Here is a 288,358-nt window from a genome sequence, read left to right as displayed (position 1 = left end):
TCTATCAAGAAGAATAACTTGCATGTGATTGGAGTTCCAGAAGAGGGAGGGATAACAGAAAATACAGAGAGAATCGTTGAAGATCTGTTGGCAGAAAACTTCCCAGACGTCATGAAAGATGAAAGTATATCTATCCAAGATGCTCATCGAACCCCATATAAGATTGATCCAAAAAGAAAATCACCAAGACATATTCTCATCAAACTTGCCAAAACCAAAGATAAAGAGAAAATTTTAAAAGCAGCCAGGGATAAAAGAAAGCTCTCCTACAAAGGAGAATCAATAAGTTCAGACTACTCAGCAGAAACCATGCAGTCAAGAAGGCAATGGGATGACATATATAGAGCACTGAAGGAGAAAAACTGCCAGCCAAGGATCATATATCCAGCAAAACTCTCTCTCAAATATGAAGGCGAAATTAAAACATTTACAGAGAAACACAAGCTTAGAGAATTTGCAAAAACCAAACCAAAGCTACAGGAAATACTAAAGGAAATAGTTTGGTCAGAAAATCAATAATATCAGATAAGAACACAACACAAGGTCACAGAACAGAACATCCTGATATCAACTCAAATAGGGAAATCACAAAAACAAATTAAGATTAATTTTAAAAAGAAAAAAATGCTCAGAACAGGGAATCATTGAAGTCAATATGTGAAAGATCACAATAATCAGAAAGAGGGACTAAATACAGGGGGTATAAAACTGCCATATGGAGAGGAAAACAAGGTGATATACGACAATACAAGTTAGGTTTTTACTTAGAAAAATAGGGGTAAATATTAAGGTAACCACAAAGAGGTATAACAATTCCATAACTCAAAATAAAAACCCAGAAAAACATAACGACTCAGCAAACATAAATTCAACTAGTATGAAAATGAGGAACACACAATTTACAAAGAAAAATGTCTCAGCACAAAAAGTAAGTGGAAAAATGAAGTTGTCAACAATACACACAAAAAGTCATCAAAATGACAGCGCTAAACACATACTTATCTATAATTACGCTGAATGTAAATGGACTAAATGCACCAATAAAGAGACAGAGAATCTCAGACTGGATAAAGAGACATGATCTGTCTATATGCTGCCTACAAGAGACACACCTCAGACTTAGAGACACAAACAAACTAAAACTCAAAGGATGGAAAAAAATATATCAAGCAAAAAAGAGCAGGAGTAGCAATATTAATTTCTGACAAAATAGACTTTAAAGTTAAATCCACCACAAAGAATAAAGAAGGACACTACATAATGATTAAAAGGACAATTGACCAGGAAGATATAACCATATTAAATATATATGCACCCAATGGCAGGGCTGCAAGATACATAAAACAAACTTTAACAGAACTGAAAAGTGAGATAGACACCTCCACAATTATAGTAGGAGACTTCAACACACCATTTTCAGAGAAGGACAGGACTTCCAATAAGAAGCTCAATAGAGACACAGAAAACCTAATGGCTACAATCAACCAACTTGACCTCATTGACTTATACAGAACACTCCACCCAACTGCTGCAAAGTATACTTTTTTTTCTAGCGCACATGGAACATTCTCTAGAAGAGACCACATATTAGGTCATAAAACAAAACTTTGCAGAATCCACAACATCAAAATATTACAAAGCATCTTCTCAGACCACAAGGCCATAAAAGTGGAAATCAATAAAAGAAAAATCAGGGAGAAGAAATCAAACACTTGGAAAGTGAACAATACCCTGCTCAAAAAAGACTGGGTTATAGAAGACATTAAGGAGGGAATAAAGAAATTCATAGAATGCAACGAGAATGAAAATACTTCCTATCAAAACCTCTGGGACACAGCAAAAGCAGTGCTCACAGGTCAATTTATATCATTAAATGCACACATACATAAGGAAGACAGAGCCAAAATCAGAGAACTGTCCCTTCAACTTGAACAAATAGAAAGTGAGCAACAAAAGAATCCATAAGGCAACAGAAGAAAACAAATAATAAAAATTAGAGCTGAACTAAATGAATTACAGAACAGAAAAACAATTGAAAAAATTAACAAAGCCAAAAGCTGGTTCTTTGAAAAAAATAACAAAATTGATAAACCATTGGCCAGACTGACTAAAGAAATACAGGAAAGGAAACAAATAACCCATATAAGAAATGAGATGGGTCATATCACAACAGACCCAACTGAGATTAAAAGAATCATATCAGATTATTATGAAAAATTGTACTCTAACAAATTTGCAAACCTAGAAGAAATGGGTGAATTCCTAGAAAAACATTACCTACCTAAACTAATGCAATTAGAAGTAGAAGGACTAAATAGACCCATAACAAAAAAAGAGATTGAAAAGGTAATCAAAAAACTCCCAACAAAAAAAGACCTGGCCTGGACGGCTTTACTGCAGAGTTCTACCAAACTTTCAGAAAGGAGTTAACACCACTACTACTAAAGGTATTTCAAAGCATGGAAAATGATGGAATACTACATAACTCATTCTATGAAGCCACCATATCCCTGATACCAAAACCAGGTAAAGACATCACAAAAAAAGAAAATTACAGACCTATACCCCTCATGAACATAGATGCAAAAATCCTCAACAAAATTCTAGCCAATAGAATTCAACAATATATCAAAAAAATAATCCACCACGACCAAGTGGGATTTATACCAGGTATGCAAGGCTGGTTTAATACTAGAAAAACCATTAATGTAATCCACCATATAAATAAAACAAAAGACAAAAACCACATGATCTTATCAATCGAGCAGAAAAGGCATTTGACAAAATCCAACATGCATTCATGATAAAAACTCTCAGCAAAATAGGAACTGAAGGAAAATTCCTCAACATAACAAAGGGCATTTTTATACAAAGCCAACAGCCAACATCATCCTAAATGGAGAGAGCCTGAAAGCATTTCCCTTGAGAACCGGAAGCAGACAAGGATGCCCTTTATCACCGCTCTTATTCAACATTGTGCTAGAGGTCCTAGCCAGAGCAATTAGGCTAGACAAAGAAATAAAGGGCATCCGGATTGGCAAGGATGAAGTAAAATTATCTCTATTTGCAGATGACATGATCTTATACACAGATAACCCTAAGAAATCCCCCAGAAAACTACTGAAACTAATAGAAGAGTTTGGCAGAGTCTCAGGTTACAAGATAAACATACAAAAATCACTTGGATTCCTCTACATCAACAAAAAGAACATTGAAGAGGAAATCACCAAATCAGTACCATTCACAGTAGCCCCCAAGAAGGTAAAATACTTAGGAATAAATCTTACAAAGATGTAAAACACCTCTACAAAGAAAACTACAAAGTACTAGTGCAAGAAACTAAAAAGGACCTACATAAGTGGAAAAACATACCTGAAGACTTAACATAGTAAAAATGTCTATTCTACCAAAAGCCATCTATACATACAATAGACTTCCGATCCAAATTCCAATGACATTTTTTAATGTGATGGAGAAAAAAATCACCAACTTCATATGGAAGGGAAAGAAGCCCCGGATAAGTAAAGCATTACTGAAAAAGAAGAAGAAAGTGGGAGGCCTTACTCTACCTGATTTTAGAACATATTATACAGCCACCGTAGTCAAAACAGCCTGGTACTGGTACAACAACAGACACATAGACTAACAGAACAGAATTGAGAACGCAGACATAAATCCATCCACATATGAGCAGCTGATATTTGACAAATGCCCAGTGTCACTTAATTGGGGAAAAGATAGTCTTTTTAACAAATGGTGCTGGCATAACTGGATATCCATCTGCAAAAAAATGAAACAGGACCCATACCTCACACCAGGCACAAAAACTAACTCCAAGTGGATCAAAGACCTAAACATAAAGACTAAAACGATAGAAATCATGGAAGAAAAAATAGGGGCAACGTTAGGAGCCCTAATACAAGGCATAAACAGAACACAAAACATTACCAAAAATGACGAAGAGAAACCAGATAACTGGGAGCTCCTAAAAATCAAACACCTATGCTCATCTAAAGACTTCGCCAAAAGAGTAAAAAGACCACCTACAGACTGGGAAAAAATTTTCAACTATGACATCTCTGACCAGTGCCTGATCTCTAAAATCTATATGATTTTGTTAAAACTCAACCACAAAAAGACAAACAACCCAATCAAATAGTGGGCAAAGGATATGAATACACACTTCACTAAAGAAGATATTCAGGAAGCTAACAGATATATGAGAAAATGCTCTCGATCATTAGCCATTAGAGTAATGCAAATTAAAACTACGATGAGATTCCATCTCATTCCAAAAAGGCTGGCATTAACCCAAAAAACACAAAATAATAAATGTTGGAGAGGCTGCGGAGAGATTGGAACTCTTATACACTGCTGGTGGGAATGTCAAATGGTACAACCACTTTGGAAATCCATCTGGCGTTTTCTTTAAAAGTTAGGAATAGAACTACCATACAACCCAGAAATCCCGATCCTCGGAATATACCCTAGAGAAATAAGAGCCTTTACACGAACAGATATATGCACACCCATGTTTATCGCAGCACTGTTTACAATAGCAAAAAGCTGGAAGCAGCCAAGGTGTCCATCAACAGATGAATGGTTAAATAAATTGTGGTATATTCACACAATGGAATACTACGCATCGATAAAGAACAGTAACGAATCTGTGGAACATTTCATAACATGGAGGAACCTGGAAGGCATTATGCTGAGTGTATTTAGTCAGATGCAAAAGGACAAATATTGTATAAGACCACTATTATAAGATCTTGAGAAATAGTATAAACTGAGAAGAACACATTCTTTTGTGGTTACGAGGTGGGGAGGGAGGGAGGGTGGGAGAGGGTTATTTACCGATTAGTTAGTAGATAAGAACTACTTTAGGTGAAGGGAAGGACAATACTCAATACACTGAAGGTCAGCTCAACTGGACTGGACCAAAAGCAAAGAAGTTTCCGGGATAAACTGAATGCTTCGAAGGTCAGCTGAGGAAGGGTGGGGGTTTGGGGACTATGGCTTAAGGGGACTTCTAAGTCAATTGGCAAAATAATTCTATTATGAAAACATTCTGCATCCCACTTTGAAGTGTGGAGTCTGGGGTCTTAAATGCTAACAAGCGGCCATCTAAGATGCATCAATTGGTCTCAACCCACCTGGAGCAAAGGAGAATGAAGAACACCAAGGTCACAAGATAACTACGAACCCAAGGGACAGAAAGGGCCACATGAACCAGAGACTTACATCATCCTGAGACCAGAAGAACTAGATGGTGCCCGGCCACAATCGATGACTGCCCTGACAGGGAGCACAACAGAAAACCCCTGAAAGAGCAGGAGATCAGTGGGATGCAGACCCCAAATTCTCATAAAAAGACCAGACTTAATGGTCTTACTGAGACTAGAAGAATCCCGGCATTCATGGTCCCCAAACCTTCTGTTGGCCCAGAACAGGAACCATTCCCAAAGACAACTCATCAGACAAGGAAGGGACTGGACAACGGGTTGGAAAGAGACGGTGATGAAGAGTGAGCTACTTGTATCAGGGGGACACTTGAGACTGTGTTGGCGTCTCCTGTCTGTAGGCGAGATGGGAGGGTAGAGAGGGTTAGAAACTGGCAAAACAGTCACGAAAGGAGAGACTGGAAGAAGTGAGCAGGCTGATTCATTAGGGGGAGAGTAAGTGGGAGTATGAAGTAGGTGTATGTAAGCTTATATGTGACAGACTGACTTGACTTGTAAACTTTCACTTAAAGCACAACAAAAATTATTTAAAAAACAAAAAAAATATTCAGTTTACAGAGAAAAACAATGTACTGATAGAAAATACAACAGTTATAATTGAGGCTAATGTACTTTCTGAGAAACACAGATTATTTGCAGTGATCTTTCTTGGTGGCACTGCTGATGGGACCCAAGGCTCTTATTTGGGTATATATGTGTGTGGTTTTATGTGAATGTATATGTGGTATGAGCGTGTATGTGTTTTGTGTGTAAAGATAATGCATTTTCATCACTTACGGAACTCAGATTACAATTAGAATAAGTGCAGTTGAATATCATCTAATGAGAATTACATTAGATTTTATTATGTGCTTATTCTATTTACCGCAATCAGTAAATAATCTGGGAATTAAAATTTAAATGTATGAATGCTAAAAGTTTCAATTAAAACTAAATAGTTAGCACAGGCATTTAACACTTTAAAGTAGCGCTATTTGGCCAGTGACAATCTTAGAAATTGTGTCCTTTTCCGGTCTTATCGCTTATTACATAGGGTCCAGAGCAGAGGCTTTCCCACATTGCGAGTCATCAGGTACATGGTCTCAGTCTCTTCCCTCCCATCTGTGTCTCAAACCAGCCAATTCTTGTCTGAGCACATTTCTTTCTTCTAATACTTTGCTAAATGTAGTTGATAAAACTAACTCCCACTCCTTATGTTCTGTTTTCCAAATTTCTGCCTTAGAAGTCGAGTCTCAATAGGCACTTGGTCTGCTTTCCAGCTGTTGCAGGTGACTATTTTGTTAAATGTTTGATTTTTACGTAACAAGCTTTTCCAGCCTTCTAGCCTACTGTATCTTCTTTGGGTGGCCTTGAAGTAATCAACAATAATAGGCAAGGAAGGATGCAAAAAAATTAATCAGTCTTGATGATTTTATCTAGGGAAGAACTTGAATTTGGTTACTAGCTTAATGAACAGACTGGAAGCAATACATCACAGGCTTAAGTTTTTTGAGGAATCACCTCACCAGAGAAATCATAAACTCCAACTTAAAAAAAGTCTTTGTTCACTCCTTAAAACAATCCCAAGTCTCCCAAATTTACACAAGTAGGAAGTAGATGATAAAAGCTATACATGTACCAAACCAAAACCCAAACCCACTGCCTTTGAGTTGATTCTGACACATAATGACCCCATAGGGTTTCCAAGACTAAAAATCTCTATGGAAGTAGACTGCAATGTCTTTCTCCTGGGAGTTGCTGGTGGTTTCAAACTTCTGACCTCTCAGTTAGTAGTCGATCACTTTAACCACCGTGCCACTAGGGATCCTTATACATATACCAAAGACGGCCTATTCCTCAACACCCACTTTATATATATTACTGTGGAAGGAAATTAGACAAGGAAAAACCTCCCAGAAGGCTGAGATAGGAGTCATGGAGAATAATGAACAAGGGAATTCTCCAACACGGAGCATCTAGGACTAACAGAACTCCATGCCTTGTTAGGAAGAGCAACCCACTCTGCCAGACCACAGGATTTCACCAATGCTTTCAACACTGACTACTCTGCATCTATCATTGTTTCCTTTTTCATATGGAAGATTTTATTATATTTCTCCTGTCCTGGAGTGGAAGGGAGTTGGTGGTACAAATAACTCACACTTTAATTCATAAATACCAAAATGACAAGGAGCCACATCTGGACCTATTGGAAGAGATTGTTCATTACCCAAAGACTCTGGCCTTTAAGTTATATTTAGCAGTTGGATGAGATTTTGGGTTGTCTCCTTTCCAGGGAAGGAGCCCTGGTGGCACAGTGGTTAAGTGCTTGGCTGCTACTTGAAATGTAGGGAGTTCAAACTCTCCAGCTGCTCCGTGGGGGAAAGATGTGGCAGTCTGTGAGAAAGATGTGGCAGTCTGCTCCTGGAAAGATTGTTGTTGTTGTTGCCGCTGAGTCGATTCTAGCTCATAGGGACTATACAGGACAAGTAGAACGGCCCCGTATGGTTTCCAAGGCTGTAACGCTTGCTGAAAGTGATGAGAACTTTAAGCACTTACTGATGAAGATCAAAGACCACAGCCTTCAGGATGGATAACATAAAGAAAACAAAAATCCTCACAACTGGACCAATAAGCAACACCATGATAAATGGAGAAAAGATTGAAGTTGTCAAGGGTTTCATTTTACTTGGATCCACAATCAACACTCATGGAAGCAGCAGTCAAAATATCAAACAACGCATTGCGTTGGGCAGATCTGCTGCAAAAGATCTCTTTAAAATGTTGAAAAACAAAGCTATCACTTTGAGGACTAAGGTGCACCTGACCCAAGCCATGATATATTCAATTGCCCCATATGCATGTGAAAACTGGACAATGAATACAGAAAATCAAAGAAGAATTGACACCTTTGAATCATGCTGTTGGTGAAGAATATTGAATATACCATGGACTGCCAGAAGAATGAACAAATCCATCTTGGAAGAAGTACAGCGAGAATGCTCCTTGGAAGTGAGAATGGTGAGACTTGGTCTCACCAACTATGGACAGGTTATTAGGAGGAACTGGTCCCTGGAGAAGGACATCATGCTTGGTAAAGTAGAGGGTCAGTGAAAGAGAGGGAGACAATCAATGAAATGAATTTGACACAGTGGTTGCAAGCATAACAATGATTGTGAGGATGGTGTAGGAGTGGGCAGTATCTTGTTGTGCTGTACATAGGGTCACTGTGAGTTGGAACCAGCTTGACAGCACCTAACAACAACAACAACAATAATCTTTATGGAAGCAGACTGCCACATCTTTCTTGCAAGGAGCAGCTGGTGGTTTCCACTTGTTGATCTTTCAGTTAGCAGCTGAACACTTAACCACTGTGCCACCAGGATTCCCCTATAAAGAATACAGCCTTGGAAACCCTATGGGGCTGTTCTACTCTGTTCTATAGGATCACTATGAGCCACACATGTTTTTGTGTTTTGTGAGTTCTCAACATTGACGCCGTTGCAAGGCAAGATACAAAAACAAGCAAATCTCCACATTATTCCATTACAACTGACAAGTTTGACTTTTAACTCAATTCCTCAGTAGACATAGAGTAAAAGTGCATGCTAATATCAGGCACTTCAAGGTATGACCTGTCAATCTCTAAGATGTAGGGGACCACAAAGCACCTTTGCTTAATAATGAACAGTATGAAATGGCACTTCTGATACTACACAAAACATCTGTCTTTCCTCAGAAACTTCACATATGGCAGATTCCTGAGGAGACAATACTCTGATTCTAATTTTATTTTTCACATATCTACAGTCTCAAAGCTTAAAGCTGCCATATTCTGTAAGTTTCCAATGTCCCAACTATGTATCAGATCCACTGAATTTATGAGCGTGACGGCCTCTTCCTATTGGCAACTCTGCCTGCTTAGTAACCGTCTGGGTTTCCGCAGAGGTCTCAGGGGCACGGACTCTTACAGGTCTGCTGTCACGTCTGTAAAGAAGTTGTTCACTTTATTCCAAAATAATCAACAAACCGGTGGAGAGCATTTTATCTTTCGGTTAGTAGCTGAACGCTTAACCGTTGCATCACCAGGGTGCAATGAAATCGACTTGACAGCAACTAAGAACAAATTGTAAATAATATTCTTTTCTTCAACATTAAATATGCTAACTTATTTTCAAGCCTGAGGAAATGAACAATAGAAACACAATCAAAGAACAAATTGTTTTTTACTGCTAAATTTGACTCAATATGACTTATGTGATAGTGTTTTTTTTTTTTTTTTTTTTTTTTTACCAAATAATCTTACATAGTTCAACTCCTGGGGTTTCATGATAAGGAAATTATTTTTAGAAAACTGCCTTTGTCTGTCAACTAACAGTTTATTTCATTTCTTTTCAACTTGACTTCTAACTAAACGATGGAGAAAACACCTGGCTATCTGCTCCCATAAAGATTGCAGCCCAGAAAACCCTACGGAGCAATTCAACTCTGTCTTATTGGGTAGCCATGATTTACAATTTAGAGCTGCCTATTTCCAAAATTTTTAAGGTAACTTGAAGAAATAAGTAGTTGTATCTACATTATTCCAAGTGCTACCCTACTTATAAAATGTCTTCTTTGGTTTCTTGGGGTTTTTTTGATCTTGGACAAAATGCTCTCCACCGGTTTGTTGATTATTTTGGAATAAAGTCAACAACTTCTTTACAGACGTGACAGCAGACCTGTAAGAGTCCGTGCCCCTGAGACTTCTGCGGAAACCCAGAAGGTTACTAAGCAGGCAGAGTTGCCAATAGGAAGAGGCCGTCACGCTCATAAATTCAGTGGACATTGGAAACTTACAGAATATGGCAGCTTTAAGCTTTGAGACTGTAGATATGTGAAAAATAAAATTAGAATCAGAGTATTGTCTCCTCAGGAATCTGCCATATGTGAAGTTTCTGAGGAAAGACAGATGTTTTGTGTAGTATCAGAAGTGCCATTTCATACTGTTCATTATTAAGCAAAGGTGCTTTGTGGTCCCCTACATCTTAGAGATTGACAGGTCATACCTTGAAGTGCCTGATATTAACATGCACTTTTACTCTATGTCTACTGAGGAATTGAGTTAAAAGTCAAACTTGTCAGTTGTAATGGAATAATGTGGAGATTTGCTTGTTTTTGTATCTTGCCTTGCAACGGCGTCAATGTTGAGAACTCACGAAACACAAAAACATGTATGGTCAACCCAGGAAGTTTTATGAAGTCATAAACGTCAGGATTCTTTGGTTCCAACATGGGTTATACAGAAGGAAGGAAAACACCTTTAGAACACATGCCTAAGGGAGGTTGTTCAAGGAAGTGTTTAAAGCAGGATTCACCAGCTGCCAGAAGGAGAGTGAAAATGGGGGAGCCACAAAAATGTCCAGTCTTCAGTAATAACCTTCAGGAAGGCTGGGACAAAAATCATCTACCTTCCTGTTTTCGCAAGGCTTACAGAAGAAGTCAGAGCCTTCTGAAGACCCAAGGGTTCTGTTTTCTTTGATTCACTGCAATAAATTTCCTGAATGATACTGTGGCAGAGGAAATCTGATGACTCTCATGTCTTACTCAACTTGCTAATTTGCATCCAGAGGCCATATAGGCTGTAAGAAAACTGGCTCAAAATGAGTTACAATAATGAAAATTTTGTGAACTGTTTTCAGGCTGCATTTACTGTCAACTCAAAATAGCACTTGCTGGTTGACTACATATATGCCAAAATACAGCAAAAAACACTAGAGAAATTATTCTCAGGAAAAACAAATGCCCTGACTCAATGGTTATATAGTTAATAATGCTCTTGTTCTTCATCTAAACTGGGGAGACCATCTAGCATATTGATTAAGAGGCAAGTTTGCTTCCTGAACTTCATTATCAATTGTGTTGTGGTTACGTAAGAGAATGACCTTGTTCTTACGAAGTGCATGTTGATTTAGGGTAAAGGATCACTATGTCTGTAATTTATCCTCAGGTGATTCACTTTCCCCCCAAATATGTAGATATGCACACGAAGGAGAGAGAGAAATAGAGCAAACGTGGCCAAGTTAACAACTGGTGATTCCAATGAAGGGGTATATAGGCTTTTTTATTATACTAGTCTTTCAAATTTTCTATAAGTTTGAAATAAAAAGTTAAAAAAAAAATCCACTTTCTCCAGTCTTCCACTTATCAACTGTGTAATTTAGTTCAAGTTACCATTTTTAAACTTCAGTTTTGTCATCTGTAATATGAGATTAACACTGGTGACAACCTCAAAGCTTGGAATGAAATAATCAATAACTCAATAAACATTAGTAATAGTTTAGTACATATCTTTTTTTTTCTCTTTTTTAATGTATTTTAGATGAAGGTTTACAGAGCAAATTAGTTTCTCATTAAACAATTAGTACATATATTATTTTGTGCCATTGGTTGCCAACCACATGACATGTCAATATTCTCCCATTATAGACCTTGGGTTCCCCCTTACCAGCTTTCCTATCCCTTTCTGCATTCTCATTCTTGCCCCTGGAATGCTGTACTCATTTAGTCTCATTTTGTTTTATGGGCCTGTCTAATCTTTGGCTGAAGTGTGAACCTCAGGTGTGATTTCAGTACTGAGTTAAAAAGGAGTCAGGGGGCCATACTCTTAGGGTTTCTCCAGTCCCTGTCAGACCAGTAAGCCTGATCTTTCTTTTTCTTTGTGAGTTAGAATTTTATTCTACATTTTTCTCCAGCTCTGTCCAGGACCCTGTATTGTGATCCCTGTCAGAGCAATGGATGGTGGTAGCCGGGCACCGTCTAATTGTGCTGAACTCAGTCTGGTGGAGGCTGTGGTAGTTGTGGTCCACTAGTCCTTTGGACTAGTCTTTTCCTTGTGTCTTTGGTTTTCTTTATTTTCTCTTGCTCCAGATGGGGTGAGACCAGTGGAGTGTCTCAGATGGCCACATGCAAACTTTTAAGAGCCCAGGTGCTACTCACCAAATTTGTTACAAATCTTAAAATAGTTATTTTCAACTAACTTGTTTATGCATTTTGGTTTTCATCAACTACTAGTAGCTGCGTCCTTACACAACACCTACTCAGATAATAAAATATGCTATCTTTATTAAGTGGTCACCTTGCTCACTGATATTCAATTTTTATAAATGCAAACAGTATAAGGCAGACTATTGTTGATCTGTTTAATCATAAAACAACTATACATATCTAAAGATAATTATTAAGTGAAACTGAATGGTTGGGAAACTTATCAGTCATTAAAGTTTATTTAAAAACTGGAAATTTTAGCAGTTTCTCAAAATCAGAGAAGAAAAAAGAAACAAGAAGCAAAGAACATATTTCCTTAAGTTCTCCTAGATGCAATCAAAATGTTAATAATTGGTTTTGACATTTATAGACAATGAAGCCATTTACTGTTATCACTGTGTCATGGTCGTAGGAGAAATATTTTATCAACAAAGCAAACAAGCATCAACACTTCCTTGATCAGGCTGATACCAGTTTTATAATTAAGACCAGTGCTATTTTCACACAGTGGATTATTTCTTGATCCTCATGAGAGCTATAATTACTCTAGCAACTTCAATATTCACCTTTAATCCTACCTAGAAATATTTTGACAAGCTGAAAATAGTTAAAAGGATAGATTGCTTCTGCCTTTAAGACACTGAAATATTCATCTAAGAAGATATTCCTTGGGGCAGGCACCACTATCCACATTTCTTAGCCTATATAATCAGAGGAAGGAGATTATATTCCCAGCTCCAAAAGGAAGTTGGTGTTGGAATGGACCTGGGGAGTACTGACACTGACCCTTCTGATTATCTTCCTTTTCTAGGGAACTGCACATTCAGAAATCAAAATCCATTCACTGTGGATACAAAAAACATTCAAAATCCAGGCAATTCTTCTGAATTTTATACTCCAGTGCAACCAGGTACCATTTCTCTCTTGAATCCGAGAGTGGTGGGAATAATATATTTCTGATTGAGAATTTTAAAACCTTAAACTTTTGACTAAGTCATAGGGTACAGTCCCACTGCAACCTGTTCAAGAAATTTCAATTTCAAAGCATATGGGTGTCCACATACATTATCATTCAAACTGGACAATTCTGAGAATTGAAGGAAGTAAATTATGATGGTTCAGGCAAACCAGGAAATATGATTACTCTGTTAAGAATAAGTTTTCAATAAGCAATTGCCTTCGTCATGCAAAATGGTGGAAGGGTTCTGTTCAGAGAAGTTTATTACTAGGAGACCAACATTTCCCCTGAAATTAGAACTTCTATTTATGGTGTTGCTAATATATAGGGGATTGTATGATCCTTAGAACAGCATATTGGCTAGAGATACCAAATGACAGAGTTACCACTTAGGGAACCATCAGTATTAGGTTCTTTAGATGACCTTGTTAAAACATCACTATGTTTACCCAAGACCAGTAGGTTCAGAAAGTGTACTGTAAGGTAAAAAGCCTTAGTAGCTATTTCTGAGACTTTACACAAGAGCAAATATTTCATTTCACGTATTTGTTGAAAATTAATCAATGCATTGTCTTATAAGAAAAGCAAATAAAAGTACAGAATTCTGCATACTACATTTTGATTTAATATAGAGGAATGATGATTCCCCAAAAGAAAAATTTAAAAGGTATCTTTCATATGAAAATTGCTTCTGGAGTGAATGCATTTAATGTCTAGTAACTAATCTTATGGAAAAAAATTTAAATGTCACTTATAGCATATCTTCTCAGTGATCATCACGGTGGTATACTAAGAAGCTTCAGGGCTTGAGGAAAACACCATGGAATTTGGAGGCAGAAATTTTGGGCTCAAGCTTTAGTTCAATCACTTAGTAGCTGAGTTACACAGAGAAAATTATTTGTAGCAAATACGGTTAAGTGTCCACTCCACATTTATTCCTTCCTCCGTCCTCCCCAACAGAACCATGAATTTGTTCAGGTACATACTTGTCCTCCTTAAAGCCCAAATATCCCAGGGATATGACTGATTGTAAAAGTTAACTTCATATTCCCTTTGCTAATGATTGCTTCAGGAATGGGCTTGTGACCGATTATACCCATGAAAATCAAGAAAAGGTTTAAGGGGACTTTGGGGAAAATTTTTCTTCCTTCTTTGGGACAGTATCCAAAAGTCACCCTCTTTTTCTCTCTGGGTATGGGCAGGTATTTGTTCAGCAGTCCATTTTAGGATGAAGTCAACACATAGAAGAAAGCCAGGCTAAGACAGAAAAATGAAGCCAGGACTAAAGGACTAAAGCAGCCCTGTCTAAGGACTTTTACATCTGTGGGCCAAGAATTCCAAATAGTGTAAGCCAGTTTGGTGGGGATTTTTTATATTTACAGCTAAAGACAATCTAATCTTCTAGAGTCTGTTTTAATCTGCAAAAATCAGATTGATAGGTACATTGCAATCTTTAAAGAATTCATGATCATATATGCAAGTGTTTAATAAATGATACTAGACTTGGGGTGTTGGTTGTCTGGCACACTGGTGTCTGTTAGCTTTGCTAACAGTTAACTCTGGCAAATCTTTAACAGTCTTGATTTTTGATCAGCTGCATTTTCATATCAGATGAAACTGTTGGTATTAGCATCCAAAAAACACATTGTAATAGCTCAGGTAAGAATTTTAAATCTCTTCAAGGTCCTCAAAAGACAAAGAATAAAATAATAATATGTTGTTATTGTGCACCATTGAGTCAATTCCAACTCATAGTGGCCCTATAGGATGGACTAGAACTGCCCATAGGGTTCCCTAGCCTGTAGTCTTAATAATAGCAGATCACCAGTTCTTTTCTCCTGATCAGTGGCTGATGGGTTCAAACCATCAACCTTTTGGTTAACAATTGAGCACTTAACCATCGCACCACCAGGGCTCCTTGAATAATAACATGGTGGTATTTTATTGGATGGCACAGTAAAACCTTAAAGCAAATAAAATAGAACAAGGCCCAGAAAAAAAAAATATTTTCTACATTAAACATTCACTTTTAAAAGAATTCAGGAGAGGACTTCTAGCCAACGTGGCACGATAGACAGAAACACCACACCCTCCCTCCACAGCAAAAACCCAAAAAGCTAAGGGAAACAGAGACAAATGTCATTCTTGGAACCTGAATTGTCAAACAAAGAGATAAAGAACTTGGCCAAACAAGAAACTGACAGAGGGCTGAGAGCAAAGAGAGATACTTGCCAAGGTTCCTTATCAGTAACGCAGCACAGATTTGCCATCTTGGACTCCTGTCAGAGATTGGCTGACAGGGAGCATGGGAAAGCAGCTTCATGGAGCTCCCAACAGGAAACAGAGCACCTGGTAAACAGTGATACGCACTTTCCCACCCCCCCATCCTCATCCTGCTGCTCTATCTCTGAGCTTCCTAGTTGGCTGTGGCGGCCCAGTTGGGAAGTTCAGCATCCATGCAGCTTGGATTTGCCCCACTCACATAGCTGATGGGCAGACAGGGAGTACAGCAAAGCAGTTTCACAAAGTTCCCAGCAGGAGACAGAGCACCCAGTAACTCCCACCCTTTTCCCCTCCCCCTTTGGCCTCCTCTGCTTCCCGCCAGCCACAATCTCTTGGCCAGGAGGCATCTGCTTCCACCCCGGGCCTCTTGGATTCACCCCGTCCCCACTGGCCGGATCCCTGAGCTGGTGTAACTTCTTTCCATCTCTTTTGGTTTCTTCCATGCCTCCCACCACCTCCCCCTCCCTTCTCTTGAACACCTGGTTCCACATGCCATCTTTGCTTCTTGATAGGCTGTGAAGCCCCGCTTGAGAGGGGGTCCACTCCCCTGGCCCCCAACACCACACCGCTGGGATCCCTGGGGCTTTTTTGTTTGTTTGTTTTGTTTTGTTCTGTTTGTTTTCTTTCTCTTTTTGCAATTGATGGCCTCTTCTAGCTTGGCTACACTGCACAGCCTAAGAACCACTCCCCAAATCTGTGCAGCCATGTAGGTGGATCCCTGGGGGCATTTCTTTCTTTCTTTCTTTCTTTTTCTTTTTTCCTTCTCTCTTTTTCCTTTTCTGTCTTTCTTCACTTCTCAGTTCTTATCTGTCTGTACTTACCTTCTTTTCCAGTCTTTGGAATACCTGGTGCTGTGTGACATTTATGCTCCCTCTAGCCAGGCTATACAGCACGACCTGGAGACTTCTTCAGTCTTCGTGGTCCCACTGGTGGGACCCCTGGGGGCTTTTCTTTTTTTACCTTTTCCAAGCTTTTATCTAGTCTTTTTTTTTTTTTCTTTTTTCCCTTTTCTTTTTTTCCCCCCTTTTTCCTTCTCTCCATTTCTCGGGTTCTCATCTCTCCACTCCAATGGCAAGCTCCCTTTGCACTCTTTCTTTTGGTGTGTGTGTGTGTGTGTTTTCCTTTGTTTGTTCTTGGCTCCTGTTTCTCTCTCCTCTTTCTAGCTCCATACATCACAAACTCCCCCCTCTTTCCTGCCTACCTGCACTATGCACTGAACATCACACCTCCAAGAAGCACAGGCACAGCCTACCCGAATCTGCCAAGCACTGATTCCTGGTCCACCCTGTCGGCCCTAGTACATGCAACAAACAACCCAACCCAGCCCCTCCCCTTCAGTTGGACCTACCCTGCTGCACCAAAGCTAAGTGTCTGGTCCCACCCATTAGCCAAGGAGGTGAAAGTATTGCAACTACAGATGAACAAACAACAAAGAAGCCACAGCCCGCCTGCTCAGGCATAACCAAAAAAAAAAAAAAAAAAAGAAGAAGAAGAAGAAGAAAACAAACAAATCTATAATCAGGGAATGAAGAATATAACAACTGAATGTCCCAAAGACAGCAGGCAATATCAAAACATATTTAAAAAAAAAAAAAAAAAAAAACAGGAGAGGATGGTTCCAGTAGGCATCCAAAATAAAACACCAGATGACTTTGCAGTAGAAGAAAAGGCGCTAGAACTATTTGACAAGGAGTTCAAACCTCTAATATTCAGAGCTACCCAAGAGTTGAAGCAAAAGATGGACGAAAATCGGGGAAAAAAGATGAATTTATGGAAAAGGCAGACAAATTCATGGAAAATACAGACCAAAAAAATGGAAGAATTCAGGAAAATAATACAGAAACAAAATGCCAAAATAAATCCACAACTAAAAGAATTCAGGAGAATACAACATTTTGGATATTGCCAAAGGTTAATTAAACTTTAAAATGAATATAGTAGGATATATAAAAATCTATTTATATCTCTAAGTTTGAGTGATAATTCCTTAATTTAGAAAAGTTAAAATTTGGAACTTATCAAGAAGGATAAAGCAATTTAAAAATTAAAAACCAAATATAATGAAGGTAAAATATGTCCTCTAGAATTTTGGATCATGTTATTTTTCAAAACAAAACAACATCAGCAACAATCTCTTTAAATAGAGAATAAAATAGTAATTTGTGAGGAATAAAACATGAATTTGAAACTTGGGTCTGACACTGAAAGGTTTATTAGCCTCTCTTAGCTTCAGTATTCTCATATGTAAAATAGAGATAATAAAAGCTAGCTTATAGACTTAGGTTTAAATAAGATCAGATAATGTATGCCAAGTGCTTGCATAGTGCCAGGTTTGTAGTGAGCACTTCATAAAATTTTTAAGTTGTATTTTTATAAAATTAGCCTCATATGTTCCACTGACTTCTGGTGGCCTAAAGTAAAAGTAAGACTCAAAAATACAGGCTTAATTTTCAGATGGGTAAAGTTAAATCCTAGAAGATTTTTTCAACAACCTTGAGAAAAAATGGATGGCAAATGCTATAAATCTAAAATCATATGGGTATTTTTGCTTCTTATGAGACAGACTAATAGGGGTTGGATTTAATATCCTTCCTAAAACAACTAAAAAACCCAGGCAAAATATGTGAAATGATGATTTTCAGACATTGGGCAGTTCAGGGCAATAATTTCCAAGAAAGGGGAAATAAATGTGGAAAGCTTTACAATTGCCCCAGTTTACTACCTTGAGAGGTGTCACATCCTTGTCAGGGAGGCAAAACCAGGCATACCCCAGTAGTGTCCCTGAATAGAGGTGACAGAGCCAGCAGCCTGGGGAAACCAAGGTAGATGCAGAGTGAAGAGAGTGTCACAGAGAAAAATCTCTGCAGAAGATGTCCTTCTAGTCTTCAGCTGAATACTGATCAGCAAGTATGTGTGAGAAAACTAACTGAATCTGGGGGAAGAATTGCCCAAGAGAAGCAGAAAAAAAAAAATTCCCAAAAAGATCAGGAATAATTCATGTTCCCATTAGCCAGAAAGAAAAACCTTGTAATTCATGGGACATTAAGTATTAAGAGTATTGCCTCAGAAGTAAGAAAAAAACTATCTCTAGACTAAATTCTTCTGGTTCCATCTAACAAAGATTAAAAACATGCCTCAGAATGATCACTCTATTTACAAGCAACTTAATTGCTCCTCAGAAAGAAGTTCAATGTATTTATTGGAATGCCAAAATATCCAGCACCAAACAGTATGAAATTCATGATGTTTAGCATCTAATAAAAACTTTCCAGACATGAAAACAAGCAGAAAAATATGACTTCTAGTGAAGAGAAAAAAAAAACAATCGGTAGAAACAAATACTAGAATTAGTAGGAAGGACATTAAAGGAGTTATAACTATATTCCATATGTTCAAGAAAGAAGAGAAACAATGAACATGTTAAAAAGAGACACGGAACATATAAAAATACACAAATAAAACCTAAAATGTTTTAGATGAAAAACATACTGGAAGGAATTAACAGCAAATTAGACATTGCAGAAGAAAATATTAGCTATATTAAAGACATAGCAATAGAAACAATCCAAGTGAAACACACACACACAAAAAAATAGACCAAAAAATGAGCAAAGAATGAATGAGCTGTGGAAAAAATGCAAGGGGCTTAATATATGTGTAATTAGAGTCCCTGGAAAGGAGGTGGAACAGAAAAAACAATTTAAAAGTAACTGTCAAAATTTGATGAAAGCTATAAGCCCACAGCCTCAAGAAACTCAAAGAACTTCCACTAAGAGAAATATGAAGAAATTACAGCAAAATACATAAAAATAAAAATACTTAAAACCTGAGCTAAAGAGAAAAATCTTAAACCAGGGGAAAAAAGATACAATGTATAGAGAGGAACAAAGATAAGAGTAACAGCAAACTTTGCACTAGAAACAATACAAGCAAGAAGACAATGGAACAACATTTTTCAAAGGGCTGAAAGAAAACAGTGTCAAACTAGAATTTCATACCCAGGAAAAATATCAAAGGGTGAACTAAACACTTATAAACATACAAAAGCTTAAAAAATATATCATTAGAGGCGGGGCCAAGATTGTTGACTAGGGAGAAAAAAAAAGGTAGGAGCTACCGCATATCCCTCTTGCAACAAAGATTCCGAAGAACAAGTGAATCGATCACATAATGACAATCTACAAACCCTGACCATCAAACACAGAACTAAAGAGTTGACCTGAATGACAGGGGAGTGAAAAGCCGAGCCCTGAAGCAGTGATCGCTCTTGAACTGGTATCCCGTGCCACAGCCTTGAGCCCTCGTGATTCCCTGGTGCCAGAGTGGTGGGGCTGATTGCGGCTTACTGAGATGGGGCAAGCATGGGACACAGCCCTAACCCCTAACCCCCTGGAGTAACCTCAGTAGAGACTCAGCCAGCACAAGCAGGCTGCACACTGACGCAGCTGACAAGAGAATGAGCAACCATGGGGAAGCAGCAACTGTTTTCGCAGCCCGGAGCCAGCGTCCCCATCAGAAAACCTTGGTGCTGGGCTTTGGACTATGTGCAGAGGAACTGAGCATGGCTTCCTGAGATGACACAAGCACGGGACGCAGCCCTAGCCCCCTGAAGTAGCCTCGGGGGAAACCCAGCCAGGGCATGCAGGCTGCACAATGATGTGGCTGACAGGAGGAGAAATCAGCAGGAAGCAGCGACTGGTTTTGGAGCCTGGAGTGCAGCACCCCAGCCAGAAAACCTTGGTGCTGGGCTTTGGACTAGGAGTGGAGGAGCTGATCACGGGTTCCTGAGACAGCACAAGCACGGGACTCAGGCCTGACCCTCGGGGGCAGTCTCTACCCAGTCAGCGCACACAGGCTACACACCCCTCTGGAATCTCAAATAAAACAGTTATCACTAAGCAAGATAAGTAACTTTGACTGTATTGCCGAGTTACTCTCTCCTAGCTATCTGATCTTTTTTTTTTTTTTTTTTTAGCTATCTGATCCCTCCCCTCCCTGCCCCAGGTGGCTTCATTAACATTGGAATTTCCTGGGCCAGGGAGTGAAGTGCTCTGCAGTTTTTTTTTTTTTCCTAACCAGTTCTCCTGGCCTGAGAGAAGCAGCAATTAACAATCCAGGGCGGAAAATCCTTCCCTGACTTCCCTAAACTGGAATAAAAATACAGAACCAGATCCAGCCAAGCATACGAGATCCACAGTCTTTGGCTTTCATCCCTACAGGGAACAAGGTGGCTATTATAATGCAAAGGCAATTCTGATAGAGATCTGACTGTAATTGTTTTAGCGGAGCAGTGGAGAGACGAGTTTTTGAGATCTGATACATCTCTACCTATTAAACAGAGGCCTTACTGATCCACAGGGGGAAATGAGGGCTGAAGCTCCACCCAAACCTAGCCACCTGCTAAAGGGTTCTGAGGATAGTGATGCCTACAAATCTTTAGAGGTACAAGCATTGGATGCCTAAGGTAGAGCTGCAAAGCCCATCCACCAAAGTGCTCTAGGAATGGAGACACACCTACCTCACTGCCACGTGGGGGAAGGCTGTCAGCATCCTGCCCTCCTTGGAGTGTGACCCCCTGCCACTACTAGAATCTGGTGCACACAACTATCACCACTACTCCTCTAAGTTAATAGGTGACAGTCTACACTTGGTGACCCAAAATCAGAACACTAAGCTGATTCTATTCAAGAATAGTGAATGGACTCTTAGGCTTATATATCTGGTAACAGCTCAAACCAGATGGTAATAGGACATAAGTGATTCAAAGGCTACAACAATCAAGACAGCGCAATCTAGTAGCCCAACTGGGTATATTGAAACAAACAAAATGGGAAGATAAGACTCAGTGAGCAAATATAAAATAAATCACTACAATATTTTATAGATGGCTTGGAGACAGCAGTCAATATCGAATCACATAAAGAAGCAGACCATGATTGCTTCTACAAATCCCCAAATTAAAGAATCAAAATCTTTCCCAAATGAAGAAACAACCCTGGAATTGCCAGATGCAGAATATAAAAAAACTAATATGCAGAATGCTTCAAGACATCAAGGATGACCTCAGGAATGAAATAAGGCAATCTACAGAAAAAGCCAAGGAACACACTGATAAAGCAGTTGAAGAAATCAAAAAGATTATTCAAGAACATAGTGGAAAATTAATAAGCTGCAAGAATACATAAAGAGACAGCAATCAGAAATCCAAAAGATTAACAGTAAAATTACAGCATCAGACAACTCACTAGGAAGTCAGAGGAGCAGAATGGAGGAATTGGAATACAGAGTTGGGGAGGTGGAGGATAAGGCAACTGACACCAATATAGTTGGAGAAAAATCAGATAAAAGAATTAAAAAAAATGAAGAAACCCTAAAAATCATGTGGGACTCTATCAAGAAGAATAACTTGTGTGTGACTGGAGTTCCAGAACAAGGAGGGATAACAGAAAATACAGACAGAATAGTTGAAGATCTGTTGGCAGAAAACTTCTCTGGCATTGTGAAAGGCGAAAGGATATCTATCCAAGATGCTCATCGAATCCCATACAAGATTGATCCAAAAAGAAAATCACCAAGGCATATTATCATCAAACTTGCCAAAACTGAAGATAAAGAGAAAATTTTAAAAGCAGCCAGGGATAAACAAAAAGCCACCTACAAAGGAGAATCAATAAGAATAAGTTCAGGAGGCAGAGACAAGAAGGCAGAATAGACAGATGCTTCCGTTGAGCCCTCTTTACAACAAAGACCCAAAAAAACAAATGAAACGAGTATATCTGTGACAAGCTGGGAGCCCTGAGGATTAAAGGCAAGCTTAGACAACGAACTGAGGGGCAGGGGAAGAAAGAGACCATTCAGAAGCGGAGAGGAGTTACCAGACCTGAATAGTGGGGAGCCCTCAGGCACCATTCCCAGAGCGGCGGCAGTGGAGGACTGGTACTAGCGTTTGGCCGCAGTTTCCTCAGGGAGAAGCAGCCAGCCACACAGCCCACTCACACCTCCGGTACCTGAGGAGAAGGGCACTCTCGGCAAAAGCTAAGTACATGAGTATATTTTACCGTGCCTCCCCCACCCCCAACCCAGCTTCAGCGGCTGAATCCCTGGGCCTGAGATAGACCCTGGTGAGCACCTGGAGCCATTCTCCCGGCCTTGGGGAAGGAAAAAATCGCAACTGGGGGGAAAAGATAATTTGCTAGTTCCATTAACTGGGGGAGCTCAGGACAGAAGTGGCTCCTGTCCAGGCATAAACCGTCCATGGACCTTGAGCACCTTTCCCTTCTGCATGTACCTGTGTGGGCCTATTTTGGGAGAATAGGCCCTTGCTGGGAAACTCCACCCATTTCAGCGCTGCGGTGGAGAGGTGGGTGTTTGATATTTGACATTGCTTTGCCTATTAAACAAGGTCCTCACCTACCCAGGATAGGGACCTAAGGACTGGTGGCTCCACTTGGGTCACCCAGCCACCTGTGACAGGGGCCCAGGGATAACTGATACCTTCCAGTCCTTACAACAAAAACTTTGGGTGCCCATGGTGCCTCTGCAGAGCCCACCCAGCAGCATGCTCTAGGGAACAGAGACACGATTTCCTCAGAGACACTTGGGGGTCAGTTCTCAGCCCCCTGCCTTGCTCAGAGCGTGACCCCCTGCTGCAATCAGATACGGGTATATACGCCAATCACCCCTGCCCCTCTAAGACTGTAGGACTGAGCCTGTACCACACACTTGATATCAACTATCTGGAAACCTGAGCTGAACTCATACGAGAAAACTGAATGGACTCCTAGACTGATATACCTGATAACAGCTCTAGCCAGCTGGGGACAGGACACCAGAGCTCCAAAGGTGAAAATAAACAAGCTAGCTCACTCAAGCAACACATAGGGGTATACCAAAACAAAACAAAGCAAGGAACTATGACACAGTAAGCAAGCATAAACTAGTACAATAACATAGATGGCTCGGAGACAACAGTCAATACCAAGTCACATAAAGAAACAGGCCATAATCACCTCAACAGGCTCTCAAAACAAAGACTCCAGGGATCTTTTAGATGAAAGTGCATTCCTGGAATTACCAGATGCAGAATACAAAAGTTTAATATACAGAACCCTTCAAGACATCAAGAAGGAAATGAGACAATACGCAGAACAAGCCAAGGAACACACAGGTAAAGCAATTGAAGAAATCAGAAAGATTATTCGGGAACATAATGAAAAGCTCAATAAGCTGGAAAAATCCATACACAGAAATTCAGAAGATTAACAAAAAAATTACAAAATTAGGTAACTCAATAGAAAGTCAGAGAAGCAGAATTGAGCAAGTAGAAGCTAGAATTTCTGAACTTGAAGATAAATCACTTGGCACTAATATATTTGAAAAAAAAATCAGATAAAAGAATTAAAAACATGAAGAAACCTTAAGAATTATGTAGGATTCTATCAAGAGAAATAACCTACGAGTGATTGGAGTACCAGAACAGGGAGAGATAACAGAAAATACAGAGAAAATTGTTGAGGATTTGTTAGCAGAAAACTTCCCTGATATTGTGAAAGTTGAGAAGATATCTATCCAAGATGCTCATCGATCTCCACATAAGGTAGATCTTAAAAGAAAGTCGCCAAGACATATTATAATCAAGCTTGCCAAAACCAAAGATAAAGAGACAATTATAAGAGCAGTGAGGGATAAAAGAAAAGTCACCTACAAGGGAGAGCCAATAAGAATAAGCTCGGACTACTCGGCAGAAACCATGGAGGCAAGAAGGCAATGGGATGACATATTTTAAAAATTGAAGGAAAAAAATTGCCTGCCGAGAATCATATAGCCATCAAAACTGTCTCTTAAATACGCAGGTGAAATTAAGACATTTCCAGATAAACACAAGTTGAGAGAATTCGTAAAAACCAAACCAAAACTACAGGAAATACTAAAGGGAGTTCTTTGGTTAGAAAATCAATAATATCAGGTATCGACCCAAGACTAGAACACTGGGCAGAGCAACCAGAAGTCAACCCAGACAGGGAAATAAAAAAAAAACAAAGCAAGATTAAAAAAAAAAAAAAGCCCAACACAGGGTAACGGCGATGTTATTATATAAAAGAAGACAACATTAAAATAATAAAGATGGACTAAGAAATATAATCATATACCTTCCATATGGAAAGGAAGATACAGCAATACAAAGAAATAAAAGTTATAAATTTAGAAAAATAGGGGTAAATAATAAGGTAACCACAAAGGAGACAAACTATTCTACTCATCAAATTAAAATACAAGGGAAAAATACAGACACAGCAGAAACACAAGCAACAACGACAAATATGAAGAAAGGACAATATATAAAGAAAAAATCTACTCAGCACATAAAATCAAGTGGGAAAAAGAAGCTGTCAACACATAAAAAAAGACATCAAAATGATAGCACTAAATTCATACCTATCCATAATTACCCCAAATGTAAACAGACTAAATGCACCAATAAAGAGACAGAGAGTGGCAGAATGGATTAAAAAACAAGATCCGTCTATATGCTGCTCACAAGAGACACACTTTAGACTTAGAGACACAAACAAACTAAAACTCAAAGGATGGAAAAAAATATATCAAGCTAACAACAATCAAAAAAGAGCAGGAGTGGCAATATTAATTTCTGACAAAATAGACTTTAAAGTTAAATCCATCAGAAAGGATAAGGAAGGACACTATATAATGAGTAAAGAGACAATACACCAAGAAGATATAACCATATTAAATATTTACACACCCAATGACAGGGCTGCAAGATACATAAAACAAACTCTATCAGCATTGAAAAGTGAGATAGACAGATCCACAAAAATAGTAGGAGACTTCAACACACTACTTTCGGTGAAGGACAGTATGTCCAGAAAGAAGATCAATAAAGACACGGAAGATCTAAATGCCACAATCAACCAACTCGACCTCGTAGACATATACAAAACACTCCACCCAACAGCAACCAACTATACCTTCTTTTCTAGTGCACATGGAACATTCTCTAGAATAGATCACATATTAGGCCATAAAGCAAGGCTTAGCAGAATCCAAAACATCGAAATATTACAAAGCATCTTCTCTGACCATAAGTCCATAACAGCAGAAATCAATAACAGGAAAAACAGGGAAAAGAAATCATACACTTGGAAACTGAACAATACCCTGCTCAAAAAAGACTGGATTATAGAAGACATTAAGGATAGAATAAAGAAATTCATAGAATCCAATGAGAATGAAAACACTTCCTATCAGAACCTTTGGGACACAGCAAAAGCGGTGCTCAGAGGCCAGTTTATATTAATAAATGCACACATCCAAAAAGAATAAAGGGCCAAAATCAAAGAACTATCCCTACAACTTGAAGAAATAGAGAGCAACAAAAGAAACCCACAGGCACCAGAAGAATAAGTTCAGACTATTCAGCAGAAACCATGCAGGCAAGAAGGCAATGGGATGACGTATATAGAGCACTGAAGGAGAAAAACTGCCAGCCAAGGATCATATATCCAGCAAAACTCTCTCTCAAATATGAAGGTGAAATTAAAACATTTACAGAGAAACACAAGCTTAGAGAATTTGCAAAAGCCAAACCAAAGCTGGAAGAATTACTAAAGGAAATTCTTTGGTCAGAAAATTAATAATATCAGATACCAACACAACACAAGGTCACAGAACAGAACATCCTGATATCAACTCAAATAGGGAAATCACAAAAACAAAATAAGATTAATCTAAAAAAGAAAAAAATGCTCAAAACAGGGAATAATTGAAGTCATTATGTAAAAGATTACAATGATCAAAAAAGAGGGACTAAATACAGGAGGCATAGATCTTCCATATGGAGAGGAAAACAAGGTGATATAGGACAATACAAGTTAGGTTTTTAAGGTAATCACAAAGAGGTATAACAATTCCATACTTCAAAATAAATACCAAGAAAAACATAATGACTTGGCAAAAATAAATTTAACTGCTATGAAAATGAGGAACACACAATTTATAAAGAAAAATGTCTCAGCACAAAAAAGTAAGTGGAAAAGTGAAATTGTCAAGAACACACACAAAAAGGCATCAAAATGACAGCACTAAACTCATACTTATCTATAATTACGCTGAATGTAAATGGACTAAATGCACCAATAAAGAGACAGAGAGTCTCAGACTGGATAAAGAAACACAATCCGTCTATATGCTGCCTACAAGAGACACACCTCAGACTTAGAGGCACAAACAAACTAAAACTCAAAGGATGGAAAAAAATATATCAAGCAAACAACAATCAAAAAAGAGCAGGAGTGGCAATATTAATTTCTGACAAAATAGACTTTAAAGTTAAATCCACCACAAAGGATAAACGACACTACATAAAGATTAAAGGGACAATTGATCAGGAAGATATAATCATATTAAATATTTATTCACACAATGACAGGGCTGCAAGATACATAAAACAAACTTAAACAGAATTAAAAAGTGAGATAGAAACCTCCACAATTATAGTAGGAGATTTCAACACACCACTTTCGGAGAAGGATAGGACTTCCATTAAGGAGCTCAATAGAGACATGGAAGACCTAATTGCTACAATCAATGAACTTAACCTCATAGACTTATACAGAACACTCCATCCAACACCTGCAAAGTATACTTTTTTTTCTAGTGCACATGGAACATTCTCTAGAATAGATCACATATTAGGTCATAAAACAAACCTTTGCAGAATCCAAAACATTGAGATATTACAAAACATCTTCTCAGACCATAAGGCCATAAAAGTAGAAATCAATAACAGAAAAATCAGGGAAAAGAAATCGAATACTTGGAAACTGAACAATACCCTCCTGAAAAAAGACTGGGTTATAGAAGACATTAAGGAGGGAATAAAGAAATTCATAGAATGCAACAAGAATGAAAACACTTCCTATCAAAACCTCTGGGACACAGCAAAAGCAGTGCTCTGAGGTCAATTTATATCGATAAATGCACACATACAAAAAGAAGAAAGAGCCAAAATCAGAGAACTGTCCCTACAACTTAAACAAATAGAAAGTGAGCAACAAAAGAATCCGTCAGGCACCAGAAGAAAACGAATAATAAAAATTAGAGCAGAATTAAATGAATTAGAGAAGAGAAAAACAATTGAGAGAATTAACAAAGCCAAATGCTGGTTCTTTGAAAAAAATAACAAAATTGATAAACCATTGGCCAGACTGACTAAAGAAATACAGGAAAGGAAACAAATAATCCAAATAAGAAACTAGATGGGCCATATCACAACAGACCCAACTGAAATTAAAAGAATCATATCAGATTACTACAAAAAATTGTACTCTAACAAATTTGCAAACCTAGAAGAAATGGATGGATTCCTAGAAAAACACTACCTACCTAAACTAACATAATCAGAAGTAGAACAACTAAACAGACCCATAACAAAAAAAGAGATTGAAAAGGTAATCAAAAAACTCCCAACAAAAAAAAGCCTTGGCCCTGACAGCTTCTCTGAAGAGTCCTACCAAAATTTCAGAGAGGAGTTAACACCACTACTACTAAAGGTATTTCAAAGCATAGAAAAGGATGGAATACCACCTAACTCATTCTATGAAGCCACCATATCCCTGATACCAAAACCAGGTAAAGACACCACAAAAAAAGAAAATTACAGACCTATATCCCTCATGAACATGGATGCAAAAATCCTCAACAAAATTCTAGCCAATAGAATTCAACAACATATCAAAAATTAATCTACCATGACCAAGCGGAGTTTATACCACATATGCAAGGTTCGTTCAATATTAGAAAAACCATTAATGTAATCCACCATATGAATAAAACAAAAGACAAAAGCCAGATGATCTTATCAATTTATGCAGAAAAGGTATTTGACATAGTCCAACACCCATTCATGATAAAAACTCTCAGCAAAATAGGAATTGAAGGAAAATTCCTCAACAAAATAAAAGGCATTTATACAAAGCCAACAGCCAACATCATCTTAAATGGAGAGAGTCTGAAAGCATTTCCCTTGAGAACGGGAACCAGACAAGGATGCCTTTTATCACCTCTCTTATTCAACATTGTGCTAGAGGTCCTAGCCAGAAAATTAGGCTAGACAAACAAATAAAGGGCATACGGATTGGCAAGGATGAAGTAAAATTATCTCTATTTGCAGATGACATGATCTTATACACAGATAATCCTAAGGTATCCTCAAGAAAACTACTGAAACTAATAGGAGAGTTCGGAAGAGTTTCAGGTTACAAGATTAACATACAAAAATCACTTGGATTCCTCTACATCAACAAAAAGAACATTGAAGAGGAAATCACCAAATCAATACCATTCACAGTAGCCCCCAAGAGGATAAAATACTTAGGAATAAATCTTACCAAAGATGTAAAAGACCTATACAAAGAAAACTACAAAGTACTACTGCAAGAAACTAAAAGGGACCTACATAAGTGGAAAAACATACCTTGCTCATGGATAGGAAGACTTAACATAGTAAAAATGTCTGTTCTAGCAAAAGCCATCTATATACAATACACTTCTCATCCAAATTCCAATGACATTTTTTAATGTGATGGAGAAACAAATCACCAACTTCACATGGAAGGGAAAGAAGCCCTGGATAAGTAAAGCATTACTGAAAAAGAAGAAGAAAGTGGGAGGCCTCACTCTACCTGATTTTAGAACATATTTTACAGCCACCGTAGTCAAAACACCCTGATACTGGTACAACAACAGGCACATAGACCAATGGAACAGAATTGAGAACCCAGATATAAATCCATCCACATAGGAGCAGCTGATATTTGACAAAGGCCCAGTGTCAGTTAATTGGGGGAAAAGATAGTCTTTTTAACAAATGGTGCTGGCATAACTGGATATCCATCTGCAAAAAAATGAAACAGGACACATACCTCACACCATGCACAAAAACTAACTTCAAATGGATCAAGGACCTAAACATAAAGACTAAAACGATAAAGATCATGGAAGAAAAAATTGGGACAACCCTAGGAGCCCTAATACAAGGCATAAACAGAATACAAAACATTACCAAAAATGACGAAGAGAATACAGATAACTGGGAGCTCCTAAAAATCAAACGCCTATGCTCATCTAAAGACTTCACCAAAAGAGTAAAAAGACCACCTACAGACTGGGAAAAAATTTTCTGCTATGACATCTCCGACCAGCACCTAATCTCCAAAATCTATATAATTTTGTTAAAAGTCAACCAGAAAAAGACAAACAACCCAATTAAAAATTGGGCAAAGGATATGAACATGCACTTCACTAAAGAAGATATTCAGGCAGCTAACAGATACATGAGGAAATGCTCTCGATCATTAGCCATTAGAGAAATGCAAATTAAAACTACGATGAGATTCCATCTCACTCCAAGAAGGCTGCCATTTATCCAAAAAACACAAAATAATAAATGTTGGAGAGGCTATGGAGAGATTGGAACTCTTATACACTGCTGGTGGGAATGTGAAATGGTACAACCACTTTGGAAATTGATTTGGTGTTTCCTTAAAAAGCTAGAAATAGAAGTACCATACGACCCAGAAATCCCACTCCTCAGAATATACCCTAGAGAAATAAGAGCCTTTACATGAACAGATATATGCATACCTATGCTTATTGCAGTACTGTTTACAATAGCAAAAAGCTGGAAGCAACCAAGGTGTCCATCAACAGATGAATTTTAAATAAATTATGGTATATTCACACAATGGAATACTATGCATCGATAAAGAACAATGATGAATCTGTGAAACATTTCATAACATGGAGGAACCTGGAAGGCGTTATGCTGAGTGAAATTAGTCAGATTCAAAAGGACAAATATTGTATAAGACCACTAGTATAAGACCTTGAGAAATAGTTTAAACTGAAAAGAACACATTCTTTTGTGGTTACTAGAGGGGGGAGGGAGGGAGGTTGAGAAAGGGTTATTTACTGATTAGATAGTAGATAAGAACTGCTTTAGGTGAAGGGAAGGACAATACTCAATACAGGAGAGGTCAGCACAACTGGACTGGACCAAAAGCAAAGAAGTTTCCTGAATAAACTGAATGCTTCGAAGGTCAGCGGAGCAAGGGTGGGGGTTTGGGGACTATGGCTTCAGGGGACATCTAAGTCCATCGGCAAAATAAATTCTATTAAGAAAACATTCTGCATCCCACTTTGAAGTGTGGCGTCTGGGGTCTTAAACACTAACAAGTTGCCATCTAAGATTCATCAATTGGTCTTAACCCACCTGGATCAAAGGAAAATGAAGAGAACACAAAGTTCACAAGATAATTATGAGCCCAAGAATCAGAAGGGGCCACATGAACTAGAGACTACATCATCCTGAAACCAGAAGAACTGAATGGTGCCTGGCCACAACCAATGACTGCCCTGACAGGGAGCACAACAAAGAACCCCTGAGGGAGCAGGAGAACAATGGGCTGCAGACCCCAAATTCTCATAAAAAGACCAGACTTAATGGTCTAAGACTAGAAGAGTCCCGCCGGTCATGGTCCCCAAACCTTCTGTTGGCCCAGGACAGGAACCATTCCTGAAGCCAACTCTTCAGACATGGATTGGACTGGACAATGGGTTGGAGAGAGTTGCTGATGAGGAGTGAGCTACTTACATCAGGGGGACAGTTGAGACCATGTTGGCATCTCTTGTCTGGAGGGGAGAAGGTAAGGTAGAGGGGGTTAGAAATTGGCAAAAAGGTCATGAAAGGAGAGACTGGAAGGAGGGAGTGGGCTGACTCATTAGGGGGAGAGTAAGTGGGCGTATGTAGTAAGGTGTATCTAAGTTTATATGTGAGAGACTAACTGATTTGTAAACTTTCACTTAAAGCACAGTAAAAATTATTTAAATTAAAAAAATATCATTAGCAGACCTGCACTACAAGAAATGTTGAAGTCCTTCAGACATATCAAAAATAATACCCAATGGAAATCTAGATCTACACAAAAAATGAATAGCACTGGAAATTATAAGTATGTGGGTAAACAAAAAGGATTTTCTAATTTAAAGCTTTTTTAAAAATTCACTGTTTAAAGAAAAAATAATTGCAATGTATTGTGAAATTTATAATATATGTAGAAGTAAAACATATGACATTAAATGTAAATGATCTAAACATCCAAGTAAAAGGCAGAGATTGTCATATTGGACAAATAGGGAAGACCTAGGTATGTGCCGCCTATAAGAAAACCACTTTAAATATAAAGAAACAAATAAGTTAAAGATGAAAGAATGGAAAAGGTGTTCCATGCTAACACTAATTAAAAAATAGAGTGCATATAAATCAGACAGAGTAATTTCCAAAGAAAAGAACGTTACTAGAGCTAAAGAGTACCATTTCATAATAAGAAATGGGGTCATTTATCAAGAGGAGGTAATAATCCTAAAAATTCATGCACTTTATGAAAGAGTTTTAAAATCCATGAAGTAAAAACTGATAGAATTGCAAGAATAATAGAAAAATCCACAGTTATGATCAAAGATTTTACACATTTGTCTCAGTAACTGATAGAACTGCACATGAAATGAGGAAAGACACAGAAGATTTGAACAACAATATCAACTAACCTCATGCAAACAAAACAAAACAAAACCCCTTGCTGATGAGTAGATTTTAACTCATATAGACCCTAAAGGACAGAAGAGAATTGCCCCATAGAGTTTCCAAGGAGTGCCTGATGGGTTTGAACTGCTGACCTTTTGGTTAGCAGCTGTGGTAGTTAAGATTGTGTGTCAACTTGGCTGGGCCATGATTCTCAGTGTTTTGGCAGTTGTATAATATTGTAATTTCTTCCCTGTTGAGATCTGATATGTGATCACTTCCATGATGGGATCTGCTGTGAATAGCCAATCAGCTGAAAGGGAGATTCCTTGGGTGTGTAGCCTGTGTCTGAACATAAGCAGATGTTCTAGCAAGGATCGGGGGATTTTTGCTTGTGCTGGATCCTGCAGCTGGCTCATGTTCATCTGAACTCCAGTTCTTGGGACTTGAGCTAGCAGTTTACCTGCAGTCATGCCTGCTGATCTTGAAATTCATTGACCTTTGCAGCCTGGGTGCAAGAACACTGCTCTCTGACCTGCCGATCTTGGGTTCACCAGCCCCTGCGGCTAGGTGGATCAGGAGAAGCTTTATCCTGATCCATGGGCTTGGGATGTTCCAGCCTCTACAACCACATGGGCCATTTTCTTGATTAAAAATATATGTATGTATATATACATATACAATTTTTTTATACACATACACATACATATACATATACATATACACACACACTACTGGTTTTGCTTCTCTAGAGAACCCAGCCTATGACATTTAGTACTGAGAGTGGTTCTAGATTTAAAATAATTGTAGGGATAAGTTTTCTAAATTGGTTCTCAAATCTGGTTAGACTCACAGTTGTTGTTGACTCTGCTTCCAGTAGTAAAGAGGGCACTGCTAATCCATGATATGAGGGGGCAATACAAATATGCAAAATGTCATAACTAACAGATCAGGTATTGGTGAAAGGTGAGGCTCTGGATGATTACATGTGTGATACCTTTCTACAATTTTGTCATAATGAGAAGTAAAAGCAAGCTGGTTGGTTGGTCGGACTTTCACTAGACAAACTGATGAACCAAACAGATGTACTCAGGGCTTCGGAGTCAAAGCTCGAATGTCACATAAACAACCTCAAAGCTTCTACCTGTGCCTTGAAAGAAAGCCTTATTTCTTTTAGTAACAAAGTTGATATTGCCAAAAACCAAACCCAAAGTCTTATTGTAAGAGTAGTTGAATTATAATGCCAATTCAACTGCCAACTGCAAGAGATGTCTGAAGTTAAATGAGGGCATTGATTGGGAAGAAATGGGATCCTGAAACTAGGGATGGGGACATATGGGCAGTTAATCAGTAAGTTGGAGACACTGAGCCCCTAAATTCAGTTGAATCACTCCTGCCGACAGAACCAGCTCTCTCACTCCCATCTGAAGAAGCTACTCCATGTTTCTCTACTAAACCACCCTGCCGGGTAAAACCATGAGCCCCTCCACTCCCATCTAATGAGATTAAACCAGCTGCATCTTAAGTGCCTTTATCTGAGTCATTGCCTGGGGGCTTGCCAGAGGCAGATGCTTTACAAGACAATGCTGAATATTCTCAAAACATTCCCCCACTGATTTTGGCTTCTAGACCTATAACTAGACTTAAGCCTCAGTGAGTCTCAAAAGGTGAAGTACAAAGCGTGACCCAGGAGGAGGTACACTACAATCCATAAGAACTGCTTGGCTTTTCTAATATGTACAAACAGAAACCTAGGGAATATTTGTGGCAGTGGCTATTAAGGGGGTGTAATAATGGTGCAAGGAACATAAAGGTGGATCAGTCTGAATTGATTGATATGGGTCCACTAAGCACAGATTCTTCATTCAATGTTTCAGCTCGAGAAGTTAGGAGAGGATCTAATAGTTTATTTGTTTGGGTTGCTGAAGCATGGATTATAAGCAGCGTCCTACACTAACCAAATCAAGTTGAAGTACCAGACCTGCCTTGGAAGAAGGTATCCAAAGGCTTAGGGAAATTGGCATGCTAGAGTGGATTTATCAGGTTAGACCCACAGGCCCACACTTGAAGTGGCCAGAGGACACACCTTTTACCACAACGGTGAGGAATAAATTTGTGAAAGGAGCCCCAGCATCCTTGAAGACTGCTGTGATAACTATTTTATGTAAGTTGGATTTGACAGTGGGAACTGCCCTAAGTGAGTTAAGATATCTAACTACTATGTGGCTGATTGGACCCTGTGGTGGTAGGGGCCAAGTGGTTGCACTCAGTCAGTAAAGACAAGGGGTGATTGTGGTTACCGTAATGGACAGCAGAGTCAGAGCTGTAATCAGAATAGTCTGACATGCATAGACTTACGGCATTGACTACTTCTTCGAGGTGTCTTAGGAGTGAAATAGATAAGAAATCTACTAAAAAATATTTACTAAAACTGTACAAACTGAAGAATTCTAGGTCAAGTGAACAGTAGTCTAACTCAAATTGCCAAAATAGAGAGTCACAGCCCATCAATTGATTCTCGACTTGAGCAAGTTTAAGACCCAGAACCCCTTGATTGAAGGGGAGGCCAGGTCCCTTTGAGGAAGGGCTCCAATACACTGTCAAAAACTAATGTTTTTAACATTCCTCCCAGCCCTCCCCAAAGGGATCTATGGACTTTCATGAGAGTGACTGTTCATTGACGAAAAGGAAATAATCAGCCTTTTTGGGAATTGCTGGATACTGGCTCTGAACTGACATTAATTCCAGAAGACCCAAATTATCACTGTGCCCACCAGTCAGAATGGGGGCATATGGAGGTCAGGTTATTAATTGAGTCTTAATTCATGTCCGTCTCCCAGTAGGTCCAGTGGGTCCCTGAACCCACCCCGTAGTGATTTCCCCAGATCCAGAATGCATAATTGCAATAGATATACTCAGCAACTGGCAGAACCCCCACATTGGATCCCTGGCAAATGGAGTAATGGCTATTATGGTAGGAAAAGCCAAATGGAAGCCACTAGAACTGCCCCTACCTAGAAAAATAGTAAACCAAAGGCAATATTGCATTCCTGAAGGGATCGCAGAGATTACTGCTATCATCAAGGACTTGAAGGATGCAGGGGTGGTGATTCCCACCACATCCGCATTCAATTTATCTATCTGGCCTGTGCAAAAAACAAATGGATCTTGGAGAATGACAATGGAATATCGAAAACTTAACCAGGTAATGACTCCAATTGCAGCTGCTGTTCCAGATGTAATTTCATTGCTTGAGGAAATTAATACATCTCCTGGTACCTGTTATGCAGCTATTGATCTGGCTAATGCCTTTACTTCATACCTGTTTCAAAGGACCATCACAAGCAGTTTGTCTCTAGCTGGCAAGGCCAGCAATACACCTTGTTTCCTACATGACGGCTACATCAACTCTTCAGCCCTGTGTCATAATTTAGTCTAGAAGGATCTTGATCACCTTTCCTTTCCACAAGACGTCACGCTGCTCCATTACATTGACGACATTATGCTGATTGGACCTAGTAAGGAAGAAGTATCAATGACTCTGGCCTTCTTGGTAAAACATTTGGGTGCTAGAGGGTGGGAAATTAATCTCACAAAAATTCAGGGACCTTCCACCTCAGTGAAATTTTTAGGGGTCCAGTGGTATGGTATGGGGCATGTTGAGATATTCCTTCTAAAGTGAAGGATAAGTTATTGCATCTGGCTCCTCCCACAACTAAAAAGGAGGCGTGGTGGGCCTCTTTTGATTTTGGAGGCAATATATGTCTCATTTGGGCATGCTACTCCGGTCTATTTATCAAATGACTGAAAAAGCTGCTAGTTTCAAGTGAGGCCCAGAACAAGAGAAGGCTCTGCACTAGGTTTATGCTGCCATGCAAGCTGCTCTGCCACTTGGGCTATATGATCTGGCTGATCCAATGGTACTTGTAGTTTCCGTTGCAGATACAGATGCTGTTTGGAGTCTTTGACAGGCCCCTATTGGTGAATCACAGTGCAGATCCTTAGGATTTTGGAGCAAAGCCCTGTCATCCTTTGCAGATAACTATCTTCCTTTTTTTTTTTTTTAATAACTTTTGTTAAGCTTCAAGTGAACGTTTACAAATCCAATCAGTCTGTCACATATAAGTTTACATACATCTCACTCCCTACTCCCACTTGCTCTCCCCCTCTTGAGTCAGCCCTTTCAGTCTCTCCTTTCTTGACAATTTTGCCTGCTTCCCTCTCTCTCTATCCTCCCATCCCCCCTCCAGACAAGAGTTGCCAACACAATCTCAAGTGTCCACCTGATATAATTAGCTCACTCTTCATCAGCGTCTCTCTCCCACCCGCTGACCAGTCCCTTTCATTTCTGATGAGTTGTCTTCGGGGACGGTTCCTGTCCTGTGCCAACAGAAGGTCTGGGGACCATGGCTGCCGGGATTCCTCTAGTCTCAGTCAGACCATTAAGTTTGGTCTTTTTATGAGAATTTGGGGTCTGTATCCCACTGATCTCCTGCTCCCTCAGGGGTCCTCTGCTGTGCTCCCTGTCAGGGCAGTCATCGATTGTGGCTGGGCACCAACTAGTTCTTCTGATCTCAGGATGATGTAGGTCTCTGGTTCATGTGGCCCTTTCTGTCTCTTGGGCTCTTAGTTGTCGCGTGGCCTTGGTGTTCTTCATTTTCCTTTGCTCCAGGTGGGTTGAGACCAATTGACGCATCTTAGATGGCCGCTTGTTAGCATTTAAGACCCCAGACGCCACATTTCAAAGTGGGACGCAGAATGATTTCATAATAGAATTATTTTGCCAATTGACTTAGAAGTCCCCGCAAACCATGTTCCCCAGACCCCCGCCCTTGCTCCGCTGACCTTTGAAGCATTCATTTTATCCCGGAAACTTCTTTGCTTTTGGTCCAGTCCAATTGAGCTGACCTTCCATGTATTGAGTGTTGTCTTTCCCTTCACCTAAAGCAGTTCTTATCTACTGATTAATCAATAAAAAACCCTCTCCCACCCTCCCTCCCTCCCCCCCTCGTAACCACAAAAGTATGTGTTCTTCTCAGGTTTACTATTTCTCAAGATCTTATAATAGTGGTCTTATACAATATTTGTCCTTTTGCCTCTGACTCATTTCGCTCAGCATAATGCCTTCCAGGTTCCTCCATGTTATGAGATGTTTCACAGATTCGTCACGGTTCTTTATCGATGCGTAGTATTCCATTGTGTGAATATACCACAATTTATTTACCCATTCATCCGTTGATGGACACCTTGGTTGCTTCCAACTTTTTGCTATTGTAAACAGAGGTGTAATAAACATGGGTGTGCAGATATCTGTTTGTGTGAAGGCTCTTATATCTCTAGGGTATACTCCCAGGAGTGGGATTTCTGGGTTGTATGGTAGTTCTATTTCTAACTGTTTAAGATAACGCCAGATAGATTTCCAAAGTGGTTGTAACATTTGACATTCCCACCAGCAGTGTATGAGAGTTCCAATCTCTCCGCAGCCTCTCCAACATTTATTATTTTGTGTTTTTTGGATTAATGCCAGTCTTGCTGGTGTGAGATGGAATCTCATCGTAGTTTTAATTTGCATTTCTCTAATGGCTAATGATCGAGAGCATTTTCTCATGTATCTGTTGGCTGCCTGAATATCTTCATTAGTGAAATGTGTGTTCCTATCCTTTGCCCACTTCTTGATTGGGTTGTTTGTCTTTTTGTGGTTGAGTTTTGACAGAATCATGTAGATTTTAGAGATCAGGCGCTGGTCGGAGATGTCATAGCTGAAAATTCTTTCCCAATCTGTAGGTGGTCTTTTTACTCTTTTGGAGAAGTCTTTAGATGAGCATAGGTGTTTGATTTTTAGGAGCTCCCAGTTATCGGGTTTCTCTTCATCATTTTTGGTAATGTTTTGTATTCTGTTTATGCCTTGTATTAGGGCTCCTAGGGTTGTCCCAATTTTTTCTTCCACGATCTTTATCGTTTTAGTCTTTATGTTTAGGTCTTTGATCCACTTGGAGTTAGTTTTTGTGCATGGTGTGAGGTATGGGTCTTGTTTCATTTTTTTGCAAATGGATATCCAGTTATGCCAGCACCATTTGTTAAAAAGGCTATCTTTTCCCCAATTAATTGACACTGGTCCTTTGTCAAATATCAGCTGCTCATACGTGGATGGATCTATGTCTGGGTTCTCAATTCTGTTCCATTGGTCTATGTGCCTGTTGTTGTACCAGTACCAGGCTGTTTTGACTACTGTGGCTGTATAATAGGTTCTGAAATCAGGTAGAGTGAGGCCTCCCACTTTCTTCTTCTTTTTCAGTAGTGCTTTGCTTATCCAGGGTTTCTTTCCCTTCCATATGAAATTGGTGATTTGTTTCTCTATCCCCTTAAAATATGACATTGGAATTTGGATCGGAAGTGCGTTAAATGTATAGATGGCTTTTGGTAGAATAGACATTTTTACTATGTTAAGTCTTCCTATCCATGAGCAGGGTATGTTTTTCCACTTAAGTATGTCCTTTTGAATTTCTTGTAGTAGAGCTTTGTAGTTTTCTTTGTACACGTCTTTTACATCCTTGGTAAGATTTATTCCTAAGTATCTTATCTTCTTGGGGGCTACTGTGAATGGTATTGATTTGGTTATTTCCTCTTCGGTGTTCTTTTTGTTGATGTAGAGGAATCCAAGTGATTTTTGTATGTTTATTTTATAACCTGAGACTCTGCCAAACTCTTCTATTAGTTTCAGTAGTTTTCTGCAGGATTCCTTAGGGTTTTCTGTGTATATAATCATGTCATCTGCAAATAGTGATAACTTTACTTCTTCCTTGCCAATCCGGATACCTTTTATTTCTTTGTCTAGCCTAATTGCCCTGGCTAGGACTTCCAGCACGATGTTGAATAAGAGTGGTGATAAAGGGCATCCTTGTCTGGTTCCCGTTCTCAAGGGAAATGTTTTCAGGTTCTCTCCATTTAGAGTGATATTGGCTGTTGGCTTTGCATAGATGCCCTTTATTATGTTGAGGAATTTTCCTTCAATTCCTATTTTGGTAAGAGTTTTTATCATAAATGGGTGTTGGACTTTGTCAAATGCCTTTTCTGCATCAATTGATAAGATCATGTGGTTTTTGTCTTTTGTTTTATTTATGTGATGGATTACATTAATGGTTTTTCTGATATTAAACCAGCCTTGCATACCTGGTATAAATCCCACTTGATCAGGGTGAATTATTTTTTTGATGTGTTGTTGGATTCTATTGGCTAGAATTTTGTTGAGGATTTTTGCATCAATGTTCATGAGGGATATAGGTCTATAATTTTCTTTTTTTGTAATGTTTTTACCTGGTTTTGGTATCAGGGAGATGGTGGCTTCATAGAATGAGTTGGGTAGTATTCCGTCATTTTCTATGCTTTGGAATACCTTCAGAAGTAGTGGTGTTAACTCTTCTCTGAAAGTTTGGTAGAACTCTGCAGTGAAGCCGTCCGGGCCAGGGCTTTTTTTTGTTGGGAGTTTTTTGATTACTGTTTCAATCTCTTTTTTTGTTATGGGTCTATTTAGTTGTTCTACTTCTGAATGTGTTAGTTTAGGTAGGTAGTGTTTTTCCAGGAATTCATCCATTTCTTCTAGGTTTTCAAATTTGTTAGAGTACAATTTTTCATAATAATCTGAAATGATTCTTTTAATTTCATTTGGTTCTGTTGTGATGTGGTCCTTCTCGTTTCTTATTTGGGTTATTTGTTTCCTTTCCTGTATTTCCTTAGTCAGTCTAGCCAATGGTGTATCAATTTTGTTAATTTTTTCAAAGAACCAGCTTTTGGCTTTGTTAATTCTTTCGATTGTTTTTCTGTTCTCTAATTCATTTAGTTCAGCTCTAATTTTTATTATTTGTTTTCTTCTGGTGCCTGATGGATTCTTTTGTTGCTCAGTTTCTATTTGTTCAAGTTGTAGGGACAGTTCTCTGATTTTGGCTCTTTCTTCTTTTTGTATGTGTGCATTTATTGATATAAATTGGCCTCTGAGCACTGCTTTTGCTGTGTCCCAGAGGTTTTGATAGGAAGTATTTTCATTCTCGTTGCTTTCTATGAATTTCCTTATTCCCTCCTTGATGTCTTCTATAACCCAGTCTTTTTTCAGGAGGGTATTGTTCATTTTCCAAGTATTTGATTTCTTTTCCCTAGTTTTTCTGTTATTGATCTCTAGTTTTATTGCCTTGTGGTCTGAGAAGATGCTTTGTAATAGTTCGATGTTTTGGACTCTGCAAAGGTTTGTTTTATGACCTAATATGTGGTCTATTCTAGAGAATGTTCCATGTGCGCTAGAAAAAAAAGTATATTTTGCAGCAGTTGGGTGAAGAGTTCTGTATAAGTCAATGAGGTCAAGTTGGTTGATTGTTGTAATTAGATCTTCCGTGTCTCTATTGAGCTTCTTACTGCATGTCCTGTCCTTCTCCGAAAGTGGTGTGTTGAAGTCTCCTACTATAATTGTGGAGGAATCTATCTCACTTTTCAATTCTGTTAAAATTTGATTTATGTATCTTGCAGCCCTGTCATTGGGTGCATAAATATTTAATATGGTTATGTCTTCCTGATCAATTGTCCCTTTTATCATTATATAGTGTCCTTCTTTATCCTTTGTGGTGGATTTAAGTCTAAAGTCTATTTTGTCAGAAATTAATATTGCTACTCCTCTTCTTTTTTGCTTATTGTTTGCTTGATATATTTTTTTCCATCCTTTGAGTTTTAGTTTGTTTGTGTCTCTAAGTCTAAGGTGTGTCTCTTGTAGGCAGCATATAGATGGATCGTGTTTCTTTATCCAGTCTGTGACTCTCTGTCTCTTTATTGGTGCATTTAGTCCATTTACATTCAGGGTAATTATAGATAAATAAGTTTTTAGTGCTGTCATTTTGATGCCTTTTTATGTGTGTTGTTGACAATTTCATTTTTCCACATACTTTTTTGTGCTGAGGCATTTTTCTTAGTAAATTGTGAGATCCTCATTTTCATAGTGTTTGACTTTATGTTAGTTGAGTCGTTACGTTTTTCTTGGCTTTTATCTTGAGTTATAGAGTTTTTATACCTTTTTGTGGTTACCTTATTATTTACCCCTATTTTTCTAAGTAAAAACCTAACTTGTATTGTTCTTTATCGCCTTGTATCACTCTCCATATGGCAGTTCAATGCCTCCTGTATTTAGTCCCTCTTTTTGATTATTGTGATCTTTTACCTATTGACTTCCATGATTCCCTGTTATGTGTATTTTTTTTTTAATTAATCTTAATTTGTTTGTTTTTGTGATTTCCCTATTTGAGTTGATATCAGGACATTCTGTTTTGTGACCTTGTGTTGTGCTAATATCTGATATTATTGGTTCTCTGACCACACAATATCCTTTAGTATTTCTTGTAGCTTTGGTTTGGTTTTTGCAAATTCTCTAAACTTGTGTTTGTCTGTAAATATCTTAATTTCGCCTTCATATTTCAGAGAGAGTTTTGCTGGATATATGATCCTTGGCTGGCAGTTTTTCTCCTTCAGTGTTCTGTATATGTCGTCCCATTCCCTTCTTGCCTGCATGGTTTCTGCTGAGTAGTCTGAACTTATTCTTATTGATTCTCCCTTGAAGGAAACCTTTCTTTTCTCCCTGGCTGCTTTTAAAATTTTCTGTTTATCTTTGGTTTTGGTGAGTTTGATGATAATATGTCTTGGTGTTTTTCTTTTTGGATCAATCTTAAATGGGGTTCGATGAGCATCTTGGATAGATATCCTTTCATCTTTCATGATGTCAGGGAAGTTTTCTGTCAGGAGTTCTTCAACTATTTTCTCTGTGTTTTCTGTCCCCCCTCCCTGTTCTGGGACTCCAATCACCCGCAGGTTATCCTTCTTGATAGAGTCCCACATAATTCTTAGGGTTTCTTCATTTTTTTTAATTCTTTTATCTGATTTTTTTTCAGCTATGTTGGTGTTGATTCCCTGGTCCTCCAGATGTCCCAGTCTGCATTCTAATTGCTTGAGTCTGCTCCTCTGACTTCCTATTGCGTTGTCTAATTCTGTAATTTTGTTGTTAATCTTTTGGATTTCTACATGTTGTCTCTCTATGGATTCTTGCAACTTATTAATTTTTCCACTATGTTCTTGAATAATCTTTTTGAGTTCTTCAACTGTTTTATCAGTGTGTTCCTTGGCTTTTTCTGCAGTTATCCTAATTTCATTTGTGATATCTTTAAGCATTCTGTAAATTAGTTTTTTATATTCTGTATCTGATAATTCCAGGATTGTATCTTCATTTGGGAAAGATTTTGATTCTTTTGTTTGGGGGGTTGGAGAAGCTGTCATGGTCTGCTTCTTTAAGTGGTTTGATATGGATTGTTGTCTCCGAGCCATCACTGGGAAACTAGTTTTTCCAGAAAATCTGCTAAAAAAAAATGCAGTCAGATCCCTATCAGAGTTCTCCCTCTGGCTCAGGCTATTCGGATGTTAATGAAGCCTCCTGGGGAGGGTGGGGAAGGGAACAGAGAGATAGGAGAGTAGCACCTCAGAATATAGCCAGAGTTGCTTGTCTTGCTTGGAATGACTATTATATCTGAGATCCCCGCGGGGCGCGTCGCCTATGTGTGCTGGCTGTTGGAGGTTGCCCCCAGGGGGTCTGGCCCGCTGGAGTCACTGTCAGATCCTCTGCTTCCAGCCCCACGCCCAGTGTCAAGGCTCCCCTACCGGGGCGGTGCACTCTCGACTCCAAAATCAGTCGCTGCCTACCGGGGACTTCTCGTCCCTCCAGCCGCGTGGCCATGCCGCCCCACGAACCAGTTGGGCCTCCTCCCGGGGTTAGTTCAGATGGGTGGAGCAGCTCCCCGTGCTTGTGCCGTGACCGAGTGTCCCGGCTGGGATGCTGTTCTCCCCGCTCCAATACCAGTCGCTGCCTCCCGGGGACTTCTCCTATCGGCTGCGTCCCACGCCGCCCGCGTGACCCGGCTGGGCCCCTTCCCGGGGTTAGTTCAGGGGGGTGGAGCAGCTCTCCGTGTTTATGCCGTACCTGCATTCAGTCCAAATCCCGGCGGGATGGTTCCCTGGCTGGGACGCTGCTCTTCCTGCTCCAAGACCAGTCACTGCCTCCCGGGGACTTCTCCTACCGGTTGCGTCCCACGCCGCCCACGGAACCGGCTGGTTCCCCTCCCGGGGTTAGTTCAGGGGGGTGGAGCAGCTCTCTGTGCTTGTGCCGTACCTGACTGGTACGCTGGCTCCAGGCTCTGGAAACAATCGCTGCTTCCCCGTATTAGTTCGTTCTCCGTCTCTAAATCTGTGTTTGTTGTTCAGGGTTCGTAGATTGTTATGTATGTGATCGATTCACTTGTTTTTCCGTGTCTTTGTTGTAAGAGGGATCCGAGGTAGCGTCTGCCTAGTCCGCCACCTTGGCTCCCTCAGTATCTTCCTTTTGAGAAACAGCTTTTGGTTTGTTACTAGACCTTAGTAGAAACTGAACACTTAACCATGGGCCACCAATTCACCATGCAGCCTGAGCTGCCCATCATGAACTGGGTGTTGTCTGACTCCTAGAGTAATAAAGCTGGATGTGCATGGCAGTACTCCATCATTCAGTGGAAGTGACATATATAAGATTAGGCCCAAGCAGGACCTGAAGGCACAAGTTGCCCAAATACCCATGCTTTTCAGTCCTGTCACATTACATTCCATCTCCCAGTCTGCACTTAAGGTCTTATGGGGAGTTCCTTATGATCAGTTGACTGAAGAAGAGAAAACTCATGCCTGGTTTACAGATGGTTCTGCACAATATGTATGCAACACTCAAAAGTGGACACAGCAGTGCTGCAGCCCCTTTCTGGGACCTCCTGAAGGACAGTGTAAAGGGGAATCCTCCCAACAGGCAAAACTTCGAGCAGTGTACCTGGTTGCTCACTTTGCTTAGAAGAGGAAATGACCAGATGTGTGATTATATACTGATTCATGGGCTGTGGTCAATGATTTGGCTAGATGGTCAGGGACTTGAAAGGAACATGATTGGAAAATTGGAGACAAGGATTTATGGGGAAAAGGTATGTGGATAGACCTTTCTGAGTGGGCCAAAGAAGTGAAGATATTTGTGTCCCATGTGAATGCTCACCAAATGGTGACCTGAGCAGAGGAGAATTTTAACAACCAAGTGGATAGGATAACTCATTCTGTGGAAATCAGTCATCCTTTTTCCCCAGCTACTCCCATCATTGCTCAATGGGCTCATGAATGAAGTGGCCATGGCGGCAGAGATAGAGGTTGTGCATGGGATCAGCAACATGCACTTCCACTCACCAAGGCTGGCTTGGCTACAGTCACTGTTGAGTGCCCAATCTGCCAGCAATCCCAGATATGGCTCCATTCCTTGAGGTGATCAGCCAGCAAGCTGGTGGCATGTTGATTACATTGGACCACTTCCATCACGGAAAGGGCAGAGTTTTGTTCTTACTGGAGTAGACACACTGGATATGGATTTGCCTTCCCTGTACACAATGCTGCTACAAAAACTATCATCCTTGGACTTATAGAATGCCCTATCCACCATCACAGTATCCCACACAGCATCACCTGGATCAAAGGATTCACTTCATAGCAAATGAAGTGTAGCAATGGGCCAATGATCACAGAATTCACGGGTCTTTCCATGTTCCCCATCATCCCGAAGCAGCTGGCTTGATATAATGGTGGAATGGCCTTCTGAAGACACAATTATGGTGCCAGCTATGTGGCAATACCTTTGAGGGCTGGGGAAGTGTTCTTCAGGAGGCTGAATATGCTCTAAAGCAGCAAACAATACATGGTGCTGTTTCTTCCACAGCCAGGATTCATGGGTCCAGGAATCAAGGTGTAGAAATGGGAGTGGCACCACTCAGTATTACCCGTAGTGACCTACTTGCAAGATTTTTGCTTCCTATTCCCATGACCTTATGTTCTGCAGATCTAGAAGTCTTAATTCCAAAAGGGAGATATACTCTCATCTGGAGGCACATCACTGATTCCATTGAACTGGATGCTAAGAATGTTACCTGGCCACTTTGGGCTTCTTTATCCTCTAGGTCAACAGGCAAAGAAGGGAGTTACCATACTGGCTGGTATGATTAATCCTGATTACCAAGAGGAAATGGGATTGATATTACGTAATGGAGGCAAAGACGAGTATGTCTGGAATGCAGGAGAACCCTTAGGGCATCTTTTAGTACCACAATGCCCTGTGATTAAAGTCAATGGAAAACTATGGCAACCCAATTCCGACATGACTACTAATGGCTCAGACCCTTCAGGAATGAAGGTTTGGGTCACCCCACCAGACAAAGATCCACGACCAGCTGAGGTGCTTGCTGAGGGTAAAGGGAATACAGAATGGGTGGTGGAAGAAGGTAGTTCTATACACCGGTTACATCCACTTGATCAGTTGCAGAAGCAGGATTGTAATTGTTATGATTATTTTTGCTTTGTATGTGTGTATCATATATTTTTGTTTTCCTCACTTATAAAATACAATATGTAAATAGGGCTAGTGCATTCGGTTGTATGTGTGTTTGCTGTATCATGTTAGGTACAACTATGACTTTATAATTGTCTTTATTCAGAGAATATGTATGGTTTAGGGAGATGTGTATAGGTACCAAGTTGACAAGGGGTGGACTGTGATGGTTAAGATTGTGTGTCAGCTTGGCTGGGCCATGATACTCAGTGCTTTGGCAGTCGTATAATGTTGTGATCCCTCCCCTTTTGATATTTGATATGTGATCACCCCCATGATGGGATCTGCTCTGAGTAGCCAATCAGTGAATTTCCTTGGGCATGTGGCCTGCATCTGAATATAAGCGGATGTTCTGGCAAGGCTCAGGGGATTTTTGCTCGAGCTGGATCCTGTAGCTGGCTTCTGTTGGTCTGACCTCCTATTCTTGGGACTTGAGCTAGTAGCTTACCTGCGGTCTTGCCTGCCAATATTGTGGTTCATCAATCTTCACAGCCTGTGAGCAAGAACACTGCTCTCTGACCTGTCAATCTTGAGTTCTCCAGCCCCTGTGGCAATATGAATCTCTCTTGACCCATGGTCTTGGGCCATTCCAGCCTCTACAATTGCATGAGCCATTTCCTTGTTTTAAATATCTCTCTCTCTATATATATTTATATGCTTTCCTGGTTTTGCTTCTGTATAAAACCCAGCCTAAGTCAGCAGCCAAGATCTTTAACCACTGCACCATCAGGGCTCAATTGACATTAATAGAACATTCCACTCAACAACAGCCAAATATATATTCTTTGCAAATGCACTTCAAATATTTACAGAGAAAGATCATATTCTGACCATAAAACATCTCAATAAAGTTTAAAGGAATTCAGGCCATGCAAAACATGTTCTCTGCCACACTGAAATAAATTTAAAATAAACTACAATAAGATACCTGAAAAAAATTCAGAAACTAAATAACAGACTTCTAAATAACTCATGACCCGAGGAAGAAATTAAAAGGCAATTAGAAAGTATTCTTAACTGAATATAAATAAAAATATTACATATTAAAATTTGTGGAAAGTTTTTAGACAAAAAAATTTAGCACTAAGTTCCCAGGTTAAAAACAAAGAGGCTTCAAATCAATGACCTTAATCAACTAAAAAAAGAAGAGGAGATGAAACCCAAAGAAGGGAGGAGAAAGGAAATAATAAAGACCAGGGCAGAATCGAAGAGACCTAAAGCTGTTTCTTTGAGAAAATCAATAAAATTGATAAATCTCTAGCCAGAGAGAGGAGGAAAAAAAGAGAGGACACAAATTACCAGTATGAGAAATGAGAGTAGGGACATCATTACAGATTCTACAGATATTGAAAGGATAAGGAAATATCATGAACAACTTTACGTCACTAAATTGAACAGCTTAGATGAAATGGACAAATTCTTTGAAAGACACAAATTACCAAATATCACTCAAAAAGAAATAATTTGAGTGGCCCCATATCTGTTAAATAAATTGATTTTATTAGAAGTCTTCACTCAAAGAAAACTCTTAAGCCTAGATGCTTTTAATGGTGAATGTTACCAAATGTATAAGGAAGAAATAATACCAATTTTACACACACTCTTCCTGAATAGCCAAAAAAAAAAAAAGGAACTTTGAAAAAAGAATAAAATTAGAGCACTCACGCTACCTTATTTCAAGACTTATTATAAAGCCACAGTAACTGACATGGTATGGTATTGGCATACAAAAAGATAAATAAATCAATGGAATAGAATAGTTCACAAATAAACTCAAATCTATATAGTCAATTGATTTTCAGTATAGGTGTCTTAGTCATCTAGTGCTGCTGTAACAGAAATACCACAAGTGCATAGCTTTAACAAAGAGAAATTTATTTTCTCACAGTAAGTAGGCTAAAAGTCCAAATGCAGGGTGTCAGCCCCAGGGGAAAAGTTTCTCTCTCTGTTGACTCTGGAGGAAGGTCCTTGTCCTCAAACTTTCCCCGGTCAAGGAGCTTCTCAAATGCAGGGACCCCAGGTCCAAAGGAAGCGCTCTGCTTCCAGCACTGCTTTCTCGGTGTTATGAGGTCCCCCTGTCTCTCTGTTCCCTGCCTTCTTTTATATCTCAAGAGATTGCCTCAAAACACAATCCAATCTATAGCTTGACTCCTGCCTCACTAACACAACTGCCACTCATCCTCCCTCATTAACATCATAGAGGTAGGATTTACAACATATAGGAAAATCACACAATACAGTGAATCAAATTGATACATTTTCGGGGGGACATAATTCAATCCATGATATTCCACTCTTTGGCCCCCAAAAAATCACATCCTTGCAACATGCAAAACATATTCACCCCATCATATCATAGCAAAAGTTTTAACTCCAAGCTCAAAATGCAAAAATTCCTCTTCATTTGTGAAATCTAGAATACAAGTTATTGCTTCCAAAGGTAAAATGGCAGAACAGGCACAAACTAGACATTTCCATTACAAATGGGAGAAACCAGAGGAAAAGAAGGGATAACAGGCACCAAGTAATTCAGCAGAACACATTACATTAGCCTTCAAACTTTGAAAATAATCCTCTGTTCTCTGAGACAATTTACACAATGGCCTTGCCCTCCAGACTCTAGGTATTGGTCACGCTCTCTGGATTCTGAGTAGAGGCCCCTCAGCCCTGGCCTTCAGCTCCACCTTCCAGGTCCACTGGGATGGCAACTCTGCTCCCTTGGCTTTAGGTGCACCATTCTTCTAGTCCATCTGAGTGGCAACTCCGCCCTTAGAAACACCAGAGGCTATAGGTCCACCCTTTGAAACACCTGAGGTCATGGCCATACCTTTTTGAGACCGAGGCATCTCAGCTTCTTGTATTCCTTGTCTCTTCAGTTTGTGCTTCCTGGTTTCTTGGCCTCTTGGTTTCTTGGGCCTTGTACCCCCATCTGCCCTGCTGGGGCAAGTGTTCCAAAGCTCTGTAGCTCCATGCATAAGTGCCTGGAGGCACCGCACTCTGCCAGGCAGCCTCCTGTGCACAGGCACTCAGCTCTCTCGCTCCTTGGTTTGGCTTCAGCACTGTCTGGCCCTGTTCCTCTGGTTCTGCTGCTGCCCATTCTCTGCTGCTGTGGTTTCTCTGCCGCTGCAGGTTCTGTGCTGCTGCCGCTTCTCTGCAGTTGCCTCTCCTCTATCCATTCACAGTTTCAAAACTGCTTCCACATTCAATCTGTTAGAGCACCACCCCACTCTTGGTACCAAATGTCTCAGGCTGGATTTTCTAGAGAAGCAAAACCAGTAAAGCACATAAATACATACAGAGAGAGATTTATATCAAGGAAAGACCTCACCTGATTGTAGAGGTTGGAACATCCCAAGTCCTTGGATCAGGATAGAGGCCTTTCCCAAACCATGGAGCTACAGAAGCTAGTGAAGCCAAGATCAGCAGGTCAGAGAGCAGGGCTCCAGCTCACAGGCTGTGAAGGTTGAGGAATCCCCAAGGTCGGCAGGTAAGACCACAAGGTTTCTTCCGATTCACCTGGCTGCAGGGGCTGGCGAACCCTAGTCAGTAGGTCGGGGAGCAGAACTCTTGCTCGCAGGCTGTGAAGATCAGCGAATCCCAAGATGGATGGGTAAGCTGCTAGCTCAAGTCCCAAGAACCGGAGGTCAGACAAGGGACAGCTGCTTGATTCAGAACAAGCCAACAACCTTGGCAAGGCGAGCAGGAAGGAAGTAGGTGGCAGAAGGTGGAGAGATGAAGGCTGAGGGGGTGGTGAGCCACCACATGCCCCACCCCTGCCAGTACTACTCAGCAGATTCCATCTTGGGGGTGATCACAAATCAAATTTCAACAGGAAAATGATCACAACATTATACCACTGCCGAAACACTGAATCATGGCCCAGCCAAGTAGACACACAATCTTAACCATCACAATAGGTGCCTGAGCAATTCAATGGGGGAAATATTTTCAATAAATGGTACCAGAACAATTAGATCGATGCATGCAAAATATAAACTTTGACTCTTATCTCACACCATAAACAACAACAAAAAAATTAACTCAAATGGCTCATAGGCGCAAATATAAGAGCCAAACTCAACTTTTTAAAACAGGAAAAAAATCTTAGTAACCTTTGGTTTGGCAAAGGTTTCTTAAAGGTGACATAAAAAGCACAAATTAACAAAATTTTTTAAAAATTAATAAATTAGACTTTAATAAAATTTAAAGCTTGCTGCTCAAAAAACTGTGTTAAGAAAATGTAAAGGCTAAGTACAGACTGAGAGAAAATAGTTGCAAAGCACATATCCAACAAAAGACTTGTATCTAGGACATATTAAGATTTCTTATAACTCAATAATCAATAATAATAAGACAAATAACCCAACTAAAAATGGGCAAAATATTTCAACAGATACTTCACGAAGGATGAAAAATGAATGGCAAATTAAACACTTAAAAAGATAATTAGGGAAACACAAATTAAAATCACAACAAGATACAATTACAAGCCTGAAAGAATGTCTAAAATGAAAAAGACTGGCCACACCAAAGAACAAGAACAAGGCCACTGCAACTGGCATACACTCCTGATAGGAACAGGAAATGTTACAACCACTTTGGAAAACAGTATGGCATTTAAAAAATTAGACATGTACCTATTATATGGAAACCCTGGTAGCGTAGTGGTTAAGTGCTACGGCTGCTAACCAAAGGGTTGGCAGTTCGAATTCGCCAGGTGCTCCTTGGGAACTCTATGGGGCAGTTCTACTCTGTCCGATAGGGTCACTATGAGTTGGAATCGACTCGCTGGCACTGGTCTGGGGTTTTACCTATTATATGACCCTGCCTTTCTAATCCTAGATACCTACCCAAAGAAATAAAATTCGTATCCACACAAAGACTTGTACACAAATATTCATGATAGCTTTATTTGTAATAGCCAAAAACCAAAAACAACTAAAATTTCTATCAATAGGTAAACGGAGTAACAAGTTGTAGTACATCCATATAATAGAATTCTGCTCAACAAATAAAGTAATGAATTATTAATACATAAGAGTTAATCTTAACATTATTATGTTGAGTGAAAGAAGACAAAAAGAATATATACAGTATTATTCCATTAATCTAAAATTCTTGGAAAATGCAAACTAGTCTGTAGTGACAGGAAGGTAGTAGATCAGTGACTGGCTGGAACCAGGGTTGGATAGGGAGGGAGGAGCAGGAGGGAGGAATTCAAAAGGAGCACATTTTGGAGTAATGGATATGCATATTATCTTGATTATGGTGATAGTTTCATGGGTACACACATGCCAATACTTTTCAAATTGTACACTTTAAATACATTAATTTTACTGTATGTCAATTCTATCTGATATTGATTTTTCTTTTTTACTTTATAATTATATAATGAAAATAATATTGGTTTTAAAGTCAAACAGATGTGAATTAGAATCCTAGTTCTGCTCTTACAGCATAACCTTACACAAGTTACTTACCTATTTAAGTCCCTCTTTCTATATTTATTTGTTATGTGGTAGTATGAATATTTTATGCAGTGATGTCTTAGTCATCTAGTCCTGCTGTAACGGAAATACCACAAGTGGATGGCTTTAACAACGAAAAGTTTATTCTTTCACAGTCCAATAAGCTGGAAGTCTGATTTCAGGGCGCAAGCTACAGGGGAAGGCTTTCTCTCTCTGTCAGCTCTGGAGGAAGGTCCTTGTCATCAATCTTCCCTTCCAGGGCAGGAAACTCCGGTCCAAAGGATGCACTCTGCTCCCGGCACTGCTTTCTTGGTGGTACAAGTTCCCCATGTCTCTCTGCTCACTTCTCTCTTTTATATTTCATAAGAGACTGGCTTAGGACACCATCTAATCTTGTAGACTCATGGATATGAATGCCACGAATCCATCTTATTACATCGTAGTGATAGAATTGACAGAGGGAAATCACATCAGAAGATAGAATGGTAGACAATTGTATAATCGCACAAGGGAATCATGACCTAGCCAAGTTGACAGATATTTTGGGGATGTAATTCAATCCCTGACAGATGATAAAAATATTTGTGTTAAAGGCTTGTTGTTTTAAATGTGATAACATATATAAAGTATATAGCATAGTACCTGACAGAGTAAAAACGCTCATTTCTACTCGTATGTTTTCTTCTCCTACATATTTGTACTCTGTCTCCCCCCTGCTGTAAAACATGCCCCCTTAGAAGTACATTTTTTTTTTTAGCATGACTATTTTTCTATCAAAAGATGTCTTTCTTTTTCCTCTTGGGAAAAAAACCCCCAGAAAATCCGTCTTGATGTAATTTTAGAACTTTTATCCTTTTCAGACTAACACATTGGTGAGTCCTTTTGTCATTACTATATTTTTTTGTTTCAGATTGTTAATAAGGCTCTTAGTTCAAGGCATAGTCATGCTGTCTCTGCAGGGTCCCTTTCTTGTATTATTTATTCGTTTTTCTCCTTTATCCCATTACCCTTATCTCCATGGACACCCGTTTCTATGATGGATATTCTTGAGTATGCAAATATATGTATATCTTTTAATGTAAATAAATGGCATTGTGCTATAGTTCTCATTTTATTCCCTTTATATTCTATTTTGTAAGGTACCCTAGTGGTGCAACGGTTAAGTGCTCAGCTGATAACCAACTGAAAGTTCAGCAGTTTTAACAGCCCCACTGGCTCTGCGGGGAAAAAAGATCTCACGATCTGTTTCCATAAAGATTACAGCCTAGAAAACCCTATGGGGCAGTTCTACTCTGTCATATAGGGTCAAAGGGCTGGATTACCTAATAAGCAAGGTATGCACAGGCCTCATCATGCCTTCCCACCAATCTGCAGTTACAATTTCATCTATCCCCCACTATGTCAAACATGTGGTGAAACCCATGTGAAATTGCTCACCACTGATTAGCAAGTAAATTCAATTAAGCCCGAGCATACCTTGCTTAGTACAAGCCAGTGCATCCATCCTGTGTTTACTCTTTAATCCGCCCCTGTAGTGTTGCTACAAGTCGGAATGGCTGATGGCACACAACAACAAATGTTCTATTTTAAGGCTTTCTATAAAAAAAAAAAAAAATTTTTTTTTCTTTTTTGTTTATACCTCTAGCGGAGCCTGGTGGTGGTGATACGGTTAAACAGCTTGGCTGCTAACCAAAAGATCATCAGTTTGAATCCAACAGCCAATCCTTGGAAGCCCTATGGGGCAGTTTACTCTGTCCTAGATGGTTACTATGAGTCAGAATTAACTGGACGTCACAGATTTGGGTCTGTTTTTTTTCTTTTTGGTTATACATCTAGAGGAGCCCTGGTGGCAGTGGTTAAGACCTTAGGCTGCAAACCGAGAGGTCCGCAGTTTAAATCCACCAGCCTCTCCTTGGAAACCCTATGAGGCAGTTTGACTGGACAGCAAGGTTTTTTTTTTTTTTTTTTTTTAAACATCTTTTTTTAGTATACCTGGGTGGTGCAAACAGCATGCTCAGCTGATAACTGAGAGTTTGGAGGTTCAAGTCCACCCAAAGCCACCTCTGATGAAAGGCCTGGCAATCGGTTGCCAAAAAATCAGCCATTAAAACTCTGGATCGCAGTTCTACTCTGACACACATGGGGTCATCATGAGTCCCAGCTGACAATACAGTATTCGATTTTTTTTTTTAAGACATCTAGTAAGTTGTCTCTAACTGCTGTATTGTGTTCCATACTATGTATCCAAAACAGTTAACTTATCAACTCTCTTTGAGATGGAAGCCTGTGTATCTAACATCCTGCTACCACAAACAATAACATGCTGATGGACTTGGGGAAGAAGTTCTCTGGAACATAGATCCAAAAGTAGGATTGCTGGGCCATAGAGCAGACGGTGAATCAATTTCACTAAATAAGCACCTCTAGATTGCTTTCCAAAGTGGCTGAATCAGTTACAATACCCCCCACATTGGATGACGATTCTCCCATCCTTAACACTTGGAATTAATCTAATTTTTGCCAGTATGATGGATCTTGTTTTAATTTGCATTTCCCCAATTACTGGAACATTTGAGCACCACTCCTCTATTTTTACTAACCACACATTTCCCATGTATATGTTATTCTTATCATTTGCTTATTTTTATACTGGATTTCCTGTCCTTTACTTGTTAATTTGCAGTTGCTTGAAACATCTCATCAGTTTTCTGCGCTGATAAACATTATTGAATCTGTCACCAGGCTATTAACTTTAAGGTGTTGTTCACTTAATAGAAATCCTTCATTTTGATATAGTTATAACCATTGTTTTTTAACCTAAGCTTTAAAAACTTATTTTGGGGACATGTTTAAGAAGTATAGTCCTCCACTTACATCTCAGACATATTCGACACTTTTTTTCTATTAATCATTTTACCCTTTAATCCATCTTTAATCTATCTGGAGTCCAACTTTGTACATGATGTAATATAGGGATTTGTTTTTCTCTTTTAATGGCATGAGTCTGTGTTCCAATATTGTAAAGAGTTTATCCTTTCTTCATTATGTAAGTGGTGCCTCTTCATTACATACCAGTCACATTATCCATATAAAGAAGAATGCTCCTGGTAGAGTGATGCCTGGAAAGAAGAAGGAGCAAGAGAACTACCCATGCCCACCCACTCTCAGGAGTGCAGTGTTAACACTGCTCTCTATGGAGTCAGCCTTCTGAAAAAAAACTGAAGCCATATAGAAATAGGAAACCTTAAACACACTGAGCAACTTGAAATGGATTTTTTGATCACATATAAAGAGATAGGCTTATTAGGTCAAATGCCACAGAGATGGATGCGAATTCCTGTAATTATTTCAGTGTTTAGTGGCATAACAATGTGTTTCCATGTTACATAAATACAACATCCTGAATGTCTTAATTATATTATATACTGCCTCATATCTCTACTTCCAAAAAAAGAAAAACCAGACCTGTTGCCATCGAGTCAATTCCGACTCATAGAAACCCTATAGGACAATTCCGACTCATAGAAACTGCCCCATAGAGTTTCCAAGGAGCACCTGGTAGATTTGAACTGCCAACATTTAGGTTTGCAGCCATAGCTCTTAATCACTATGCCACCAGGGTTTCCTGTCTGTACTTACGTACCAGCTATTTAGGATCTCAGCGAACTTGTTGTCCACAACATTTTCCAGCTTTTTCTAAAACTTCCTAAAATTCCTGAAATAAATGATATAGTATTTAACTAGTAAAATTTTTCATCATGATATATTACTTACCTGATAAATTAATTTTTCTAAGTAAGAAAAAATGTAGCCAAAAAGAAACTCGACTTCTGACTTGATTCAGAATTCTATACGTAGAAAGTCCTAGAAAAAAATGTCATTGGTTAGGTGGATTAGCGCACATATTTTCTGGGTTGGAGTTTACACGCAGAGGGAAATCTTCCTTCATGAAAGTCATGATCTATTTGTCTTTGCCTTTTGTTGGGTGAGGAAATCGTCAGAGACTTCAAGGACTATTATGTAAAAATTAACTCTATGCAATTATTCATGGAGTTCTTTACAAGGACCAGATAGCAGTGTGGACTATCAGCCTAAATAAACATTTGCCTTACCCTTGGATGTGGCTGGAAATTATTTTAGAATCTGTTATTCCATTACATTGCCCAGTGATGCTGAACAAGTTTAAAATACACTTAAGCAAGCCAGTATTTCCCTTAGAAGTTGATAGCGCGTGGTATTATGAGCTAGAGTCCTAACTAAAGGTCTACTGCTGTCTAGCACCAGTCCTCAGGCTGTTCCACCTTCAGTGCTGGCGAATGTTACTTGAACTAAGAGCAGAAGATCAAATTCAATCCATCTAAAAACACTTAAGGAATGCTCTTTACACCCAGAGGCTTATTGACAGTGTCAGACTTGGTAGTGGTTAATCTACAAATCTACAAAATAGTACTCCTAGCTCTTCTTTTTGTTTTAATCTTGGTGAAAAACATGATAATTCACTATCCCAGAACGAAAAGAACTGTGATTTATGTTTTACAATTTAAAGGGCTGATATGTTGTATTATCAAAACCTGTGTTCTAGTACATTGTAGAAATTTTCTTAAAATGTCTGTTTTAGGAAAAAAGGAGGTTATTGGCACATCTCAGTGGAACATCTACACGGTCCTGGTTTACCAGGGAGGAAATGTTAGGATGTGATGTAGATGAGGCACGTGTGCCCCCTCTCCCCTATTCCCTTCATTTCTCCCCAATGCAACTGAGTGCACTAGAGAATGTCGGAGAGTTTTAAATAATAGCAGATAACCCCCAGTTGTTGTGAAATCACAACAACTACAGGTCAACCTGAGAAAGATATAAAAAAAAAAAAAAATAAGTACATGTTCCTTTTGACCAAAGACTTTTGGCTCATGTGAATCTAGCTAGGACTGTTGTCAAATTTCAAACATGCTCTTAGGATGACAGCACAAATATTAGGCAAGAAACAGACTCGGATGTGCTTGTGGGGAAAGGTGTACAAATTTCTCCACAACTTAAAACATTTTTTTCTACTAAACTTTTACTGGAACTTGGCCATCATTAGGACATTGCTCCTTGATTTCATAACATTTTGAATGTTTCTGGAATCAGTATCTGTGACACTGACAATTCTGTGTTAATATTCCAGAGAAAATTCCTGAAGCTAAAATAACTACAGATGCCATATGGAAAAAACTTAAGTAAGCTCTGAATGTTCTAATCATATGTACTTTTTATTAAAATAACATATAAAGTTTCCAGATTGAATATTACATGATTTATGTCATTATATTCTATTGCTTTTATTCATTGATCGTATTTTTTCCAGTATCATAAAAAAGAAAAGTTTAAGCTTCGACTTGCCATTAAACATTTTGAGGAAAACATTTTAGTAACTATAAATCACTAGAGAGTTCTGATCTAGTTTTAATAAGCATTGCTAGGAAGATGACTGAGACATTACCAACACTGTTGACTGAATATTTAAAATGAATTTAATTCATTAGGAACAATGAAAAATAGCTACTTATTCACCATCACACACACGCAAAAAAGACAATAAGTAAAATAGACTTTGTGCAGCTAAAGGCAATTTTCCATTTGGAAAATATCTATATATAACTTTTGATCAGTTTATGGAGCTAATAGGTTTCATTTGCTATAAAAGAACAAACTAAAATGTGAACTAAAAGTAACACCACTAATGTCATCTACAATCAAAGCAAAGTTGTATTTTATGAAAGTGAACAATTTACACCATAGTATTGTTACAAGTGGATGTTTACTAAACCACAGTAACCTGGCTTATGGAAGAATTAGAAAATGGTATTTGTAATTATTTTGGCATGCTGGCCCAGTCTGCTCCACTCCTATTTCCACTCATCTAGGGACAATACAATGATGAGCAGGTAAGTATACACATAATTACTTATTTAAGTCAAATCATTTTGACTTAAATAGATTTAATTATTCCTGCCTCTGTCCCTCATGGAAACCCTGGTGACATAGTGGTTAAGTGCTATGGATGCTAACCAAAAGGTTGGCAGTTCGAATCCACCAGGCTCTGCTTGGAAACTCTATGGGGCAGTTCTACTCTGTCCTGTAGGGTCGCTATGAGTCAGAATTGACTTGATAGCAATGGGTTTTGTTTTTTTTTTTTGGGTTTCTGTCCCTCATAGCATGTTATTCATAATTTCTGTAATAATAGCACTATCATTAATATCATAGTTTATGATACACACCTCCTTTTCCTCCTGCTAGACTTAGGGATTAGTCCTCATTATATCTCATTCACAGGGCCTGGTTTTGGGTCTGGCATGGAGTGGTGTTCAATAACATTTTTTTAAAAAAATAAATGGAATGAGTGATCCATTGACAAGGCAGCAGGTAAGAAAGACTGTGCATGTCCTTGAAGTAGATTCTGTCAGTGAGAGAGGATAAAGTTTAATAGCAAGACAGTAGGTTAATAGAAAACTATAGAGTGACAAAAACTGTGTATTAAGGTGGCAAAGAGATAGCCTAAATTAAAAAAGTACATCATTGCAGTTAACCGCATAAGTGAACATAATCAGAAATAAGTATGTTGCCATATGAAGAATTTCATTCCTGCATAATCAAGGTTTTTTTTTTTTTGTTGTTGTTGTTCAAATACATAACTTTCTTGTATGCACTTTTTAAGGAAGAAGGAAAGATAGGAAGGCTATCGATGATAACAGACAGGCCTACCAGAGAAAGAAACCCAGAGAATATTGGCAACTCAGCTGTTCCCTTTAGAAAGGGTCTGTAAGACAGTATGCCTTTCATTATCAAGCTGGCGAGGGCGGAAATGGTCGTTACACACATTAGTAAGGGACTATTCATAGGAGTTTTCATAGATGATCATATTCTACTTATATGAGTTAGAGATCACGGTCCTCATTTTGCAGGAAAGGAAACTGAAGATCAGAACAATTAGATGACTTGCTTAGGTTGCAAACTTAGTTGATCAAACCAAGATTCCAGGTTCTTCCTATTAGGCTCTACAACCACCTCCTTGAGTTCTGAGAAACATTGTTAATCATCTTTGTGTTATATTCAAACTAATCCCAATTTTAAGACACTTTGTTTAGGCTGTTTCACATTCACTAAATTGTAATTTGAGGATTCCTTTCATATGAAGTTGGAGAATTTGGCCATATTCTTTGGGCATCTCGTGGAAACCTTGTTTAGGTAGCTTGTTGTCATAGTAGTGATGGCTGACAGGTGTGTCTTCCACAGTTTTGGAGAAGGGCCAAAACCCATACAGCTTCACATTTTCACACAGTGCAACTGCAACACTGGTGATCATCAGGCCTGTGGACAAGCGGTATGCTGTCACGCCTTTAGTTCTCCAGAAAAGGGCAAGATGTTTCAGGTACTCGGGATGGAAAAATATAACCTTCTGTCTTGCTTTAGACTCTTTCAGTGCGTAGTACACTTTAAAAGAGGCACCGGTGTTGGCCCTGTAGGAAAACGCTGGCAGAAGAAGGAACGCATCGCCATAGGCCGCAATATCCTCCAGAAATTCTTTCTTTTTCTTTAAGTTTCCATATCTGCCAAATTAGAAATAACAATTATAACAGTAATAATAATCAAAGTAGCAGTTTTAGTAATATGAGGCTGAATTTACCACTGGTCAAAAAACTGAACCACTTATATTACTGTATGTAAAAGAGACAAACGATGGATTCAGAGAAAACTCATTTAAGTAAGCAGTGTGTAAATATCATGAGCTAGGCCTTTGTCTCTTTCTTAGTATACCTGGGCTTTTGATTTGTACCAGGCTATTTGGACAGGCATTTCTGGTATTATTTTATCTTCCAATTCAGTAATTTTTTCTAAGGTTGCTTTTTGATGTTAAAACACTGTCTCAAACTTATAATCATGAAATATTTTCTCAAACATAAAACCAAAAAACCAAACCCACTGCTGTCGAATGGATTCCGACTCATAGTGACCCTATAGGATAGAGTAGAACAGTCCCATAGGGTTTCCAAAGAGTGGCTGGTGGATTTGAACTGCCCACCTTTTGGTTAGCAGCCAAGCTCTTAACTACTGTACCACGAGGGCTCCTTCTCAAGCAAGCATAGCACTCTTAAAAAATACATATACATATTTAAAAATTAATAGAGCTGTACACTTGTGATTTGTACATCTTTTGTATATATTATTGTAAAATAAAAGTTTCCTACAGAAAACCTAAACTATCTATATGCAAATGTATATAACAAAAAAACCAAACCCAGTGCCATCGAGTTGACTCTGACTCATAGCGACCCATAGGACACAGTAGAACTGCCCCATAGAGTTTCCAAGGAGTGCCTGGTGGATTTGAACTGATGGCCCTTTGGTTAGCAGCTGTAGCACTTAACCACTCCGCCACCAGGGCTTCCCAAATGTATGTAGAAGCTTAAATTTCCTCCATGCATTGTGATATCTCTATATGTAGAATTTAAATTATACCTTAGTAAATATACTTGTGAGCATGATTGTGTGTGTTTAAAAAGTAAGCCTTGGGGAGGCTGGTATAATATTTTATCTCCTTTCAAGAGACACTAGAGTTATTTGGAGGGGCATATTCTATTCATAAAAATAATTAGTCATTTTGGGTGAAATCAATGGAGTAAAATTATGTATGGGATTTTTATTAACCAACCAACTTTCTTAGTGGTTACATTGTACTACATATGTAATAGTAGCTGTTATATTAGAAAATAAGCACAAATTATTTTTTATTAATAAGCTATCCAAAAGGAAAAGTATATTTTGTCTGATTTTCCTAGGGCTTACTCCCTGAAGCTTTACGTTGACTAAGATTTTTCAAGAAAATGCTAAAAAGATAAAAGAGCAATGTTAAAACGCTGAAGGAAAATTGAAAAAAGTAACTCCCCTATTATAAAAAAATATGAAGAGGTAAGTTCTCATTTTATTGGCAACATTTAGCTATGACAATAGAAGTACCACAGGTTCATACCTGTTATAGACCACAGTCTCGGTAGAATGCCAAAAGTTGAAAACACGCTCTTTATCTATTTTCCTGAAAGGCCATTCCAACTGTACTGCACTCAGCCTCACAGGTTAGTGCTCAAGCTTAGAAACATGTTGCTGTTGTTGTTACAAGCTGTGGAGTTGTTTCCCACTCATAGCAGCTCCACTTCACAGAGTAGAACTGCCTCATGGGGTTTTCTTGGCAGGAATCCTTACAGGACCAGATTGCCAGGTCTTTCTCCCAAGGAGTGGCTGGGTGGAATGAACTTCCAACTTCTTAGTTAGCAGCCAAGCACTTAACCACGGCGCCACCAGGGCTCCTTAGGAAACATGTTAAACACTGAAAAAATGTTCTTGAATAGTTATGTAACTTGGAGATAACTTACTTTCCTGTTATGATACTGGGGTTCACAGTCACAAGATTTGTTTTACTGCCAACATCTTTACTAATATTTCCTGTTGTTGGGGGAAGGTTACACCTGAAATTTGGAAGCGGAAATATTTTCAAATTACAACTTGTTAAAAGATAAAGTTCACACCCATACACATATGATCATTGTCCTTATTGGAGAGAATCATTGCTATTAAGAAACCCTCAGAATCCATCTGATTTAAATTTAGAACTAGTAAGTACTAAACTCTTAGTTGATACTTCAACACTGCATAAGGTAAACGAATTTGATAAATGTTTTTATAAGTATCAAAATCAGAAATGACAATTACAGCTGCCTAGCTTTTGAAGAGTTCATAATCCTTTTATTAAAAGGGTTGTATTTATATTGATTATATTCCCACAGAGGTAACATCACCAATTTAGAGATTAAAAAAAAAAAAACAAAAAAAACCTGTAGTGACGAAGGTTACACAGCATGCCAGAAGGAAAGACTATATTAAAAAAAGATCAAAATCTCCTAATTCCCATAAGGATATTTTTTCCACCAAATTATGCTGTTCATAAATAAAGCCCTAACGTTCTTCTGCCGATGTTTTCATATTGATGTTCTCATCTTCCTTTGAGTGCTAATTTGTTTTTAAATTGGAAAACAAAATCAGCGTTGTAATTTTGAGTAATTTTATTCCCATTACAAAAAAGGAAAAGTTGGTTATGACTTCTAAGTATCGTTTACGGCATTTCAAGTAGACCATTTCTTTAAATCTATGCACAAAAATCGAGCATCTCTGAGGGCCTCCTTAAGGAAAGCCATTGAAAGTTGACATGTTCTGCAATATGGCTGAGCCTGAAATATTCTATTCCATGCTTTATAAGACCGATGAGTAAAGGAAACATGTACTTCCCTCATTGTTTTTAAAGATTCATCAGACAAAAATTAAATATAGCACCTTGGGAAAAATAAATACTAATCGTAGATACAAGGTCACAAAATGATCTGCTTGGTGGGCTGCCTGTAACAAATCTACTTTCCAGAACAGAGACATATTCTTTTGAAGAATCTGGAGTTATTGTCAATGTAGCATTACAGGGACGTGTTAGGGAAAGTACTGTATGTACATAACAGTATAGTAAAGCTGGAGTCCCAGCATGGTGCCAACGGTTAATGTCTCTGCTGCTAACTGAAAGGTTGGAGGTTCAAGTCCACCCTGAAGTGCCTTGGAAGAAACTAGTCCTGGTAATCTACTTCCAAAAAATTAGCCATTGAAAACTCTATGGAGCACAGTTCCACTCTGGCACACACTGGGTCACCATGAGTCTGGATCAACTCGATGGCAATTTTTTTTTTTTTTAAATAGTAAAGCCACTCACACTTAATTCATAGCTCCCAAACTTTTAAAATGAAAAAGCAAAACAAAACAAAAACAGTAAGTAGCTTCCAGATTGTTTTATACACTATCAACAGGCATAGCCAAAATCAGTATAGGCTTAAAAAAAAAAAAATTTTTTTTTTTTAATGGCATTAACCACAACCAGCCCTTATTATGCCTTTCAGTTTGAATGGCTAACTTCAAAAGGAACTCTATATTCTGAAAAATGTCTGGCATCAGCCAATGAACAATCTAAAAACAGGCATTTATTTTAGAGTTATAAATTAAATAGCTGCCTAGATGATTATTAGTTTTTAAATCTGAACTTTTATTTCCTGTATTTGCTATAAAGCAAAATGAATGTTTAGGCATTATACCCAACACAGATGTTTTGGGAACTTTAAGTCTATAAAAAGTCTTTTGAAAGAATTATTATTTATCTTCGTTATGGCTTTTTCAAATTGAGTACTTTGACAAAATGACTAAATCATTCAAGTACTGGCCATTTTTACATTAATCATGAAGAACACATTCAATAACTGTTAGACTGCCAGGTCTATTGTTGTTCTGTCATTACCTTCGGCATACATACTTAAAATGAGACTAACATGAGGGGGGAGCTATTTATTGAAAGTCATATTTCTTTTTCATTTGTTAAAAATGACAGTATTAAATCAAAAGGGATCAAAGGATCTCCTCTGATGTATGAAATCATTGCTTCTGAAACAGGGGGAAACAGATTACTATTTATTCTTTAAAAACGTGTATTTCAATTGAAATTCATCCTTAGAGGAATGAATCATCTTTCCATCACACTCTGAAAGTGGAGGTGCTTTGTAGCATGGCTTATTAGCACGAGGCACACGTAGATCCATGTTTATTTCTATTTTTTCAAGCTAGCTGGTACTGAGATAAAAACATTAAAAAAAAAACAGACTTTAGAAGCTGCAGAAAACTTCCTTAATTTAAAGCCATGTAACTAAATATACAATGACCTTACATGGCTGCGTAATGTCTAGACCAGCATGTTTCCCAAGTATTATCTGAGAACAAAACTTCTTGAAAGGCTCTTTTAAAAAAAGAAAAAAAAAGATTTGCGAGGTCAGGTGAACCTGGAAAACGCTGCTGAACAGAATTCCTCTCAGGGAGCCATGGTACCCTTTGGCATATTGAAGGGTTGGCCAAGCTCTACAGTACAGAACCCTCTAATCATGATATCACCCAGAGTTTCCTCAAAGTGTTTGACCATAGCACACATTCGTCTTCCCAAACATTCTGAGGAGCTCATAATCTATGTAACACTTGAGGAAAGGTCTATCTGGATAATTTGTAGAATTGAGCCACACAGCTCAAAGATCAAAATTTCCGGTGGGTATCTTTATTAAAAAACAAATCAAAACAAACCCTTTCCCATCAAGTTGATTCTGACTCATGCAACCCCATGTGCTACAAAGAACTCCATAGGGTTTTTGTGGCTGTAATCTTTATGGAGGCAGATTGCTAGGTCTTGCTTCTGTGGAGCAGCTGGACGGGTTCAAACCACCAACTTTTAGGTTAGCAGCTGATTGCAAATGGCTTGTAGCATACAGGTTCCTATGGCAACGCCCCTTTAAAACAGACAACTGATTTTTTGTTTCAGGTTGTTCAGGTCTTACCTAAAAACGAAGTCGGATTTATCTATTTCAGCTCCACAGAGAGACTTATTCAGAATTCCTCCATTTCCAACCACTGCACACTGATTATAAGGGTACTCCACAAAAGGCTGGGACTATCAGGAGAAAGTGAAAAACAGTCATTAAATATTTTTACTTTTAGAACAATAAACATCATCAGCTCAATTCTGGTAGCTTAACTTGAACACACACTAAGGTCAAGAAAAGGATCCCTGGTGGTGCAATGGTTAAACTGCTCAGCTGCTAACTGAAAGATTGGTGGTTTGAACTCACCAGCCGCTCCGTGGCAGAAAGAAGTGGCAGATTGCTTCTGTAAAGATTACAGCCTTGGAAACCCTATGGGGCAGTTCCACTCTGTCCTACAGGGTCGCTAGGAGTCAGGAAGGAATTGTTGGCAACAGGTTTGGTTTTGGTAAGGTCAAGGAAAAGAAGAAGAAGCAGGGTTGGCGGCAGCATAGCCTTCTGATGAACTTAGTGTGACTAATAAAAAGCTATCCTGTAAAACTAAGTTCCATTTCTCTTGAGAAGAATAAACATTATACAATATAAAATATAAAGTGCAGGCAGTCCCTGGGTTACAAACGTCCAACTTACGTACAACCCATAGTTACTATTATATTAAAAATTTGAGGTACATACAATGATTCATAATAACAAATGGGCGCTACTTTTTGGCACATATCAAAACATTATTGTTATTATTACTGTATTATTATGTTAAAGATATACTAATACTTGATAAACATTTGACTAACTGACGTTAGATACGAACCATACCTAACTGTTCTAACTTACATGCAAATTCAACTTAAAGACATACTTGTTTGTAATCTGGGGATTGCCTATAATAACACCAAATATAATATATATTTACATAAAGTATAATAGTTCTATATCATATAATGAAGTAAATAAAATGAGAAAATAAAGCCCCAGGTTGTGCCTTTCTAACAAACAGGAAAGCTTTCAGAAAAAAAAAGAAAGATAAAGCAATTAGAAAGTAGCATTGAATCCTCTATTCCTAGACATAAAATTAATAGTTAACTTAGCAAAAGTTTTCCGTGCTTCTTAAATAGTCAGACCTTCAAGCTCAGTAATGCTATTAAACTTATGCCGGCCACCTTCTCAAATGACCTGCCAGGGTGCTTCAGGGAGGCCTAACAACTCCGTGCTGACATCTTTCAAATTAATTTCCAAGGTCTAAATCTTCTTTATTTCATCCTAGGACCCAACTTGTCTAACCGAAAAGGCTTTCCACTTTCACCAAGTCCCCCCCAACCTGAAACATACTTTTCACTTAAGCAATAACTTTTCCTTTGTTGATCACGTTCCCTGAAGTAATATGGCTGTGTCCTGCAACAAGGGTGCCAGCTCACACTTCACAGTGATAATGTCATGATTCACCTATTTTTTCCCTTGAATTAGACTGTAAGTTCTCAAAGGCAAAGGGCATGCTTATTACTTTTAATTTCCCCTTGTCTTTCACTCTAGACCTAGCATAGCACAATGTATGCAGTGACTTTTCAAGAAGTACTTGCTGGTCCAATGGCCTACCCAGCCTCAATCCTGTGGTAGGCTGGAGACTGCTTGTACCAGCTTGCAAGGGAGAGTTGATAAACATTTAGGAATTTTGTGAGCTGGTTTTTGAACCATTGGCAACCTGAAATCCCACCACCTGCATGTCAGTTTGTTGTACTATGGTCGTCTGCGTGTTGCTATGATGCTGTAAGCTATGTCGCTGGTACTTCAGATACCAGCAGGGTCACCCATGGTGGACAAGTTTCAGTGGAGCTTCCAGACTAAGACAGACTAGGAAGAAAGGCCTGGTGATCTACTTCCAAAAATTAGCCAATGAAAACCTGGTGGATCACCACAGAACACTGGCTGACTCAGTTGCTTTTGACTCATCATCAGGAGGGACCAACTGCTAGAGGAGGTGAAGCAGAGGGCCAGCAAAGGTGAAGGAGACTCTCGGTGAGACGGATTGGCACAATAGCTACAAGGATGGACTCAAACATGCTGGAGATTATGAGGATGATGCAAGACTGGGCAATGTTTCATTCTGTTGTACACAAGGTCACCGTGACCCAGAGTCGACTTGACAGCAACTATCTATCTAACCTGAAATTGGCCACGGTAGAAGTACTTATACCACTGAATTGGCAAATGCTACAAATTAGGACACCCCCTCCCCAAAACCAGTTCACCAGCACCACTGGCAACAGCCCAGGACTGATGTAGCTCTGAACAGCTTTACCACGTCACAGCCTAGAGGGCCAACAGACCCCTGAACCACTGTGGTTGCTATCTGCTCCTGAGGCTGGATTCGGGAGATGCTAAACAAGCAAAGAGAACTATTTCAGTACTCAGTTACTAACTGAAAGACTGGCAGTTCGAACCCACCAGCTGTGTCAAGGGAGAAGAATGTGACAGTTTGCTTTTATAAATATTACCAAACCTAAGCCCATTGTCATCGAGTTGACCCCAGCTCACAGTGACCCTACAGGACAGAGTAGATTGCCCCACAGGGTTTCCAAGGGTATAAATCTTTACTGAAGTAGACTTCCACATCTGTTTCTTGAGGAGCGGCCTGTGGGTTTGAATCACCGGTCTTTCAGTCAGCAGCTGAATGCTTTAACCACTGCACCATCAGGGCTCCGGCTGTAAAGGTTACAGTCTTGGAAATCCTATGGGGCAGTTCTATTCTCTTCTATAGGGTCACTGTGAATCGGGACTGACTTGACAGCAATGGGTTTTGGTTTATAGTGCTTATTATGAAAGACCCAGGGTTCCAAGTGCGTAACTTTAACACATTTAATCTACTCAGCAACCTTATGAGCATTTTACAGATGAGAATATGGAAACACAAGTTTAAGTAACAGCTAGAAAGTGGCAGAGTTGGGATTTGAACTCAGGCAGTTTGCTTTGAAGTTGTCGTTAGTTGCCATCAAGTCAATTCCAACTCATCGTGACCCCATGTGTACAGAGTAGAATTGCTCCATAGGATTTTCAAGGCTGTGACCTTTCAGAAGCAGATTACCAGGCCTGTCTCCTGTGGCACCCCTAAGTGGGTTCAAACCACCAACCTTTTGGCTAGCAGTTGAGCGCTTAACTGTTTGCACCACCTAGGAAGTCCTCCAGAGTACATGCTCTTAACATTGTACAGCTTCTCACTAATCAAAGAATAAAATGTTGACTTAATTAAATGCCTTATTTCACTTTATATCTGCATACCTAGTGTAATGCCTAGCTCTTCAATGAATGGTTCCCAGGTCCCTGAAGCTATTGCATGTCACTGAACTTCTAGCTAAAGGTGTCTTCAGACAGTGTTTACTAACTGATACTGCAATAAATTCTGAATTTTATAGATAGGGTAAATGTAGAATGCAAAAATTCAAATATGCTCCTCATGGTACAATAGAAAAGATTACTGAGGGAAACAGCTCTCAAATTAAGCACTCAAAATGATGAACATTTTCTCTGATTTCTTGGTCAACTGGGGGAAGACATCCATATGCTTTGGAATCTCATATGCAGTAGGAGTTTCAATAAATCTCAACCTTCCCCAAAATGAAACAAACCTTCTAAGAAAAATGCAAATTTACACAACTCACCTGCCTGCTCGTGCTCACTCTGGTTGGAAACCACTTTTGTTGTTTTTCTCTTCAAGTAACTTGGCAAAATTTCTGGAGGAAGTTAACTCATACCACCTGTTATGGACTGAATTGTGTGCTCCCAAAATGTGTGTCAAACTGGCTAGGCTATGATTCCCAGTATTGTGTGGTTTTCCTCCATTTTGTGATCTGATGTAATTATGTGTTGTAAATCCTAACCCCTATGATGTTAATTAGGCAGGATTAGAAGCAGCTGTGTTAATGAGGCAGGATACAGCTATAGAATTAGGTTGTATCTCCAGTCAATCTCTTTTGAGATATAAGAGAGAAGCAAGCAGAGAGGAGAGGGACCTCATTACCATCAAGAAAGAAGAGCCAGGAGCAGAGCACGTCCCTGGACTGGGGGTCCCTGCGCTGAGAAGCTCCTAAACCAGGGAAAAATTGATGACAAGGACTTTTCCCCAGAATCGACAGAGAAAGCCTTCCTCTGGAGCTGCAGCCCTGAATTCAAACTTCTAGCCTCCTAAACTGTGAGAGAATAAATTTTTGTTTGTTAAAGCCATCCACTTGTGGTATTTCTGTTATAGCAGCACTAGATAACTAAGATACCACTTAATCAAAGGCATTAATTGTGATCTGGTTGGGGATATTTTTCCATGTGTTTTTCTAGTTTCTTGTAAGCCAATTATATAGGCTTTTTATTTGTGTGTATTTTTATTTTTTGTACAAAATGGAATTAAATATTAATTTTTGTTGTTCCAACTAATCCCCCAATGATAAATGTTTAAGGTTCAAACCTTTTGATATTACTAGTAAGGTAGGGAATAATCACTGGCTAAAGCTAACCTAAAAGGAAGGGAAAATCATTAAGATGCCCTAAAAATTCTAAAATTTAGACCTAAAAGCCTACAAAACAAACCTCTGATGCTCCCATGTTACCAGGACTTGAAAAGTCAAAGGTTGGGATTAAATTATTCCTTTTCAAACACTTCATCATTTATCTCATTCCTTTTTGATCAACTTCTTTTTGACCTTATCGTCTTGATCAAACATTTTTTAATCAAGTCATGAAAAGAGGCATGAGAAAATATGTTAAGCAATAAAAATAGGATGGTCTTTATGAAGAGAATTTTCCTCCAAATTTGGATTATATTAATGGACACATTTCTCCTTACTGTTTCAAATGATATTATACTGTATCATTCACTCATTTGTTTATTGAACCACTATGTATTGAATACATATATAAATATGTACCCAGGAATATTCAGAAGCTTGGGATGTATCAGTCAACATACCAAACAAAAATTCTTGTCTTAAGAAGGCTACATTCATTCACCACAAATTCTTACACATTACTTTCCAAAGATGAGCCAAATAAAATAAACCTTATAGTTCTTCATGAAGGAATTGACTTAGTAACCAAAATACACAACAGTAAGAATCTTATTTCAGGTAAAAAATTGTCATCTTCACAAGTCCAGCAATTACTACACAGAAAGCCCAAGTGCCTCATCTCACTCAAGGATGAGTCAGGAGGACTCGAGGACTGGGAGAGCATTTTGTATGAGTTATAAATGCCATTCTCTGCAGAGACCCACTGCATTCCAAATTACTATTTCAAAATGGCCCACAATACACGTTTTATATACCATAATGGAGTGTGGCATTTTAATCAGTTAATTATTCCATTATGAATTATAACTTATAGTGAGAGAGACGTTACCAGGAATGGTGACACAAATCACCCATACCAAATCTTTACTCACTATTGGGAGCATATTAAAGATGGTCTCTCCAATCGGGATTCTTTTTTTGCTTTCTACCTCATAAGTCATGTTAGTCCCAACTGGAGTGTTATTTTGAGAAACGACAAAGTTCTGAACAGCATCACAACAGGAGGCAAGCTCTGCCCTGCAAAGGATAAGAATAAACAGGAGTCAAGGAACAAGACTAAGAAACTAAAAATAGAGAAGACGATGGATCATGCAAAACGGGAATCTGCCCCATTGACTTTCAGAAGGAAGATAAATCATTCACAAAGGTGATACTTTTATCTCATTCAATTCTAACTAGCCCTTGATGGTAGAATGGTGACTTGGCAGAAGAAAATGGCAAAGAATGTTAAATACACTTATACTTAGGTAAAGGCCATTTCGCGTATGTAAAGATACTCATTAATCACAGTTTTCAATATAAAAGCTTCCTTCTAGTGATACTGTCTTTAACATTAAATATACTATAATTATTTTATATTACTAAATACAGAAACTAAATTAAGAATAGTACTATAATCACCAAAGCAATACACAGTCATTCAATCATTAATGATGAGAAAAGTCCACTGGAAAGGAGAATCATTTAGTTCACTGAGTTTTTTAGTGAAGAAAATTTAAAGTTGCCATTCCTTATAGATAGTCCAGAAAAATGTAATTTAGTACCAAATTGTATTCAAAACTATTACTGAGGAGCAAAACATTATAATTAGAATGTAGACCCAGGAAGGTCCTTCCAGAGATCCATCTGGCAAGTGAATGTGTAATCACTTAGGAATTATTTTATTTACATAATTCTCTAGGATCATAGATTCCAGAGTCTCTCTTGACAATTATTCCAGGGTTTAATCAACCTTGAAGTCAATAGATTCTTCCATTTGCACAACCAAAATATTTCTTAACTCTGTTTCCCCATTAGATTTTCGTAGAATCTCCTTGTAAAAACACTCCATGTAATTGAGAATGGTAATCAAGCAACACTTTACTCTTTTCATCTTGAAGAGTTTAGAGAACTTCCTCTTCTCTCAGATTTTCCTTAGAGGATGGGTTTCCATTATTTTGTTCCTCTTTAAATTTTTACTTATTGCTCTATTTTACTTAAAAAGATGTTATCAAACCTGGATCCAGTGATAGTAAAAGGGAATATTTAGAATATTTAGTAAATAGAGGAAGGCCTTGCTGACTGTGATCAGTGCTAATACCTCAGATTCATAGCTGATCTTTCCACATCCATACATTTATTAGCTTTGGGTCCTGAAGGGTATATATTGTACGTGTTCCTACCCAATTCTGTCCTTCTGAAAACTATAATGCTGCAATTTGTTATGCTCATTTTGAATTATATTCTACTCTTCCTGAATTTCAAGTATTTTCAGGATATGAAAAGTTGGTATTGTACCCCAAAGTCGAGATTTTCAATAATTTTTGTTATCTCTTATTTCATTAAAATAGTACATTCTTCTTAATTGAACTTCATCACGTGCTTATTGCTTCTTTTTGTATTTCAGAACTAAAATTTCTAAAATATAGTTCAGAGATTAACAAAAGCAGAAATGAAAAATGAAAGTAGTCAAAATGATATTAAGTAATTATTAATTATAAATTTAATTTGATGGCAATTCCTGTAACATTATTGTAAATTCCGGAATCTTTATGAGTTTATAATTTTAAATGTCTCTTTTTTCCCAGCATTTTGAGAAAAGGCTACATAATAAATTCTCATATGCCTTTGACAAGGAACTTAATTTTTTAAAGGATATTCAAAACTTAAAAGAATGCTGGATCATCAAAAACATTAACCAGAGCACTCTGTACTTTCTTATATTAGAAGACTTTCTGAAATTACATTTTTTAGTGTTTTATTATAAAAATTTTCAAAGAGAAAAGTTGAAAGATATGTACAATGAGCACCTGAATAACCACTAGCTGGATTCTACAATTAAATTTTTACTATATTCGCAATATTGACTATATATTTATTGTATACCATATTTATTGTACCTGTCTGTCAGTTTGTCCACTGTGGTGGCTTGCGTGTTGCTATGATACTGGAAGCTTTGTCACCAGTATTTCAAATACCAGCAGGGTCACCCTTGGTGGACAGGTCTCAGCTGAGCTTCCAGACTAAGATTGAGTAGGAAGAAGGACCTGGCAGTCAACTTCTGAAAAAATTGGCCAGTGAAAACCTTAAGAATAGCAGCAGAACATTCCCTGATATAATGCCAGAAGATAAGCCCCTCAGGTTGGATGGCACTCAAAATATGACTGAGGAAGGGCTGCCTTCTTAAAGTAGAGTCAACCTTAATGATGTGCATGGAGTCAAGCTTCTGGGACTTTCACTTGCTGATGTGGCATGGCTCAAGATGAGAAGAGACAGCTGCAAACATCCATTAATAATCGGAATGTGGAATGTATGAAGTATGAATCTAGGAAAATTGGAAGTCATCAAAAATGAACTGGAATGCATAAACATCAATACCCTAGGCATTAGTGAGCTGAAATGGACTGGTATTGGCCATTTTGAATCAGACAAGCATATGGTCTACTATGCCGGAAATGACAAATTGAACAGGAATGGCATTGTGTTCATTGTCAAAAAGAATACTTCAAGATCTATCCTAAAGTACAACGCTGTCAGTAATAAGATAATATCCATATACCTACAAGGAAGATCAGTTAATACAACTATTATTCAAATTTATTCACCAACCACTAAGGCCAAAGATGAAGAAATTGAAGATTTTTACCAATTTTTGCAGTCTGAAATTGACCAAATGTGCAATCAAGATGCATTGATAATTACTGGTGATTGGAATGTGAAAGCTGGAAACGAAGAAGGATAAAACTGGTGATTGGAATGTGAAAGCTGGAAACGAAGAAGGATAGATACTTGTAAAATATGGCCTCCATGATAAAAATGCCGCCGGAGATCACATGACAGAATTTTGCAAGATCAATGACTTCTTCATTGCAAATACCTTTTTTCAACAACATAAATGGTCATTATACACATGGACCTCGCCAGATGGAACATACAGGAATCAAATCGACTGCATCTGTGGAAAGAGATCATGGAAAAGCTCAATGTCATCAGTGTGAACAAGCCCAGGGGCTGACTGAGGAACAGACCATCAATTGCTCATAAGCAAGTTCAAGTTGAAGTTGAGGAAAATTAGAACAATTCCACAAGAACTGCAGTACAACGTTGGGCATATCTTACCTGAATTTAGAGAACATCTCAAGAACAGATTTGATGCATTGAACAGTAAAGACTGAAGACCAGACAAGATGTGGAAGGACATCAAGGACATCATAAATGAAGAATGCAAGAGGCATTAAAAAGACAGGAAAGAAAGAAAAGAGGAAAATGAATGTGAGAAGAGACTCTGAAACTTGCTCCTGAATGCAGAGTAGTGAAAGTGAAAGGAAGAAATGATGCAGTAAAAGAGCTAAACAGCAGATTTCAAAGGGTGGCTCAAGAAGACAAAGTAAAGTATTATAAAGAAATGTGCAAAGACCTGGTGATAGAAAACCAAAAGGGAATAACATGCTCAACATTTCTCAAGATGGAAGAAACAAAGAAAAAATTCAAGCCTCAAGTTGCATTATTGAAAGATTCTATGAAGAAAATATTAAACAATGCAGGAAGCATCAAAAGAAGATGGAAGGAAAACACAGAGCCACTGTACCAAAAAGAACTAGTTGACATTCAACCATTTCAGGAGGAAACATATAATCAAGGACAGATGGTACTTAATAAAGGGCATTTATACAAAGCCAGCAGCCAACATGTTTCATCAGAAATCGAGAGAGTCTGAAAGCATTCCCCTTGAGAATGGGAACCAGACAAGGATGCCCTTTAACACCACTCTTATTCAACATTGTGCTGGAGGTCGTAGCCAGAGCAATTAGGCTGATAAAGAAATAAAGGGCATGCAGATTGGTAAGGAAGAAGTAAAAGTTTATTTGCAGATGACATGATCTTATACACAGAAAATGCTAAAGAATCCCCAAGAAAACTACTGAAACCAATAGAAGAGTTCAGCAGAGTATCAGCATACAAGATAAACATAGAAAAATCAGTTGGATTCCTCTATACCAACAAAGAGAACATCAAAGAGGAAATCACTAAAGCAACACCATTTAGAGTAGCCCCCAAGAAGATAAAATACTTAGAATAAATCTAACCAGAGATGTGGAAGACCTAAACAAAGAAAACTACAAGACACTACTGAATGAAACCAAAAGAGGCCTACATAAGTGGAAAAACATACTTTACTCATGGATTGGAAGACTCAACATTATAAAAATGTCTATTCTACCAAAAATGATCTATAGATACAATGCAATTCCAATCCAAATTACAGTGACATTTTTTACCGAGATGGAAAAACAAATCACCAACTTCATATGGGAGGGAAAGAGGTCCCGGATAAGTAAAGCATTACTGAAAAATGACAACAAAGTGGGAGGCCTCACTCTACCTGATTTTAGAACCTATTATACCTTCACAGTAGTCAAAACAGCCTGGTACTGGTAAACAACAGATACATAGACCAATGGAACAGAATTGAGAATCCAGACATAAATCCATCCACATATGAAAAAAAAAAAAATTTTTTTTTTTTCCTATGAGCAGCTGATATTTGACAAAGGTCCAAAGTCAGTTAAATGGTGAAAAAGGCAGTCTCTTTAACAAATTGTGCTGGCATAACTGCATATACATCTGCAAAAAAAAAAAAAAATGAAACAAGACCCATACTTCACACCATGCATAAAGACTAACTCAAAATGGATCAAAGACCTAAATATAAAATCTAAAACGATAAAGACGATGGAAGAAAAAATAGGGACAATGCTAGGAGTCCTAACACATGGCATAAACAGTATACAAAACATCACTAACAATGTACAAACACCAGAGGAGAAACTATATAACTGGGAGCTCCTAAAAGTCAAACACCTATGCTCATCCAAAGACTTCACCAAAAGAGTAAAAAGATTACCTACAAACTGGGAAGAAGTTTTTAGCTATGACATTTCTGATCAGCATCTCATCTCTAAAATCTATACGATACTTCAAAAACTCAACAACAAAAAGGCAAATAACCCAATTAAAAAAAACCCATTAAAGAAGACATTCAGGTAACTAACAGATACGAAAAGAAATGTTCACGATCATTAGAGAAATGCAAATCAAAACTACAATGAGATTCCATCTCACACCAACAAAAAAATCCAAAAAACACAAAATAATAAATGTTGGAGAGGTTGTGGAGAGACTGGAACACTTATACACTGCTGGTGGGAATGTAAAATGGTAGAATCACTTGGAAATGGATTTGGCACTTCCTTAAAAAGCTAGGAAGAGAACTACCACACGATCCAGCAATCCCACTCCTTGGAATATAATCCTGGAGAAATAAGAGCCATTACATGAACAGATACATGCACACCCATGTTTACTGCAGCACTGTTTACAATAGCAAAAAGATGCAATCAACCAAGGTACCCATCAACAGATGAATGGATAAATAAATTATGGTACATTCACACAATGGAATACTATGCATTGATCAAGAACAATGATGAATCCGGGAAACATTTCATGACATGGAGGAATCTGGAAGGCACTATGCTGCAAAAGGACAAATATTGTATGAGACAACTATTATAAGAACTCAAGAAATAGTTTAAACAGAGAAGAAAATATTCTTTGATGGTTATGAGAGCAGGGAGGGAGAGTGGGAGAGGGGCATTTACTAATTGGATAGTAGATAAGAACTATTTTAGGTGAAGGGAAAGACAACACACAATACAGGAGAGATCAGCACAAGTGGACTAAACCAAAGGCAAAGAAGTTTCCTGAATAAACCCAATGCTTCAGAGGCCCAGAGTAGCAGGGGTGGGGGTTTGGGGACCATGGTTTCCGGGGACATCTAGGTCAAATGGCATAATAAAATCTATTAAGAATGCATTCTGCATCCCACTTTGGTGAGCGGTGTCTGGGGTCTTAAACACTAGCAAGCGGCCATCGAAGATGCATCAATTGGTCTCAACCTACCTGGAGCAAAGGAGAATGAAGAAAATCAAAGACACAAGGTAATCATCAGCCCAGGGGACAGAAAGGGCCACATAAATCAGAGACTACATCAGCCTGAGACCAGAGGAACTAGATGGTGCCTGGCTACAATCAATGACTGCCCTGACAGGGAACACAACAGAAAATCCCTGATGGAGCAGGAGAGCAGTGGGATGTAGACCTCAAATTCTCATAAAAACACCAGACTTAATGATCTGACTGAGACTAGAAGGACCCCAGAGGTCATGGTCCCCAGACCTTCTGTTAGCCTAAGAATGGAACCATTCCCAAAGCCAACTCTTCGGACAGGGATTACTGGAGTATAAGATAGAAAATGATACTGGTGAGGAGTGAGCTTTTTGGCTCAAGTAGACACATCACACTATGTGGGCAGCTCCTGTCCGGAGGAGAGATGAGAAGGCAGGGGGACAGAAACTGGCTGAATGGATATGAAAATACAGCGTGGAGAGAAGGAGTGTGCTTTCTCATTAGGCAGAGAGCAACCAGGAGTATATAAAAAACAAAAAAAAACTTTTTTTTTTTTAAGTGAAAGTTTACAAATCAAGTCAGTCTCTCATACGAAAATTTATATAAACCCAAGGTTTATATAAATTTTCGTATGAGAGACTGACTTGATTTGTAAACTTTCACTTAAAGCACAATAAAAATTAAAAAAAAGAACTGATGGTACTGAAGGAAGAAGTCCAGGGTCCACTGAATGCATTTGCAAAAAACAAAGCTCCAGGAATTGATGGAATACCAGTTGAGATGTTTCAAGAACCAGATGCAGTGATGGAAGTGCTCATTCCCCTATGCCAAGAAATCTGGACGACAGTTACCTGGCCAAATGACTGAAGAGACCCATATTTGTGCCCATTCCAAAGAAAGGTGATCCAAGAGAATTCAGAAATTTTCAAACAATATCATTCATATCACATGCAAGTAACGTTTTGTTGAAGGTCACTCGAAAGTGGTTAGAGCAGTACATCAACAGGGAACTGCCAGGAATTCAAGATGGATTTAGAAGACATGGAACAAGGGATATCTTTGCTGATGTTAGATGGATCCTGGCTGAAAGCAGAGAATACCAGAAAGATGTTTACCTGTGTTTTACTGACAATGCATAGATATTCGTCTGTGTGGATCATAACAAATTATGGATAACATTGCAAAAAATGGGAATTCCAGAACATTGAATTGTGCTCATGAGGTACCTGTACACAGACAGAGGCATCATTTGAACAGAACAAGGGAATACTGCATGGTTTAAAGTCAAGAAAGGCAAAAGTGTGTATCATGGTTGTAACCATACTTATGCAGTCTGTACGCTGAGAAAATAATCTGAGAAGATGGACTATATGAAGGACGTGGCATCAGGATTGGAGGAAGACTCATAAAAAACCTGCCTTAAACAGATGACACAGCGTTGCTTGCTGAAAGAGAAGATTTGAAGTACTTACTTATGAAGATCAAAGACCACAGCCTTCAGTATGGATTGCATCTCAACATAAAGAAAACAAAAATCCTAACAACTGGACCAATAAGCAACATCATGATAAACAGAAAAAAAATTGAAGTTGTAAAAGATTTCATTTTACTTAGATATACAATCAATGCCCCTGGAAGCAGTAGTCAAGAAATCAAAAGACCCATTGCATTGGGCATATCTGCTGCAAAAGGTGTCTTTAAAGTGTTAAAGAGCAAAGATGTCACTTTAAGGACTAAGGTGCATGGACTCAAACCATGGTGTTTTCAATAGCCTCATATGCGTGTGAAAGCTGGCAATGAGTAAGGAAGACCAGAGAAAAATCAATGTCTTTGAATTATAATGTTGCCAAAGAATATTGACTCTACCATGGACTGCCAGAAGAATGAACAAATCTGTCTCAAGAAGAAGTACAGCCAGAATGCTCCTTAGAAGCAAGGATGGAGAGACTTTGCCTCACATACTTTGAATGCGTTATCAGGAAGGGCCAGTCCCTGAAGGGCATCAAGCTTGGTAAAGTAGAGGGTCAACAAAAAAGAGAAAGACCCACAATGAGATGGACTGACACAGTGGCTTCAGCAATGGTCTCAAACACAATTACGATTTTAAGGATGGTATAGGACCAGGCAGTGTTTCATTCTGTTGTACATAGGGCTGCTATGAGTCGGAACTGACTCGAGGGCACCTGACAACAACAACATATTTATTGTGTATCTATTCATCAATCCATTTTGCTCTTGTTGTTTGAATTCAAAGTAAACTGCAGATATCAGGTTACCCTAAAAACTTCAGCATGCAAATCCTTATTCTGTTTACATTTTTTGGTAAATTCGGAGCCCTGATGGTGCAGTGGTTAACAGCTCAGCTGCTAACCAAAGGCTTGGTAGTTCAAATCTACCAGCCTTGGAAACCCTATGGGGCAGTTCAACACTACAGCAACGGGTTTGGTTTTGTTCATTTGTTTGTTTTTGTACTCTTTAAGAGATCACTATAAAACACCAAAGTTAAATACAAATAATAATCTCCCAGGTAAAATAATCATCCAAAATGCCATTTCTGTCACCTGCTTTTAGTCACAGGCTAACAGGATGTTTTAAGCCTGTATATTCAATGGGAGAATTATAAATTTGTGCTCTTTGTTACTTCCCAGCTCACCCATGTTGTGGAGACACATGTAACAGCCAGTGTTAGCATGAAGCCTATAACACACACAAAAAAACTCAGTTTTTATCTCTGTGGCTCCACTGCCCAACACCGCTAAGAACAGGAATCATTTCTGATTCTCGGTGACTCTAGAGTCAACGGGGCATGTTCATAATAAACGGTCATGCTAACAATTCCCTACATGTATAAGAAAAGCAAGAGATATTAAGTAATGAAGGACACCGTTGGTATTAACTAGAAAATATGTTGTTACTGTGACACCTAAATTGTCCATAATGTGCCGTTTCACATTTTGCAATAGTAAAGATTCCCAACCCGATCAGCACACAGTAAACCTTACACTTGCAAAGCAGTCTACACTCTGCAGGGCATTTTCACACACACCATCTCATCTGATTAGCACAATCAGAGATGGTGGTAGAAAATATTCCTATTTTAGAGAGGAGAAAACTGGGGTTGAGAAAGGTTAAGGGACATGACCAAGGCACCAACCAAAAAATTCAGTTGCTGTCGAGTAGATTCTGATGCACGTTGACTGCATGTGTGCAGAGTAGAACTGTGCTCCACAGGGTTTTCAAGGCTGGGACCTTTTGGAAGCAGACTGCCAGGCCTTTCTTCTGAGGTGCCTCTAGGTGGGTTCAAATTGCCAACTTTTTGGTTATTAGACCAAGGCATAAAGTTTATAAATGACTCAAGTCCATGTCTTTTGACATTCCATTCTCTTCAGTTTATTTAGACTACAATATGCTGTAATGGGGTAATTCCCTAATTTAAGTCTGAGATGTTTTCTTTTGCCACCATCACAATACAGTTTTTTACAAAGCAATGTTGGTAGCAGCTTGCTGAAAACTTGCCCAGACCCAACTCAAAGGCTACCGTACAATTTAATCATGGTGATTCAAACAATATATGAGACTTTCGAGATTCTGGCTTTACATGGAGGATGGACAGGATCCCCCATGGGACCAGGGCTATCAGATGGTTCAGTCAACGTGCACAGCACTAAAATGAGAAGCAACCCTTAGGCTGATTACAGTCTAAGCCTTGCTGTTTCACACCTTTACCAATCTGCTCTACACAACTCAGGCTCTTCCCCAGCCCCAAGGAGTCCCTGGATGGTGCAAATGGTTAATTCACTTGGCTGTTAACCGAAAGGTTGGAGGTTCAAGTTCACCCAGTGGCACCTTGGAAGGAAAGCCTGACCATCTGCTTCTAAAAAATTCACCACTGTGAACCCTAAGAAGCACAGTTTCACTTTGGCACACGCGAGGTCACTATGAGTTGGAGTTGACTCGACAGGAACTGATCTTCCGCAACCCCAGGAAAGAAGTGGAACTCTCCATGCTGTCCTGAGTTCCAGAATTCTGCAGAGTTAATATGCTTTCAACAGTGCTTAACTTTCAAGCAATAGGTTGGTCCTGGAAGAATCTGGCTTAATACTTTTAGCTTTGATCTATAAAGGTGAAATCTGAAAATGCGGAAAATCAATTCCGCATCACAAATGGCTTAATAAGTGTACTTTCGAGAAAGAAATTTTAGTTAATATTGTGGAAGTTCCTTTTTCCTTTGCACTGTAGGAGCTCAGTATTTCCTTTGTTTTTGCTTTTTGGTTTTTTAATTCAAAACTCAAGTCAGAATTCTTCTTCAGTTTTAAATGGAACCCTTCCTGGATGTCCACGAAATGTTAATGACTTCTTAAGGCTTGCAGTGCACAGGCTACTACAGGACCCCCTGAATACTAATGACCTAAATGCCCGACCCATCACTCAGAGTCATCTCTTCTGCTTATTAAACTCTCCAAGACTCTTTGATGAGACATGGGCCAGTTAGGGAGAGGCAGAGGCTGCAAGCTCTTTCTAAGTGTTAGGAAAGAGCTACCTTTCTGGGATCCATTCTTGAAGATTCTAATGAAGGTACTAGAAAAAGGAGTTTTAAAATGTCAGCACCTGCACAAATCCAAGAAACACATTTACCATCCAAACCCCACTTCTGAAACAGTCCAATTTCATCTCCATCACCAAAAACCACAATATTTCTAAGCCAACTAATAAACCTCCTGCTTCCCTCCTGTTCATAACCCTTTCTTTTTGCCTTTCCTATCTTCCCACCTGTGAGCCCTCGTGGCGCATTGGTTAAGCTCTCACCTGCTAACTGAAAGGTGGGCAGTTCCAACCCACCCAGTAGCTCTGATCTTTCTTCTGTAAAGATTATCGCCTAGAAAACCCTATGGGGCAGTTCTACTGTGTCACATGGGGTCGCTATGAGTTGAAATCAACTCGACAGCACCTAACAACAACAATGTTCCCACCTTACATGGTATAATTCATTTTTCAACCAATCACAATAACACTGAGTTCTCAATATGTGCTAAGTATTTTGCACATATTATCTCATTTAAGTCCCACAATAACCCTACAAAATAGGTACAATTAACACTCTCATTTTACAGACGAGGATGATTCAGGCTCAAAAAAGTGAAGTAGTTTGTCCAAGGTCACATATCACATTAAACAAATAATTTCTTTTATAAGGATCAGCACAAAGCTGGTTCCTGTGAGGCAGAGGTTAAAGATGTCCCAAATGTCTAACTTTTCCAAGCTCCCATACCACTCCATCATCTCTAACATCAACGACTCCCTCTCGCCTCAGTACTCTCCCTCCTGTTCTTGGGTTCCCTAGTTGGCTGCAACATCTCACAGAACTCATGAACCATATAAAAGAAGTGGCTCACGCTGTTGTGGAGGCTGGCAAGTGCCAAATTCATGGGTCAGGCATTGACTTCTTCCTGGCCCTCAGTCTCTGCCCAAAGACACTCGGCTTTCTTGCCCCATGGGCTGGGAAGCCCACTGCACTGTTTCCTATGGGTCTCTGCTTTCGGTCTCTGCTGTGGATCTCTGATGCAGGTCTCTCCTTCTTTGGTGGTGGTGGGCTCTCCTCTCTGCTCTGGAATTGCCTTTTAAAACTGACCAATCCCCTCATTGGACCACAATTTTCTTATTTGCACAGCCCCACTCAAACACCTGGGTGGGAGTCACAAGGCCATGGCTAGAAAGGCCACACACAAAAGTAATTAATAACACTGCACACATATTAATTAATTCATATTTATTTAGCATCAATGAATTCATTCATTTTTATTTAATACCGAGTACTGGTGCTGTGGTGCTGTCTACCCAGTGCTGAATAAAATAAGCATCGCTCTGAAGTTTTGGTGTTTACGTCTAGTAGGGAAGAAAACAAAAAGTTTAGGAGGATGAATTGTAAGGTGGTAAGTAGCAAAGCCTGGATTCAAACCCAGTATTCCTTACTCTAAAGCCTAGGCTCCCAGTCCATGGCGTACAAAGTCCCATGATGTGCACTACTCCCTACAAGGGATTTATTTGGGGGAGATTAAGATGAGTAAAATGTTCTAGCCTGAACACCTATATCTTACTACCTGACAGATTTTTCTAGAATCCTTGAGTTGATAATTCAAAGTGCCTCTTTAAAAAAAATAAAACCTCAGGGAGTGCTATGGGCACAAAGGACCTTTGCAGCACCCTACATGTCACTTCATGTAGAAGCCCCCCAGCAACCTCCATGCATAGCCATGCCCCAGTGACTGTGCTAAACTTTGTGTGAGTCTGTGTGTTTGTGTGTGGGCATGTGTGTGTAGCCTGTAGGAATTGAAGGGACTTATTTATCATCCTAACCATTTCTAAAAGAGTCAAATTTATTTTCCTTCACCAAAACCACAATATACCTAGACCTGGTGAGTGGCCATTTAAGAAGTGAACAGATTTACAGATTTTAAGTGGACTCAGTATGAATCAGCATGGTGTACTGTCTACCAAAAATGTAATGCATAATTAAATCTGAAACTGCATAATTAAAATAACAGTGGCTAGAAGCCATCCACTTGTGGCATTTCTGTTATAGCAGCACTAGATAACTAAGACAGTGATTTGCTAGAGAATTCAAGGTCGTTTTCAATGATTATCACCCTTGACTGGCTGATTTGTATCCATTAGTCCATATGTTAGTTGGTCCTGAGGAAGCCAAACTGTGCTTAGAACATATACCAAGTGGAAAGATTCCCAAGATGATTTAGCTCTGAATACACCCAAAATGGCAAAACTCTTCTCACAGAAGCCCGAACTAAGGTCAATGATTTACGCCATGTAATCCTTAAGGCTTTTCCCACAAAAATAGATTGAAAGAAGTTCAATCATGTGTACAAGATAGAGATGAAAGTGTTTATGAACCCCGATTATTCCAGAAGTTTTCAGAGCATTCTGGGTTGAACCCTTCAGATGAAGGGACTAAGGGGACCTTTACTGAAGCATTTATTTCTGGCCTCAAATCTGAAATTTCAGCCTCAGTTAAGAAACATCATTAAGACTGGAGGAACGCTTCTATTGAGAAATTACGTTAGCTCATAAGCTTGCCCAAACTTCCGAAAAAAAAGCAGACTGTTCAAACTAACAAATTAAATAAATTAATGGCTGTTCAATTACACCGGCTTCAAGGACCTACCACAAAAAGGAGTTTTAAACCCTCAAATGAACCTAAAACCGGTCTCTTTATCGTCAAAAACTTGGCCACTGGAAAAATGAATACCTTAAGTTAAAGAATAAACAGAAGGTTTGCATCCCAGCTGCTCCTCCATTCCCTTTTTCAGAGTGAAGGGACTCCAAGGACAGAATGGGGACTTCTCAAGAAGAAACCTCAAGAAGAAATAACTATGTATATTAAGGGAGAACCTTGCACATTTTTAATTGATTCAGGAGTTATGCTGAATCAGTGTGTTCACAAAAGCCCCTGTGCAGGAGTAAAATGATGTCAGTTATAGTGGGAGTTACAAATAAGGAGAAAACATTATTTTATTCCCAACCTGTGCCAATATCCTTAGGCCCAATAGTGGATTTACATCCTTTTTAATCAGTCCTAACACCCCTGTTAATTTAATAGGAAGAGATATTTTATCTAAGTGGAATTGTCATTTATAATTTAATGAAAAGGGAGAAATATTATTAATCTTACCTGATACTCAGAATTTAGGGATAGTTAACATTAAAAAGAAAGAGGCCCTTTGTCATATCAAGCCCTTATTGTGTCCCTGTTGAATTCTGTATATTCAGGTTCTTTCTCCTCCTGAGGTTATTTCTGAAACCTCGTGAGCTTTGACTTCTACAGATGTTGGTCCTGTCCTGTCTGCTGAACCTATTAAGATTTAAGTGGACACCTCTAAGCCTTTGCCCAAGATTCCCCAGTAATAGCGAGGAATAGCTATCCCTCACTTAAAAAAGAAGCAACCAAAGGAAAAACCCCTATAATACAGGATTTTCTTTCTTAAGGCTTAATCATCCCTGCACTAGTCCTTGTAACACTCCTATCCTTCAGTTATAAAACCTCATGGCCGAGGGTGGTGGTTTGTTCAGCACTTATGTGCAATAAACCTCATCGTTATTACCAGGTACCCTGTTGTCCCTAATTCATATCTGTTACTTTCCAAGGTTCCCCCTGACACAGTATGCTTTACTGTTACAGGCTTTTGTAGGACATTTTTCAGCATTCCTGTGGAACCCAAAAGTCTATATCTATTTGCTTTTACTTGGGAAAATCAACAATTTACCTGGAATGTCATGGGCCAGGATTTTACAGAAGCTCCCAAGTTATTTTTAACAAATTTTGCATGTGGATTTGCAACCTTTGCAATTTCCAAATGAACCTACCTTGTTACAACATAGACGATTTGCTACTGTGTTCCACCTCTTGGCAGACTTCTCTGAAGGACTGCGTAGCCTTGCTAAAACATTTGACTATTGGTGGACATAAAGCTTCTAAAGAAAAATTATAATTAGCTCAGCCTTCTGTCAAATATTTAGGTCACTTAATTTCTGGAGAAAGCATTTCTATGACCCAAAGAGGAAAGTAGCTATTGAAGCTTTTCCTCTGCCTAAAAGAAAGAAACAATTAAGAGGTTTTCTAGGGCTTTGCAGTTATTGTCAAACCTGGATTCAAATTTTTCTCTCACGGCTCAGCCTTTATATAAATATCTGAAACCCTCTGAGCCTGATCCATTTTATCTTACCCCGGAAGATTAAATTAAAAGAAGTTTTGATCAACACCCCTACTTTAGGATTCCTATCATTTGGACTTCTCACTTTTTGTGCGTGAAGTTTCTGGTAATGCATTAGGTGTTCTTACACAGAAACCTGGGGGACAAAACAGGCCTATGAGTTATAGCCTGCAGCTGGATTCTGTGGCTAAACCGTATCCACCTTGTCTTAGAACAGTAGCTGCTACAGCAAAATTAGTAGAATCCACTGATTATATAGTTTTAGGAAACCTCCTAAATATATATGTACTGCATGTTGTATCTGCATTACTAAATTCTGCTTTAACTCAACATTTATTTGCCAGCAGACTCAATTCTTATGAGGTGACACTTCTTATGAGGTGATTCTTCTGGTGGCCTCTAATATTAGATTACATATGGTAGCTACTGTAAACCAGGTTACCCTTCTCCCTACAGCTGACAAAGATTAACTGTCCTTTCTACCACTGTTTAGACTTAACTGAGTAGCTTCTGACTCCTTGGAATGATTTAAAGGAAAGTCCTTTGACAAATCCTGATGAGATGTTATTTGTAGATGGCTCTTATTTGAAACCAATTCCTAGCTCTCATTATCAGGCTGGTTACATTGTTACAACCTCTACAGAAGCTCTTGAAAGCCAGCCTCTCCCTAAGACCACCTCAGCTCAACAAGCTAACTTATTGCTCTTAGCAGAGCCTATAAACTCAATAAAGGAAAATCCATAAGTATCTTTTACAGATTAGAAATATGCATTTGGAGTTATTAATGACTATGGAATATTACTGAAACAAAGAGTCTTTTTAACCTCTGCTGGTAACACTATTAAAAACATGGCTTTAGTAGCAGACCTATTAGATGCCTCACTGTTCCCTTCTAAAATTGCTGTAATTAAAATACAAGCACAGCAGCCAAAGGGAGAGCCCCAAACTGAACAGATTAGAGGTAATAATCTTGCTGAATAGAGCTGCTAAACAAGCTGCTTCCCAAATTATTGCTGTCTCAGTATTAGCCAAAGAGTTTGCAAAGGGTCCTTTGGAAGAATCTACAGAGACCCATTCTCATGGAATGACTGGCACACTTGCACCCACAAAACAGAAGCTTTTAAAACACCATCAATTGGTTCAATCAAATGAAATCGAAACATGGAAAAAGTCCAGCTGTTACCAAGACCCTGACGCTAAGCTATGATTATAACCTAATGCCAAAATTGTTCTTTCTAAACTTTTACATGTCCCTGTGGTGAGAATTTCATGTGAGAAAACTCACCTACAGAGAGAGGAAATGATTGAAGTTTTGAGGAAATACTGGTGGGGAAAATTTTCTGAGGCAGCTGATCATGTGAGTTACCACTGCTCTATCTGCCCTTGTTACAATCCTGGGAAACATCTTAAAACTTCCCCTGTACAACTAATGGTCTCTTCTAGTCTGGAGTACAAGAGAGTGAAGAAAACCAAAGACTTAAGGGATCAATTAGTCCAAAGGAGTAACGGGCCACATGTACCACAGTCTACATGACCCCAAGACCAGGAGAACTAGACAGTGCCCAGCTACCACTACCAACCACTCTGATGAGGATCACAATACGGGATCCTGGGCAGAGTGTGAGAAAAATGTAGAAAAAAAAATCAGACTTACTAGTCTGATAGAGACTGGAGGGATCCCTGAGACTCTTGTCCTATGACATCCCCCTGACTTGGAGATGCAGCCATTCCTGGAAACTACCTTCCAGCCAAGCAACAGACAGGCCTATAAAATAAACAATAACATCTAAAAAGAACGTGCTTCATAGAACAAACAATTATACGAGACCAACAGGGACAATGTTTGTCCAAAAGTAAAGATGAGAAGGCAGGAAAGTATAGGAAAACCAGAAAAAAAGAAACAGGGAATCTATGGTAGAAATGTGGTGAGCGTTAGCTTAGTGTGGGGATCGCAACCAGTGTCACAGAATACTTTGTGTACAATTCACTGAACGGTAAGCTAATCTGCTCTGTAAACTTTCACCTAGAACACAATAAAATATATATTTTTTTAAAGTAGCCACATGTAAAAATATTTATGGTCTAATGTGAAAAGAAAAAAAGGAAGAAAAAACAAAAAATTTTCCCTGGACAATACCCTTTGTCTCCTGGATGTATGCTCAAAAGGCAATTACATTTTATCCAGTTTCCACCTTCGAGTGATTATAAAGATATTTTAGTAATGATTTATAGGTTTTTGCATTGGGTGGAGGCTTTTCCTTCCTAATGGGCCACTGCTGCTTCTGTAGCAAAGAAGGTCCTTGAAAACATAATACTGACTTGTGGAGCACCCAAAATTCTTTGCAATGATTGGGGAACTCATTTTACTGGACAAGTTATTCAGGAATTATGCCAAGTTTTCCCTACATATCAGAGATTACATTGCCCTTAGCACCCACAGTCCTTTGGGCTGGTAGAAAGAATGGTATAATAAAAACTCAACTTACTAAGCTTTCTGAGTCCCTAGGTTTGTCTTGGACTAAAGTTCTCCCTTTAGTCCTTTTAAATTTGAGAATCACTCCTTCTGCATCTCATAAACTTACTCCTTACAAAATAGTTACCATTGTATGACCTATGATCCTTCTTTACGTTGCCTCTACTGACCCTAACTTGGTACAACCTGAATTATTAAAATATTTGATGCAGTGCTATAAGAAATTCTTTCACAAGTGAAAGGTGCATTTAAGGTGCAGAAACATGATTCTCCTCCCTTGATTAATATTATCCCAGGAAATTATGTTTTTTGGAAAAGGTACTAACTAAAAGACTCCTTGGAACCCCACAGGAAGAGGTCTTATCTAGTCATTTTAACCAACCCTTGTGTAGTTAAAGTGGAAGGAATTAACAATCCTTGGATTTATTTGTCACAGTTAAAGAAAGCTACAGTGCCTATTTGGACCTGTCAGCCAGACAGAGATTTGAAATTCAGACTGAAGCAGTGCTCCAGGAACCAAAAGCAAGCAACTTCAAAGCAAAGCTGTTGACTCCAAAATCACTGAGTGAGATCACATGCAAACTGCTGGGATCTATAAACTCTGGTTCTTCACTGTTGGTATTTTAGTAGTCTTGACTATTTTTGCTCACCTGTAGAATTATTTATTTTTGGTAGTTTATGTAATCATTGGATATCTCTAACTCTAAACCCAGAAATTAAAACTTTTTATTCTTTATAACAGTACTTGAAATAGTTTAATGCTTATAACTTTTTGAAACAGTTTTACTTTACCTACTTGGGTTTCTCTCTTAGTGAATTACTAGAAAAAAAGAATGTGTTTTATACTCATTAATTTATCTTTATTATATTACTTAGTCAACATTTTCTCCATTATTAAGTTCAGAATAAGCTTCCTCTTTTAAAACCACCACTGATGTCTGGAAAGAAAATGCTTTCATCAAGTCAGCTCCACCAGTTCCAGTGCCAGCAATTTAACAGAATATATTTTTTTTATCACTCTGCCCCACAATCCACACAGCACCACACTGATCCTGTCACTGTGCCAGTTTTAGATTATAAATTCACAACTAATTTTACTGATGAAGATCAAAGACTACTGCCTTCAATATGGATTATGCCTCAACATAAGGAAAACAAAAATCCTTACAACTGGACCAATAAGCAAGTCACGATAAACAGAGAAAAGACTGAAGATGTCAAGGATTTCATTTTACTTGGATCCACAATCAACACCCACAGATGCAGCAGTCGAGAAATCAAATGATGCATTGCACTGGGCAAATCTGCTGTAAAAGAACTCTTTAATGTGTTAAAAAAGTAAAGCTGTCACTTTAAGGACTAAGGTGTGCCTGACCCAAACCGTGGTGTTTTCAACTGCCTGATATGCATGCGAAAGCTGGGCAATGAATAAGGAAGACCACAGTAAAAATGATATCTTTGAATTATGGTCTTGGAAAACAATACTAACTATACCATGGACTGCCAAAAAAGCAAACAAATATGTCTTGAGAAGTAGTATAGCCAGAATGTTTCTTAGAAACAAGGATGGCAAGACTTCATCTCACATACATTGGACATGTTATCAGGAGGGATCAGTCTCTGGAGAAGGAGATCATGCTTGGTAAAGTGGAGGGTCTACAAAAAAGAGGAAGACTCTCAATGAGATGGATTGACACAGTGGCTGCAACAATGCGTGCAAACATAACAATGATCATGAGGATGGCACAGGACCAGGTAGTGTTTTGTTCTGTTGTAACACAGGGTCATTATGAGTCACAACAGACTCTAGGGCACCTAATAATGACAACAATTTTACTATTGATTTTAAAAAACTTTTTAAAAGGATTGTGTTAAATTATGGTTACTCCCAGAACGATCCTTTTATACAGCAGCTTCCTATTTCAACCCTACTCACACCTGGTCAGAAGGTATTACTTTTTCTGCACCTTGTGACCTTTTTATTAATGATGCTCAATGTTATAACTGCGTGGTAGACACTTGTCTTAGAAATAATCCATATGTCCTAGTTCATGCTCAACTGTGGGATTCCCTAGAGTTTGAAGAATTATCCATTTGTGATGATTCATTAACTGCAGGCTGGCTTGAGAGAGCCAATCAGTCCATTCCATTTCCTGACATTTAAACACAGGCAGGTACACTAAGTATCCCATCTAAATATGTCTTTTTATGTAGAAGTTCAGCTTATTTAAGAAATAAGTCCAGGGGAGGCAGGGCCAACATGGTGGAATAGACAGACGCTTTCAGCGAGCCCTCTTACAACAAAGACCTGAAAAAACGACTAAAACAAGTACATTTATGACAAGCTAGGAGCCCTGAACATCAAAGGCAAGGTTAGAAAATGAACTGGGGGTGGGAGGGGTAGAGAAGAGACAGTTCAGAAGCAGAGAGGAGTTACTGGACCTGAATTGCGGGGAGCCCTCAGGCACCATTCCCGGGAGTGGCTGTGGCAGGCTGGTACTAACGTTTGGCCGAAGTTTCCTCAGGGAGAAGCAGCCAGCCACACAGCCTACTCATACTTCCGGAACCAGAGAAGAATGGTGCTCTTAGCAAAAGCTAAGTACTTGCATATATTTTACCGTGTCCCCCAGCCCCAAGCCGGCTTCAGTGGCTGTTGATTTCCCTGGGCCTGAGATAGGCCCTCTTGAGCACCTAGAGCCATCCTCCAGGCCCTTGAGAAGGAATAAATTCACAACTGGGGGAAAAGATAATTTGCCAGCTCCACTAACCGGGGGACCTCAGGACAGAAGTGACTCCTGTCCAAGCGTAAATGGTCCGTGGACTTTGAGTACCTTTCCCCTCTGCATGGGCCTGTGTGGGCCTATTTCAGGAGAATAGGCCCTTGTTGGCAGGCTACAACTGTTTCAGCTGTGCGGTGGAGAGGTGGGTGTTTGATGTTTCACACCACTTTGCCTATTAAACAGGGTCCTCACCTACCCACGTCAGTGGCCTTAGGACTGGGGGCTCCACTCAGGGCATCCAACCACCCATGACAGGGATCCAAGGATAACTGGTACCTCCGATTCCTTGCAACCAAAAACACTGGGTGCCCATGGTCTGTCTGCAAAACCCACCCACTGGTACGCTCTAGGGAAGAGGGACATGCTTTCCTCAGAGACACGTGGGGGATGATTCTCAGCCCTCTGCCTTGTTCAGAGCATGACCTCCTGCTGAAACCAGATACCCCTGCCCCTCTAAGACTGTAGGACAGAGCCTGTACCACACACTTGATGATTACCTACCTGGACATCTGAGCTGAATTCACACAAGAAAAGCGAATGGACTCCTAGACTGATATACCTGATAACAGCTCTAGCCATCTGGGGCAGGACGTCAGAGCTCCAAAGGTGAAACTAATCAAGCCAGCTCACTCAAGCAGACCATTTGGGCATATCAAAACAAAACAAAGCAAGAAGCTATGATACAGTAAACAAACATAAAATAAAGTAATACAATTACTTATAGATGGCTTGGAGACAAAAGTCAATTATAAGTCACATAAGGAAACAGACCACGATCGTCTCAACAAACTCTCAAAACAAAGAAGCAAGGGATCTTCTAGATGAAAGTGCATTCCTGGAATTACTGGAAGCAGAATACAAAAGATTAATATACAGAACCCTTTAACACATCGGGAAGGAAATCAGGCAATATGCAGAACAAGCCAAGGAACACACAGATAAAGCAGTTGAAGAAATTAAAAAGGTTACTCAGGAACATAATGAAAAATTTAATAAGCTGGAAAAATCCATGGACAGACAGCAATCAGAAATTCAGAAGATTAACAATAAAATCAGAGAAGTAGACAACTCAATAGAAAGTCAGAGGAGCAGTATTGAGCAAGTGGAAGGCAGGATTTGTGAACCTGAAGATAAAGCATTTGGCACCAATATATTTGAAGAAAAATCAGATAAATGAATTAAAAAAAATGAAGAAACCTTAAGAATCATGTGGGACTCTATCAAGAGAAATAATCTACGAGTGATTGGAGTACCAGAATAGGGAGGGATAACAGAAAATACAGAGAGAATTCCTGAAGATTTGTTGACAGAAACCTTCACTGATATCATAAAAGATGAGAAGATATCTATCCAAGACGCTCACCGAACTCCACATAAGGTAGATCTTAAAAGAAAGTCACCAAGACGTATTATAATCAAACTTGGCCAAAACCAAAGATAAAGAGAGAATTTTAAGAACAGCTAGGGATAAACAAAAAGTTACATACAAAGGAGTGTCAATAAGAATAAACTTGGACTAGTCAGCAGAAACTATGCAGGCAAGAAGGCAATGGGATGACTTATATAAAAAATTGAAGGAAAAAAATTTACCAGCCAAGAATCATATATCCAGCAAAACTGTCTCTCAAATATGAAGGTGAAATTAGGACATTTCCAGATAAACAGGAGTTTAGGGACTTTGTAAAAATCTAACCAAAACTACAAGAAATACTAAAGGTACTTCTTTTGTTAGAAAATCAATAATATCAGGTATCAACCCAAGACTAGAACACTGGGCACAGCAATCAGATATCAACCCAGACAGGGAAATCACAAATATAAATCAAGATAAAAAAACGCTCAGAACAGGGTAACAGCGATGTTATTATGTAAAAGAAGACAACATTAAAACAATAAAGAGGGACAAGGAAATGTAGTCATAGATCTTCCATGTGGAGAGAAAGACAAGGTGATACAAAGAAATAAAATTTGGCTTTAAGTTTAGAAAAACAGGGGCAAAAAATAAGGAAACCATATAGGAGACAAAATATCCTATAATAATAAAATAAAATACAAGGTAAAAATAGAGACTCAGCAGAAACAAAATCAACAGATATAAGGAAAAGACAATATATAAAGATAATCTACTCAGCACAAAAAATTAAGTGGGAAAAAGAAACTGTCAACAACATACTAAAAAAGACATCAAAATGATAGCACTAAATTCATACCTATCCATAATTACCCTGAATGTAAATGGACTAAATGCACCAATAAAGAAACAGAGAGTGGCAGAATGGATTGAAAAACACGATCCATCTATATGCTGCCTACAGGAGACACACCTCAGACTTAGAGACACAAACAAACTAAAACTCAAAGGATGCAAAAAAATATATCAAGCAAACAACAATCAAAAAAGAGCAGGAGTGGCAATATTAATTTCTGACAAAATAGACTTTAAAGTTAAATCCACCACAAAGGATAAGGAAGGACTCTATATAGTGACTAAAGGGACAATATACCAGAAGGATATAACAATAGTAAATATTTATGCACCCAATGACAGGGATGCAAGATACATAAAACAAACTCTATCTGCATTGAAAAGTTAGATAGACAGCTCCACAACAATAGTAGGAGACTTCAATATACCACTTTCAGCGAAGGACAGGACATCCAGAAAGAAGCTCAATGAAGACATGGAAGATCTAAATGCCACAATCAACCAACTTGACCTCATAGACATGTACAGAACACTCCACCCAACAGCAGCCAAGCATGCTTTCTTTTCTAGTGCACATGGAACATTCTCTAGAATAGACCACATATTAGGTCATAAAGCAAGCCTTAGCAGAATCCAAAATATTGAAATATTAAAAAGCATCTTCTCTGACCATAAGGCCCTAAAAGTAGAAATCAATAACAGAAAAAGCAGGGAAAAGAAATCAAACACATGGAAACTGAACAGTACCCTGCTCAAAAAACTCTGGGTTACCGAAGACATTAAGGATGGAATAAAGAAATTCATAGAATCCAATAAGAATGAAAATGCTTCCTATCAGAACCTTTGGGACACAGTGAAAGCAGTGCTCAGAGGTCAATTTATATCAATAAATGCACACATACAAAAAGAAAGGGCCAAAACAAAAGAATTATCTCTACAACTTGAACAAATAGACAGCAACAAAAGAAACCCTTGGGCACCAGAAGAAAACAAGTAATAATAATTACAGCAGAACTAAATGAAATAGAAAATAAGAAAAACAAGTGAAAGAATTAACAAGACCAAAAGCTGGTTCTTTGAAAAAATCAACAAAATTGATACACCATTGGTCAAACTGACAAAAGAAAAATAGGAGAGGAAGCAAATAACCTGAATAAGAAATGGGATGGGTGATATTACAACAGACCCAACTGAAATTAAGAGAATCATATCAGATTACTATGAAAAACTGTACTCTAACACATTTGAAAACCTAGAAGAAATGGATGAATTCCTAGAAACACACTACCTACCTAAACTAACACAAACAGAGGTAGAACAACTAAATAGACCCATAACAAAAGAAGAGATTGAAAAGGTAATCAAAAAACTCCCAACAACAACAAAAAGCCGTGGCCCTGACGGCTTTACTGCAGATTTCTACCAAACTTTCAGAGAAGAGTTAACCCCACTACTACTAAAGGTATTTCAGAGCATAGAAAAGGATGGAATACTCCCAAACTCATTCTATGAAGCCACCATATCCCTGATACCCAAACCAGGTAAAGACATCACTGAAAAGAAAATTACAGACCTATAACCCTCCTCAACACAGATGCAAAAATCCTCAACAAAATTCTAGCCAGTATAATTCAACAACATATACAAAAAATAATTCACCATGACCGAGTGGGATTCATATCAGGTGTGCAGGGATGATTCAACATTAGAAAAATAATGTAATCCATCATATACATAAAACAAAAGACAAGAATCACATGATTTAATCAGTTGATGCAGAAAAGGCATTTGACAAAGTTCAATGCCCATTTATGATAAAAATTCTCAGCAAAACATGAATAGAAGGAAAATTCTTCAGCATAATAAAGGGCATTTATACAAAGCCAATAGCAAACATCATCCTAAATAGAGAGAGCCTGAAAGCATTCCCCTTGAGACTGGAAGCAGACAAGGATGCCCTTTATCACTACTCTTATTTAACATTGTGCTGGAAGTCCTAGCCAGAGCAATTAGGCTAGATAAAGAAATAAAGGATATCCACATTGGTAAGGAAGAAGTAAAAGTATCTCTATTTGCAGATGAAATGATGTTATACACAGAAAACCTTAAGGAATCGTCAAGAAAACTACTGAAACTAATAGAAGAGTTCAGCAGAGTATCAGGATACAACACACAAAAATCAGTTGGATTCCTCTACACCAACAAAAAGAACATCGAAGAGAAAATCACCAAATCAATACCATTTACAGTAGCCCCCAAGAAGATAAAATACTTAGGAATAATTCTTACCAGAGATGTAAAAGACTTATAGGAAGAAAAACCTACAAAACACTTCTGCAAGAAACCAAAAGAGACCTACATAAGTGGAAAAACATACCTTGCTCATGGATAGAGAGACATAACATTGTACAAATGTCTATTCTACCAAAAACGATCATATAGATTTAATGCAATTCCAGTCCAAATTCCAAAGACTTTTTTTAATGAGATGGAGAAACAAATCACCAACTTAATACGGGAGGGAAAGAGGCCCTGGATAAGTAAAGCATTACTGGAAGACAAGAACAAAGTGGAAGGCCTCACTCTACCTGATTTTGTTGTTGCTGTTGTTAGGTGCCATCGAGTCGGTTCCTACTCATAGAGAACCTATGTACAACAGAACGAAACACTGCTTGGTCCTGAGCCATCCTTACAATTGTTATGCTTGAGCTCATTGCTGCAGCCAATGTGTCAATCCCCCTGATTGAGGGTCTTCCTCTTTTCTGCTGACCCTGTACTCTGCCAAGCATGATGTCCTTCTCCAGGGACTGATCCCTCCTGACAACATGTCCAAAGAATTTAAGACGCACTCTCGCCATCCTTGCTTCTAGGGAGCATTGTGGTTGAACTTCTTCTAAGACAGATTTGTTTGTTCTTTTGGCAGTCCATGGTATATTCAATATTCTTCACCAACACCACAGTTCAAAGGAGTCAATTCTTCTTCAGTCTTCCTTATTCATTGTCCAGTTTTCACATGCATATGATGTGATTGAAAATACCATGGCTAAGGTCAGGTGCACCTTAGTCTTCAAGGTGACATCTTTGCTCTTCAACACTTTAAAGAGGTCCTTTGCAGCAGTTTTACCCAATGCAACGCGTCTCTTGATTTCTTGACTGCTGCTTCCATGGCTGTTGGTCGTGGATCTAAGTAAAATGAAATCCTTGACAACTTCAATCTTTTCTCCGTTTAGCATGATGTTGCTCGTTGGTTCAGTTGTGAAATTTTTGTTTTCTTTATGTTGAGGTGTAATCCATACTGAAGGCTGTGGTCTTTGATCTTCATTAGTAAGTGCTTCAAGTCCTCTTCACTTTCAGCAAGCTAGGTTGTGTCATCTCCATAACACAGGTTGCTAATGAGCCTTCCTCTAATGCTGATGCCCCGTTCTTCTTCATATAGTCCAGATTCTTGGATTGTTTGCTCAGCATACAGACTGAATAGGTATGGCGAAAGAATACAACCCTGATGCACACCTTTCTTGACTTTAAACCAATCAGTATCTCCTTGTTCTGTCCGAACAACTGCCTCTTCATCTATGTACAGGTTCTATGTAAAGTATTATAATGACATGTGCAAAGAGCTGGAGATGGAAAACCAAAAGAGAAGAACACGCTCGGTGTTTCTCAAGCTGAAAGAACTGAAGAAAAAATTAAAGCCTTGGGTTGCAATAGTGAATGATTCTATGGAGAAAATATTAAACGACACAGGAAGCATCAAAAGAAGATGGAAGGAATACACAGAGTCATTATACCAAAAGGAATTAGTCAATGTTCAACCATTTCAAGAGGTGCCATATGATCAGGAACCAATGGTACTGAAAGAAGAAGTCCAAGCTGCCCTGAAGGCACTGGTGAAAAACAAGGCTCCAGGAATTGATGGAATATCAATTGAGATGTTTCAACAAACGGATGCAGCGCTGGAGGTGCTCACTCGTCTATGTCAAGAAATATAGAAGACAGCTTCCTGGCCAACTGACTGGAAGAGATCCATATTTATGCCTATTCCCAAGAAAGGCAATCCAACCGAATGTGGAAATTATAGAACAATATCATTAATATCACACACAAGCAAAATTTTGCTGAAGATCATTAAAAAACAGCTGCAGCAATTTTTCGACAGGAAACTGGCAGAAATTCAGACCAGTTTCAGAAGAGGACGTGGAACCAGGGATATCATTGCTGATGTCAGATGGATCCGGGCTGAAAGCAGAGAATACCAGAAGGATGTTTACCTGTGTTTTATTGACTATGCAAAGGCATTCAACTGTGTGGATCATAACAAATTATGGATAACATTGCAAAGAATGGGAATTTCAGAACACTTAACTGTGCTCATGAGGTTCCTGTATCTACCTGATTTTGGAACTTGTTATACTGCCACAGTAGTCAAAACAGCCTGGTAAACAACAGATACATAGACCAATGGAACACATTTGAGAATCAAGACATAAATTGATCCACATATGAGTAGTTGATATTTGTCAAAGGCTCAAAATCAGTTAAATGGGGGAAAAGACAGTCTTTTTAACAAATGGTGCTGGCATAACTGGATATCTATCCACAAAAAAATGAAACAAGACTCATACCTCACACCATGCACAAAAACGAGTACAAAATGGATCAAAGACCTAAAGATAAAATCCAAAATGATAAAGATCATGGAGGAAAAAATAGGGACAACGTTAGGAGCCCTAATACATGGCATAAACAGTATATGAAACATTACTAACAAGGCAGAAGAAAAACTACATAACTGGGAGCTCCTAAAAATCAAACACCTATGCTCATCCAAGGACTTCACCAAAGGAGTAAAAAGATTACCTACAGACTGGGAAAAAGTTTTTAGCTATGACATTTCCGGTCAGCACCTGATCTCTAAAACCTACATGATACTGCAAAAATTCAACTCCAAAAAGACAAATAACCCAATTAAAAATGAGAAAAAGATATGAATAGACACTTCACTAAAGAAGACATTCCGGTAACAGATACATGAGGAAATGCTCACGATCATCAGCCATTAAAAATCCAAAAACCCAATGCCGTTGAGTCGATTCTGACTCGGCGAACCTATAGGACAGAGTAAAACTGCACCATAGAGTTTCCAAGGAGCGCCTGGTGGATTCGAACTGCCAGCCCTTTGGTTAGCAGCTGTAGCACTTAACCACTATGCCAACAGGGTTGCCCATTAGCTATTAGAGAAATGCAATCGAAACTACAATGAGATTCCATCTCACTGCAACAAGGCTGGCATCAATCAAATACAAAAGAATAAATGTTGGAGAGGTTGTGGAGACACTGGAACACTGCTGGTGGGAATGTAAAATGGTACAACCACTTTGGAAATCGATTTGGTGCTTCCTTAAAAAGCTAGAAATAGAAGTACCATATGATCCAGCAATCCCAGTCCTTGGAATATATCCTAGAGAAATAAGAGCCTTTACACCAACAGATATATGCACACCCATATTCATTGCAGCACTGTTTACAATGGTAAAAAGATGGAAGCAACCAAGGTGCCCATCAACGGATGAATGGATAAATAAATTGTTAAATATTTCTTAACACTGAGGAATCTGGAAGGCATTATGCTGAGTGAAATTAGTTGCAAAAGGAGAAATATTGTATAAGACTACTATTATAAGAACTGGAGAAATAATTTAAACAGAGAAGAAAATATTCTTTTTGGTTACTAGATGGGGGACGGAGAGGGGTATTCACTAATTAGATAGTAGACAAGAAATACTTTAGGTGAAGGGAAAGACAACACACAATACAGGAGAGGTCAGCACAACTGGACTAAACCAAAAGCAAAGAAGTTTCCTCAATAAACTGAATGCTTTAAAGGCCAGCAGAGCAGGGGCGGGTTTGGGGACCATGGTTTCAGGGGACGTCTAAGTCAACTGGCATAATAAAACCTGTTAAGGAAACATTCTGCATCCCACTTTGGAGAGTGGCATCTGGGGTCTGAAATGCTAGCCAGTGGCAATCTAAGATGCATCAATTAGTCTCAACCCACCTGGACCAAAGGAGAATGAAGAACACCAAAGACACAAGGTAATTACAAGTCCAAGAGACAGAAAGGGCCACATAAACCAGAGACTACATCAGCCTGAGATCAGAAGAACTAGATGGTGCCCGCTACAACCAATGACCACCCTGACAGGGAACACAGCAGAGAACCCCTGAGGGAGCAGGAGAGCAGTGGGATGCAGACCCCAAATTCTCATAAGATCAGACTTAATGGTCTGACTGAGACTAGAAGGAATCCGCTGGTCATGGCCCCCAGACCTTCTGTTAGCCTAGGACATGAGCCATTCCCAAAGCCAACTCTTCATACAGGGATTGGACTGGACAATGGGATAGAAAAAGATGCTGGTGAAGAATGAGCTTCTTGGATCATGTAGACACTTCAGACTATGTTGGCATCTTCTATCTGGAGGGGAGATGAAAGGGCAGAGTTGATTAGAAGCTGACGGAATGGACATGAAAAGAGAGAGTGGAAAGTGGTAGCGGACTGTCTCATGGGGGAGAGCAATTAGGAGTATATAGCAAGGTGTATATAAATTTTTGTATGAAAGAATGACTTGATTTCTAAACTTGCTCTTAAAGCACAATAAAAATTAAAAAAAAAAAAAGAAGTCCAGGGACTCACTTTATATTTGGGCTTTGCCATGCTTAAATGGTTGGAATATGATAGGTCAATGTACACTAGGACCTTAGGAGTTTCCTTGAGTATTCATCCATACAATCACAGCTTGCTATGGAACAGTGACTTAAAATTTATATTCATACAGAAGAGAGAACTTGTCCTTTCAAAGAACCCCATAGCTGATTCCCCAGGATGGGGATGGTCCTTTTTATGCACCACTATACCAAGATTTGGGATAGTGCAATTAGAAGTATCCATTCTCAGTCTATCCACCACGATGACTGAAATTGCTGATAGTGTTGCTTAGGGAATGACAGCTGAACAAAAATCTCTAAAATCCTTGGTAAAAGTTAGATTGGACCACAGAATTGCCTTAGATCATTTTTAGCTCAGCAAGGAGGAGTTTGTGCTGTAACCAATAGTTCTTGCTGTACATGGATAAATACCTCTGCAGAATTAGAACAGGGCATCTCTAAAATACACCAAAAAGCTTCCAGGTTACATACCATTTCTCTATGATCATTCCTTCCTTCTTTGATATTTTAAGCCAGTTATCCCAAAGCATTGGTTCTGGAATATGATACTTTCTGCTACCCTGCCTCCTTCTAAGCATTCTAATTGTTATTATAGGGCTTGTTTAATGTATAATGCACTGTGTTCCTCATTGTCATGCCAACCCTGAAGGTGTATGGCCATGTCATGAATTACATATTTGGAAGAAACTACTGATTTTGCTGAGGAGAATAAAGTTTAGCTATGGGATCAAATCCTTTTAAAATGGCCAAGTTGTCCCCCTCCTATGGCTTTGTTTGCAATACTTACCCTGACCAGAGACCAAATCACCATGAAGACAAGACCTTAAGCAATGGTAGGGTGAAACTGGATAGCGCCCTGCTACAAAAAGTCAAATGGTGTCCAGCTACCAGAATTTAGGGCTTAAGAACTTAAAAGACTCGTACACAGCAGCTATCCCAGAGTCTCAAAGTTCTTGTAGAAGACAGGCAACTCCATTGTGAGTGATATCTTAAGTGATCTTCGCCACCTAGTGGTGTCTTTATCAAAAGGGGGGGGATGAATTACAAACCTTAAAACAGGCACTGCTTGGCATAAATAAAATGGTTAATCCCAGACCTAAATTAAAATTCCATTTTGAATGAAGCTGCAACCAGTTTTGTTGCCTATCTCTGCCATTCTACTAAAACAATTTGGCCTCTTGTAAAAGTTTTAACTGTTTGTGCCACAAAAAGTGCAGAAATCTGGGCCTTAGTTTATGTAAATAATCATTCTATCTTAACTGCTCCTGGGCAATTCATCCTGCCAATTCCTTGGCTCAGACTCACTCCCTTCTAGCCAGATGGCCATATTTATATTTCAAAAGACTTCAGATTAGAACTGGTCTAATCGTCCTCCTAGCCAAATTGTCCACTTTTACATTTCAAGGCTTCAACTAGGGTTGATCCAACCTAAAATCAATCACTAAATCCCCACATTAGGAATTTTTACATGGCTTACTTTAGGAATATTGTTTTAGTCAATTTATATTGGGAAATAAGAGACTGATGTTAGGCTAGAAATTGATGTTAGGAAAGTTTGTAGTTTAACAACCCCTTGTAAATTTTTCCTTCCTTCCCCTGCACCCCCTTGGATGTGAAACCATTTGTCTTTGTTTGCTTTGCCTGATAAATACCTCACTGATCTCTTTGGAAGTTGGAACACATGCTGTGGCCTCTTGTTCAAGTGCCATGTATCTCTCCGCTTCGCAAAATGCCCTTATTGTTCATCCTTCAATAAAATTCTTTTGCTTTTGTTTCTTGCAAAGTGTAGGCCTGGAGTTTCTCCAAACAAAACAAAACAAAAAAAACGAACTCATCGCTGTCAAGTCGATTCTGACTCATAGCAACCCAATAGGACAGAGTAGAACTGCCCTATAGGGTTTCCAAGGAGTGGCTGCTGTTGTTAGGTGCCGTTGAGTCGGTTCCAACTCATAGCGACTCTACGTACAACAGAACAAAATATTGCCCGTTCATGCGCCAACCTTACAATCGTTGTTATGCTTCAGCTCATTGTTGCAGCCACTGTGTCAATCCACCTTGTTGAGGGTCTTCTTCTTTTCCGCTGACCCTGTACTTTGTCAAGCATGATGTCCTTCTCCAGAGGCTGATCCCTCCTGACAACATGTCCAAAGTATGTAAGACGCAGTCTTGCCATCCTTGCTTCTAAGGAGCATTCTGGTTTTACTCCTTCTAAGATGGATTTGCTCATTCTTTGGCAGTCTATGGTATATTCAATATTCTTTCCCAACACCACAATTCAAAGGCGACAATTCTTCTTTGGTCTTCCTTATTCATTGTCCAGCTTTCACATGTATATGATGCGATTTAAAATACCATAGCTTGGGTCAGGTGCACCTTAGTCTTCAAGGTGACATCTTTGCTCTTCAACACTTTAAAGAGGTCCTTTGCAGCAGATTTACCCAATGCAACGCATATTTTGATTTCTTGACTGCTGCTTTTATGGCTGTTGATTGTGGATCCAAGTAAAATGAAATCCTTGACAACTTCAATCTTTTCTCCATTTATCATGATGTTGCTCATTGGTCCAGTTGTGAGGATTTTTGTTTTCTTTAGGTTGAGGTGCAATCCATACTGAAGGCTGTGGTCTTTGATCTTCATTAGTAAGTGCTTCAAGTCCTTTTCACACTCAGGAAACAACACTGTCTCATCTGCATAATGCAGGTTGTTAATGGTCTTCCTCCAATCCTGATACCCCTTTTTCTTCATATAGTTCAGCTTCTCATATTATTTCCTCAGCATACATATTGAATAGGTTTGGTGAAAGAACACAACCCTGACGCACACCTTTCCTGACTTTAAACCAATTAGTATCCCCTTATTCTGTCCGAACAACTGCTTCTTGATCTATGTAAAGGTTCCTCATGAGCACAATTAAGTGTTCTGAAATTCCCATTCTTTGCAATGTTATCCATAATTTGTTATGATCCACACAGTTGAATGCCTTTGCATAGTCAATAAAACACAGGTAAACATCCTTCTGGTATTCTCTGCTTTCAGCCCGGATCCATCTGACATCAGCAATGATATCCCTGGTTCCACGTCCTCTTCTGAAACTGGTCTGAATTTCTGCCAGTTTCCTGTCGAAAAATTGCTGCAGCTGTTTTTTAATGATCTTCAGCAAAATTTTGCTTGTGTGTGATATTAATGACATTGTTCCATAATTTCCACATTCGGTTGGATTGCCTTTCTTGGGAATAGGCATAAATGTGGATCTCTTGCAGTCAGTTGGCCAGGAAGCTGTCTTCCATATTTCTTGACATAGACGAGTGAGCACCTCCAGCGCTGCATCCATTTGTTGAAACATCTCAATTGATATTCCATCAATTCCTGGAGCCTTGTTTTTCACCAGTGCCTTCAGGGCAGCTTGGACTTCTTCTTTCAGTACCATAGGTTCCTGATCATATGGCACCTCTTGAAATGGTTGAACATTGACTAATTCTTTTTGGTATAATGACTGTGTATTCCTTCCATCTTTTGATGCTTCCTGCATCGTTTAATATTCTCCCCATGGAATCCTTCACTATTGCAACTAACTCAAGGCTTGAATTTTTTCTTCAGTGCTTTCAGCTTGAGAAACACCGAGCGTGTTCTTCCCTTTTGGTTTTCCATCTCCAGCTCTTTGCACATGTCATAATAATACTTTACTTTGTCTTTTCGAGCTGCCTTTTGAAATCTTCTGTTCAATTCTTTTACTTCATCAATTCTTCCTTTTGCTTTAGCTGCTCCATGCTCAAGAGCAAGTTTCAGAGTCTCCTCTGACATCCATCTTGGTCTTTTCTTTCTCTCCTGTCTTTTCAATGACCTCTTGCTTACTTCATGTATGATGTCCTTGATGTCATTCCACAACTCGTCTAGTCTTCGGTCACTAGTGTTCAATGCATCAAATCTATTCTTAATTTGGTCTCTAAATTCAGTTGGGATATGCTCAAGGTCATATTTTGGCTCTTGTGGGCTTGCTCGGATTTTGTTCAGTTTCAGCTTGAACTTGCATATGAGCAATTGATGATCTGTTCCACGGTCGGCCCCTGGACTTGGTCTGAGTGATAATATTGAGCTTTTCCGCTATGTCTTTCCACAGATGTAGTCAATTTGATTTCTACATCTATCTGGTGAGGTCTATGTGTATAGTTGCTGTTTCTGTTGGTGAAAGGAGGTATTTGCAATGAAGAAGTCGTTCGTCTTGCAAAATTCTATCGTTTGATCTCCGGCATTGTTTCTATCACCAAGGCCATATTTTCCAGCTACTGATCCTTCTTCTTTGTTTCTAACTTTCGCATTCCAATCGCCAGTAATTATCAATGCATCTTGATTGCATGTTTGGTCAATTTCAGACTGTAGCAGCTGATAAAAATCTTCTATTTCTTCATCTTTGGCCCTCGTGGTTGGTGCATAAATTTGAATAATAGTCATATTAACTGGTCTTCCTTGTAGGCAAATAGATATTATCCTATCACTGACTGCGTTGTACTCCAGGATAGATCTTGAAATGTTCTTTTTGACAATGAATGCCACACCATTCCTCTTCAAGCTGTCATTCCCAGTGTAGTAGATTATATGATTGTCCATTTCAAAATGGCCAATACCAGTCCATTTCAGCTCACTAATGCCTAGGATATCGATGTTTATGTGTTCCACTTCATTTTTGATGATTTCCAATTTTCCTAGATTCATACTTCGTACATTCTAGGTTCTGTTTATTAAGGGATGTTTGCAGCTGTTTCTTCTCATTTTGAGTCATGCCACATCAGCAAATGAAGGTCCCGAAAGCTTTACTCCATCCGCGTCATTAAGGTTGACTACTTTGAGGAGGCAGCTCTTCCCCAGTCATCTTTTGAGTGCCTTCCAACCTGGGAGGCTCATCTTCCAGCAGTATATCAGACAATGTTTCGCTGCTATTTACAAGGCTTTCACTGGGTAATGCTTTTCAGAAGTAGACTGCCGGGTCCTTCTTCCTAGTCTGTCTTAGTCTGGAAGCTCAGCTGAAACCTGTCCTTGGTGACCCTGCTGGTATCTGAATACTGGTGGCATAGCTTCCGGCATCACAGCAACACGCAAGCTCCTGTAGTATGACAAACTAGTGGATTTTGGGTAGTGGATTTGAATGCCAACCTTTAGGTTAATGGCCATAGCTCTTAATCACTGTGCCACCAGGGCTCCAATATTAATTGAAGTAAGAAGCAGTCATGATGAGAATGCAGGTAAATGGGCTTAAACTAACCTGAGAGTCAGGGGAAGATTTCCTGGAGGTGATGTTAGTACAGTGCCCAGCAATAGGAGGCACTCAATAGGTATTTGCTCAATGAATGATGTGTTTTGGAACAACCATTTTGGTAGTAGAGGATGAACTGTAATGGAAAGAGACCAGAGAGAAGGCCCACTGGAAAATAACTGGGAGCCTACTCTTGCTGGTGTTGTTGTTAGATGCCATTGAGTCGATTTCGACTCACAGTGAGCCCATGTGGCAGAGTAGAAGTTCCTCATATAGTTTCCTAGGATGTAACCTTCAAGGGAGCAGGTTGCCTAGTCTTTCCCCCACAGATCTACTGGGTGGGTTTGAATCGCCAGTCTCTGGATTAACAGCTGAGGGCTTAAGTGTTGCACCACCAGGGCTCCTTAGCCTACTCTCAGAAGTCACTTAATTAAAGATAAAAAGGGCTTGGACTAAGCAAGTGGTTATAGGGTGGGAAGGAGAAGGGGGAGAAATTTGGGATGGATTTAGTAGGTTAAAGAAACAGAGATGAGGGATAAGCAAAGAGTACTAGAAAATGAGAAAATGGCTCAAAGATCTGAAAGACTAAATGAAGAACTGTACAATGGCCACACTATCTAAAATAGAAATCTGACCAACTGCAGCATCCATCCCCAGAAGTCAGACTACTATCTTTAGTATCTATCATAGGATGTGGACTCACTATCTGCAGCATCTATTCCAGATGTCAAACCACTGTCTGCACCTAGCAGTCCAGGAAGCCAAACAATAACCCCTGCAACAACAAAAAAAAAAAGTAGGCCCAAAATAGCCAGGATTCGGTTAATAACTGACAGCTTGCTTTATTTTTGTCCCTGCTTCCAACTGAAGACCAACCAGAGAAAGTCAAATATGCCCCTCTAACCAATGGACCATAGTTCTACTCTACACACATGGGATCACTGTGAGTGGAATCAACTCGACAGCAATGGGTTTTTAATCAACCACGGAAAATGCCTTGTTTTTGTAGTTAGCCTGTCTCTAGCTTCCCTGTGCCAACAGCTTCCCATCTGAGCACACCTGAAGTTGTCCCTTTTGTTTACTATAAAGCAGGGCTTTGAACCAGTTTGTTCTGGTTTGAATCCCTGCTGAGAACTTGCATTTCTAACAAGTTCCCAAAAAACCAAAATGAAACCCACTGCCGTGGAGTTGATTCCGACTTATAGCAAACCTACGGGACAGAGTAGAACTATACCATAGAGCTTTCAAGGAGAGCCTGGTGGATTCGAACTGCCGACCTCTTGGTTAGCAGCTGTAGCACTTAACCACTATGCCACCAGGGTTTCCAACAAGTTCTCAGATGATGGTAATGCTGCTGGTTAGGGATCAATTCTGAGAACCACGAGTAGAGCAGTGGTTTTCAAAATTTATTATCCATAAGAATCACCCAAGGATCTTGTTAAAATGTACATTCTGATTCAGTGTATCTTGGGTGGAAATGAAACTTCTCAGTAGGGGTTCGAACCAGAACAAACCAGTTCGAAGCCCTGCTGTAAAGTTTTTCCTCTCTCCTGCCTGCCTTTGGATCTCTGCCTAACAAAAGTAAAGACAGCTGACTCCCTTACTATAGCAATCTTTGAATCAATAGCCTTTGCTTGTTCTTATTTGGATTTTGTTTTGTTTTGTCTGTTTCTACAGATTTGATGCTCTTCTTTATCTTCACCTAAACCTCATCCTGCCCAAGTGGAATTCATTCATTTCACAAGCATTCATTAAGAGCACCCATGTTCCAGGCACTGTGCTAAGCCCCAGAAATACGACAAGGAATAAAAGAAACCCTATCCCTTCCTGGTCTTGTACCTGGGGCAGCACAATCTATATGAGAAGGAGAAAACTGAAGAAGGCTTTGGTACAAAGCAATAAAGACAAGTTCAAACAAACAAACAAAAAACACACCCATTACTGGCAAGTTGATTCTGACTCATAGTGACCCTATAGGTCAGAGTAGAACTGCCCCATAGAGTTTCCAAGGAATGGCTGGTGGATTCGAACTGCCAACCTTTTATTTAGCAGTTGAGCTCTTAAAGACAGGGCTCCAAAGACAAATTAAGGTTTATTAAATATGGTCTAAAAAGAAAAAAAAGGAAAGGTCAGCAAAATAGGAGACACTGTTTTTCTATAAAGGGTCACTGAACCACAGAAAAAAAAATTAATTGAAGGCTATATAAAAGCAAAGAACAATTTGATTCCCTCCCTAGAGGGCAATAGAAAATATTCTATTACAAGCTTCTAAATTTTTGAAAAAGCTATAGAAAACTATTTAATGAACTCAGAAAATATTTGTAAAATTTCAGTTTTATATTATGTATAACTGCAGGAAAAAGGTAAAAAGGTTAAAGAGACAGTAAACTAAAACTGTAGAGAAACAAGAAGAAAAAAAAAGAAACTGATGGGTATTGTATAAAACAGAGAAGAAAGAGGTAGATACATAAAAGTGAAACATGGAGAAAGAATACCCTGAGAAAACCAAAAGAGATAAGGACAGAAGGTAAAAGATAGTCACTCACAAACAACAAGGATATAGAGACTCATGAAACACACAAAGAGAAATCCAAATGGTCACATGATCACACAGATTTATAGACAGAACATTTGACAGAAAAGGGGCCAGAAAGAGAGACGTGAGTCCCAGACTGTTGTTTAGTTGTCGCTAAGTTGGCTTCAACTCAATGCGACGTTATATACAACAGAACAAAATATTGCCCTGCCCTTGGTCATCTTCATGATCATTGGCAAGTTTGAGTCCACTGTCGTGGCTGTTGTGTAGTGCCTTCCAGCCTAGGGGGCTCATCTTCCAGCACCACAGTGAACAATGTTGTTGTGACCCATAAGGTTTTCAGTGGTTAATTTTTGGAAGTAGATCACCACGTCTTTCTCTCTGTCTGTCTTAGTCTGGAAGTTCTGCTGAAACCTGTCAACCATGGGTGACCTTGCCGGTATTTAAAATACTGGTAGCATAGCTTCCAACATCATGGCAACATGCAAGCTGTTACAGTATGACAAACTGACAGATGGCTCCAGATAGGGACATAAAAAGAAAAGCACAAGAGTTTGAGGCTCATGTATATACACACACACGTGATACTAGTAAATACATGCATAGCTCTTACCATGTCCTGGTATTCTTCTTACATTTTAACTTATTGAATCGTCATAACAGCCTATGAGGAAGGCACTATTATTATCCAGAAGCTGAGACACAGAGAGGCTAAGCTATTGATCTAATCACACACAGTAAATGACATGGCTGAGATTTGAACCCAAGCGGTCTAGTCTTAATGTCTGTGTGCTTTTAATCACCTCCTATACTTTTTTTTTTATATACTTTAAATGGTGTCTCATATATACACAAATAAACCATAATAGAGACACAAAGGGGAGGGGGAAGAATGTCACAGAGACAGTCCACACAGCCACTGTCACAAGACATGCAAATAAACTGACCTTTGTGGAAAAATATCTACATCTTGAGACACTTTGGAAATTACGATTAAGTATTTTTAATCTGTGCTGAATTTTCATGACTATATGCATAAAAGGCCATCTTACAAAGTCCAAATGCCTCTTTCAGGGGGACAGGAGAGGCCCAGCTGGATACAGGATAAGGTTGTGAGGGTTGGGACTGGGTTCCTCGGTCAAGGCTAAGGCTGCAAATTCCTGTCCAGGGAACAGAAATTTCTTAGGGCTGTAAGAGCCAAGTCAGAGCTCTGAAGAAAGGTACGGACTAAGCACTAAGGGAATAGTATAAACGGTTAACACAATCAGTTGCCAACTGAAAGGCTGGAGGGTCAAGTCCGCTCAGAGGTGCCTTGGAAGAAAGGCCTGGTCATCTACTTCTGAAAACTCAGCCATTGAAAATCCTGTGGAGCACAGTTCTACACTGATGCGGTCACAATGAGTCAGAACTGACTCAATGGCATCTGGTTTTTTAAACACTAACGAGAACACATGTGAACAGCAAGCACAAAGAGGGCAGAGTCAGGAATCTAGTTTAGGGACATGGAAGACAGCTCAGGGTAAACTGCAGATTTCATTCATTCATTTGTTTATTCATTCATTCATTCAGCAGATCAAGCTCTGACTACTGTTCTCAGTACTAGGGCTGTAACAGAAAAGAGACAGAAGGCATCCTCTTGGAGAGCTTGTAGTCTAGTGAGAGAGACATAAGTAAGCAATTACAGTACTGCACAGCCAGCCCTACCCTCCAACGGGGAGCTGGGTTTGGCGGTAGCCAGGCCTGCTGTCTGCCTACTTATGCATTAGAAAAACAACCTGGAAGGGTGAAACTCTGGCCCAGTGGGGACTTCTTTTTATGGCAACAGAGTTCTGGTTTGGGGTTCCTTACTCACACCCTAATGGCTGCAAAAACTACCCAACTTTGTATCCTTAATTCTGTGTTTGTTTTGCTGGGTCTGGAGTAAAGCAAAATAAAATGAAGTTTAACTGCGTCTGATTCTGCATTTGTGCAAACCCAAAGATGTGAGCTAGCCCTGTGGTCGGGCGTGCACAGAAATTACTAATCCTAATCTCCTGAGAAGGGGCTCATCTCCCCAGAGGAAGCAAAGCTGAGACTGAAAACCAAAATATTATCAGGAGATAGCCAGGTGAAGCAAGAGAAGAAGTTGGAGGAGTGAAGGTTGTTTGAGAAAGAGGAAAAAGGAGATGTGAAAGCCTGGAGAGATGAGAGAGGGCATGGAATAGGCAAAAATCTGAAGGAAACTCTGCCTGGCTCAGAAGCTAGAGGACAGGTGGGGAAGGCTGCAGAACAGTATCACGAGGAGATTTATAAGCAAGACAATGAAGGGTCTTAGTTAAGGTAGTGAGTGATATAATGAGATTTGGACTTTAGGATGTATACCCCAGCTTCAGTGAGGAGGACAGATGAAGGAGGCCAGCATTGAAAGTGATGTGATCATTTAGCAAAGTACGGCAGTAACCCAAGTGTCGTAGATGGTCTCCAAAGATGCCCACCATCAATTTCTTCTCTCCCTATACAGGCACTTTGCTCTTCTTGCCAACAAGTACAATCTAAAGCTCCTCCCTTTCAATCTGGGCTGGCCTTAGTGACTTGTTGGACCAATAGAATGAAGCAGAAGTGACATACTAGGACTTCCAAAGCTAGGTTATAAGAAGTGTTGCTGCTGGCTGCTTCTTGGAACATTCACTCTTGGGACACTTCCTTCCTCAGAGAATCCAGCCACTATGCTGTGAGAAGCTCAAGTCACTTGAAGAGGCTACTTTCAAGGCACCCTGAATGATAGCCCTGGCTAAACTTCTAGCAAACCACCAACATCAACTGCCAGGTATGTGAGTCATCGTGGTCGTCTAGCCCAGGTAAGCTTTCAGAGGACTCCAGCTCCAGCCACCCCTGGACTGCAATCACATGAACACCACCAAATGAGAGCTGCCCTGCTGAGCCCAGTTGTCCCTCGGAACAATGTTGTTACTGAACTCAGGAAGGTGGGTCCTTGTCCTGAGTGCTCAGACTTGCCAGTGATCCGGACACTGGTCTTTGAGTAAGGGAAAGTAACTTTATTGCAATGTGCAGAGCAAGGAGCCAGAAGGAAGCACCTCAGATCTGGCTCCCCCAGCTATGGGAAAGCAGGGCTTATATGTGATTTGGGTGGCAAGACGGTGGCCTCACAGGTGTACTGGGGTGGGGAAAATTCTAGAAGGCAGCCAGGAAACAGGAGGTGATGTGGCTCTTATCAGACCTCTCTCTTGGTAATAGGGTCTGGGTGCTGATTTTCCTTCTGATTCATTCCACCTGTTGCTGCGTCCTCAGTTGAAGTCAATTAGCCGTCACAGCTGACCCTTCTATGCATGCGGGGAGGGGCAAATGTGGCTTGGACTAGTTTAAGGACTCATGGAAATTTACTGGCATTCCTAGGGTCAAGTTACAAAAAAAAAAACGCACCAAACCCGTTGCTGTCAAGTTAACTCCACCTCATGGCGACCCCATGTGTTGCAGAATAGTACTGCACCGTAATAGGACGGTAGTAATACTGTGCAGGATTTCCTTGGCTGTAACCTTATAGATGCAGATCAACCAAAACCTAACCAGACCCAGTGCCATCGAGTCAATTCCAACTCATAGCAACCCTACAGGACAGAGTAGAACTTCCCCATACAGTTTCCAAGGAGTGCCTGGCAGATTCAAACTGCCAACCCTTTGGTTAGCAGCCGTAGCACTTAACCACTACACCACCAGGGTTTCCAGATGCAGACCACCAGGCCTTTTTTCCATGGCGCTGCTGGGTGGATTCCAACCCTCAACCTTTAGGCGAGTAGCGGAGAACAAACTGTTTGAGCCACCCAAGGACCTCCTGGAACCATGAGACGTTGTTGTTAGTTGCAGTCAAGTCAGCTCTGACCCATTGTGCCCCCGTGTGTTCAGAGTAGAACTGCTCTACAGGGCTTTCAAAGCTGTGACCTTTTGGAAGCCGATCCCCATGCCTGTTTTCTGAGGCAACTGTGAGTGGATTCCACCTGCCAACCTATCGGGTAATAGACAAGTGCTTAACCATTTTCGCCACCCAGGGACTCTGGAACCATAAGAGAAAATATTAAATCATTGTTTTAAGCTATCAAGTTTTGGAGAGGTTTGGTACACAACAACAGACAACCAGAATTAAGAGATTACAGTAGCCTAAACATTGGTGGATATGAGTTGGAATCAACTCACTGGAACAACAACAACTGATCAGAGTAGTGATGGTGGAGAGAGAAAAGTAGACAGACTCTAAACATATTTAGGAGGCGAAAGTGCTAATATCTGGTGACTGACTGGACATAGGCAATGAATGGGAAGAAGGAATCAAGGCATAATATACAGGTTTCAGAGTTGGGAACCTGGCAGCCAAGTGGTGCCTTTCCTCTCGCAGGGACTTACCTAAACAAGAGATGAGGAGGGCAGTGGCCTTTTAATAGAAAAGGAGGTGACGTGTTACAGTTTTAATTCATACTAAGACTTGTGGAGAGGAAATGGAATCACATTTCGGCAGTAGACCAGAAGTTAGGTTGTGAAGTCTTTGAAAATAGGTGAAGCATTCAACCATCTGGATGGCTTCTTACTACTTTGAGCACAAAGCTCTGATTTAACCTTGCGCTCTGGGGATTGTCCTCTGCCTTTCTAAAATTGGTGAAGTTAAGGTAAATTGCGAATTACGTAAGTGTGGGAAAAACAAGTTCTAAAAATACAAAATCAACTGTTAAGATGAATGTTAAGATTTTTGAATATATTTTAGTTTGCAGACCAAAAAAAAAAAAAAATCTAGGTCACTGCTGTATTGTTCAAGGTGTGAAAAGAATGTAGTCTTGTATACCAAACATTTGTGCACAGAGTTTGTACTTTTATTTAATTAGATATTTTGTAGAGGAGGAAAAAGGAAGAGCAAGAAACATTTTTTTTTTTTTTGTAGTCATTGTCTGGCCACAAATTTAAGATCCTAAATTAACACCCTGAATTCTATGAAAACATAGCTGTATAATTATAGTGCTGAATCAATCTTAGGTGTAATTGCACCAACATGCCACTCTGTGAAGTATCTCCTAAGGGAAGTTTTTTCAACATACTTTGTGATTACATCACACTTTTTTTTTTTTTTTTAATTGTGCTTTAAATGAAAGTTTACAAATCAGGTCAGTCTCTCCTACAAAAATTTACATACACCTTGCTATACACTCCTAATTGCTCTCCATCTGATGAGATAGCACAGTACTTCCCTCCCCTCTCTCTCCTCATGTACATTTGGGTAGCTTCTGGACACCTCTGCCCTCTCATCTCCCCTCCTGACAGGAGATGCCAACATAGTCTCATGAGTTGACTTGATCCAAGAAGATTGTTCTTCACCAGTTTCATTTTCCATCCCCTATTCCAGTCCAATCTCTGTCTGAAGAGTTGGCTTTGGGAATGGTTCCTGTCCTGGGGTAACAGAAGGTCTGTGGTCCATGGCCTCCGGGGTTCCTCCAGTCCCAGTCTGACCATTAAGTCTGGTCTTTTTACGAGAATTTGGGGTTTGCATCCCACTGCTCTCCTGCTCCCTCAGGGTTTCTCTGTTGAGTTCCCTGTCAGGGCAGTCATCGGTTGTGGCCAGGTACCATCTAGCTCTCTTTTTGGTTTAGTCCATTTGTGTTGACCCCTCCTTTATTGTGTATCGTCTTTCCCTTCACCTGAAATGAAACTTATCTACTATCTAATTAGAGGCTGATGTAGCCTCTGGTTTATATGGTCCTTTTTGTCTCTTAGGGTCATAATTATTTTGTGCCTTTGGTATTCTTCATTCTTCCTTGTTCCAGGTGGGTTGAGACCCATTAGTGCATCTTAGATGGCTGCTTGCTAGTGTTTAAGACTTCAGACACTACTCTTCAAAGTGGGATGCAGTATGCTTTCTTAATAAATTTTATTATGCCAATTGACTTAGATATCCCCCGAAACCATGGTCCTCAAACCCCTGCCCCTGCTATGCTGGCCTTTGAAGAGTTCAGTTTTTTGAGAAAACTTCTTTGTTTTTGGTTTAGTCCATTTGTGTTGACCTCTCCTTTATTGTGTATCGTCTTTCCCTTCACCTAAAATGAAACTTATCTACTATCTAATTAGTGAGAACCCCTCTCTCTCCCTCTCACCTTCCCCCCTCTCGTAACCATCAAAGAGTATTTTCTTCTCTGCTTAAACTGTTTCTCCAGTGCTTATAATAGTGGTCTTATACAATATTTGTCCTTTTGCAATTGACAGATTTCACTCAGGATAATGTCTTACAGATTTCCCCATGTTATGGAATGCTTCATGGATTCAACATTGCTCTTTATCAATGCGTAGTATTCCATTGTGTGAATATATCATAGTTTGTCCATTCATCCATTGATGGGCACCTTGGTTGCTTCCATCTTTTTGCTATTTTAAACAGTGCTGCAGTAAACATGGGTGTGCATGTATCTGTTTGTGTAAAGGCTCTTATTTCTCTAGGATATATTACAAGGACTGGGATTGCTGGATTGTATGGTAATTCTATTTTCTAGTTTTTTAAGGGAGAGCCAAATCGATTTCCAAAGTGGTTGTACCATTTTACATTCCCATCAGCAGTGTATAAGTGTTCCGATCTCTCCACAAAAAAAAAAAATATATATTTTTTTTACACCCCCTCCAACATTTATTATTTTGTGTTTTTTGGATTAATGCCAGCCTTGTTGGAATGAGATGGAACCTCATCGTAGTTTTAATCTGCATTTCTCTAATGGCTAAAGATCGAGACCATTTCCTCATATATTTGTTAGCCACCTGAATGTCTTCTTTAGTGATGTGCCTGTTCATATCCTTTGCCCATTTTTTAATTGGGTTATTTGTCTTTTTGTGGTTGAGTTTTAGCAGAATCACGTAGATTTTAGAGATCAGGTGCTGGTCGGAGATGCCATAGCTGAAAACCTTTTCCCAGTCTTTTGACTTTTTTGGTGAAGTCTTTGGATAAGCATAGGTGTACACTTTCTTTTATAAAAGGTTCCATTATTTCATGAACTTTAACTTACCAGACCAAATACTAATTGCATGCTTCACTGAAAAGCAACACATATATATGTCTCAAGTGGGTTTCTTCTGTGCTGTGTTTTGGAGTCTATGTCCCACACAGGTGGAGGAACAAGTGGCCAGGCCATTCCTACTCAGGGTCCTTTAATAAGCCTGGTTCACACACATGAATGTGCTGGAGGAGCTTCTAGAAAGCCACTAAGGGCCAGCTCACATCTCAGACCTTGCTCTGGGGTAGCTCCTAGGCTCACAGCGGAATCCACCATCTTTGGCTCTTTGGCTTCAATCCTAAACTCAGCTTGTATTTCTACCTGGTTTCTGGAAACTATGCACATATTTTCATGCTTTTAGCCTCTGGTTTCCCTCTAGGTCCCGACTTTTCATCTTTTCCCTCTGGCTTCACCCAACAGAATCTCAGACAAGAATTACCCCATCCCACCCAGGGCTCAGACGGAGTCCTAGGGTGGTGCATATGGTTAAGGCACTTGGCTGCTAACTGAAAGGCCGGAGGTTCGAGTCTATCAGAGGCACCTCAGAAGAACGTGCTGGTGATTTACTTGTGAAAAATCAGACCTTGAAAATCCCATGGAGCACTGTTCTACTCTGACACATGTGAGGTTGCCATGAGTTGGAATTGACTCGACAGCAACTGGTTTTTACTGCTGGGATCACCAGGCCTTATTTAGTCCCAGCCTATCTGAGGTAGGGGGGTACAGGATATGTAACTTTCTGCTCTGCATATAATCAGGATGATTAATTTTCAGGCAACTCAGAGTCATTCCTGGTTAGACCTGAGAGCACATTTCCAAACATGGCTTGACCAGCCATCTTGAAAGGGACTGACAAAGCCACAGACTCTTTGTACAAAGTTAAGTCTTTTTCTTGGGAAAATAATGCATAGGGAGATTTTATCCTAGAAGCTTAATACTTCCTGCTCTGTGTGATCTATTTTCCATCATGAAAGGATCAAAGAAAGTTCAAATAGAACAGGAAGCGCTGGTCCTTATGAAATGCATGGCATCACCCATATAAAATGTATCACAAAAGCAAAAATAGGGCTTATAAACATTTATACTTCTACCTAGGCAGTGGGTTGGAACTGAAACACTGTTACAGCTTTATTGCTGCATCACTGTTTATTTCAGATGCCAAGAGTTTATTTTTAGTAAAACATTAATTGTAACCTAGCAAAATATTAAACTGAAAGTAACAATAGCTACTATGTGTTGAGACTTTAACATATAACAGACTCTGTACTGAGCATCTTATATATAGTGAATATTCATTAACTCACCGTGACAAGCCTATCTTCATTTTACCAGTGAAGGTATTTGGGCAGTCAGTTGTTGATGACATCATTGTTATAATAATAACAATAACAATGTTATAATAATAATAACAATGATGTCATCAACAACCGACTGCCCAAATACCTTCCATCGGGGGTAAAAAGACCCCTTTTAGATGTTCCAGGGAGAATTTAGCACTCATGCGGGAGATTAATTTAAAATAAAAGACCAGCGATAACATACAAGGAAAGTCTATAAGCCACATGGAGCCAGCCTGAAGTGGATGCACGATCCTGAATCCAGATTCCTGACTATTCTTTCCAATCCCTCTGTACTCAGCCTTGACCCATTTTCACACCATCTAGAAAGATTCTTGGTTCCTCCTTATGAAAATATTTCTCAAACATTTTTCATTCCATAAAATACATATATCACAGATTAAATGGGTCTATAAAATATAACATACACAAAATGTAAATTTATACTTGTGATGAGTGTTAACAAAGAAGAATTTCAGTATAGAAAAATAACAATGACCAACCAGGTTGTTCAGGGAAGACTTCCATGAGGAAGGGATAATTAACTTGGCATCTGCAAGATTAAATCCAAAAATCCACTGCCATCGAGTCAACTTCAACTCACAACCCATTGCAAAGTGTAAGCCTGGAGTTTTTCTAACCAAAAAAAAAAAAAAAAGCCCATTGCTCTTGAGTCGATTCTGACTCATAGTGACCCTATACGACAGAGTAGAACTGCTCCACAAAGTTCCAAGCAGTGCCTGGTGGATTTGAACTGCCAACCTTTTGGTTAGCAGTCATAGCCCTTAACCACTATGCCACTAGGTTTTCCAAATCATAGTGACCCTATATATTAACTTGGGAAGATGGGGGAGAGCAGAAGAAATAGCATGTACACAGTACATTCCATGAAGTAAAAAAAAAAAATCAACATGTTGTTAGGTGCCACAGAACCGATTTTGACTCATTGTGACCCCATGTGACAGAGTAGAACTGCCCATAGGGTTTCCTAGGCTGTAATCTTTACAGGAACAGATTGCTAGATCTTTCTTCCATGGAGTCGCTGGGTGCGTTCAAACCACCAATCTTTTAGTTAGCAGGTGAGTGGTTAAGCATTGAGCCACCATGTCCTTAAAAGGTCAACATAACAGGAACAAAAAGAGCCAGGCAAAGTATGGGTGCAGTGAGACTAGAGAAGCAGGGGCCAGACAACATAGGCCTTGTGCGATTTGAATTTTTACCTTGAGTTCAATGAAAAGACACCCCAGAGTTTTAAATTGGTTGGGGCAAGAGTGGGAGTGGAGAAATGGGTTGTGGCTAGAGGCCATAGTACTATTTACATTTAAAATCCCTCAGGCTGTAGAGTAGAGAATGACAGAGAATGATACAAGAGTAGCGCGCAGTGACCAGAGTGACAGTAACAGTGAGGCAAACAGAGTTCCCCCAACCATGGAGTCACTCATGGAGGGCCCGTTATGTGCCAGCAGAGGTTTACGTGGTCTAGAGAGAGAGATTTTCTAAGGTCCTGACAGGGTTTGGGGAGGAGAAGGAAGGAACAGTCAAGGTCAAATGAAGTGTTGAAGTGTCACCGAAAGCAAGTATGAGAAGCTGTCAAGGAATGGGAATGGCCTATAATTTTAAAATACTGGCAAGAGGTGAGAGTTGAAGCAAAATGAGGTGGAAGAGGTCTCCTGGATTTAGCAATGTGGGGTCACTGCTGACCATACTGTGAAATGCTGCAGCTAGAGATGTAGGTGGAAACCAGACTGAAGTGAGAGGGGGAATAAAAAACACAAACCAGGTGCTATGGAGTAAGTGTCAACTCACAGCAGCCTGGTGTGTGTCAGAGTAGAACAGTGCAGCAAAATGTTTTCAATGCCTAATTTCTCAGAAGTAATTGCCAAGCCTTTCTTCCTAGGCACCTCTAGGTAGATTCAAACCATCAACCTTTTCGATTAACAATTTGCTTAACCCTGGGACTCTGAGAATAGGAATAAGTAGAAGGTAATATATTTTTTTTAATATGAAAGTCTGTCAGTTCCCCCATGTGTCCGTCAGTTTGTCATACTGTGGGGGCTTGAGTGTTGCTGTGATGCCGGAAGCTATGCCACCGGTATTCAGGTACCAGCAGGGTCACCCATGGAGGACAGGTTTCAGCTGAGCTTCCAGGCTAAGGCTAGGAAGAAGGACCTGGCAGTCTACTTCTGAAAAGCATTAGCCAGTGAAAACCTTATGAATAGCAGTGGAATACTGTCTGATAATAGTGCTGGAAGATGAGCCCTCCAGGTTGGAAGGCACTCAAAAGATGACTAGGAAAGAGCTGCCTCCTCAAAGTAGAGTTGACCTTAATGATATGGATGGAGTAAGCTTTCAGGACCTTCATTTGCTGATGTGGCATGACTCAAAATGAGAAGAAACAGCTGCAAACATCCATTAATAATTGGAACCTGGAATGTTCGAAGTATGAATCCAGGAAAATTGGAAATCTTCAAAAATGAAATAGAACGCATAAACATCAATATCCTGGGCATTAGTGAGCTGAAACGGACTGGTATTGGCCATGCTGAATCAGACAATCATATAGTCTACTATGCTGGGAATGACAGCTTGAAGAGGAATGGTGTTGCGTTCATTGTCAAAAAGAACATTTCAAGATCCATCCTGAAGTACAACACTGACTGTGATAGGATAATATCTATATGCCTACAAGGAACACCAGTTAATACAACTATTATTCAAATTTATGCACCAACCACTAGGGCCAAAGACGAAGAAATAGATTTTTATCAGCTGCTGCAGTCTGGAATTGATCAAACATGCAATCAGGATGCATTGATAATTTCTGGTGATCGGAATGGAAAAGTTGGAAACAAAGAAGAAGGATCGGTAGTTGGAAAATATGGCCTTGGTGACAGAAACAATGCTGGAGGTTGATGGAATTTTGCGAGACCAACGACTTGTTCATTGCAAATACCTTCTTTCACCAACAGAAACAGAGACTACACACACAAACCTCACCAGATGGAACACGCAGAAATCAAATTGACTACATCTGTGGAAAGAGATGATGGAAAAGCTCAATATCATCAGTCAGAACAAGGCCGGGGCCGACCGTGGAACAGACCATCAATTGCTCATACGCAAGTTCAAGCTGAAACTGAAGAAAATCAGAGCAAGTCCACGAGAGCCAAAATATGACCTTGAGTATATCCCACCTGAATTTAGAGACCATCTCAAGAATAGATTTGACACATTGAACACTAGTGGCCAAAGACCAGACGAGTTGTGGAATGACATCAAGGACATCATCCATGAAGAAAGCAAGGGGTCACTGAAAAAACAGGAAAGAAAGAAAAGACCAAGATGGATGTCAGAGGAGACTCTGAAACTTGCTCTTGAGCATCAAGCAGCTAAAGCAAAAGGAAGAATTGATGAAGTAAAAGAATTGAACAGAAGATTTCAAAGGGCCTCTCGAGAAGACGAAGTAAAGTATTATAATGACGTGCAAAGAGCTGGAGATGGAAAACCAAAAGGGAAGAACACGCTCGGTGTTTCTCAAGCTGAAAGAACTGAAGAAAAAATTCAAGCCTTGAGTTAGTTGCAATAGTGAAGGATTCCATGGGGAGAATATTAAACGATGCAGGAAACATCAAAAAGAAGATGGAAGGAATACACAGAGTCACTATACCAAAAGAATTATTCGATATTCAACCATTTCAAGAGGTAGCATATGATCAGGAACTGATGGTATTGAAGGAAGAAGTCCAAGTTGGTCTTAAGGCATTGGTGAAAAACAAGGCGTCAGGGATTGATGGAATATCGATTGAGATGTTTCAACAAACAGACGCAGCACTGGAGGTGCTCACTCGCCTATGCCAAGAAATATGGAAGACAGCTTCCTGGCCAACTGACTGCAAGAGATCCATATGTATGCCTATTCCCAAGAAAGGTGATCCAACCAAATGTGGAAATTATAGAACAATATCATTAATATCACACGCAAGCAAAATTTTGCTGAAGATCATTCAAAAATGGCTGCAGCAGTATATCGACAGGGAACTGCCAGAAATTCAGGCTGGTTTCAGAAGAGGACATGGAACCAGGGATATCACTGCTGATGTCAGATGGATCCTGGCTGAAAGCAGAGAATACCAGAAGGGTGTTTAACTGTGTTTTATTGACTATGCAAAGGCATTCGACTGTGTGGATCATAACAAATTATGGATAACATTGCGAAGAATGGGAATTCCAGAACACTTAATTGTGCTCATGAGGAAACTTTACATAAATCAAGAGGCATTTTTTTTTGGACAGAATAAGGGCATACTGATTGGTTTAAAGATGTACGTCAGGGTTGTATCTTTTCACCATACCTATTCAATTTGTATGCTAAACAAATAATCCAAGAAGCTGGACTATATGAAGAAGAACGGGGCATCAGGATTGGAGGAAGACTCATTAACAACCTGCATTATGCAAATGACACAACCTTGCTTGCCGAAAGTGAAGAGGACTTGAAGCACTTACTAATGAAGATCAGAGACCACAGCCTTCAGTATGGACTGCACCTCAACATAAAGAAAACAAAAATCCTCACAACTGGACCAATGAGCAACATCATGATAAATGGAGAAAAGATTGAAGTTGTCAAGGATTTCATTTTACTTGGATCCACAGTCAACAGCCATGGAAGCAGCAGTCAAGAAATCAGACAACACGTTGCATTGGGTAAATCTGCTGCAAAGGACCTCTTTAAAGTGTTGAAAAGCAAAGATGACACCTTGAAGAGTGAGGTGTGCCTGACCCAAGCCATGGTATTTTCAATTGCATCATATGCATATGAAAGCTGGACAATGAATAAGGAAGACTGAAGAATTGATGCCTTTCAATTACGATGATGGCGAAGAATATTGAATATACCGTGGACTGCCAAAAGAACGAACAAATCTGTCTTGGAAAAAGTGCAACCAGAATGCTCCTTAGAAGCAAGGATGGCTAGATTGCACCTTACATACTTTGGACATTTTGTCAGGAGGGATCAGTCCCTGGAGAAGGACATCTCGCTTGGCAAAGTACAGGGTCAGCGGAAAACAGGAAGACCTTCACCGAGGTGAACTGACATAGTGTCTGCAACAATGAGCTCAACAATAACAAGGATCGTAAGGATGGCTCAGGACTGGGCAGTGTTTCGTTCCATTGTGCATAGGGTCGCTATGAGTTGGAACCAACTAGATGGCACCTAACAACAAAAACAACAATATGAAAGAGTGAGTACAGACAACTCTTTTCAGCGTTTGGCTGTGTAGTCAAGGAAAAAGAGCCTTCAAGTGTGTAAGAATTGAAATGAAAAATAAAACAAGATGGCATGCTAAAAGACAGTGATTTTAGCATCAATTGGCTCACAATGAATGTGTGTTTCAAATTGAAGGAGTAATTTGTGTTATTAAGAATACAGTGATCTAAGAATTCTACCGATTTATATAGGGGTTTCAAAGTCATTAAAACATTCCATTTCAGCCTCAACAAATTAGAAGAATTAAGGGTTCAAACAGACACCAGGTCTTTATAGCAACATGTCTATGCCTAAGTTAAAATAGAGGTGATTCACAAGATTGAACTGATGGCTCTGAACACTGTGAGACTCTCCAGCAACCCAGAGGGGATCCGTTGTTAGTTTGTGTAATTATCCAGCTGGCATCACACTGAAGAGCGGGATGGGGAGCTGATAGTTATCCCCGTTTCAGGTTAATCCATGACAACTAATCAAGGTAGCAGTTTTATCTTCAAATTCCTGGTTCTCTCACAAAATTAGGAAGGTGGAATGGCCTATGCATTTAGAATTAGAAAGTCAGATATCAGTGATTGTTCTTAATGAAACTAGTTAGACACAGAAGGGAAGGCATGGCATCCAGGACAGCCAAGGAAATCATCAGGCTACAACAGCTGTCACCATCTTGTCACTTTTCCTGTTCCTTGGAACTGCTACATGCTACCTGCCACCACCCCATCCCAGTCTCTCTTCTGGATCACTTTATGGGGTCCCTTAACCCAAGCCTTCATCACTTCACCTGGCCTAGTATAGGGGAGGTCCTTCGTCTAGCCCATTCTGTCAGATGAAGCATGCTAAAGAAAATTGTTGGCAAGTTATGACAGCATTGACAATAGATCAAGAGACAGAATTCTCAGATTTAAGATCCAGTTCCCTCATTTACAAGCAACGACAACATGGAAAATTCTCTGAGCCTCTGTGTCCTGTTAAATGTAGAAAACAAAAAAATGGTGAAATTCCCTCCAGAATCAAAGATATCTTTCATCACTGTAACCATGACGCTGTGTTGTTCTTAATGTTGGGTGCTGTTGAGTTGATTCTGGCTCACAGCATGTGACAAAGTAAAACTAGCGCATAGGGTTTTCTTGGCTGTAATCCTTACGGAAGTAGATCACCAAGTCTTTCTCCTGGGGAACCAATGGGTGTGTTCTAATTGCCAGCCTCTCAGTTACCAGCCAAGCACCTAACCATTGTGCCACCAGGGCTCCTTATAACCACGATAGCTATATTTAACCTTCAATTATTACACTATCACATATAAGATGAAGTTCAAATTCATAGGGCACCACATACCATGACACCAGATGCCTGAAAATGGCACATCCTTCCTTCCTTTTGAGACTCTGTAAATGCCTCATGTATATATATGTTCCTCTCTATCCTTTCTTCCTCCATCCTGCTTACAAATCTTTACTTGACTAACTGAAACTATTTTAGGTCTATGACTATGAAGTAGTCCCTCCTCTTAAGGTGCATGGGAATGAACGTTAAGTACACAATTTCAGTGCAGCTACGATGGTACAAAAAAAGAGTCATCACAGGGTGATATGGAATGCCAATATGAGTTAACCCAAAAAACAAAAAACTAACCTGTTGCTGTCAAGTCAATTCTGACTCACTGTGACCCTATAGGACAGAGTAGAACTGCCCCATAGGAGTGGCTGGTGGGTTCGAACTGCCAACCTTTTGGTTAGCAGCTGTAGCTCACTGTAGCTCCTAACCACTGCGCCACCAGGAATACTTAACTCATATTGTGGGTCTAGGGAAGGCTCTTCAGGGTAACAAACGAGCAAAAGAAGCCTGGGAGATAGTCAGAGGATGAGGGGTCAAGTGGGGGAGAAAAGCATTGCAGGCAAAAGAATCAACAAGTTCAAAGCACCAGATCTAAGAAAGAACATGGCTCCTTGAAGAAAGTGCAAAGTAATCCAACATGGCTGGAGCACAGAGCACAGTAGGAGTTGTGGCAAGAGAAGAGTTTGAAAGAGATAAACAAAGGTCAGTTCAGTGTTATCATCGTTGTAGGTGATTTTGGAGGTGGGGGAGGGTGCTGGGGTTAGTTCATACATATGATTTTTTTTTTTTATGATCAAGTGTTGTAGCATGATTATTTCAGTTGTAAAGGGCAGACTGTATCGAAGAAAAACAACACTGAAGGGAGGCTGACCTAAGGAAACCACAATGTAATCTGGGGGAAGGATAATGTTGGTAGAGCTGAAGGGAAGACAGATAGGTAAAATACTAATGAAGCAGGCATAGAATGGGCAGAATTAATGATGAATTTGGGTTTCTGGCTTGGACAATTGGCTAGACATGAGATTTTGACCAAGTCAGGGAAGGGAACACAAAACGAAGAGGAGTGGATCATGAAAGGAAGGTCAATTTTTTTTACACGTTGAGTCTGAGCTGCCAGTAAGAAATCCAAGTGAAGATGTGTAGAACACAGGTGGCCTAACCTCTTTAGGCTTTAGTTTGCTCATCAGTAAAATGGGGATTATAGCATGTAATTCACAAGTTGCTGTTCAGACTAAAGGATGTAATTTTTTTTAAGTGCCAAGCACCATGGCTGGCATGTGGTAGGTGCTCAGTAAGCTTTTGTTTGCTTCCTTTCCTTCCAGAGCTAGTCCATTAATCACTCACGTTTTAACATGAATTAATGTATCACATGTCAGCCGAGGTCTAGCACAGAGTAACTGCAGTTTAAAGGAAGGGTGAGGGAGAGAACAGTTGGGAACATGGATACCTGACATGGCATCCCTGGGACCCAAGGCAAGACAGCAGAGAAGAGCAGCTGAGAAAATTTATAGAAGGGCAGGAAAGGGAGGTGGAAGTAAACCCAGGCACCTACACAGAGAAGATGTTCAATGTGTTTTTAAATATAAAATAAATGAATTAATCCTTCACATACTTTGCAATTTCGCTAAAAGTTGATCCTCGCTATACCTCATCTCACTCAAAATTCTGCTTTATAACCTGGAAGTCGTAAAAATGTCCAAGAGGTCCAATGCTCAATATGAAATCAACACAAGTTTCTGTCTAATGAGAGAGAATTAATAAGGATCAAATTCAGTCAGCAGCTCAGATGACTGAGTTTTTCCCGTTATAGATACTGTGGGCACTGATTTTTTTTTTTTAAGTTTACGAATGATCAGCTCATATATTTGAGTAGAACACAGAACTAAACCAAGTTAAAATAAAATATAAAGGAATATGATTGTCAAAGCAGAAGAAAGGAAGTCATTTGAAATACAAAACTCAAGTAAAAGAGCAATATTGAAACACTGAAGAAAAATCTATACACTTGGAGATTGTACTAGTGTACATTACATTAGCAATGTAATGTACTAATGAAGACACTGCAAGCAATATGATAAGGAGCAGAGAGTTTGAAAGACAAGGCAGTCTAGAAGGAGGCTTATCTGACATGGGAGCAAAAAATCAATATAATTAATATTGAATACCACTTGGGAGATAAATTTTGAAATAAAACTTAGAATCAGTGGATCTCAGGTAAGCTTGATGCCTTTTTTTTTTTTTTTATGGCAAAGTTTATATTCTGAAGACTAAGGAGGGGAAACAGTCCCTAAATGTACAAGAGCCAGTTTCTGTTATTAAATCCAGCAGAAGTAATGACATGGTATGGCTTTTGTTGGTTCTCTAAATGCACAGGCATGTGGGATGGCATGACAAATAGAAGGTGATATGACAGGATATTAACAGCAAAAAAAGGACTCGACGCAGGGGAAACGAGCAAAAGCTTTTTCAAAGTGAGAACTGACCCAAGGCACCTATCATAAAGGACACACAACTTCCTAAATTAAAAATGCATATATATATTGCCTAGAGCCATCATCAGAGTCATCCTGTATGAATCCTAGTAAACACTGAAAGGCACTGGCAGGTAAGGGAGTAGGAGTCTTGCATAATCAAATGAAGTTCCTAATAGAGGTGGCTTTTGCTTCTCCCCAAGAAATCTGTACTACAGGACACAATGCCTGGAATGTAATAATGTTCACTAAGTGAAGGTTGAAAGAAAAAAAAGTGTAAACTTGCAAAATACTAACCAAAATCAAACCGTAACTATTGCTTTTGGAGAAATATTTCAGAAGATAGTTGCAAGTTTTGTTGGTTAAATTAAGTTTGGTTGGCCAAGCTATAATTTCTTACAAAATATTGATTAACTTACCCATATATTTATTTATAGAATTTATATCTTTTTGCAAAGCTAGACCATTAAATGACACTGTTTTAGTAATATAAATGTCTTGTCATAAAAAACAAATGTAAGTACATTTTGTGTAATACTAGGTCTTCCAAGGAGTTCAAATAAAACAAAAGCAACACACTGGCTGTTATTGTTATTTGTCATTATTATTATTTTAGAAATATCAATGAAATATTTTAGAAAAATCTAATGCTACTGATATAGCATTAGAATTTTTTATACGTATATATATCCAACACAGAGGGAAAACAAAGGAATAACTTTCTAGAAACTTTTAATTTAATCAAACCTACGGGGATAATTTGAGATTTAATAAAATTGCTTCCATGTAATAGTTATCCATAACAAAGTAATCAAGGACAAAATACTTGCTGGTAATGGTAATTTGAAAGGTATCTCATTTGCATGAGTCTTAAAATAAATGTGTGCTTTTACATAAATGTGCTGTTTCCTGCCACTAAAAAAACTAAGCTGTCAGTAAATATGTGATTGATCATATTCAGTCACCTTGCATTCTAGCCCAGTCTATGAAATCAAATGGTGTTAGAGGATCCAAAAGAAACTGAAAAGCAAAACAATTGTGAAGGTTTCTGAAAAGAAATGTGAAAGTAAAATGAAAATGAAGCACTGTTGCTTGTGTACCTATGAGTTTTCCATAATTGGTTACACAAAAGAATACAGTTCTTTTACGTTTGAAAACCATTCAAGACGGTTAATGCAGTAATTACCATGCAAGTTACCTAGGGAATCTAAGACTAATTACTGAAGTTCAAAGATTTTCTGCCTGGGATAAAACCTGCTTACCAGAAGTTTCCAGAGCTTCACAAAGGAGCCTTCAAGGGTGAAGCTGAGGAAGTGGGGAAGGAGGAGTAGGAGGTGTTTCCTATAGTGTTTAATATGAACGTAAGCATCCCAGTGTTATTCCTAAATATTTCTGTGTCATGCTCAAGCAAATGATTATCCCCTAGTTTCTAGAAAAGAGAAGGAGAGAATGTCAAGAGCAACAATTCCTTAGACTAAAATCCCAGTGGAGCCCTGGTGGTGCACTGGTGGAGAGCTATGGCTGCTAACCAAAAGGTCGGCAGTTCAAATCTACCAGTCGCTCCTTGGAAACCCCATGGGGCAGTTCTACTCTGTCCTATAGGCTTGTTGTGAGTTGGAATCAACTCAATGGCAATGAGTTTTTTTTGTTGTTGTTGTTATTGTTGTTACATGTGCATTGGCTTGTTGGGGAAAAAAAGGTAATAGGAGAATCAAGAAATGATTTTCAAAGCAAAATGCAGATACCTCAACATTCTTGGCTTTGCACAGCTATGTGCAAATGAAATTAGATGCAAAGAAAAAAAGAGGAGTTTGGACATCTTCAACTCTTACATAAATCTTTAACTAGGTTCAACTAAGAACTCACAAAAACGCCAACTCATAACTGAACCTTGGAATATCTGAATGGTAAAAAGGGATAAATCTGAGCCAGTGCCCACCTCAACTTGTGATAAACCCATTGCCATCGAGTAGATTCTGACTTATGGTGACCCTATGTGTGTCAGAGTAGAATTATGGCCTAGAGTTTCCGATGGCTGATTTGTTGGAAGCAAATCACCAGGCCTTTATTATGAGGCAACTCTGCGTGGACTTAAATCACCAACCTTTCGGTTAGTAGCCAAGTTCATTAACAGTTTGCATCACCCAGGGACAAGCTTGTGAAAACCATGCCTAAATGGAAGGTGAAACAAGCAACTTAATCCCAAAGCAAACAGAGCCTCAGATCCAGAAGAGCTCTTAGAAACACTTAAGTCCTTTTGGGGAGGTCACAGACTCCTTGAGAATCTGTTGAAAGTGACGGACCCTCTTCCCAGAAACATGAACAAAATTTCACATACAATTTAAGGGGCTTTTTATAGAACCACTGACATGGACCTCAGATTAAGAATGTCTCTAGTTAAAACTCTCGTGTTTCCAGGTAAAGGCCCAGAGAAGTTAGGACTCAAACTCCAGGCTACAAGTTCTCAGACCCACAATTAAATGATCAATGAGTAGAAGTTTAACAATCTAGAAAAAGAGGGCAAACACTATCATATACAAACAAAAAAATACCAAATCTGCTGCCACTGAGTCGATTCTGACTCATAGTGACCCTATAGAGAAGAGCAGAACTGCCCCATAGGGTTCCCGAGGAGTGGCTGCTGGATTCAAACCTGGCAGCTGAGCTTTTAACCACTGTGCCACCAGGGCTCAATACCATCATGGTGGGAAAAAAAGGACTGTAGAGAAGATAGGTTTTAAAGAGCCATATTTTCTTACATAAAAACCAAACAACAACAACAAAAACAGATTTAAAGTGCTGTGGCTTTTCTTTTGGGGGAAAGGCAATTTTTTCTTAGCGTTTGTATTTATCCTAGACCAAACAATGGCCTTCTGCATCTGGTTGTCCCAATGTCAGCTCAAACACAGCCTGTCCAAAATAGGCTTATCTTCTTGAAATCTGTTTCCCTTGAAAATCCTTCTATTTATCAACACCACTACTATTCATCAACCAGACCCAAAATTTCTCATTTGTCTTTAACTCTTTTTCTTCTCCTTCAATTAGAAAACTGGGAGTCAATAAGCAACCAATTCCTGCCAATTTGTCAATTGTGCAGACAACAGCTATTTATTGGGTATCATCTACGGGCTAAGCACTAGAGAATAGAAGATAAATAAAATATACTGTGCCCTCAAAGAGCTCACAGTCAAGCGTCCTTCCCTTGAATCCTAGTAGCTACCATTGACACCTTAGGTCCTCACCATCCTACAATCACCCTTCTATAACCTAACTGCTCTGGCCTGGCTTCAGCCTACTCATTCCCTCCTAATACCTCGACTCACTCAGCATTATGCTGACGGTATGCTTTTCCTAGGAAGAAAGGCCTAGTGATTTACTTCCAAAAATCAGCCAATGAAAATTCTATGGATTTCAATGGTTTGATCTGCAACCAATCATGGGGACGGCAGAGGACCAGGCAACGTTTTGTTCCGCTGCGCACGAGGTCACCATGAGCTGGGTGCCAACTCTGTGGCAGCTAACAATAACAGTACTTTCTCTAAAAACTAAATCATCATGTCATTCCCTTGCTAGGACTATCTCTTTAGGGTTCCTGATATGTACAGCATGCCTCTTCCCACAAAACATTTCGAGAAATTATATCCCACAGTCATCTGGCAGTATTCGTCTAAGTCACTCATTTTGATACTAACTCATAAATATTCATATTTTTCTTTCTGTTCTCTCCAAATTGATGAGTTTTTCGAGATCAATAACAAAACCCTGCATTTCTCTTGTTTGTTTCTCTGTACCCATTTATTTAATACATATTTACTGAGGCTCTACTTAGTGCTGGGCACAGTACTAGACCCTGAGAACTATGGTACTTTGACGTAGTAAACCCTCAGCAGATGCTTGTTGATGAATAAATTTCACCCCCTTTGCTAGCAAGTAGCATATTTATTTAGGAAAAATCACTTTTAAAAGAGCTATCTTTTAGAGCTCGTGACCACAGCAGTCCCAGAATCTTCAAACAGCCCCCAGGTGTCAACTGTTGGAAGCTTCAACAATCAGGCTGCAGATGAATTTAGAATACATTCACTTGCTCATATTCTTTAGAATTTATTGTAACTTTTGTAATTGCTGCTATAAGAATACTGCCACCACTTTAAGGCTTACATTTCACTCTTCTTCAATTTTGTATAAAATGACTTGAATAAATGGAACAGAAATCTATTTAGCTAATTGACAGTCATAATAATAGGGGACATTTTTATAATGCCAGAGTTATAAATAATCCAGAGACTCCTCAAATTTGGCCAGTAAATATTTAGGAAAGTGGATTATTTGATAAGATTTAATTGCACAGACTTCTGTTGAGAGTTTATATAACTCATTTTACAAATACGCCCATAAAGAGAACATTAAAATATAATAAATATTTATGTAAATAAATGTCACCATGGCTGTTCTTTTGAATGACAACAAACAATAAGTGTTATGGCCCCAGATGTTTACTTCAATTGGCCCTGAAGAGATGAACAGGCAGTTGGGGAATTGTCATGGTTACTGATAGGCTTTTTATACTGAGATGGCACTAAGGTAAAGATGGCTGTTTTGTCGACATACAATCAATCTATACACTTCTATCCATCAACATCTGCAGCAGTGACTCACACAGCTTTGGATTTGAGGAGATTTTTGTTTAAAAAATAAAGAAGGAAGGAAGGAAAGAATGAATGGAAGGAAGAAAAAAATTTAATAGGGAACATATATATTTTAGAATTTCCTGGGTGGTGCAAAGGGTTTGTGCTTCACTGCTAACCAGTAGGTTGGTGGTTCAAACCTGCCCAGCGGTACTGCAGCAGCAAAGGCCTGGTGATCTGCTTCTGTGAAGGTTATAGCCAAGAAAACCCTCTGGAGCAGTTCCACTCTGTAACACATGGGGTCTGTAACACATGGGGTCACCACTTCACAGCAACTGAAAACAACAATAATAATCATATCTATATAGATATTTTTCTTCTTATTTTCCATTAAAAAAATTTTATAATAACTATCTTAGTGGGTAGGAAGTGGTATCTGAATGTGTGTTTCTTTTTAAATTTATTGTGTTTTAGGTGAAAGTTTATAGTGCAAATTAGTTTTTCATTCAAAAAATTTTATACACAAATTGTTTTGTGACATTGGTTGCAATCCTGGCAATGTGTCAGCACTCTCTCCCTTTTCCTTTCCACCCTGGGTTCTCCCGTGTCCATTCATCCAGTTTCCCTGTCCCTTCCTGCCTTCAGTCTTTGCTTTTGGGCAGGTGTTGCCCATTTGGTCTCGTATACTTGATTGATCTAAGAAGCACTTTCCTCACACAGGTTATTGTCTGTTTTATAGGCCTGTCTAATCTTTGGCTAAAGGTGGACTTCGGGAGTAGCTTCAGTTCTGAGTTAGCAGGGTGTCCAGGGGCCATAATCTCAGGGGTCCTCCAGTCATCATCAGACCAGTAAGTCTGGTCTGTTTTTTGTTTTGTTTGTGAATTTGAATTTTGTTCTACATTTTTTTCCAGCTCTGTCTGGGATCCTCTATTGTGATTCCTGTCAGAGTGGTCAGTAGTGGCAGCCAGTCACCAATATGCATATTTTTCAATCGAGACAGAGATAATGTGTGAAAACTTGCAGAGATATCTGAGGCTCTGCATGAAGTTACCTTTCTCCAGCGAGGATTTACTTTTGTTTCAATCAGGCGTCCGGGCTAAGGGAAAATCTCCTCAATCCCATGGTGGATGGAATGATTATAATTTGGGCTTCAGGCATTCTGATGGACTTTTCTAGGGTCCTTTTTCATGGACTGAATTGTGTCCCCCCAAAATATTGTTGTGAATCCTAAACTCCTATACCCTTGGATGTAATCCCACTTGGGAATAGAACTTTCATTGTTATGTTAATAAGACCATATCAGTGTAGGGTGTCTCTTAAACCAATCACCTTTGAGACATAAAAAGAGCAGATTAGGCACAGAGAAGGAAGCATATGTGGAGGGGGAAGTACACGCCACACGAACATCACCAAGGAATTGACGAATAGAAGCTGAAAAGAGACAAGGACTTTCCCCCAGAGTTGACAGAGAAGAAACAGCCTTCTCCTACAGCTGACACCTTGAATTCAGACTTCTAGCCCCCTAAACTGTGAGAAAATAAATTTCTGTTTGTTAAAGCCATCCACTTGTGGTATTTTTGTTATAGCAACACTAAAAACTAAGACATAGGGTGTAGCCCTTATGGGTCCTCCGTTTCCTTGGCACCTCCTCTTTGGTAGACCCCACCCTTTATTGTGCCCCCAGCCCCATGTGACTTCTTAGCTTTTCAGCGCAGCCTCACATTCATGCTTCTGCTTTTGGAATAGGTGGGTTCCTTTTGAAAAAAAGCAGCCCCAGATGCTTGTCTCACCTCCCTTGGCTTCCCTCTTCTTCTTGATCCTGGTCCTGTAAATTCTCTCTCCCTTGGTGATCTCCTGTGTGTTCAGATGGGTTTTAGTATACTTTGTCTGGTTCTTTATATTACTCTCAAGAGGCTTGATCTGAATCAATTTAATAGCCAGAAGCAGAAGCTCCTGTACCCTGCTTTGATTATCGGTGTCACTACTCATCGAGTCTTTCTAGCTAATCATCTTGGATTGATCCTCAATCCCTCAATATCTTCCTCTTTCTTTTTTGCCTGCCCTACACATCCATAAAGGCCACCTACTGACCCTGTGTTCATTAGGCTACCACTGTCTATGCAACAGTCTATCTGGTCTCTCTGTCACCAGGATCTCCCAAATCCAGTCTTAAGTAGGACTGTGTAGCATAAATATTCTGGAAATGAAATAGTTAAGCAGAAATCCTCTTTCCCACCCCTCACCCTCAAATGTCAAGGTTAAGAAAGATGCTTAAGACATGCTACATGTAATCCTGACATCAATGTGTATGCTAATAGGTTGAGTTGATTCCAACTCATGGAGACTCTGTGTGTGTCAAAGCAGAACTGTGCTCCACAGGGTTTTCAACGGCTGATTTTTTAGGAGTACATTGCCAAACCTATCTTCCAAGGCACTTCTGGGTGGACTCCAACCCTCAACTTTTCGGTTAGCAACAGAGTGCATTACCCATTCTACCCAGGGTCTCTGTCTACACAACAGGAGGAAGATACTCACTTTTAGCTCGGACTCAGTCAGAAAGTTACTCTTCCATCCAATGGGAACTGAGCAGAGCTGGCAGCAGAATCTAAGACAGTGGTCCAAGGCCACCAGTGTACACTGGCTGAAGCAGGGACAGGCAGAGCTACAGCATCCTGCAAACGGGAAGAGTTGCTATCCCACAATAAACAGAACCAAGCAGAGATATTTCTTAGAGTATTTTAGGGGAAAGCAAGGTGTCTTTGGAAGCCCTGGTGGTGCAGTGGTTAAGCAGTCAGCTGATAACTGAAAGGTCAGCAGTTTGAACCCACCAGCTGCTCCGTGGGAGAAAGATGTGGCAGTCTGCTTCTGTAAAGATTATGGGGGCATGCAGTCTCTTGGCTGGGAGGCATTGGCTTTGGCTCTGTGCCACTTGGATTCACCCCGCCCACATTGGTCTGCTCTCTCAGTGCCATTTCTTTGTTGCTAGTGTTGCTTTTCTCTGCTTCTTTTGATTTCTTCCCTGACTCTCACCTCCTCCCCCTCCTTTCTCTCAAACACCTAGCTCCATGTGACATCTTTGCTTCTTCTTGAAAGGCTGTGAAGCACCACTTGACTGAGGAACTACTTCCCCCACCACATTGATGGGATCCTCAGGGCCTTTTTTTCCCCTTTTTTGTTGGGTTTGTTTCTTTTGCTTGTGTTTGATTTATTTTGTTTTGTTCTATTCTGTTTTGTTTTGTTTCCTTTTCTTTTTCTTTTTGAGGCTCGGGAGCCCCCTGTAGCCAGGCCATACTTCCCTGGTCTGTGCACCTGCACTGGTGGGATCCCTGGGGGCTTTTTTTTTATTTATTTTAATTTCCTCTTATCCTTCTTGTTTTACTCCATTTCTTGGTTTCTCATCTCTCCACTGTAACAATGAGCTCCCTCCCTTAGCGCTCTTTTTTTGTTTGTTCATTTTTTGGCTCCTGTTTCTCTCTCCTCTCTATTTTCTTTCCCATGCCTGTCTTAGCTCCACACATCACAACCCCACCCTCCTTCCTACGTACTTGCACTGTGTGCTGAACATCACACTCCAAAGCAGCACAGGTATGGCCTGCCAGGGTCTGCAGCATGGACTCTCAGCCTGCCCTGTTGGCCCAGCCACAAACAACCCATCCCAGCCCCCCTCAACTGGACCTGCCCTGCTGCACTATAGCTGAGCAACTGGCCCAGCCCATTGGACAAAGGTTAAAAGTATCTTGCCCACAGATGAGCAAACAACAAAGAATGAGTAGCTTGTCTGCTCAGACATAACCAAATAAAAAAAAAGCAGGATGAAACAAACAAATCTACAATCAATATGAAGAATATGACTACTGAATGTCCCAAAGACAGCAGACAATATTAAAACATATACAAAATAGGACAGGATGGTTCCAGTAGGCATTCAAAATAAAACACCAGATGACTTTCCAGTAGAAGAAAAGGCAGTAGGACTACCTGATAGGGAATTCAAATCTTTACTATTCAGAGTTATCCAAGAGCTGAAACAAAAAGCAGACAAAAATGAGGAAAAAAGACAAATTCATAGAAAAGGCAGAAAATTTCATTAAAAATACAGATCAAAAATGGAAGAATTCAGGAAAATAATACAGGAAAAAATCAAAATAAATTCACAATTAGAAATCATACAAAAACAACGATTAGAAATTAAAAAGATAAACAGCAAGATTTCAGAAATGGGCAGTGTCATAGAAGGGCTGAGAAGCAGGTTTGAAACAATGGAAGACAGGGTCAGTGAAATTGAAGACAAACACTTGGATAGCAGTTGGTGTGAGGAAAAATCAGGAAAAAAAAAATGAAGAAACTATGAGAATGATGTGGGATACATTCAAAACCAAAAATCTGCAAGTGATCGGAGTTCCAGAACAGAGAGAGAAATCAGAAAACACAGAAAGGATCATTGAAGAATTGCTGACAGAAAACTTCACTTATATCATGAATGGTGAAAAGCTGACCACCCAAGAAGCTCAATGAATCCCATATAGGATAGAACTCTAAAGAAAATCACCAAGGCATATCATAACCACACTCGCTAAAACAAAAGACAAAGAAAGAATCCTGAGAGCAGCTCAAGAAAAATGAAAAGTCATGTACAGAGGGAAAGCAAATAATACTAAGCTCCAGTTATTCGCCAGAAAACACACAAGTAAGAAGGCAATGGGATGACATACATAAAACCTTGAGAGAAAAAAATTGCCAACCAAGAATAATATATCCTGCAAAACTCTCATTCAAATATGATGGTGAAATCAGGACATTTCCAGATAAACAGAAATTAAGGGAATATGTAAAAACAAAATCAAACTTACAAGAATTATTAAAGGGAGTCCTTTGGTTTGAGAACAAACAACAACAGACTGCAGCCTGAATCTAGGACACGAGATCATTCCAACCAGATACCAACCCAGGAAATGAACTCTCAAGGACTATCCAAAACCAAAAGAATTACAACAGGGAACTACAGAAGTCAATCTGTAAATGACAACAACATCGGAACAATAAAGACTGAATAAATGGTGTAGGTATAGAACTTTCTAGCGGAGAGGAAGGGAAGGGGCTACCAAATAATAATTAACGGTTCAAACCTAGGAAGATAAGGGTAAATTTCAAGGTAACCACAAAAAAAAGATAACAAACCTATTCATCAAAATAAAGAAGAAAACATAAAGTCCAAGTAAAAACAAAATCTAGAAAAACAAAACAAATGAAAAAAAACAGGTAAAGGAAATGAACAGACACTTCACCAAGGAAGACATTCAAGTGGCTAACAGACATATGAGGAAACACTAACAACCACTAGCCATTAGAGAAACGCAAATCAAAGCCACAGTGAGATACCATCTCACCATGGCATCAGTGGCACAAAAAAGAAAAAAAAGAAAATAACAAATGTTGGAGAGGGTACGGGGAGATCGAAACTCTTATGTACCACTAGTGGAAATGCAAAATGACACAGCCATTTTTGAAAATGATATGGCACTTCCTTAGAAAGCTACAAATAGAAATACCATATGATCCAGCAATCCCACTCCTAGGAATATATCCTAGAGAATAAGAGTCGTCATACCCATGCGTATGCATACCCATGTTCACTGCAGCATTATTCACAATAGCAAAAAGATGGAAACAACCTAGATGCCCATCAACAGATGAATGGATAAGCAAACTATGGTACATACACACAATGGAGTATTATTCAACAATGAAAAACAATGATGAATCTGTGAAGCATCTCATAACATGGATGAATCTGGAGGGCATTATGCTGAGTGAAATAAATCAATCACAAAAGGAAAAATATTGTATGAGACCACTATTATGAAAACTCATGAAAAGGTTTACAAATAGAAAGAAACAATCTTTGATGGTTATGAGGCAGGGGAGGGGTGGAGATGGAAAAACACTAAATAGACAATAGTTAAGTGATAATTTTGGTGAAGGGTAAGACAGCACATAATACTGGGGAAGTCAGCACAACTTGACCAAGGTAAGGTCATGTGAGCTTCAAAGACACATCCAAACTCCATGAGGGACTGAATTACTGGGCTGAGGGCTGGGAACCATGTTTTAGGGGGACATCTAGCTCAACTGGCACAACACAGTTTATAAAGAAAATGTTCTACATTCTACTTTGGTTAATAGTATCTGGGGTCTTAAAAGCCTGTGAGCGGCCACTGAAGGTACTCCACTGGTCTCACTCCACTGGGAGGAAGAGAGAATGAAGAAAACTAAAGACACAAGGCAAAGATTAATCCAAAGAACTAATGGACCACAACTACCATGGCATCCACCAGACTGAGTCCAGTACAATGAGATGGTGCCTGGCTACCACCACTGACTGTTCTGACAGGAATCACAATAGACGGTCCTGGACAGACCTGGGGAAAAATGCAGAACAAAACTCTAATTCTCAAAAAAAAAAAAAAAAAAGACCAGGCTTGCTGGCCTGACAGAGACTGGAGAAACCCCGAGAGTATGGCCCCTAGACACCCTTTTAGCTCAAAAATGAAGTCACTCCCGAGGTTCACGCCTCAGCCAAAGATTAGATAAGCCCATAAAACAAGAGTAAAGGGGCACACCAGCCCAGGGGCATAGTCTAGAAGGCAGGATGGGACAGGAAAGATGGTAACAGGGAACCCAGGTTCCAGAAGGGAAAGTGTTGACATGTGGTAGGGTTGTTAACCAATGTCATAAAACAATATGTGTAGTAAAAAATAAATAAATAAAGACAGATATTAAATGCTGGCAAAATATTGAGCACCTGGAAAGCTCATATATTGCCGGCAGGAGTGCAAAATTGCATAAGCAATTTCTAAAAGCGTTTGTCAGTTTAACTAATAAAATTAATCATATTAAAAAAATAATAATGGAGGCAGTTCCACTCTGTCCTATAGAGTCACCATGAGTCAGAATTGACTCAACGGCAACAGGTTTGGTCTTGGGAAGGTCTCTTTAATAAGATTTTTATAAGACTTGATGCTTAAAGTGAATTTGGAAAATATAAATAGGTAAAGATAGATATCTCTGGGTAGCAGTAAAATAACCTGATGCAGGATAAAACTTGTGTGGGATGCACAGCAAAGAACAGAGTCAGAATGTGGCAATAAAAGCAGAGCAATCTAGACCAGGTAAGCACACAGACAATGTGCTTGTGTGGGGGTGGGGTACGGGGATAGGTACCAGATAAGTAGCCATACATCCTCGCAGCATATTACTTTAACAAAATATATTTCTGTTGGATGGGCTACAAGTCATCCAAGCACAACAAACAGCTCTATAATTACCAATCAATAGCCTGGTTTTGTCAGGCTGAAGGCTCCTCTCCAGGTTATTACCTTGAGTAATGCCTGCTCCTTAATGATGCCTGTTTTAAAAAACTAGTGAGAAGATCTGGAAGAGAAGATGTAGAAACAAGAATAGTTTTTGTTCTAAAGTGATGGAATTATGGTTACTTTTCTCTCTGTTTTCCAAACATTCCCTAATGCTATTATGTATTATTTACATAATTCATACATATGTATATCCATGTTGGTGTTGCTGGATGCCATCAAGTTGATTCTGACTCAGTGACAAAGATGAACGGCCCCATAGGGTTTTCTAGGCTGTAATCTTTACGGAAGGAGACTGCCATATCTTTCTCCCACGGAGCCACTGGGTTGGATTGAATCACTAACCTTCCTGTTAGCAGCTGAGCACTTAACCACTGTGACACCAAGCCTCCTTGTATATACACACACCAAATATCAATGGACCAAAACCAGGCAACCTCCATAAACTAGCCAAAAAAAATTTCTTTTGAATTTAGAATTTTTTAAATTAATTTCAGTAATATAACACTGGAAACCCTGGTGGCGTAGTAGATAAGAGTTCAGCTGCTAACCCAAAGGTCGGCAGTTCAAATCAACCAGGTGCTCCTTTAAAACTCTATGGGCCAGTTCTACTCTGTCCTCTACGGTCACTGAGTCGGAAGTGACCTGACGGCAATGGGTTCTTTTTTAATATAATACCAATTTCTATGCCAGAGATGGCAATGGAATGGAGAGATTGGGTAAGGTTAATAGTATCAAAAACACAGGAATACCAGGAGTCTTAGAATTAATCATCCTGATTGCCAGGTAACCCCTTCTACTTTTGTTTAAACAATACAATGACTATTTTCCCTACAAAGCAAGTACACAAAACATTTTCATCTCATATTATTTATGAATTTTTTACCTAAAATTCTCATATTCTTCTGCTTGTCGTTTCCAAGGACAGCTCTGTATATTTGTGATAATCTGAAGGTAGTCATCCTCTGAAGGCCTAAAAGTTAAATGTCAATGAAATTAGAAAATAAAAATCTCACATACGGCTAAGCAAACATGTAAGTCCTCTTGGAGGCGACTTTTATAACCTATTCATTGGAGTCCTCTAACATTTTCTGACTAAAATGAAGTAGAAATAAGTAAATAGCCTACAAAATTCTAGGATCACACACTTTTCAAAGAATTATGGTGCTGGTTTCAGAATTTGTAATTTGCACATATCATAAACAAAACATGGCAACACACCTACCCAATACAGAGCTTAGGACCATTTAACCTTACCTTTAATTTACTGACAAATACACATGTACTTTATGGATACCTACCTACCAGTATATGGATTATCATTTTTTCAAACTCTAAGTTGATAGTTACCTTGGGATGTATAGGTAAAATTTCCCGCCAAATAATCTTAGATTTTCATTCTGAACAGTACATTTAAAAACCAGATTGTGGTAAGAGAAATGTATAATGTCATATATATTACACCTGTATCTGTTATAAACCTAACTCTATGTTATCTCATGTCTTTTAAATAAAACAGAGAAAAAAATAAATGTATCTATAAATCTTTTATATTAACCTTCTTGTTTACCATTTCCAGCTCTCGTCATTTCTTCCGATGGACTGGAATTACAATTTGGTGTCATTTTCTTACTCATTGTAGATTCGTTCTCTCACCCTCCTTTCAGTGATAATTGTCAAGTATATTATAACTCTAAATGTGATAGGCTCAATGATACAATTTTATAAATATTGTTTTATGCAACTAAAAAAAATAAGTTAATAAAATAAAGGAAAAGTAATACGTAAAAATAAGAAAAAAAGAGAGAGAGAGATGTATATTGTCTAAACATCTAGAGCACATAAGTAGTATCACATTGGTGGTGCAATTTAACAAGCACTGAGCAGGTCCCAGGCCCCAGCTGGTTTCCGTTTACCTGAAATTCCATCATTAAACAATAATTCCTTTGGCACAGAATATCCTTTAGTCTTTAAGGGCTCTCATTTAAAATGAAAATATCTTTGTGAGAAAATCCTCAAATCTTCGATGGGCTATCTTACCAATTGTTGTTGCTATTAGCTGCTGTTGAGTCGGCCCTGACCCATGGCGACCCCAGGCACAACAGAATGAAACACTGCAGAGTCCTGCACCATTCTCATGAATGGTTGGGAATCAGACCACGGTGATCTATAGGGTTTTCAATGGCTGCTTTTTGGAAGTAGATCACCAGGCCTTTCTTTCTAGTCTGTCTTAGTCTGGAGGCTTCGGTAAAACCTGTTCAGCATCACAGCAACACACAAGCCTCCAATGACGCCGGGTGGTGGCTGTGCGTGAGGTGCATTGGCTGGGAATCAAACCCAGGTCTCCCACATGGAAGGGGAGAGTTTTCCACTGAACTACCCCCATATCTTAGCAATTAGTTTCCAGAAATTTGAGACCAAGACTCTGCAACAATGAAATAGAGTATACTTTGGTGGGAGTTGGGAAAGGGAGAGGTCAGTAAAGAGGCTTGTCAGGGAATATCACTCCACTGCCCACACACAGTAAAATGCAGATCTTCGCAAATTTCTCTCTGAAAGGAGGTCTCTCTTACAGGGAATGAAAGTGACCAACCAGGCAACTCCTTTGTTCTGAAATTTAACTTCCTCTTGGGTTTCTCTCTCTTCCGTGATGGTGCTAACATGAATTAAAAATAGTTTCCCTCAGTTCCCATTGGCCCAGCTGAGAAAACCTGAAAAATCTCAAGAGACTGCTAAATAATATTAAAGGAGAATCACAGGGAAATAGGCACGGCAACCAAAGGAAGGATAAAAATAGTTAAACTGGCACACGAGCTTCCAACCCTAACACATTCAGCTCACTCCATGGGCCTAGGACTTGTCCTACTTACTACACCAAGTATCTACAGAGATCTATACTCCGGCAACAAAGATTTGTCTAGATGTTGACACTTCCTAACTGGAGAGAAGATTCCCTGTCTCCACATGGTGGCAGACACCCAGTGAAACTGCTTAAGAAGACATAATGACCAATACAGTCTCATGCCCAAAAAGAAGAAATACATAACGCAGCAGCTCACCCAAGGCTTTCTCACATTCTGGCTCTTTAAGACGGAGATGATACTATGATTATTCTCTCCTGTTGGGAGAAGTCTTATCTACCACCAAAGCATGACTTTTAATCATTTGAGCATATTGAAACCAGGATAACCATCAGAACACTATGTGTACAAGAGTCCATCAGGCAAAGTAGCAAAAGAACAGTTTTCTCACAAAGCTCAACTAAGGAGAAAGCAGAAAGGGAGAGACCAAATACAAATACTTTATCTAATTAAGTCACAGAAAATTGCCATGATGTTTTAAGTCATCAAGATAAAACATCAGGAAAAGTACTGTAAGTGGAAAATTACCATGTCAACATGAAAATGAAATGTGCCAGGGTTTAAATTTGTATTTAATGTCAATTATTAGGCAAGAAAGAAATGCCGTGGGAGGATGGGCAGGAGAGAGGGGTAGATTACAGAAGGGCATGAGAAAAGTTTTGGGGTGATGGATATGTTCAAATCTTGATTCCAGAGATGGTGTGTACAAATGTCACGAATCACCAAATTGTACACTAAAGTTATAGCTTACTGTATATCAATTATACCTCAAAAAAACTTAAAATGTTAATTATTGAGCTAAAAATTGTGTTTTCCATGGTAATATAACTAAGATAAACAATATGCATCAGCCATTGTGAACGATCAAATATCTAAAATTTAAAATACCATGAACCTGGAGTATATTTAAATTAATATGTTTTTTAAAGAGTTTTCCTCAATAGCTAACGGGTTGCTACCTCTTACATGCTCCCAGAGTGCCTTGACCAATATTTGTATAATCTCGTTCCTGTTGCCGTTGAGTTAATTCCGATTCATGCTGTTGTTCTTGTTAGGAGCTGTTGAGCCAGTTTCAATTCATAGTGACCCTATGTACAACAGAACACACATAGCCAGGTCCTATGTCATCCTCACAATTATTGCTGTGCATAAGCCCATGGTTGCAGCCACTGTGTCAATTCATTTCATCGACGCTCTACTTACCAAGCATAATGTCCTTCTCCAGGGACTGGTCCCTCCTGATAGCACGTCCAAAGTACATGAGATGAAGTCTTGCCTCCTTGCTTCTAAGGAATATTCTGGTTGTACTTCTTCTAAGTCAGATTTGTTCATTCTTCTGGCAGTTCACAATATAGTTAATATTCTTCACCAATACCATAATTCAAAAGCATCAATTCTTCTACAGTCTTTCTCATTCATTGTCCAGCTTTCACATTCATATAAGGTGACTGAAAATACCATGGCTCGGGTCAGGCACACCTAGTCCTCAAAGTGACATCTTTGCTTTATCACACTTTTAAAGAGGTCTTTGGCAACAGATTTGCCCAATGTAATATCTTCTTTGATTTCTTGACTGCTGCTTCCACAGGCATTGACTGTGGATCCAAATACAACGAAATCCTTGACAATGTCAATGTTTTCTCCATTTATCTTGACGTCGCTTATTGGTCCAGTTGTGAGGATTTCTGTTTTCTTTATGTTGAGGTGTGATCCATACTGAAAGCTGTAGTAGCCTTTTATCTTCATCAGCAAGTCCTTCAAGTCCTCTTCACTTTCAGCAAGCAAGGTTGTGTCATCTGCATATCACAGGTTTAATGAGTCTTCCTTCCCCAATCCAGATGCCGCATTCTTCTTCATGTAGTCCAGCTTTTCTGATTATTTGCCCAGCAAACAGATTAAATAAATATGATTAAAGGATACAACCCTGATGCACACCTTTCCTGATTTTAAACCACGCAGTATCCCCTTGTTCTGTTCCAATGACTGCTTCTTGGTCTGTGTACAGGTTCCTCAAGAGCACAATTAAATGTTCTGGGATTCCCATTCATCGCAATTTTATCTATAATTTGTAATGATCCACAGAGTTGAGTGATTTTGCATAGTCAATAAAACACAGGTAAACATCTTTTGATAATTTCTGCTTTCAGCCAAGATCCATCCGACATCAGCAATAACATTCCTGGTTTCATGTCCTCTTCTGAATATGGCTTGAATTTCTGGCAATTCCCTGTTGATGTGCTGCTGCAATTGTTTTTTAATTATCTTCAGCAAAATTTTACTTGTGTGTGATATTAATGATATTGCTCAATACTTTCCTAATTCTGTTGGATCACCTTTCTTTGGAATGGGCACAAATACGGGTCTCCTCCAGTTAGTTGGCCATGTAGCTGTCTTCCAAATTTCTTGGCAAAGATGAGTGAGTACCTTCAGGGCTGCATGCATTTGTTGAAACATCTCAATCAATATTGTCAATTCCTGGAGCCTCATTTTTCACCAGTGCCTTCAGCGTGGCTTGGACTTCTTCCTTCAGTACCATCGGTTCTTGATCATATGCTACCTCCTGAAATGGTTGAACATCAACCAATTCTTTTTGGTACCATGATTGTATACTTCCATCTTCTTTTGATGCTCACTTTGTCATTCAATATTTTGCATAGCATCCTTCAATATTGCCACTCAAAAGTTGAATTTTTTCTTCAGTTCTTTCAGCTTATGAAATGCCAAGTGTGTTCTTCCCTTTTGGTTTTCTAACTCCAGGTCTTTGCATATTTCATTATAGTACTTCATGTTGTCTTCTTGAGCTGCCCTTTGAAATTTTCTGTTCAGCTCTTTTACTTCATTATTTCTTCCATTCACTTTAGCTACTTGATCATCAAGAGCAAGTTTCAGAGTCTCTTCTGACATCCATTTAGTCTTTTCTTTCTTTCCTGTCTTTTTAATGACCTTTTGCTTTCTACATGTACGATGTCCTTGATGTCAGCCTACAATTCATCTGGTCTTTGGCCATTAGTGTTCAGTGTGTTAAATCTATTCTTGAGATAGTCTCTAAATTCAGGTGGGATATATTCAGGGTCATATTTTGGCTTTCATGGACTTTTTAAAATTTTCTTCAGCTTCAACTTGAACTTGCATATGAGTAATTCCACAGTTGGACCCTGGACTTGTTCTGACTTATGATATTGAGCTTCTCCATTGTCTCTTCCCACAGATGTATTCAATCTAATTCCTATGCATGCCATCCGGCAAGATCGATGTGTATAGTCACCATTTATGTTGTTAAAAAAAGGTATTTGCAATGAATAAGTCTTTGGTCTTGCAAAATTCTATCAAGCAATATCCAGAGTTGTTTTTGTCACCAAGGCCACATTTTCCAACTACTGATCCTTATTCTTTGTTTCCAACTTTCACCATTTTAATCACCAATAATTATCAATGCATCTTGATTGAATTATCAATATCAGACTGCAGAAGTTGGTAAAAATCTTCAATTTCTTCATATTCATCTTCAGCATTAGTACATAAATTCATATTAACTGGTTTTCCTTGTAGGTATGTATGGACATTATCCTATCTCTGACAGAGGTATTCTTCAGGGTAGTTCTTAAAATGTTCTTTTTGATGATAAATGTGATACCATTCCTCTCCAATTTGTCATTCCCAGTGTAGTAGGCCATATGATTATCCTATTTGAAATGGCCAATACCAGTCCATTTCAGCTCTGTAATGCATAGGATATCAATCTTTCAGTGTTCCATTTCACTTTTGACAACTTCTGATTTCCCTGTACTCAAACTTTGTACGTTCCACGTTTGAATTTTTAATGGATGTTTGCAGCTGTTTCATCTCATTTTGAGCCATGCCACATCAGCAAATGGAGGTCCCAAAAGCTTTATTCCACCTACATCATTAAGGTTAACTCTACTTTGAGGAAGGAGCTCTTCCCCAGGCATATTATGAGTGCCTTCCAACCTGAGGGGCTCATCTTCTGGCATTATAGCAGGCAATGTTCTGCTGCTATTCATAAGGTTTTCACTGACCAATTTTTTTCAGAAGTAGGCCACCAGGTCCTTCTTCCCAGTTTGTCTTAGCCTGGAAGCTCTGCTGAAACCTGTCCATTACGGGTGACCCTGCTGGTATCTGAACTACTGGTGGCATAGCTTCCAGTATCACAGCAACATGCGCGCCACCGCAGGAAGACAAACTGACAGATGAGTGGTGGTTCTGACTCTTAGCGACCCTACAGGACAGAGCAGGCTGCCACAGAGGGTTTCCCAGGTTGTAATTTTTACAGACATAGACTGCCACATCTTTCCCCTGGAGTGGCTGGTGGGTTGGAACTGCCAATCTTTTGGTTGGCAGCTGAGTGCTTAACCACTGTGCAACCAGGGCTCCTATTTGTATAATAGCTTTCCTCATATTGAATTTAATCATGTGTTTACAGGTTAGTTTCACCTTGTAGCCTACCCTCTGCCCCCCAGGATTTCGAGGGCTGACCACTTCTAGCCTAGCACAATCCCTAGAATGTGCTGACTGCTCTCGTTAACTCAGTAAATCAATGTTTAAATAAATATAAAATGTCATGAGACCATAAACTATTGTAAATTAATTCAAAGCAGCATTCCCTTATTCTATGGAATTGTCTTCTAGTTTTTTTTGGTTTTGGTTTTAGTTTATAATTTACCCCAGTACTGACTTCCACTCACTTTTCTTATCAAAAATCACCCTATATTAGGACCTAGCCTTTCTTTAATGTATTGCCCAAGAATTCTCAGATTAGAGCTCAGTACCTAGTCACCTTAGTCAGTCCAGTAACTCACTTGATGATTTCCCAATTTCTTAGCATTAAAAGTATTGTGCATGTGTGTATGCACATCTTGTTAAATTCTCACCCTTTTCTCATGTATAACCCATATGTTGACTGCCCCCATCTTCCTCTTTGAGCTCCCTCAATAGAGATCAATGTAGAATTTACTGAAGATTTCACACAGAAAATGGAGGAAAGGGGTTATGTTGCTAGGTAGTACAGATCTAATCTCTACATTTAAAAGCAAAGAATACGATGAATCCCTATCTCATGGCCCCTATGGCTTAGATCTAGAGTAATCTTCTTCCTCAGCCCTCTTTATTGGCCTAGGGTGAATGTGGGGATTCTCTCCTCCCTTCTTCCTCCATGTTTTCTCCCATTCATGTTCTGGAGCCAGCTCATATTGGCATTTGGGAGTTGACTGGTTTCAGGAATTTACAGGAACATTGTGAGCAGATTTTCAAACCACCGAGAGTTTTAAAATTGGATGGTAGGAATATTTACATCATAGAAATCAGCAAATGTGACAAATTAGGGCTCCCTGCCCACCACCTTTCCCCACCGCTTTTCCCACCTTGATCCTATCCTTCTAGACCCCAATTGTGCAACCTGTTGGCTTGGCTCACAAACTCTGACATGCCCATAGTTTTAGCCTTTAATGAGTCCAGCCAGCAAGGCCAGGTGAGACTGTTGCACACCTGACCCTCCAAGCAGGGCTGATCCAGAGTGGTGCAAAGCCTGGATTAAGCAAAAATATAAGATTCCACAGCAACTACAACCATGGGAAATTAAAGGTGATTTTATTTCTGCCAAGATTTTGTGCCAGTGTTCTTCAGTATATTACACTTTTACCTTGGCTTACTTGAAGAGCAGAGTTCATGTCATTTTGAAGTTATTCTTGATTTTATATCAGTCTTAGTCTGGAGCATTACTATTCACTGTCAATTAGAATAAATGTGCATTGTTCAATATGTATAGTCTATAAATATATGTTTTGTTTTAGTGACATGAATCCCCCCATAAATTATAGCTGGCTCCAGTTTAAATTAATATTTAAAGATGCCAATTGTAATGTGTCTAAATTTTACTGGTAAGTTAGCTGCATATAAAGGCTTTTGACTTTACTGTTACCATTTAAAACCAAGACAACACAATATAGCATATCCACATAGTTTGAAAGAAGAAATACTCCTGGCTATTTTACAATAAGAAGCAAACCCAAACCAAACCCATTGCCGTCAAGTCGATTCTGACTCATAGCAACCCTACAGGACAGAGTAGAACTGCCCCATAGAGTTTCCAAGGAGCGCCTGGTGGATTCGAACTGCCAACCCTTTGGTTAGCAGCTGTAGCACTTAACCACTACACCATCAGGGTTTCCACAATAAGAACACAGCTACTTATTCCCAGAAGTTACTGTGTTCAAAACATTTTTTTAATGTACCATATAAAAATAAAGTATTTGGAGCCCTGGTGGCACAGTGGTTAAGCACTCACCTGCTAACCAAAAGTTTAGCGGTTGAAACTCACCAGCTGCATTGTAGGAGCAAGATGCAGCAGTCTGTTTCCCTAGAGACTTACAGCCTTAGAAACCCTATGGGGCAGTTCTACTCTGTCCTAGAGGGTTGCTATGAGTCAGAATTTGACTCGACAGCAATGGGTTTGGGTTTTTTATTTGGATTTTTTTAATCCTCTGATATTATAAAAAGGAACCTTAGAGAATAAGGAGAAATTTTATTCCACATGCTTGCCCGTCTCTACTAACCACTTTATTTAGAAAATTAAGATTGCCACAGAACCATGAGAATGGTAAGACAGGAGCACTGCTGGAGTAAGAAAATCTTCAGAAAAGGAAGAACCACGTGTGCACTACAAGTGTGGGCCAATTTGTTGAATAAGTATATGTCTCTGCAAAGGCTGTCCGATAATTAAAATTTTCTAAATCACACCGTAATTTTCTGCAAATTTACACTTGCAAATGTTTTGCAGTTTACAAAGTATAGACCCCACCCCATAATCTTGTGAGGCACTTAGCCCTATTATATCATCCTCATTTTGGTGGATGACAAACCAAAGTTCTGAGAAGATAAATAGCTTGCCCAATATTGCACTATAAGTGGCAGAACTAAGAATTAAACCAGGACTTTTGATTCACAGTCTGGCTCTCGTTCTAATATATCCTGCTGCATCTCATCTGTTTTCATAATGAAACTGAAAATTAGTTCTATCAGAAACATTTTCTGGTCCCAGGACATATAGTAAATCACACTAAATAATGCACCAGGTTATTTTCAAAAGAATAAATAACATTTATTAAATCATTATTAATACTCAAAATGAGTCACAATTTGTAAATAGCATACTAAATAAATATCATATTAAAATTTTAAATATTTTTCTAGAAACTTCTCTTTAGAGATGAAGACCCACATCATGTGACAAGCTTTAGCTCAATACATAAACAGGACTCTTAAATGCTATAATTTTACAGTTAACTAATTAAAGCATTAAATATTTATTGGGTACTTTTAGGCACCTAGAAGTTATCTTGAGGATATTAATTTATCAGTCCTGTTTAAGGAGCTGAGATACAGATTTAATTTTTTATAACTTAGTTACATAGAAAAAACCAACCTCTTTTGTCCACTGAAAGGGGCGGAAGCACCTCAGTAATATGAAGTCTATAGGTTTCTGAGTGAGGTTCTGTGTAGATCAAAAAGGCTTTCATATGCATACGTACAATGGGATACTACTCTGCCATAAAGAGAAATAAAATTCTGATAATGCCACATGGCTGAAACTTGCAAACATCATGCTGTGTGAAATAAGTCAGCCCAGAAATTATGGTCTCACACATACGAAACATCCAGAATGGGCAGATGTATTACCAGGGGTGGGAGGAAGGGAAAAAGACGGAGTCATTGCTTGGGGGGCACTGAGCTTCTGATGAGGATGATGGGAAAAATCTGGAAACAAAGAGCAGTGGTGGTTATGTAACCTGATGAACATAATGTCACTGAATTGTACATGTAAAAAAATGTGGAAATGGCCAATGCTTTATTATATATATGCTTACCACACACACAAAAAAATCTTTTGTAGCTAGTTTCCACTGTACCCATGAAGAGCTCAACTATACATGAAAATAAATTCTGCAATTGAATGCAGTGCTACCAAGTTTTTAGTCAACACAGCTAATAATTTCCATTGGGCAATATGTTTAAAGGAATCGCTGGTGAGAGTATGAAAGCTACACAAAGAGAAGTGTGTTACAGGGGACTGAGTTAAGCTATACAATAGCTTGAAGTTTCACCCACTAAAGGTAAATAATTTCAATTTACATGGTTTTTAACTCTGCAAGATGGTGACTTCAAATTTGAATACCGTGAGTGTTGTCAATTGGTGTGGAAGAAAGGGATCTGAAACTTTTATTCTCTCCACACCTTTGAATGCCACTCAGACAAGTTATCTGAATATTACAAAGTAGCTTCAGGAGTTAACTCTTGAAGATGTCAAAGGTCTTCTTCGCAGCTCCAGTGAAATCTCCAAAGCACCATACTGCACTATTTGAAAAAGTCAGATATTGATTAAAAAGGAAGAAGAAAAAGAAAAATTTGCTTTGTCCTAGAAAATTAGCTATTGGCATCTTGGTATTAATTACACGTTTAAGACATGTGCTAGGATATATTACAATCAGAGACTAATCTTGGCCAACCAATAAGGAATGGCTTAGCTATTTACAGAGGACTGGTGTGTGGTTCAGGACAGGCTACCCAGATTGGTGAAGCAAACTGGGAAGAGAAGCAGGGGTAAAACAGAAGAGCTGTTATCACCCCAAGGCCTAAAGGTTACCTGAACCCAGAAAAAGCTGCCGTTGTAGCTATAGCAGAGGGTCATTGGACAGGAGCTGTGGCCTTTGTAGAGAATGCGGGTATCTTCAACCCCAGCACACAGAGAGTTAGCTGAGGGAATAAATATCCTGGACTTTTTCTCTTCCCACTTTCCACCCTCCTGCAAATGACTCTTGTAGGCTTAACCCAACCAGAAGCCAGAGGGTATGAGAGATGAACTAACAAAGCCAAGAAGGAAAAAAGGGAACAGTTAACTGGAAGGTAAAAAATATGTAGCACAAGTGGAAACCTACTCATGATTTGATTTACCAGAATTATTTTGCAGTAATTAAATTTACTTAACTGGACTACTCTTTGATAAAATGCAAAAAGCAAGCAGTATCTTAGAGCAAAACAAAAAACATAATTTTCAGTATCTGGAAGCTTCTTCTTCACAAACCTCTGCAACATGCCAACACATCACCAGGACAGAAAGAACGAATAAACAAAGATTGAACCTGCTATTTCAAATTTTCATATTTCCTCTAGCAATATGATCACTATTACATTTCTGAAGATGAAAAAAATGATTACCCACTTTTCAAGCTTATATAAAGAAATCTCCACATAGGTAAGAAGTTATCCAGAGATGAAAATAATGATGTAATGATTTTATACCATTTTTAGAAACAAGATTCGATATATTGCAAAGAATCTGAGAGAACCAACAAAGGTAGTATTTCTCCATGTCTTGAAGAGTAGCATTATACTGTTAGAGTCAGTTACAATAGTGAGAAAGCTAGCATGGATAGTACACCTGGTAATACTTCTAAGCCATATATGAATGGCTATAAACCCTTTGTCTTGTAAATTTTTCTGAACCATATAAGCAGAGTTTATCCCTTCCTTCTCTGTCTCCTTTGTACCACCCCTGTATCAATTACATATCTCTATAGCACTTATCCTTCATTATTATCGTGGTGAAAAATACATAACAAAACATTGCCATCTCAATCATTTTTACATGTACAATTCAGTTGCATTAATTACATTCACCATGTTGTGCAACCATTGCCACTGGCTCCAAATTTTCTTTAACACTCTTAACAGAAACTCAGTGCCCCTTAAGCAAGACTTCCCCATTTCCCCTCGCACCCATCCTGGGTAAGCGTGAATAAACTTTGGTCTTTATGCATTTGCTGATTCAGGATAGTTCGTATAAGTGGAATCATACAATATTTTTCCTTTTGGGTGTGACTTATTCATTCAATATAACATTGTAGCATGTATCAAAATTTTCTTTTTATGGCTGAATAATATTCCATTTTAAATATATAACACATTTTGTTTATCTCTTCATTTGTTCCACCACATGTTAGTTTGTTGTACTGTGATGGCTTGCGTGTTGCTGTGATACTGGAAGCTATGCAACCAATATTATAAATACCAACAGGATCACCCATGGTGGACAGGTTTCAGGCAAGTTTCTAGACTAAGAGAGACTAGGAAGAAGGACCGGGTGCTCTATGTCTGAAAAAAGAGGCCAGTGAAAACTTTATGAATAGCAGCAGAACACTGTCTGATACAATGTTGGAAAATGAGCCCCTCAGGTTGGAAAGCACTCAGAATATGACTGGGGAAGAGCTGCCTCCTCAAAGTAGAGTCAATCTTAATGACGTAGATGGAATAAAGCTTTTGGGACCTTCATTTACTGATGTGGCATGGCTCAAAATGAGAAGAAGCAGCTGCAAACATCCATTAATAATCGGAACATGGAGTGTATAAAGTATGAATCTAGGAAATGGAATGCATAAACATTGATATCCTAGGCACTAATGAGGTGAAATGGACTGGTATTGGCCATTTTGAATCAAATAATCATATGGTCTACTATGCTGCGGATGACAAATTGAAGAGGAATGGTGTTGCATTAATCATCAAAAAGAACATTTTAAGAACCATCTTGAAGTGCAATGGTGTCAGTAATAGGATAATATCCGTATACCTACAAGGAAAACTAGTAACTACAACTATTCAAATTTACTCACCAATCACTAATACCAATGATGTGGAAATTGAAGATTTTTTACCAACTTCTGCAGACTGAATTGATAAACATACAATCAAGATGCACTGGTAAAAACTGGTAAGTGCAAAAGATAGAAACAAGAAGGCTCAGTAGTTGGAAAATATGGTCTTGGTGAAAGAAACAACACCAGAGATCGCATGACAGACTTGTGCAAGACCAATGACTTATTCATCGCAAATACCTTTTTTCAGCAACTTAAATGGCAACTATACACATGGACTTCACCGGAATCAAATCAACTACATCTGCGGAAAGAGACAATGGAAAGCATCAATATCGTAAGTCAGAACAAGGCCAACTTCACCATGGGCAAGTTCAAGTTGAAGCTGAAGAAAATTAAAACAAGTCCACAAGAGCCAAAATATGACCTTGAGTATATTCCACCTGAATTTGGAAAAATCTTAAGAATAGATTTGACGTTGAACACTAAAGGCAGAAGACCAGATGAGCTGTGGAATGACATCAAGGACATCATACATGAAGAAAGCGAGAGGTCATTAAAAAGACAGGAAAGAAAGAAAAGAACAAAATGGGTATCAGGAGAGACTCTGAAACTTGCTCTTGAAGGTAGTGTAACTAAATCAAATGGAAGAAATAATGATGTAAAAGAGCTGAACAGAAAATTCCAAAGAGCAGCTTGAGAAGACAAACTAAAGTATTATAATAAAATATTCAAAGCCCTGAAGTTAGAAAACCAAAAAGGAAGAACACACTCAGCATTTCTCAAGCTGAAAGAACTGAAGAAAAAATTCAAGCCTCGAGTTGCAATTTTGAAGGATTCTATATAGGGTCGCTATGAGTCAGAATCGACTCAATGGCACTGGGTTTGGTTTTTGGTTTTGTATAGGCAAAATATTAAATGATGAAGGAAGTATCAAAAGAAGATGGATAGAAGACACGGAGTCACAGTACCAAAAGAATTGGCAATGTTCAATCATTTCAAGAGGCAGACAGCATATGATCAAGAACCAATGGTACTGAAGGGAGAAGTCCAAGCTGTACTGAAGGCATTGGCAAAAGACAAGGGTCCAGGAATTGACAGAATACTAATTGAGATATTTCAATAAATGGATGCGGCACCAGAGATACTCATTTGTCTATGCCAAGAAATTTGGAAGCAGCTACATGGTCAACCGACTGAAAACCCGTTGATCTGCTGCTGTTGAGTCAATTCCTACCATAGCCACCTTATGTAGAACTGCCCCACAGGATTTCCAAAGAGTGGGTGGTGGATTCAAACTGTCCACCTTTTAGTCAGCAGCTGAGCTCTTAACCACTGCCACTAGGGTTCATATTTGTGCCCATTCCAAAGAAAGGTGATCCAACAGAATGGGGAAAATATTGAACAACATCATTAATATAACACATGGGTATAATTTTGCTGAAGATCATTCAAAAATAGTCGCACCAGTACATCAATACGGAACTACCAGAAATTCAATCTGGATTCGGAAGAGGACATGGAACGAGTGATATCATTGCTAATGTTAGATGGATCTTGGCTGAAAGCAGAGAATACTTGAAAGATGTTTACCTGTGTTTTATTGGCTATAGTAAGGCATTCAACTGTGTGGATCATAACAAATTATGAATAACACTGAGAAGAATGGGAATTCCAGAACACTTAACTGCACTCATGAGGAACCTGTACCTAGATCAAGAGGCAGTCATTTGAACAGAACAAGGGGATACTTTTTGGTTTAAAATCAGGAAAGGTGTGGGTCAGGGTTCTATCTTTTGACCGTACTTATTCAATCTGTATGCTAAGCAAATCATCCAAGAAGTTGGACTATATGAAGACGTATGGGGTATCAGGATTGGAGGAAGACTCATTAACAATCTGTATTATGAAGATGACATAACGTTTCTTGCTGAAAGTAAAGAGGACTTGAAGAACTTACTGATGAAGATCAAAGACCACAGCCTGCAGTATGGATTACACCTCAATGTAAAGAAAACAAAAATCCTCACAACTGGACCAGTAAGCAACATCATGATAAATGGAGAAAAGTTTGAAGTTGTCAAGGATTCCATTTTACTTGGTTTCACAATCAACGCCCATGAAAGCAGCAGTCAATAAATCAAGAAATCAAATTTTGCATTGGGCAAATCTGCTGCAAAGGACCTCTTTAAAGTGTTGAAAAGCAAAGATGTCACTTTGAGGACTAAATTCTGCCTGACCCAAGTCATGATATTTTCAATCACCTCATTTGCATGTGAAAGCTGGACAATGACAAAGAAAGACCTAAAAAGAATTGATGACTTTGAATTATGGTGTTGGCAAGGAAGAGCAAATATACTATGGACTGACGGAAGGATGTATTTCTTGGAAGGAATACAGCCACAGTGTTCCTTGGAAGCAAGGATGGCAAGACTTCGTTTCACATACTTTGAACATGTTATCATCAGGGACCAGTCCCTAAAGAAGGACAACATACTTGGTAAGGTAGAAGGTCAGTGAAAAAGAGGAAGACCCTCAAAAAGGCGGATTGACACAGTAGCTGCAACATTGGGCTCAAACATAGCAACGATTGTGAGCATGGTGCAGAACTGGCAGTGTTTTGTTCTGTTGTATACAGACAGGGTCACTATGGGTCAGAACCAACTTGACGGCACCTAACAGTAACAACAACATTCATTTTTTGAGGGACACTTGATACGTTTCTGCCTTTTGTCTACTGTGAATAGGGCTGCAGTTAACATTTATGTACAACACATATCCTTTGGTTTCATGTATTTATTTACCAATATTTATTAAACATCTGCTATGTATAAGACACTTGATTTTGGGACCAAAAATACAACAGTGAACAAAATACACAAAAATCCAGGCTCTCATGAAATTCATATTGTAGTGGGGGATGATGGACAATAATCCAGCTAATACATAAATTAACAGTAGATTAAGCATACTATATCTTGTATGTACTGAGTCTTATGAAGAAAAATAAGGGAAAGTATATGAAAGAGGATTTCAATTTAAGTAGGATGGCCAAGAAGTCCTGAGGGAGAGGTGATGACTGAGCAGACCTGAAGAAGGTGATTAAACTAGCTATGCCCATATTGGGGATGGAGCTAGGAGAAGAGTATTCTAGGCAACGTGAATGACAGGTGAAAGGCTGGAGGTGGAACCAAGCTGGAATCCATCCATGAGTCAGTCATGAACCTACTCTTAAAGGTGGTAGGAGATGAAGTCAGGAAGGTAAGGAAAAGTCTGATGCTACATGTCTTGTTATTCAACGTGTGGACTCAGATCAGCACTATAGACTTCACATACTACTGACTTGTTAGAAATGCACAACCTCAGGTCCAACCTCAGACCTACGGAATCTCAATCTGCATTTTAACAAGACCCCCAGGTCACTGGCACGCAAGTGCAATTCTGAGAAGCTCTTGTGGGAGTTTTGCAGGTCAGTGTAAGAACTTTGTGTTTTGAGTGAAGTGGGAAAAGGGAAGAGCAAAGAAGTGACCTGATAAGTTTACATTTAAAAGGATCCTCTGTCTACTTTGTTGAGAATAGTCTCTAAGAGAGCAGAGATAAAAGCCTGGAGATCAATTAAGAGATATTTGTCATAATCCACAAGAGTGATGAAGGTGGCTTGGACCGGGGGAATGGTGGAGATAGTAAGAAATGATCAGCTTCTGGTTGTGATTTGCAGGTGGCCAATAAGATTTAGTGACAGGTTAGGTCCACGATATGTCTTACTCAGGGTTCTCCAGAGAAACAGAAAGAGAGGGAGAGAGGAGATAGAAGGAGAGGGGGAGAGAAGAATACTGAAGAGAGGTTTAGAGATATAGATAGACTTACTTCAAGAAACTGGTTACACATTTGTGGGTAGCTGTCAAGTCCAAAATCTATAGGTCAGGCAACAGGCTTGAGACTCCCATTTGCACCCCAAAATCTATAGGTCTGGCAGTGAGAAGAGTGAAGAAGGAATTCTGCCAAAAATACCCATTTATAATCTGGAGGCAGAACACACCCTAGGGAAACTCCCTTTTTGCTCTTAAGGCCCTCAAGTGATTGTGAGGGCCATCCATATTTTGAAAGGTAATCTGCTTTACTTAAGGCCAACTGATTTAATCACATGTAACTACTTCATAACAGCAACTAGACTAGTGTTTGGCCAAACAACTGGGAACCACAGCCTATTCAAATTGACACAAAAAGTTAACCATCACAGGATGGATAAAAAGAGAGGAGTCAAGGATAACTCAAAGGCTTTAGTACTGAGCCACGGGAAAGACTGAGTTGCCATCAATTGACGTGGGAAAGAGTGCTGAGTACAAAGTTTAGGGGGAAGTCTTGGATCAGTGTGAGACACGTCAGGGTTGAGATCTCTTATACACACCCCATGGAAGTGGCGACGAGGCAGAGTACATATAAACCTGGAGTTCAGGGAAGAGGTTTAGGTATGAGATATAAATTTGGGAATCATCAGTATGTGGATGTTATTTAAATTCATGAGACTAAATGAGATCCCTGAAGACTGAGAATAAAGGGGAATGAGGCCCAAGGACTCAGCTCTGGGGCACCCCGGTGTCAAAGTGAGGGGGAGATAAGGAGAAAGCTGCAAAGATGTGAAGCCAGTGTACTGGAAATATTTGTTTGAATATTTGACTCCCTAACTACACTGTGAGCTGCTAAAAAGTGGTTTCTTAATGACTACATCCCTTATACAAGAGTTCTCAATCTGTTCTCAACCATGTATACTTAGAAAAAGCCCCCCGGTGAGTCTGACGTGCACCTCCAAGTTGACAATAAGTAGCCCTCGCTTGTCATAGTTCCAGGCACACAGTAGTTGCTCTGTGTATCAAATTTGTAATTTAATATAAAAAATACTCAAAACCCATTGCTGTTGTGTCAATTCTGGCTCATTGCAACCCTACAAAACAGAGTAGAACTGCCCCATAGGGTTTTGAAGAAGCAGCTGCTGGATTCGAACTGCTGACCTTTTGGTTAGCAGCTGGACCTGGTGGATTCGAACTGCTGACCTTTCTGTTAGCAGCTGTAGCTCTTAACTACTGCACCACCAGAGCTCCTCTGAAATTTAATATAGGACTAAAACCAGATTATAAAAAGTCAAAGGTTCCAGATGTCAGTTTGAAACTATGACAATAATTAGCTATTGGCCATAATCTTATCAAGAAAAGCCACACTGGATCTGTTAGCTGAAATTAGGATAACTGCTATGCAAGATAAAGCTAATTATATTGACATTACAGAAACTTAAGTAAAATACGTAATAAAAAGTGAGGGAAGTTTATACTATTTTGCTGATGGGTCACTTTTGAGTAGCTTTACATTATAAAATCAAATGCCTTTCTCTTTATATTTTGGTGACACGTAATTTTGCCCTTATCAAGAACGGTACCATGGTGCAATAAAAAGAAAGCAGTCAGAATTCCACCCAAATCCTGGCTCTGCCATTTGTAATGGTCTGATAGTCGCAGGTCATTTAAACCCCCTGAGCACAGGTCTCTCACCTATGGAATTAATTAATAAAACCTACTCCAAAGAAATATTGGGAGGATTATAGATAATATATTTAAATTATCTGGCATATAGTAGGCCCACAAAAATGGCAGTTATTATGACTATTGATAATTATGGTAACAAAAACTGTCATTATGATAAAGATATAATAATTGAGTTATTAAGTAGTGAATTTGTTATCTTAGCAGCTTAAAACAATAAGCATTTATCATTGCACAGTTTCTGAGGGTCAGGAACGCAGGAGCTGCTTAGTTTGGTAGTCCCAGACCAGTGTCTCTCATTAGGCAGCTGCCAAGATGTCAGTCGGTTGGGGCTGGAGGCTCTACTACCAAGACGGCTCACATGGCTGACAAACTGGTGCTGGTTGTTAGCAGTTGGCTTTAGTCCCTTGCCACGTAGACTCTCCATGTCCTTACAACATGGCAGCTGGCTTCTCCCAGAGCAAGTGATCCAAGAGAAAGAAGGCAGAACTCACAATGAATTTTATGACCCAGCCTTAGAAGACACACACCATTATTTCTGCAATATCCTATTGGTTACCAGGTCAGCCCACCTTAGTGTGGTGGGGAACTACACAAGAGTGTGAATACCAGGAAGAGAGGATCATTGGGCACCATCTTGGAGGTTTGGCTACCAGAAATAAATAAACCATAACTTTAACAACATTACCTGTTATATTTGACTATTCTGAACAAACTAACAAACTTTCTTATTTTTTTCCTTTCCTCTGTGTTGTTGGTGTTGTCATGGAGTTGATTCCGACTCATGGAGTCCTCACGTGTGCAGAGTGGAACTGCTCAATACGGTTTTCAAGGCTGTGACCTTTTAGAAGCCAGGCCTTTCTTCCGAGGTGCCACCGGGTGGGTTTGAATAGGTAATCTTTTGGCTTTGCACTATTTCTCAATGTCTTTAAATAAATTTGATTATTTTCATTGTCATTATCTTCCTATTAAAGGCTTCTTTCAACCGACTAGCTATTTGAGGATATATGAGGAAGCTTTTTGATGTGAATACATAATCAACACAGTAGTGTAACTTGAGAAAACCAGTGTTTCAATCTTCCTCTGAGGGAAAACTCGATTTTGTTTCCACTGACATTTATAATAAAATAATGCACTATTTCAATCTTCAGCATTGTAAAAATGCCACTGAACAACTCTAAACAAATCTTAATTAGGAATTCAGAGTAAGATTGTGCTGGATACCTTCCAACATCAACAAGAGACCAGTGTTTTATGTCCAACCCTCCCACTAACCAGTTGCCTAACTTTGAACAAGTCATAAAACCATTTTTTCATCTTTAAACTGATGGAATTAATTTTTTTTTAAAGCAATGTATGCTCATGAAAAAAAGAGGAGCCCTGGTAGCTCAGTGGTGAAGAGCTACAGCTGCTAACCAAAAGGTCAGCAGTTCAAATTCACCATCTGCTCCTTGGAAACACTATGAGGCAGTTCTAGTCTATTCTCTAGGGTCACTGTGAGTCGAAATCGACTTGACAGCAAGTTTCAGGTTATGATAAAAACAACAACAAAAGTACTATATGCATTAGAAGAATTTAAAAGACTATTCCTTCAGGCTGTTAGATTTTATGACTTTTTATTACTTACACACTCTCTGAGGTACAGAATGAGAGTTAAACCACTTTCAGATAGATTGGACGTAATTTTTGTTTGGTGTAAATGCAAAAAAAGATTTTCAAGACTTCTATCCTGGCCTCAACATCAGCTCATCTACCCCAACTTCAAATTTTATATCAGCGAACACAGCCATGGCTTTGTTTGCCAAGAGATATTTCCAAAATATTAAAAATGTGTCATGTTGATATGAATGGCTATTCGGTTTTATCTTCTTATTTTCTGACCTATTCCTCCATACCATGAAAAGAAGGAGTGCTAGATTTTGGGGTCCTTAAAAGCTGAAGAGAAAAAGCAAGAGTCAGAGGTGAGAAGGCAGACAAAAGTGTGTTTATTACTTTTAAAAGTAATTAAAGTGGCACAGATTTAAAGCTGAATAGAAACAAATCGTATATCATTCTACGCCAAGAAAATCTTGTATATATAACCGAAAATTGTTTTTCTTGACCCAAAAAAGAAAACTTGAAACTTAGGAATACTTGTTTTGTTACTAGCAGGCTGTCAAATGATATGCTCACATTCTGGTTTTTGAAGTTTGATCTGTCATAATTTATGGCTCCTCTTTTCAAGCAGCATTTGAGGTCATGTTATGCGCTCCGGGATAATAAATAGTGAAGAATATCTACGGCCAATCTTCAATTCACTTTGCCTTTCACCCGGCAAAACAAATGCCTTCTAACTAGAATTTTTATGGTGCCCATTCAGAAAATACCTTCTAGAAAATTCTATTGATCTCAGTAATTTTAAACTTGTTGTCATTATGTACCGTTGAGTTGATTCCAATTCATAGTGACCCTATGTACAACAAAATGAAACTCTGCCAGCTCCTGAGCCATCCTCAAAATCACTGCTATGTTTTAGCCCATTGTTGAAGCCACTGTGTCAGTCCATCTCATTGCAGGTCTTCCTCTTTTTTGCTGATCCTCTGCTTTACCAAGCATGATGTTCTTCTCTAGGACTAGTCCCTCCTGATAACATCTCTGAAGTTTTCATTTTAAATACTGCTGCATAAAAACAGCTCATCTAATATAAACATTCACAAGATAATGTACGGTTTAAGCCACACCTAGCCTATGCAAGCAGGTATTCTCAATCTTAATTCTGAGTGTTTGAATTTAACCAAAAAAATATATTAAAAAAAGGTATCAGAATTCAAGTGACTATTTCCTGCCTTAGTGATTCTGTAGAAAATTATAGGACAGTGGTTTATATCCTGTTCCCTGGAAGAAGGCCTCTAAACTTATCATTTCATTAAAGACAATACTTAAACTGCTCAGCTGCTCAAAAGATGTAAGAAGTCAATCCCCACATGCTCGATGAGAGTGTTGTTATTAAAAAGAAAATGTTTCTTCCACCTTTAAGGGATACTTTAGGGGCTTAACTTCAGGGGTTTCATCAATAGAATGATCAGAATTGTTGTTGTTAATGCCACTGAGTCAATTCTGACTCATCGTGACCCCTGTGCAGAGTAGAACTGCTCCGTGGGGCTTTCAAAGCTGTGACCTTTCAGAAGTGGATCACCAGGCCTGTCTCCCAAGGCACCCTTGAGTGAGTTTGAACCACTATCCTTCTGGCTAGTAATCAAGGAATTAACTGTGCCACCAGGAGCTATTTAGTATGTAGGCGGCTGGGATGTCTGGCTGACCACAACTGATTGGTGTGCTCTTTCCATTGCATAAGGTTGGTGCTGGAAGCAGCTTCCCAGCAGGCACTACATTCCCAACTCAAACCACACATCATTTCTACTCACATTCCATTGGCCAAAACCAGTCACATGACAACAAACATCAAGGTGGGCTAGATCTGGCCAATGGAATGTGAGCAAAAGTGATGTCTATCAGCTTCAGGCTAAGTATTCAGTATACTTTCTCCATATTATCTTTCCCTTCGGCAGTTGGAAGGTCCCTGGGTGGTGCAAATGGCTTGCGCTCAACTACTAACCTAAAGGTTGGCTGTTCAAACCCACCCAGCATCACAGCAGAAGAAAGGCTTGGTGATCTGCTCCTATAAAGATTACAGCCAAGAAGACCCTACAGAGCAGTTCTATGCTGTAACGTGTCGGTCTCCATGAGTCAGAATCAACTCAACAGCCACGGGCTTGGCTTTTTTGCAATCGAGATGCATTGAAAATTACTGGTGATTTTAATACAAACATTAGATACAAAAAAGAAGGACCAGTAGTTGGAAAATATGGCCTCAGTGACTAAAATGATGCGAGACTTCTCAAGATAGAATTCTGCAAGATTAACAACAGATTTATTGCAAATACCTATTTTTAACAACATAGATGACAACTATATCCGTGAACCCCGCAGGATGTAAAACAGGAATGAAAGACTACATCCATGAAAAGAGATGATGGAAAAGCTCAATATCATCAGTCAAAACAAGGCCGGCGCTGACTGCAGAACACAGCATCAATTGCTCATAGGCAAGTTCAAAATCAAGCTGAAGAAAATTAAAGCAAGTCCACAACAGCCGAAGTACAACCTTGAGTATATCCCACCTGAATTTAGAGACCATGTGAAGAATAGATTTGATGCATTGACACTAATGACCAAAGACCAGACAAGTTGTGGGATGACATGAAAGACTTTATACATGAAGAAAGCAAAGGGTCATTGAAAAGACAGGAAAGAATGAAAAGATCAAAACAGATGTCAGAAGAGACTCTGAAACTTGCTCTTGAATGTATAGTAGCTAACTCAAACAGAAGAAATTATGAAGTAAAAGAACTGAACAGATTTCAAAGGACACCTCAAGAAGACAAAGCATGATAAATAAATGTACAAAGACCTGGACTTAGAAAACCAAAAGGGAAGACATCTTCAGCATTTCTCAAGCTGAAAGAATTGAAGTAAATATTCAAACCTTGGGTTGCAATATTGAAGGATTCTATGGGCATCAAAAGAAGATGTAAAGAGTACACAGAGTCATTGTACCAAAAGGAGTTGATCAATGTTCAAAAATTTCAGGAGGTAGTATATGGTCAAGAACCAATGGTACTGAAGGGAGAAGTCCAACCAGAACTGGTGAAAAACAAGGCTCCAGGAACCGACAGAATACCAGTTGAAATGTTTCAACAAACAGATGCAACACGGGAAGTGCTCACTATTCTATACCAAGAAATTTGGAAGAGAGCTACCTGACCAACCAACTGGAAGAGATCCACGTTTGTGCCTATTCCAAAGAAAGGTGATACAACAGAATGTGGAAATTTTCAAACAATATCGTTAATGTTGCATGCAAGTAAAATTTTTGCTGCAGATAATACAAAAGTGGCTGCAGCAGTACATCGACATGGAACTGCCAGAAATTCAAGCCAGATTCAAAAGAAGACATGGAATGAGGGATATCATTGTTGATGTCAGATGGATCTTGGCTGAAAGCAGAGAATATCAGAAAGATGTTTACCTGTAGTTTATTGGCTATGCAAAGGCATTCAACTACATGGATCATAACAAATTATGGATAACACTGCAAAGAATGGGAATTCCAGAACAATTAACTGTGCTCGTGAGGAATCTATACATAGACCAGGAGGCAGTTGTTCTAACAGAACAAGGGGATACTGCATGGTTTAAAATCGGGAATAGTGTTGCATCCTTTTACCACACTTAATCTGTATGCTGAGCAAATAACCCAAGAAGCTGGACTATATGAAGAAGAACATGGCATCTGGCTTGGAGAAAGACTCATTAACAACCTGCAATAGTCAGATAACACAACCTTGTTTGCTGAAAGGGAAGAGGACTTGAAGCACTTACTGATGAAGATCAAAGACTATAGCCTTCAGTATGGATTATACCTCAACATAAAGAAAACAAAAAGTCTCACAACTGGACCAATAAGCACCATCCCCATAAACAGAGAAAATATTCAAACTGTCAAGGATTTCATATTACTTGGATCTACAATCAATGTTCATGGAAGCAGCAGTCAAGGAACCAAATGATACCCATCAACAGATGAATGGAATTATGGTACATGCACATGATGGAATACTATGTAACAATAAAGAACGATGATGAATTTGCAAAACATCTCACAACATGGATGAATGTGGAGAGCATTATGCTGAGTGAAATAAGTCTATCCCGAAAGGGCAAATATTGCATGAAACCACTATTATAAAAACCCAAGAAAAGGTTTACACACAAAAGAAAACAATTTTTAATGGTTGCAAGGAAGGGGAAGAATGGGGAGGGGAAATCACTAATTAGATAGTAGACAAGTGTTAACTTTGGTGAAGAGAAAAACAACACACAATATAGGAGAAGTCAGTACAACTTGACCAAGGCAAAGTCATAGAAGCTTCCTAGACCCATCCAAACACCTTAAGGGACTGAGTTACTGGGGCTGAGGGCTGGGAACCATGGTCTCGGGGGACATCTAGGTTAATTGGCATAACATAGCTCATAAAGAAAATGTTCTCCATCCAACTTTGGCAAGTAATGTCTGAGGTTTTAAAAGTTTGCAAATGGTCATCTAAAATACATCTTTTGGTCCCATTAAGTTCAGAGCAAAGAATGAAGAAAATCAAAGACATAAGGAAAATATTAGTCCAAAGGACTAACTGACCACATGAACTACAGCCTCCACCAGCCAAATTCCAGAAGAACTAGATGGTGCCCATCTACCACCATCCACCACTCTGACAGGGGTCACAACAGAGGGTCCCAGACAGAGCAGGAGAAAAATGTAGAACTAAATTCAAATTCACAAAAAAAGACCAGAATTACTGGTCTGACAAAGACTGGAAAACCCCGTAGACTATGGCGCCTAAACATCCTTTTAACTCAGAACTGAAGCCACTCCCGAAGTTCACCTTTCAGCCAAAGATTAGACAGGCCTATAAAACAAACATAATACATGTGAGGAATGTGCTTGTTAGTTCAATCGAGTATATAAGACCAAATGGGCAATACCTTCCCAAGGGCAGTGCCAAGAAGGCAGGAAGGGACAGGAAACCTGGATGAATGGACATGGGGATCCCAGGGTATACAGGGAAAGAGGGAGAGTGCTGATACATTGTGGGGATTGCAATCAATGTCACAAAACAATCTTTGAGTATAAATTTTTGAACAAGAAACTAATTTGTGCTATAAACGTTCACCTGAAACACAATAAAATAAAAATTTAAAAAACTCTAGTAAAGGGCATAAAAGATAATATTAAAGAAAGAAAGAAATGAAACGACCTATTGCATTGGACAAATCTGCAGCAAAAGACCTCTTTAAATTGTTAAAAGCAAAGATGTCACTTTGAGGACTAAGGTATGTCTGACCCAAGCCATAGTATTTTCAATTGTTTCATCTGCATGTTTCATCTGCATGTGAAAGCTGGACAAGGAACAAAGAAAGCCTAAGAAGAATTGATGCTTTTGAGTTATGGTGTTGGCAAAGATTACTGAATATACCATGGACTGCCAGAAGAACTAACAAATCTGCCTTAAAAGAAGTACAGCCAGAACATTCCTTAGAAGTGAGGATGGTGAGACTTCTTCTCATGTACTTTGGACAGGTTATCAGGAGAGACCAGTTTCTGGAAAACGACATCATGCTTGGTAAGGTGGAGGGTAATTGAAAAAGAAGAAGACCCCCAACAAGATGGACTGACACAGTGGCTGCAACAATGAGCTCAAACATAACAACCATTGTGAGGATGGCCCAGGACTGGGCAATGTTTTGTTCTATTGTACACAGGGTCACTATGAGTCAGAACCAACTCCATGGCACCTAACAACAACAGCAGCAAACCTACTATGACCTATTGAAGATAACGCCAGTCTAAGATGGAAGGAGACAGAATCCCTGAATATTTGGAGGTGAGCCACCTAGCAGAGTTGCCTGACCAAGATGGGGTATCTCTATTAGACACTGTATGAGACAGAATAAAATTTTTGTGTTAAGACACTGAGTTTTGGGAGATTTTGTTTGAGCCGTTTGTTCACACTGACCAAATGGTGGAAACTGAACAAATATGAACTTATGTTTTCTTGGAATCTGAGATTCTCTGGGAAAATGGGAGAGGAGGACAAGGAAGAAAAGGTACAACAGAGCCAGAAAAATCCAAGGCAAGGGAAATGAGTTCATCCTGGGTCAGCATCTAATCTCAGAAAAACCAATTCATTGTCTGAAGCAGTGAGAACTAAGAGGAGCAGCCTTGATACCCATATAGTCATTTTATAAAACTATAAACAGAAAAAAGACTTAAAATAACAAGTTTACCATACAGAAAAATGAGCAACCTATCAGTGATAAGATGGCTATATAAAGCATTTTTTGTACAGTATAATATTTTATGTGGAAGATAACCTGGTGGAAAGGATTGGGTTGGACTACAGAGAAAAATTCAGGAAAAAAGAATGAGGTAGGGGGGTAAAAAAACACAAACAAAACAAGAAAACCGCAGACCCCAAATAGAGTTAGAAAAGTTAAAAATTGATTTTAAAAAGAAGCTGAATTTATGAATTTATGGATAATTTTATCGAGACCTAGAAATTAGACATGAAAAAAAATTGTTCTTTCATTTGTTTTTTCAACAAATATTTATTGAGCAACTACTGTGTTCTGAGCCCTGTGATAGGTACTGGGGATAGAACTTTGAACAAGGCACTGTTCCTACCTTCACTGGAGTTCACAGTCTAAATGAGAAAACAAAGAATTGTAATATGTAATGCTCTATCTAACTTGTTCTCCTAATGGCCAACTTTAATTTTTGAATTTTCTCTATTTAAAACCTTTTCATGACCATTGGGATATACAGTTGCCTACCAATGTTTTCCACCTCTCAGTTTTATTAGGAAGCTGCTTTCCCACTAATAGTGCATACTGCCGAAAGGTGGGGGCCTTTGTGACTGTTTGAAACTGAAGAAACGGGCATCTGCCACAAATTACTGTTTTTACAGGATATTGTAATAGGTGTCTGAATTTTTCGTAGGAAAAATAGAAATTCTGAAAATTTGTATTTGGGACACAAATGTCCCAGTGGACTTGGGGGGTGTAAAGAATTAGTGGGGCAATGTTTGTCCCACTGGACTCTAAAGGTAAGCTTGTGGGAAGGGGCAAGAAAAAAAATCCACACTACCTACCAAAAATTCAGACACACTCAAGGAGTGAGCAAGCTTCCATTAATGAAAACATGTAGTATCAACATAAAATTCAAAGCAGAAAATAATTGGGTCTTGAAAGGATTTAAAAAAATAATCAAGACTAGTGGAGAAAAAGAGCACTGTTTCCCTCCCTCTATAAGTCTGTCTTCCTAAATTCTGCGTTAGCACTCTGAAAGGGACAAACTGGCTGAAGAAAGAGAAAATTCTAAGTCTTCAACAGACCATGACAAAAGTAAGGCTAAATAATTATTTCTAAGAGAATGAAGTACTTTTTATCAGCATACACTGAATAGCTTTCTCTATCATGCACTGTAACTTTAAAAGCTCTGGCCACAGAACTAATAATTCCTTACAATAGACAATACAACCAAAAAAATTAGTCTCCTGTGTGCAAAACAACACTTTCATAACAATGGGCAATTCATCCCTGTTCTCTCTAGACCTTTCCGGAACAGAATACCAGGGCAGGCTAATTACATGAGCTAGCTGAAAATTGCATAATGGAAAGGCATCCTCCTAAAGAATAGCTGAGAAAAGGTCTTAGCATGAAATATAAAACAACAGAGAAAAAAAATGAGAGCACAAACATGAGAGCATATGCACAGGCATTCTCATTAGCATGCTGCAGTTAACCACTTTGGTTGACGCACATAAAAGAGTTGGAAAATTCTCTGCCTCAAAAAAAGTAACTTCTAGGATTCAAGGATTTTCCTTCTCTGCTGACTCCGGTCCTTAGCTACCATGTACAGATATTGATCATCCTTAGGTGGAGAACTTTTGTCACACTGGGGAGCAAAAACCATTAATATCAAAGTGAGAGCTGAAGAGAGTCAAGGCAAGCTTCACACACTGATTCACATGCCAGGTGTTAAGGGTTGGGTTGTGTCCCCCAAAAAGGTGTGTTGAAGTCTTAACTGCCAGTACCTGTGAATGTGGCCTTGTTTGGAAATAGGGTCTTTGTAGATGTGATTAGTTAACATGAGTCATGCTGGAGTAGGGTGGATCTGTCTTAATTATCTAGTGCTGCTATAACAGAAATACCACAAGCAGATGGCTTTAACAAAGAGAAATTTATTCTCTCACAGTCTAGGAGACTAGAAGTCTAAATTCAGAGTGCCAGCTCCCTTGGAAGGCTTTCTGTCTCTGTTGGCTCTCAGGGAAGGTCCTTGTCATCAATCTTCCCAGGTCAAGGAGCTTCTCTGAGCACGGACCCCAGGTCCAAAGGACACGATATTCTCCTGGCTTTTGTTTTTTGGTGGTATGAGGTCTCTCTGTCTCTCTGCTCACTTCTCCCTTTTATATCTCAAAAGAGATTTACTTAAAACACAACCTAATCTTGTAGATTGAATCCTGCCTCATTAACGTAACTGCCGCTAATCCCACCTCATCAACATCAGAGAGGTAGGTTTTACAACACATAGGAAAATAACATCAGATGACAAAATAGTAGACATTCACACAATACTGGGAATGATGGACTAACTAAGATGACACATATTTTTTGGGGGGGCACAATTAAATCCATGACAGGGTCCTAATCTGTTTTGTGTCCTTATAAAAAGAGAAGTGACACAGACACAGACCGACCCACAGGGAAGATGGCCATGTGAAGAAGGAGGCAGAGGTTGGAGTTATGCTGCCACAAACCAAGGAGCTCCTGGGACCACCAGAAGCTGGAAGAGACAAGGAAGGATTCTTCCCTTAAAGCCTTCATAGAGAGTGTGGTTCTATTGACACCTTGATTTCAGACTTCTAGTCTCCAGAACTGTAGGAGAACAAAATATGTTGTTTTAAGTCACCTAGCTTGTGGTACTTTGTTACAGCCGCTCCAGGAACTAACACACCAAGCAAGGAGTACAACCAGTTTTCACAGGGTACAGTAGAGAAAGGACTGATTTTTTTCAAGTTCTACTTTTTTTTGCATCATTGTGCCAAATGTCTCATATGAAGGGTACTGCAAGAGGTTTGGATTTAGAGACCCTCAGGAAAAGCTTCACAAAAAGTCCAGCACCAGCACACTCAACAAATAACAAACCAAACAACGGCACCAGCATGATGAAACCAGATATGCAGTCCATCTCTAAGTCATGGGCTACTCTAAGTCGGTCCTGCAATTCAAGGAATTTATTGTGTATGAAAAGAAGCATTTTCCAAACTGTTAATTCTAGCCAATCTGTAGCGAGCTAGGGTCCTTTGAAGAGAGCTTAAGGGACTATTCCCAAAAATCTGGCAGAACAGAGAGAAATTCAAGTGCAGTACTACCAAAAAACCAAAACCCACTGCTGTCCAGTTGATTTCGACTGATGACTACTGGGGATAATAGCAGTTTATCTCTGGGCTGGGGAATAGTGGCGGTTCAGTGGTAGAATTCTTGCCCTCCATGTGGGAGACGCGAGTTCAATTCCCAGCCAATATACCTCATGTGCAGTCATGACCTGTCTGTCAGTGAAGGTTTACATGTCGCTATAATACTGAATAGGTTTCAGTGGAGCTTCCAAACTAACACAGATTAGGAACAAAGGTCTGGAGATCCACTTCCAAAAAATCAGCCAGTGAAAGTCCTATGGATCACAACGTTCTGATCCTGTTGTGCATGGGTTCTTCGTGAATCGGGGCTGACTCAACAGCAGCTGGCAGCAACAATAATATCCCTAGGCTGAGGGTCCACTAGAGGGAATGGAGAGAGAAGAGAGAGGCGGGGATAGGGAGAGAGAAACAGAGAGGTGGAGAGAGAGAGAAAGATACCTAAGAAAAGCCAGGGCCTTCGGTCAGTGATGCCTCAGGTGATAGGATGTAACTAAATTGCTGCAAACTTAGGGGGAATTGGGAGATTAAATACCCCAAACTCATTCTCCTTCCTCTCTTTCTTGGTCAAATCCAAAGGAAGCCAAGTACAAAGGGGCCTGTTGCTAAAGCCCATGTAGCTCAGCCTCCTGGGGCATACAAAGCCAAAGACTAAACTACAGTGAGGGATAGGAAGTGGGTCAGGTGGAGCAAACAGAGGATACACAGCACCATGATGCATTTCTCTAGTAAGCTTAGGGGCTTCCTAGTTTAGCTTTGGGAATTCTTGCATGTGGATGCAGGGCCTGAAATCTCTGACAGGTACACAAATACTACAAATGACTTGGAGGAGTCATACCTAAAAAGTTAAGGCCACTGCTGTAGGTCGCAGAAAATGTGGTACATCATAGAACTTCTCAGTCAGTTTATCCTGGTGATGGGGCCCCTGAGTCTTGCAGGAGTTGTCCCCTGGTTTCAACACTTTCGTCTACCAGCCTTTATGTTTCCTGAAAGCATCGCTGTAGTTTAATCTTTGCTTTTTTCATTCTCTCCTCATAAGCTTCCCAAAAGAAAGAGGCAGAGATAAAGGATGGCCTGGTGATCTTAAGTACCTATCTAGCGGAGGCCTACTGTGGATTAAATTGTGTCCCCCCAAATGATATGTTGAAATTCTAACCTCTGTACTTGTAAATGTGACCTTGTTTGGAAACAGGGTTTTTCTTCTGTTATCAGTTAAGTTAACGAGGTCATATCAGAGTATAGTAGGTCCTAATCCTAAACCCTTCTGAGTGGTGTCTTATAAAGGGCAAGAAAGACATGTACAGACAGAGTCACACACAGGAAGAAGACACCTTGTGAAGATACAACTACAAGCCAAGAAATGCCAAGAAACATCCGGAGGTAGCAGAAGCTCAAAGAGTCAAGGAAGGCTCTTCCCCTACAGTTGATAGAGAGCTGGCCTTTCTGACACTCTGAATTCTGACTTCCAGCCTCCAGAACTGTAAGGCAATAAATTTCTGTTCTTTAAAGCCACTCATTTTGTAGTATTTTATTATGGCAGCCCTAGGGAACTAAGACAGGGCCCTAATGAAAGCGTACAAACACAAGAAAAACATCTAATTGTTGAAAACTAAACATAAAACACAGACTTGAAGGTTTCTTGCCAAATACAGTCGCTAAGGTTCTCAGAAAATGAAACAGCAACCACTGGGAACCAGTGATGGATCACCCAAAACCAGTCACTGGAGGCTAACCTTATGTTCTTCCAAGAGAACCAAAAGTAAAAAATATAAAAAATAACAATGGCAATGCATCAGACATCATACATCCAGATTTCAGTAACCATTTGACAAAACTTCTAATACTGTTCACACAAACAATCAGAGCAAGGTAGACCGGAAGATGGTATGACTAACATCATCACCTCTTGCCTGGCACCACAGTGGTCTCCTAAGTGAAATCTCCACTTCCCATCTATTCCCATCCTCTCCAATCCATTCTCTGCACAGACATGAGAGTGATCCTTTTAGAACCTGTCTCAGATCATGGCACACTGCCAGTTAAAACTTTACACTGACTCCTCACTGCACTTAGAATAAAATCCAAACTGCTTGTTGTGACTTAGAAGACCCAGTATGCTCTTCTTACTCTCTTTCTAGGTGGCCTCTCCTCATTCTTTAAAGTCACAGCCAGTAGCACAGAACATAGTAGAACACAGTAGCAGCCATCCAATCATTGCTTGTTGAATTAATACATGTTACAGTCCCGATTTAACAAATGAGGACACCAAAGCTGCAACAGCACAGACTCTGAAATTTTATACCAGTGAATGTCCAGGAGGAAAGCAATTAATTTACTCTGTAGGCCAGTTTTTACTTTCAGTATTTTGTTCCATTCTCAGTGCCATATATTAAGAGACATGTTGAAAATGTGGAATATTTTCAAAATATTTCTAAAATGACATGGAAAATTGACAGTTTACATAATATGAAAAAGATCGGACAGTCAGAATATTTAGCCAGGGGAATATGATTGTTATCTTCATAAAAGGGATTTATAAAAGAGATTAGGAGTGGAAGTGAAAGGAGAGGGATTTTGAAACACAATAAAGAAGAACTAACAATTATGGCTGCTACTTAAGAAAGCGAGGGACAAAGAAATACCGAATACCTGAGTTTGCATAGATAGAGAAAGCTGCATGACCCCCTGACAGGAATCTCATCAGGGAATTTAAACACTGCATAGGATACCAAACTAGATACCCTTTCAGATTCCCTTTCACTTCTAACACACTATTATTCTGTCCATCAGTTGATATTTCAGTAAAAGAAAATTAATAGGGCCATCCTTTTGTAATAAACAGAGCTAACATACAAAATTGGATGGTGAAATCAGACTTACTCAAAAGGGAGATTCTAGTAATTTCAAGGACTCGGGTAATCAAGAGGCTCAGACAAAGCAGAGAGAAGCCGGGAACATCAAGGGTAGCTCCCATCCTTCCTTCTGTGTCAGACGTACACCTCCGGCCCAGAATAATAGGTGAGGTCTCATGTGAGGTCCATGGGGTTCCTTGCATAGCGAGAGTGTTTAAATTATGAAACATCTCCCTTTTATACCTAGAGAATTGGACAACCTACGTACCATTCTCCAGGGAGACCTTCCTCATGGATCCTGAGTTCCATTTACTGTAAGTAATACCTTAGCCAGGGATCATCCTGCTAGGGACATTCAATAGATAAGGTCTTTTCCTCAGAGCAAATATCCTTAGTCTATTTAGTCCAACTAAGCAAGAGATTAGACCAGTTACCTCCTTTTGTTTCTTTTTCCCTGGGGTCATCCTCCTGCTCCCCCAGTGAAGGGGGTGAATGGATTGTAGGCAGCTGCTTGACTCCATCCTCTCACAAACATTATTTTTAAAATTAAAAGAGGAAGAGGTGTGTATGCATGTGTGCACGTGTATGTGTGTGAGAGAGAGAGAGAATTAGGAAGAGAAAAATATAGATGAGGGAAGGTTAGTGAGTCTTCCTTGCAAGGGATGGCCATAAGGAAATCAGCTGCACCTCTTATCCTGGCCAGTCTTCAAACTCTGTCAGGCAATATACAGCAAATGAAACTCAGGTTACTCCCTTTGAGGGAGCCAGCAGGCATGACCCCAGGGTTCCGCCTTCCCGCATACACCTGACTTGTGGTGACCCCATGCAGAACGGGACAAAATGGACCCAGTTCTGCCTCATCTCCATGATTGGTTGTGGATTGAACTGTTGTGACCTGTAGGGTTTTCACTGGCTAATTTTTGGAAGTAGATCACCAGACCTTTCTTCCTAGACCATCTTAGTAGGGAAGCTCAACTGAAACCTGTTTAGCATCACAGCAACATGCAAGCCTTCAGTGACAGATGGGTGGTGGCTGTGAATGAAGTGCATTGGCCAGGAATCGAACCCAGGTCTTCTGTATGGAAGGTGAGAATTCTAACACTGAACCACCACGAGAGCTGTTAAAAACCAGAAAACCAAACTCAGTGCCGTCGAGTCGATTCCCACTCATAGCGACCCTATAGGACAGAGCAGAACTGCCCCATAGAGTTTCCAAGGAGCGCCTGGAGGATTTGAACTGCCGACCCTTTGGTTAGCAGCCGTAGTACTTAACTACTATGCCACCAGGGTTTCCACCAGAGCTATTAGACTCTGGTTATTATAGGTACAATTAAAGCAGTGCCTCCCACATCAGAATCTCAAGCCACCAGTGGCTCTTCCATGGAGGAAGTTTAGCGCTTTTTCCCCTGTTTGAAGATTATGGTGTGGTAAACTCTCTATAAGCAGAGGTTGGCAAGTTGGGGACGTACCACAGCTGGGACTGGAGAGGAATTCGTTAACCTTCCAAAACTGTAAGTAAAATTTTGTGCAAGTATGCATTTTTCCTAGGATAGGGTTCAGAATGCTTATCAGATCCTCAAAAGCCTTGATGGCCCATAAAAGCTTAGCCAGTAAATCTACATGATGCTTTCAGTAAATGTGTGTCCAGGGACAGATAAACTGAGTCCAGTTGCCAGGGTCTGACTCTGGCCTGCACTGTTCAGCCCCCTCCTCACCCACAGACACTTCTCAGAGCTCAACTATCAAGCGTGTGAATGAACTCTGTCATATTTGCGAAATGATTCCAAAGATGCTATGAAACATTTCGAATACAAAACAGTTATTTTTAAATTAAATTAAATGTGAAGAGCAGAACTTACCCTTTCATTTTCTTAGAAAAAGACTCAACACCATCTTGCAGATTTTTGCATTTTTCTATCAGTTGGAGTGACTTCTCATTCAGATACGTGCTGTTTTGTGAAAGATAAAAAGATTGATTTAAAAGGAGAGCTTATAAAATATTGTTAACAAAAATCAGATTTAATTGATAAAGGGTGCCCAAATGAAATTGATTTTCGTTCCATTATTGGATTTCTCTATGGCAAAGGGAATTGGTATTTTCACCTCTGAGGGGACTAAATTAAAAAAAAAAAAAAAGCTTACACTATAGAGTCAAACAAAAAAGAAATTTATATTCAAGACTTTATATTTTCAGGTTGTCATATTTTGAGGTTAGTACTTACAGGGAAAGGAGCTCTGTTGGCACAACATTTGAATGCTCAGCTGCAAACCAAAAGGTGGTGGTCTGGACCCACGCAGTGGCTCTGTGGGAGAGAGACCTGGTGATCCGTTCCTGTAAATTTCCTGTAAAGATTAGAGCCTAGAAAACCCTACGGTCCAGTCCTATTCTGCAACTTAAAAACAGGGTCATCATGAGCCAAAACTGACTCAACCATACCTAGCAACAACATTTACAAGGAACAAGCTATTAAATAATTTTAATCATTGTATATATAATTAAAATTGCTGTTGAATCAAACTCTGACTCATGGTGACCCTACGTGTGTCACAGTAGAACTGTGCTCCACAGGGTTTTCAATGGCCGATTTTTCAGAAGTAGATAACCAGGACCTTCTTCCGAGGTACATCTGAGTGGGCTCAAACCTCCAACCTTTTGGTTAGCAGCCAACCGAGTTAACTGTACCATCCAGGGACTTAGCCTTGATTTTGAAAAGATGTTATCTCTGGTAGGAAGCATGCAGGTATGTACAGTCTCTGTATAAAGGGCACAAGGTGGCTACTTGATTGTTACAATAGCTGTGATATAAGGGTGTGTTACTATTTTTTTAAATAAACTTGCAAAATTAGAGTTGGAACTAAACCAGATCAAAAAGTATGGTTAAAACACAGGTCATGGAGTTTGACGGCCTAATGAGCCTCGTGGACATGTTGGTGGTCTCAGGTGCTGTCGAGTCAGTTCCAATTCATAGCAACCCCATGAACAACAGAACAAAACACTGCCTGGTCCTATGCCATCCTCACAATCATCGCTATATTTGAGTCCATTGTTGCAGTCACTGTGTCGATCCATCTTGTTGAGGATCTTCCTCTTTTTCACTGACCCTCTACTTTACCGAGTATGATCTCCTTCTGCAGGGACTGGTCCCTCCTGATAACATGAGACGAAGTCTCGCCATCCTCGTTTCTATAAGGAGCATTCTGGCTGTACTTCTTCCAAGACAGATTTGTTCATTCTTCTGGCAGCCCATGTTATATTCAATATTCTTCACCAATACCATAATTCAAAGGCATCAATTCTTCTTCAGTTTTAACCTTATTCATTGTCCAGCTTTTGCATGCATATGAAGTAATTGAGAATACCATGGCTTAGGTCAGGTGCGCCTTAGTCCTCAAAGTGACATTTCTTGCTTTTTAACACTTTAAAGGGGTCTATTGCAGCACATCTGCAATGTTCCACTGCTATTCATTCATATTCATAAGGTTTTCACCAGCTGATTTTTTTTAAGTAGATTATTAGGTCCCTCTTCGTAGTCTGTCTTAGTCTGGAGGCTCCACTAAAACTGTCCACCAAGGGTGGCCCTGGTAGTATTTGAAAGACTGGTGGCATAGCTTCCAGCATCACAGCAAAACAGAATCCACCCCAGTACGACAAGCTGACAGATAAGTGATGGTGATGGACATAGCATGTTATTTAACTGCTCCACGTATCAGTTTTCCATCAGTTTCCATATCTCTAAAGTGAGGATAATAGTGCTTACCTCATAAAGGTAATGTCACGTTATGTAAAACAATGCAAAGTACTTGGCATCATGCTTATACAGTTAGTGTTCAATTATCTTTTTTTTTCCTGACACTTCAAAAATAACACATACAACTTACAACTCTGACTTACTGTATATCTCTGTATGTTATGAATTAAATTGTGTTCCCCCAAAGTATGCATTGGAATCCTAATTCCTGTACCTTTAGATGTAATTCTGTTTGGAAATAGGGTTTTCTTTGTTATGTTAAATAGATCATACCCCAGTAGGGTGGGTTCTAAATCTAATCACTTCTGAGTTATAAAAAGAACTGACACAGAGACACACACACGGGGCAAGGCAGATGCCATGTGAGGACTGTCTATAAGCCAAGGAATGAGGGAATGCCTGGGGCTACCAACAAGAAAGGAACTGACACAGCTGAGACCCTGACTTGGACTTTTAGCCTCTGGAATTGTGAGAAAATAAGTTTCTGTTCTTTAAAGCCACTCACTTATGGTAGCTCTATTACAGCAGCAATGGGAAACTAAGACATGGTACAACATGTTAACACATTTATTTAATCATTCTGAAGGTATTTATTGAGAACCTCTTATGGGATGGAGCCAGGCACAGGATGCCTAGGAGATGGTGATGTACGATTATGAATGGTGATCAGGCATTATTAAGAACAATCAGTGGGTGCAATGGGAAGGGTAACAGGGAGACCTATTTATACTGAGTGATACTAGTTAGCTAGGTGAACTTTGGGAAGGGGAGGAGGGATTCCAGGCAGAATAGAAAGTGTGTGCAGAAGTTCCAGAACAAGGAGCAGTCTGGAATGTTTGGGGAATGGAAAGAAGGCCTGTGGGGCAAAAGCTTCAGGGCCAAATAGTGCTTGGAGTTTACCACAGCATAGAGGCCTAGTAACCCAAATTAAAAATTTTGGAGTCTATCCTAATAACAAGAGGGGGCAGCGGAAGGTTTTGGACAGGACAGTGATGTGATCCGATTGAAGTTTTTAAAAGTTCATTATGACTGCTTTGCAGAGAAATGACAGCAGGGGGGATATGGTGGTTAGTTTTATGTGTCAACTTGGCTAGGCTACCAAAACCAAACCAAACCCAATGCTGTTGAACTGATTCCAACTCATAGTACTCAGTTATTTAATCAAACACTAATGGAGGTGTTTCTGTGAAGGTATTTTGTTGATGTGGTCAACATTTACAATCAGTTGACTTTAAATCAAGGAGATCACCCTTAATAATGTGGTCTCATCCACTCAGTTGGAAGGCTCAAGAGCAAAAACTGAGGTTTCCTAGAGGAGCAGAAATTCTGCCTCAAGACTGCAGCATAAAATTCTGTCTGAGTTTCCAGCTTGCCAGCCTGTGCTGTGTACTTCAAACCTGCAACTGCTACATCAACCCCACCTGAGCTTCCAGTCTGTTGCGTCCCCTACACATTTTAGGTTTGCCAGCCCCCAGAACTGCATGAGCCAATGCCTCAAAATAAATCTTTTTATTTGTGTGTGTGTGTGTGTGTGTGTGTGTGTGTGTGTGTGTGTGTTATTGGTTATGTTTCTCTGGAGAACGCTGACACTGATACCAGTGAAGTAGGAAAGTACCTGTCTTAGTCATCTAGTACTGCCATAACAGAAATACCACAAGTGGATGGCTTTAAAAAGAGAAATTTATTTTCTCACTGTCTTGTAGGTTACAAGTCCAAATTCAGGGCACTGGCTGCAGAGGAGGGCTTTCTCTCTCTGTCAGCTCTAGAGGAAGGTCCTTGTCCTCAATCTTCCCCTGGTCGAGGAGTTTCTGTGTCCAAAGGATGTGCCCTGCTCCTGGTGCTGCTTTCTTGGTGGTATGATGTCCTCAATTCATACCACTGTGTCCAAAGGAAGTACTCTGCTCCTGGTGCTGCTTTCTTGGTGGTATGAGGACCCCGTCTCTCTGCTTGCTTCCTTTTCCTTTTTATCCCTTGAGAGATAAAACTTGGTACAGGCCATACCCCAGGGAAAGTCCCTTTACCTTGGATCAGGGAGGTGACCTGAGTAAGGGTGGTGTTACAATCCCACTCTAATCCTCTCAACATAAAATTACAATCACAAAATGGAGGACAACCACACAATACTGGGAATCATGGCCTAACCAAGTTGACACATATTTTTGGGGGGACACAATTCAACTCATAACAGTAAGGTTGCTGCAGAGTTCCAGAAGAGAGATGATGGCAGCTTGTTTTACTTGACAGGATGGAAGAGGCTATGATGCAATTAAAAAAAAAAACAAAAAACACTAAGATCTCAGATGCTTTACGAAACCCAGGTTTGTTTCTTGCCTGTGAAAAGTCCACTGTGTGTCTGGGTGGCTTTCTAGGGCAGCTGTGGTTTAGGGACCCAGACTGCTTCAGTCTTGTGGCACTGTCATCTCAACACTTACTTTCACAATTGCCATGGCAGAAGAAGAAAATCCTTGAAGGTCTCCCCATGCATCTGAATGCTTTAGCTTAAAAGTGATACTGTCACTTCTACTTATGATCCATTGGGGAGAAATAGGCATATGCCCACCTGGCCCCAAAGTGGGAGGCAGAAAAGAGCAATCCTCCTGTGTGTGTCCAGAAAGGGGGAAGACCTGGATGCAGTTGTGCGTGGGAAGATCGTGCCCCACTTGTGTCAGTCACAATGAAGGGAAACAGGCACATGAGACATACTCTAGAGGCAAGACTGTCAGGACTTGGTAATAAATTGGATGAGGGAGGTAAGGGAGAGGGAGGTACAACATAAAGCTATAAACAAGACGGATTCATAATTAATTCTTCAATCTTTCTCAGAAACGTTTTCCAAAAACACTGTTTACAGAATACGGACAGGATCACAAATCCCTATTAATCCAGACATGATTTCTCCCCTGCCCCAGTTCCTTCCTGCCTCTCTCATTCTGTCTACATACTTCACCTTTGGTGCTTTCTGAATGTATTATCATACTTTTCAAGGATTTGTTTATTTCTAATTTGCTGTATATTTTCTTCAGGCAGCACCATTAACGAAGTGAATTACCAAGCCCACAGTGTTTTGAATTACGATGGCTTTGCAATACTGAATTGTGAAATTGTGACAAGCAGGCACCAATAAGACCGTCTCTGGGGTAAAAGCGGAGATGACAGAGTGAATTCACGGAAAAACTGAGGTCTCTGCAATCAGTATGTCCAGAGTCTGAACGCGGCTCCACATCTCTGACTTAAGCCTTTTGAGCCTACAGTTTTCTTTCTTAAAATCCTTGCCAATAAAAAATTACAGTGATTAAGTGGGATATGAATAAAAACACCTGCCATACAGAAGTCACTAAATAAATGTTGTGTTCTTATTCTCTTAAACTCATTATTGTATTATTTCCTCAAACCTTCTGACGTCTTTGGTAACTGATGTTACCAGAGGGGTCAGAAGTGTCTCCCATCTATAGGAAGTCACTTAACTGTGAAAGGAGCAGAAAGGGAAGCCCTTTTGGTTCTCTTTGCCTTTGTGTGTCTCCTGTCCTCTTTTCATTCAATATGCCTTTATATCTTTCTTCCTTTCCATCTAGTATCATTAAAACCTATCTAGGATAGTGTTAAAATATTCACATGCACTAATTTCATAAGCTTCAAATGTTTAAAAGAAGAGATACCAGGAGTGCTTAGAGAAGGGGAAGGAGCTAGAATCCCTCCCTCCCCTACCAGGAAGAAGGCTAAACTGCTCATTTGGAGTAAGCCAGTCTTCTCTGTTGTGTAAATTTGTGAGAATTAGATGTCTCTTAGGTCTAACTCATCAGGAGAACCACACAGGAGTTACAAGCTCTGGAAAGAGGAAAAGAAGAACCCTTCTCAGTTCCGAGTTGAGAGAGTCAGACCCCGAGAGGTTGGCACCTACTTGCACATGAAGACGTTAGATTGAATCCTCCTTACTCTTTGACTTGGAGACATAGCTCTGAGGACAGAGATAAACTGATTTAAAGTAGGAATTCCAAAGACTCAGAGTCAGAGACAAGCTGGTGGGACAGAGGTTATGGTAACACAGTCAGAAGCTGATTAGTAACCCAAGGAAAGATCATAAGGATCAAGCGGAAATGTCCTATGCTGACTAAAAGGACAGGATGTCAGGGAGAAGTTGGGATGGCCAAGGATGCTACAGCTGTGAAGTGTATCACAGCCTCCTGCCAGGGAGCTCCTATTCAAGTAGAACTCCAGAATATGAATGAGAAGGACCCATCTAAAACTAACTCAAGTTAATGGTCTAAGAAGCTGGGTCTTGGGGAAGAAAAGAACTGGGGTCAAAGAGCTGCCAGGTAAACTCTAATAGCCAAAAACCCTCAGGCTAGGCTCTTGCGGAGCTCAAAATAAGAATTCTGTTTTCTGAGAAACCCCAAGAGTATGGCCCCCAGACACACTTTTAGCTCAGTAATGAACTCACTCCTGAGGTTCACCCTTCAACCAAAGATTAGACAGGCCCATAAAACAAAACAAGACCAAAGGGGCACACCAGCCCAGGGTCAAGGGCTAGAAGGCTGGAGGGGACAGGAGAGTTGGTAATAGGGAACCCAGGGTCAAGAAGGGAGAGTGGTGACATGTCGTGGGGTTGTTAATCAATGTCATAAAATAATACGTATACTGTTTAATGAGGAACTAGTTTGTTCTGTAAACCTTATCTAAAGTACAATTTTAAAAAATTGTTTTAAAGTATAAACTGTACTGAAATTGGAATAAAATAAGGTGTTATTAGTGCAATTAAAAAAAAAAGAATTCTGTTTTTTTAATCTATATTTTATTTCAATTTTCTGGTTAAATCACTTTGAGAAACTTCTTATCAAAATTAGCTGAGCCAGAGAAAAGGATCAGCCCCCATATGAAGTAGCAAAACTATACAGTTGGGAGTGCCTCCACAGACATGTCATGGAAGAACAGCTGACATCCCACCGGACACCTGGTAGGACCTGGTGGACCGAGTCAGGGCTTAAGACTTCCGGGCCAGCAAGATGAGATGGCTCTACCTGCTCTGCCAATGCCTCTTTAATTGCTCCATTGTAAGATCACAATCCGCTGCTCACCTGTCACTGTGCAAGATTGCTTGTCCGCCCATCTGAAGTATTTGTAACATCTTTCCGGCACTCTCAATCCTCTGCTCCCTTGACATCCTGTCACATCCAACTTTCAATAATAGAGCGATACAGTCCCTGGCAGATTACACTCCTATACCTGACTCCTGAGGGCTGCTGGAGAAAATCACGCAGGTGGGTGGGCTGGTGCCTTGAAAAATTCATGGTGTCCACTTCAGCTAGACCATTTATACATTTTGACAATTCTATTACATGTCCCCAGCAATTCCCTCTTCCATTTCCCTCAATAACTATTCTATACCTTCACTGTTCTCCTACTGTCCTCACCCCTTCCCTGCCCTCCTAACTTCACATTTAATCAAGCTTTTTATTTCAGAGAAAAACGATGCTGCCAGTGTGGATTAATCTTTACCTACAAACTATCCTACCTTTCCATCTCAGAGAAAGAAGTCTTTCCTCTTACAAAAAGATAATCTGCCTGCTCATGCCCTACCATCCTTTCTCCTCTAAGATCCAGGCCCATCCCGTGCCTTTTCTCTTGACTGAATCTTTATCCTTTCCATACCACTGTCTCCTTCTGATGCTCCATTCTTTCCCACCTCAAAACCAAAAGCAAACAAGTCACTGTGCTATTTTCCTCTACCTATTGCCTTACTTTCACTCAAATTTCAACCCACTGATGTGTCTTTTCTTCACCTACAAATCCACCAAAGCCATTCTGGAAAAACATCACCAAATCCAAGGGCTAGTTTAGCACTCTTTCTTTACCTCCCGGTAGTATCTGAACCACTGACCACTGGTCCTCACTGGGTTTCCATCACAGCCCTTTCTCCATGTTCATCTACATCTGACTGCCATTCAGGGTCCTTTTGCAGGTTCTTTCTTGGACCAATTCATAAAGTTGGTGTTCCACCTGGTTCTCGTTCTGCCTGTACTTTTAAAGCTGGTATTCCCAAGGATTCTGTCTTCAGGACTCGTCTTCTCAGCCTGTTTTCTCTAAGCAATCTCAATCCACCTCTTTTCCCTTTTATCCATTCTCAGTGCCCTCCAAGGTTGTTTCTCTAGCATGCACATTTGATCATGTCATTTCTCTACTTAAAACCTTCCATGACTCCCACCACCCTCAGGACATAATCAAACTCCTTAGCTGGACATAAAAAGCCATCCAGGGTCTGTCCCCTGCCCGTGTGTCCATCCTTGTCTTTTACCGACAGTTTGTTGTTGCTGTTGTTGTTGTTAGTTGCTGTTGAGTCAGCTCCAACTCATGGCAACCTCATGTACAATGGAACAAAACAGCACCGGGTCCTGTGCCATCTTCATAACCATTGGTAAGCTCAAGTCCATTGTTGTGACTGCTGTGTATTTTGAAAGCCCTCCAACCTAGGAGCTCATCTTCCAGTGTAGAATGCTATTTTGTTGTAATCCATAGGGTTTTCACTGGTTAATATGCAGAAGTATATCACCAGGCCTTTCTTCCTCGTCTGTCTTGGTCTGAAAGCTCTGCTGAAACCTGCTGGTGATTTAAATACCAGTGGCATAACTTCCAGCATCATAACAACATGCAAACCATCACAGTATGACAAAGTGACAGATGGATGGTGGACTGACAGTTTGCAAACCATTAAATGGTACAAATTTCTCTGTTTTCATTCCTTACAAATGTTATATTATGGAATCTGGTTGCTTTTACTATTTAATTATAGATTTGTTTGTTTGATATTCACAACCAAGCCTTCAGGCAAAGGGCACATTTTCCTCACTTCAGTGTGACAAGAAAAAAAAAAAAAAAAAAACTTTAGTAAGATTGGGAGAGTGATACAGAAAAACAAGCATGTCTGCTCACATTTTTGACGTGGCCAATTTTCTTTTTAAAAATTGGTCTTAGAAGTCATTCTTGAATTGAAAGTGATCACTGTACAAGGCCACCTGGCAAGATTTTATAGAGTAGAAAGAAGCTTAGAGAACACAACAGTTACTGCAAAATAATAAAAATTGAGTCTGACATGCAAAGAATATGCTTTAAAGGAAACAAGTGATTGGATCCTTACAAAATAATGCCATCAGTACTTGGTGGCACTGACAAGGATATCTAAACCATAAAGATAATGTTACCTCGTGAGCATGACTTTAAAGTAATGCAAGTAAATGCTGGACAAGTAAAACATCTATATTAATTTCCTGTGGCTGCTGTAACAAACTACCACAAACCTAATAGCTTAAAACAACAGGATTTTATTCCCTCATAATTCTGGGGTCCAGAAGCCTGAAATCAAGGGTCAGCAATGCCACACTCCTTCAGTAGCCTCTATAGGAGAATCCACTCCTTGCCTCTTCCAGCTTTTAGTGGTTGTCTTAGGCTGGGTTATCTAAAGAAGCAAAACCAGTAAAACGTGTACATATCTCTATATCTATCTACCTACCTACCTATAGATACACACATAGAGAAAGAGAGAGAGATTTATATCAAGGAAATGGCTCACAAAGTCGTGGAAGCTAGAAGTCTCAAGTCCTTGGGTCAGGCATCAGGCTCCTGCTGACTTATGTAGCTTCAGGGACTGATGAACCCAAGATCAGCAGCTCAGATGGCAGCCTGCTGGCTTACAGGCTGCAGAGGCCAACAGAGCTCAAGATTGGCAAGCAATATGGCAAGCCATTGGCTAGAATCCCAAGAATGGAAGGCCAGATGATGACAAGCTGAATGCAGGATCCAGAGCAAGCAAAAACCAGCAAGCTTTATCAGAAAGTTCATACATACTGGACACAAGCCATTTCACCTGACTGAATGCTCATAGCAGATCTCATCATGGGGGTGATTACATCATTAAATAACTGCCAAACCACTGAGAATCACGGCTCAGTCAATTTGACACACAATCTTAACATCTCAGTCCACACCTTGTCAACTTGGCACCTGTACACATCTCCTTAAACCACACATAATCTCTAAAGTCATACTTGCACACATGTACAATCAAAAATGCACTATCCCTGTTTACATCTTATATTTTATAAGAAAAAAAAAAGAAATACTTTATGCACACATCAAGGAAGATATACTCATAATTACAGTCCTTGTTTCTGTACATGGTCAAGTGGTCATAACTGGTATTTAGAACTATCTTCTTCCACCACCCATTCCGTATTTGCTTTGCCCTCAGAAAACACCTCAGCTGGTCATGGCTCTTTATCTGGTGGGGTGACCCAAACCCTCATTCCTGAAGAGTCTGAGCCATTAGTAGTCATGTCAGAATTGGGTTGGTGTTGTCTTCCATCGACTTTAGTCACAGGGCATGGTGGTACTAAGAGATGCCCTAAGGGATCTCCTGTATTCCAGACACATTCTTCTTTACCTCACTTATGTAACATCAACACTATTTCCCCCTGATAATCAGGATAAGTCACGCCACCCAATACAGTAACCCTTCTTTGCTGCTGATCCAGAGGCATGAAGAGCCCAACATGGCTGGGTGGCATTCTTAACTTCCAGTTCAATGGAATCAGTGTTGGGACTCCTGGTGGGAGCATGCATCCCTTTGGAATGAAGACCTATAGACCTGCAGAGCATAGGGTCATGGGGATAGGTCACTAGGGGTAATAGTGAGTGGTGCCACTTTGAATTTCACCCCTTGATTCCTGGACTAGTGAATACTGGCTATGAGAGAAACAGCACCATATACTGGATGCTGGTTTAGAGTATATACAGCCTTCTAGAGAACACTGCCCCAACCCTGCAAGCTACTGCCACCTAGCTGGTGCCATAACTGGGTCTTTAGAAGGCCATTCCATTGTTCTATGGTGTGGAACATGGTAAGACCAGTGAATACCATGAGCATGGGCCCATTGCTGCACTTCATTTGCTGTGGAGTGAATTCCCTGATCTGAGGCAATGCTGTGTAGGATACCTTTACAGTGGATAAGGTATTCTGTAAGTCCATAAATGGTAGTTTTGGCAGAAGCACAGAGTGCAGGGAAGGCAAATTCATATTCAGAGTAAGTGTCTATCCCAGTAAGAATAAAATGCTACCTTTTCCATGATGGAAGTGGTCTAAGGTAATCACCCTACCACCAGGTTTTTGGCTGATCACCTCGAGCAATGGTGCCATACTGGGGACTCAGTGTTGGTCTCTGCTGCTGGCAGATTTGGCACTCAGCGGTGGCTGCAGTCAAGTCGTCCTTGACAAGGGGAAGTTCATGTTGCTGAGCCCACTGATAACCTCTATCCCTGCCACCATGGCCGCTTTTTTCATGAGACCTTTGGGCAATGACAGGACTAGCTGGAGAAAGAGGATGACTGATTTTCACAGAACACATCATCCTAGCCACTTGATTATTAAAATCCTCCTCCGCTTAGGTTACCTTTTGGTGAGCATTCATGTCAGACCCAAATACCTTCACTTCCTCGGCCCATTCAGAGAGATCTATTCACATACCTGTTCCCCACATCTCCTTGTCTCCAATTTTCCAATTATGTTCCATCCAAGTCCCTGACCATCCAGCCAAACCACTGGCCACAGCCCATGAATCAGTACACAGTTGCACATCTGGTCATTTCTCCTTCCAGCCAGGCGCACTGCTCAAAGTTCTGCCCGATGGGAGGATTTCCTCTTACAATTGTCCTTCGGGGAGATCCCAGAAAGGGGCTATAGTGCTGCCACTGTCCACTTTTGAGTGGTGCCCGCATAGCACACAGAACCATCTGTAACCCAGGCACGAGTTTTCTCTTCCTCAGTCAACTGATCATAAAGAGCTCCCTATGAAGCCACAGGTACAGACTGGGAGGTAGAAGGTAATGTGACAGGAGTGGAGGGCATGGGTATTTGGGCCACTTCCTCAGGCAACTTGCTTGTGCCTTCAGGTCCTGCTTGGGCCCAATCTCATATATACTACTTCCATTTAACTATGGAGTGCTGCTGTGCACATCTGACTTTATGGTTCTGTGGGTCAGACAATACCCATATGGGCAGCTCAGGCTGCCTGGTGACTTGGTGGCTCACGGTTAAGTGTTCAGTCTCTACCAAAGCCCAGTAATAAGCCAAAAGCTGTTTCTCAAAAGGGAAGTAGTTATCTGCAGAAGATGTTAGGGCTTTGTTCCAAAATGCACTGTGATTCTCCAATACAGGCCTTCCAAAGAGTCTAAACAACATCTCTATCTGCCACTGACACATCAAGAACCACTGGATTAGCCAGATCATATGGCCCATGTGGCAAAGTACCTTGCACAGCAGCCTGAACCTGTTGCAAAGCCTTCTCTTGTTTTGGGCCCTACTCAAAACTAGCAGCTTTTCAAGTCAATAGACCACAGTAAACCCATTGTTGTTGAATTGATTCCAACTCATAGCGACTCTATAGGACTGAGTAGAACTGCCCCATAGAGTCTCCAAGGAGTGCCTGGCAGACTCGAACTGCCAACCTCTTGGTTAACAGCTGTAGCACTTAACCACTACGCCACCAGGGTTTCCAGACCACAGTAGCACACCCAAATGAGAATTTTGCCTCCAAAATCCAAAGAGACCCACCAGGTGTTGTGCCTACTTTTTAGTTGTGGGGAGGGACAGATGCAATAACTTATCCTTCACTTTAGATGGAATATCTCAACATGTCCCATACCGCTAGACCCCTAAAAATTTCACTGAGGTAGAAGGCATCTGAATTTTTATCTGATTAATTTTCCCACCCTCTAGCACTCATATGTTTTATCAATAAGTCCAGAGTCATTGACACTTCTTCCTTACTAGGTACAATCAACATAATGTCATCAATGTAATGGACCAGTGTGATGTCTTTTGGAAGGGAAAGGCAATCAAGTTCCTTGTGGATTAAATTATGGCATAAGGCTGAAAAACTAATATACCTCTAAGGCAGGACAGTGAAGGTGTATTGCTGGCCTTGCCAGCGGAAGACAAATCACCTCAGGTGGTCCTTTGAAACAGGTATGGAGAAAAAGGCATTAGCCAGGTCAACAGCTGCATACCAGGTACCAAAAAACCTACTGCCGTCAAGTCGACTCTGACTCCTAGCAACCCTACAGGACAGAGTAAAACCACCCCACAGGGTTTCCAAAGAGTGCCTGGTGGATTTGAACTGCTGACCTTTTGGTTAGCAGCTGCAGCTCTTAACCACTATGCCACCAGGGTTTCCATACCAGGTACCAGGAGATGTGTTCATTTGCTCAAGCAATGAAACCACATCTGAAACAGCAGCTACAATTGGAGTCATCACTTAGTTAAGTTTTCAATAATCCACTGTCATTCTTCAAGATCCATCTTTTTTTTTTGCACAGCCCAAACAGGCAAGTCAAATGGAGATGTGGTATAAATTACCATACCTGCATCCTTCAAGTCCTTGACGGTGGCCATAGCCTCTGCAATCCCTCCAGGAATGCAGTATTGCCTTTGGTTTACTATATTCCTAGGAAAGAGCAATTCTAAGGCTTTCCACTTGGCTTTTCCTACCATAATAGCCCTTACTCCATTTGCCAGGGATCCAATGTGGGGGTTCTGTCAGTTGCTGAGTATACCTATTCCATTATGCATTCTGGATCTGGGGAAATCACTACAGGATAGGTTCAGGGACCCACTGGACCCACTGTGAGACAAACTTGAGCTAAGACTCCATTAATAACCTGATCTTAACATGCCCTCACTCTGACTAGTGGATCGCATTGATGTTAAGGGTCTCCTGGAAATAGTGTCAGTTCAGAGCCAGTGTCATGGATTGAATTTTGTCCCCCCAAAATATGTGTATCAATTTGGCTAGGCCACGATTCCCACTATTGTGTGACTGTCCCCCATTTTGTCATCTGATGTGATTTTCCTATGTGTTGTAAATTCTACCTCTATGATGTTAATGAGGTGGAATAGTCAGCAGTTAGGTTAATGAGGCAGGACTCAATCTACAGGATTGGATTGTGTCTTGAGCCAGTCTCTTTTGAGATATAAAAGAGTGAAGAGAGCAGAGAGACATGGGGACCTCAAACCACCAAGAAAGCAACACCAGGAGAGCGCATCCTTTGGACCCAGGATTCCTGCACGGAGAAGCCCCTAGTCCAGGGGAAGACTGATGACAAGGACCTTCTTCCAGAGCTGACAGAGAAGAAAGGCCTTCCCCTGGAGCTGACACCCTGAATTTGGACTTCTAGCCTACTAGACTGTAAGAGAATAAACTTCTGTTTATTGAAACCATCCACTTGTGGTATTTCTGTTACAGCAACGTAACTAAGATAGCCAATATCCAGTAATCCCCCAAAAGTCTGATTATTTCCTTTAGCTTTGACTCTGATGCCGAGCTCATCTCTTTCTTTCACCACTTTGTCTAGTGAAAGTAGGACCAACCAACCAGTTTCCTTATACTTCTCATCCTGATAAAATTGTAAAAAAGTATATCAAACATGTGATTACCCAGAGCCTCACCTCTTACCAATATTCAATCTCCTGATGATGATGTTTTGCAAATTTCTATTGCCACCTCACGACATGGATTGGCAGTGCCACCTTTACTACTGGAAGCAGAATCAACTGCCAGATATCGTTAATGTACAAAACAGTCAGATAGGCGGTTTTTTACTATTGTTGTAAATGTGATATGTTGAATAACAAGATAGTCGGTAAGTGAGGAGAAAGTGCGTTCTGGTATATAAATCATCTTCTTGTGAGTTTGGTTAACAACAACCTGCTTTTCAAACACAAATCTTATTTAGAAACTGACGAAACCAAGTTTGGTGCCTACAAAGATGAGGGACAGATCTGGCTTGCCTCTCCGTTCAGTCATTTAATAGATATCTATAGAGCACATGCCATGTGTCAGAGATAATGGAGGGTACTGGAGATATAGCAATGTTCCTGGGTGGTGCAAATGGCTAAGCACTCAACAGCTAGCTGAAAGGATGGTGGTTCAAGTCTACCCAGAGGCACCTTGGAAGAAAGGCCGGGTGATCTACTTCTTAAAAATTGGCCTCTGAAAGCCCTGTGGAGCATGGTTTTACTCTGACACACATAGGCTTGCCATGAATCAGGGTTGGCACCACAGCACTTGCTTTTTTTTTCTTTTTTTGAGATACAGCAGTGAACAAGACAGTGTCCCCATTGCTTTGAAGCAAACAGTCTGGTGGGGAAGTCACACTAATAAACGCACCATCAACATGTACAGTTTGCGAAGCGAAAGCTGGGTATTTTCTGTAGTTACATCAATTGCAATAAACCATGAATCTCTGTTTTGGTAGATGTCATTTAATTTAAAACACAGGAACTGCTTTTCAAATGACTATATAAAACTTCACTCTTATACATGAATACTCCAGCCAATTAATTGCAAAAACTTCTGAAAATTATCTCTACTTACTTGGTTTTTATCTCTCTTTGTCTACCCTTGGCCAAGATTCATTACCTAGCTCTCTACTACTAAATCAGTTACCATAATCCATTCCTTCTCCCCATTTATTGCTGAAAGATAGATTTCCAAAATGTAAAATTATGACCCTCAACAGATGTTATAAGCAGTTCAAAAGAGAACAGGAAGAATAGGCATGTTTAATAGATCAGGAATATTGAGATGAATGTACAAATGGAGGCAAAACTGATTTGAAGGCAGGAGGCTGGGAAGACAATTGAACATCGACCATATCAGACATAATTTGCATATTTTCAGACAATAATTACTGTGCATTGCTATCAATTACCTCTGACTTACCCCAAACCAAACCCACTGCCATCGAGTCAATTCCAATTCATGGAAACCCCACGTGTTACAAAACAGAACTGTTCCACAGGGTTTTCTTGGCTGTAATCTTTATGGAAGCAAATCACCAGGCCTTTTTTCTGGAGCACCACTGGGTAGGTTCAAACTTCCAACCTTTCAATTAGTAGTTGAGCTCAAACCATCTGTGCCACTCAGGGACATTACCTACAACCCACAGAGTTGTAAAACAGCTTCCACAGAATCAGAATCAGATAACTTGGAGGTATGTAATCTAAACAATTCATACTTTTTCACTGAAGCACAAATGTTTCCCTACACCTTTAACAATGTCACTGCCCATCACTATAGTTAAAGGAAGAATTCATAGTAACGCGGATATAAGAGACTTTTACCCTTTTGCATTTCTGTCCCCTCCACTCCAAATCTTGCCCTAAGGGGAACAGGTAGGCCCATCGCAAGTGTGAGTTCTGCAGGGTAGACAACGTTGACTGCCTGGATAAGGTGAAGTGAGGGTTACCAAAAGGACAAGTCTGGCATGGAGATTTATTAAATCTTCAAATCAAGATGGGAAACAGTAGGGTTCTAAATAAGAAATGGAGTCTTTATCAAAGTAGAGATAAAATAGGAGCAGACTGGGAACAAGCAGAAGAGAACAAGTGGAGCATCTGTATCTCATTTCCCTGCTCCATAAATGTGAGATTGTTGGGCGCTTGAGGCAAGCTTAGAAGTAAGTGTGGAATTTGTCTACATTGCAGTGTTTCTAAGTCTTTTTAACCCATCTCCAACAAGATTTTCTTACTCTATGTAACCAAGACTGTTTTGACGTTTCCTTTCTGTGCTCTGAATTTGAAAACATTGAATATAATGAATATGTTTTTAATACTAATATCACATCTTTTTATGTTAAAATTCCAATGTGCCCTCCTAGTTAAGAATGAAGATCATTTTTGTACACAGAAAGCACGTAGAGAGAATTATATGATAATTATCAGGGTCCCACGTGAAACAACTATATGTCAATGAATAAAAAATGCTTTCGATGAGAAAAAAATTGTCATAATAGCAACATATATTGGATGGTTATTAGGTATGAGGTACTATTTTAAACACTTTACATGTGTCATATAATTTACTCTTCGCAATGAATGAACATAAGCATTACGTCCATTTTATAGATGAGGGGACTAAGGCACTGAAAGATTAAATCACAACCCAAAGTTGCTGTACCAGTTGGAAGTGGAATTGAGTTTTGAAGGCAGACATTAATACATCTATACTCTGAAGCACTATGCTATTCCACCTCCCCTTATAGGGAAATATTTGACCTTCAATGGAGAGCTATTCATTGTCTATAGCACTCTACCTCCTCCAGGTTATCTGAATCTGATTCTATAGGAGTTATTTTATAATTTTATAAACTGTAGACAACTGATAGCAATGCAAAATACTGGTCATTCTTGCTTATAGGCATGCAAATGCCGATAACCACTGGAGAGACAACTCCCTCCTATTCCTACTGGTGTAGAAAAACAAGTTTTGCCTCGAGTTACACATTCATCTCAGTATTCCTCAACCGTAAATGTGTCTGCTCTTTGAATTCTCATTTGCACTGGTGTTAACACCTCACCAGTTTCCTTATTAGTGAGTTAAATAAATCTTTAAGAAGTATAACTGTCATATTTGTATGAGACATGATGTTACCATTTTGTTAAAATTATTGTTTAACACACTGAATGAGAGTGTTTAAGATGTGTCTGAATTGATAAAGAGTACGGTGACTTTGTTACCAATTGCCAATCTGACACAAAGGGTCCTTGTCTTTTCCCAAGTAAGAATGCATGCGAAAGACAAACTTTACCTTCAGCAAGCTTTATTTTGCTTGAGTCAAGCAAAAGGAGTCAGTGGGGGACTAAGCCTCTCCAAAAGACTGGGGGTAGGGCTTATATGCATTTGGTGGAGCCAAGAGAGTAACAAATATTTAGTGGGCTTCTTTCAAGGGGTGGGTACTTCTCAGAATGGCGGTGTATGCTAATTAGGTTGCACACACGTCTGGAATCCAAGAGGGAACCCACTAATATTCAAGACGAAGTCCTCTTGGCAGCCCTTGGCACTGCTTATTATGGGATATAATGCAAGGCACTAATCTTCGGCACTACATCACCATCTTCAGAGGGTTAAGGCAGGTTAAACAGTGGTCACACTTTGTTCTTCTGCACATGCAGAGCCTGTAAAGGGGGAAGGGACTAGAAAAACACTAAGAAGGAGATAGTAATTTACGGGTTGTTCCAACCTTATTTTATGTTGACAGGGTATGGTTCCTGTTTACCCAACTTCTAGATGGTAATCTTTTAAGAGCTCTTTTATTCTGCCAGCACAGTTAACCCATCTGTCTTAACTTTATAGTATGTTGTTGTTAGCTGCCGTCAGGTCACCCCCACCCCCCGACCTTGACTCATGGCGACCCCATGCACAACAGAATGAAATGCTGCCAGGTCCTGCACCAACCCCATGATCAGTTGTACATCAGACCACTGTGACCCATAAGGTTTTCACTGCCCGATTTTCAGATGTAGATTTCCAGACCCTTCTTCCTAGTCTGCTGAAATCTATTCAGTATCACAGCAGCATGCAAGCTTCCACTGACAGGTAGCTGCATTTGAGGTGCATACAGATACGCAAGTTTAGAGGATAAACTTTGGCAGCAAACTGATAATAGTTCAAATCCCTACTCTATTACTCACTAGATGTTTAACCTCAAGCAAGCTGTTTAACCCTTCTAGGCTTTCCAGCTTCCCTGTGTGTAAAATGGGGGAAATACTGCCACTTCCTCAGATTTGGTGCAAAGCTTGAAAGAGATAATGCATGAAAATGCTCAGTATAGTGATTGGAACAGAGTGCTCACTTCATGAGCAGTATTTAGCAGTAGTAATCCTTCCAGTGAGGGAGAAAGATGTGGCAGTCTGTTTCTGTGAAAATTACAGCCTTGGAAATCCTATGAGGAAGTTCTACTCTGTCCTATAGGGTGGCCATGAGTCAGAATCAACTTGACAGCATACAACAACAATAATCCTTACAATGGCAATTATTATTTGTCTTGACATGCCTCTCAAAGTAGCACTCCTCAAACTGCAATGTACCTGTGAATCACCTAAGAAGTTATTAAAACGCATATTCTGATTCAGTAGATCTGGGGTTGGGCCTAAGATTCTGCATTTCTGACAAGCTCCCAGATGATGCCAATGGATCACTTTGAATAACCAGGTCTTGGATCAAGTTCTTCTGGCCTGATAGTTTTTTTTCATAATGATTTGGAGTAAGATTCACAAACAAGAAATGTGGGGCTGTCTTACAGCCAGAAGGGATAATCAATGAAACAATTGAAAAACTATTCACTAAAAATGAGCTAAGTCACCATGTCACTAATAAGTGAGCCTTTTTTTTTTTAATTTAATTTTCGGAAGGAACTAATATAACAGGAGACTTACGTTACTGAGAACAGTTAACATAATTGCTTTCTTGAGTGAAATGCAGGGCTCATCCTCCCTGGATGCAGCTCTGCTGCAGAGGGCATATAGGAGCCCCCATCCATGGGTGAAGCCTCCACACAGACTCAGTACTGGATTGGCACAGCAAATTCATCCTGAGAATGGACACTGTGTAAATAAGATGGATGATCAGGGTCAAGGATGCCAGTCTTTGCTCAGAAAATGCCAAGGGTCAGGAGTCCTGAAAATGTCTTTAAATGGTAGTCATATCCATGTTTAATCACATTAGCTATGTAACCACAATCAGTAGGTATCTCTTCCCAACCAAAAATAAATAAAACTCTCTATCAATTAAATATTTCTTCAATAAAATTTGTAGAAGTGAATTTCGAGACAAGACTTCTAACAAGAAAATAAATTTATCTGTATTCAATGTTGACACATGGGTTCACCATGAGTTGAAATTGGCTCAGTGACAATAGGTTTTGGTTTTTTTTGCAATGACAACACTGTACTAGCATTCGAAAGAGCCATATGTACTATACACATACGTATATACATATATATGACTTTTGGGACCATCAAGTAGGTTCCAGTTCACAGCGACACTATGTACAACAGAATGAAACACTGCCCTCTCCTGCACCATCCTCACAATCAGTGTTACACTTGAGCCCATTGTTGCAGCCACTGTGCCAATTCATCTTGTTGAAGTTCTTCCTCTCTTTCACTGATCCTCCACTTTACCAAGCATGATGTGCTTCTCCAGAGATTGGTCCCTTCTGATAACGTGTCCAGAGTATGTGAGACAAAGTCTCAGCATCCTTGCTTCTAAGGAACATTCTGGCTGTACTTCTTCCGACACAGATTTGTTTGTTCTTTTGACAGTCCATGGTGTATTCAATAGTCTTCAACAACACCATAATTCAAAGGCATCAGTTCTTCAGCCTTCCTTATTCATTGTCCAGCTTTCACCATGGCTTGGCTTAGGCACACCGTAGTCCTCAAAGTGACATCTTTGCTTTCTAACACTTTAAAGAGGTCTTTTTGCAACAGATTTGCCCAATGCAATACATCATTTGATTTCTCAACTGCTGCTTCCGTGGGCACTGGTTGCGGATCCAAGTTAAACAAAATCCTTTACAACTGCAACCTTTCTCCATTTGTCTTTATTTACCATAATTGGTCCAATTGTGAGGATTTTTGTTTTCTTCATGCTGAGATATAATCCATACTAAAGGCTGTCGTCCTTGTTCTTCATCAGTAAGAGCTTCAAGTCCTCTTCACATTCACCTAGCAAGGTTGTGTCATCTGCATATCAAAGTTCGTTAATGAGCCTTCCTCCAATTCTGATGTCACCTTCTTCATAAAATCTAGTTTCTCAGATTATTTTCTCAGCATACAGATTGAATAAGTATGGTGAAAGGATACAACCCTGAGGTGCACCTTTCCTGATTTTTAACCACGCACTATCCTCTTGTTCTTTTCGAACGACTGCCTCTTGGTCTATCTACAGGTTCCTCACGAGCACAATTAAGTGTTCTCAAATTCCAATTCTTTGAAATATTACCCATAATTTGTTATGATCCACACAGCTGAATGCCTTTGCCGAATCAATAAAACACAGGTAAACATCTTTCTGCTATTCTCTCCTTTCAGTCAAGATCCATAAAACATTAACAATGATATTCCTCCTTCCACGTCCTCTTCTGAATCTAGCTTGAATTTTTGGCAGTTTCCTGTCAATGTACTGCTGCAACGGCAGTTGAATGAACTTCTGCAAAATTTGACATGTGTGTGATATTAATGATATTGTTCAATAATTTCTGAATTCTGTTGGGTCACCTTTCTTTGGAATGGGCATAAATATGAATCTCTTCCAGTCGGTTGGCCAGGTAATTGTCTTCCAAATTTCTTGGCATAGACAAGTGAGCACTTCCAGTGCTGCACCCTTTTGTTGAAATATATCAGTCGGTATTCGGTCAATTCCTGGAGTCTTGTTTTTCACCAATGCCTTCAGTGCTGCTTGGACTTCTTCCTTCAGTATCATCAGTTCTTGATCATATGCTACCTCCTGAAATGGCTGAACATCAACCAATTCTTTTTTGGTACACTGATTCTGTGTATTCCTTCTATCTTCTTTTGATGCTTTCTGCGTTAATATTGTCCCCATAGAACTCTTCAATACTGTGACTCAAGACTTGAATTTTTTCTTCAATTCTTTCAGCTTAAGAAATTTTGAGTGTGTTCTTCCCTTTTGGTTTTCTAACTCTAACTCTTTGCACACTTCATTATAATACTTTGTCTTCTCAAGCTGCCTTTGAAATCTTCTGTTCAGCTCTTTTACTTCATCATTTCTTCCTTTTGCTTTAGATACTCTATGTTCAACAGCAAGTTTCAGAGTCTCTCCTGACATCCATCTTGGTCTTTTCTTTCTTTCCTGTCTTTTTAATGACCTCTTGCTTTCATTATGTATATGTCTTGGGTGTTATTCCACAACTCATCTGGTCTTCAGTCATTCATGTTCAATGCATCAAATCTGTTCTTGAGATGGTTTCTAAATTCGGGTAAGATACACTCAAGGTCATACTTTGGCTCTCATGGATTTAATTTTCTTCGGTTTCAACTTGAACTTGCATATGAGCAATTGATGGTCTGTTGCACAGTCAGTGCCTGGCCTTGTTCTGATTGATGCTACTGAGCTTTTCCATTGTCTCTTTCCACAGATATAGTCGATTTGATTCCTGTGTATTCCATCTGGCAAGGTCTACACGTATAGTCTCTGTTTCTGTTCTTGAAAAATGTATCTGCAATGAAGAAGTTGTTGGTCTTGCAAAAGTCTATCATACAATCTCTAGCATTGTTTCTATCACCAAGGGCATATTTTCCAACTACTGTTCCTTCTCCTTCATTTCCAACTTTTGCATTATAATCATCGATGCATCTTGATTGCATGTTTAATCAATTTCAGACTGCAAAATTTGGTAAAAATCTTCAATATTCTTCACCTTTGACATTAGTGGATGATGCTTAAATTTGAATAATATTCATATTAACTGGTCTTCCTTGTAGGGGTATGGATATTATCCTATCACTGATAGCACTGTAGTTTAGGATAGATCTTGAAACGTTCTTTTTGGCTATGAATGCAATGCCATTCCTCCTCGATTTGACATTCCTGGCATAGTATACCATAAACCAAAATGATTATCCAATTCAAAATGGCCAACAGCAGTCATTTCAGCTCACTAAAGCCTAGGATATCAATGTTTATGAGTTCCACTTCATTTTTGATGATTTACAATTTTCCTACATTCATACTTCGTACCTTCCACGTTCCTATCATTAATGGATGTTTGCAGCTGTTTATTCCCATTCTGAGTCACGCCACATCAGTAAATGAAGGTCCTAAAAGCTTGACTCTATTCACATCATTAAGGTGAACTCTACTTTGAGGAGGCAGCTCTTCACCAGCCATATTTTGAGTGCCTTCCAACCTGAGGGGCTCATCTTCCGACAGTATATCAGACAAAGTTTCTCTATTATTCATAAGGTTTTCACTGGCTTATTTTTTCAGAAGTAGCCTCCCAGGTCCTTCTTCCTAGTCTGTCTTAGTCTAGAAGCTCAGTTGAAACCTGTCCACCATAGATGATCCTGCTGGATACATACTATTCCACCTCATAGCAACCCCATGTGTGTCAAAGTAGAACTGTGCTCCCTAGGGTTTTTAATGGCTCAATTTGGAAGTAAATCACAAGGACTTTCTTCTGAGGCACCCCTGGGTGGACTGAGATCTTCAATTTTTTGGTTCACATATAAGCACATTAATCGTTTGCACCACCCAGGAACTCTGCATGCTGTATACTGTATAACACACAAGAATTTCAAAAAAATTTAATATTTGCTGCATAGCTACAGTTTTAAAATAATTTTAGAGAGGCAAGGCCAACATGGCACCCTAAGCAGACTCACCATGCCATCCCCCTGTGGCAAAGAGGCAAAAAACTAAGCAAATGAAATACAATCATCAATTCTGGAAACCAGAGTATCAAATATAGAGATAAAGAGCCAGATCAAACACTGACTGGAAGAAGAAACTAAAGTAGAACAGAGAAGGAGGAGAGATACAGTGTGTAGGTCCCCTGCCAACTAACACAGCACAGCATCACCATCTTGAAACACAGCAGCAATGAGACCAGACAGGAGACATAGGAAAGCAGTTTCCAATCTCTAACCATTCTGGTGAGTAGAAGCAGGAACCACCCCTCTTCCCCCATCTCAAACCCAGCAGTTCCCACTGCCAGGGATCACAATACAAGCTCCACTCCCACCCCCAGGCCTGCCACACCCCTCCTAGCATGTGTTTTTTTTTTTTTTCTTTTAGTTTTTTTGCCTTCTTCCTTTCCTTTCTCTCACCTACCTAGCCCTGTATGCCACCTCCCTCTCCATCCTGCTGGCTCCTGCCACACTACCATTTTTTTTCTTTCTCCCTCACCCTAGTCCTGTACAACACCTCCCCCTCTTACCATAAGCCCCTTTGAGCCACTAAAACTAAAAACCCACCAGCCTGCCATCACCCCAGGTCCACCACACCCCAACCAATGACCACCACCATGCTACCATTTTTTTCTCTTTCAAACTTTTCTTCTCCCTCCTACCTAGCCTCATACACCACCTCCCCACCCATCCAGCTGATTCCTGCCATGCCGCTTCAGTTAGAGAGCCACTGACCTGCCACTACCCAGGTCTGCCCTGCCCCCATCCACTGGACCCTGCTGCCCTGATGTTATTTTTTTCTTTTTTCCCCCCTTTCTTTTTTTTTTTTCTTTCTTTCTCCCTCCCACCTAGCCCCATAAGCCACTTCCTGTTCCTTCCCACTGGCCCCTGGGTCCACCCTACCTTCAATCTCCAGACCTCATCTCACCATTTTTTTCTCCCTTTTTTTCTTCCTTACTTTTCTTTCTCCCACCTAATCCTGTACACCAAATATTCCCTCTTCCCATCGGCCCCTGCAGTACTGCTGTGGATAGAATGACCCAGCCCTCAGGCCAGCCACTGCACTGAGCTGGCCCTGGAGCTCCAGTCCTGCCACTAGACCAGCTACCAAAGAGTGAGAGGCTAGCCCATACCACGCCCCATCTGACCCACCCAACCACCTAGCTAGGGGCTGAGAATGCTCACACACCACTGGACCAAACTCAGAAGGCAGACAGCACCTGCCCAGTCTACCCTCAGCAACCTTGCCAAACCAGTGTACAGTGAAGTGGCCTCACCCTACCTGCTGTTGCCCCACCCTGATAAGGTGTTGAGAGCTGCTGTGCCCATAGATAAGCAAGGAGTAAAGCATGCCCAGCCCACCTGCCCTAACATATCAAAACAACACAAAAAAACAGGATGAAATAAATGAACATACAATCAATAAATAAACAAAAATAATACCTTAATGTCTCAGAGAATGCAGACAATATCAAAATGTACAAAAAAGCAGGTCAAGATGACTCATGCAAGTGATCAAAATGAAGAATTAGATAACGTTCCAAAAGATAAAAAGGCACTCAAAGTACCTGATATGGAATTCAAAATACTAACATTTAAGGTTCAGTGAGAGATTGGGAAGGAGATCAAAGAAAATACAGACAAAACCAACAAAAACAGCCTAAATCAAGGATAACACAGACAAAGCAATAGAAGAATTCAGGAAAATAATACAAGAAAAAAAGATCTAATTAAACAGACAAGTAGCAACCATACAAGAACAGTAACTAGAAATCCCAAAAATAAACAACAAAATTTCAGAAATGGACAACTCAATAAAGGGTGTTAGGTGCAAATTTGAAACAATGGAGGGCAGAATCAGTGAGACTGAAGACAAATCAATGGAGACCACATCGAGGAAAAATCAAAAAATGAAGAAAACTTGAGAATTATGTGAGACTCAATTAAAAATAAAAATTTGCATGTGATCAGAGTTCCAGAATAAGGGGAGAAAATGAAAAACACAGAGAAGATTGTTGAAGATTTGCTGGCAAAAAAGCTTCTCATATAACATGAAAGATGGAAAGCTAACCATCCTACAAGCTCAACGAATCCTATATAGGATAGATGCTAAAAGTAAGTGACTAAGACTTATCATAATCACACTTAACAAAATCAAAACCGAAGAAAGAATCCTGACAGCAGTTCAAGAAAAACAAAAAGTCACTTACAACAAGCAAACAATAAGACCAAACTCTGATTACTCAGAAGAAACTATGCAAGCAAAAAGGCAATGGGCAAACATATAAAATCTTTGAAAAAGAAACAAAAAGACTACCAACCAAGGATAATATATCCTGCAAAACTCTCTGTCAAGTATGAGAGTGAAATTAGGGCATTTCCAGATAAACAGAAATTACGAGAATTTGTAAAAGCCAAACCAAACTTACAAGACATAGTAAAGGGTGTCCTTCAGTTAGAGAACCAATAACATCAGACAACAACTGAAGTCTAAGACACAGGACAGCATTAGCCAGATACCAACCTAGCTCTGAATAATAAAACAAAGTTAAAAGACTTAAAATAAGGCAATGGGAATGTCAACCTGTAAATGACGACAATGTCAAAACAATAGAGTAGGTATAGGACTTTCAAATGAAGAGTAAGTCAAGGTGGTATCAAGTAATAAAAGACTGTTTCAAACTTAGGAAGAAAGGGTAAATTTCAAGGTAACCATAAAGAAAGTTAACAAACTTATTTATCAGAACAAAAAAGAAAAACACCATCAGAAAACACAAAATCTATAATAATGAAGAAAAAAAAGAAAATCGACAAACAGAAGGAACACAGCATGGGAAGGTAAAAGGAGCAAGTGAAATGTCAGCACCTCAAAAAAAAAAAAAAAAGCACAATAATATGTCAGCAATAGACTCATATCTATCAGTAGCACACTGAATATAAATAGATTAAATGCACCTGTAAAGAGACAGAGAGTGGCAGAATGGATTTTTAAAAATAACCCATCAATATGCTGTCTACAAGTGACACACCTTAGACATATTGACGTACCTTAGACACAAAGGCATAACTATATTAAAAATCAAAAGATGGAAAAAAATGTATCAAGCAAACAGCAACCAAAAAAGAGTAGAGTGGCAACACTAATCTCAGATAAAACAGACTTTAAGGCAAAAGCAATCATAAAAGATAAGGAAGGACATTATATAATGATTAAAGGGACAATCCACTAAGGAGACATAACCTTAATAATTATCTATGTACCCAATGGGAGGGCTCCAAAACAAACTCAAATACCACTGAGAAGTGAAATAGTTCCTCATTAATAGTAAGAGACTTCAACACACCACTTTTGGTAATGAACAAAACATTGAGAAACCCAGCAAAGATAGAGATCTAAAAGCCAAAATCAATCAACTTGACCTCATAAACATATACAGACCACTCCATCCAAGAGCAGCAACATATACATTCTTCTCAAGGAACATGGAACATTCTCCAGAAGAGACCACACTTTAGGACACAAAGCAATCCTCAATATAATCCAAAACATTGAAACAATACAAAACATTCTCTCTGATCACAATACCATAAAAGTAGGAATCAATAACAGAGAAAGAAAGAAAAAACAAAAACAAATACATGGAAACTGAATAACACCTTGCTGAAAAACAACTGGATAATAGAAGGAATCAAAGAGGGAATATAAATTCCTAGAATCAAATGAGAATGAAAACACATCATACCAAAAATCTTTGGGACACAGCAAAAGCACTGCTCAGAGGTCAATTTATAGTAATAAATGCACATCAAAAAAGAATGGGCCAAAATAAAAATTTTAGAACCACAACTCAAACAAATAGAGAAAGAACAGCAAAAGTAACCCACAGGCACCAGAAGAAAAGAAATAATACAGATTAAAGGAAAAATAAATGAAATACAGAACAGAAAAACAACAGAAAGAATCAACAAGACGAAAAGTTGGTTCTTTGAAGATATCAACAAAAATGACAAATCACTGGCCAAACTGACAAAAGAAAAAAACAAGAGGAAGCAAATAGCACAAATAAGAAATGAGATGTCATTGTTTCTGTTATCGTTAAGTGCCGTCGAGTTGGTTCCAACTCATAGCCACAACAGAATGAAACACTGCCGGGTCCTAAGCCATCCTTACAATAGTTATGCTTGAGCTGATTGCTGCAGCTACCCTTTCAATCCACTTCATTGAGGGTCTTCCTCTCTTCTGGTAACCCTATACTTTACCAAGCATGATGTCCTTCTCCAGGGACTGATCCCTCCTGACAACATGTCCAGAGTATGTAAGACACAGTCTCACCATCTTTGCTTCTAAGGAGCATTGTGGTTGTACTTCTTCCAAGACAGATTTGTTCATTCCTTCGGCAGTCCATGGTATATTCAATATTCTTGGCCAGCACCACAATTCAAAGGCATCAATTCTTCTTCAGTCTTCCTTATTCATTGTCCAGCTTTTGCATGCATATGATGTGATCGAAAACACCAAGGCTTGGGTCAGGTGCACCTTAATTTTCAAGGTGACATCTTTGCTCTTCAACACTTTAAAGAGGTCCTTTGCAACAGATTTACCCAATGCAATGCGTCTTTTGATTTCTTGACTGCTGCTTCCATGGCTGCTGATTGTGGATCCATGTAAAATGAAATCCTTGACAACTTCAACCTTTTCTTCATTTATCATGATGTTGCTTCTTGGTCCAGTTGTGAGGATTTTTGTTTTATGTTGAGGTGTAATCCACACTGAAGGCTGTGGTCATTGATCTTCATCAGTAAGTGCTTCAAGTTCTCTTCCCTTTCAGTAAGAAAGGTTGTGTCATCTGCATAATCCTGGCTGTTAATGAGTCTTTCCTCCCATCCTGAGGCCCCATTCTTCTTCGTATAGTCCAGCTTCTCCAATTATTTGCTCAGCATACAGATTGAATAGGTATGGTGAAAGGATACAACCCTGATGCATACCTTTACTGACGAACAGTATCCCCTTGTTCATCTGAATAACTGCGTCTTGATCTATGCACAGGTTCCTCATGAGCACAATTAAGTGTTCAGGAATTCCCATTCTTTGCAATGTTATCCATAATTTGTTATGATCCACACAGTCGAATGCCTTTTTAGAGTCAATAAAATACAAGTAAACATCCTTCTGATATTCCCTGCTTTCAGCCAGGATCCACCTGACACCAGCAATGATATCCCTGGTTCCACATCCTCTTCTGAAACCATCCTGAATTTCTGGCAGTTCCCTGTTGATACAGTGCTGCAGCCATTTTTGAATGAGCTTCAGCAAAATTTTGCTTGCATGTGATATTAATATTAATGATATTGTTCGATAATTTCCACATTTGGTTGGATCACCTTTCTTGGGAATAGGCATAAATATGGATCTTTTCCAGTTGGTTGGCCAGGAAGCTGGCTTCCATATTTCTTGGCATAGACAAGTCAGCACTGCCAGCACTGCATCCGTTTGTTGAAATGTCTTAATTGATATTCCATCAATTCCTGGAGCCTTGTTTTTCACCAATGCCTTCAGTGCAGGTTGGACTTCTTCCTTCAATGCCATCGGTTCCTGATCATATGCTAACTCTTGAAATGGTTGAATGTAGACTAATTCTTTTTGTTATAGTGACTCTGTGTATTCCTTCCATCTTCTTTTGATGCTTCCTGCGTCGTTTAATATTTTCTCCATAGAATCCTTCACTATTGCAATTCAAGGCTTGAATTTTTTCATCAATTCTTTCAGCTTGAGAAATGCTGTGCGTGTTCTTCTCTTTTGGTTTTCTATCTCTAGCTCTTTGCACATAATACTTTGTCTTCTTGTGCCTTTTGAAATCTTCAGTTCTTTTACTTCATCATTTCTTCCTTTTGCTTTAGGTGCTTGATGTTCAAGAGCAAGTTTCAGAGTCTCTCCTGACATCCATCTTGGTCTTTTCTTTCTTTACCGTCTTTTCAATGACCTCTTGCTTTCTTCATGTGTAATGTCTTTGACAATGACTTCTTCATTGGAAATACCTTTTTCCACCAACATAAACAGTGACTATACAGATGGACCTCACCAGATGGAACACACTGGAATCAAATCGACTACATCTGTGGAAAGAGACAACAGAAAAGCTCAATATTGTCAGTCAGAAAAAGGCAAGGGGACAACTGTGGAACAGACCATCAATTGCTCATATGCAAGTTCAGACTGAAACTGAAGAAAATCAGAGCAAGTCCACGAGAGCCAAAATACAACCTTGAGTATATCCTACCTGAATTTAGATATCATCTCGAGACTAGATTTGACGTGTTGAGCACTAATGACTGAAGACCAGGCAAGTTGTGGAATGACATCAAGAAATGAGGTGGGGGACATTAAAACAAAAGGGGTCATAACAGAATACTATGAAAATTTTACTCCAACAAAGTTGAAAACCTAGAGGAAATGGACAAATTTTCAGAAACACACTACCTACCTAAACTAAGAAAACTTGAGATGGAAAATCTGAACAGACCCATAGTGTGAAGAGATTGAAGAGGTAATTAAAAAAAAAAACCCTTGACAGCTTCACTAGAGAATTCTGCCAAACATTCAGAGAAGAGCTCATACTAGTACTACTCAAACTATATAAGGTCATCAAAAAGGAAGTAATACTCTCAAATTCATTCTATGAAGCCAGCATAATCCTGATACCAAAGCCAGGCAAAAACACCATTAAAAAAGAAAATTATAAACCAATAGCTCTCATGAATACAGAGGCAAAAATTCTCAACAAAATCCTACGCAACAGAATTTGGAATCATATCAAAAAAATAACTGACCATAAACAAGTGGGATTCATACCACGTATGAAAGGATGGTTCAACATTAGAAAATCAATCAATGTTATCCACTACACAAATAGAACAAAGGAAAAGAATCACAGGATCATCTCGATCAACACAGAAAAGGCATCTGATAAAGTCTAACACCCATTTCTGATAAAAACTCTCAATGCAATAGGAATACAAGGGAAATTACTCAACGTAATAAAGGGTATCCATACAAAACCAACAGCCAACATCATTCGCAATGGAGAGAGACTGAAAGCATTCCCCCTGCGAATGGGAATAAGACAGAAATGCCTATTACCACCACTTCAATTTAACATTGTGCTAGAAGTCCTAGCTAGAGCAATAAGGCAAGAAAAAGAAATAAAGGGCATCCAAATGGGCAAGGAAGAAGTAAAATTATCCATATTCACAGATGATATGATACTATACATAAAGAACCCCAAAGATACCACAACAAAACTAGTAGAACTATTAGAAAGATTCAGCAGAGTAACAAGATACAAGATCAAAATACAAAAATCATTTGGATTCCCATACCAACAAAGAGAACTTCAAAAAAGAAAACCAGGAAAACAATATCATTAACAACTGTCCCTAGAAAGATAAAATAACTAGGAATAAATCTAACCAGGTACATAAAGGACCTATACAGAGAAAACTACAAAACACTATTACAAGAAACCAAAAGAGACCTACACAAATAGAAAAACATACTATGCTCATGGATAGCAAGACTCAACATTGTGAAAATGTCAATTCTACCCAGAAGTCCACAGCTATAATGCAATCCTGATCCAACTATCAACAGCATTCTTTAAAGAAACGAAAAAACTAATCACCAACTTTATGTGGAAAGGAAAGAGGCCCCAGATAAGCAAAGCATTGAAAACAAATACCAAAAATTTTTGAAGAAAAATAATAAAGTAGGAAGACTCACACGACCTGATCTCAAAACCTACTATAGAGCCACAATGACAAATTGACCAATGGAACAAAATAGAGAACTCAGATGTAAATCCATCTACCTATGGTCAGCTGATCTCTGAAAAAGGACCAAAGTCCATTAAATGGAGAAAAGATGGTCTTTTTAACAAATGGTGATGGCAAAGTTGGATGTCCATCTGTAAAAAAATGAAACAGGATCCATACCTCATGCCACAGAGAAAAATGAACTTAAAATGGATGAAAGACCTAAATATAAGTCTAAAATGAAAAATATCATTGAAGAAAAAATAAAGACAATGCTAGGAGCCCTAATACATGACATAAATGCAATACAGACCATAGTTAACAAGGCATAAACACCAGAAGAAAAGCTAGATAGCTGGGAGCTCCTAAAAATTAAACACTTATGCTCATCAAAAGGCTTCACCAAAGAGTAAAAAAAAGAAACTACAGACTGGGAAAAAAATTGGGGCTATGACATACCCAACAAGTGTCTAATCTATATAATACTTCAACACTTCAACAACAAAAAGGCAAATAATCCAATTACAAAACGGACAAAGGATATGAATTGACACTTCACCAAAGAAGACATTCAGGTGACTAACAGACAGATGAGGAAGTACTCGTGATCATGAGCCATTAGACAAATGCAAATGAAAACTATTATTAGATACCATCTCACACCGATATTACTGGCACTAATAAAAAAATAAAACAGAAAATAACATGTTGGAGAGGTTGCAGGAGATTGGAACACTTATGCATTGCTGGTAGGAATGTAAAATGGTACACCCACTATGGAAAACAACACAAAGCTAGAAATAGAAATACTATATGATTCACCAATCCCACTCCTAGGAATATATCCTAGAGAAATAAAGTCATCACACGAATAGACATATGCACATCCATGTCCACTGCAGCACAGTTCACAATAGCAGAAAGATGGGAACAACCTAGATGTCCACCAACAGATGAATGGATAAACAAACTATGGTACGTAGACACAATGGAGATTACACAACGATAAAGAACAATGATGAATCTGCGAAGCAACTCATAATGTGGAGGAATATGGAGGGCATAATGTTGAGTGAAATAAGTTGATCACAAAAGGACAAATATTGTACAAGACCACTACTGTAAAAACTCATGAAAAGGTTTACACACAAAAAGAAAAAATCTTTGATTGTTATGAGGAAGGGGAGGGATGGAGATGGAAAAACACTAAATAGAAAATAGATAAGTGGTAACTTTGGTAAGACAACACACAATACTGGAGAAGTCAGCACAACTTGACCAAGGCTAAGTTATAGAAGCTTCCAGGACACATCCAAACGCCTTTAGGAACCGAGTTACTGGGGCTGAAGGCTCAGTACCGTAGTCTCGGGGGACTTCTATGCCAATTGGCATAACACAGTTCATTTAAAAAATGTTCTACATTCTACTTCAGTGAATAGCATCTGGGGTTTTAAAAGCTTGCAAGCAGCCATCTAAGATACATCTATTGGTCCCATCCCATCCAGAACAAAGGAGAATGAAGAAAACAAAACACACAAGGAAAATATTAGTCCAAAGGACTAATGGATCGCATGAACCACAGCCTCAACCAGCCTGAGCCCAGAAGAACTAGATGGTGCCCAGCTACCACCACCCACCACATCACTCTGACATGGATCACAATAGAGGGTCACAGAGAGATGGGAGAAAAACGTAGACCCAAATTCAAATTCATTAAAAAAAAAAAAATACCAGGCTTACTTTAGGAACCTCCTGAGACTATGGCTGCCCAATACCCTGCTAACTCAGAACTGAAGCCACTGCTGAAGTTTACCTTTTAGCCAAGGATTAGATAAGCTTGTAAAAAAACAATAACACACATGAGGAACGTGCTTCTTAGTTGAATCAAGTATACAAGACCAAATGGGAAAATTCTGCCCAAAAGCAAAGACAAGAAAGCAAGAAGGGGCAGGAAAATTGGACAAATGGACATGGGGAACCCAGGGTGGAGAGAGGGAGACTGTTGACCCATTGTGAATTGCAACCAATATCACAAAACAATTTGTGTATAAATTTTTGAATCAAGAACTAATTTGTGCTGTAAACTTCCGCCTAAAGCTTAATGAATTTAAAAAATATATAATAATAACAATAATTCTAGCTATCTGAGATTGAAAACTCTTTAATAACCCATGAGTCTCACAACTGGGCCAATAAGCAACAACCGGACCAATAAGTAACATCATGATAAACAGAAAAAATGCTGAAGTTGTCAAGGATTTCATTTTACTTGGATCCATAATCGATACCCATGGAATGGAAGCAGCAGTCAAGAAATAAAATGATATATTGGGCAAATCTGCTGCAAAAGGCCTCTTTAACTTGTTAAAATAAACAAAGACGTTACTTTGAGGACCAAAGCTTGCCTGACCAAACCCATGGTTATATGCAAGGAATAAGAATACTAAATATACTATGGATTGCCGGAAGACCAAATAAATCTGTCTTGGGAGAAGTACAGCCAGAATGCTCCTTAGAAGCAAAGATGGTGAGACTTCATCTCACATATTTTGGACATGTTATCAGGAGGGACCAGTCCCTGGAGAAGGACATCATGCTTGGTAAAGTAGCGAGTCAGCAAAAGAGTGGGAGACCCGCAATGAGATGGACTGACACAGTGGCCGCAATAATGGGCTCAGATATAGCAATGATTGTGAGGATGGCACAGGACCAGGCAGTGTTTCGTTCTGTTGTGCACAGGGTCACTGTGAGTCAGAACAGACTCAACGGCACCTAACAACAACAACAACAAAGTCTGTAGCTAGACTTTTGTATGCTCATATTTCATATTCATTTTTGGGAAAGCATTAGGTTCAAAAACAACCTCCTATACAGAGTTTCATGTAGCTTTCTTTAAAAGATTAAACAAAATAAAATAAACAAAGTTCAACAGGGTATTGCAATCAATCTCTTCTGTTCACAAAAGGAAGAATTAAGCCGTTGAAAACCAGTACCAAGGCTGGATGCCAACACGGAGAAAACACTTAATCAATGTGGAGGCCCCAGGGAAACTAAAAACCCACCACTCCCGTCGAGTCGATGCCGACTCATAGCGACCCTACAGCACAGAGTAGAACTGCCCCGTAGAGCTTCCAAGGAGAGCCTGGCGGATTTGAACTGCTGACCCTTTGGTTAGCAGCTGTAGCACTTAACCACTATGCCACCAGGGTATATACTATAAAAACCAACATGGTACGAAAACTAGTCACTGAACACATCTGAGCAGTAAACAAAATCCTAATTTACTGACTTGACATTCAAAACTGGTGGATGTTTATCTATTTTATCAAGGCTGTGTTGGATTACTTCTGGAGTTCAGGTTAGTGGTATCAAGATGAAGATCAGTGAGTCAAATCTTTCAGCAATCACTACCAAACATTTGAGGGCACCTTAAATATGAAATAAAATGGCAAAAAGAGTTATGTCATAATAAAATAAAAATAGCAAGTGGAATGTCTCATTTTATTGTGGCAATTTTATAAATGTGGGATGAGGCAAAAGGCCCTATCACAGAATAATAATTACTTTCAAAATTTGAAAATACACAGAGGGGAACTACTTCATTCAGTTAATATGAAGCACACCAGAATCTCACTATCAATCAAGATTTCTTTTTTCTATGATCCATGTTTTGTAAGAAGGCAATGATGAAAAAATGATAATTTGCTCAAAACATAATGTCCAGAGTTTGCCCCTGGTTCACTCTTAGACTCTTTCTAAGACTGCATCTCTTCCTCATTTTACCAGTTACCACGGAGTCAACTCCGACTCATGGTGACCCCACGTATGTCAGAGTAGAACAGTGCCCCACAGGGTTTTCAGTGGCTGGTTTTTCGGAAGTAGACTGTCAGAACTTTCTTTTGAGGCCCTCCTGGGTGGACTCAAACCTCTAAACTTTCAGTTAGCAGCCAAGTGCATTAACTGTACCACCCAAGGACTCCTAGCAGCCTCGAAACAAATCTGAACAAAGGAATTAATGAATAAATGCTAGTTGAACCTGAGGTACTGCAAGATTATAACTCATCAAGGGAAAAGTAAATTCTGGAGCCTACCAGACAGAAAAGTAAAATAACACATTCTAGAAAAAAAAAAAAAAAAATTAACAGGAAGAATTGAAACTGAAGGGTTTTCTGATTAACCCCCAGCTAATGACAAGATTTAATTAACCAGAAGAACCCAATCTCTGTTCATTCTTCTTAATTGAGATTTTACTGTATTTAAAATGACATTGTCCAAATGTTCTCATTAATATTTAATGAAAATGTAAGATAATTGGATAACCAAATTTACTGTGCTTAGGTAAACTGTAATTAGGAAGGGTTATGAGAGTGTCCCAAGAGACTTATCAATCACAAAATGGAGCAATATAATTACAGATGAAATTCAACAAGGAAACAGCACAAAGTAATAATCCTTGAAAAGATCAAATAAAATTACTCAAATGTGGTGTTAGATTCTGAGAAGTGCAGTCAATCAAATCTCATCTCAAGCAAATCAGGAGCCATAAACCTACTCAACAAATTGAACTCTTGATTACATTAAAGTTTATTAATCTCATACCTGCTTATTTACAATTCCCAGCTGGTAAAATACCCTACTGTTATTTCATTTAAAATCTGGAATAATCTGAAGCTAGCTAATCAGAGCTACTTTGTCTTGTCATGGAGTTTTTGGTCAGGATTTTTACTTTTTACTTTGCTGTCTTCCATCCTAATTTGACAGAAAAAGCTCATGCTCTCTGTCTCATTTGGGGGCAGGACTCTTTTCCCTACAACCTTTCAGGTTCTCACCTAAAGCACCTTCCACCTAAAAGATATTCCTTTTTGCTCTTTAGTCCCTAGTCCATTTCCTGTTCATCTGAAAAAGTAGTCCAGGTATGCTAGTATGATCGTGCATAGTAATGAGTTCTAATGAGTTTTTATTTATTTGTTGTTGTTGAGAATACACACAGCAGAGCATACATCGATTCTTCATGTACAGTTTAGTGACATCGATCACATTCTTCAAATTGCGCAACTATTCTCGCCCTCCTTTTCTGAATTGTTCCTCCCTCTTTAACGTAACTCACTGTCCCCTAAGTGTCTTATCTTATCTTTCAAGCTGCTGTTGTCAATTTGATCTCACATAGGTAGTTCTTAAAATAGCATCATGTTCAAGGCAGACATTCTTTACTAGTTAAGCTAAACTAGGGTTTGGTTTTAAGACTTTAGGGGATATCTTTGTTTTAAGGTTTAAAGGTTATCTCAGGGCAAGAGTTTTGGGGGTTCATCCAGACTCAGTGGCTTCAGAAATTCTGGATTCCATGAGAATTTTGCATTTTCCCCTTTTTTGATCAGGATTCTTCTACAGAATCTTTGATCAAAATGTTCAGAAATGGTAGCCAGAATCACCCAGTTCTGGTCTCATGGCAAAGGAGGCAGTTGTTCATGGAGGCAATAAGCCACACATCTAATGAGTTTTTAATGCATCACACCTCACAATGAGTATATTTACATTTTGGAAGTACTTTTAAGGAGGGTTTTTTTCTACATCTACCTCCAACTCTGCTGCCTTTAAAGCAGAACCAAAGTGAGTCTAGTTGTCTGGTCTGGTTGGCACACAGCAATCAGTCTGAGCCTGTGCTTGGGTCCCTGTTTTTCTAGCCTCCTCTGTTTGTGTCCATGGCTATCCAATTCTTAACTTCCAGCCCCACACCTGATAGACAGATTTGAATTTTCTGGTTTTCACCTCAACATAGTCTTGGCTATGACTAGCAATCATTCTGATCACCTTCACATCACCAACATCTTGGCTCTTGCTACTCTGAATACCTTCCCCACCCATCTCTGGGTACCCAGAACCTCAACCTATCCCATCAACTGACCAATCTGCCAAGCCAGCCCAGTCCCCCTTGACATGGGCTCAGAGAAATTATTAATCTAATCTGGGCCCTATGGGAATTCCAGAACACTTAACTGTGCTCATGAGGAAGCTTTACATAGATCAAGAGGCGGTTGTTCGGACAGAACAAGGGGATACTGAGTGGTTTGATGTCAGGAAAGGCGTGCGTCAGGGTTATATTCTTTCACCATACCTATACAATCTGTATGCCGAGCAAATAATCTGAGCAGCTGGACTATATGAAGAAGAATGGTGCATCAGGATTGGAGGAAGACTCATTAACAACCCGTGTTATGCAGATGACACAACCTTGCTTGCTGAAAGTGAAGAGGGCTTGAAGCACTTACTAATGAAGATCAAAGACTACAGCCTTCAGTATGGATTGCAGCTCAACATCAAGAAAACAAAAATCCTCACAACTGGACCAATGAGCAACATCATGATAAACAGAGAAAAGACTGAAGTTGTCAACCCAGAACCCAGACACCCAGTGCCCTCGAGTCGATTCCAACTCATGGCGACCCTATAGGATTTCATTTTACTTGGATCCACAATCAACAGCCATGGAAGCAGCAGTCAAGAAATCAAAAGATGCATTGCATTGGGCAAATCTGCTGCAAAGGACCTCTTTAAAGTGTTGAAGAGCAAAGATGTCACCTTGAAGATTAAGGTGCACCTGACTCAAGCCATGGTATTTTCGATCAGATCATATGCATGTGACAGCTGGACAATGAATAAGGAAGACTGAAGAATTGACACCTTTGAATTCTGGTGTTGGTGAAGAATATTCAATATACCATGGACTGCCGAAGGAACAAACAAATCTGTCTTGGAAGAAGTACAACCACAATGCTCCTTAGAAGCAAGGATGGCGAGACTGCGTCTTATATACTTTGGACATGTTGTCATGAGGGATCAGTCCCTGGAGAAGGACATCATGCTTGGCAGAGTACAGGGTCAGTGGAAAAGTGGAAGACCCTCAACGAGGTGGATTGACACAGTGGTTGCAACAATGACCTCAAGCATAACAACGATTATAAGGATGGCTCAGGACTGGGCAGTGTTTCGTTCTGTTGTGCATAGGGTCACTATGGGTCGGAACCAACTCGACGGCACCTAACAACAACAACAACAGGCCCTATGGTGAGGATTCCAACTCTGAATTCGGACTCAAATTTTGAACAGAGAGGGGCTCCTCAAACCATACTGTATGAGCAGTCATCCCCAAATGAAGTGTCCAGCTGTAGGCATGGAGAATTTGGTGATACTTAACAATTTCATCCTCACCCCTGCACATGAGGATGAATTTGTGGTCCTCAGAAAGTGAACACTTAACTTAAGCCTAGGGAGAAGTGGCCACTGTTACATCAAAATGTTGGCATCAGGGTGTCCTCCTTTGCTCTGAACCTGTGTTTTCCTGATATACAGACCTCTAGGAACATTATCTATGAGGCTTTTATAAGAGTGGGCCCTACATAAAAAAAAAATCAAATCCCACTCTTCCGACACCAACAGAGTGAAATGTCAAATCATACTTTTCCTGTTACCAAATATATATTGATTAATTTAAATCAACTTATTATTTCTGCTCCCCTTCTGTTCTGACACAAGCCGCACATGCAGCACTTCTGTCCCTGACCCCAATCACCCAGAACAAGGTCAGACCTCACAAGTTAAAGAACAGAGTCCTTCAGACTGCCAAGTGGGTACAAGAACCAGTCTCAAGCTTGGGTATCCCTACAACATCCTCATTTCTGACCTGTTGTTCTTTTTAGGTGCTGTTGAGTCAGTTCTGACTCACAGCAACTTTATGTGCAACTGAACAAAACACTGCCTGGTCCTGTGCCATCTTCACAATCGTTATGCTTTAGCCCACTGTTGCAGCCACTGTGTCAATCCATCTCATTGAGGGTCATCCTCTTTCTTCACTGGCCCTCTACTTTACCAAGCATGATGTCCTTCTCCAGGGACAGGTCTCTCTTGATAACACATCCAAAGGATATGAGATAAAGCCTAGCCATAAGGAACATTCTGGCTACATTTCTTCCAAAACAGATGTGTTTGCTCTTCTGGCAGTCCATGGTATAGTCAGTATTCTTCACCAACACCAAAATTCAAAGGTGTCATTTCTTCTTCGGTCTTCCTTATTCATTGTTTAGCTTTCACATGCATATGAGGCAATTGAAACTGCCATGGCTTTAGTAGCTGCACCTTGGTCCTCAAAGTGACGTCTTCACTTTTGAAAGCTTTAAATAGGTCTTTTGCAGCAGATCTGCCCAGTGCAATGCATCCTTAGATTCCTGGACTATTGCTTCCATGGGCATTGACTATGGATTGAAGTAAAATGAAATCCTTGACAACTTCAATCTTCTCTCCTTTTATCGTGATGTTCCCTATTGTTCCAGTTGTGAGGATTTTTGCTTTCTTTATATTGAGGTGTAATCCATACTGATGGCTGTAGTCTTTGATTTTCATCGGTAAGTACTCAAGTCCTCTTCACTTTCAGAAAGCAAGGTCATGTCATCTGTATATTGTAGGTAGTTAGTGAGTCTTCTTCCAATCCTAATGTACGTTCTTCTTCATAAGTCCAGCTTCTCAAATTATCTGCTCAGCATATGGATTGAATAAATATGGTGAAAGGATACAACCCTGACACACACTTTTCCTGACCTTAACCAGGCAGTATCCCCTTGTACTGTCTGAACAACTGTCTCTTGATCCATGTACAGATTCCTCATGAGCACAATTAAGTGTTCTGGAATTCCCATTTTCTGCAATGTTATCTATAATTTGTTATGATTCACACAGTCCAATGCCTTAGCATAGTCAATAAAACAAGGGTAAACATCTTTCTGGTATTCTCTAATTTCAGCCAAGATCCATCTGACATCAGCAATGATAACATTGCTCATTCCATGTCCTCTTCTTAATCTGGCTTTAATTCCTGACAGCTCCCTGTCGATGTACTACTGCAATCACTTTTGAAAGATCTTCAGCAAAATTTTACTTGTGTGTGATATTAATAATATTGTTCTATAATTTTTGCATTCTGTTGGATCACCTTTCTTTGGAATGGGCACAAACACTTCTGACCTGCTCACTACAAATTTAGTGCTCCCTCTACCCGCTCAGGATACCAGCTACGAATTCAGGAGTCTCCAGTGCCTCTCACTTTTGACCTGCTGGCTCCCACTACTCTCTTGGATTCAATAATTTGCTAGAATCCAAAAAGATTCTGAATCATGACATTTAAGCCCCCATTGACCAATGGGTGGTGGCTGTGCGTGATTACAGTTATGATTACAGTTTTATTACAGAAAAAAGGATACAACTGAGCACCAGTATAAGGAAGAGACACATAGGGAAATGTCTGGCGGAGTTCCCAATATGGAGCCTCCATGTTCCAAAAAGAGAAAATCTACTTTCTTACATGCATCTATCATCAACCAGTAAGCCCAGGGAGCTTCGCTGTCCACAGCCTTTACTGGGGCCTCAATATGTAGTCATGATTGATTGAATCAGCCTGCCTTCCCTGAAGTCAGCTGATATCACGAGGTGATTGTTTTGGCCTGACCAGCCCTCATCTGAATGATCACATTAGTATAAACTTTCAGGTAAGATCTGGAGGCCTACAGATAACAAAACCAAAAAAAGCAAACTGCTGCCATTGAGTCGATTCTAACTCACGGCAACCCCATAGGACAGAGTAGAACTGCCCCATCAGGTTTCCAGGGAGCAGCTGGTGGGTTCAAACTGCTGACCTTTTGGTTAGTAGCGGAGCTCTTAACCACTGCATCACCAAGGGTTTAGAATTCTCTCTCAGGAACCAAGGAGAAAACCAAATTAGGTAAAAGTAATGTAAACCCCACAGGATCCAAATCAATGTAAGCACATACTAATATAAGAAAATCAAGGAGAATTTGAGATAAATGTACAAACAGTGCTAGCATTTTGTTATCAAAGACATCTTCTTTTCAGCTCTACCAAAATTTACTGCATTTTTTTAATTCAAGAAATATATTATTCAAAATAATTATTTCTGTTGCAGTTCTGCTTTTCCTTAGACAATGCTTCCATCTAGTTCAACTACTTGCTGTGTTTTCTTTTGGGGAGGGGGTAATGCTCCATTCCTTTTGCAATAATATTTTCTCAACTTCTTAAATCTCTTTATTAGACACAAATGAATGTAATTTAGAATTTACAAGTTTTATCACATTCTCATTCTGCCTGAGCCATTCTGGACATATAAAGTACAGACTGTACATATTTCTTCAGAGTTTCTGTAACTTTTTGCTTAAGATTTCTGAAATCAACATTATGGTTGTTTGAAATTTTTTCCCATCTAGTTATTGCTGGCATCTGAAAAACATCAAATGGCTCAGTTACACAGTGTCCCTATCTGGAACTTCTCCTTAGGAGTTAACTGACATGGAAGTGCTGACCATTTTGCCAGAGGAGTTGGCCACAGAGCTGGCATAGAATGAAAATAAGCACAACCAACAGTTTTGATGCAATTATTCAATCAGTCATAAATCTAGTTAGTATGTTATCATTAACACGGTATTATTTTGTTCATGAGTATGATAGCTAGGGTAGAATGCATTAAGAAAATCAAGATACATTTTATCTACTACCCACCAGTGGCTCCAGGGGAGAAAGATGCAGCTATGCGCTTCCGTAAAGATTATAGCCTTAGACATTTTTTTAATGAGATTGAGAAACAAATCACCACCATTATATGGAAAGCGAAGAGGTCCTGGATAAGTAAAGCATTACTGAAGAAAAGAACAATGTGGGAGGCCTCATACTGCCTGATTTTAGAAACTATTACACTGCTACAGTAGTCAAAACAGCCTGGTGCTGGTACAACAACAGACACATAGACCAATGGAACAGAATTGAGGACCCAGACGTAAATCCATCTACCTACGAGCAGCTGACATTTGACGAAGGCTCAAAGTCCATTAAATGAGGAAATGACAGTCTCTTTAACAAAAGGTGCTGGCAAAGCTGGATGCTCATCTGTAAAAAAAAGAAACAGGACTCATACCTCACACCATACACAAAAACTAACTCAAAATGGATCAAAGATCTAAATATAAAATCTAAAATGATAAAGATCATGGAAGAAAAAATAGAGACAATGCTAAAGGCCCTAACAATGCATAAACACCAGAAAAGAAACTAGATAACTAGGAGCTTCTAAAAATCAAACACTTATGCTCATCAAAAGACTTCATCAAAAGAGTAAAAAGAGAATTGATAGACTGGGAAAAAATATTTGGCTACAATATATCTGATAAGTGTCTAATCTCTAAAGTCCACAAGATACTGCAGCACCTTAACAAGATACTGCAGCACCTCAACAACAAAAAGACAAATAATCCAATTAAAAAAGCAGGCAAAGGATATGAACAGCCACTGAATGAAGACATTCAGGCAGCTAACAGACACATGAGGAATGCTCACGATCATTAGCCATTAGAAAAAATGCAAATCAAAACTATAGTGAGATACCATCTCACCCCAGTAAGGATGGCACTAATCCAAAAAAGCACAAAATAACAACTGTTGGAGAAGTTGTGGAGAGACTGGAACTCTTATGCACTGGTGCTGGAAATGTAAAATGGTACAACCACTTTGGAAAACGATATGGCACTTTCTTGAAAAGCTAGAAATAGAAATACCATATGATCCAGCATATGAAATAAGAGCTGTCACATGAATAGACATAGGCACACCCATGTTCATTGCAGCATTAATCACAATAGCAAAAAGATGGAAATAACCCAAATGTCCATGAACAGATGAATGGATAAATAAATTATGGTACATACACACAACAGAATACTACGCAATGATAAAGAACAATGATGAATCCCCGAAACATCTCACAACATGGATGAATCGGAGGGCATTATGCTGAGTGAAATAAGTTAATCACAAAAGGACAAACATTATATGAGGCCATTATTATAAGAACTTTTAGTTAAAACTAAAAGGTTTAAACACAGTAAGAAAAAGCATTCTTTGATAGTTACAAGGGTGGGGAGGGAAGAGGTAGGGAAATTGCTAACTAGATACTAGACAAGGGTCAACTTCAATGAAGGGAAGGACAACATACAACCCAGGGGAAGTCACCACAACTGACCAAAGCAAAAGCAAAGAAGTTTCCCGGACAAACACTTTGAGGGACAGAGTAGCTTGTACTGCAGACTGAGGACCATAGTTTCAGGGGACAACTAGGTCAACTGGCATAACATAGTTTATAAAGAAAATGTTCTACATCCCACTCGGGTGAGTAGCATCTAGGGTTTTAAAAGCTTTTGAGAGGCTATCTAAGATAATCTGTTGGTCCCATCCCACCTAGAGCAAAGAAGAATGAAGAAAACCAAAGACAAGGGGCAGGGCCAAGATGACAGAGTAGACAGACACTTCCAGTGGTCCCTCTTACAACAAAGACCCAAAAAAACAAGTGAATCGATTATATATATGACAAGCTAGGAACTCTGAACATCAAAGGCAAAGATAAGAAATTGGATTGAGTGATGGGGGAGGGAGAAATGGTGAAAAACCAGCAAGGAGTTGCCAGACCTGACTCTGTGGGAGTGACTCAGCCCTGATTCCCCAGTGTGACTGTGGCAGGGCTGGTGGTAGCATCTGGGATGCAGCTAAAGAAGGCAAGAAAAGTGGTGCAGGCCTGATCCCCTGGAGCAACTGCGGTGGGGCTGGTGGTGGCATTCAGGACATGGGTGCTTCAGCAAAGGAAGGCATGCAAGGTGGCATAGCCCCGATCCCCAGGTGTGACTGTGGCAGGGCCAAACCAGTGAACAGAATCTATGCACACCTCTGGAATCTGAGATAGAACAGTGCTCTCAGCACAAGATAGGTGATTTTGTCTAATTTACAATATGGATCTAATAGCTCCTCCTTTTGAAAGAACTCTCTCCCATCTATCTGATCCCTCCTCCCTCTGCCCCAGCCAGCTTCAGTGGAAGTTGATTTTCCTGGGCCTGAGACAGGTTCTGCTGTGCTTCCTGAGCCATTCTCTCAGCCTTGAAGAAGGAACAAATTAACAAATAGGGGGAAATATAATCTGCCGACACCCCTAATCTGGAAACTTACAGCAGAAGTGGCTTCTGTCCAGGCACAAGTGGTCCACAGACTTTGAATGTCTTTCACCCCTGCCTGTACCCAGGTGGCCCCAGTACGGCAGAAAGGATCTGGCTGTTATATTGCAAGGGTGAATATTCTTGAGGTCTAACTGTAACTGTTTCAGCTGTGCAGTGGAGAGGTGGGTTTTTGACATTTGATATCACTCTGCCTATTAAACAGCATCCTCACCTAACCACAGCAGGGGTCTGAGGACTGGTAGCTCCACACAGGCCACCTAGCCACCCACAACAGGAGTTCAAGGATAAGTACTGCCTCCTGGTCCTTACAGTTCAAAGGACTGGGTGCCCAGGTTATGGCTGCAGAGCCCACCCAAGAGTGTGCTCTAGTGAACAGAGACACATCTTCCTCACAGGTGCTCAGGGGAAGGTTGTCAGCCCCTTGCCATCCCCAGAGTGTGACCCCTGCTATAACCAGAAACCTGTCATACACCAATCACCACTGCTCCTCTAAGATCACAGGTGAGAGCCTGTACCACACACTAGGCAACCAACTACCTGGACACCTGAGCTGAATCTATAAAAGAATAATGAATGGGCTTCTAGGCTCATATACCTGGTAACAGCTCTAGCCATATGGTGAGAGGACATTAGTGCTTGAAAAGCTCCAATAATCAAGTTAGCTCACTCTAGTAGCCTATTTGGGTGTATGAAAACAGAATAAAACAAGAACCTGGGGCACAGTGAGCAAATATAAAATACATTAATACAATAAGTTATAGATGGCTCGGAGACAACAGTTAATATCAAATCACATAAAGAAGCAGACCATGATTGCTTCAACAAATTCCCAAAACAAAGAATCAAGAAATCTTCCAGATGAAGATGTATTCCTGGAATTACCAGATGTAGAATACAAAAGATTAATATACAGAACTCTTCAAGATATCAGGAAGGAGATCAGGCAAAACTCAGAACAAGCCCAGGAGCGCACAGATAAAGAAGTCAAGGAAATTAAGAAGGTTATTCAAGAACATATTGAAAACTTTAATAGGCTGCAAGAATCCATGGAGAGACAAAAAAAAAAATCAGAAATTCAGAAGATGAGCCATAAAATTTCAGAATGAGACAACTCAGTAGAAAGTCAGCAGAGCAGAACTGAGGGAGTGGAAGTCAGAATAGCGATATTGAAGATAAAAAACTTGGTAACAATAAATTTGATGAAAAACCAGATAAAAGAATTTTAAAAATGTAAAGAAATCCTAACAATCATGTGGGACTCTATCAAGAGAAATAACCTATGAGTGATTGGAGTACCAGAAAAGGGAGGCAAAACAGAAAACACAGAGAGAATTGTTGAAGATTTGTTGGCAGAAAACTTCCCTGATACTGTGAAAGATGAGAAGATATCTATCCAAGATGCTCATCAAACCCCATACAAGGTAGATCCCAAAAGAAAGTCACCAAGACACGTTATAACCAAACTTGCCAAAACCAAAGGTAAAGAGAAAATTTTAACAGTGCCAGGGAGAAATGAAAAGTCACCTACAAAGGAGAGTAAGTAAGAATAAGCTCAGACTACTCAGCAGAAACCACGCAGGCAAAAACGCAATGGGATGACATATATAAAGCATTCAAGGAAAAAAAATGCCAGCCAAGAATCATATATCCAGCAAAACTGTCTCTCAAATATGAAAGTGAAATTCGGACATTTCCAGATAAGCAGAAGTTTAGGGAATTTGCGAAAACCAAACCAAAACTACAAGAAATACTAAAGGGAATTCTCTGGTTAGAAAATCAATAATAGCAGATATCAACCCAACACTAGAATACAGGACAAAGCAACTGGATATTAACCCAGACAGGGAAATCACAAAAACAATTGAAGATTAAAAAAAATGCTCAAAACAGGGAAACAGTGATGTCATTATGTAAAAGACAGTAATTTTACATAATGTAAAATTTACACTCATTATGTAAAATCAGTAAGGAGGGATTAAATAAAGTAGTCATAAATCTTTCATATGGACAGGAAATCAAGGCAATATAGGGAGATAAAACTTAGGTTTAAACTTAGAAGAATAAGGGTAAATAATAAGAAAACCACAAAGGAGACTAACAATCCTACACATCAAAATAAAATACAAGAAAAATAAAGACTCAGCAACAACAAAATCAACAACAATGAAAAAGGGGAACACACAATTTACAAAGAAAAACTACTCAGCACAAAAAATTAAAGGGAAAAAAGGAACTGTCAACAATCCACAAAAAAGACATCAAAATGACGGCACTAAACTCATACCTATCCATAATCACGCTGGATGTAAACAGACTAAACACACCAATAAAGAGACAGAGAGTTGCAGAATGAGTAAAAAAAACATGATCCATCTATACACTGCCTACAACAGACACACACCTTAGACTTAAAGACACAAACAAACTAAAACTCAAAGGATGGAAGAAAATATATCGAGTAAACAACAATAAAAAAGGGCAGGAGTGGCAATACTAATTTCTGACAAAACAGACTTCAAAGTTAAATCTACCACAAAGTAGAAGGAAGGACACTATACAATGACTAAAGGGACAATATACCAGGAGGATATTACCATATTAAATACTTATGCACCCAATGACAGGGCTTCAAGATACATAAAACAAACTCTAACAGCATTGACAAGCGTGATAGACAGCTCCACAATAATAGTAGGAGACTTCAACACACCACTTTCAGGGAAGGACAGAAAATCCAGAAAGAAGCTCAATAAAGACACGGAAGAGCTAAATGCCACAGTCAACCAACTTGACCTCATAGACATATACAGAACACCCTACCCAACAGCACACAAGTATTCTTTCTTTTCCAATGCACATGGAACATTCTCTAGAATAGACCATATATTAGGCCATAATGCAAGCCTTAACAGAATCCAAAACATTGAAATATTACCAACCATCTTCTCTGACCATAAAGCCATAAAACTAGAACTCAATAACAGAAAAAACAGGAAAAGAAATCAAACACATGGAAACTGAACAACATTTTGCTCAAAAATGACTGGATTATACAGGACATTAAGGATGGATTAAAGAAATTCATAGAATCAAATGAGAATGAAAACACTTCCTATCAGACCCTTTGGGAAACAGCTAAAGTGTCCTTAGAAGTCAATTTATAGCAATAATTGCACACATCCAAAAAGAAGAAAGGGCCAAAATCAAAGACTTGTCCCTACAACAAGAACAAATAGAGAGCAACAGAAGAAACCCTCAGGCACAAGAAGAAAGCAAATAATAAAAACGAGAGCAGAATTAAATGAAACACAGAACAGAAAAACAATTGGAAAGAGTTAACAAGACCAACAGCTGGTTCTTTGAAAAGATTAACAAAATCTATAAACCACTGGCCAGACTGTCAAAAGAAAAACAGAAGCAAATAACCCAAATGGGCAATATCACAACAGACCCAACTGAAATTAAAAGAATCGTAACAGAATACTATGAAAAATTGTACTCTAACAAATTTGAAAACCTAGAGGAAATGAACAAATTTCTAGAAACACACTACCTACCGAAACTAACACAAACAGAGGTGTAACAACTAAATAAACTATAACAAAAGAAGAGACTGAAAAGGTAATTTAAAAACTCCCAACAAAAAATGCCCTGGCCTATTCTACCCCAAGGGATCTATAGATACAATGTTATCGTGATCCAAATACCAAGGACATATTTTAATGAGATGGAGAAACAAATCACCAACTTCATATGGAAGGGAAAGAGGCCCCAGATAAGTAAAGCATTACTGAAAAAGAAGAACAAAATGGGAGGCCTCACTCTACCTGATTTTAGAACTTATTATACCGCCACAGTAGTCAAAACAGCCTGGTATCGGTCCAACAACAGACACAGAGACCAATGGAACAGAACTGAGAATCCAGACATAAATCCATCCACCTATGAGCAGCTGAAATTTGACAAAAGCCTGAAGTCAGTTAAACGGGGAAAAGACATCTCTTTAACAAATGGTGCTGGCATAACAGGATAAAAAAAAAAAAAAAAACTTTTTTTTTTACAGGATATCCACCTGCAAAAAATTGAAACAAGACCCATACCTCACACCAGGCACAAAAACTAACTCAAAATGGATCAAAGACCTAAATATAAAATCTAAAATGATAAAGATCATGGAAGAAAAAATAGGGACAATACTAGGAGCCCTAATACAGGGAATAAACAGTATACAAAACATCACTAACAATTACAAACACCAGAAAAGAAACTAGGTAACTGGGAGCTCCTAAAAGTCAAACACCTATGCTCATCCAAAGATTGCATCAAAAGAGTAAAAACATTACCTACAGACCGGGAAAAAGTTTTTAGCTATGACATTTCCGATCAGCATCTGATCTCTAAAATCTACGTGATACTGTAAAAACTCAACAACAAAAAAACAAGTAACCCAAGTAAAAAATGGGCAAAGGGTATGAACTTTACCAAAGAAGACATTCAGGCTGCTAACAGATACATGAGGAAATGTTCACAATCACTAGCCATTAGAGAAATCAAATCAAAACTACAGTGAGATTCTATCTCACCCCAACAAGGCTGGCATTAACCCAAAAAACACAAAATAATAAATGTTGGAGAAGTTGTGGAATGTAAAACGGTACAACCACTTTGAAAATTGATTCGGCACTTCCTTAAAAAGCTAGAAATAGAACTCCCATATGACCCAGCAATTCACTCCTTGGAATATACCCTAAAGAAAGAAGAATCTTCACACAAACATATACATGCACACCCGTGTTCATTGCAGCACTGTTGAGAACAGCAAAAAGATGGAAGCAACCAAGATGCCCATCAACAGATGAATGGATAAATAAATTACAGTATATCCAAGCAATGGAATACTATGCAACGATTAAGAACAAGGATGAATCTGTGAAACATTTCATAACATGGAGGAATCTAGAAGACATGCTGAGTGAAATTAGTTGCAAAAGGACAAATATTGCATGAGACCACTATTATAAGAACTCCAGATAAAGTTTAAACACAGAAAAAAATATTCTTTGATGGTTATGAGAGTGGGGAGGGAGGGAGGGGGTATTCACTAACTAGATAGTAGACAAGAATTATTTTAGGTGAAGGGAAGGGCAACACACAACACAGGGGTTGTCAGTACAACTGGACTAAACCAAAAGGAAAGAAGTTTCCTGAATACAACCTTCGAAGCAAAGGCCGGGGAAGCAGGGGTAGGGGTCTGGGGACCATGTTTTCAGGGGACATCTAAGTCAACTGGCATAACAAAATGTACAAAGAAAACATTCTGCATCCCACTTTGGTGAGAGGGATCTGGGGTCTTAAACACTAGCAAGAGGCTGTCTAAGATGCATCAATTGGTCTCAACCTACCTGGAGCAAAGGAGTTGCCCATATAGACTTAAATGTCAACTTAAGCCAAGAAGCTTACTCATTACCAGTATCATTGTCTATCTTACAGTCCAGTCCAATCCCTGTCTATAGTGCTGGCTTCAGGAATGGTTCCAAAGACTTATGGTAAAGATGAGCCCAAGAGACAGGAACGGCTACATAAACCAGAGACTCCATCAGCCTGAGACCAGAAGAGCTAGATGTTGCCTGGCTACCACCAATCACTGCCCTCACAGGGAACACAACAGAGAATCCCTGGGAGCAGGAGAACAGTGGGATGCACCAGCCCCATGATCAGTTGTGGACTGGGCTGTTGTGATCCATAGCCTTTTCACTGGCTGATTTTCACAAGTAGATCATCAGGTCTTTTTGCCTAATCTGTCTTAGTTGGGAAGTTCCACTGAATCCTGTTCAACAGCATACCAATACTCAGGCCTCCATTAACAGGTGGGTGGTAGCTATGCGTGAGGTGCATTGGCCGGGAATCAAACCCAGGTTTCCCACATAGAAGGCAAGAATTCTACCACTGAACCATGAATGTCCTGAAGGAACCCTACTCTCTGCTACCTGGGCCTATCCCCAACCAGGCAAATATTGCTGGAGAAAAATCCCATAGTTCTGCTGGATGATTTCACTTTAATTTTCAGGACTACATACTTCAAATGGGCATTTAATGATACCTGGAAACACTACTCTCTTTTCCTAATGTATTTCACTCCCCTCTTTTCAAAAGCCATTATTTCATTTCTTATCTTTTCTCCTCAAACCTCCCATATTCCATACACATACTGTCAGCTAATATCCCTATCTCAGTCTCTGCTGAGAAAACAGAACCCAGCAGAGGACAATACTTCTTATGCCTTCCACTGTATCTAAGAACCTTTCTGCTTCTGGGCCCCTTCTTTTTATCTACCCTATAGGACAGAGTAGAACTGCCCCACAGTTTCCGAGGAGTGCCTGGTGGATTTGAACTGCCAACACTTTGGTTACAAGCTGTAGCACTTAACCACTAGGCCATCATGGTTTCCTACCACATGTTATCAAGGAAGAAATGTCCCTGCTTCCATCAAAGCCAACAGCCCCAACATGCTCTGAATCCCAGCCCTCCTCCCCTTCTTAAGAACACCAGGCCTGATTCATCTCCTCTTTTCTGTTAATATCCAGACTCTCCCTCACTCCTGGATCAGTCTCATAATCATAAAAACAGGCTCTTCCTTTGGCCCCACAATCCCTCTCCATCACACAGCTTTTAAAACAAAAATTCCCTAAAATATTATCTAAAATCACTGCCTCCACTTCTATCTTATGCTGGGTTCTCTAGAGAAGCAAAATGTATATAGACAGAGAGAGGTTTATCTCAAGGAAATGGCTCACGCAGTTGTAGAGGCTGGCAAGTCCCAAGTCTGTGGGTCAGGCATCTGGCTGGAAGCTTTTCCTGACTCACATAGCTGCAAAGGCTGATGAACCCACAATCAGCAGGCCAGACAGCAGGCTGCTGGCTCATGGACTGCAGTGACTGACAAACCAAGATAGGCAGGCAATACAGCAGGCAGCTGGCTCAAGTCCCAGGAACCAGAGATCAGATGTTGATGAGTTGATGCAGGATCCACAGCAAGCTAGTGAATTTTGCCAGAACATATATATGTATATATATAGAGTCATGGATTGAATTGTGTCCCCCAAAAATATGTGTCAGCTTGGTTAGGCCATGATTCCCAGTATTGTCCAGTATTGTGTGGTTATCCTCCATTTTGTGATTGTAACTTTATGTTAAAGGGATTAGGATGGGATTGTAACACCCTTACCCAGGTCGCATCCCTGATCCAATGCAAAGGGAGCTCCCCTGTGGTGTGGCCTGCACCACTTTTTATCTCTCAAGAGATAAAAGAAAAGGAAAGCAAGCAGGGAGGGGGGGACCTCATACCACCAAGAAAGCAGCGCTAGGATCAGAGTGCATCCTTTAGACCTGAGGTTCCTGCGCTAAGATGCTCCCAGACCAAGGGAAAACTGAACACAAGGACCTTCCTCCAGAGCTGACAGAGAGAGTAAGGCTTCCCCTGGAGCCGGTGCCCTGAATTCAGACTTCTAGCCTACTGGACTGTGAGAAAATAAAGTTCTCTTTTTTAAAGCCATCTACCCGTGGTATTTCTGTTATAGCAGCACCAGATAACTAAGACATGTGTATATTTTGGATGCAGGCCACACCCCTGAAGAAGCTCCCCTTACAAGTGATTGGCTGATCATATTAGATCACATCATGGAGGATGACTACATCATTACATAACTGCCAAACTACATTATTACATAACTTCCAAATCACTGAGAATCATGGGCCAGCCAATTTGACACAAAACCTTAAGTGTTACAACTTCCAAAACTATTTATTCACTCATCAAACCACTCACACATGGCTTATGCCTCATCTTCCACCAAAACCATTCATCTCGAGCTCATCAAGGTCCTACATGTTCCAAGTTCAATGGACACTTTTCCCATCTTGCTCAATCTTTCAGTGGCATGTGACCCAGATGACTACTCTCTTCTCCCTGGAAACTTTCCTCACATTGGATCCGTGACTCTCCTGGTGCTCCTTCTTTTCACTGGCTGCTCCTTTTTCCTCTCCTTGGCTGGCTTCTACTCCTCTTCCAAACCTGTATATGTTGGAATGCCTGAGACCTGCTCTAGGATCCTCCTCTCTTCTCCAGCCATTTCTATTACAAAATTGCCTGATCCTGTTCCCTACATCTGAATACAATCTCCCTGATGATGACACTGCTATAGATTAAAATGTGTCCCCCAAAATAGGCGTTGTAAATCCTAACCTCTATGCCTGTGCTTATAATCTCATTTGGGAATGGGTTGTCTTTGCTATGTTAATGAAACAGGATTAGCGTAGGGTGTGTGTCTTGAGTCAATCTCTTTTGAGATATAAAAGAGATTAAACAAGCATGAGAGAAGTAGAGATGGCGGAAGAGAGATGCCAAGCCACATGAAGATCACCCAGGAACACAAGCTCAAAGAGACAATGACCTTCCTCCAGAGCTGACAGAGAAAGAAAGCCTTCCGCTAGAGCTGGCACCCTAAATTCGGACTTACAGCCTCCTAAAATGTGAGAAAACAGATTTCTGCATGTTAAAGTCACCCACTTGTGGTATTTGTTACAGCAGCACTAGATAACTAAGACAGATACTGAAATTTATACGTGCAGCTCTGACCTCTCCCTTGAGCTCCAGACTCATTTATATAGTACAAATGCCTATCTGACATTTCCACTTGGATGTCTAATAGGCTTGTCAAATGTAGCATATCCAAAACATAACCCTTGACTGCCTTCTCCCTCTTCAAGTCTTTCCTATCTTAGTGAATGGCAATGAACTGTTCAAATCAAAACCTATCACCATACATTTCTTTCTCTTATCGCCTACATTCAGTCTTTTGGCAACTCTGCCTCAAATTTATCTGTTTCTATATCTCTCCTTCTATCACCTCAGTCCAAGGGCCATTGTTTCATGTCTGTACTACAGCGATAGCCTTCTAACTAGTCTTTTTGCTTCACTTCTGCCCCTCTGCCATCCATTGTCTATGCAGCTATGAGAGTAATCTTTTAGAAACCTAAACTATATTTTGGTATTCCCTTGCTTAAAACTCCTCAATGGTTTCGCCTACTATTAAAATAAAATCCAAAATCATCACCAAGGTTTAGCATGGTCCTACAACATTACTTTCGCTAGATCTCTCTTACTATCCTACTCCTTCTCTCGATGCTCCAGTGCGTCTCAAGCTTGCCAAACTCTGAGTCAGTTTTGCTCTTCCCTCTGCCTTGAATGGAAAGCCTGGTGGCATAGTGGTTAAGTTCTATAGCTGCTAACCAAAAGATCGGCAGTTCAGATCCACCAGGCGCTCCTTGGAAACCCTATGGGGCAGTTTTACTCTGTCCTGCAGGGTCGCTATGAGTCAGAATCAACTCGACAGCAAAGGGTTTAGTTTTTTTGGTCTGCCTTTTTCAGAACACTTTCTGGTCCTTCAGGTCTTAACTCAAACCTCTCTCCTTCAACGTGACTTTTCCTGCTCCCCATCTAACCCTGGATGATGCAAATAGTGAAACACTCAACTACTAACCCCAAGATTGATGCTTCAAACCCACCCTGAGGTGCCTCAGAAGTAAGGCCTGGCTATCTACTTCTGAAAGGTCACATCCTTGAAATCCCTATAAAGTCAATTCTACTCTGCAGACATAGGGTTCCCATTAGTCAGAATCAACTTTATGACAACTGCCCCCCCCCACCCATCTAAAGCTGCTCCCTACCCCACTTCCACAGTCCCGGCCTTTACTTTTGATTTCTTTAATGGCCTTTATCACAATGAACTTCCAGAGAGCAGGGCTTTTGTCTGTCATGCTCCCTGCTGTATCTCCAGACGAAGCACGTATTTAGCATCCAGGAAATATAGAAAGAATAAAATCGATCACAAACCCTCCCTATTTTCTAGACTGCCAAAAGAAGCCCCTAATTTCTTGCCCCCACTCTCTGTAGTTCCAATCCCATCTATATCCTAAAGAGAGCCCTCTCATCCAGGCTGTTCCTTGGCCCTTTATACATCAAAGTCTAAGAGTTGGCAGAGAATTAATAGAGGAAGATATAACCTGAAAGGCTTAGGAGGGGAAAGAAGTGGAGAAATAGGTGATCAGTCAAAAACAATAAAGAATGGAGAAGTGGGTGACAGGTGGGGAGGAACCCTAGGAAGGGAAATCCATATTGCCTAGGTGTTAGTCAAAGTGTTCTTTCGGAACTCAAATTTGAGTCTCTGCAGGGTGTTGGTGAAAGGAACTGAGGAGACTAAATGGAATATGAACAGCATAGCTGAGGATTTTGAATTGGGTCCCTTTTCATACCCTTTGAGAAAGGACAGTAAGAATGTAATCCTTTTTTCTTTCTTTCTTCCCTGTTGAACTGTGCGTCCTTAAATACCAGTCTGGGACTGAATCCCACGGGTCTGTGATTTCACCAGAGTCAGACACATATGAGGAAACTGACGTTCTGGGAGGTTATGTGACATGAACACAGACACTGAGTTAATAAGTGGCAAAATGAGGATTCCAACCCAGAGCTTCTGCCTACAGGGCCCTTGTTCATGTTACTGTACCACCTGCTTTTCTCCAAAACAAGAAATGGTCTTAGTTTGACCCCATGTTTGTTTCTAATGTCCCTAGGTAGTGCAAATGGCAGTGAGAACGGCTACTAATCAAAAGGCTGGGGGTTCGAGTTTACCCAGAGGCAACTCAAAAGAAAAGCCTGGTGATCTACTTCTGAAAAATCAGCCACTGAAGACCCTGTGTAACACAGTTCTACCGTGACACACACGGGGTCAGAATCAATTCAACTCAACTGCAGCTGGTTTTGTTTTGTTTCTGTTAACCCTTTGGTGACCCAATTATTTTCTGCTTTGAATTTTTTGTTGATGCCATGTGTTTTCATTAATGGAAGCATGCTGGATCATTAAGTCTGTCTAAATTTTTCGATTTTTTTTTTGCCCCCTCCCATAAGCCTGCCCTAAGTGTTTAGTGGTAAATAGGAAATAAATTAAAAAAAAAAATTTTTTTTTTAATAGGAAGCATTACTAATTATACCTCAGCATTCCCATCAGGGTCTACTGGCACATATGTGTAACAAATAAAAATTTTCAAAATTTCTATTTTTCTTACCAAAAAAATCAGACACCTCATACAATACCCTGTAAAACAGTAATTTGCACCGTACGCCCGTTTCTTGGGTTTCAAACAGTCATAAAAGCTCCCCCTGCCTTGTGGCAGCATGTACTGACTGTGGCAGAGAAGCTTCACAATAAACCCCAGAGGCTGAAAAATTCATGGTCATTATATGTACCGTCAGGCATGAAAGGAATAAAAATGCCACCTCCTGTTGTTACCATTTTCCCTTCAACTTGTTTTTTGTAATTGAAGTCAGGCTCACCAATTTGTTTCCAGAATATATCTTCTTTTTTTTTTTTAGATTTTTATAATTTTTTCTTTAAATTTTATTTTGTCGTTGAGAATATACACAGCAAAACATATACCAATTCAACAGTTTCTACATGTACAATTCAGTGACGTTGATTACATCCTTCAAGTGGTGCAACCATTCTCATTCCCCTTTTCTGAGTTATTCCTCCCTCATTAACATAAACTCACTGGCCTCTAAGATTCTCATCCAATCCTTCCAGTTGCTGTTGTCAATTTGATCCCATATAGACAGTTCTTAAAAGAGCATAATGCTCAGGGCAGACCTTTTTTACTAGTTAAACTATTGTTTGGATTTAATTAAGAAGAATTCATGGGATACTTGGTTTCAAGGCTTACAGATTATCTCAGGGCAATAATTTCAGGGGTTCATCCACCTTCCACGGTTTCAGAAAGTCTGGGGTCCATGAGAATTTGAAATTCTCTGATGCACTTTCCCATTTTTGATCAGGATTATTTTATGGAATCTTTGATTTTTTTTTGATCAAAATGTTCAGTAATGGTAGCCGGGATCATCCAGTTCTTCTGGTCTCATGGCAAAGGAGGTAGCTGTTCATGGAGGCAATTAGCCACAAATTCCATATCCTCCTCCTATTCCTGACTCTCCTTCTTCCTCTGCAGTTACAGGTGAATAGAGAGCTTGTTGTACCTTGGATAAAGGCTGGCTGCTTGTAAGCTTTCAAGACCCCAGGCACTATGCAACAAACTAGGAGGTAGAACAGAAGCACTAAATATAGGCCAATTAACTAGGATGTCTCATGAAACCATGACCCTAAATCTCCAAACCAAGGAGCCAGATCCCATGAGGTAATTGGGCGTACATAGCAGTCTCAGCAGCTACTCTTTTTTTGTTGTTGTTGTTGTAAATATATCTATCACACAACTTTTGCCAACTCAACTTTTTACAGGTGTACAATTTATTGACAGCAATTATTATACAATAATTGGTTGTGCAACCCTACCCTTAATAAATGAGATATTTCCATCACCATTAACCCCTCTTGTCCCCGTCCCTTCTGCCTGCCCCTGGTAACCACTAGTAAATTTCTGTCACTGTACATTTGTCTTTTCTTGTCTTTTTACGTAAGTGATGTCATACAATATTTGTCCTTTCAAGACTGACTTTTTTCACTCAGCATGTCTTCAAGCACCAGTCATAAATGTAGTATTATCAAGACTTCTTTTCTCCTACTGACTGAGTAGTATTCCATTGTATGTATGCACCACATTTTGTTTATTCCATTCGTCTGCTGGTGGGCATTTAGGTTGTTTCTACCACTGGGCTACTGTGAATAGTGCTGTAATGAACACTGGTATACAAGTCTCTTTTCCAGTCTCTGCTTTCAAGTCTTTTGGGTATATACCTAGGAGCGAAATTGCTGGATTCGCTATGAGTCGAAATCAACTCGACAGCAACAGGTTTTTTATGGTAGTTCCACTTTTAGTATTTTGAGGAACCACCACACTGTTTTCCACAATAGCTGTACCATTTTACATTCCCACCAGCAGAATAAGGGTTCCAAATTCCTCACATCCTTGCCAACATTTGTTATTTTCTGTTTTTCTTTTATTATTATTTTTTTTTTAGTGGAAGTGTAATGGTATCTCATTGTGGTTTTGATTTGCATCTCTCTGATGGCTAATGATTCTGTTACGGATTGAACTGTGTCCCCCCAAAATATGTGTCAACTTGGCTAGGCCATAATTCCCAGTATTATGTGGTTGTCCTCCATTTTGTGAGGTGATGTAATTTTCCTACGTATTGTAAATTCTAATCCCTGCCAGTTGTTACTGAGGCAAGATTAGGTTATATTAAAGAGAATTAGATTGGGATGCAACACCCTTACTCAGGCACAGCCCTGATCCAATATAAGGGGAGTTTCCGTGGGGTGTGACTTGCATCACCTCTTATATTACAAGAAATAAAAGGAGAGAGAAGCAAGCAGAGAGATGGGGACTTCATTACCATGAGGCAAGAAGAGCCAGGAGTGGAGCATGTCTTTTGGACTCAGAGTCACTGCGCTGAGAAGCTCATAGACCACAGGAAGATTGATAACAAGGACCTTCCTCCGAGCCAACAGAGAGAGAAAGCCTTCCCCTGGAGCTGGCACCCTGAATTTGGACTTCTAGCCTCCTAAACTCTGAGAGAATAAATTCTGTCTGTAAAGCCATCCACTTGTGATATTTATGTTATAGCAGCTCTAGATAACTAAGACACTGAGCATCTTTTCATGTGTTTGGTGGCCATTTTAATGTCCTTTCTGATGAAATGTCTTTTTTGTCTTTTGTTGTTTGCACTTTTGTTACTATGTTAAAAAAAAAAACTCCATTATTGAAAGCTAGGCCTAACAGCATTGCCCCTGCTTATTCTTCTAAGAATTTTATGGTTTTAGTTTGCAGATTTAGGTCCTTAATTCATTTTGAATTTCTATTTGTGTGTGGTATGAGGCTAGGATCTTTTTCCATTTTCTGCATGTGGAAGATAATCTTTCACAGCACCATTTATTGAAGAGACTCTTTTTCCCCCATCAAATGGACTTAGTACCCTTGTCAAAAATCAGTTAACCACAGATGTGTGGGTTTATTTTGGACTCTCGATTCTATTTCATTGGTCTATGTGTCTATTATTACACCAGTACCGGGCTGTTTTAGAATCAGGAAGTGTGAATCCTTCTACTTTGCTCTTCTCTTTCAGCATTGTTTGAGCTACTCAGGGCCTCTTGCCTTTCCATAAAAAGTTGGGGATTGGTTTTTCTATTTCTGTAAAGAACGCTATTGGAATTTTGTTTGGGATCGCATTGAAACTATTGATTGCTTTTTGTATTCCCGACGTCTTAACAAGATTAGGTCTTCTAATCAATGAAAATGGAATAGCTTTCCATTTATTTAAGTCCTCTTTAATATCTTTCAGTGGTGTTTTATAGTTTTCATTATGTAAGTCCTTCACATCCCTGGTTAGATTTATTCCCAGGTTATTTTATTCTCTTAGATGCTGATGTAAATAGAATTGTTTTCCTAATTTCCCTTTTAGATTTATCATTACTGGTGTATAGGAACCCAACTGATTCTTGTTTGTTGACCCTGTACCCTGCAACTTTGCTAAATTCCTCTATTAGCTCTAGAAATTTTCTTGTGGGCTCTTTGGGATTTTCTATATATAGGATCATATCACCTGCAAATAGAGATAATTTTACTTCTTTTCCAATCTAGATCTCTTTTCTTTCTTTTTCTTGTCTTATTGCTCTGGCTTGGACTTCTAACATAATATTGAATAGAAGTGGTGAGAGAGGGCACCCTTGCCTTGTTCCCAATTTTACAGGGAAAGCTCTCAGTCTTTCTCCATTAAGTATAATATTGGCTGCTGGCTTTTCACATATGCCCTAAATCATATTGAGGAATTTCCCTTCTATCCCAATCTTCTTTAGGGTTTTCATCAAGAAAGCATATTGGATTTTATCAAATGCTTTTTCTGCATCCACAGAGATGACCATGTGGTTCTTTTCTTTTGTGCTATAGATGTGGTTTGTTACATTGACTGATTTTCTAATGTTGAACCAGTCCTGCATTTCTGGAGTGAATCCCACTTGGTCATGGTGTATGACTCCTTTAACACGCTGTTGTATTCTGTTCATTAGTATTTTGTTGAGTATTTTTGCATCTATATTCATAAGAGATATTGGCCTGTAGTTTTCTTTTTTTGTGGTGTCTTTGTCTGGTTTGGGTATCAGGGTTGTGTTTGCTTTATAGAATGAATTAGGGATTATTCCTTCCTTCTCTATCTTTTGGAAGAGTTTAAATAGTATTGGTGTCAAATCTTCTCTAAATGTTTGGTAGAATTCCCCAGTGAAGCCATCTAGTCTGAGACTTTTTTATTGGGAGGCTTTTGATTACGGATTTAATGTCTTCACTTGTCCTGTGTCTGTTGAGACTTTCTATTTCCTTTTGAGTCAGTTTTGCTAGGTTGTATGCTTCTAAGAATTTGTCCATTGCATCTAGGTTATCCAGTTTCTTGCCATGCAGCTGTTCAAAATATCCTGTCATAAGTCTCTATTTCTACTGGGTCAGTTGTAATGTCCCCTCTTTCATCTGTTATTTTGGTTATTTGCATCTTTTCCCTTCTTTGTCAGTCTAGCTAAAGGTCTGTCAATTTTATTGACCTTTTCAAAAAACCAACTTCTATTGCTCTTCTGTTTTTTATTTTATTTATTTCTGCCCTGATCTTTGTTATTTCCTTTCTTCCGGTAGGTTTAAACTTAGTTTGCTCTTCTCTTTCTAGTTCCTGGAGCTGTAGAGTTAGGCTGTTAATTTGAGATCTTTCTTCTTTTTTTATGTAGGCATTTCTTTCTAGAATATATCTTTATCCTTTATGTATCAGAATAAGATTCGTTCCATTTTTCATTGTCTATCACCTCCCTTTGTGATTCCTTAGAGATTCCAGTAGTGGATATCAAATTATATCTGTAAAGAACATTTACTACCTGCTAGATAATTTGTCTACATCTCGATGAATTTGTTTAACGTGACAAGGTAATCTCTGAGTAGCTTTTCTTGTGTCTTGGATTCCCACTCTCTCTCTACTGAGCTAAATGTTTCCTGTTGAATAGCATTGCACTTGAAAGGGAAATTGGAAAACAAAAGAGGACTGGAGAAGTTCTAATTTCCCCGCTGTCAGTGAACAATATCCAATCTGCCCCAAGCAATGAGCATATCCCTTTCTTATTTTTGCTTAAAGCACGGCCAACAAAAACTATCAGAGGTTATTGTATGCGTTAGCCTTTTTCACAATCTTCTTACAACCTCGTGCCACTCTTTTCTAAGTACATCCTAGTTATGCATCTTTTATTTTTCTACATACTCTTTCTGAATCTGAGATCATGCAGTCATGCTAATTTCTACGTTATTTCCTTTTTCTTTTGCATTTGCATTTATATTGCCAGATTTAATTTTTAAAGAGTTTTTCCATCTGGCAAGTCTTAAATAGGCATGTTGCAAATATTTTCCAAGCATTTAAGAATAAGGTTTTACTACAAAGATCATGAAAGAAACCATAGGGACAACCCTAGGGGCCCCAATTTATGACATAAACAGAATATCAAGCATAACTAAAGATGCACAAACTCCAGAAGATAAACTAGATGACTTGAACCTCTTAAAAATTAAAAACTTATGCTCATCAAAAGACTTCATCAAGAGAGTAAAAAGGGAACCTACGGACTTGGGAAAAATATCTTTGGTAACCTCATATCTGATAAAGGCCTAATCTCTAAAATACATAGTAAACTCCAACAACTCACCAAGAAAAAGACAAACAACCCAATCATAAAATGAGCAAAGGACATGAACAGACACTCCACCAAAGAGGATATTCAGGCTGTCAATAAACACATGAAAAGATTCTTGTGATCATTAGCCATCAGAGAGATGCAAATCAAAACCACGATGAGATAACATCTCACCCCTGCAAGATGGCATTGATCAAAAAAACAATAAATGCTGGCCAGGTTGTGGGGAGACTGGAACTGTCATACATTGCTGGTGAGAATGTGAAATGGTACAACCACTATGGAAAATGGATATGGCGCTTCTTCAAAAAGCTAGAAATAGAACTACCATGTGCTCCAGCAATCCCACTCCTAGGTACACGAATAGACATATGCACACCCATATTTACTGCAGCATTATCCACAACAGCAAAAAAGATGGAAACAATCTAAGTGCCCATCAACAGATGAATGGATAAATGAATTATGGTATATACACACAATGGAGTACCATGCAACAATAAAAAACAATGATGAATCCCCGAAACATCTCACAACATGAATGAACTTTGAGGCATTATGCTGAGTGAAATAAGTTAATCACAAAAGGACAAATATTGGATGAGACCACTATTATAAAAACTCAAGAAAAGGTTAACACGCTGTCTTAGTCATCTACTGCTGCTATAACAGAAATACCACAAGTGAACGGCTTTAACAAAGAGAAATTTATTCTCTCACTGTCTAGTAGGCTACAAGTCCAAATTCAGGGTATCAACTCCAGTAGAAGGCTTTCTCCCTCTGTCAGCTCTGGAGGAAGGTCCTTATGATCAGTCCTCCCTTGGTCTGGGAGCATCTCAGCATAGGAACCTTAGGTTCAAAGGACTCTTTCTGCTCCCAGTGCTGCTTTTTTGGTGGTAAGAAGTTCCCAACTCTCTGTTTGCCTCCCTTTCCTTTTATCTCTTGAGAGATAAAAGATGTGCAGCCCACACCCAAGGGAAACTCCCTTTACATGGATCAGGGAGGTGACCTGAGAAAGGGTGGTGGTACGATCCCACCCTAATCCTCTTAACATAAAATTACAATCACAAAATGGAGGACAACCACACAATACTGGGAATCATGGCCTAACCAAGTTGATACACACATTTTGTGGGGGACACAATTCAATCCATGACACACACAGAAAGAAACAATCTTTGAGGGTTACCAGGGAGGGGAAGGATGGGGAGGCAAAACTGCTAACTCCATAGTAGACATGTGTTAACTTTGGTGAAGGGAAAGGCAATACACAACATAGGGGAAGTCAGCACAACTTGACTAAGCCAAAGGAAGCCACTGACAGGAAAACCAGAGCAATGGAAATGGAGAACCTGGGGCGGGGCGGGGGGAGTGCAGACACACTGCATGGAATGCAACCAAAGTCTGAAAACAATTTGTGTATTGTTTTTTTTTTTAATGGAAAACTAATACGCTTTGTAAATTTTCACCTAAAACACAGTAAAATGTTAAAAAAATAAATAAAGTTTTAAAATGATAGCTATGATATAGTCGGTTTTTTTTAAAAAAAAAAACATATAATCTCAAAGACTGAGGACTCCAAAATGCTTTGTAAAAGAGATAGCGCACTTTTCAGTCATGAGGAAAGTCACACGAAGACTTGTATTGCTGTGATCATCCCCACAAAAATCTCTCTGAGAGTCATCCCAGGAGTACATACTGAGGAATACCTCCTGGGGCCAATTTAGGTGCTGAAATAGTCAAGTACTGTGAACCTAGTTAGAACACAGTAGAGGATACTGTGGTAAGCTGCCCAGATCCTCCTTTAGGACTGAGGCATTCATTCTTCCCGCTGCTGCAATGTTGTCTGCTGATGGCCCCCGCTGGGTCTTTCCCCAGAAATTGTTCTCAGTGGAAATAGATGCCTCTTCTGAGGTCACACTCCCTGGGGGTCAGTTCCCACTCAATGACTGATACGGATCAGTCAGCCCCTTACCTCAAGTGAGGACAACTCTGAAGGGCCATCCCTGCTTCAGAGCTCCTTGTGGAAGTGGCCGAGTGCTCTGTTGCAACTGCGTAACAGTACAACTTCTCCCAGGGCCCAGCGCTGTCTTCCTCACTCTCTTGCAGGCAGGTATTGTTCATGGTAGCACTTCCTAATGAACTCCACTTACAACAATTCATAATGCAACAGAAATTGGGTAGTGTATAGTTTAATTCAATTGTGCTTCCAATGAGTATGAAAAAAAAATCATGTATATAAATCGTTCAATTAACTAGCCCTGACTGAGAGAGATCCAAGAATTAAAAAGATGCCTGCAAAGTTGGAACAAGCCTCAAACTAAATTTTACTTCCTTTTGGAGACAAACATCTTCCACAGGTATATAGTACCAAAAGTACAAAGGAAGCAAATGGGAAAATATAAAGGCTTTGCAAATGCTCGTTTATGCACTCCTTCTCAGAGTTTATCGTTGACTAGGCTATTATAAATGTTATTACTTAGTATATTATATAGGAAACCGTGGTGGCGTAGTGGTTAAGTGCTACAGCTGCTAACCAAGAGGTCGGCAGTTCGAATCCGCCAAGCGCTCCTTGGAAACTCTATGGGGCAGTTCTACTCTGTCCTATAGGGTTGCTATGAGTTGGAATCGACTCGACGGCACTGGGTTTGGTTTTGGTTTGGTTTAGTATATTATAGAATTTATTGTTGCATACAAACAGATCATTTTAATCTTAAATCTATTTATATAAATTAAGAACACTTAACAATGATATTAGGTCCCTCATTTTACTTTTAATCAAGAAAACAACAATCCTTTAAGCCCAAAGAAACAGTCCCAAATCATGCTGCAACAGAAGAAACTTAGCACTTAAAACACAAAACAAACAAAAAACTTTAGGGAAAACCTTATAGTTCAAAGAGTCAACTACAGGTAGTCCCCGGATTACGAATAAGTTCCAGCTCTAAATCTGTCTTTGTCTTTAAATTGCAACACTTAGGTGCAGTTCATATCCAATGTCAGTTAGTCAAATGGTTGTCTTAGTATATAGTATCTGGTGTATCTTTCTTTGCCTGAAAAACATTAAATACTTCCAGATACACTAAAACATCTTTAACATAATAATACAGTAATAATAGTAATGTTTTGACGTGTGTTGCAAAGTAGAACCCATTTGTTATTAAGAACCATTGTACGTACCTTCTCCACAGCTGAAGAGAACCTACAGGGCAAATGTTACCCAAAATATTCAGAAGATTTGGGTTCTCTAAAATCTTTGCTATCAATTAGATACTTTATTGTAGACTCTGAACTAAAAAATTTAAGCTGCACCACTGGGCCACATTTCTACTGGGTTTTGAACCCTTCTCAGCAGAGGTAAGGAGGACCGGCAGCCTGGACAGGATGGTGCTGGAGCCAGACGGATCACTGCCCCATCATCTCCTCACCAGACCTGTCAGCCCCACGCACCAACTATGAGGCCCTGCCTCGGGGCACAAGGGAGAAAGTGCTGCTCAGGATGTGCTAAGAGCGAGCCTGGGTCCCAAAGGTTGGGAAGAAGATGCTTAGGGAAAGCCAAGTCCAAAATTCTCCACAGACCCCAAGAAACCATTGCCTTGGAGTTGATTCCAACTCATAGAGACTATAGAGAGTAGAACTGCCCCACAGAGTTTACAAGGAGTGGAACTAAGGGTTAGCACCCAGAGCGCTTAACCATAGACATCAGGAATCTAAGACACCTCCCCCTGACCTTCTAGTCACCAAAAGGTTAAGAAGTGCTGGAGTAGTGAAATCCCGCATGTGTAAGGTAGGGGAAACAGAAGCCCAGAGAGGTGCTGTGATTGCCCTGGGCCGCACAGCACTGAGGGCTGGGCGGGATACAATGGGGCGGAGCTGGGTAAGGGGGCACCACGGGTGCCGTGGAGGCCTGGCGCGTGCCCAGGACGGCGTACTGACAGGTTGGACTGGGAGAACAGGTAGAGTGTGGCCCCCGCCAGCCGCCACCACCTGTAGGCCCGCCATGCAGAGCGGAGCGGCGGTGCTCGGGGCAGACAGATGGTGGGACCCGCCCTTTCCAAGCTCCCAAGGGAGGCAGGTGCGCCTGGGCTCCGCCCTGGCTACTGCTGCCGGCCGCGGCTGGGCGCACCTTGTCGCAGAGGCCTGCCCACGGCGGCCAGCGACTGCCCAAGGACCTGCTGCAGCACCTGTGCACACAAAAGTGCCGCCCGTGGTGGGAGCCCCGGCCTGCAGACCAAGTCAGATTTTTCCTGATACGATTGACGGGGTTGATTCGTAACTACGGATTGTGCTTAAATTGGAGGTTCCTAACACCGGGACTGCCTGTCTTCCAAAACTTTTGTGAAATACAACTTTTTATCCCTAAAATTTGAATTTAAGCTCTAAGTTAGCATTTTCCCTAAAGCCAAAAAAAAAAAAAAACTTGTTGCTGTCTAGTTGATTCATGGAAACCGCATATGCTACAGGGTAGAACTGAGCTCCATATGGTTTTCTTGTCTGTAATTTTTACGGAAGCAGATAGCCAGACCTTCTTCCGAGATGCCTCTGGGAGGGTTCAGACCATCAACCTTTCAGTTAGTAGCAGAGCGCCACCCAGGGACTCCATTTCCCTAAAGCAGCCCCCCACATACAATTTAGAGTTGTTTTATGAGAAAGAATGTAGTCAGTCAGGAGAAATTACTGTGAATCTGGGCAAATTTTATATACCCCTTTCTGCCTTGCCACAATACCGATGTTCTCCTTACCAAATGGTACCCAGCAGCTACTTTAATCATTAACAGCTGATAATGTTCTATTCCATAGGAAACAGAGCCTTAAATAATTCTGCTCTTTTCTTACTGCCCTCCCTGTGCTGGACAGTGAACGCATCGACGTTGTTATGGTTCACGACACATCGATTAATCAGGTAATACACATTCTAAACACTTAGTGAAATGAACTGTGAAGAAATTATTTTACTGACTCTTAGAGGCAATAATTTATCTTCTTCTGCTTTAGTGATGGCGCTGTGTCTATGTCTTTGCAGTCAATGGTACTTAAAAATTATCTGAAAATGCCTGGACTTCATTGAGTCAATTGATTGATTCAATGCCATTTAAAGTCAAGTAAGTTTTGCTAAAATTTTCAAAAATTAAACAAGAAATACCAAATGATATTAAGCATGCTAAGAGATAGAGAGGGGAAGGACAGAAAACACAGACAATGTTTCACAATATATACTAGACAAGATGATGGACAGTGGTAATTTCCCTTTGAATAGAGCAGGCTGGAAAAGGATGAAACTCCTTTTCAACACAACAGAAAATAAATGTTCACAGCCCCAATTTTTAATAGAATATTGCTGCCATTCATTCGGCAGTATCGGAGCCAAGGAGACACTCAGGGAGCACACAATAACCAAAAATATCTGCTGATACATTATGCAGCCAAATTAGCAAGTAATTAGACAGAAATATTGAAACTGCACCACAAGCAGCTGCCATCCCACCAATTTCAACCATATAAAACAAATCAGCGGAAGCTTGTGAAATTTACTATGTTTACAACTGCTCGTTCCTCTTTTCCAAAGCCTAATATTTTTAATACTTTCCTCAGGGAAACCTTCTCAAATCCCCCAGAGTTCGTCCCCTGGTTACATGTTTTTACAGCATCTTTTTTTTTTTTCCCCTCCACATTACTTAACATTCCTGTGACTCTTTGATTATTGTCTTCCTCCCCCAACTAGATCGTAAGCTCCATGAGGCAAAGACCCAAAAATCCTTTTTACATGAACAAATAATATCCTTGACACAGTAACCCTTTTCTTCATCTTCTAGTGTCTTTTGGATTGTTACCTGCATTGCTCTCCAGTCACTCTTACGTTCTCTTACGCCCCTCTCTGATGAGAATACAATAGCACACAGCGTCCCTAGAGCAATGTGACATTTGCAGGAAAGGGACTCGTTCCTCCCACTCCTTTGTATTATGCACACCAAAATAGATCACTTATTCCAGTGCATTCAGGCACCCACGATGGGCCCTGAAATACATAACCAATAATCTTACAGGGAATCTCTGGAAATCTTTGTCAGAAATCATGTTCAGAACAATACATTGCATACCCTACTAGGTCATTTATAGATAAGTGAGGCAAACTCACAGGTATTAACTGAGTCCCTACCATGTGCCAGTTATTACAAAATTATGCAATATCAAACACACAGATATAACAAATTTCCACTGAACTCTTTTGACCAGCTCTAGTTGTGCTCAAGGTTCCTGAGTGGAGTAGACGGCTTGTGCTCAGCGACTACCTAAAAAGGAGCCCTGATGGCACAATGGTTAAGTGCTTAGCTGCTAACCAAAATGTTGGTGGTTCTAACCCACCAGGGGCTCTATGGAAGAAAAGAACTGGCGATCAGCTGCCATAAAGATTACACCCTAGGAAACCCTATGAGGTAGTTCTACTCTGTCATACAGGGTCACCGTGAGTCGGAATCAACTCAGCAGCGCACAGCAACTGACCTAAAGGCTGGTGATTCGAACTCACCCAATGGCACCATGGAAGGATCTGCTTCTGTAAAGATTACAGCCAAGAACACCCTATTGAGTGGTTCTACCCTGCACACATGGGGTCTTCATGAGTCAGAATCAACTCAACGGCAACAGGTAGGTAGTAGCTGTGGCCATGTTCACACTTCCCAACTTCCTGCTTTGCAGCAACATCTCTCCGTCATCCCACTTCACTCTACACTGATGTCTCACCCTTAACAGCTTCTATTGCATCATTATTTCCACCTTCTGCCTTTGCCTGATTGCCATTGTAATTGACACCGTATTTCAATCCTGAGTGCACCCTGAAATGTACGTGTGTGTATTAAGCCTGTCATCTATTAATGTATTCTTCTTAAGAGGTTGCTGCTATTGTCAATTACAGAAGAAGAAAAAAGAGATTTCATTATACAGGACAATTCAACAGGTCTAACATGAAATTCTCTCTCACTCCATTTATTCATAGTTTTTCAACATCTCCATTTTTCACTTGCAGCTTGTATTCATCAAACATTAAATTGTTTTCGTTTTCATTTTAGAAAGAAATAATATACAATCTCACTGGTGTTATAATAAGAGGTGATCCAAAGAATTACCTCATCTTGCCGCTAGTTATGTGAGTCTCAAACTAGAGTAGTCACAGAGGAATGTTTTATAAAACAAAATAACTTTCAAAAATTACAAAAACTACCCATCGGCATATAAACGTCTCTGAGAGAAGGACATGCTTGCATATATTCAGTAAAACCTAAGAAACCTGGAACCTGTATAGGGTGGAAACCTGTCAGAGAAGAAAAATTCAAATATTTTCCACTAAAATGAGCGATAGAAAAGTGGTAAGGCTGCCCCTAACAAAGGTGGAAAACTGGCGAGACCCGGGGAAAAAAAAAGGCGGTCCTGTCGAGTTCCAACTCTCACAGGTTGCACGGTACATAGATTTGTCTCAGTTCAGGCTATTCCAGAAGTAGACCATGAGAGGAGGATTCAAGTAGTATGTTTGGGAGGTGATCTCAGGAAAGACAAGGAGGGGAGTGGGAAGTGAGGTACAGAAGGGAAGGCAGACAATAAAATGTGCGTTATCAGGCAAGTTACTCCAGCAGCTAACCTAACTGAGGAACTGGAGCTAATACCCACTGGAGAATTCTGGAAGCCAGAGTAGAACTTGCCTGCCTCAGAGACACCCTATCCAAGTGGTAACACAGTTGGGGGTTTTATAAGCCAACTCCTGTCAATCATTGACTGAGGGCTGCTCCCAGGGACATTCATTCCCTGACACTTGAGCCATGCCATAAGTGGGCAGAGTGGCTCAGGCAGCCCAAGACAGCCTTCAGGCAAAAAGACACAGATGCAGACAGGTGGAAGTGGTCTACAAGCACTACAGCTGTAAGGCCCGAAGCATACGGGCAGAGCTCAGCTGCTACAGTGTGAAAGAGTGGTGTCCATTACGTCACAATTCTGTTCATTTCCAATTTTTTCCACATGATTCACTAATTCAGACACGGAAAGACTCCCTCTTCTTATACAGATAAGGTTCCACGCATGAAAAGAGGGTCTTAAAAGGAGGAAAATGTTGAATTCCATGGTCTGATATAGTATAGTGCCATTTCACTTCTCTAACTTCTGGAATTTGGGAATGAGTTACTCTAGGCTGATGGTGTTCAGACTTAAAATCACCTGGAAGGCTTGTTACAACTTAGATTTCTGGGCTCCCACTTTAGAGTCTATCATTAAGTAGGTCTGGGGTGATGCCCAAGAATTTGTATTTCTAAGAGTTCCTTGGTGAAACTGATGTTGCTGGTTCAGGGACCATACTTTGCTCTAAGCCAAGGCTATGCAACCAAAGGTCCTCAAACCTGGAGCTCGGGAGGCCAGTGTTGAGTAAAAATGATGTCAGCGTAGGCCTCTTCAACAATGGGATGGACTACCAAAGCATGAGGTGAAGTAATAGAAGAAAATAAGCAGCTCTGTCTTTGCTATATTACAATTAGAGGAGGCAGCGATATTTCCTTTATATACATTAAGGTCAAGGAGATACTCTGAGTAAACACAAGTACTTAAGGACAGCAACTGAACATGACTTTACCCAAGGTCCTGGTGTACATGGACATTCTTCTGCATGGTAAGAGACTGCCGGAGGAGACCATATTGAGAACAGGAGCCTGGTTATCCTTTCCTGGACGACAACTGGGTGTTTACCTGTTGATAATGGGTTGCCCTGCACTTCAGTCCTTTTTTCCTGGAGGGGCAGCACAAGAGTTTTTTGTGCCTTTGGAAATAGCCTGACATCTTGATTACGTGGGGATCCACTTGCTCATGAAAAGAGGACAACCCTGACTTGAGCTTTATCCTTTTTCCTCTTTGAGCTCAAGTACTCAAGAAACTATCGGTAGCTCAATTATTCCTTGGGAAAGAAAGAAGAGGAAAACTCTGAGATCTCCTTAGTCTCACTGAAGTGTGCCAGCCTAGACCACACAGATGAGAGGCAGAAGGAAGGATATCTTTCCTCCCCAATCTCTGAATGAATCCTGTAAGATTTGACCTCAGGATTCTAGCCAAGGGCATGCTCTAGCTCTCACACCATTTACTGCAAAGGGCCAGTCTCAGTCACTTCTTTTTCATGTTTCAAGTATTTGCTGGTTTCCCATTGCGTGACACACAATGTGCATCGTACAAGAGTACTTTCAGAATATGCAGCTTCCCGTCTGATCAGATTTAAAAGGTCCTTGAAATGGCCTATGTGCCCAAATAGATCCACCCAACTCATTTGAAATTCTGCAATTACAGAGTCATTCTTTCCCAATGAGGCACAGAGACTCCTGGTGACCTGTAATACAGCTGGCAAGTAGCCCCAATATTCAGCTAGAACCCTGCAGAAACACCTCAGCGGGAATTAACACACAATACTGTTCGCCAAGTGGGGTCTGTTGTAGTTCAGTGTTAGGATTATCATCTTTCATGTATGAGACCTGGGTTTAATTCCCAGCCAATGCACCTCAAATGCAGCCACCACCCATTCCACAGTGGAGGCTTCTGTGTTGCTATTATGCTGAACAGGTTTCAGTGGAGCTGCCAGACTAAGATAGACTAGGAAGAAAGGCCTGGTGATCTATGTCAAAAAAATCAGCTAATGCAAACCCCACAGATCACAACCATCCAATTTGGTTGTGCATGGAGTGGTCACAATTCAGGGGCCAACTTAACAGTAGCTGACAGCACAATACCACTACTCACCAGGTGATCGATGGCTTAGCACAGAACCATGCAGTTTTGATACAGAGAAAGGCATACTTTAATCGTGGAGAACATGGGGTACAAAACACAATTCAATACGGAACCTGGGAAGCTGGTGGGAAACAGTGATGCCTAGAGATGACAGGTGGCCCCAGAAGCAGAAGGAGGGCTTTGAACTTTGTATTTCACAATTTTGCCCCGAAGGAGAGGGCGAGGCTGTATGAGTACACCTGCATCTTCCTGCCGCCTGCCCTGTGGACACAAAGTCAGACACCTTCAAGAAGGTAAGTCTAAACAAGGAGAGAGGGAATCAGTGAGAAGGGTGTTCTCTGTGCCTGTGAAATAGCCTTTCTCCTCGTATGAAAAGAAACAAGATCATTCTGTTTACTGTCAGGGTGTTTCAAGGCATTGTTTTGACTTCATGTTAAGCCCTATTAACTTTTAGTAATTTTCGCTAAATGTTTTCCTCGCTTACTAGCTCAGTGACTAAATTTCTCTCTGTGTCCACTTCGTCAAATACTGTAACACACGTAGTAGTAGTGGCACAATGGTGAAGTGCTCAGCTGTTAATCAAAAGGTGGCTGGTTTGAATCCACCAGCCGCTCCTCGAGAGAAAGATGTTAGCAGTCTGCTTCCACAAAGATTACAGTCTTGGAAACCCCCTAGGGCAGTTCTCCTCTGTCCCATAGGATCACTACGAGTCGGAATCAACTCAATGGCAACAAGTTTGGTTTTTGGTTTGGCTGTGAGAACAAAGCAACAATACATGTAACATGCCTACCTCAGGCCTCTCCCACTGCTGCTGAGGGTGAGTTAACATCATTCCTGCCTGCACCCCCCCCCACACACACATATCCTGTCCTCAATATTTGTTTTAAAGATTGGGTTTGTTTGGTAGTTGCATTGCATTAAAAATCCCAATATTTTTATTCATCCATTCATTCATTTAGCAAATATCTCTTTCTGTGATGATACTCAGTAAACGCTGGAGATACAAAAATGATGGACAGTTACTGTTCTCACAGAGCTCATAGTGCCCCCAGGAGACCGGCCTATAAACAGTCAATTTGCTATAGTGTGATGATAACTTATGGCAGAGAAACACAGAGGGAGAGAGCCAGAAAGAGGGAAGAAAGGTAGTTGTGAGGACTTCCCAAGGGAAGAGGCAGCTGAGCCAGATCTCCAGAGAAGAGCTGAGGAGTCAGCCAGGTAGACAAGGAGGAGGCTGGGCAGAAGGAACGGCATGCGCAAGGGGCGTAGAGGCAAGAGAGTAGGATGCACGTGAATCGCTGGAAAGGGGGCCAGAAGACAACAACGAAGGCCAGGCCGAAGAAGCAGAAGGACTGCCAAGAGCTAACATCAAGGGAAAAGAGTGATCAAGTCAGAGGAAGCAAGAATATAGGGATTAAAGAGTGTTTTTCTCATGTGTTGCTGATTATCTCAACAAAAAGAGTCTCAGGAGAAGGGCAGGGGCAGAAGCCAGTCTGTGATAACTTGAGCAGTGAATTGGAGTTGAGCATAAACACACTACATGGTTCTTGTGGACCTAGCTGCACAGCCATCCCCAGCACCTTCTGTTTGGTTTAGGGGTTCATGATTATATCAGCATCTCATTCAGTAAGCACAGAGGCAAAATGCCATTGGCGTCTATCTGTATTTGAAGATATGTCTCTTCACATCCATACTTCATATCTCAGAGTATATCTATTACCCTTACAATTTATGATTTATACTTGCACATTTATACTGTCAATTTTCTCTTCAGGAATATAGCAGTCATCACTAACCGACTACCAATATCCCCACATACTCCTCTGCACTTTTTCTACTTTTATCTGTACCTCACATTTTATGATGTGGGGCTCCACTTAGCACCTTTTACTTTGCTCTGTAGTACATCTCCTCTTCCAAGCATTTGTAGTTTTATATAATAAACCAAAAAAAAAAAAAAAACAAAAAAACCCCATTGCCATTGAGCCAATTCCAACTCATAGCAACTCTACAGGACAGAGTAAAACTGCCCCTGTAGGGTTTCCAAGGAGCACCTGGTAGGTTTGAACTGCCGACCTTTTGGTTAGCAGCCAAACTCTTAGCTGCTCCTTGGGATTGGGGGTTCTCCCTTGTGGCAAACAATGGATCACCATCCTCAAAGCCATACACAAGCCCCCTTTCCTTTGCCTCCTCGATTATACAGGCTAGATCAAGAAACCATTCCATTTCCAGACTTCCCTGCAGCCAGGCTCAGCATGTGACAATTACGGCCAAAATGATTTAAGCGGAAATCCTTGGCTCCTGGACAAAAACTACAGAAAGACCCAGAATCTTGCCTGGCTAAAGTTGCATGGGTCATACCTACAAAAGTAGGTGTGTGCCCCCAGTAATAGAAGATTACTGAAGGAGAGAAGGAAGGAGGAGAGGAGGGAAGGAGGAGAAGGAGAAGGAAGGCCTAGTAGTGGACAGTGAGGAGCAGGCAGGGTCCTAAGGATCCGATAACAAGGGAGAAGCACGTGAGTGCCGCAGAGTCGTGCATATACTGGAAGAAGGTACCGGGACCTACCCAGGCAGATGATGCACAACATGGCTTGTTTAAAAATGCAGATTCCTGGGACCTAGCTCCAGGGATTCTGATCCCCCATAGGTCTGAAGTAGGGTCCAGGAATGTTCTTTTTTAATAAGCACTCCAAGTGATAATTAGGCCTGCGGTTCCCACATTTTTAAAAACTCTGCTACAGGGTATAAAACCATGGGCAAGTGAAGGGAACACTGGACACTGCATGTTAGAGAAACTTGTTGAATAAATACCTTCAGCTATAAAATACTATGGTTCTCGAACTCTTTTGCTGTGGAACCCATTTTTTTTAAGATTTAATACAAATCCCTAATGTGTCAAAAGGATGTAAGAGAGTCTTCTCTGACTGAAGCACAGCAGGGAACCCACAGTGCCACCTGGTCCCCCTCACCCTTTCACCTTCCTCTGAGGAAGCCTGAGGCCCTTTACATCACTGGACCACATGGTCTCCTGGGTCCCTGCAGCTAAGATCGTCACTTGAACAGAATGACAGATATACTAGGGGAAAGCATTGTGGTCCTCGCCCTGAAAGTCTGGTAGATTCCATCCTGAGATGGAGGATAAAGGGAAAAAAGTCGGAGCATGTGTTTTAAGTCATGTTTGTACCCTTTATATAAAAGGATTTTCTTCACAGTGCTGCTTTCAAGATATTTTTAGCACATCACTTCAAGGTGTGACCAGAATAATGATATGCTGATTTGAAAGTGGTCATGTTAGTGAACAATAAAAGTTTAGTTTTTAAAAGGGGGCAATTGTAATTTAAATTTATTTGGATTTTTGAAAAATGTAGGCTGCCCTGGCTACAGCGAAGGAGCATAAACTAGAAGAAAAACAATGCAGAGCCTGATGCAAAAGCAAGAGAAATTCACAAAGCCAGTGCTGAGACCCTTTCCATCACAAATACGGCCTTGGCGATAGCAGTCCTGGGTTCATGTCCCAAGTCTTACACCTACTACCTGTGTCATGTTAGACAAATCACTTAAATTCTCTCTGCCTTGTTTTCTTCATTTGTAAAAGAGGAATTTATTCATCAAGTATTTATTCCATTTCTATTATGTACTTGGAGCCCTGATGGCGCAGTGGTTAAGAGCTCAGCTACTAACCCAAAAGGTCAGCAGTTCAAATCCACTCCTTGGAAACCCTATGAGGCAGTTCTACTCCATCCTATAGAGTCACTATAAGTCGGAATTAACTCAATGGCAATGGGTTTGGGGTTTTTTGTTTGTTTGTTTATTACATACTATTTATGTGCCAGGTATTATTCCTGGCACAGCTGTAAATGAAACGAGCAAAATTTCCTCCCCAGGTGGAACTTACTTTTTAGTAGGAGGAGACAATTAAAGTAAAACATTCATTCTGTCATATGGTGCAAGTGGTATAGAGAAAAATAAGGCAGGGAAAGGGAAACCAGAGAGTAAGTTTAGGAGGTAGGAACTGCAATTGTCAGTAAGGTGAGGAGGGAAGCCCACTAGCGGATAACTTGACAAAAGACCTGGATGAGGTAAGAAAACAGGTTGGGTGGCTACCTGGGGGTGAGGGTTGGGAGCAGTGGTACAGGCAGAGGACACAGTCAGAGAAAAAGCACCCAGAGCATAGTGTGTTCTAGAAATAGCAAGAAGCTCCGAGTGGCTGCAGCACGGGGAGAGCTGAAAAGGATGAAGTCAGAGAGACAACGGGGGCCAGACTTTACTATGACTCATAGGCCACTGAGAGGACTTCGGCTGCTGCTGTGAGTGAGATAGGAAGTCACTAAAGAAAAGTAACATGATGTGGTTTACATATAAAGGACCACCTGGCTCGCTGTTTTGAGAAGGGACTCTAGAGGAGCATCAGTTATTGGAGAAATTACAGCAGTCCAGGCCACCAGAAGATATATGCCTTTTCTACCCCACTGAGCTGCCCTGGTGGTGTACTGGTTAAGGGCCATGGCTGCTAACCAAAAAGCCGGCAGTTCAAATCAACCAGGAGTTCCCTGGAAACTCTATGGGGCAGTTCTACTCTGTCCTATAGGGTCGCCATGAGTCGGAATCAACTCAACGGCAGTGGGTTTGGTCTTTTTTTTTTTTGGTTTAGCTGCTATGACATGATGCATAGGAACGTAAATTTTAAAACACTGCATACATTTAAGGTTTGTTATTAGAGTCAATGTAGGCCTTTACGCTAAAAACAAGTGAGCGGGAAAGAATACAGCCAACTAATACGGTTTCATATTATGAGCTCACAGACAATGATTAAGATGCACTTTTCAGCTTTTCAAAGAATAGACACCAGACTGGTGTCATATTTAGAGCCTGCTTAATGTCCAAGGAAAAAGATGAATGAGACAGGGGACAGGTCACATCCCAACTTTTCTGGCTTCTTTGTATGACTCAGGTAACTAATGAACATTTTACATCTGGTAACAAATAGCCTGTCCTCAACCTTTCCTTGACAGGATAATGATACATTTTTACATCAAGTTGTTAAACACACACGCACGCACACACACCCTTGCTTTAATAGTTATTGAACACGGATAGCAAAAAACATCACAGGGCACCATTAACTCATTCGTAAGGTTGAAGCGCTAACCTGTCACTGCTGAGTTGATTCCTACTCAAAGCGACCCTACAGGACAGAGTAGAACTGCCCCATAGGGTTTCCAATCTATAAATCTTCACAGAAGCAGACTGCCACAACTTTCTCCTGTGGAGCTGCTGGTGGGTTTGAACCCCTGACCTTTTGGTTTATAACCAACTGCTTAACCACTACACCACCAGGGCTCCTTAGAAGTGCTAAAACGAGAAACCCAGTGCCATCGAGTGCTAAGACACAGCTTTAATGTTCAACTTATTAATAATAGAAGAAATTTAAATTAAAACAAATGTATCATTTTACTCATCAAATTAACAAAAAAAAATAATAATTAATGCAGGAAAAATGTATGATGAAACAGGTATTCTTACATACTTGCAGTGGGCTTCTAAATTGGTATCTTTCTAGAACACAATATGTCAATATTTATTAAAAGCTTTAAAGTTGTTAATATCTGCTGGTAGTGATTATATTTCTATAATCAGTCTTAGTGGAAAAAAATCTGCAAGGTGAAAAAGGTATGGACACAAATATGTCCACTGCAGTGTTTATTCATTCATTCAACAAACACTTATTGAATATTTACCATGTTCTAGATGCTGTCCAGGCACTGAGGATAGAGCAGTCAGGGTGGAGTTGGAGAGACACAATACCGAAAAATCTCTGCTCTTTTGGAGCTTATATTTTATAAGATAACAGTCAATGCAATCAACCAATAAGCTATATAGTATGTCAAAGGTTGATAAATGTCACAGAAGTGGAGGGGTAAGGTAGAGGTCAATATTGTAATAGTGAAAAACAGAAATAGAAAAGAAGATGAGAAGTCCCCTGCAAATTATGGAAGTCCCCTGCAAAAGAAGTGTAGTCATTTAAAACATACTTATAAAGAATTTTTATATTCCTAATGATATTAAATGCAAAAAAGAAAATACAAAATTGTGTGTATATATATGTATATGTGTGTGTGTAATTGTACCCATATTAAGTACACACATACATATATTCCAGAAGAAAATATATCCATATGATAAAAGTAACAGGTTGTCTGTGAGTGGCCATTTAGGATACTCCACTGATCTCATCCCTCTGGGAGCAAGGAAGAATGAAGAAAACTAAAGATAGACGGGAAAGATGAGTCCAAAGGACTAATGGACCACATCTACCACGGCTTTCACCAGACTGAGTCCAGTACAAGTAGATGGTACCTGGCTATCACCATTGACTCCTCTGACAAGGATCAAAATAGAGGGTCCTCGACAGAGCTGGAGAAAAATGTAGAACAAAATCCTGACTCAAAAAGAAACACCAGACTTGCTGGCCTGACAGAGACTGGAGAAACCCTGAGAGTATGGCCCTTGAACACTCTTTCAGCTCAGTAATGAAGTCACTCCTGAGGTTCACCCTTCAGCCAAAGATTAGACAGACCTATAAAACAAAACAAGACTAAAGGGGCACACCAGCCCTGGGGCAAGGACTAGGAGGCAGGAGGGAACAGGAAAGCTGGTAATAGGGAACCCAAGGTTGAACAGGAAGAGTGTTGAAATGTCATGAGGTTGTTAACCAGTGTCATAGAACAATGTGTGTAGTGACTATTTAATGAGAAACTAGTTTGTTCTGTAAACCTTCATCTAAAAGTAACAGGCTGTCTTTCAATGGTGCAATAATAGGGGATTTTTTATTTCTTTTTTACAATTTTTGGTACTTTCTAAGTTTACCACAATAAGCATGTAATATTTTTATAATCAGCATTTTAAAAGGGCTAACTTTCTAAAAGGTACAAATTTAATATCACTTTGTACATTAAAGAGGTAAAAAAAAAAAAAAAAGCCAAGAAATTATTTTGTTCAAGGAAGTTGACTATATGGGGACACCCAGTCATACTACATTGGGATGTTCAAACCCTTGGCTGGAAATATTTGAACTACATGAAAATCTATTACTAAATAGTACTGTTTAAGCCCCAGTGGTGAAAACTGGAAGCCCTGGTGGCACAGTAGTAAAGAGCTCAACTGCTAACCAAAAGGTCCACAGTTCAAATCCAGCAGCTGCTTCTTGGAAACCCTGTGGAGTGGTTCTACTTTGTCCTGTAGGGTCGCTAAGAGTTGGAATTGACTTGATGGCAACAGGTTTCAGTTGGTTTTGGTGCAAATGGTTAAGCACTCAACTGCTAAGCAAAAGGCTGGCTGTTTGAACCTATCCAGAGGTTGCACAGGAGAAAGACCCAATGATCTGCTCCTGTAAGGGTTACTGCCAAGAAAACCCTATGGGGCAGTTATACTCTGTCACATGGTGTCGCTGTGAGCCAGTGGTTCTCAATGCACACTCAAAGATCGTCTGATCAGAATTACCAGATGCACTTGCTAGATACACAGATTGCTGAGCTCCACCCACTGACTCACAGCCTGGAGGTGGGGGGCACATGGATTCGCTCCCCCGAGATTCTCTGTGATAGTCATCCCTGCCCTAGCCCACAGGGCAAGCCCTGATTCAGTTGCATCACACAGGTTAGTGTCACCCAGTGCTGTAACCCAAGGTGTCACTCCTGTCATCCTTCTGACCAGGGTAGGCAGGGAAAGCCAGCAAACAACCACCCCCCAACCCCCGGCGTGGGCTAAGTGGCTCGGCCCCACACAGGGCTGAGCACCAAAGCTGCACAACCCCACCTCTCCCAGCCCCACCTTCCGTGGCTTCCCACAGCCTGGCGAAGCCCCTCTCTAATCGGCCAATGCAGAGACCCTCCTCTCCACCCAGTGCCAGGAGCTGTGGCCAGGCAGCCCGCACCCTGACTGGCAAGTGACAGGGGTGTGTGTAGTGGTGGTGGTGATGGTGGTGACAAGTTACTACACTGTGTGACACCAACCCTAGTGACTGGCAGGTGATGAGTATGTGGAGGGGGGGTGATGTAGTAATGCCACTGCCTTGGAGGCGCTTCCCATGATGGTACCTATCCGCCCACCAACACTGCTGCCGTCGTGGACCTTAAGGTCATTTTGGTGTGGTCCCCTCTGACAATGTCAGGGGATGTATTCTGTACGCCTTGCACCCCTCTAGTGACACCACTGCCCTGACTGGCTTCACAGGCAGGAAACCCTGGGAGAAGAGAATGGTTTACTCTGTTTCTTTGTTTGGTTTTATTTTTATTTTTGACTACAAAGTCCCAGTTTGACTTTGTGGGCACCATCGTTGTTTCAAATCACACTTAGGAAAATAAGAAAACAGTTTTGGCCACGGCATCCAATATCCTTTTTGACATTTTCTGTGACAATAAAAGAGACTAGTAGTACTATATCATCCAACATAGTAAGAGTCATTTTAATCTTAGAGGCTAATATAACATCAGTGTGACTTTAGTTATAAGGCAATAAAAGAAAAGAGATCAGCCTTCACCATAAATTGTAATATAACCCATGTTTCTCTGTATTTTGGAGGTTCTCTTTAAGCTTTGTTGTTGTTATTGTTAGCTGCAGACCCATGCATGACAAAAAGGGACTATTGTGATCCATAGAGTTTTCAGAAGTAGGTTTCCAGGCCTTTCTTCCTAGTCTGTCTGGAAGCTCCACTGAAACCTGTTCAGCATCACAGCAACATGCAAGTCTCCACTTTCAGATGGTAGCTATGTTTGAGGTGCATTGCCAGGGAACTTAACGCATATCTACCTCACAGAAAGTGAGAATTTTTCCAGTGAACCACTAGCGCCCTCAAAGTAAGCCACAGATTGAAAAATATATGCCTTATCTTCATCTAGAAAACTATAATGATGAAGTGAAGGCTGATGTTTTGAGATACTTTCAAATATCTACTTTCCAGGTAATTTTCTGTTTGATATGTAAAATAGTATAGTTATAAAAAAACTTGAAGCAGCCCAAAAATTCCTTTCGAAATTAAAACTGCATATATGTTCACATAAAAAGTGCATATTCATTTAGGTTAAAATTTTGGGAAAATATGGCACAATTTCTGATTAACCATAGCAGAATCAATGTGTGTATGCATCTCTGTTTCCTCCTAAATGCCCACTAAAATTATTTAAAAAAAAAAAGATCAAGGATACAAATCCATAGGGCAAAGGGAAAAAGAGAGACAATGGCAAATCGATGATTTAAACAAATATTTGGAAGATGAAAAGTGGATGTATGAGTTGTAATTGATTTAAAGCAGAGGCAGTGCAAACCTCGATATCTAGAGAAGGGAATACTAGTAAGAAACATGCTGATTAGAACCAGAAGACCCCCAAAAAGGCACAGCGATTAGAAGCACCAGGAACCTAAGAAAGCAGGATTGGAGGCATCACTGCAAACCAGTCAGTTGAAAATCTGTACATGAAGCAGCAGGACCCCTAGGTTCTCTCCTCATCTCTTACAGCTGGTAAGCTATCCCTTCTCCACACCAGCAGGGGACAAGACATTTTAGTCTCTGGAGAAACTGAAAGAGAGAGACTACAAACTTGAAGACATCCATGACAGGGAAGGATAACAGAGAAAATAGGTGAAGGACTGTGTATATACTAAACGGTAGGTCCCTAACCCCTTTCCTCATTGGGCTCTCAGAATACTGACAATCAGACTGATTTTCCCAGTTAGGATAGTGGGGTACCCGCTGACCAAAAAAAAAGCCATATTCAAAAGATCAGAAAAATATAAGCTTTGTCAAGTCAGAAACTTTTATGTGTTTTGTCCTGTATCCCCATAACCTAGAGAAGAGGCTGATGCATAGTAGGTGAAGAAATAGTTGTATAGCTATTTGTTGAATGAATGAATGAATCATCAAATGAATCAGCAATCATAATGGGACCATATTTCTCAACAACACTGGAAGCTGGGCAATACTTTTAAAAATCTGGGTGAAAATGAATTCCAACTTAAATTTCTAAATTTAGATTATCTTTCATGAAGTAAAAAACCGGGTGCTAGAAACTCTGGTGGTGTGGCGGTTTAGTGCTATGGCTGCTAACCAAAAGGTTGGCAGTTGAAGTCCAGCAGGCACTCCTTGGAAACTCTATGGGGCAGTTCTACTCTGTTCTATGGGGTCAACGTGAGTCAGAATTGACTCAATGATAACGGGGTTTTTTTTTTGTTCATGAAGTAGGGAGGTAGACTAAAAGATATTTTTGAACATTCAAAGTCTCAAGTTTATCTTCTATGAATTCTTTCTGAGGAATCTATTGGAGGATATGTCCACCAGAATGAGAATACCAAAAAAAAAAAAAAAATAGAGTTTGATATTCAGGAAACAGATGCCCCACTTTACGGGTAAGAAGAAATCCCAGAACGATGCTGAAAGGAAATTCTAGTAGGCAGCAGACTGATAGTGTAACCAGGAAAACAGCAGAAATTCCCATGAGGTGTTTTGTAGAAAAAAGAAATTGAACTAATAGATTATCTGGTTGTTTGATTGTACCGAGTAGGATTTTACACTTCTTTTGGAGAACATGAGATAAAATTTTGTGAGGTAGTCATAAAACTAAGCAAACAAAAATTAAGCAGTTGAAATTCAGAGGAGGATGACGTGAGTAGCTCCATGCTACCATCATCCCGCAAACACACACATTACACACACAAAACAAGCAGAAGCTGGCAGAACAAACTTTGTCAGAAATCTGAAAATGAGCCAAAGGTTTACAAAAACTAACTGAATGCTAAATCAAGAAAAAGGCAAACTTTAAACATTAGGAAAGCTTTGATTTTCTGCTTGCGTGCATCCCACCTCCTCCCTGTCTCAGCATGGCCATCTTAATACATCAGCAGCAACCTGTACTCACAGACAAGGGGTCTGATCTCTGGCTCCACACAGAGCAGAGAAGATTTTATTTGCAAATTATTCTGTGTGTGGCGGGGGGTGGGTGTGGGTGTGTTATAACCTGTCTGGGGACTGCCTGAAGGAATGAAGCAAGCTACTCATCTTGGATTGGCCTGTCTCGAAGCTCATGCAGAGTTGAGGGGCAGTGGGCAGCAACTCAAGTCTATAACCACCTACAGCTACCTATGGCTAAATAATTACATTAAAGCATACAACAGGCACCCAAAGGCTGAATGGAGAAGCCAGGGAGAAAATTTCTCTTGGAAATTAAGGCTTTCAAAACCACTGTGTATATGGGGAGACTGAGAAAGCCACACACATGCTCAGGGCAAGACACATCTTAGAAATTATTTGAGAAGACTCTACACCTTCCCCTCTAGCTGATCCCTAGTTTCAGTGCAAACCTGGCTAAGTGCTGATGGAGGATCCCAGCACAGAGTCAATTAGTAAAGGCTAGTAAAGGTTTTTTTGTTGTTTGTTTGTTTAATTATTGTTTTTTTCCCCAGCATTCAAGGAAATCTGTGTCAAAAAACTATCTTAATGGAAGCTAAAGAACAGAGACTTCAACTTCCACACATATCCAGAAAGGCAGTCTTTGCAAAAACAGTCAGGGGAAGTCACTAATGATTATAAAAAAAATTAGAAAAGCAAACTCTGAGAAAGGGAATCTGATTTCCAAAGTCACCACATTATATTCCAATGTCCCACTTTCAACAAAAAAAATCACGTGGCATACAAAGAAACAGAAAGGATGGCCCATTCAGAATAGCAAAATAAAGTATCAGAAACAATACTATGAAAGCTCAGATAATGGAGTTACTAAATAAAGACTTTAAAACAACAGTATTAAATACGCTCAAAGAGCTAAAGAAAAACATGGACAAAGAACTCAAGGAAATCAAGAAAATAAAATCAATAAAAGGATAAAATTATAAAAAGGAACCAAACAGAAATACTGGAACTGAAAAGTATAATAACCGAAATGAAAAATTCATGGAAGGGGCTCAACAGCAGATCTGAACTAAAAGAAGAAAGAATCAGTGAATTTCAAGATAGAAAAATCGAAATAGTCAAGTCTGAGGAGGAAAACGAAAAAAATAAAAATGAACAGAGCCTAAGGACTTGTGGCACACCATCAAGGGACCAACATATGCATTATGGGAGTCTCAGAAGGAGAAGAGAGACACAGAAAAGGGCAGAAAGAATATTTGAAGAAACAATGGCCACAATATTCCCATGTATGACAAAAGACACAAATTTATACACCCAAGAAGCTCAACAAACTCCAAGTAGGATAAACCTAAAGAGATCCACACTTAGACATATAATCAAACTCTCTAAAACTAAAGACAAAGAGACACTCTTGAAAGCAGCAAAAGACAAACAAATGTCACATACAAGAGATCCTCAATAAGATAAAATATTGGTCTCTCCTCAGAAACCATGGAGGCCAGAAGGTAGTGGGATGACATATTTAAAGTTCTGAAAGAAGTGTTAACCACGAATTCTATGTCCACCAAAACTGGCCTTCAAAAAATGAGGGTGAAATTAAGACACTCCCAGATAAGCAAAAGCTGAGGGAGTTCCTTATGAGACATGCTCTACAAGAAATGCTGAAGGGAGTCATTTGGATTGAAATAGAAGGATATTAAACAGTAACTCAAAACTGGATGAAGAAAAAAAAAAAAAAGATCTCCAGTAAAGGTAATTTTGTGGGCAAATAAAAGGGCCAGTTTTATATTTTTGGTTTGTAACTTTACTTGTCATCTCTACATAATTTAAAAGAAAAATGCATTAAAAGTTATAAATTTATATTACTGGGCACACAATGTACAAATATATGATTTGTTAAAACAACAACATAAAGGATGTAAGAGGAAAAGTGTCTTGGTCATCTAGTGCTGCTATAACAGAAATACTACAAGTGCATAGCTTTAATGAAGAGGGGTTTATCCTCTCATGGTCCAGTAGGCTAGAAGCCCAAATTCAGGGTGCCGGCTCCAGCGGAAGGCTTTTACTCTCTCTGTTAGCTCTGAAGGAATGTCCTTGTCATCAGTCTTCCATTGGTCTAGGAGCTTCTCTGTGCAGGAACCTCAGGTCCAAAGGACGCACTCTGCTCCCAGTGCTGCTTTCTTGGTGGTATGAGGTCCCCCTGTCTCTCAGTTCACTTCTCTCTTTTATATCACAAAAGAAATTGGCTCAAGACACTATCTAATCTTGTAGATCTCATCAATATAACTGCCACTAATCCATCTCATTACATCATAGTGATAGGATTTACAACACACAGGGAAATCATATCAAGTGACAAAATGGTGGACAATCTCACAATACTGGGAATGATGGCCTAACCAAGTTGACACATATTTGGGGGGACATGATTCAATCCATGACAAAAAGTGATATAGGAGCAGAGTTTTTGTATGTTATTGAAGTTAAGCTGTATTAATTTAAACTAGGTTGTTATAAATTTAGGATATTAAATGTCATACCCATGGTAACCACAAAGGAAATATCTAAAAATATATACATATAAGAAATGAGAAGGGAATCTAAATGATTCACTACAAAAAATAAATACAAAAGTTGGCAGGACCAGAGGAAATAAAGGACAAAAATGTATAAGACGAACAGAAAACAAACAGCAAATAAGCAGAAATTCTTCATTATTAGTAATTACTTTAAGTGCAAATGGTCTAAACTCTCCAATCAAAAGGCAGAGAATGACAGAATGGATAAGGAAACATGATCCAACTATATACTGTCTACAAGAGACTTAGTGTAGCTCCAAAGACTGTAATAGATTGAAAATGAAAGGATGGAAAAATATACATATGCCATGCAAATAGTAACCAAAAGAGAGCTGTGCTGGCTATATTAATACCAGACAAAATAGACTTGACGTAAAAAATTCATTGCAAGAGACAAAGAAGGATATTATGTAATGATAAAAGGGTCAATTCATCAAGAACATGTAACAACTATAAACATACATGCATCTAACAACAACCACAACAACAAAGCCCCAAATATAAGTTGCAAATTGACAGTACTGAAAAAATTAAAAGACACTTCTACAATAATAGAGACTTCAATATACCACTTTCAATAATAGATAGAACATCTAGACAGAAGATTAATAACAAAACAGAGGACTTGAAGACCTAACAGACATACATAGGACACTCCATCCAACCACAGCAGGATATACATTCTTTTCTAGTGCTCATGGGTCATACACAAGGTCACAAAAATTAGCCAATTTACCATAGAAAAAGCAAGGGAACAAAATATAATCATAGGTCAGTACATGGCTCAGCTGTGAACTATATTTACAAACTCACAAAGGGAACTGAATGTAGACTTAAAAAATTGGTAAAACTATAAGAAGAAAGTGGGGGAAGAGAAATGTTTGTGTGTCTTTTGGTAAGGGGATAGATAATAAGAGGGTTAAGTCTATTTCTGTGATAGATTTCAACATATAAGTCTTTAAATTTAGAAAATCAAGAAAAAATTAGAAACACATTATTTAGAAAAATGGAGGTAAATATCAGAAAAAATAGCTAAAGAGGTTGAAAGTTATTGCCCTAGGGGTGGGGAAGATTGTTGCACAGAACTGATTTTTTCATTTTTCATCTTGTTTATGACTAATAGGCGACACTTAGAGAAACAGCACTTACTAGGTGCCAGACACTAGCTTAAGCCATATTTTTCTCCTAGAATAAATTATTTAATAGTACTTTTGGCTTTTTAATTAGTTAATGCACTATTCAGCAAAAACTAAACATTGACTTAATATCTGGGCATACTACTGGCTTATGTGCAGTCCCTAAGTGATGCAAAGAGTTAATGTACTCACTGCTAACCAAACGATTGGATATTCAAGGCCACCCAGAGGCACCTCAGAAGAAAGGCCTGGTGATCTACTTTGAAAAAAATTAGACATTGAAAACCCTACGGAGCAGAATTCTACTCTGATACATACGAGGTCATCATAAATTGCAGCCAAGTCTATGGCAACTGGTACTTGTGGCTTATGTCTCAAAATATGTAACTCAAGTATGCGCTAGACTTAAAAGTTTCTAAATTAATATAAAGTTTAATTCTTGTTACAGAACATACCATTGATAATTTGGAACACTATAAAAACCGAAATCAAACTTGGCGCCATCAAGCCGATTCCAACTCATAGCGACCCCACAGGACAGAGAAGAACTGCCCCATAGGGTACCCAAGGAGTGGCTGATGGTTTGAACTGGCAGCCTTTTGGTTAGCAGCCGAGCTCTTAACCACTGCACCACCAGGGCTCCAAATACTATGGACAGACAATAATTAGTCAGAACTTGCTTTGAGTCTTCTACTAAGACACAAAATGGAACTCTCGTTTACTGAGCGTTTATTCTGTGCCAGGCTCTGAGTGCATCACATACATTATCTTATTTAATTCTCCTGACAACCTTGAGATAGATACAGGATGTATGTGTGAAGTTAGGTAAATTTCCTAGGGTTATACAGTTAGGATGGGTTGAAGAAAGAAGAGAATCTAGATTCATCTCCCTCCACTCTGGCCTCTTCAGGACTTTTATTTCTCTTAGCTTAAAATAGCTATCTCACACAAGTGTGCGCACACACACACCATCCAGAATTCTAACCGTTAAAATGATGTGACCACTCCAGAAATGTGCTACTTAAACCCACTAACACTCAGCCAGTCCCCTCCAGACATCGGTTAAGAGAAGTCACCTTGAATAAATCTGAATTTCCAAAACTGTGGTAAGTCTACCTCAACTGAAGGCTTGGGATTCTCTTCACACTGCATGGAAGTTGCCCTCTCACCTTACAAGTAACAAAAACCAAACCCATTGACTAGTAGATTCCAATTCATAGCAACACTATAGGACAGAGTAGAACTGTCTACTTACAGAGCAGACTGTCACATCTTTCTCCCACAGAGCAGCTAGTGGGTTTGAATCACTGATCTTTCAGTTAGCCGCTGAGCGCTTTTAACCACTGCATCACCAGGACTCCTTACCTTACAAAATAACACGTCAATTCAGATCACTGAAAGTACAGGCAAACCGTGTTATATGACCCCATCTTCAAAACTTGAGGATTCAAACTCCTAATGTTTCTCCTTAAATTTTTCTTCCACTCCAGCTCAAGGGTTTTAACTCAGGCCTGTCTTCGATTTCATTTGTAATCATCTCCTATCTGGTTTCTCTGCCTTCGATTCCCTTCCCTTTCAGTCCATCCTTCCAGAGTGTTCACAATACACTCTGTTATGGATTGAATTGTGTCCCCCCAAAATATCAAAACCAAACCCACTGCAGTCGATTCCGACTCATAGCGCCCCCCAAAATATGTGTTGTAAATCTTAACCTCTATGCCTGTGGTTATAATCCCACTTGGTAATGGGTTGTCTTTGTTATGTTAAGGAGGCAGGATTAGTGCAGGGTGTGTCTTCAGTCTCTTTCCAGACAGAAAAGAGATTAAAGCAAGCTAGGAGCAGAGATAACGACTGGATGGCAGTGGCTGTGGGTTAGGAGCAGAGATAGGGGAAGACAGATGCCAAGCTACATGAAGATTGCCTAGGTGCAGAAGCTCAGAAGAGACCAGGACTTTCCCCCAGAGCCAAAAGAAAAAGAAAGCCTTCCCCTAGAGCTGTCACCCTAAATTTGGACTTCTAGCTTCCTAACTGTGAGAAAATACATTTCTGGTTGTTAAAGTCACTCACGGTTTTCTTTTACAGCAGCACGACAGCTAAAATACACCTCAACCAATCAGAAACATAAGGTCCATGGTGCAGGGCACAGTGCATAGATCAGCTTCTTTTAAAACCCACCCACATACGCACACACACTTCATAAGGCTTACCCACCCCACGTATACCAAAGCCATAGACACAAACACGTTTATCACAAAATTTCATGCACACAGAAATTTTAAGTGTTCAAGTCATTGACTTTTAGTAACATTATAAAGTTATGCAACATCACAATTTAACTTTAGAACATTTCAACACCAAAAAGTTCCTCTGTGCCCTTTTGCAGTTGACAGGCAACAGTCCTAATAAAGTAATGGCCTACTCAAAGATGCCCTTTGAAAATTACAAAATGGACAACTGTCTCCCAAACAGGTCTCTCTTTTGTCCCCCGCCTTAGTTCCCCCGAAGGATCAACCTTTAGGTCTATGACACACTACCAAAATGTAACTAGGGTCTCTCTCTTCCCCCTTCAAGGTATGAAAGTGGACGCTTCTCATCTACAGGTCTACAAAACTCAAATAGAATTCCCCGTCTCACTTAATGACAATTCCCCACTCTGCTATCTCTTTCAATCCTGGTGCCTAGATCAAGGTGGATAAAAGAACGGTCTGCACTGCAAATGTGGTCTTAACCCCCCAGCCAGGCTATTCTGTACATCGAAAGAAAGCTGTCTGCCAAAGCGTCCTTACCTTCCCCCAGTATGAAGGTTCTAAAGGATAGCTAACTGGAGATCCCTCTTTGAAGGCAATAGAGGTTTTGGTGCCATCATTTGACCTATAATATAGAGACTCAGCACACTCTTCGGTAGAACAGGTCTAAGGTTAGGTATTTTCAACAGACTCAACACTCCCTGTAACTGAATCACCTGTAAAAAACATATGAACACTTGCTACTCTCTGTCCCAGATCTCGTAGAGAATCACTTCCCTCTTCCCTTATCTCAAGACTCCTCTCTCTGCATGAGTGGCAAAGCTTTCTTTGATCATACCAAAGGATTATTTTCATGAGCTTCAGCATCCAAACTTAACCTTGGAAGGGGCCTTCCCCATGTCATGGGGCCATTATAAAGGATGTGAAGTGGTATCCCATTGTGGTTTTTATTTGCATTTTACTAATACCTAATGCCTTGGAAACCCTCTGGGGCAGTTCTACTCTGTTCTATAGAGTCCCTATGAGTCAGAATCGACCTGAGGGCAACAGATAATGGATAATGTCTAATGCCTAATGTAAATGTTGAGCATTCTTTCATGTACGTATTAGTTATCAATATACGTTTTTTGGTTAAATGTCTTTTCAAATCTTCCGGCCATTTTAAAATTAGGTGGCTTATCTTCTCGTTATTGAGTTGATAGTGTCCTTTAAATATTCTGGATACAATTCCTTTATTAGACATATGATTTGCAAATATTTTCTCCTAGGCTGTAAATTGTCTTTATATATACTTAATGGTATATGGTGAAGCACTAGAATTTTTAATTTTGATAATATAAGACTTAATTTTTCTCTTATTGATTATGGTTTTGCTGTTACATCTAAAAACTCTTTACCTAACCAAGATCACAAAGATTTTGTTTTTTTCCTAGAATTTTTTTTAGTTTTAGCTCTTAAGTCTATGATCCATTTGAGATAATTTTTTTTCTTTTTTTTGCATTGTGTGAAGTAAGGTCTAAACTCATTTTGCATGTGGAGATCTCACTGTCCCACAACCGTTTGTTACAAAGACCTTCCTCATTGTGCCATTCTGGAAGTCCCACCTCTATAATTATTGTTAATTCAGTTGCATTTTAAAGAATTTTCCACACTCAATAAAATCACTTTTATTAAAAACTTACCTGAAAGTTCCACATTTGAAACCATCCCCCAAACAGCAGCTCTAGTCTGATTTTTCAGAGAAAATATGATGTTTAAAAAAAATCTTTTTTAATGTAATACATGTTTTATTCTCTCACACACACACAAAAAACTCTTAAGGAAAATGGAGAAAATCTTAACATGTTCACAATTCTGTAAAATACAAAGTTTTTGGGTTTTTATAACTTTTTCCAAAAAACTGGCTTAGAGTTTGCATATCCCACAGTTGAACAGTCAGTACACTAATAAAATTTCTCACATGGGGACTCCTTGCATAGAACATACTGTCTTTGTCTAAAAGGATTTGCCGGCAGAAGAGTTGGGTAACAATGAATTTTTGCATTTGGGGTGCTTTTATCATTACTTATCAAGAGTTACACTTTTATAAAAAGTTTCCACTGCTCTGTAGCTTTTCAAGGAGTGCTCAAAAGCCCACAGAAGCAAGGGTTCTAACATGGAATGCTGAGGTATATGATCACTAATCTCTAAATCTTTTATAAAGCAATTTGCATGTACAAATATCATGAGACTTAATGCCTGCTTATCCAATTTTTGGTAATATATGTTTGAACCTCCTTTAAGAAATGATTATAGATATGTTTTCAACTCTCCAGGTTTCATTCGTCCTTCTCCAATTATCAAGTTTTCTTTTATATACTCACACCCAAACACAAAACAATGATTTTGTTATCATTGGTACTTTACCGTGTAAAATTCACTATCTGTATCCTGCAATGCAACTTGGTAAAGTGTACCTCCAAAAGCCTGGGCAAGCTCATGGAACATCTCAGTCAATTGGCATAATATAGTTCATAAATTTATGTTCTACATCCCAGTTTGTAAGTAGTGTCTGGGGTCTTAAACTTGCAAGCAGCCATCTAAGATATAACTGTTGGTCTCTACTTCCATGGAGAAAGAGAGAAAGAAGGAAAACAAAGACTCAAAGAAGAACCTAGTCTACACACAAATAGTCTACACAAGCCACGGCCTCATCCACCCTGAGACCAGCAAGAGCTAGAAGGCGACCAACTACTACTACCGATCATTACCAACCATTCTAATCAGGACCACAAGAGATGGACCCACATAGAACCAAAGCCCAACCAAATCCACTGCCATTAAGTCAATTCCAAATCTTAGAAAACCTATAGAACAGAGTAGAACTGCTGCGTCAAGTTTTTAAGGCTGTAAATTTTTAAGAAAGTAGACTGCCATATCTTTCTCTAATGGATGGCTGGTAGGTTTGAGCAACCAAACACTTAACCACTGCATCACCAGGGCTCCTATGACCCTAATAGAATGGGATAAAAATGTGGAACAGAACCTTAAATTCCTAAAAAAAAAAAAAACCCTACTGGTCTGGTTGAAACTGGGGGACCCCTGAGACTATTGTCCTAAGATACTTTTCAAACCTTGAACCAAATCTAACCCCTGAGGTCACTTTGTAGTTAAGTACAGATCTGCTCAAAAAATAATGAATATCACCGGTAAATACTGTGCTACTTTACAAAAATCACCTATATGAGACCAAACGGTCAACAATTACTTTCAAACAAAGATGAGAATGTAAGGGGGCAGGGAAACTAGATTAATGGAAATGGGACAACCAGAAGAGAAATGAGAATGTTCACACATTATGAAGAATGTAACCAAGGTCAGAACAATTTGTATAGAAACTGTTGAATGGGAACCTAGACTGCTGTGTACACCATCGCCAAAACACAATAAAATATTATTTAAAAAAAAAAAGTCTGGACTGAAATTCCAGCATGTTGGGGTTCCATGTTCTAGTGAGTATATAGTGTGAAAGAGACGGACAGGCACAGACCTCACAAAACCTACTGGATGAAAAACATCCCCCAGACATAAATAACAAGACTACTTTAGTATTCACAAAATGAATATAAGGTGTTGGATAAATTCTCAAATCAAAAATACAAAATATACCTACAAACTTAACATGTAAATAATAAAGCTATGTTGAGAAGCAAACATGTAGGATATGGGTGTCCCCCTGAAACAGCAAAGTACCAGATATAAAATATACATTATAGCATCAAAAGATATATACCAAACACAAAATTTGGGGATCACACATTATATCTCACAGATTCAGGAAAAAATGGGATATACTCTCAAAAAGAATATGCAAAATATTGAATATATTTTCTAAAGATGGTATGTAATGGTATCATTTGCATTCCAACTGAGGTTACTTGGTTCCAGCAACAAATGAGAGTCTATAATAATTCCCATAATTAACGGCCTCTTTCCAACCTCAATTTCTTAGAATGCAACAGTTTAAAAACTATATGTTGGAGAAGTCCAGTTTGTTTTACAATACAGATAACAAGATAACTAAAATGTTTTTTGCAATAATTTCAAAAGCACAGGTCATGCCCTATAAAACTGTCTTTAGAAATAATTATGCCTGTGGAGAGTAATGTTCCCAAGAAAGACTGACTGAATATCTACAGGAGTACAAATCATTCTTAGTACTCAGTGAAACAGAACAAGGAATATCCTCCCTACAGATTTTTTAATCCAAAAGTACAGACGAGGTGAACTTAACTACCCTGGATAAGCTAATGCCCTGAGTGTGCACAGATACATATACTACAGCAATAGCCATTTCCTTAACGACAAAAGAAGCTATAAAACAAGACATGAGGTAACGAGCATTTTTCTGAAGTTTACCCAAAGCATCAGTGGCTCTTTACAGAGCTTCTCTTTCTGCCCTCACATGAGAGGGTGTAGAACCTTTGTGCCCTTAAACTACAGAGCAGCTGAAGGCACTGACTCTAAAAAGAATCACTGCAACAGGCAGAAGAGAGGCTTATTCCCTTTCTTCCTCATGGCCCTTCTGCCATGCCCCAGCCTCTTGCCTCGTTATTTCCCCTGTTAGCACCTAAATCTCCGAAAATGTTTGCACTTCTCTTCAACCCCAGGAGATTTCCTTCATCCCTTCCACCAGGCAGTCAGACTTTTTTTTCCCCTTTCAACTTCATCCTAATGCCTGTTTGCCCAAGGAAAATTTCTACTAAAGGTACAGTGACTAATATATGAGGCCAGACAACACTAAAGCAACCTTGATTTATGCTGAGATGTAACCACCTTCACTCTGACACACATTGTCTCTCAGCGTTGCCTCTCAAGTCACAAAAAGAAACAAAGCACCCTCTTAGAGTTAAGAGAGGCATTGTCAAGTATGTACCGGAATTTATGAGTAACAGAAAATAAAATCCCACCTCCAGCAATTTCAAAACAAGAGGCAGGCCATCCAGACACTGTTTCTTCATGAACTCCTACCCTCCTCTCCACCTACCCTACAAAGCAAAGGAAATGGCAGGACATTTCTTTGTGTCCTTCAAGTTCACATTGACTTTCCTGTCCACATGACAATGCACTAACAGAAGCCAGGGCTTTGAAGCCCTCTCGGTGGGCCAGCTCATCCAGACAACTTCGCCCTACAGCTTTCACTAGGCTAGAAGCAATCAAAGACGTGACGTGGGAGCTAGGGAACGAAGAGGCTGAAAATACCAGCCTGGGAAGCAACAGCGAAATCCATTTTCCAACAGGGAAAGCAAAGAGAACGACAAGCAACACTAGAGCAGAAATAAAGGAGAAATCCCTATATGCCTTAAAAGAGATGGGCTACAATTAAGGTATAATTTTAAACTAGTTGCCATTAAGTGGATTTACACTCATTGTGATCCCATGTGTGTCAAAGTAGAACTATACTCTTAGGGTTTTCGTAAGCAGATCACCAGGCCTTTCTTTCGAGGTGCATCTGGGTGGGCTCAAACTGTAAATCTTTTGGTTAGCAGCTGAGCATTTAACCATTTAAGCCACCTAGGAATTCCCTAATACAGAATTGTTGTTGTTGTTAGTTGCTGTCAGGTTGGTACCAACTCATCGCCACCCCATGTGTGCAGAGCAGAACTGATCCACAGGGTTTTCAAGGCTGTGACCTTTCAGAAGCAGATCTCCAGGCCTGTCTTCTGAGGGACCTTTGGGTAGTCTCAAACCACTGACCTTTCAGCTAGTAGTCAAGAACTTAACCATTTGTACCACTAAGGGATATAGACTTGGAAAGCAGAAAATAAGATTTAAAGCCTCATTTCAAGTTATTTCAGAAACCACAATCAAGGCAGCTTTAAAGTGTTCTGGATCTTAAAAATCAGGACACAAAGGGTTTAATTACTTAAAAGCAAAGCAGCAAAGTTACAAAAGTGAAAAGCTTGCATCATTCTCCAAAGTAAGTTTCAATAACCATCATCTATTTATGGGGTGCCGCAGTGGTTAAAAGCTGCTAACCAAAAGGTTGGCAGTTCGAATCCACCAGCCGCTCCTTGGAAACCCTATGGGGTAGTTCTAGTCTGCCCTATAGGGTTGCTAGGAGCCAGAATTGACTTGACGGCAATGGATTTGGTTTGGTTTGGTATTCAAGGGATGGAGAAGAAAGGGGCAGGAAGGCGAAAATCCAGCTACTCCAGAGTTCTAATATTTAGATATATGATCATTTTTACAAGTTCAACTTCACACTTGTCTTGAATTTTCTGAAGCTTGCAGTTATGATCCCAGTGTGAACATACACAACACAAAATGTCAAATAAAACATTATTACAACTTTTAGTGTAAGAGCGTGAAGAATAAACAGTACCTGAGTCTCTCTCTTCCAGACTATTTACATTCTGAGGAAAACACCCAAGTCTACACAACATAACAACAGCACATCTTGATGGCAACAGATCAACGGCTTCAGAAACTGGTCAGGTTACGGGAAAAATTACTATTAACATGAGTGCAGATGGAACTGGAGAAGTTACCGGCAACTGATGCAAATTTTCACTTTCAAAACACAGCAGATTCAGGGAGGAAAAACAAAAACTAGAGAGGCTTTGATCCTCCTCCCACTGCATACTTTTCTTTATCTCAGAAATACAGAGCCTGCCCCAATTAAAAAAAAATTTTTTTAATTAAAAAAAAGATCATAAAATCTATGAAGAGGCTCTATTACACAGGAGGAGAATATTATCCTCAAGATGCAAAGAAAAATCAAACTTTTGAAAATATTCACTGTGAGAATAATATAATAATATTATAATCATAATAATCATTATATAGTATAAGAATAATGTAAGATATTATATATGTCTTAGTATATACTAATAAGATTTCTGAATCTTTAAAAAGTGTTTATGTCTCAAGGAAATACAAGACAACATGAAATAAGAAATGGAAGATGAGATTTAAAAGATGACTTAGATGCTAATAAACTGATATGAAAAGGTGCAAGCTTGAAATAAGAAATTATGAAGAATAAAAAGGTAATAGATTTACTGTTTCGGACAGGAAAATAAAGAGAATTGACACTACTGAAAAATAATTCCATAATATGGAGGATAAATTTTTTCTATCCAGAAAAGGACAAATAGAACATTGAAATCTGAAAGAGAAGTAAAGTTGTTTACATAGGAGACAAACAAGTGGACAAGAGGAAGAATGATAGCTATGGAAGATAGAAAAATGAAGACCCTTCTTACAAAATACAACCATTAAATAATCAAAGATACACTGCAATTTTTTTTTTCTGAATTTAGAGATAGCTGGAACCTGAAAAAGGTTACTATTTCCCAGGCAAAACCAATCAAGTGAGGCCACTGCATACACACAGCATTGTGAATTTTAAAGTTTTAAATAAAAAGGAAAGTTTTAAATGTAAGGAAGAAATACTGTGAGAATCCAGTAAAACAAATAATAAAACAGGTTACTTTTGAAGAAACAACAATAAAATAGACTTTGTTTCTCTTTCAGAGCCCTAAAAGTAAAAAACTAGAGCAAGAAGGTCTACAAAAGTTTTAAGGGGGAAAAATAAAAAAAGATGGCATTGTGATCCAGTACTTCAGCTCCCATGTATGAAAATAAGAACGGTTTCCTCAAATATGTGAAGGTTCAGAAAGACTATCATTCATACTCTGAGGATAAAAATATCACAATCCTTATGTCAACTGATGGAGAAGTGAGTAAAAACAAAGAACTAAAGAAATGGGGAAGGGATCACTTAAAAGGACAAATATCAAGCCCTGAAAAGAGAATCTAAAAGTATTTCTAGATTTATAAGCCATAACTTAATTCAAATTAAAAAGTAATTCTCAAGGAAGAACATATACAATAGAATAATCATTTAATAAAAAGCCAGCCCCTTTGGCCATAAGCCAAAAGAAATTGTAGAGGAACTAAAGATCTAAATGTTAAAAGATGCAGAATGTATGCTTATCTCAGGACAGTAAGCATATCTGGTAAAAGTAGACGTGAGTAATATGACTATACCCATGGCCATCAAGTCGGTTCTGACTCATAGCGACCCTAGAGGACAGAGTAAAACTGCCCCACAGGGTTTCCAAAGAGCAGCTGCTGGATTTGAACTGCTGACCTTTTGATTAGCAGCCAAGCTCTTAACCACTGCACCACCAGGGTTCTGATATGTCTATAGGAAGATTAAAAAAACAAAAAATAATGCACATTAAATAACCACAAATAAAATTAAATGTTAAATAAACCAGAAAATCAATTTAAACATAGTAAATAAAATTTTATACCTTTTTTGATATATATATAAAAAATATATATATATATAAGCCTCTCGTAAATCAATAAAAAAAGAGATTATCTTGACAGAAAATTAGACAAGGATATATGATAAGCCAATTTAGGAGGGAAAAAATATATAGTGAATAAATGGATCAAAAATTAAATACAATGGTAAACAGATAAATACAAATTAAGAAATCAATAAAATATCTCTGGAGGATGAAATTAGAAAAGATGAAAAAAATTCTAATACACAGTGCTGGCAAGTGTTTAACAGTCATTCTCACATACTGCTAACAGGAGTATAAAATGGAACAACTGCTGTGATGAACTGTTGAGCATGACATAGCAACATTTTAAAACACTTTATATTCTTTGAGCCAGCCTCTCCACTTCTAGGAATTTGTCTGAATAATCAGGAATGTCTTCAAGATTCCAAGGTTATCCGTGTTAGAGTATAAATCAAAATAAAAAATAACCCAAGTGTACAAAAGGAACGAATAAGCAAGTTATGATACATCCATACATTCAAATGCCTTATTATGTTGCAGCGGAATACTAACTGCACAGAGTAAAGCTCAGATGTTGTTAAAAAATGGTTACTAATTGCGGTAGGATAGATGGATTTTGTTTGGCCTTTCTCACCACAGTCTTATAATTCCCAAAGAATCACTTGGCTGGAACTGTGCAAATAAAGCAATTGTGGCCCACCAAGGGGATTGGTCAGTTTTGCCTTAAAATAGAGCCAATTCCAGAGCAGAGAGAGGATCCCACCATCACCAAGAAAGAACAGCCAGGAGTGGAGAATGCATCCTTTGGTCCCAGAATCCCTGTGCTGAGAAGCTCCTGGAACCAGAAGACAGAAGCTGAGGGGTCACAGAGAGAGGTGGAGAAGCGGTAGCAGAGAAACGACATCAGGAGACAGCAAGAGATGGCATGGTGGACTTCCCGGCCCACAGACTGAGAAAGCTGAGTCTTTGGGCAGGAGGCTTGCTGGCAGAGTAGGGCGCCTCTGGGCACTTACCAGCGGAGCTAAAAGAGCTTTGTAACACTTGCCCAACCAGGGTACAGACCAGACCAAGCGCCAGAGGGCGTGTTTTTGAGCAGGGCTGAGAAGAAGCTGTCCTGATGGAAGAATTGTATCCTGAGCATTCCTGAGCCTGAATTGTAACCTGTTACTTCCCTACTCATTAAAAACCCATTGCAGTCCAGTCAATTCTGGTTCATAGTGACCCTGTAATAAACTCCATAATCATGAGTACTGTCTGTGAGTTCTGCGTAGCCACTGCAATGAATTATCGAACTCAGCAGAGTAGAGAGTGCTGTGGGAGGGACAGCTGCTGTCAGAATTGATAAAGATGCCAGAGAAAGGAGGCATGTCTGACCTCTGCCTAACAGGAATCAGCCTTGGGCTATTTATCTTGATTCTCCTTACCCTTCGTGAAGTTAGAGGCAGTCAGGCACCGTCCCCATGCCATTTTTACTCTAACACATACCAAAATATGCATAACAAAATTACTATATGTTCTTCAGAATCAAGGATGGCCAAACTTCATCTTGCTTAATTTGGACACACCATCAGGGAAGACTAAAAGAGAAGGACATCATGTTTGGTAGAGGGTCAGTATATAAGAGCAAAAAAACTCAATGACATACACTTACACAAATAGCCTCAACAATGAGCTCAAATATATCAAAGTTCATGGAGATGGCACAGGACCAAGCATTGTTGTTTTTAGCTGGCTCTGTTATACGTAAGGTCACCATGTGTCAGAGTTGACTTGATGGCGGCTAAAAACAACAATGCATATAAAAGATGCTGAAAAGATACCAAAATATTAATAGTAGCCATTTTTTAGGTGTTGAAATAACAGGTGATTTTCCTTTCCTCGTGTTCATCTAAAACAATACAGTAAAAACTGCAACAACACTCCCTACAACAATATGAATTGGGATATAACACAATTGGCCTTTGACATCTGCCCTTCACCTAGCCCCAGTTCTAGTAACAGGAACAAGTCAAAGTTCTTCTGCAGCTAAGAAGGGTAACAGGGAGAGGAAAGGCCATTAAGGGAAACGGCAAGCAAACCTCTCCAGGAAAACAAAGAAATAGGGATGCGGATCCTCACATCTCTGGTAAACGCAATGCCTAGTCATCCTACGTGAGCCAAAAACACTGGCATCAACTAACCAGGACATTCACAGAATTGCTGCAGCTCTTCAGGAAGTCCTAACCAGCCACAGGATCCTAAATGATCATCGTGGATATTTACGCTGAGTGAACAATTGCCACCAAAAGATGCCAAACTGCAATCAGGGCCTTAATAGTTCCTGTTGGTGGACCCTGGAACTCCAGGCCAGTTAGCTACACAGGCTGCTCTGGTCATTTGACTAGCCTCACAATAATTCAATCCGGTGTTTTGGAGCCTTGGTGGCAAAGTGGTTAAGAGCCAAAAGCCAAAAGGTCTGCAGTTTGAATCCACCAGCTGCTCCCCAGAAACCCTATGTGGCAGTTCTACTCCGTCCTATGGGGTTGCTCTAAGTTGGAATCAACTCGATGGCAATGGGTTTGGTTTTGGTATGTTTCTAATTATTAAGTATTTGTGAACTCACCAGATTATGGCAGGGTTTTACTAAATATCTTTTACACTCAAATCAAAATTAAAATTATCTAAGAAAAAATATTAAATTAATATTTAAGAAAAATATTCCAACTACTTGGAAATTTACAAGTCCTCTCCTAAACAACCATGATGATAATGCAAATTTTTTTAATTATAATTTTAACATTTACAACATATTTTTAAAAACTAGCACTGTGTATCCTAACTTAAGAAATGGGTCCAAAGCTGCAGTCGAAGGAAAATTCATAGCATTAAATATTTTTATTATAAAGAAAAAGGGAAAAGTAAAATAAATACAGCAAGCATTCACTTCAGAGAATTAAGTTGAAAAAAAGAATAAAATTAAAAAAAATAAAAGTAACATAAAGGAAACAAAACATGGAAATATATCAGAATGGATAAATAAATATAAAATATATCCCCCCCCAAAGAAAACCTAACCCACTGCTGTCGAGTAGATTCCGACTCATAGCGACCCTATAGGAACAGAATAGAACTGCCTGATAAGAGTTTCCAAGGAGTGCCTGGCAGATTCGAACTGCTGGCCTCTTGGTTAACAGCCATAGCACTTAACCACTACACCACCAGGGTTTACAGATAAATACAAGAGGTGGTTATTTGAAAAACAAACCAACTTCGACAACCTTATTACAAAGAGAAAGAATCCATGTAATAGTACCATCGTCTGAAAATAATTAGTATATTTTTCTCTTTTATCTTTCTCAGTACAGAATCTTTACCTAGTCATTTTGAGGCATCTATTGTGGAATGATGGAGAGATTAAGATTTTTTGCTTAAAGAATGCAGAGGGATGATACGGTAATATTAAGCTTTAGACTAGCAAAACAGGTTTAGCTACAGTCCGGAGAAAAGATTTTGCAATTTCCTTTCACTCTCTCTTTAGCATATTAGCCACCTTATCTGAAGGCACAACTCCTTGGGTCTTCCTAATTTCCTTCCCTCTCAGGACCCACAATTTACAATCAAGGCTTAGGTTTAAATCAGGCCTGGAGGTTTGAGGCAGGAAAAAAGAAAATATGAGGCAAGGGAAAGACAATTTCCAGCCTGGGGTGGGAAGAAGAGAGAAAAAGGAAGTGGAAAGCTATGGCCTGAAGAGAGAGAGGTGAGGGTAACAATGGCCGAGGGGCCTTTGTCCCCTCTTCCAACTCTGTTTTCGTTGTTTGCTTTCCAGTGTATCCTGACTCATAGTGACCCTATAGGACAGAGTAGAACAGCCCCACTGGATTTTCTAGGCTGTAGTCTTTGCGGAAACAGATGTCCATGCCTTTTCTCCTGCAGAGCCGCTGGTGGGTTCGAACCTTCAATCTTTTTGGTTAGCCAGCAAGCTCTTAACCATTCACCACCAGGGGTCCTTCTCTCCCAATTAAACCAAAAAAAAAAAAAAACCTGTTGCCGTTAAGTCAATTCCAACTCATAGTGACCCCACAGGACAGAGTAGAAATGCCCCATAGGGTTTCCAAGGAGCGTCTGGTGGATTCAAACTGCTGACCTTTTGGTTAGAAGTCGTAGCTCTTAACCACTACGCCACCCATTACCTCTGTCCCAGTTAGGCCTCTGGAAATAAATCTTGGGCAGTCCCTCATGTGGAAATTAACTCAGAGTGGAGCCCCTGGGCAACGCAAACAGTTAAGCACTCAACTGCTAACCAAAAGGCTGGCACTTCAAACTCAAGAAGTGCCTCAGAATACAGGCCTGGTAATCTGCTTCCAAAAGGTCATAGCTTTGAAAACCCTATGGAGCAGTTACACTCTGAACACATGGGGTTGCCAAGAGTCAGAGTCAACACGACAGTAACTTACAAAAACAACAGGGTCACATTTACTTGATGGGGCAAGTAGAGCGAGATCCTGACATTTGGCTTTCCTGAAGCAACTTAGATTCTTGTATGCTTACATGAGGTCTAGAAATACCTGGGAGTCTGTCTGTGGGGCTAGCTCACTAAAAGTGGCTAACACTGTAGCAAATGCTACAGAGTGACAGCCCCGGGTAGGACCCAAAGACAAACTCCACCAGATCCCCCAGAGGTCTACAGCATCAGTGGGCACTCAGGGAAGGCCAAGATAGACAGGGAGCCCCAGTAGGAGCAATGCCCAAGGGGAAAAAGCTAACTACAAACTGTAGATTTCATAGTTGGTTATCAAAAGGGACAACATCATCCTAGAGATTAGAAGAGTAAAAAGATACCATGGCAATGAACCTCAACTCTTCTCTACCACCACATCATCTAAGCCCCTGTCCCCCAGACGCCTGGATTTCATCTTACGGTGAGAAGCAAGAGATGGTGGGAGCAATCTGAGAATGAACCTTTGTTCTCAGAAAGAGTAAGTATTAGAGAGTCAATTAAATTGTCACATATGACAAAGCTTTAACCTAGATTAAATATTTTGGACCCACACCCACAGCCCTACCTATAAAAGACAGCACAGTAGAGAGATTAAGAATGTGGGAATCTGCTTACCAAGTATGAAAGGATGGTTCAACATGAGAAAATCAACCAATGTAATCCACCACATAAATAAAAGGAAAGAAAAGAATCACATGATCATCTCGATTGATGCAAAAAAAGGCATTCAACAAAGTCCAACACCCACTCCTGATAAAAACTCTCCATAAAATACGTATACAAGGGGAACTTCTCAACATAATAAAGGGCATCTATGAAAAACCAACAGCCAATATCATTCTTAATAGAAAGCAGATGAAAACATTCCCCTTAAGAACAGGAACAAGACAAGGATGCCCTTTATCACCACTCCTATTTAACACTGAGCTGGAAGTTCTAGCTAGAGCAATAAGGCAAGAAAAAGAAATAAAGGGCATCCAAATCAGTAACGAAGAAGTTAAACTGTCCATATTTGCAGATAATATGATATTATATATAGAAAACCCAAAAGACTCCATGAGAAAACCACTGGAACTAACAGAAAGATTTAGCAGAGAAGCAGGATACAAGATAAACATACAAAAATTAGTTGGATTCCTATATACCAATAAAGAGAACGATGAAAAGGAAATCAGGAAAACAGTACCATCTATAATAGCCCCTAAAAAAATAAAATACTTAGGAATAAGTGTAACCAGGGATGTAAAAGACCTGTACTAAGAAAACTACAAAACACTACTGCAAGAAACCAAAAGAGATCTACATAAATGAAAAAACATACCATGCTCTAGAACCGTGAAAACGACAATTCTACCCAAAGCAATTCACAAATACAATGCAATCCCAATCCAAATACCAAGAACATTCTTTAGAGAGATGAAAAAACTAATCATTAATTTTATATGAAAAGGGAAGAAGCCCCAGATAAGGCACTACTGAAGAAGAATAAAGTAGGAGGACTCACACTACCTGACTTCAGAATCTATTATATAGCTACAGTAGTCAAAACAGCCTGGTAATGGTACAGGGACAGATATATTTACTGATGGAACAGAATTGAGAGCCCAGGTGTAAACCCATCCACCCATGGTCACATGATCTTTGACAAGTGCCCAAAATCCATCAAATGGGGAAAAGTTCTTGTTAACAAATGGTGCTGGCAAAAGTGGATGTCCATCTGCAAAAAAAATTAAACAGGACCCATACCTCACACCATACACAAAACTAATTCAAAAGTGATTAAAGACCTAATTATAAAACCAAAAACTATAAAAATCAAAGAAAAAAAATTGGGTGAATGCTAGAGGTCCTTATACACGCCACTAACAGGATACAAACCATAATCAACAACACACAAACTCTGGAAGATAAGCTAGATAACCGGGATCTTCTAAAAATTGAACATTTACTCTCATCAAAAGATTTTACCTAAACAGTAAAAGCAGAACCTACATGTAGGAAAAAAATTGGCTATTACAAATCTGACAAAGGTCTAATCTCTAAAATCTACAGGAAAATCCAACACCTCTACTAAAAAAAAAGACAAATAATCCAATTAAAAAAATGAGTAAAGGAAACGAACAGACACTTCATCAGAAGACATTGAAGTGGCCATCAGACACATGAGGAAATGCTCGTGATCACTAGCCATTAGAGAAATGCAAATGAAACCACAATGAGATACCAACTCATCCCAGCATTACTGGCATGAATCAAAAAAATAAAATAACAAATGTTGGAGAGGCTATGGGGAGATTGGAACTCTTATTCACTGCTCCTGAGAATGCAAAATGATATAACTGTTTTGGAAAACAATATGGTGCTTCCTTAGAAAGATAGAAATAGAAATACCATATGATCCAGCAATCCCACTCCTAGGACTATAACCTAGAGAAATAAGAGTTGTCACACAAATAGATATATGCATACCCATGTTCACTGCAGCATTGTTCACGATAGCAAAAAGATGGAAACCTAGATGCCCATCAACAGATGAATGGATAAACAAACGGTGGTACATACACACAGTGGACTATTACACAACAATAAAGAACAACGATGAATCTGCGAAGCATCTCACAACATGCATGACTCTGGAGGGCTTTATGCTGAGTGAAATAAGTCAATCACTAAAGGACAAATATTGTATGAGACCGCTATTGTAGATACTCATGAAAAGGTTTACACAAAAAGAAACAATATTTGATGGTTACGAGGGAGGGAAGGGGTGGGGATGGAAAAGCACTAAAGAGACAATTTTTAAGTGGTAAATCTGGTGAAGGGTAAGACAGTACACAATACTGGGGAAGCCAGCACAACTTGTACAGGACAAGGTCATGGAAACTCCATAGACAGATCCAAACTCCCTGAGGGACTGAATTACCAGGCTGAGGGCTGTGGGGACCATGGTCGCAGGGAGTATCTAGCTCAACTGGCATAACATAGTTTATAAAGAAAATGTTCTACATGTTCTACATTCTACTTTGATGAGTAGCGTCTGGGGTCTTAAAGCCTGTGAGTAGCCATCTAAGATACTCCACTGGTCTCATCCCTTCAGGAGCAAACAAGAATGGAGAAAACTAAAGATACAAGGGAAAGATTAGTCCAAAGAACTAACGGACCACATCTACCATGGCCTCCACCAGACTGAGTCCTGTACAGCTAGATGGTGGCCGGCTACCACCACTGACTGCTCTGACAGGGATCACAATAGAGGGTCCCAGACAAAGCTGGAGAAAAATGTAGAACAAAATTCTAACTCACAAAAAAAAACAGACTTACTGGCCTGACAGGGACTGGAGAAACGCCGAGAGTATGGCCCCCGGACACTCTTTTAGCTCAGTAATGAAGTCACTCCCGATGTTCACCCTTCGGTCAAAGATTGAATCAACCCAGGTGAAAGATTAGACAGGTCCATAAAACAAAAGGAGACTAAAGGGGCACACCAGCCCAGGCGCAAGGACTAGAAGGCAGGAGGGGACGGGAAAGCTGGTGATAGTGAACCCAAATTCGGGAAGGGAGAGTGACAACATGTCGTGGGGTTGTTAACTGATGTCATAAAACATGTGTACTAACTGTTTAATAAGAGACTAGTTTGTTCTGTAAACCTTCATCTAAAGTACAACTGAAAAAAAAAAGACTGTGAGAATCTAGATACACATGGCCTTTGCTTGACTCCTAGCTTCACAATTTGTTAACTCTGTGACTTTGGGCAATTTACTTTATCTCTCTGTGCTTCAGTTTCCTCATTTATAAAGTAAGGACAATAATAGTTATATCTCTTAGTATTTTTTGAGGATTGAATGAGTTATTAAATACAAGGTGCTTCGATCAGTGCCTGGTCCATCAGAGGAATTCAATAGGTATTTCTTATCATTATCACTGTTAGCATCATCGCATGGAGTGTGGGGCTCATGCAGGAAGATCAGACTAGTTGCAGAAAAATTAAGAAATTACAAATTCCTCTACACATCCAAATAGTATGGTGGATTAAAATGTGTAGCCCTGTGACACAAATAATTAAAATCATAAATGAAAAAGGGGCTATCCGATAGACCAAAAGACAAAGAAGTTTCAAAAAACAGCAGAGTGGTAGTAAATAAAAAATCTTAATAAAATGGACCACATTCCCCCCGCAAAAAACTGAATTGTCTTATTATCTCAAGAAGTGTGCCAAATAGAGAAGCAGCGTGCCAGAGAAACAGAAAAATTCATCAAAGAATTACCTCAAAATAGGCCTAAAACCAGATAATTTAATTAGTGCATTCTTTCAAACTTTCCCTAAGGGGCAACCCTAGTAAGTACAATAGTCCCAGGACTCAGAAACAGACGGAATGCTCCCCAGTTCACTGCTAAGGCTGGGCTACCTATAAAATCCAAAACTGCATAAAATAAAACTACAGGCCAATATTTTTCTCAAAAGCCTTTTGTACTCCAGGATTCTTGTTGTTATTTTTGTGTGCCATCGAGTCTGTTGCAACTCATGGCGACCCTATAGAACAGAGGAGCAGATCGCCAGGTCTTTTCTCCCCCAGAGCGGCTGGTGGGTTGAAACTGCCCACCTTTCAGTTGGCAGTTGATGGGAGGGAGGTGGGATCCTGGCAGGCAGTGTTGTTTCTGTCTTCCAGGCACTCCCAGGCCCTTACTATCACCATGCAGAGCCACACAGGAGCCCTGAGTCATGCAATCAGAAGATTAAGAATATACAGAAGGAAACACAGAGGAAAGGAGATTCGAGAAAGAGAAATAGAGGGGAAAAGACAGTACATGAGATTGCAATAATAATAGCAATGGTGAGGGACAAAACAGAACCTTCTGCTGGTAAAAATGTAAACTGAGGCAACCCTTCTAGGAAGCAACTGGCAATATGCATTTAGAACCTAAAATGTACAAGTTCTTGACCTAATAATCCAACTTCTATCAGTCCATTCTAAAATTTAATTTGAAATAAAGATAAAGGTTTACATACAAGGATGTACATTTTAATAGAATTATTGATAGCAAACAAAACAAAAACAGAAAACCATCCAAATGCCTGAAAAGGAAGCAGTTAAATACATTATGGCACTTTACATGATGAATTTTGCAACAATTAAAAGCACTGATTTGGGAAAATGTTAATGACATACACTATGTATGATTTTTTGGTGAAAAACTCAAAATATATATAAAGTATAATCTTAACTGTATTTTTAAAACACATGTGTAGAGGAAAAAACTACTGAAAGAACATTAACCAAAACCTTAACACTCTCAGTGATGAGGCTCTGAGTGAATATTTTCTTTTAATATATTATTGTCTTACTTTCATCATCACGCATGTATTACTTTTACAATAAGATAAAAAAAGATAAAAGCCAAATAATTATTGCACGTGGATAATATTTTTTTGAATGATAAAAAAAAATTTAAGTCTCCGCTCACTAAGGCCAAAAACATTCTCATCGTCATGCACAGAATTCCGTTGTCCTAAACTTGAATCTTAACACTGGTGCAGTATAAAGCACAAAAGACAGAAAAGCAAACCAATAAAATCCCTCAAAAAAGACAGGCTGGCTGCTTCTCTCAGGGATTTTCAACACACCATTATCAAAAGGGAAGCTCGGCACAATTTTTTTTTTTTTTTTTTTAAGTGCAGCTGCTCTGGTAGTTCCCTTGGTTCGAAGAACATCCCCATCGAGGAAGTGGCTTTTAAAAGGCAGGTTGCGGGAGTGTGAAGAGTTACACACGCACGCGCGCACACACGCACACAATCACACTCATTCACTCGTTTAGTCTCACCCAGACAACTCTAAGCGAGTCGCCTCTCCCCGCGCCCACCACCCGGGAGCCCCCGCGCGCCCGCGCGCCGCTCCGGGCCGGCGGTACCTGTTCGTGGTGCGCGCCACCGGGGTCGCAGGGCTTCTGAGCATCCTCAGCGCTGCGGGGGTGCCGTGGGTGGCCTCCCTGCTTTCCTCCAACAAAAGCCTAAACAGCCAGGAAGAAAACTAAGTTGTTAAACCTCGCCGGGGGCAGTTCGCTGGCAGGTTCGGCATCTGGCTCGAAGCCTGCCCAGCGCATCCTCCGCGCGCCCTTGCTCCCCAGGCAGGTCCCAAATCACGTTGTTTGAAGATTAGGGCGAGGAAAAAAAGGCAGAACAGGGACTGGAATGGACAGCCAGGAATACTGATGGAGAAACCGACGGCAGGTCCCCGCTTCGCAGCTTCCTTGCCCAGCGCGACCCAGCTGGCGCCCTCGAAACACTGACCGTCGCCTCTCGGCCTCATATGGTGCCCACTCTGTTCAAGCTTCGCCTTTCTGCTACCTCCCTGCCCACCTTTCTAACCTCCAGCCCTGTCTCCTGAACATTCCACTCTCAACCCGCCGCTGCCCGTCGGCTTTTCCTCGAAGCGGCCAAAAAGTCTGCGCGCCTAAGTCGGTCGACCGACGCGGCTGGGGCTTCCAGCGCGCTCGGCGGGGCGCCCGGGCTGGCGGGGAAGGACTGTCCGTGCGGGTCAGCCCGAGTGAGGTCCAGCGGGTTACCTGGAGCCGGCGGGTGAGTCGGCCGAGCACCAGAGAAGGCGCAGCAGTAGCAACAGCAGGCTGGCGAGCAGGGCGAGCAGCGCGCCCCCCGGCCGCATCCTGAGCCACAGGCGCCGCCGCCACTGCCGCCGCGGCGAGCCACAGCCTTGGCGGCCCCAACTCGCTCCTCGCGCCGCCGCCGCCGCCACCGCGTACACAGCCACGCACACCCCCAGTGTTCAAAGGCAGCGGCGAGGGGCGACAACAGCGCGCGGCGCAGGCCCGCACACGCGGGGCGCCCCTCCCTAGCTTGCACAGTCTTTGGGGGAAAGAGAAGACGCCGGCTCCTCGCTCTCTCTTCTCCCACACAGCTCTGGACTGCCTGTCTCGGCGCTCGGATTGCAGATGACGATTCGCCGAGCTCGCTGCCTCTGCTCCCGGAGGCGCTTCGAGCTGCTGCGGGCTCTGGTCGCCGCCGCTGCTGCTGCTGCTGCCGCCGCCGCCGCCGCCACGCGGGGTCACCTGAAGGTTGGGGCGCGGAAGCCCAACTCCGTGCTGATTGGCCTCCAACTTTTCCGCGTCCTCACCTTCTCCTTAGTGCCGGGGTGCTCCTCTCAGAAGCCCATGCTTCGGACCAAAACATAACTCTGCGTCCCAGTGGTTGACACCCAGGACTTGGAGGGGCGGAGGAGAAGAAAGGACGCACGTCAGAAACTTTTAAAACTGTGTGATCATTCTGCTGGATCTTCCCACGCATGGGGCCGCTAAGAACTTTTAGTTGGTTGACTGCATCATGGTACCAAATGGAAGCAAAAACCTCCCTGTACTTAATTAAACTCAAGTTTAAAGGAAGAGCGAATTAACTTCCAGGAGCCAGAAAATTTAGGCAAACTACAGCCCACAGGCCAAATCCAGCCCAGACCTGCCTATTTTTGTCAGTAGTTTTATTGGAACACAGCAATGTCCATTCCTTTGCATTATCCGTGGTTGCTCTTCCGGCTACTAGGGCAGAGTTGACTAGCGGTGATAGGAACCTTAAGCCCACAAAGCCTAAAATATTTACTATCCGGCCTTTTACAGCGAGTTCCTGCGTTGTGCTGGCAACTCAAACCCACCCAGAGGCGCCCTCGGAATAAAGACCTGGTGATCTGCTTTCAAAAGGTCATAACCATGAAAACCCAGTGGAGCACAGTTCTACTCTGAAACACATGAGGTCACCATGAATTGGAATCCAAGTATACCGCTGGTCTAGATCACTGGTAAGTATGTCATTATGGCAGAAAAGTGATCCTATGACAGTGTGAGATAGTTTGGCTCCCCAAGCCTCTCCTCTTTCCATCCTGAGCTACTCAGTCCACACTTGGCCCACAAGCTGCCCAAGCCCCCCACCGTGCAGCCTTGTGAACTTCTCTGACTCTGGACCCTTGCAAAATACCAATAAAACAGACCCTATAACGGGCATGTGGTAGTTTATTAGCTCACTCTACTCTGTTTGAAATTTTCCCAAAAGCAATACTTGGACTCCACCGTTTTGTTGTTGTTAGGTGCCATCAAGTTGGTCCCGACTCATAGCAACCCTATAAAAAAAAATTGGACAGAATAAAACTGCCCCAAAGGGTTACCAGGGAGCAGCTGGTGGATTTTAACTGCCCACCTTTATGGTTAGCAGCTGAGCACAAGCTTGGAAATACCTAACAGCACTTTGAAAAGGCTTAGACTTCAAAAAGGCTTTGATTAGTCAACTTTCCCAGATAACAAAAGTACTTTTATATTAAAGGGAGTCTCCTAGAGGCATAAGGTCTTAACTTGAAAGAAGCCAAAGTAAGTCGTTTGGGGAACAAGTAGGCCACCCGAAAAACCAAACCTATTGCCATCGAGTCAATTCCAACTCATAGTGAACCTATAGGACAGAGTAGAACTGCCCCATAGGATTCCCAAGGAGTGCCTGGTGGATTTGAACGGCCTACCTTTTGGTTAGCAGCCACAGCTCTTAACCACTATGCCACCAGGGTTTCCAAGTAGGCACACAATATACTATATAAGAGGCCTTGGGTGGTACAAACTTTTACCCAGCTCAGCTGCTAACTGAAAGGGTTGGAGGTTGGAGTTCACATACAGATACCTCAGAAGAAAGGTCTGGTGATCTACTTCCAAAAAAATCAGCTATTGAAAACTCCGTGGAGCACGGCTCTACTCTGACACACGTGGGGTCGCCATGGGTTGGAGTGGACTCGATGGCAATTAATTTTTTTGGCTTTGGTACTTGTAGACTTGTCCCCAGTGAGTTAGCTACATGTATCAAGAAGAAAAGAATGAAATACAAGGCTGTTTAGTTTTCTGGCTAATTCTGCATTACTCTAACTAAAAACATTTGGACAAAAACAAACCAGAACTTTGAACATAGTAGTTGATGAATGAATATTGGGTCAATGAATAAAACAGCTAAGAACTAGATACAAGATATTGAAAATAAATGTAACTGAAAATCTTATTTCCTTCCATAGCTCATGATTGCTGTTTAAGAAAGCAAAAGACTACTTTTACAGATTCAGCTGTTTTTCTAAGTATGTTATGATAAAGTTATGCTATATTCAGGTTAGTATATAGCATTACTTTATTATCCCATACTCGGGTAAGCAGCTGTATTCAGGTGGAGACCTGGTGGTGCAGTGGGTAAGCACTTAGCTGCTAACCACAAGGTTGGCAATTCAAACTCACCAGCCACTCTGTGGGAGGAAGATGTGGCAGTCTGTAAAGATTACAGCCTTAGAAACCCTCTTGGACAGTTCTACTCTGTCCTGTGGGGTCGCTATGAGTTGGAACTGACTCGATGGCAACGGGTTTTTCTATTCAGATAAAAAAATAGGGCTACAATAATTTAGTAATCCAATTCTACATATTTGAAAGTTTAAGCATTCTGTTAGATAAGTAGGATATAGTACAATTATTTGTAAAATGGGAAAGTAGCCTGCATTTGGAAGATATTTTGAATTTTATTTCTCCTTGAGCAGAAGAATAGCGCAGACACCTCGTCCTGAAGATGGCTTGCAGAAAAAGAAAAGGGCATTATTGTACCAACCAGGAAGCTGCAACTTCACCTAATTTACTAAAGTTTGATATTTCAGCACAGCTGGGCTCAAGGCAACAGCAGAAGAGGCAGCCTTGCACTGGGCTCCCTAAACACCCTTGCTGCAAATGAAGTCACTTTTTATCAATCCAATGGCTATCAGCAGGGGACTCACAAAAGCCCATTTTAATTGGAAAACCAAGTGAAAATTTGCAGTGGGAATTCTGAACCAAGTGTTAAAATTTGACTGTAGGGAACTTTACCACAAGCTTTATAGTTTAAGACTTTGGCTGGTAAAATATTTTGAAGCATCTTGCTTATCCTGGAGAGATAAAACAACCTGACGAAAACACATGTCCTTAAGTATTATCAGCCGCAGAACCAACGTTGAAAAGCTGTGCGGACCCTTAGCATTTGATGACATTTGCAGGTTTGACCAGCAGTCCCAAAGTTCTGTGCCATTTAGTAATTTGAGACATTGCTGAGACTCAGGATCAAAACATACACTTGAGACAGATGTGAGAAGCTGCCACCCAGCTGTTGAGTGAGGTAGTAGACTCACCCAGTATTTGCCTCTTATTTCATTTTGTTCTTCTTTATTCATCATGGTGAATGCCGTAACATTCATAAAATCCTTTTTAAAGAATATTGGGAGGTTTTGATAATGTAAAAAATGACCAAGTAATTGACAATCTCCAACAAAGCTGAGGTTTATAATTTTGGGCCTAAGATTATGTACAGGAAACAAATGACTTGCCACAAAAATGTGATTGAATAACATTTCTATGTGTAAGAATTTGGGATTCGAGAAGGTGAATCCCAAATATCAAGTGTCAGCTGTTTCCACTAGCATACACAAGTGGGAGACCTCAGTAAAGGGAAAGAAAGCTATGAGAACCACAGAAAAAATTGATGTACCCAAAAAAAATCTTTCTCTTCATTTCAATGATATTTTTACTTCCCTTTCTAGAAAAGATGTCTTCTGATGTTTCCAGGCTGCTCGATTGGTTTTAGTAATATTAGAGATTTGTGAGGGCTATGGGACAATAGCACATTCATAATATTAAACTACTCCTTGGGGGAGGAAATTCATAAGAATAGCATAACCAAGGCTGCATACTTTCAATAAATCATAGAATATAAATAAAAGTAGAAACAACATCAAGAAACCAACAACCTTGAATGCGGGCATCTTGTCAAGTATGTTTTATTATAGCTTTTTGTTCACTGGCAATTAAATATAAGAAATTAAAGCAATTCTATGTATAATTTTACCTTTAAGAAGATAGAATACCTAGGTTGACATACATGTAGCATGTACATATAAGCAGCCCTGTTGATATGGTGGTTAAAGAGCTCAGCTGCTAACCAAAAGGTCGGTTGTTCCACAGGTGACAGACATGGCTGCTCCACAGGTGACAGGTGACAGATATATCAGTCTGCTTCCGTAAAGGTTACCTAAAACCAAACCTGTTGCTGTCAAGTCGACATAAAGTTTATGGCCTTGGAAATCCTATGGGGCAGTTCTGCTTTGTCCTATAGAGTCGCTATGAGTCAGAATCAACTCGATGGCAATGGGGTTCGTTTTTTGGTTATAAGCATATATTTCCTGCAAGTACATGAAATCCAATTTTTAGGGTAATAAAAATTATGGAACAAAAGAATTAAGGGCTATTATTCATAAGTTTTTTGCTTATAAAATATTCATACTTCTAAAACGCCTGTTCCTGTAATCCACTTACAAGATTATAAAGGACCAAAATGAAAACTATCTATCCTGAAACTAGAAAATGATTAAAATCCCATTTCAGAAATTCCCAAAAAGGTGGACCAAAATTGAAAAAGAACACCAAGCTCAAGACATAGCTCCCCTGTTTCTAAGCTTAGATTTGTAGAAAAAGGTGAACAAGTTGTAAAGTGTCCTACTAATACTCAATTTGGAGGAGCAAAGGCTGAGTAGGGGCAGACCACAACAGAAATAATAATGATTAGTGTGAATGGCCAGGACTGCAGCATTAAAAATGGGTACTTGTTTCTCTTTTCAGTGAATACAATTTTCTAACCAGAACAATGATGACCTACAGATAACGTTAATCTCGAGGAGAGACACTACACAGAATGTTGCAGCTACTGGCTAGTCAATTTGCCAAAGAAAAACGAGCTCCTGACTACCTACACAATTAACAAAAGACCCTTGAGCCACTGGTTTTTATTCTGAACTGGCCTCTCAGGATATCCTTCTTAATTTCAGAGTCTGCAGGACCAGGCAGATCCCAGGTGTTTCAACAGATTAGAGAGTGGGGGATGAACGTGAGAGGTAACGTGCCCAAACCTGCCACATTTTCTCACCTCGACTTGTCTTCTCCAACCCCTCATTCCATACAACCCAAACGATAAGCAGATAAATAACAAAACAAAAAACATCCAATACCAAACCCTTGGTACAAAGCTAAGTTTCAGCACGTGTGCAGATTTACAGAAAGTACTGCCAAAGATTTTCCATCCACAATACTCCTGGCAAGTAGCAGAAATGAAGAGACAACTTCTTTCAAAGATAAATAAGCAGAAAAAAATTATGTGAAAGTTCTGCAAAATATAGGATAAGAGGGATGGAATATAACCAGTAAAAAGACAAGTGAAGAATATATGTTGGAGCAAGACTTGACCCCGAAAACAGCAGAAAATTTAAGTAACAACCACTTCATGCTCCCCAAGAAATTAATTATATAAATACTGTGGAAAGAAAACCCAAAGAGAAATAAGAACTGAAGGAAAAAATAGCAAGGCGATAGAAAGTGACCACACCTGAGCTGATAACAGTAAATAGATATGACTCAGTGGTTAAGTGCTCAGCTGCTAACCAAAAGGTCACTGATTCAAGCCTACCCAGAGGCTCCATGAGAGAAAAGACCTGGCAATCTGCTACCATAAAGATTACAGCCTGCGAAACTCTATGGGGCAGTTCTACTCTGTCCATTAGGGTTCCTATGAGTCAGAATCGACTTGACAGCACATAACAATATATATATTTATTGTTATACTTGTTGCTGTCAAGTTGATTCCCACTCATAGCAGCCCTACAGGACAGAGTAGAACTGCCCTATAGGCTGTATCTTTACAGGAGCAGATTGCCATATCTTTCTCCTGCATATTTACTGTTATTAGCTCAATATTACATATATAACATATATATATTAAAATATATACATATATATATATATATAAAACCAAGCCCAGTGCTGTCGAGTCGATTCCGACTCACAGCGACCCTAAAGGACAGAATAGAACTACCCAGTAGAGTTTCCAAGGAGCACCTGGTGGATTCAAACTGCCAACCCTTTGGTTAGCAGCCATAGCGCTTAACCACTACGCCACCAGGGTTTCCATACATACATACATACATACATACATATATATATATATATATATATATATATATAATCAGAACTTACAACTATTTTAGAAGCCTATGGAGCAGAACTTAAATGACAAAAATCTGGAACAGTGCCATAAAGATCAAACTTATAAAAATCATAGAAAATACAAAAGAAAGGGGTGAGGAAAATACATTGATTGGAAAGAAAATTATATGTATCCAAGATATCATTAGATAGACATCATACCCATATTAGGTGATCTCTAAAAAGAGAGCAGAAAAATGAAATATTAAAAGAATTTACTAGAAAAAAATGTTCTTAAAGAAATATGTGAATCTGCAGATGTTTTGTATGAACTCATTATGTGAAGGCATGGTGTTCCAGGAAAGTGTGATAGGGAACAACTACTTGACTTACCCTTTTGTAAATATTATTCAAAGACAAAGAATTTTAAAGCATTCAGACAGAAGAATCAGGTAAAAATCAATCTTGCTTCCAACTTCACCTCAGCAATATTAGGCCAAAAAGAGACAAAAATATTTAGAGTTTTTAAGGAAAAAAAAAGTAAACCAAAAATTCTATACCTAGCCAAGATAGTTCTCATATGCAAGAGAAAATATTTTTACATACGAAATTTTCAAATATTCAGGAACTCAGAATATATAACACATTAGTATCCTTAAAAAAATTAACTTGAGCCATGACCTAGCCATAAAAGATGAATCAAAAATCACAATGGATGATAAATGAGAGAAAAATGTGGAACAGAGCCTTAAATTCTTACATGAGACCAAATGATCAACAATTAAAACAAAAATGAGAATGTAAGGGGGCAGGGAAACTAGATTTATGGAAACAGAACAACCAGAATAGAAATAATAAGAATATTCTCACATCGTGAAAAATGTAACCAATGTCACTAAACAACTTGTGTAGAAATTGTGGAATGAGAACCTAAACTCCTGTGTAAACCTTCACCAAAAAAAAAAAAAAAAAAAAAAAACACAATGAAGAAGTGTCTTAGTCATCTAGTGTTACCATAACAGAAATACCACAAGTGGATGGCTTTAACAAAGAGAAATTTATTTTCTCACAGTGTAGTAGGTTACAAGTCCAAATTCAGGGCATCAGCTCCAGGGGAAGGTTTTCTCTCTCTGTGGGCTCTGGAGGAAGGTCCTTGTCCTCAATCTTCCCCTAGTCAAGGAGCTTCTCAGGCACAGGGATCCTCTGTCCAAAGGACGTGCTCTGCTCCTGGTGCTGCTTTCTTGGTGGTATAAGGTCCCCAAATCTGCTTGCTTCCCTTTCCTTTTATCTCTTGAAAGATAAAAGGTGGTGCAAGCCACATCCCAGGCAAACTCCCTTTACCTTGCACCAAGGAGGTGACCTGAGTAAGGCTGGTGTTACAATCCCACCCTAGTCCTCTCAACATAAAGTTATAACCACAAAATGGAGGACAACCACACAATACTGGGACTCATGGCCTAACCAAGTTGATACACACATTTTTGGGGGGACATAATTCAATCCATGACATTCCACCCTTTGGCCCCCAAAAAATCACATCCTTGCAACGTGCAAAACATATTCATCCCATCGTATCATAACAAAAGTCTTAACTCCAAGTCCAAAATCCCTCTTCATCTGTGAAATCTAGAATACAAGTTATCTGCTTCCAAAGGTACGATGGCAGAACAGGCACAAGCTAGACATTTCCATTACAAATAGGAGAAACTGGAGGGAAAGAAGAGATAGCAGGCACCAAGCAAGTCAGGAGGACACCTTACATTAGCCCTCACAGCTTTGAAAATAATCCTTTGTTTTCTGGGACAGTTTACACAATAACCCTGCCCTCCAGCCTCTAGGTATTGGCCACTCTCCAGATTCTGAGTGGAGCCGACTCACACCCCCACCACCCGCCCCCTCATGTCCCACCCCCCCACCCCCCACCCCCCCCCCGCCCCCACCTCCCCATCCCCCACCCCCCCCCACCACCCCACCACCCCACCCCCAGCCCTGGGCTTCAGGCCCACAGGGACAGCAACTCTTCTTCCTCGGCTTTAGGCGCACCATTCTCCTCAACCATCTGAGTGGCAGCTCCACCCTTAGAAACACCAGAGGCCATGGTTCCACCCTTCAGAACCCCTGAGGATATGGCCATATCTTTTGAGACTGAGGCAGCTCAGGTTCTTTTGTTCCTTGTCTCTTCAGCTTCTGCTTCACGTTTCTTGGCTTCTCAGCTCTTCAGGCCTCATTCCTGCATCTTCCCTGCTGGGGCAAGTGTTCCAAAGTTCTGTAGCTCCACCAGTAAGTGCCCAGAGACACCGCACTCCACCGGGAAGCCTCCTGCGCACAGGCACTCAGCTCTGTCGCTCCATGGGCTGGCTCCAGCACCGTCTTGCGCTGGTCTCCTGGTTCTGCTACTGTTGGTTCTCTGCTGTTGCCTCTTCTCTGCCACTGCAGGTCCTCTGCTGAGCTGGTCCTCTGCCGTTGTCACAACTCTATCCATTAACAGTTTCAAAGCACTTCTGTTAGAGCAGCACCGCACCCTCTCAGCACCATATTCTGTCTTAGTCATCTAGTGCTGCTAACAGAAATACCACAAGTGGATGGCTTTAACAAAGAGCAATTTATTTTCTCACAGTCTAGTAGGTTACAAGTCCAAATTCATGGTGTCGGTTCCAGGGGAAGGCTCTCTCTCTGTCGGCTCTGGAGGGAGGTCCTTGTCCTCAATCTTCCCATGGTCGAGGAGCTTCTCAGGCACAGAGACCCTGTGTCTAAAGGAAGCACTCTGCTTCTGGTGCTGCTTTCTTGGTGGTATGAGGTCCCCAACTCTCTGCTTGCTTCCCTCTCCTTTTATTTCTTGAGAGATAGAAGGTGGTGCAGGCCACACCCCGGGGTAACTCCCTTTACCTTGGATCAGGGAGGTGACCTGAGTAAGGGTGGTGGTACAATCCCACCCTAATCCTCTCAACATAAAATTACGACCACAAAATGGAGGACAACCACACAATACTGGGAAGCATGGCCTAACCATGTTGGTACACACGTTTTTGGGGGGACATAATTCAATCCATGACAAGAAGCCTTGACCATAAGATCTCAGCTGAGAAATAAATTAAAAATAGAATTAAATCTAAATAATATAATTCCACAGTATAATATTTTAGGTTTTCTTTAAAAAAAAAATTTTTTTAAAGTAACTACATAAATTGCAACTTGATGTGATCAATAAGGAAAGTCTCCGTACATGCTAAATAGTGGAGGAGATAAGATGAGAAGAAGCATGAAGGCAGTAGTAAAAATACATTACCTTTCTCATCTTTCAGCGTAAATTAAAAAATACAATTAAATCACTTTAGGCTTGTTTGTCAAAAAAAGTAATGATCTTTTCCAAAGAAGAAGAGAGAAAAAGGAATAAAACTCAGACTCTTCAGCAAAATATGGAAAGAGGGGAGGGGGCCAAGATGGCGGACTAGGTAGATGCTACTTTGGATCCCTCTTGCAACAAAGACTCAGAAAAACAAGTGAATCGATCACATACATAACGATCTACGAACCCTGAACAACAAACGCAGATTTAGAGACAGAGAACGAACAAATACGTGGAAGCAGCAACTGTTTTCGGAGCCTGGAGCCAGCGTCCCAGTCAGGTAACCTTGGCGCCGGGCTTAGGTGTGGGCCCAGGGGAGCTGAACTCAAAAATCTTGTGACAGCGTAAACAAGTGGCGCAGCCCTACTCCCCTGAACTTACCCCAGGAGGGGGCCCAGCCGGTCCGTGCAGGCGGAGTGGAGACGCGGCTGGTGGGAGAAGTCCCCGGGAGGCAGTGACTGGTTTTGGAGCCGGGAATGCAGCATCCCAGCCGGGGAACCTTGGCGCCGGGCATTTGACTGGGCGCTGTCATGGCACAAGCACAGGGAGCAGCCCTACTCCCCTGAACTAACCCCGGGAGGGAGCCCAGCCGGTCCGCGGGGGCGGAGTGGCGATGCGGCTGGTGGGAGAAGTCCCCGGGAGGCAACGACTGATTTTGGAGCCGGGAGTGCAGCGTCCCAGCAGGGGAACCTTGACGCTGGGCTTTGGATTGGCAGTGGAGGATCTGACCGAAGCTTCAGCGGGCCAGACCCCCGGGGGCAATCTTCACACAGCCAGCACACATAGGCGACACACCTCTCGGGAATCTCAGATAAAATAATCATTCCAAGCAAGACAAGCAACTTTGGTTATATTCCAAGGTGCTACTCTCCTATTTCTCTGAACCCTCCCCCACCCTTCCCAGGCTGATTCATTAACATTGGAATTTCCTGAGCCAGAGGGAAAATGGCTCCAGCTCCGTGGCGGCTTTGCTTCCCCCTCCCTTTTTTTTTTTTTTTTGGTCTTTTCCTAACCCATTCTTCCGGCCTGAGAGAAGGAACCACAAAAAACCCAGGGACCAAAAATCCATCCCTAATTGGACTAAAAACACAGAACCAGCTACAGCCAAGCATATATGATCCAAATCTCGGACTTTCATCCTTACAGGGAAAAAAAGGTGGTGGTTATAATCCAAAGGCAGTTCTGATAGGGATCTGACTGCATTTTTTTTTAGCGGATTTTCTGGAAAAACAAGTTTCCCAGGTCTGATATCTCTGCTTATTCAATAGAGCCCTAACTGACCCACAACAAGGAACTGAGGGCTGAAGCTCCCCCCAGACCACCTAGCCTCTTGCCTTAGGGGTCTAAGGAGGGTGACACCTACCAATCAGTAGAGGTACTTGCATTGGGGGCCTAAGGTACAGCTGCAGTGCCCTCCCACCAAGGTGCTATAGGAATAGAGACACACCTACCTCACTGACACTTGGGGGAAGTCTGTCAGCATCCTACCCCCCTGGAAGGTGAACCCCAGCTGCTAATAGAATCTGGTACACACAACTATCACCACTACTTCTCGAGGTGGATAGGTGTTAGGGTGCAGCACACACTTGATGACCCCAAATCAGTTTCTACTCAAGAATAGTGAATAGACTCAGGCATATATATCTGGCAACAGCCCAAACCAGTGGGTAATAGGTCATAAGTAAGTCAAGGGCTACAACAAACAAGACAGCACAATCTAGTAGCCCATTCACGTATATTGAAAGAAAACAAAACAAGATAAGACTCAGTGAGCAATTATAGAATAAACCACTACTTTTTTTTTTTTTATATATCTTAGTGATGGCTCGGAGACAGCAGTCAATATCAAACCACATAAAGAAGCAGACCATGACAGCTTCTACAACCCCCCAAACAAAAGAATCAAAATCTTTCCCAAATGAAGATACAATCCTGGAATTATCAGATACAGATTATAAAAAACTAATTTACAGAATGCTTCAAGACATCACAAACGAAATAAGGCAA

At 39.9% G+C, this 288,358-nt stretch overlaps 1 protein-coding gene across 2 annotated transcripts; it reads right to left on the bottom strand.

The window, feature by feature from the left end:
- Positions 1-57,676: 57,676 nt before the first annotated feature.
- Positions 57,677-276,737, bottom strand: ST8SIA6 (ST8 alpha-N-acetyl-neuraminide alpha-2,8-sialyltransferase 6). 2 transcript variants are annotated; one of them, XM_049881903.1, is made up of 8 exons: positions 276,559-276,737; positions 275,905-276,003; positions 169,879-169,968; positions 135,923-136,009; positions 68,855-68,999; positions 63,454-63,566; positions 60,424-60,516; positions 57,677-58,602 (listed from the first exon to the last, which is right to left on the bottom strand). In XM_049881903.1, exons 1-8 carry the CDS (start codon positions 276,654-276,656, stop codon positions 58,137-58,139), a joined length of 1,191 nt encoding a protein of 396 aa, XP_049737860.1. In that variant the 5' UTR covers positions 276,657-276,737; the 3' UTR covers positions 57,677-58,136. The 2 variants fall into 2 exon arrangements, with proteins under 2 accessions (XP_049737860.1, XP_049737861.1); XM_049881904.1 differs by lacking the exon at positions 135,923-136,009.
- Between the last annotated feature and the right edge of the window lie 11,621 nt (positions 276,738-288,358).

Source organism: Elephas maximus, chromosome 4, assembly GCF_024166365.1.
Source record: "Elephas maximus indicus isolate mEleMax1 chromosome 4, mEleMax1 primary haplotype, whole genome shotgun sequence".
Taxonomy (NCBI): Eukaryota; Metazoa; Chordata; class Mammalia; order Proboscidea; family Elephantidae; genus Elephas; species Elephas maximus.
The sequence above is the reverse complement of the archived record's forward strand: the minus strand, read 5'-3'. Positions and strand labels throughout refer to the sequence as shown.

What these genes read in the sequence shown, in the direction of transcription:
- ST8SIA6 (XM_049881903.1), bottom strand. Translation starts at nt 276,656, where the DNA reads ATGCGGCCGGGGGGCGCGCTGCTCGCCCTGCTCGCCAGCCTGCTGTTG. An exon ending in AAATCCGACTTCGTTTTTAG is followed by an intron (nt 60,517 to 63,453) that starts GTAAGACCTGAA and finishes TCCAAATTTCAG; the next exon opens with GTGTAACCTTCCCCCAACAA. An exon ending in CCCAGTATCATAACAGGAAA is followed by an intron (nt 58,603 to 60,423) that starts GTAAGTTATCTC and finishes CTAATTTGGCAG; the next exon opens with ATATGGAAACTTAAAGAAAA.